Source organism: Dromiciops gliroides, chromosome 5, assembly GCF_019393635.1.
Source record: "Dromiciops gliroides isolate mDroGli1 chromosome 5, mDroGli1.pri, whole genome shotgun sequence".
In the NCBI taxonomy this organism is placed as follows: Eukaryota; Metazoa; Chordata; class Mammalia; order Microbiotheria; family Microbiotheriidae; genus Dromiciops; species Dromiciops gliroides.
Genome location: NC_057865.1, coordinates 65969323 through 66257680, shown reverse-complemented (window position 1 = coordinate 66257680; position 288358 = coordinate 65969323). Strand labels below are relative to the sequence as shown.

At 37.3% G+C, this 288358-nt stretch overlaps 1 protein-coding gene across 5 annotated transcripts; it reads left to right on the top strand.

Annotated features, from left to right (window-relative positions):
* Positions 1-53628: 53628 nt before the first annotated feature.
* MPP7 (MAGUK p55 scaffold protein 7) lies at positions 53629-283155 on the top strand. 5 transcript variants are annotated; one of them, XM_043967387.1, is made up of 20 exons: positions 53629-53759; positions 99161-99321; positions 136904-137022; positions 166700-166777; positions 169827-169907; positions 203050-203181; positions 214163-214244; positions 219511-219596; positions 220457-220531; positions 220755-220951; positions 221998-222062; positions 229391-229411; positions 229516-229527; positions 230477-230515; positions 246550-246720; positions 264326-264406; positions 272981-273074; positions 274157-274265; positions 277347-277490; positions 279391-283155. In XM_043967387.1, the coding sequence occupies exons 2-20, from the start codon at positions 99285-99287 to the stop codon at positions 279568-279570; spliced, it is 1803 nt and encodes a 600-aa protein (XP_043823322.1). In that variant the 5' UTR covers positions 53629-53759; positions 99161-99284; the 3' UTR covers positions 279571-283155. The 5 variants fall into 5 exon arrangements, with proteins under 5 accessions (XP_043823322.1, XP_043823321.1, XP_043823323.1 ...); XM_043967386.1 differs by having other exon boundaries at positions 230474-230515; XM_043967388.1 differs by lacking the exon at positions 230477-230515.
* Positions 283156-288358: the final 5203 nt, after the last annotated feature.

Genomic DNA, 288358 nt, shown 5'->3' with positions numbered 1-288358 from the left:
TGCTAGAGATTACGTAGTTGTATTGTTCAAAGAGACACTGCGAGGTTATGACAGCCAAAGGAGACAATGAACAGACTTAGAATGTGGAAGGAGGACATATCTATATATGACAGCTGTGGCAAGTGACAGCTAGATGCAACCAATATTGCAGAGTCCTTTTCCTGAAAGTAGGCAGTTTTCTGTAGGTGTTCTGGATAACAACAATGAAGGGGTTACTTATTTTTATTGTTATTTAAATAACAACAATTATAGCTAACGTTTATATAGCACCTACTATGTGCCATGCACTGTGCTTGCTAAGCACTTTATGAATATTATCTCACTTGATCCTCACAACAACTTCATGAGGTAAGCCATTTTACAGATAGAGAAACTGAGGCAAGCAGAGGTATGTCCAACTTCCTCAGATTCACATAGCTAGTAAGTGTCTGAGCCTGGATTTGAACTCAAATAATTCCTGACTCAAGGCTTGTCACTCCATCTACTCTACCACCTAGTTATCTATTATTGATATTATTATTGTTCATCAACATTTATATAGTCTTTAAGGCTGTGTTTTAAAAATTATTGTTCTAAGCTGTGTTTTAGCATTTTACAAATATGATCTTATCTGATGCTCACAACAACTCTGGGAGGTAGGTGATCTTATCATCCCCATTTTATGGATGTGGAAACTGGTTGAGTGGTTAAGTAACTTACCCAAGGTCACACAGTTATCAGTTGTCTGAGGAACCATTTCAACTCAGGTTTTTCAAACTCCAAATGCAAGGCACTACCTACCCTGTCACCTATTTTAGGACTATTTGCTCCAGAGCTGTAACTACCCATTCTGGTCCTTGGTATAAATTCAGTTTGAATGAAGAAGGGCAGCTTCAGGGAGAGACTTTGGATTTCAGGATTCAAGGCTTACTTTTGAGAAGGCTGCCAGAAATTGAACAGGGTGAGGCCACCCCAGGGAGGAGCTCAGCTTGGGTACAGGTGGAATTCCACCTCAATTGGCATACAATAGCCCCTGATCCCATGTGACAGGACAGGTAACACAATAAAGTTGGTCAATTCTCCCCAGTCAGAGGCAGTCACACCAGGACAGGGGGTGACCTGTCCCTCAGAGAGTTCAGCTTAGTCCACGTTGGACCAGAGGATCATAGATTTAGAAATCTCCACCCACCAGAATGAGGAGGTGTAGGAAGGCTGCTGGCAGACTGAGGGAAGACACCATAGGTGGGCAAAGGAGGGCAAAGGTAAAACAGCCATGAGACCCTGGGGACAGAGATGATCTGAGCTAGCCAAGGGATCAGGAGATGTGCCACATGAAATGGGGTTAGCAGAGGACAGTGAGGCCAGAGATATCAGTCCAGAGCCAAAAGGAAGCAGCACACCAGATATCAGTGCCCTGGGGCAAAGTCCTGGTCAGCCACAGCTCTGATTTCACATGTAAGTGCACCCAGTGTAGAGAAGAGGCCAGTCCCAAAGAATCTTCCCAGAGAAGGCTGCTAGTTTAATTACAGATATCAGGAGGGAAATAGTTTTATATTTAATGGGGTAGGAGATGAAAACAAAAGCAATGCAGAAGATAAAATGGGGAAAAATAAAGAGGTGTTTTAAATGTAATAGGGGTCTGGTGAATGTGCAGTCCCCATCAGCTTGCTAAAATCATGTCTCCATGTGAAGGACTCTAGGAAACTAATTCTGGGTGAATTGTGATGACATATGAGAGAAGTGCCATGGAGACGGTGTGACTATTCTGTAATTGGTTCCACTTGGCCAACCATATTGTTGGGAGGAGCTGTTTTCCATTGATTATATATATAGGTGCAACTATTGGAGTCTTCAAAATGGCTTGAATCAGCTCTGGAAATCTCTTTTCTGCATTTGCATCTGAGGGACAGGGGTGATTTCTTCACTCACGACATCCATTGGGAAATTCCTTTGGGAGTTTCAGAGGCTGAGAGAGTGAGGCACAGGAATCTGGAAGTCATAATCCATGTTGGATTTTATAGCCAGCACACCATTGATGCCCCAAGGAGCAAGAAGCAAGGGACAAGAAGTGATCTTTGGGAGTAACCTTCAGGATCTAGACCAACAGAAGGCTTTGTCTAGCAGTGATGCCATCTCTACATGTAAAATTTGGTGAGACTGATGCTATGTAGGGACTGAGGTCAGTTTAAGTCTAACCTGCCCCCTGAGAAAAGACTGAGGTAACAAAGCTGGGGATTATGCTACTGAGGTATTGGGGAAAATGTTTATACATTTGCTCTTGTTATATCAGTGAGTAAATATTGCTCTGTAAAAAGGTACTTGGTTATAAGTGATTAAATGGAACTGAGGGGCCCATGCCACTGGGCCTATAAACAGGTGGAACGTATGTAGGTGGGCTTGAGTTAATGGCAGGATAAAGAGACACCTGTCAGGTTATCCTAAAACCCTGAGGGAAATGTTTCAGGCCTGTACCTGACAGAGAACACCATATTACCTAAAGAATACTAGGTAGGGCTAAAAGAAATGTTATACATACCTGCATGCATACATGCCCTTTTTGATTGTGAGTTCCTTGGGAGCAGGACACATGTAGTTCCTTCTACCTGTCATGCTCTTCCTCAGTTCCATCTGTAGAAATGCATGTCAAGGCCCCATTCAAATGCCATCTTTTTCATCAAGTCTTTCCTGACCTCTCAGCCAAAAGCCATCTCTGTCTCTTCTCCCATAGGACATTATGGATCCCCCTCTTAATCATGTGTGTATGTGTTTTATTTCAGTAAATTGCCTGTAGTCAGGAACCAAAAGATAAGGGGTCAGACTTAATGGCCTCTGAGATCAATGACTGGCTCTCAATCCATGATCCTACAATCCTATGTCTCCTTATCTTTGTATCCCTTGACCCCACCCAGTGGCTTGTATTGTGTCTCAGCAATAATGGGAGCACTATAGATATTTGTTGGGTGAATTTGTGGAAGTGCTAAAAACCATCAACACAGACCCTTCACCTATGAAATGGGCGCTGACATACTCCTCAGGCAGTTTCTGGTGAAAGCCATTTGGCTGAGGTTAGAGGCAGAATTTAAGACTTAAAAACATCTGCAGGGATGAGCAAATGGGTGAATTGCGTGATGTTCCCTCTCGGTCACATTGAAGAGCAAGCAGGAGATGAAACAACAGGAAACCGTGAGGGATGATGCATAGTAAAAAGAAGGTCAGGCAGTGGATGGGCTGTCCACTGTGTACAGCTTGCTGCATTTGGCAGCAGGATACCTGCAGTTTTAAATAAGTTCTGCAGCTGGGTGTTGACTGAGACAAAGGAAAATACAGGCAATGTCCAGCTTACAAACACTGTCAGTTCCAAAAGTTCTTTGTAAGGAGGCTGTTTGGAAAGTAAATGCCTTTTCCTATGAAAAATTATGGCTAGATTATAATTGTGGTTTGGTTCAATCCATCAACCAATCAACATTTTTAATCACCTACTCTGTATCAGGTACTACACTAAATGCCCAGAATATCTCATGCAAGTCTGCTTAATTCATAATAGAGTTGAAATTGTATACAAATAGTACAAAGGAAAAATGCTTCAATCCTGTGTTGGAACTGTGTTTTCATCAGTGTGGTTATTTTCTCCAAGGATGCAGATTCCACCCATTCCTGCCCATCCTGTGAGACTCTCATCTATTTCCTCCAATAAATTTACCCCCAGGGGTAACTGAACATACTGAGCAATTTCCTAGAGATCTCCAGACATTTCCTGGATACCAATAGAGCCGTGAGGACTGTCCATTCCTCATTCTAACCATAACCAGCCCATCTTCTAGAATTGACCAAGAGGAAGAGAGAGGGATGGATTGTCTTTGGGAAACTGTGCTGTTGGTTTAATGGATCAAAACTCCTCCATGAAGTGGAGGCCCATCTTTTAAAATATGACTAAATATAAATATTATTCCAGTGATGTTGTAAGACTGGCTACAAGTCAGGGCATACCCCCTCCAAAGAAGTAAAGTTGAGGATCACACAAAGAGCAATGGAGGTTGTGTATGGTTGGTAGAAGGAGAATGAAACGCAATATAAATGAGAAGTGGTAAGAAGGATATCATCAAAGAAATCTATGGGGGGCAGCTAGGTGGTGCAGTGGATAGAGCACTGGCCCTGGATTCAGAAGGACCTGAGTTCAAATCCAGCCTCAGACACTTGACACTTACTAGCTGTGTGACCCTGGGCAAGTCACTTAACCCTCATTGCCCCACAAAAAGAAAAGAAAAGATATCTATGACTGGAAAGAAGGATGGGTCAGTCATGTAGTAAGGTCAGGGGATAATCAATCAATGGACAGCCTGTGTGCTCTGCTGGTCTCTAGTTAGCATCATGCCCACACTGATGAGTTCACATCCATCAAAGCTTCAATTTAATTTTAATCATGAAAGCTAGTGAATAACAGTCAAGTTATAGCTTTCCCAGTTAAAACTACGAAGGATCAGATTTTGGAAGGGGGCCGGCCTCCTGATTGTCCAGAAGGCCTTTATTAGAATGCCTACATGCAAGGGGGAAGGCAACAAGCACTTATTTAGTACCTAATTTGTACCAGGCACTGTACTAAGCACTTTACAATCATCATTTCATTTTCTCATTTGATCCACACAACAACTCTGTAAAGTAGTTATTATTGTTATTATCCCCATCTTACAACTGAGGAAACTGAAGCAGACAGAAGCAAGTGACTTGCCTAGGGTCACACAGCTAGGAAGTGTTCGAATCTGGATTTGAACTCAAGTCTTCCTGACTCTAGGCCCAGTACTCTATTTACCAAACCAGCTAGATGCCTCTGTTAGGGTGTTGCCAGGTACAAATGAGATAATGAATGCAAAGCACTTTGCAAACCTTAAAGGATTATATTAGCCTCTCTAGTCCCCAGGCCTCCAGTCTTCTACACTCCTGCTGACTTCAAACAACATTTATAGAGAAATACAGAGGCATTCTGGTAAATGTTTAGCCAGTAAGCTCTTGGGCTGGGGGTGGGGGGAATGTATGTACCCACACTTTTAGTTTAATTTGCATTATTATCATTTTCTTACATCTAGACAATCAACAATACAATTCAAACTCTGATTCGAACCGACTGCTGATTTAAATGTGTCTGTGGAAAAACTACAGTATATCCCTACCTATGAGGGGTGGGGGCTACTGAATGGGGGCAACACCTGAGAAGGGGAGGTCCTTGTGGGATGTGGGGAGGAAGATCAGGGAACTTTGTGTTTTGTTTGGGAAGTGGAAAGGAGGATTGTGACAGTCTGTTCCCTGGCTTCTGCTGCTCCCAAGGCCCTGGGCTCGTCATTGTTCATTGTCAGGGATTCTCATGTCCATCAGCAACATGCGTCAGTGCAGAATTGCAGATGTATTTGTTTATATTGGCTAAAAGAGCTAAAGCATGTACTTGGACCCTTGACCTAGGTCTTTGGATTCCCAGATAGTGCAGTGAAGAGGCAATGTACAGTCAAAAGGAAAGCCCTGGATTTGAAGTCACAAGAGTGGCTTTGCTACTAACCACCTTGTGATCATGGACTTTAATCTCTTTTTAATCTCTCTGGGCTTCAGTTTCCATGGCTGTAAAATGAGGGGGTTGGAGTAAATGATCTTTCAGGTCATTTCCAGCTTTAAATCCTATTGCCTCAAAAGACGAAAACTGAATATTAATGACAGGAAGTAAAATGTATAGTACAATCTAGAAAGGTTGAATTTGAGGGATTAGAGTGGAAAAAATAACGGAAATATTGGAAGGTGGAGGATGTGCACAGGTATTACTGTTTGCCAGGCTGCCCTCCTTCCTGTGAGAGGAGCCGAGATAGCAGAATGTATTACCTTTTTTGGTTGTTTTAATGATGGTCTTTTTTTGTTTTAAATCACTATCATTTCCTACTATCACTCCCCTTCAGTACATCTCTCCTTTGTAACCAAAAAAAAAAAAAAAAAGCAAGCAAAACAAGTATCCATGTCTGACAATAGAGACAGAATTTTGTACCAGATGTCTACCATCTTTCTACTGAGTCAGTCACTGGGATTGCCACCAGCATATTTAGGGATGCCAGAGAGTAGCATTGCTCCTATCCTCAAGTGGTTTGTTAAAGACAAAGAAGAAACATTTCAGTGAGGGTGGAAGTGGGTAGTTGGTTTACAGTGGAGAGTTTGTGTTTTTTGATATAAAGAAACTGTGGTCAGAGTTAAAGGAGAAGGGACAGACATTGAGAAGGAACCAAAAGGCCTGAAGGTCAAAGCAGGCTATTTTTGTATCCCCTCCCTTTGTGTTAATATTGTGATAACTGTGGGCATTCACAACTATTTGGGTCAGCCCAGTTCCTGCTCAGGGTCGCTATTGAGCTATCCCCCTCCTCCTTGCACCCTTAGCCTCTATCAGTAGCAAGAGGAATCAGTGGTGATATACAGGCAAACCAAGCTGAGCACTAGAGATATGAATTGTTTAAGCTGGACGTACTCTTGTTTTTCCTTCTTAGAGAAGGATGTTCCTGTCTACCGGGTACTAGTAATTCAAGCAACCTCACAGCTCAGTCTAGAAACGAAGGTGCTCAATAGCTGTCTATGTGTAAGAACTTTTGGAGAACAACTAAGAGAGGATGTAGCGATGAAATGCCTTACATGTAAGTGGAAACTTTAAAAGTTCTGTGAGTCCTTATTCTAACTACCACTTCCACTGGCAAACTGAGTTCCCAAAGGGTCAATACATCTTTTCCTCAGAGTTCTAGAAGGTAACTCTGAAGAGTTATGAGTATCTTTCTACTGCTATCTACTCAACTCTCCATTCTAGTGGGTTCTCCCCAATATCAATTTCCAGTTAATAACTCTTCATTATCATTGATTGATGTTATCAATACTTTACTATTGATTTAACCAGTTAATATCCCTTAGTTTTTTGTTTTGTTTTGTTTTTGCGGGGCAATGAGGGCTAAGTGACTTGCCCAGGGTTACACTGCTAGTAAGTGTCAAATGTCTGAGGCCGGATTTGAACTCAGGTCCTCCTGAATCTGGGGCTGGTGCTTTATCTACTGTGCCACCTTGCTGCCCCTCATATCCCTTAGTTGTTTTTTGTTTTGTTTTGTTTTAGTGAGGCAATTGGGGTTAAGTGACTTGCCCAAGGTCACACAGCTAGTAAGTGTTAAGTGTGTGAGGCCGGATTTGAATTCAGGTACTTCTGACTCCAGGGCCGGTGCTCTATCCACTGCGCCACCTAGCTGCCCCATATCCCTTAGTTTTTACAGAGGACATTTGCTAAAGTGGCATAGTAAGGACATTGGCAGAAAACATCTTTTTCCCACCTCACCTTCCCCCCGCCCCAAACTGTGATATGCTCTTCCTTAAGTACATCTAGATTCTAGTGGAAAGTGAGCTCAACTTGGTGAACATGTATGGCAAAGGGGTAATTCATAGATCTTGGTTATTGCAAGTTCTTTTCTCCCTTTCTTGGGGTGCTCATGAAGAGCCCCTTCAGCATGGTGTAGCTTCTCTGTAGGGCTTCTTGGAAACCATTAGATCTGCCTTTCCAAAATTCTCAGGACCCTTTGAAGCTTGAAAGGTCCTTCATTGGTCAAGGGGTGGGTGGAAGGAGTCTGAGGTTGAGGTGCTCTTGTCCACACCCTGAAGTACTTTATTCCTCAGGGCTTGACTAGAAAGTTTCCTCCCTAAAAAAAAAAAAAAGAAAAGAAAAGAAAAAGAAGAAAAAGAAAGTTTCTACTCTCAGCTTCCAGGTACTCACACTTATCAGTCCTGGAACTTGATGCTAGGTTTTCTCAACTCATCCAAAAATAATTCTGTGCAATCCACTTCATCCAGTGGCTAATAAGGACTTTTCTCATGTAGTCAAAAGTTTTTGATTGTTTGCGATATGTTCTCACCTCGTTATGGTATGGGGAATAGCATCTTATCACTTAGTTTAAGTGAGGTGGGGTAACTGATCAACAACAGAGTCAACAACCTTCATTCTGTTTTGTTTTTTGTTTTTTGTTTGTTTGTTTTTTTGCGGGGCAATGGGGGTTAAGTGACTTGCCCAGGGTCACACAGCTAGTAAGTGTCAAGTGTCTGAGGCCAGATTTGAACTCAGGTACTCCTGAATCCAGGGCTGGTGCTTTATCCACTGCGCCACCTAGCCGCCCCCAACAACCTTCATTCTGACACAAGGAAAGCTATAGTTCAGGTAAAACGTGAAGTCGCCATACCAACAAAATGACATGTGAGAAATAAAAATGAGATAACTAATATTTTCTTATCCTGGCTTAAAAAATTGTATATAGTGAATTGCATTCAAAACTTATTAATCTACCTACATGCCATCTAGTTATAAGAATATCTGGAGGCAGCATGATATAATACCAACAACAACAACAACATACATAACACTTTCTGGTTTGCAAAGTGCTTCACAAATATTATCTTGTTTGATCCTCACAACAACCTTGGAATGTAGGTACTATTATTATCCTCATTTTATAGATGAGGAAACTCAGTGACTTGCCCATGGTTTTGCATATATAGATTACAGAGTGCTAGATTTGGAATCAAGAAGACCTGAGTTCAAATCACCCCTCTGATGCTTACTACCTATGTGACCTTGGGTAAATGTCTTAGCCTCTCTGAACCTCAGTTTCCTTTTCTCAGAAATGAAGGAGTTGAACTAGATGATCCCCAAGGTCCTTTCCATTTCTAAATCAATGATTCTATGACATTTAGATGCTAGAATACCTAGTATGGCAAGTATTGCTTCTGCTTCCTTTAAGGCAAAAGTTTTCTCATTGCTTGTCCTCCTCTCCCCAGTATTTGTATGAAACAGTCGATGGTCCCAAAGGGCATAAATTAATTATAAAAATGATTCTATGCCCAATAACTTGGGATTTGTACAATTAAGCAAATGTTATAGTGCTCTTGGCTAAAATGGATTGTAAGAAGATCAAACATATTAAGCTTATAAAATGGAATGTAATGAATAAAACTGATAGGGAAAAGGGGTTGCTAGGAAACCACAGGAAAAGACAAAACAGAGAGAGTCGTCATCACATCCTGGTTTTAGTTGTTGTGGTGGATTGCTGAACACTGTTAAAAGCTTTCCTCCTCTCCCCACCTAGAGGAAGATCTTTCCCTGTAGCTCCCAGCTTGTGGTCCAACTTCCCTTCTTATGCTTTCTCAGCTGCTTCAAAACTTTACTTTAGAAAGTTCTTCACCTTCTCTCTCTTCCATGTTTGATCTCAGCCCTGATTTTCTAGACAGATGTGGGTTTGAAAATTTAGAAGGAAATTCCTGCTTTGCTTTGCTTTAATGATAGACTTTTTTTTTTTTTGTGAGGCAATTGGGGTTAAGTGACTTGCTGAGGGTCACACAGCTAGTGTTAAGTGTCTAAGGCCGGATTTGAACTCAGGTACTCCTGACTCCAGGGTCGGTGCTCTATCCACTGCTCCATCTAGCTGCCCCCAATGATAGACTTTTAAAAAAAAAGTTACAGTATTTCCAGTTACCAAATAAATCTACTTTTTATGTGTCCCTTCTTCAAATAGAAAGTTACTTTGTAAACTGATAGGAAAAAAAATAAATTCTAAGCCATTAATGTTTCTACTATGAGTCTGACCATGTCTCATTTACATTATTTTCTGTATTACAATAATTTCACAAATGTATAATGTTGCATACCTGACACCATGAGAGTACATATAACTATTTCCTATTCCTATAGACTTATTTAGTTCCATTAGAAATGTATAAACAGGACTGCATAATTTGAGAACTCAGTAGTTGGGCTGGGGAGGAGGGATGAGGTTATCCAGCATAGTTGCTTTATAATTAAAACATCCAATTAGATTAAATGAACAATTTATTGACAAATAAGCATTTATTAAGCATCCATAACACATGTAAGAGTATACGTTCTAAGAAGTGAGTGCTATATGAAACCGGAGCCCTTAAGAAGTGCTTAGTTCAGGTATAGACCAACATCTCACACCATATACCAAAATAAGGTCAAAATGGGTACATGATTTACACATAAAGGATGATACCATAAGCAAATTAAGAGAGAATGGAATAGTTAACTGTCAGATTTGTGGACAGGGGAGAAATTTAGGACCAAAGAAGATATAGAGAGCAATACAAAATATAAAATAGATCATTTTAATTACATAAAATTAAAAAGCTTTTGCACAAACAAAACCTTTTCAGCCAAAATTATAAGGAAAGCAGAAAACTGGGAAAGCATTTATCTCTGATTAAGGCCTCATTTCTCAAACATATAAAGAACTGAGACAAATTTATAAGAATACAAGTCATTCCCCAACTGATAAATGGTCAAAGAATATGAACAGGCAGTTTTCAGACAAAGAAATCAAAACTATCTATAGTCATATAAAAATGCTCTCGATCATTATTGATCAGAGAAATGCAAATTAAAACAACTCTGAAGTACAACCTCACACCTATTAGACTGGCTAATCTAACAAAAAAGGAAAATGTTGGATGTTGGAGGGAATGTGGGAAAACTGGGACACTAATCCAATGTTGTTGGAATTGTAAACTGATACAACCATTCTGGAGGGCAATTTGAAACTATTCCCAAAGGACTATAAAACTATGCATATCCTTTGATCCAGCAATACTACTGCTAGGTTTATATCCCAAAGACATCCCCCCCAAAAGAGAAAAAGACCTATTTGTACAAGAATATTTATAGCAACTCTTTTTGTGGTGGCTAAGAATTGGAAATCAAAGGGATGCCCATCAACTGGGGAGTGGCTAAATAAAATATGGTATATGATTATAATGGAATATTATTGTGCTATAAAAAAATGACAAGCAGGATGATTTCAAAAAAGTCCGGAAAGACTAACGTGAACTGATGTATATAATGAAGTGAACAGAACCAGGAGAACATTGTGCAGTTTGATTGTTTGATGAAGAACTTTGAATGACTTAGCTATTCTCAGCAATACAATGATCAAAGACAATCCCAAAGGATTAGTGATGAAGCATACTATCTACCTCCAGAGAAAGAACTGATATTGATTGAACACAGGCTGAAGCATGCTATTTTTCACCTTCTTTCTTTTATTTGTTTCTACAATACATTTTATTTTTTTGTTGTTGTTGTTTTTTGGGTGGGCAATGAGGGTTAAGTGACTTGCCCAGGGTCACACAGCTACTAAGTGTCAAGTATCTGAGGTCAGATTTGAACTCAGGTCCTCCTGAATTCCAGGGCTGGTGCTTTATCCACTGCGCCACCTAGCTGCCCCCTTTTATTTGTTTCTTATTTGAAGAGTCTTATACAAAATTACTAATATGATAATGTTTTATGTAATTACACAGGTATAACCTATATCTGATTGCTTACTGCCTCAGGGAAGGGGGAGTGGAGGGAGGGAAAGATGGAATTTGTAACTCAACACTTTAAAGAAAAATGTTTATTAAAAAAATAAAGGAGTCTTTCCAGATAGCAATTCTTAAATATTAAAATAAGTTACTTGGTGGGGGGGAGGGGAGTGCTTGGTTCCATTTCAAAATTTCCAACATAAGAGCTAGCTTTGACATTCAACAAACATTTATTAAGCTATATGTTGAAGATCCAAAGAAAAGTGAAAACAGATCCTCAAGGAGCTCACAGTCAAATGGGGGAAATAGACATGAAAATAACTAGGCGCATACAAGAGTAGATGGAAGGGAATCTCAGAAGGAAAGCCGCTTGTGCCTTCTATTGGTGAGTCCTTCCCACAACCTCCCTTTTGAGGAAGTACCCAGACCAGCCATTCTGTTTTCCCCTCCAGCCTCCACATCTGACCCTCTGCACTGTGTCACTATGTCTTAGCTGCTTCTTACCCTGGCAGATCCCTTTACCCCTTCAGACATCTCCAAATGGTGAGTTCCTCCTGGAACCTGCATTTTGAGGAAACGCCTAGGCCAGTTATCCTTCACTTCTTCTCCAAGTTCTTATCCTCTTTCCAGACTTTACCACCCTAGCTCCACATGGGTACCTGCTATCTCCCTTGCCTCCTACTTTTCAGCTCCCTTTTATGTGTTGTCTTCTTCCATTAAAATATAAGGTTCTCCAAGGCAGGGTAGCCTTTCTTTTTGGGGTTTGTATTTGTATTCCCGGTGCATAGTGTGGTACCTGGCACATGGTAAGCTCTTAACAAATGCTTGTTGACTTTATTTATTTATTTATTTATTTTTTGGTGAGGCAATTGGGGTTAAGTGACTTGCCTAGGGTCACACAGCTAGTAAGTGTTAAGTGTCTGAGGCCGGATTTGAACTCAGGACCTCCTGACTCCAGGGCTGGTGCTCTATCCACTGTGCCATCTAGCTGCCCCTGCTTGTTGACTTTAAACACCCAAAAGAGGACTTTTTATATTTGATCCTGGAGGTAATCAGGAGCCATTTGAGTTTAATGAGTAAGGGGATGATGTGATCTAATCTAAGCTTTAGGAAATTCACTTTGACAGTTGAGCAGAGAATAGCAACAACAGTAACGAATATTTACATATCAATTTAAGGATTGAAAAGTGTTTTACAAATATTATCTCATTTGATCCTCACAAAAACCCTTATAGGTATGTTCTATTAATACCTCCATTTCATAAATGAGGGAACTGAGGCAGACAGGGGTTAAGCAACTTATCCAGGATCACAATGCTGGTTAATGTCTGATTCAGGATTTGAACTCAGATCTTCCTGACTCCAAACCCAGCGCTCTAGCCACCATGTCACCTAGCTGCTCGAGATGGGTTGAAATGGGGAGAAAGGAGGCAGGTAAACCAACTGGCAAGGGCTTATCTCACCAATAAGAGATACTTAGAGCACTTTGTTACTGAAAGCAAGATTATAGGTCTAGACTTCTCATGAATCAGTAAATGCCACGAAGAGAAAAACTCTGTTCTATAGTTCCAGAGTACAGCCAGTCATTTCATAGATGTGGTGTGTCTTGGTGGTCTGAAAGGCTCCCAAATGGAGAGTATGACTGGAGTGTACAAAAATGTCACCATGACTGAAAAGCACAACCCAACAACTCCAAATGCATGCACACCTGGCAATGGATCCATAAGTGCATCATCACCAGAAAAATGAAGGATGGAAAATTATCTTCTACTCTGGATTACTGGAGTCTGGAATTAACTGTTAACTCTGCCTATGTTCATAGTATTTTCAAGAAAGCAAAGGTGAAAATTAGTATTAGAAGTTATTTTCATATTACATAAGAATAAGAAAAGCAGTATATCATAGAGGATAAAATATTGGACCTCAAGTTAGGATGACTTGCATTTAATGCTCCCTGTGGACAGGTCACTTAATATCTCTGAACCTCATGCAGCTCTCTGAGGTTTATATTCCAAGCTATAGACAACTCACAATTTGTCTTGGTGGAGGAAATTACATATTCCTTTTATATTGATATAAAGTAACCGGGAGGAAGCAATGTAGTACCCTAAAACAGGAATAAAATTGGATGTAAGAGTTTAAATTTCATATCTAGCTTATCATTAACTCCTTACTTTGCTGTTGTTTATCCTTCATTCTCGAACAGAACCAATGACATCGCAAGGGTGATGTCTTAACTTACACATGAATTGGATTAAGTGAGGCAGAGCTGCACAAAGTCATCAGCCTCACTCCTCCAGTGTCATTAAAGTTCAGTAAAAAGACAAAAGTCAAGATGACTGGCAATGGTCTGGGATGAATTATACTTAAAAGTATCATAGATAATGAATCAATAGGAATACTTAATATATATGCACCTAATAATAAAATCTAAATACTTAAAGGAAAAGTTAATTGGAATGAGAATTACATGATAAAACTATACAATGATGGGGAACTTTCAGGTATCCGTTTTCAGATGCAAACAGATCTAATCACAAGATAAACAAAAAGAAGTTAAGTACCTGAATAGAATTTTAGAAAAATCAGAGATGATAGGTCTCTGGTGATTACTGAATGGGATTTAAAAAATTTGCATTGTACGAGGTACTGTTACAAAAACTGACCATGAATTGATTGGGACACAAGTTTGTTAAGGTATAGTTGAATGCAATCAGTACTTCAGGTTATATGCTTCATTAATAATAATCCTTAGTCAAAGAAAAATGAAATATAGAACTTCAGTTTGTATTATCTTAATTTACAATTATTATTACTTAAAACATTTTGCTTTTAGTTAAAAAACCTGTGATTTCATTGGTATCATAAAATCCTTGTGAGAAAACTTCTATCAATTCAGACCAACAATTTACTGCCTGGGGTACTGAGAGGATAAGTGATTTGTCTCAGCCAGTATGGGTCCAAGGTAGGACTTGAACCTAGATCTTCTTGACTCAGAAGTTTGCTCTTTATTTACGAAGCCACATTGCTTCTCCTTGTGTATAAACATGTGAAAGTAAATGTAATAGAACAGAAGTATTTATAAGAAGAGTAAACATTTCTAAGAGATGATACAAAAAAGAGATTACTAGCAGCTTGGAACAATGGAAAGAGAATCAGGACAGACTCAATGGAGGAAGCAAAATTTGAGTTAGGTCTTAAAAGATGGATAGAGGGGGTAGCTAGGTAGCACAGTGGATAAAGCACCAGCCCTGGATTCAGGAGGACCTGAGTTCAAATCTAGCCTCAGACACTTGACACTTACTAGCTGTGTGACCCTGGGCAAGTCACTTAACCCTCATCATTGCCCTGCCAAAAATATATATATATATATATAGAATATCAACAGGTAGAAAAAGGAGTGGTAATGAGAGAATTCCAAGCCCAAGGATCTGTGTGAGCAAACTTCAGTCAGAAAATATATGCTTACATGTTTATTATTTAAACATGTTTAATGGGGGGCGGCTAGGTGGTACAGTGAATAGAGCACCGGCCCTGGAGTCAGGAGTACCTGAGTTCAAATCCGGCCTCAGACACTTAACACTTACTGGCTGTGTGACCCTGGGCAAGTCACTTAACCCTAATTGCCTCACTAAAAAAAAAATTAAAAAAAAATAAACATGTTTAATGGATTATGAACAGTATAATTTGAATGGATCCTAGACTATGTGGGACAGCAAAAAGCGGGCTGAGGTAAAATTTGGAAAGTAGGCTGCAACAAGGTTGTAGAGGGCCTTGAAATCCAGGTTAAGGAGTGTGGACTTTACTTGGTAAAAAAAAAAAAAAAAAAAAGGAATCAGTGAAGGATTTTGAGTAATATCAAGACAGAGCATTAGAAAGATTGATTGGCATTTATTGTGAAGGATAGATTTGAGAGGATAGTGACTAGAAGTGGGAAGGAAAATTAGGAGTTTATTATAATAGTCTAGGCCAGGGATATAATGAAGTGGTAGCTGTGGGAATAGTACGTTGGGTTTGGATGTTGAGATATCACAGTGATAGAATGGATGTGATTTGGTGATTAGCAGGATGTATGGGATTGCTCTACGGGAAAAGAAGGTATACCATCATCACTGCCAAGTCGATAGAGAGCCCACTTCAAAAAATTAAAGCTTAAAGATATATATATATATATATATACATATATATACACATATATACAGACACATATACATATAGAGACAGAGACAGCAAGACAGTTTTATATAAGGAAAGTAGTGATTTTGGTACATGCAAGAAGAGAAGACAAAAGGTCTTTATTTTTAAAATCTGCTCTATTTGTCCCCATAGTCTTGCTAAGCAAAATGCCTGGAGTGATTTGCATGGACCCAGGCTAGAAATTGAGGCCACAAAGAGCATGATAGGAGTTAAAAGAAATGTTTACTCATCCCAAGTAATTCAAAAAATAGACTTGAACTAAACCTAAGAGCTTCTACTGGCTAGGTGCTAAGGGGAGGGGATATGATTCACAAAAGAGTCATGGGGGGAGGGGAAAGTGAGAGGCTGCAATTAGAAGGATGACCAATATATGGCAGTAGTGATAAGCTTCAGGGGACCAAGGGAGAGCAGAGTAGTGGAAGATCAGCATAACACAACAGTAGAAAGCAATTAAGGTTCACCAGAGAGCAGTTCAGTGTAGAAAATAATTCAGTAAGAGTATCAGAGGTTAGAAAGGGGTTCCAGATGAGGAATAGTCCCGCATGCATGAGTCCTATGAGTTGTCCAAATAATGTATGATCCCCATTTTTGTGCCCTCTCTCATTAGTACTTCCTGGGTGTGCATATTTCCAAAATCCAGGGTCTCAGTTGTATTTTCTCAGAGTGTTTTCTCTTTTATAGGTGGTATGGGAATTTGTGAAGGATATTATGTATGTATGAAGGGATTTTCTTTGTTGCTTCTTTTTTTAAAAAAAATCTTACTATGCTATTTAATTATGTTCTTTTTGCTTTCAGGAGGACCTGAGTTCAAATCCGGCCTCAGACACTTGATACTTACTAGCTATGTGACCCTGGGCAAGTCACTTAACCCCAATTGCCTCACCAAAAAAAAAAAAAAAGAAAAAAGAAAAAAAGAAGTTAGGCAATGATTTCTTTCAATTAGACTTCATATCATTTTGTACCGTTTCTGTTAAATCAAGGCATTCAGAATCAAGTCCAACAGGGCTGAGCCCTTTATTAAATAGCTATTAAGACTGTATTATAGTAATGAGGCTCTAGTAGTCTGAATCCAATAAGAAAGGCATTCATAGTTCACAGAACAAAACAACACTGTCCATGAGTACAAAAGACCTTTTACTATTTGGATCTGGACAGGGGACTGCATCAGTTTCAACAACTGAAGGATTCAAAAGGATTTTCTTGTTCCCCAGGTCAGGAGATTGAGGGAACCCCAGTCAAATGCCATTTGTTTCCTCTTATCTTCTAAGGGGTTATTATCTGAGCTCTTTTCTGTTTCATGGACCTATTCCAATCACCTCCATTCTATGTAACACAGTAAGCATACACATAAGAACCAAATGTCAATACACAATGACCACTACTGTGCTGCACTGTTAACTCCCTGGACATGGAATCCAAACTGGTTTTGGATCTTGACTTGACTACATGCGTCCTGAGTATGTTTCCAAACTATCTGAGGATGACTTCCCATTCAATTCAGTTCAACCAAGATTTTTTCCACATTCATAAAAACAGAAATGAACTATTCACCGAAATACTATACATCCAAATTAAGCAGCTTCTGTTCATTTTTTTAAAAATCAGTACTCCTTAGAGAAATGTGTAATGTATGCTCTCCTCCCTTTATTTAGAATGGGCTGTCATTCTATTTCTGCTGGAGGCATAGGAAACTTTTTCTTTCATCAGTAGGTTATATATCTAAGTCATTGAGCAAGTTGTTATGCAGGTCTGCCATTTTTTTCCTTGTCTATGTTCTAATAAGAGGAAAGAAAAGTTTCTTTTGTATGTAAGTATTTTTCTCATTTCTACTTATATGACATTTAGGTGAATTTGAAAAAACCCAGGTGAATGCAGGACCTCTGCATTTTAATCTGTTCCCCATAAAACAGCTTCCTATAATTTTGTTAACACATTTTTGTTTATCCTTCTGGAAAGCTGAAATCATTAGCAATTGGTCCTGGGACTCTGCCTTGCACCTAGCTTAAGCTGGACTCTCTGATGAGCTATTTTTACTCTTGGCTCTGAGACACCTGATTTCCCTGAAAAGGTTTATGTTGGTATTTTTCAGTGGGGCTGAGCACATATGCTCTTTTCACAGATTAAGGCTTGTGACCTGCAAGGCCTGGAGTGGAATGTTTCTAAGTTCTTTCAGTCACAGTATGACCATGGGTCCTGGCCTCATGCAGGTATCCTAGTTCAGAGGTGTCAAATAAGTGCACATGGGCCATTTTGTAGCCCACAACATTAATGAATAGGCACGAACCCTAATTAGAATGTAATTGGGAAATATTTAACAAAATAAATAAAAATAAAATAGAACATAGATAATGTTAATGTGCAGTTTTCTAAGTCTGAGGCAAGCAGGGATCCTCATAAAAGGTTAAGTGTCCCAGTTTCTATTTGAGTTTGATATTGTCTTAGCTGATACTGTTTGGTTCTAGTATCTTCTCTTTTTTCTTTTCTTTTCCTTTTCAAATATATTTATTTCATATTTTATTTCATATTCAATTACATGCAAAAACAATTTTAACATTTATTTTTGAAAATTGTGAGTTCCAAATTCTCTCCCCACTCCAACTTCCCTCCCTTGTTGAGAAGGCAGGCAATTTGATATAGATTATACATGTACTATCATGCAAAACACATTTCCATATTAGTCATGTTGCAAAAGAAAACACAGACAAAAAAAAAAGCAACAAGAAAAATTAAGAAAGTAAAAATAAGTGTTCTTCAATCTGTATTCAGATTCCATCCATCCTTTCTCTGGAGGTGGATAGCATTTTTCATCCTAGGTCCTTCAGAATTATTTTGGATCATTGTATTGCTGAGAATCGCTAAGTCATTCACAGTTTATCATTATACAATATTGCTGTTACTTGCCACCCTGTTTTTGCAGAATTGCTTCACTTTTGATGCAACTCCTAGCATCCTGGGGTAGACTGAGACTGTGGTCACCATGATATCCTTGAAAGGGATAAATCAACTCAGATGGATGTTAATAGTTCAACCCACTGCCCACTTGGCATGTGCAAGTGAATGTTGAGAGATGTCTCATGAGAAAAGGAACAAGTTTTAAAAAATGAAGTGAACTGGCAATTTAAAATTAAAAAGAAACACATCATTTGTGGGATTAGCTTCTAGAAAGGAATAAATCATCTTGTGATGCCTCAGTCAGGGCTCAGTCTTATTACTCTTGGGAAACAAGTATAATTGAAAGTAGTGACGACTGCCACTGAGCACTACCATCTCTTCCTCCCACAAGAACACTTTCTAATTACCTTGGCTTCTTTTTCCCCCTCTTCTTGCTTAAATAAAATTCCAACTGAAGGGGAGGTTGTCACAATTTGGAAGCATGTGCATTGTTCTTTACTTATTAGCACCTTTCAATTCCATTAATATTTATTGTGTGTCTACAGGGTATACTAGGAACTATCACCTCTGACTTGTTAAATTTACACATTATGCTAAGGAAGAATGGCATCTTATTATTCTAGTGGTCTTGCTTATTAATGCAGCACTCATTTTGAACAATTCAGGCTTCCTAAGAGGCAACTATACTTCTTTTCATCCTGCTACATACCCAGGTTTATATACCAAGGGAATTCAAGGAAGAATGCCACCTGGGAGATGCAGAAAATCTCAGTAATTGGTCTGGGACTGTACAAATGAAAACAAGAGACTTTTGTTGTCCCAAGGGTATTTCTTCTGCATTTTCAGATTCTCAAACATCTTTGGTGCTCTGCTCCAGATTGTATAATCACACATAGAAAACTGTCGGTTAGTTCTGTGGATAGGAGACTGGGAAGGGACAGGATGTGCAGTTTCCTTTAAAGTTGACCTCATTGCTCTGTTTTAAGTAGGATGTAAACTGTACCTTATAACATAGAAATTTAGTATCTTGATTTTTTTAAATGTCCTGTAGTTCCCCGATCCCAAAAGCAAGGACGGGTTCTGTTGGGCAATAGGATATAACAGCCCTGGGCTCTAGTTGTAGGATAGAATAAGCTGGACTAGGAGTTAGGTGGGTTAAAAAAAATTTAAGCAGAAACTCTTCATCTGGATCTCTCCAGATACACTGTAAGACCACTAACTATAACCCAGGCTAATACCAGGTAATTTATAATTTATTTTGGTCAAATATTGACTATGCTGCTCCTGCTGGTATGAAGTTGACAGGCACTTAGGGCAGATGCTTTGTCCACCCCCATCCAAGTACACTGGTATGTCTCATGTCAATTCTCTCCTTGTCAGAGCAATCCCATTGAAAGACAGAATGGCAAAATTAGAGTGGTAGGTAGAGTTTTGGCCATTTGTAAGCCACACCACATACATCCCAGTCTTTACCCTCAATTTCTTCATCTCCCTCTCACCAGAACCTTGAACTGACCCTGGGACCACAGTGGGCTCTCAAAGGGGAGCTTTCTCCTTAACCTCCCCAGAGCCAGGCTCCCACATCACTTCTTCATCACTTTCAAACCATGTCCCCTTGAAGCTCTCCTTTATCTTCCCCTATTGACATATAATCTCTTTAAAGGCAGGAGATGAGGCAGCTAGGTGGTGCAGTGGATAAAGCACTGGCCCTGGATTCAGGAGGACCTGAATTCAAATTCTGCCTCACACTTACTAGCTGTGTGACTCTGGGCAAGTCACTTAATTCTCATTGCCCGGCAAAAAAAAAAAAAAAATCTCCATTTGTTAAAGGAAGATGTCTTGCTTTCCTGTATTTCTATTTCTGGACCTTAGCCAGTGCACATAGTAAGCAATTAATAAATGTGTTATCATCATTATCATCATCATAAAAGAGGTGCAAAGTAGGGTAATGGATATTAGTAACTTGATATTGATTTCTGGGTCCTGCTTCGCAGCCAACCTCCAAACACACACACACACACACACACACACACACACACACACTACATTCCTGTGCAATTGAATAATAAAATGTGAATAATAAAACTTTGACTGTAAAAAAATCTTGTTAGTTCAATGTCAATTAAAATAATTCAAAAATATGGTCTAAATCCAAGGCACTTATATTTCCCCATGAGCTAGATGAGATAGGTTTTTAAAATTTATAGTCCTTATTTGTTTATTTCATCAGAATCATGTGTGTGTGGATATATAATTTCAGACTGAAATTCAGTTCTTAGTATTTATTATCGTTAGTAATGGGTTTGGTGAGAGAAGAATATATGTGAGGTCACATGCCAAGATAATTTCAGGGGCTCCACTCATAACTCATTTAGGGGGAAAATAAGTATTTCTTTCCGATATCTTTGCTTTGCCTCAGGGCTGATATACAACTGCCAGACTGGTGTGTCTTTTTTGAGTCTCACCCTACAGTGTGTGAGAGGATGGGGAAAGGAACGTGCAGGAAAGATTCTGAGAAGCTTTCTTTGGCTTGGTTATAGTAGTCTGGGTTTTCTGTTCCCTTCTCTTTCAGGGTTATTGTGTGTGGATAGTCCCAACCATCTTACCCCTGGGAAGGCAGAAGCTTTGTGGCAGGCCTTTCTTTGCCACCCTTAATGTTTGCCCTTTTCCCACTATGATGTTTACCTAATTATTGATTGGCACATGACAGTCCTTCCCCAGATGGGCCATGTAAAACACAAACACAAGGCTCATTCCCTGAACTCCCAGTACTATGAGATAGAAAATCCGATGGAGTTACAAGAGCTCACCCATGAGGATGGAGAAATCCAAGACCATGGCCGGGGAAGGAGCTTCTTGGCACCTGTAGCCTTGTACTCCTCTACTTAAGCCATAAATCTAGTTCAATTCAACAAGCATTTATTGAGTGCTTACTATGTGTCAGACAGTGTGCTGGAGCATAAATCTACCTCGGTGTGTTATAATTTATCTGGCTGGCCCAGAACTAAATGGGCTGGTCTAATGATCACCAGCATTAGTCCCTATTCTGATGCGGCCAAAAATAACTCCACTAGTATTGCCAACTAGTGATTGGAAAGTGGTTGGAGAATTGCTGCTACGCTTGCACTTTGGCAATTTGCTTCTTGGTGTGTTTCTGACCCTAGAAGGGGTACCCCAATACTGCCTCCTGCATTTTGACCAACATCCGGAAGAATCACTTTTTACTGTGCTCAGCAGAGAAAACAAATGATTGCTCCCATTGTGTAGACTCCTACCGACTCTCACTTCTTGGTTGCTTTAAAAATGATTGCTCTGGTCCTTATGTGGTTACAAGGGAATCAAATTCTTTCCATTGTACCTTCTGTGACTTGAGTCTTACATTCACTTTGGTAAGAATTCCTCCTCATTGCTGCTTGAAGTATGGGCCCCCGGGTTCCTGTCTACTACAGTTTCCCTGTCAGCTGCCTCCAGAAGTGCTTTTAGAGTTTATTAGAGTACTCTATACATGAGGGCTGGAGAAATCTAGAGGTTTCTTGGAGAATTTGGGAATTGAGCTGGATCATGAGAGATGAGTAGGATCCACTGGGGAAGATTGATTAATGGTGGCATTCAGGAACATGGAATAGCAAAGCTGAGCTTACTGATAAATAATACTCCAGTGATTCTGGTATTGCTTCTAGATCTTTATGGTGAGTATGGGCAATGACAAGTTTCCCTTTGAGTGGTGCTTTCATACCACAATGCAACTCTGACTGTGAAAAGCTCCTTCTTCTAAAGTGTATGATTCTCTTTTGCCTCTGTTAGTTTGTGGGGGAAATGCAGAGCAGGATGGCCTGTGAGAGGATTTCCCCCACTGTAATCCTGGGCACTTTAATCTCCAAGGTGACCTGTCCTTGTGAATCCAGGCATGTCGATTTATCTGAGACCAACTGGTTCTCCATACCCATTCAATTCACCCTCGGTCTCTGGGGACATCTGGGTAGCCTTGGATTATTTCCTGATGATCAGTGAGAGATGAAGAACCTGGGTGAAGAGCAGTGATGGTAAAAAAAAAAAAAAAGAGCTATGATGGTACCCAGGGAGATCAAGGATCCACTGTGGGGCTTTTGCTCATACAGGAATCTGCCCACACAGAACATCCTGCCCCTCTTGTGCCCTTCTACATTCCAGCCCAACTTGTTTCCCTGTGCATGACATTCCATCTCCCTCTTTGCACATGCTGTCCCCAATGCCTGGAAAAGGCTCTCTCTTCACCCTGGCCTCTTACAATTGGTTTTCAGGTCCTTTCAAAGCTTAGCTATGGCCCTACCTATAAGAGGCCACTCCTGGTCCTCGGCTTCTCTTACCTGATTGCTTTGTATTTGTTTTCTATTGACTTAGGATGATAGATAGAGACCTTAGAGGCCTTTCTTTCCTTCCTTCCTTCCTTCCTTCCTTCCTTCCTTCCTTCCTTCCTTCCTTCCTTCCTTCCTTCCTTCCTTCCTTCCTTCCTTCCTTCCTTCCTTCCTTCCTCCCTCCCTCCCTCCCTTCCTTCCTTCCTTTCTTCCTTCCTTCCTATCTTTTTTTTGGTGGGGCAATGAGGGTTAAGTGATTTGTCCAGAGTTACACAGCTAGTAAGTGTCAAGTATCTGAGGCCAGATTTGAATTCAGGTTTTCCTGAATCCAGGGCCGGTGCTTTATCCACTGCGTCACCTAGCTGCTCCTCGGCCTTTCCTTTCACAGATGAGGGAATTGAGGCACAGAGAGTTTAAATAACTTGCCCAAGGCCACACTGTTAGTAAGTGACCAAGGTAGGATCTGAACCTAGGTTCTCTGACTCCAGAGCCAAGGCTGTTTCCCTGGTACTGATGTACATTTATGGATGTAAACTTGTACCATGAAATGTCATTTAATACAGTGTCCTTTAGGATGTTGGCTGTTAGATTTTTATTTTTGTATCCTCGGCGTGTGGTGCAGTGCCTGACACATAGTAGGCACTTAATATGAATAAATGCCTGATAAATGAATGACTGAATTTGTACCGATATCCTACTGGCCAGTTGGCATTCCAGGAACTTATCTCCTCATTCCCAAATTAGAAAATCTCCAATTTGGCAAATAACTGATGCTGGCATAGGCATAGGAGGGCAGCTTAAACCAATTTAGAATACTGGGCAATAGCCTAGGAACAGATTATCTCCCTACAGATAAAACACTGTCTTCTGGTTCAGATCTTAACACACTGAATTCACGGACATCTACAATACTTTGGGAGCGCTGCAAATCCTAAATAGGATGAGTATCCATGTAGACCATATTGGCTTTGGAAGGCTGTCTTCCATTCAGCCCCTTTTAGATCCAGGAGCGATAGGACCCTCTACCTCTTCCTGAGTTCCAAGGTAGTGAATATCATTGCTTTTGCCAGGAGGTCAGTTTTAACAGCTAGACCATACTTGTCCCAGCTGGACATGGCCCTTGAGGTGCTCTAGTTGAGGCAGAATTGTCATTTCCTGCTTCTCATTTTGAGGATCCATTAAAGGTAGTGGGAAGGAAGTGGATGAAGCTATTCTTTTGGTTTTGTTTAATGAGTTCCCACAAGGCGACTGTCTCCAGTTTGATCAACAAATCGTTTTGGTCAGTTGTCACCTGAACTTCCAAAGCAACAATAACAACAACACAATAATCATGTAACATTTGTATAGAGCCTTCTAGTTTACAAAGTGCCTCACACACATTATCTCCTTTGAAACAAAAAGTCCTACAAGTATCTTCCAGATTGGAAAACTGAGGATCAGAGAGGCACTGGGGGTACAAAGGAATCAGTACAACTTACTCCCCTCCAACATGTCCTGAGAGCCTCAGTATTGGGGAAGGAATATTGGCTAGGGAGATTCTGCCTGGCTGGACGGGCCACGAACCTTTACTAGGCAGGATGTGCAGAAGGTGATCTTCTCCAAATGCCTTTTTTTTTTTTTGGTGGGGCAATGAGGGTTAAGTGACTTGCCCAGGGTCACACAGCTAGTAAGTGTCAAGTGTCTGAGGCCAGATTTGAACTCAGGTCTTCCTGAATCTAGGGACGGTGCCTTATCCACTGCACCACCTAGCTGCCCCTCCAAATGCCTTTTGATAGTTGATCATGCAATCTGGACAACCAATCCCCAATAACACTGGGATGTAGGGAGAGCAAATATTAAGGCTAAATATTTTCTCATTCACAAGGGCCTTGGTCTCCTGGGTCATCCACTGTTTCAAACCAAAGTGAGCAACTGTCAATTCTTTGGAGTACCTTGGAGGTGGGGAAGGGCAAAGGATCTATTTTTCTGGGGTAGAATTAAGTCTTTAAAACATTTAGTGGCCCTTGAGTCCATATAATAGCTGATGATTTGGACATTGGATCTTTTCTCTTTTTTTGGAGGGGGGTTTTATTGATTCCTTTGCTTTCTGTTTTGATATCATAGTCATTTCTGGTAATAACACTCCCTATCCCTCATCTCCCATAAACCTTCCCTAATCTGATCAGTACCTGAATGAGGTTCTACTCTACAACAGAAATGGCCATTCAGGTTTTGCTTGAACAGCTCCAGTGTAATGTGGTTAGAACCCTGGTTCCCTCTCTCAGAGTCAGTCTGGCTGTACTTATTCCTCAGAATTCCACAGTCCTTTCAGTGATTTGGAGCAGCTTTTTTTTTTTCTCTGCTGCTTTTGGTTTGAGCTCCCATCAGGTGTGTTATCTCCATTTAACCCCTTAACATTAGGAAACATTCACAATGGTGGTACAGTGGATAGAGTACCAGCTCTGCAGTCAGCAAGACCCGAGTTCAAATCTGGCCTTAACTGTGTGACCCTGGGAAAGTCACTTAGTCCTGTTTGTCTCAATTTATCATCTGTAAAATGAGTTGGAGAAGGAAATGGTGAACCATTCCAGTATCTTTACCAAGAAAACTCCAAAGGGGGTCATGGAGAGTCAGACATGACTCAAACAATGGAACAAAAGCAACATTTTACTTCAAAGTTACAGCAAGAAGAAATGTACAAACATTTCCCCCAATATCTCCAGGGCTTACTCTCCCATAGAAACCCAAGTCTCTGGGGGAGTAAGCTCAAAATTTTACTCAGTTCTTGCATTGGTTCTGCTGAATTCACATCCAAAGTTGGCATCATTGCTAGATAAGTCTTTCTGCTGGCCTGGAGTCCTGAAGGTCACTTCTGAAAATCACACCTTGTTTCTTGGGGCCTCAATGCTGCACTGGCTTTGGAACCCAGTTCTGGAACACTGGGATCATAGAGTACTGTCCTGATTATGTTTGGGGCTCACTAGGTTGGGAGGCCCCTTCTCTTCACTTAGAAGGGAAAAGAACAAATGAAAAGGCCAAGGACTGAGACAAGTAGACCACATAGTAGATAAAGCACCAGATCTGGGATTAAGAAGACCCCAATTCAAATCTGGTCTCAAACATTTACAAGCTGTGTGACTTTGGATAAGTCACTTACTCTCTCTTTGCTTCAGTTTCCTCAACTGTAAAATCAGGCTAATCATAGCACCTATCTCCTGGGGTCTCTATGAAGCTCAAATGAGATAAAATCTGTAAATCTGCTTCCCTGGCATACTCCTAGCACACAGAATGTGCTATATAAATGCTTACCTTTCCACTGTATTTCTCAGGGCCACATGGCCTTAGAAAAGAAAATCCCCAAAATAGGTTTTCTTCCCTCATTGCATGGGCTCTCACCAGATTCTATGAGCAAAAGAGTTACCAAATGAAGCAAAATGAGTGAAAGAGGCAGAGGAAGTAGCCCAAACTGAAAGGCCTTTTTGAATGCTTCTGAAGTCAAAGAAAGAGCTTCCCCTTCACTATGTGGTTAGCTAACTCGATCCAGTTAAAAACTGTCTCCTCATGCTCCAAGCCACGTCTATTTTACATTATCACAATGTTCTCAGAAGCAAGCTCTCTGCTCTGTTCCCTGTGGAGAGGCTCATCAGTGAGGAATCTGATGGGGTCTTCACCCATGACAGTGCCCCTGACCCTAGTAAAGGGGAAACTCCACTCTCTTCTGAGAGAGCCCAGAGACTTTGTCAAACACTGTACTAAAATCTAAGCAGGTATTGCAGACCAGGCCTACGGCATTCCCTTGATCTACCAGTCTAGTGACTTTGTCATAAAAGGAAATAAGGTGAGTCTGATATGACCAGTTTCTGATTAATCCCTGCAGGCTCATAGTGATCGCCACTTCTCCTTTCTAAATGCTGACAAATCATTCCTTTAATAACACATTTTAGAAGTTGAGCTGGAATCGAAGGCAAGCTCCCCCTGCCTATCGTTTAAAGACTATTCCCTTTTGGGAAAACTGATTCAACATTTGCTTTTCTCTGGTCCTCAGGCACTGCTCATTTTCCAACATTGCCAACAGTGGTTCAGCAATTACACGGACTGGTTCTTTTAGTACATCAGAAAGTAGTTCAGCCAGAGATAGTGACCTGAATTCACTGACCAACATCTCTTACATCCAGTCCCTTACCACTCACACAGCCTCTACTCTACTAAGGGTCTCTTCACTTTGCACCTGCATGATTGCAAAAGCATCCTGATTGCTCTCCCTGAATGCATTCCCTCCACCCCTTTCATTCTCCACCCAGCTGCTAAGAGATAGTCTTAAAACAGAGATAGAATCATATCACTCTTCCTACTCAGAAATATGTAATCGCTTCCTTATTTGCTCTGGGATTGAAACACAAATCCATCAGCCAGGCATGGAAAACTCTCTACAATCTGGCTACCAACTACTGTACCTTTTCATTCTTCTTATACTTTCCAGTTTAAACAAACTGGGCTGTCATTTGTCCTCTGACCCCAAGTCTTTTTCGTGCCTCGTTGCCCTTTTGGAGGGGAAGCATTCTCTCCTCACCCCTGAATTATGGAATTCCTAGCTTTCTTCAATGTACAGTTTGTCACCTCTTACACTGTGCCCTCAGTTATTAGATTCTCCCTCTCTTCTCCCCTCCCCTCCTCTCCTCTCCCCCCTCTCTCTTTGTCTCTTTCTGTTTCTGTCTCTGCCTCGGTCTCTTTGTCTCTCCCTCCCTCCCCTGCTCTCTCTTCCCTATTCCCCTCTCTCCCTTCTGTCTTTTTCTCATATAAATATATATGTAAATATATTAATATCTATGTACATCTGTTTTTCTGGACTAAATTTTTTAGGGGGCTGGACTGCTTTACAGTTTTTATAGCAGTTCAAATAAAAACAAGCTTCAGTTCCTATGCTTATTGATTATTAGACTCCATATTTGTTTCTGTATCTTGCTTATCTAGTCTATTTTACTAATAAGCTTTTTTGTTTTTTATCCAAGTCCTAAGTGATTTAGATTTTCTTTATCATTGTTCTTCTTGGTGCATTTTTAGAGCTTTACTGGGGTATTTGGGTAGAGGCACCTTGGGTCCTTTAGATCCTAACATGCCACCCCATCTTCCCACAATTCCCCTACTAGAAAGTTTTGGCAATTACTTTTTTTTAATATTGCTTTGTATCTGCCAGCATTAAGCTCACCTCCTTCCTATCTTTTTTTCATCATCGTGCTATTCTATTTCTCCAAGTGAATTTTGTTATTACTTTGTATAATTGGGTAAAGTCTCCCTTGGGAAATTTGGTTGGTATAGCAGCAAATTTGCCTTGACTTGTTTAGTACCATAACTTTTACTCTATTGTCATGATCCAGCCATTCAAAACTGCATATTTCCCTTCTTTTATTTCTTTGATAACTCTTTTTCATTGCATGTACAAGTCCTGTGTCTGCATCTTAGTGCATTTTGTTGTTATAGTGTGTAAAATATAGTACATATATATATATATTTTGGTGAGGCAATTGGGGTTAAGTGACTTGCTCAGGGTCACACAGCTAGTAAGTGTTAAGTGTCTGAGGCCAGATTTGAACTCAGGTACTCCTGACTCCAGGGCCGGTGCTCTATCCACTGCACCATCTAGCTGCCCTTATAGTACATATTTTAAGTGGTCGAGGAATATTAAAAAGAGTTTCTAAAAGAAGAAATACAAATAATCAATGACCAGGTGAAAAATTCTTTAAAATCACTAACTAAAGAAATATAAATTAAAACAAACAAAAGATCTTAAATTACATCTATAAAATTTGAAAAAATTTGGGAAAAAATTCATTGCTTGAGGGGAGCTTTGGAAGGACAGGCAGGTCAGGAAAAACAGGATTCCCTTCCGGGGAGAGAGTCAGGAGTCCAAGTTAGGACTCCTGGGTAAACCTGAGGCCAGAGCAAGTCAGGGTCAGGATTTCTTTGGTGGGACAAAAACCAAGTTGCCGAGTGTGGTGGGCAAGTGGAAAAACAGGACATAGGAGGAGAAATTCAGACCAGTAGATGAATATTGGAATAGGAGACAATCTATGGGGTAGAGTGAATGAGTTGACCAAATGTCCAACTCTGCCTTTTTTCTCAAAGCTTTGGGTTTTGGGCAGCTACTTATGTTCCCTAATGCACACCCCAAACCCCACCCTTCCCAGCTACTCTGACCTGCCAGTGAACTGCTAGTCAAGATTCACCAAGCCCCAGCTGAATTCAGCCAAGGTTTGTCAGGCCCCCAACTAATTCAGCCTCCTCATCAAAGCCAATGGGCTTAGATAATGTTGAAGGAAATGGAATATGGAAACACAGGGTAGTATATCCCTTTCTGTCACCTTTGTCTATGGGTTGAGAGAGGAAGCTGGGATAAAATTGAGCCTCCTTTGGTCACAGAGGGGCAGCTAGATTGCTCAGTAGTTAGAGCCCTGGGCTTGGAGTTAGGAAGGCCTGAGTTCAAATCTGGTCTCTTACCAGCTGTGTAAGCCTGGAAAAGTCACTTAACCTCTGTTTGCCTTACTCCACTGGAGAAGGAAATGGCAAATCACTACAGTATCTTTGCCAGGAAAATCCCATAGTCTCACAAAGAATCTGACACAGAGGGAATGAGACTGAAAGGAGAATTAATTCCAGGGTCTCTGTAGTAGAGTGAGCTGAAGATGTTTAGACTGAGGCTTTTCCTGTTATAACCGTGATGGGAGGCACTGAACTGAGGAGTCACTCTCTGATTAGAAAGTGAGGAGCAGGAAGTCAGCAGCTGCTACCAATAGCACAAGAGTGCTAACCTCTTTCCTCTTTTGAAGTTTGCCAGTGAGTAGTAGATAAAAGGAGGGAGATCCCAGCCCTTTGGATTCCTGTGTAGGCTGGTCTAGCATATTATAGTGATTCAGCTGTGCGTTTCACAAAGGAAGGATAGCAAGAGACTTCTATGGGGCAAAACAATGCAGTTGTGAGGGATCTGGTTACCTTGGTCGATTTCCACGTGTCTATGACTGTGTTCCCCTGTGTATTCCCCTGGACAAAGCCTTGTACATTGGGATGGGTGGCTATCTGTTTGAGGTCTTGGGTACATGTAACACCTGGGGTCCTTCCTCTCCCCCAAACTCCCATTTATAGGGTGAGTTCCCTGGGGGACAGGTTTAAATTACTCTGTGAGTCTGTGCCCCTAAAATTATAGCTCACTAGCCACCATCAATGAGTATACTTTCCCATAGTTAGCCAGAGGGCACAATTAACTTGGGAAGGAATTACTCATAGCATAGTAAGATTTATAATAGAACATTTTCTCCCTCCCAACCCCCCATAAACTTAGGGCATACTCTTCCACAAACATGTATACAATCAGTGAGGAGAGATTGCATATGAGGGGCCCACAGGTGAGAAACACAGGTGGATGGAGAGCTCTGATACTTTAACATCCTCTTATGGCGTCTCCTAGCTCTTCTTCAATGGGTTCATATTCTGTCTGGGCTCACTGGACCTGCTTGCAACTAGGAGTGTTGGCCATAGTCTCCACCGCCTCCAGCTTCTGTCTAAACTGAAATCTTTGTCTGAAAAAGAGGAAGAACACTTACCTTGAACTGGTAGAAAGACTCTTCAATTCTACTTCCTCAGAATTTCAGCTGTGAGGTCTCCCATCTTCCAAACAGTAGGATCCCTCTTCCAGGTTCCAGCTCTCTTTTCTAACTTCTTCATACAAGGTTGTGGTTCAGGAGGCCATGTCTTTGAATTCTCCTCTCAAGCTATATGTAAGCACATGTCTTACTTACAGCCAAAAGCTTTTGCTGCCAGATGGCAATGACAATGGCAGAGAGGGGGTGGGCAAGAGGGGAAGAGAGAAAAATCTCCATTGCTGCATTTTTCAAGAGGCACAAGGGTAAGTTTTCAAAAGAGGAGAGAGCTGTCTTTTCTTGAGTACCTCAACCAGTGATTCTCTTGTTTTTTAAATTCTCAGTCTCACCCATTCAACTCCATTATCAACAAGTGGATAAGAAAAAACACCAAGGCAAAGAATTGGAAATCGAGGGAATGCTCTTCAATTGGGAGATGGCTAAACAAGTTGTGGTATATAAATGTAATGGATTACTATTGTGCTGTAAGAAACAAAGAGCAGGAGGATATCAGAGAAACCTGGAAGGACTTACATTAACTGATGCTGAGTGAGATGAGCAGAGAACATTGTACACAGTAGCAGCAACATTGTGTGATGATCAACTTTGATAGACTTGGTTCTTCTCAGCAGCGCGATGATCCAAAACAATTTCAAAGAACTCATGATAGAAAATGTTCTCCACATTCAGAAAAAAGAACTGTAGATTCTGAATGCAGATAGAACAATACTGTTTCTACTTTTGGGCTGTTTTTTTTCTTTTTTGAGGGTTTTCCCGTGTGTTCTAATGACTAATGCAGAAATATGTTTAATGTGATTGTACATATATAACCTATATCAGATTGCTTTCTATCTTGGGGAGGGAGGAGGGAAGAGAGGGTGGGAGAAAAATTTGGACCTAAAAATCCTATGAAAACAAATGTTGAAAACTATCTTTACATGTAAATGGAAAATAATAAAATACTTTTATGATTAAAAAAATAAAAAGAAAAGAAAAAGCACCAAGATAATCCATGGGAGGATTGTGTCCTTTATCCTTGTTAACATTCAACTTTGTTCCTGAAAAGACTTACATGAACTGATGCTGAGTGAAGTGAGCAGAACTAAGAGAACATTGTACACAGTAACAGCAACGTTGTATGATGAACTTTGATAGACTTAGCTATTCTCAGCAATACAATGATCCAAGACAATTTCAAAAGACTCATGATGGAAAATCTCTCCACATCCAGAAAAAGAACTGTGGAGTCTGAATGCAGATTGAAGCATACTATTTTTACTTTTGTTGGGTTTTTGTTTGTTTGTTTCTTCTTTCTTCTGGTATTTCCCTTTTGTTCTGATTCTTCTCTCATAACATGACTAATGTGTAAATATGTTTAGCATTATTGTAATGTAGGGGCAGCCAGGTGGTGCATAAAGTGTCACTTAAACCCTAAAAAACCCTAAAAAACAAACAAAAAACCCCCATGATTTTAATGTATAACATATATCAGATTGCTTGCTGTCTTGGGGAGGGGCGAGGAAAGGGAGGGAGGAAGAAAAATTTGGAAGTCAAGATTTTGCAAAAATGAATGTTGAAAACTATCTTTACACGTAATTGGAAAAAAGAAATAAAATATTATTTTTTAAAACCCTCAACCTTGTTTTCTATTGTTGTTCATTTGGGGATTTCCTTGGCAAAGACGCTTGAATGGTTTGCCATTTCCTTCTCCAGCTCATTTTGGTGGTGGTGGTGGGGGGAGAGCAATGAGGGTTAAGTGACTTGCTCAGGGTCACACAGCTAGTAAGTGTCAAGTGTCCGAGGCCAGATTTGAACTCAGGTCCTCCTGAATCCTGGGCTGGTGCTTTATCCACTGCGCCACCTAGCTGCCCCCTCCCCAGCTAATTTTACAGATAAGGAAACTGAGGCAAACAAGGTGAAGTGACTTGCCCAGGGTCACATAGCTAGTAAGCATCTGAGGCCAGATTTGAACTTGGGACTTTGGGCCCTGCACTCTATCCAGTGCAGCACTACCTAGCTGCATATAAAAAAATGGAGTACTTGCATGACAAACTTAGAACAGGCTACTAAATGTTCAGCATCCTTTAACTTGGTCAAATGGATGGATCTCAGTTGTTGTGGCCTCTGATGATCCCTCCTCCTCCTAAACCAAGAGTCTACCAAGAGGACAAACTCAGATAAGCTTGTGTCACAAACTTGGTGACAGTTCAAACTTCATGACAACTTCTGAACCATTATCTCTTTTCTCTGGTTTGTTGAGGATATCAGTTGAAGATTAGACCAAAATGAATGCTAGACAGTAAGTTAGTGTCCAGTATTAATACTTAATTTCATGTGTACAACTGATCTCTCTGAGACTGTAAATTCTTTAAGCTAGTAATTTTTTTAAATTCTTCAGGATACCAGCTACATAACAGGTGCTTAATAATTACTTGTTTGATGAATGAATGAATGAATGAATGAATGAAAATTATGGAGTAAATGTATGAAAGAATTTTTCAATATATGGTATTTTAAAATGCAAGCCACAATTTTTAACTTCATGTCTAGATATACTAGGTCATCTTCATGGTGCAGTAGATAGAATGCTGGGCCTGGAGTCTGAAAGACCTGAGTTCATATCTGACCTCAAACATTTACTGGCTGTGTGACCCTAGGCAAGTTATTTAACCCTGTCTGCCTCAGTTTCCTCATCTGTAAATGAACTAGAGAAGGAAATAGCAAATCTCTCTAGTATCTTTGCCAAGAAAGTCCCAAATGGGGTCACCAAAAGTTGGACACAACTGAACAAAAACAACTAGTTATAATACATATTTCTCTTCTATTTTTGTCCATATATACATCAATACAATATCATTTGCCATAATGCCTCTCTAAGAAAATGAGAATGATTCTTCTTAAAAGTCCAAGGAAAGGGCAGCCAGGTGATACAGTGAATAGAGTACCAGCCCTGGAATCAGGAGTACCTGAGTTCAAATTCGGCCTCAGACACTTGCTACTTACTAGCTGAGTGACCTTGGGCAAGTCACTTAACCCCAATTGCCTAAAAAAAAAAAAAAGTCCAAGGAAACTAGGGTTTAAATGAGAAAGTATGTCTGATTCTCAGACTCTAGGATTTGTGTAAACCAGAAGAGAAGCCCCTGAAAGTCAGGTGAGTGGTATAATTCCTTTTCATGTACCTCTGAATTGGGGAAGGAAAAAATGGGATATATGTGGATAAAATAAATACACTCTTTGATATCTGTAGTGTAAGGAGAATAATGATATGTGGGTCAGCCAAAATGCAGTCTTGGTCTTACATTTCCCTTCTGAATTTTTGTTTTTAATGAATTTCATTGTAGATTCTTGAACCTAATTTTGCATATTGCACAGGTAACAAGGGTACACCTATTCCTTCTTGGTAGATCAAACAGACTAATCTTTTTCTTTTGTTTTTTTAGTGAGGCAATTGGGGTTAAGTGACTTGCCCAGGGTCACACAGCTAGTAAGTGTTAAGTGTCTGAGCCTGGATTTGAACTCAGGTACTCCTGACTCCAGGGCCGGTGCTCTATCCACTGCGCCACCTAGCTGCCCCACTAATCTTTTTCAAGGAAAAAAAATGTTCAATAAAACTTTTCCCTTAATGTTAGTGGATTATGTTTGGAAAGTAATGATTTGGTTAATAGAAAGAAAGTAAACTGATTTGCAAGATGCAAACTTGAAATGTATTTGTCAACAGGCTATGCATTTTTTTTAGTCTACAGTTGCCATGTTTTATTTCGTATCATGTTTCTCTGCAGTGAAGCATATAGGAAAACATGTCCCTCCACTTTTCCATTTTTGCTGCATGCCTGAATCCAGTGCCATCAGTCCAAGAATGTTTTCACAGGTCAGTCCTCCTGTGGTCTTTCTGCTAAAGTATCCTCATTTGACCCGGTAACCAGATAACCTTGTTGTTCTGGCCAATCCAGGAGTGGAATTCCTTAGTTCCTAGTAACTGAGAAATAAGACTAAGGTCTATATTAACCATGTCATGCCTTTCAGACAGTCAGCCAGCAAATCAACCAATGGAGCACATTTCTATTATGTCTCATCAGGCTCCATGCTGGCTGTTACCAGCCTGTCATACCAATGAATGACATGTGATCGTGAAAATAAGTAAGAGCTCATATGTCTAGGCTCTAAAAGACATTGGTACAAATTAAAATGAACATGATGGTCCTGAAATAAACTCACTGTACTCTGGATCATCTTCCTAGTCTCATGCTGTTTGGTTTTGCTCCTTAGTTCGGCATTCTAGGCTCTCTGACAGTCTTGTTCCATAGACCTTTCTAGGGTCATCACATTAGTACTGGCCTTCAACACATTTTACATTATAACTAGACTGGACTATTGATTATCAGAGGCTGGCATAGAGGATAGAGCACTGAATCTGGAGTCAGAAGACATAGGTTTAAATCCCAACCCAAACAGTTAATATGAAAGTCAGTTTAATATATTTTCCAACAGAAACAATCATGCACATTGTGGTTGTAATCTCAGGAAATTTACAGAGATTATGTAACTCATGTGTAGCCGTCCTAATTAGTATTATAATTTCCTACTATTGCTATATAAAACGGCTCCAGAGTTCCAACTTGGGATGTCAAATCCTTTTCTCACCTCCCTGCCCTCAAGCCCAATGTTAGGGCTATACATATCTGTATGTAATTTTTTACATTTGCCTGCACCAATGTTATCTGTCTTAATTAAAATTTCTACATGTTAGAGAATGTTTACATTTTTGGGGGGTTTGCCTTTTCTTTTTCTGTTTTTGCAGGGCAATGAAGGTTAACTGACTTGCCCAGGGTCACACAGCTAGTAAGTGTTGTGTCTGAGGCCGAATTTGAACTCAGGTCCTCCTGAATCCAGGGCCGGTGCTTTATTCACTGTGCCACCTGGCTGCCCCTTACATTTATTTTTGCAGTATAACCTACAGTATATTATATAAATGAAGAACATGCTTTTCATTAAAATAATGATGTTGAGAAAGATTCAGGATTTGAAAAATAGAAATGAAAGCCCAAAGATTCTCATCTTTATTTGGATTTTGTTATTTGTGAAAGTTGTGCTATTTTCAAATATTCCTGAGAGAATTGGTATTATTAATATGTAACCCTTGTGGTAGAGATTCCCTCTTGAGACAGAGGGCCTAGGTCATATTGGGGACCTTTCATTGTCTGGTTCATCAGCCCCTAACCAAGAAGCACCGGCAAGTACCTGATGGCCAACAGGCCCATCAGCTCCCTTGTGAAGCACTAGAGTCATCAAGGAAACAAATATAGAATGCATTTAGTCACACAGAAAAGAATACAGAAAGGACTCATGCCTGAATTCAAAGAAAGTCAAGCAAACCCTCCCCCCGTTTGTGAAATGGTTTCTTTTCTCTAGAAGAGATCTAGGTTGTGAGTAACATGCCTATTACTCATGGGTTCCCCACGTGGCCTGATTCTTTCTCCATGCTCTTTCTCACTGTTGTTTGAATCTCCTTCAATAGATGCGATTCTTCTTTCTCTCAGGAGATGATGCCAATTCTCAGCAGCTGGACCAGGAAGGATTTGAAGGCATTAAAGCTTTTTCAACCCCAGGACCCAGCAAGTCTCCAGCTTACTAACTCTCTGCTACAAACATAGTCAAGCTCTTATTCCTTCTAAGGAGATGACACACACTTTCCTATACTTGAATGAGGGAACAGTGGAATGGTGTACTGAGGGCCCAAATGGCCATTTAATGTATCTCCAACCCTACCCTACAAACAAAGGGCTCTGTAGATGCTAAGGGAATTGCCCTTTTCTTACCCTACTCAAAGGAGTCTCCATTTCCTACCCTTGAATGATGTAGGGTAAAATTTCCCATATGCCTTCCTATCTTCCAGCTCTTACACAGGGTGCTTCCTATTTGTTCACAGCACCCTTGAGGTTCAGAGGTGTTCCTCTCTCCATGCTCTCTACTTGTCTTCTCTTTTTGGATTCTTCTCCTGAAGCAGCTGAACCAGACCATACAAATTACACCGGAGCTTTTTTGAGCCTTGAGTAAACACTAGAAGCAAAAAAAGAGTAAAGGTCCAAGCCTCCGGTTCAGGATTCTGGGACATACACACAAGTAGAGGAAAGAGAAGGAGGAGAAATGAACCCTCAATAAATTACGGATTACAGACAGCCAGAATTTTCTGGGTAATAGTGTATCCCTGGGAAAGAATCCTCTTCTTTCTACTCCTCACACTGACGCGTTAAAGTGACTCTAAGCATGAGGACCAGCAGGAATTGGGATTGGCTTGGGATGAGTGAATCTCTGCCTCTTGTTTAGAAAAGCTTGGAAATATTTCAACTCCCTCTCTGGCAGTTTCTTTAGGTCTGAAGCTTCCTGGTAGGCTTTGAGGAGGAAGACCTCTAGCTTTAAATTGCTGGTCATTACACATAGCAAAGGAATTTCTGAAGTCTTCCTCCTTCTCACTGGAAGTATTAGAATCACTTCACCATGTTAGCCCCTCAGTAAGGCACAGTTGTGCTGGTGCCCAAAGTGCATTTTAACAGCCTGGAATCTGAGTCTGCCTTAGTATCTTTAGTGTTGAGGTTATTGCTCTGTTTTGTTCTATAATATCTTCTCACTTCATTTTAAACCTGGATAGCTGGTTTGTACTGCTATTCTTGCCTAAACACTTGTCGATTCTCAATTAATAAATGGATCTGGCTGTTGAATAATGGAACACATTCTGTATTGCATGAATATTTTCTATAACCAAAAACTGTCAGTCTTTGTTTCTGCAAGTTGCCTGGTAACCACCTTCCTATTCTTATATTGGGTATATTTTTAAGGGTGAATGAAGACATAACATGGATTGTAAGGGCCAAGACAGGCACTCTCTCTTTCTCTTGCTCTCTCTCTCTCTCTCTCTCTCTCTCTCTCTCTGACTACCCAGAAAGTCCCTGGTCAATGGTATCATAGAATGGAAAAAGCACTAGATTAGAGGCCCGAAGAACTGGGTTCCTGCCTTACCCTCTAATAAAAATGCTGGACAAGTCACGTGTCCTCCCTGAGTCTCAAGTTCTTCATCTATAAAGTGAAGATGTCAACCCTCTGTCTTCCTGGCTGTCTCAAAGGATCAAAGGATTATAGATGGATTATTGGAAGGGACTTTAGAGGCCTGCAAGTCCAATCTCCTCATTTTACACATGAGGAAACTGAGGATCTAAGAGATTAAGTGACTTGCTTGAGGTTACACAGTTGATAATGGGGTTCCTATGAAGACTGAAGGAAATTTAAAAGCATTTATAAATCTATAAAGTTGTATATAAATGTGGGGTATTATTATTTGTCAGAACCTGTAATTTCATCTGTTTAGAAACTTCCTCCACCAGGCCGACCATCTGCAATTCATCTGTAATTTATCACTTTAGAGAATTGCTTGGCATACTGAAAGGTTAAGTAAATTGTTCAAGGTCACACAGCCTGTACATATCAGTAGGTGAATTTGAACTCAGATAGAGTGACCCTAAGGCTAGCCTTCTATCCATTATGCATTTCTGGCTCTTAAGGTATTATAATTATTATTGCTTTTCTAAAAATGAATAGGAGTACATAAATCTCACACTTCCATTATATCTGTTCTCAAAACTCTTCTGATATAGTTGTTCCCCAACTTCTTTGAAAAAGTTTTACTTTATTTTATTTCAACTCTATTTGTCTCTTTCCTATATCCCCCCTCCCCAACTGAAAAGAATGGAAGGAGGAAAGAAGAATATGGGGGGGGGAGAAATTAGGAAGATAGAGAGAAAGAAAAAGAGGAGAGAAAAAGAGAAAGAAGAAAAGAAAGAAAAAAAAAGGAAGGAAGAAAAAAAGAGACCTTCTGTACACAAGTATGCTCAAACAAAACAAATTTCCATATTGTTCACGGTCAAAATGCATTTTTTTATTCTATATATTAATCCATTATCCTTCTGTCATGAACTGGGTGGCCTTTTTCTTTATCAGTTCCTGGAATCATGGCTGATGAGAATTCCCCAGTCTTTCAAAATGATTAATTTTTCTAATATTAACATCATAGCATAAATTGTTCTTCTGGTTCTGCTTACGTCACTATGCATCAGTTCATACAAGTCTTTCTATGTCTTTGAAATAATCTATTTCTTCTTTTCTTACAGCACAATATTCTACTGGCAGGTAGGTAGCGCCATAGTGCATAGAGTACTGGGCCTAGAGTTAGATGACTCATCTTCCTGAGTTGGAATATGACCTCAGACACTTACTGGCTGAGTGACTTTGATCAAGTCACTTAACCCGGTTTGACTCAGTTCCTTATCTGTAAAATGAGCTGGAGAAAGGACATGCCAAGAAAACTCCAAATGGGGTTTGGACAAGACTGAAACAGCTGAACAATCACATGCCATTACATTCATAATCCAGTTTGTTCAACCATTCCCCAATTGATGGTTACTCTTTGTTTCCGGTTTTTTGTCACCACAAAAAGAGCCATTATAATTTTTTTTTTTTTAGTGAGGCAATTGGGGTTAAGTGACTTGCCCAGGGTCACACAGCTAGTAAGTGTTAAGTGTTTGAGGCCGGATTTGAACTCAGGTCCTCCTGACTCCAGGGCCGGTGCTCTATCCACTGGGCCACCTAGCTGCCCCAAAAAGAGCCATTATAAATATTTTTGTATATATAGGACCTTTTACTCTTTCTTGGGGAACAACTATATCAGCATAGGCCTAACAGTGGGTCTTGCCCAGTATAGTGACTTTTTGTACATAATTCCAAATTGCTTTCTGGAATGGTTGGACCAATTCACACAGTCCCAGCAGTGTATTAATATGCCTGTTTTCTTGCAATCCCTACAACATTTGTTGTTTTCTTTTTTTGTAATCTTTGTTATCGCCCTCATGTTGGATGTGAGGTAGAACCTTAAAATTGTTTTAATCTGCATTTTTCTAATTATTCGTGCTTTGGAGCATTTTTTCAAATAGGTATAAGAAGCCTGATTTTCTTCCCTTGAGAACTTTCTGTTCAAATCCTTAAACCATTTATCATTTGGAGTAGGCAGCTTATATTTTATCTATCTGGATCTAAAAGATTAAATCATGAACAAACAAGAGAATTAAGGAAATATATTTTGTATCCATAGATAGGGAAAGAGTTCATGACCAAACAAGGGATAAAGGGGATCACAGAAAATAAAATGGACAACTTTGATTACATAAAATCAAAATGCTTTTGCACAAACAAATCCGACATAGTGAAGATTAGAAGGGAAAGTTAATTGGGTGAAAAAAATCTTTGCACCAAGTTTCTCTGATAAATGTCTCATTTCTAAGATATCTAAGGAACTGATTCAAATTTACCCAACTTCTTTCTCTAGGGCTGTTCTTCCTTACAAATTCTCCAGGTTTATTGGAAAAATAACTTTTATAGAACTGTGAAGAGGAAATGACTAGTTTTCAGAGAACACCTACCGACAGCTCCCCCTTCTCATCCCATATCAGTTAAACATCTTCCCCTACTATGTCCTAGCAAAGCCCAATCCCCTTGACATGCATCTTTGATCCTGATCCATCTTGACCAGCACATTGCCCTCACTATTATTTTCACTTTCTCACTTATGTTCAATCTCTATCTTCCAAATTCTTCCCTGTTGTCCACAAACACATACAGTTTCCTCACCCTAAAAAAATGCTCAGGGCAGCTAGGTGGCGCAGGGGATAAAGCACCTGCCCTGGATTCAGGAGGACCTGAGTTAAAATCCAGCCTTAGACAATTGACACTTAATAGCCCTGTGAGCTTGGGCAAGTCACTTAATCCTCATTGCCCTGCTCACTGGATCCTACCAGCTCTGCTATCTTGTGGCTGCAGAGTGTCTCCACTTTCATCTATTTCTCTTCTAAACCCTCAGCCACACACAGGGTTTCTAACTTTATTCAACTAAACTGCTCTCTCCAAAGTTATTAATGATCTTTTAATTGCCCAATCTAATGAACTTTCCTTTATGCAGTATTTGCTACTAAAATAAGTGCTAATCTCCTTCCCCTACATTCTCTTCTTTAGGTGTTTTATCCTTCCCTGTCCCTCTGACCACTCCTCAGTCTCCTTTACTGGTTCTTTATCTATTGGGTGTAGTTGTCTCCCAATGCTCTGACCTGGATCCTCTTCTCTCTCTACATTATCATTCCTAGTGATCTTGTCCTTGTCTGGAATTTCTTCCCACTCCAATTCACTCCTACCTCACCTATCAAAGTGATTTTCTAAAGCATGGAACTTTGTTTCCCCCTTACTCAATAACCTCCAATGAGTCCCTATTACCTCCAGTATCAAATAAAAATTCCTGTAGCTTGTAAAGCCCTTTAAAACCTGCCACCTTCCTTCTTTTCAGTCTTCTTATATAATACCTTACTCTCTTCCATGTAGTCTATGTTACAGCTACAGAGGTTTACTTGATAGTGGTTTTTTGTTTTTTAGGCAATCAGGGTTAAATGACTTGCCCAGGGTCACACAACTAGTAAGTGTTTAAGGCCATGTTTGACCTCAGGAAGATGAGTCTTTCTGACTTCAGGCACAATACTCTATTCACTGTGCCACCTAGCTGCCCCTTTAATTCCAAGATTACCTTCCATCTAACCTGTATATATCTTACATGTGCTTAATTATTTTCATGCTCTCTACTTCATTAGAATGTGAGCTCCTAGAAAGAAGGAACTTTTGCCTTTCTCTGTATCCCCAATTCTTGCATAAGGTCCAATACAGTGTTAGTGTTTAATAAATGTCTATTGACTGACTGAATGTAACTTTAACAAGGCTCAGGGGATTTAATTGGCTTACCTGCTCCAATTAGCTACCAAGTATCAGAAGTAGAATTTGAATCCAGGTATTCCTGACTGCTCATCTTGTCCTCTATCCACCCTGGAACACTGATTCTCAGGTTTCTATCAGGTTTGTATCAGGTCTTGTCACTTGATCAATAAACTCCTCCCATTCTCTTCCTCTTGTATTAAATTCAAATTAAAAACTACTTCTGGGGCAGCTAGGTGGTGCAGTGGATAAAGCACTGGCCCTGGATTCAGGAGGACCTGAGTTCAAATTTGGCCTCAGACACTTGACACTTACTAGCTATGTGACCCTGGCAAGTCACTTAACCCTCATTGCCTCCCCCCCCAAAAAAAACCCCACCAAAATACTTCTGTAACTTCACCTTCCTGCACAAGAACTGATGGTTTGGTAAAGAAAACAAAGTACTTTTTAGAACTACTTAAACACACAAGGCGATGAATATTTTCAAATCAACACCCTTCAGGGTTGTCTCTGAGATCTACTTTGTTCTTTTCAAAATAAAGAACTTAGCAAAACCATTTGCCTTAGTCCCATAAGAGAGCAAACTCCCAGAGCCTTTCTTGCTTGAACATGACTGGGCTGGCCTATTTGCAATGTGGTCAATGTGAATGTCCAGAATGCAAAGAAAATATAAGTAAAATATCCAAGATTATACCTGGCAGTCTAGAGCAGAGCACGTGTTAGTTGTGTAGCTGCTAGCATCTTTACCATGTGCCTTTAATCTCATTCTTTTCATACTGCATTTATTGCAAAGTTTTTAGATATTTTGTAGTAACAAATAGTAATACAGAGAAGTGCCTAGTAGCATGGGTAAAGACACACACACACAGAAGCACAGAGGTATAAATAATATAACACCCACACTTAGAGCATCAAACATGTGGACATATGGACCGAAGGTGCATGTATCTCAATTTTACTCGATTCCTTTCAATTTCTTTACAATTATCTTTTGCAGGGCAGCCACCAGCAATAATCTTAATAATAGCTAAAATTTATATTGTGATTACTATGTGCCAGGCACTGTGCTAAGCACTTTACAATATTATCTCACAACAACCCTGGGAGGTAGGTACTATTATTATTCCCTTTTTACGTTTAAGGAAACTGAGGCAGAGAGGTTAAGTGACTTGCCCAGAGTCACACAGCTAATAAATTAATCTAACTTACTCTTATAGCTTGTAAGTATCTGACATTAAATTTGAACTCAGCTCTCCCTGACTCCAAGCCCAGCATTTATCCACTAATTTCTAGCTTCTTAAACTCTGGGTCATGTCCCCAAATGGGGTCACATAACTGAATGTGGGGGTTGTGAAAAACTTGACAACAGTAGAAGGTTATGTATACCTATTTTATGTATGTATATACCCGGGATGGTATAAAGATTTCTCCAGTGAAAAGGGGTCAAGCATAGAAAAAGTTTAAGAAGCTATACACTATCCCACCTAGCTGGTTATGTTTTCTTCTTCCAAAGAAGTCAACTTTCTTCCTCCCCTAAAGAAATAAGACCAACCTAATAGTCTCAACCTGAGGAGAGAAACAAAATAAAGTAAACAAACAAATTAAAAGCCACCCACCAATAGTTCTGATAATGGAACCAGAAATCGAGGTGGGAGGGATTGGTTATCTTCTTGCCTTTGTGAAAAAAAATGTCTTATTTGTTTCTGTGTGTTTAAGCTATTTGAAGGTATTGTAGAATTGTAAATGGATTTAGGAAGACCCTTCTAAAGGAAATGGGGTGAGTGGAAAGATCGAGAGAGACACCATCAAAGAGAATTGTGGGGGAAGAGGATGGGAATGAGTGGAGCTAATATTTTGAGACTGGAGAATGAGAAAGAAACCTGATGACTCATTAAACTCAGGCCCTGTTGTTAGTCTTTTGAGTTCTATAAATGAGCTGAGAGCTGAGAGGTAATCCCCAGAGAGGAAGAAGAACTTAGTGGGAGGTCCAATGCTGGAGCTTTGAAACAAGTAGAGAAAAGGGGAGTCTGTCTGTGGCTTTTGGAGGGAGTTAATGCTATCTGCCCTGAGGCCACTTGACCGATGATGAAATCAGGTCCAGATGATAGCTTAGAATAATAGGGGGAAAGCAGAGTTTCACCAAAGCTAAGAACCAGCCTTAACTGACTAGTGTATGTGCTTGAGGTGTATCTAGTGGGATAAAAGTAATGGGTAGGGGCAGCTAGGTGGCGCAGTGGATAGAGCACGGGCCCTGGATTCAGGAGGACCTGAGTACAAATATGGCCTCAGACACTTAACACTTACTAGGTGTGTGACCATGGGCAAGTCACTTAACCCTCATTGCCCAACCCCGCCCCCCAAAAACAACAAAAACCTAATTCATTTCACCAATGATTTATTAAGTACCCACTGCTACGAATATGTACAAAAGACCTGACCTTTCTTTCTCTTTATAAAAGGAAAAACATCCTGTCCTCAAGGAGCTTATAATGTTTGTTATATTGTGATGTGTTGTGTTATGTTGTTATATTATTATATGATATTGTGTTACGTTATTATGTTATGTTGTTTTGTGTTATGTTACATTACATTACACATTATGTTATGTTATATCATATTAATGTACAGCTGGATATTTGAGAGACAGAGAGAGCACTAACAGCTAGAAAGATCAGGAAAGATTTCTTCCAGGAGGGGGTAACTATGAAGAAAGCTCAGGATTTTAAGAGGTGAGGTCCTGAGGGCATGTGTATTAAAGGTGGAAGTCAGCAGTGAGGGCCCAGTCCTGGGAGTTTCCTAGGCATGCACCATGGAGGGCCTTGTTCTTCACTTCAGAGAATATTCCAGCTAATCCATGACTGTTTCCTGTCCATCTACCCCGTGGGAGAGGAAAGCTTTTTATTTTTTTTAGACTGGGTTCTGATCCATACCTGAACATGCATACAAAAGGCCCCTTCCTGCCTTCCTTGGCCTTATTCTCTTTCCTGCCTTGAGAGGCAGCACATGCTGCAAGCTTCCTGGTGTAGAGAATGGGAGTGGCCTGCTCTCTCCACTCTAGTCCTCATGAAAATATGAGCACAGGAGGGGGGGGGGCGCCCTGCTTTTGCTTCCCTCCCAGTTGGGTCCCAGGTGGTGTAGTGGTTAGAACACCATACCTGCTATCAGAGAGCCTTGCATTCAAATCCAGCCTTAGATACTTAGTAGGTGTGTGACTATGTGCAAGTCACTTAACCCCTCCCTGACTCAGTTTCCTCATTTGTAAATTGGGGATGATAATAATAGTACCTACCTCCCAGGATTGTTCTGAGGATCCAATGAGATAATATTTGTAAAGCACTTTGCAAACCTGAAAGCACTATATAAATGGTAGCCATTACAATTCTGTTCTTTCCTACCTTGGGTGATGCCAGAGTTTATGGGTAGCCAAGTCCAGTGAGGAGTAAAGACCCAGCAACCTCTCTGACTCAGATGTGCAGTGGATACTGATTCATAGAGTTCTGCAAGCAAGATATGGACTTCTTTCACTTACTATACTGCATTTAGAAGCAAAATGAGGGTGACAACCACACTAAGTTTGAGCCCATTTTCCACAATGACTGAGGTAGTAGAAGGGAAGTTATGCCTATAGTTTAGGGCTGGGAGAAGGATTGAAGTGCTCATACTTCTTCTTTTTCTTCTTTTTTTTGGGTGGGGCAATGAGGGTTAAGTGACTTGCCCAGGGTCACACAGCTAGTGTCAAGTGTCTGAATCCAGATTTGAAATTGGGTCCTTCTGAATCCAGGGGTGGTGCTTTATCCACTGTACCACCTAGCTGCCCCCTGATGTGCTCATACTTCTGTTCTTGCTGTATCTCCTTGGTAAATATTCCCTCATAAGCTAATTAATGTTAAATAGTTAAATGATATCAGGGTTCTAATCAATGGTATCTATGATATTGAGGAAATATTAAGTGGCACTGGCAATTAATAATTGGGAAAACATATTGGAATGGAGCCTTGAACAGAAAGGATTAGAAAGACAACTCCAGCCCCACAGAGGTACCCCTATAATTCTGAGGGGGAGTAGTAACTGACCTAGATCTTTCAGACCAAACTTTTTTTTAATAAACATTTTTATTTAAAGTTTTGAGTTCCAAATTCTATCCTTCCTTCCCTTCCCCCTCCCTGAGATGGTAAGTAACATACATATATATGTACATGATATGGTGGGAAAATGGGGTACGGGGTTGGGGTAGGAGTTGGGGTTCTTAGGAATTCCTCTTTAAAGAATTACACCCTCTTGCACACAAAACGTAGTTAGAATAAGGTGATAGTTTATTTAGGAGCAAGGGAAGGGAAGGGTGGGGGGGAGGGAAACCATGAAAGAAATCCTTGGACTTTTCATGGGGAGATTTGGCATAAAGCACATGGCTCAGAGGTACCAAATCTCCTCGAACAGGAGACTGGAAGGCACTTTTATAGAGGACTGATGGGGGTGGCCCATCTGCCTGTGGAAAGTTCCTTTAGTGAAGGTGGACCATCCCCCACTGGTGATAGCTGGGGGAATTGGGTGAGGAGTGGAGGACCATCCCCCACTGGAGGAATTGGGTGAGGGGTGGCTACAGATCCCTCTTCAGAACACAAAGGCCAAAGCCACACCCAAACTTATCTTCCCAGGGTAAGGGAGACCAGAAAGAAGGGTAGGAGCTTATCTCTCTAGGCGTAATCTGTCCTCTGGTTTAGTTTCTCTAGGAGAAGATTCCTTGGTGTGCCCCAGAGAACTTCTGGGGTGCTTGGCACCCCATGACATACATATACAATATATGTGTATAAGTATGTGGCAATGTAATACATTACCATGTTAGTCATTTTGTATAAAAAAATGAAAGAAAGAAGGTAAGAAATAGCATGTTTCAGTCTGTGTTTAATCAATATCAGTTCTTTCTTTGGAGGTGGATAGTATGCTTCATTAGTCCTTTGGGATTGTCTTGAATCATTGCATTGCTGAGAATAGTTGTTATTCACCGATGTTCATCATACAATATTGCTGTCACTGTGCACAACATTCTCCTGGTTCTGCTTACTTCACTATACATCAGTTCATATAAGTCTTTCCAGGCTTTTCTTTCTTTCTTTCTTAAATTCCTTTTTTTTTTTTTTTTTTTTTTTGCGGGGCAATGGGGGTTAAGTGACTTGCCCAGGGTCACACAGCTAGTAAGTGTCAAGTGTCTGAGGCCGGATTTGAACTCAGGTCCTCCTGACTCCAGGGCTGGTACTCTATCCACTGTGCCACCTAGCTGCCCCCCTTAAATTCCTTTTTTAAAAAGTATTTAAAAAAAATTATTTTAAAAATTCTTTAAGGGGCAGCTAGGTGGCGCAGTGAATATGGCATTGGCCCTGGATTCAGTAGGACCTGAGTTCAAATCCAGTCTTAGACACTTGACACTTACTAGTGTCAAGTGTGTGACCCTGGGCAAGTCACTTAACCCCAATTGCCTCACCCCCCCCAAAAAAATTCTTTAAAATTCTTTAAATTCTCCATAAGAATTTTCTTCTATTTCATGACTGGGAGGGGATCCAAGCCCTGGGATTGCTTATTTGTCATCTGAGAAGCAGCCCAAGTTACATTTAAAGAGTTTCATCTTGAAATGAATTTTTCAGCCATAAATTATATGGCTATTTTTTATTAAAGCTAGACCTCTGACCCTTAGCGTCTTTTGAACTTTCTTTGAACCTCTATTGCATATTGACACACTTCTTCATTCTGGCATAACAGGTATGTGGAGGCTCTGCATCCATTGTAGCACCTTTCTCAATTATGAGAATGTGAATACTCTATATTATCTCTTCAGTTCAGTTGTTTCAGTCACATCCAACTCTGCGTGACCCTATTTGGGATTTTCTTGGCAAAGATACTAGAGTGTTTTGCCATTTACTCTTCCAGCTCATTTTGCAGATAAGGAAACTAAGGCAGGCCGGGTTAAGTGATTTGCCCAGGGTCACACTTCTACACAGTACTGGAGGTTACAGTAGTATTTCTCTCTTTTTAAAAAATCATTCAATATTTATTTTCAATCAGGCCTTTCTGAAATTGTCCTGCTTGTCATTTCTTATAATAATTCATCACAATCACATACCACAGATTGTTTAGCCATTCCCTAACAGATGGGCATTCCTTTGATTTCCAATTCTTAGCCAGCTCTTAAGTATGAGGGAGAATTGGGATAAGGAATCCTAGAGCCATAATATGGGGTACACAGGCATGAGAGACAACCTGGGCAATACTGAGTTTAGAGGACCATCAAAGAGGCAGGCCAGTGTGACTAAAACTCAGAGCAAGTAAATAAGGAGGGGTGAGGTGAAATGTCTGCAAAGTTTGGCTAGAGAAAGGCTGTGAAGGGTTTTAAATACCAAGCTGAAGAGTGAAACTCACAGGCAGACTTATGAGGTTAAGACTTTGGCAGAACTGTGAATGTTAAAGTCTGTTTCACCTGAGCTTACTCATTTATAGAAGAGGGTCTCAACCAGAGTTGGAACGGATACACAAACATTCCCTGAAACAGCTGGAGGGTTGGTTCATTCCGTCCTAGTGATTATGTGGGAGCCGGCTGACTGGTAGAGCTGCTGAGATCCCCGTTTCCTCCCAGCTCTGCAGACTGATCTGCTCTGTAGGACTAGGAGAATGATGAATTCATTTGTACCAGAAAAAAAGCTGATCCTGTTTGACTTACTGATTTAAGTCACTAAGTGCATGATGCTGGATTGATCTGTTAGCATCATCTCCCGAGAATTGCATCCTATCACCTCATTAGAGTTTCGTTTGACTCATTCACTGGTTCCCAGATTGGGGCTGCCTTTTTTCTTGTCCTGCTAGGTGCTTCTCCTTGAGGCTCTGCTGCTTGGGAGAGGGCGGTGCCAACAGACTAGGGAGGGGCTGGAAAAGGGAGCAGAAGGGCAGCGGAGGGGCAGATTTTGCTTTGTTGCTTGAGCTAAGAGTGACAGCTGCAAAGGACCTAGGAAGGAAGCTAAAAGCATAGCAACAGCCCTCCCAAGAGCATGCATGGAAGGTTCTGGGGCTAGTTTCCATGAGCATCTACTTTTAAAGCCAAATCACCTCCTCCCAACAGGCAGAGAAATTTCCATTTAGTCAGATTGCTTAAGAGTATTTCAAGAGCTGGGAATTCTGGGCATTGGCCATGTGCCCTGAGGCATCACTTGACAGGTTTAGGCAGGTTAGGCCAGATTTGGTGATTATGACCACTCCTCTTTTTGGAAAAGATTAGGTTAGTGCACTGATCACTGGTAAATGAAGTTGTCCAAAAACCAGAATGGGCTACCTAGTGAATTTCCTGACACAGAAGGTGTTATCAAGGGACTGGATATCGACTTGTTTGGAGCACTGGGTAGGGGTCAAGTTAGATGACCTCCAAGATCCCTTCCAATCCTGACATTCCATGACTCTTATAAACTCCTTGGGGTCAGAGATAATTCATCTTTGTGTCTTATTTCATTTGTGCATCCCCAATACTTTTCATAAGAGTTAAAGCTAGAAAGGACCTTAAAAATTTATACAGTCCAATTCCTACACTTAACACGAGGAAACTGAGGTAGAGAGAGGTTAAATGATTTCTCATAACCAAGTAATTAGCAGAGTCAGGATTGAAACTCATCCTCTGACACTCAATCTAATGGTCTTTCCACGCTATCATGCTGTGCCTAGGACAGTGATTTATGTATTTTTTTTAAAATGGGACATGTATCAGCTGTATAGGGAACTCTTATAGGGAGGAAATCCCTTTTTTTTCTTTTTTTACCAACACACACTAGCACCTTCTCTGTAACAACTAGGCTTGGAGAATTGCCTGGGGCAATATAGCTTAAGTAACTGGCTACGGTGATATAGTCCTCACCAATATAGGTGGGATCTGAAACTGGGTCCTCCTGAGTCAGAAGGGATCTCTCCACACTGACAACTGAGTTCATACATAGGAGGATCTTAATGTATTTTTGTTGAATTTAATTTAATTCATAGTTGCTATAAGGATTTTCTTTTTCATGTCTTAGAAAAATGAAAAAGAAAGCCAGGAAGGCTGTTTAGGATATATGTGTGTGTCTGTGTCTGTCTGTCCATCCATCCGTCTGTCTATCCTTCCCTCCATCCATTCATCCATCTATCTAGGAAGGGAGACTTTAATAAAACACGTGTAGGGGCAGCTAGGTGGCGCAGTGGATAAAGCACCGGCCCTGGAGTCAGGAGTACCTGAGTTCAAATCCGGCCTTGGACACTTAACACTTACTAGCTGTGTGACCCTGGGCAAGTCACTTAACCCCAATTGCCTCACTAAAAAAAAAAAATAAAATAAAACACGTGTGACAGTTCATTCAACTGGAAAGTAAGGGATGACTTACTGATAGTTGCTCTCAGTTTCTTCTGGTTATTTTCCATCATAACTGTAATAGTATAATAGATGGTAGGGAGCCAAAGAATGGCATCCAGCACACAGTCATGCATGTGTGGGTACTTAATGTTTTATATACAAAAATTGTGAAAGTTCACCGAACCTTGTTCAACAGTACCTAAAAACAATGCTACAGACTATGAGCTCAGACAAACCAATTCAGGGCTATGAGTACATGAATTTCCTCAGACCCTTTGGTAACCTTGGTCAAATAGGGATAATGCAGCCCATTTTCAACTACCTGAAGCATGTTTACCATCACCATGATCATCAATAATTAACATTTAATGATCACCCACTGGTTGTATGACCTTCTTCATCTTATGTTAAAGGAATGAATGAAATAAGTGCTCAGACTTTCATCTGACTTTTGCTTGAGAATCTACATTTATGGCTATTGAGAGGAAAAATAGTATATGGATTTTCCATGCTCCTGTCTTCACTTTTTGGTTTCTTCCCCATGGCAACAAGGACTTTCAAAGTTCCCTAGAGAAGAAGATCTAATAAATTAATTTGTTGGAAAGGCATTAGGGACTTAATATGTTACCCCCACCAGAAATATTTTCACAGTAAAAGAGCAAGCCCTGACAGGGAATCAACCTAAAAGAATTAAATGCTAATGGTAGCATTTCAAGGCATCTCAGTAAACTACTCTCTATTTTCCCTCTGTCCAACTTAAGCAAAACTGACCAGATCTTAACTGTAATTTGCTTGCCAGAAACTTTTAGATATTTTAAATTTCTGTGACATGACCACCATTTATGGCAGTAGTTTCTTCTTTTGTTTGTTTGTTTTTTAGTGAGGCAATTGGGGTTAAGTGACTTGCCCAGGGTCACACAGCTAGTAAGTGTTAAGTGTCTGAGGCCAGATTTGAACTCAGGTACTCCTAACTCCAGGGCCGGTGCTCTATCCACTGTGCCATCTAGCTACCCCGATGGCAGTAGTTTCTTAAGAGTACTGACATTTTAAATACATTTTATGCATTTTCCCCTAAAGTGTCTTTAACTTATTCTGGAGGTACAACAGTGTAACAACAGATCTGATGGACTGAAGGAGGGTCAGTGTGTTCATTCTCTCCCACTACAAGGCTCCTCATTCTGGACTTATGTATAGGCTGGACTCTGCTCTCGAAGGAGAGGAGTCAGCTCTTTTTCATTCATTCTCTTTACATTCTCTACATCCCAGCATTAAAGGTCTAACCCAGTAAAATCACTTAAAGTTCAGGTTTGGCTCCTGGGAGTAAAAAGGTACCCAGTATACAATTTAGATCACTAGGCCAGTATAGGATAGTTATTTATTTTTTCCATACAAAAGAAATGCTTAAAACACAAAAGACTGGGCAGCTAGGTGGCACAGTAGATAGAGCACTGGCCCTGGATTCAGGAGGACTTGAGTTCAAATTCGGCCTCAGACAATTAACACTTACTAGCTGTGTGACCCTGAGCAAGTCACTTAACCCCAATTGCCTCACCAAAACCCCCCCCCAAAAACACAAAAGACTCACAAGTGCACCCTGACAAAGACCTCCATTATAAAACTATAACCCATAATTCCTATTATACTCCCCCTAGGAAGTTGGTGACTTAAACCATTCAATCCTGAGCCACCTAGTGGGATTTATCAATAGATATTCAACTTTTACCTCTGCTCTGCTCAATCTGAGCATCTCAAAGTTTGTCTTCTGGCAAGTCAGGGCAGGGTTTGGCCCCATCATCCTCAGGGTTATTATGGGTAGTTAATGTCTCCCTAGAAAAGTGTTGTGGTAGGGACAAGAAGCACCTTTTGCAGTGCAGCTGGCTTCAAAAGAACACAGGAACTCCTGGGGTAGACCGTCCCCAAAAGTCCATCTCTTATGGTTGTTATTCAGTCTACTATGCTTGTAGAAAGAAAGAAAAAGAGGAAGAGGCATCAAGGGGGCTCAAGCTTGCCAATTCAGGTGGAGGAGAAAGGGGAGATGTGGTCCTCTTTCTCCTCAAGGAAAATCCTAAAAGAGAGAGTTTTACATCGCAGGATGCATAGAAAGGAAGAATAGAATGAGAGCGAAAGTTGTCTCTCTATCTCTTCTATTGAGGGAGTCCTGTCTCAATGACTACTTTTTTTTTTTTTGGACACATTTCCTTTTCTCTCCTACCTTCATAAAGACTGAGGGGTTTCCAAAAAGTTCATTACTGCTGAACCAGAACCCTTAGGGTCCATCTGAAGTGGCCCAGGGTCTAACAGATCAGGATTCCCTCTTGACCCACTTTACCAACCATTTCACTGGAACACCAGCAGGATTGAGCCTTTTCTTTATTTTGGGCCTCTTATTAAATCATCATTCAATTCAATTTCACAAATAAATGTTAACCGCCTACTGTGTGCAAGTCCCCATGCTAGGCACCACTTCCTGGCCTTTGCTTCCCTTTCCTTCATTGAGTGGGCACTGTGTATTCCTGCCATTTTTCTATGGTCCATACCGGGGTAGTGTGATCATACTTAACTTGAATGGCACATTCCACTGCTCAATATGGACATTAAGGTAGACCCAGGAGAGCCAGGGCTGATCCTCTGGGAAAGGATGCTCCACTTTTTCTAAGTTTGCTTCGAAGGAGACCCTTGCTTATGTGTCATAAGGTTCTATTAATTGCCATATGTTAGGAGTCATTAATGTTATTCCTTCACACCATCCCCTCCTTTCCCCAATTCCATCAAATCCTGTAATTGTTGCTCATTAGAACTGATAAATGGGGCAGCTAGGTGGCACAGTGGATAAAGCACTACCCCTGGATTCAGGAGGACCTGAGTTCAAATCTGGCCTCAGACACTTGACACTCACTAGTTATGTGACCCTGGGCAAGTCACTTAACCCTCACTGCCCCGCCAAAAAAAAAAAAAAAAGAACTGATAAACATTGAGTGAAAACCAAGGATCCAATTGGCCTCACTTTGCTTATTTGTACAATAAAGGGAATTTTCACTCTCTGAGGTCCTTTCCTGCCCTGTATTCTTTCTTTCTATACTGCTCTCAATGCCTAACCTCTTCTTTTAGCTTAGTCTTGGACCCTGAATTGTAGGTACTTCTTATCAGGGAGTGGCCTCACAATCTTGTTTATTATACTGTGCTAACACTTAATGACTTGGGTAAAAAGCAGTCCATCTGGTGAGGGTAGGGCAGCTCTTTTGCATATATAAAGCTTTTTAAGCCAAGTGGAGACAGCAATCATTGCATATTTTTATAACAGACTCAGGGAATACTTATATTGTATACTTTTCTTCTGAACGCCTCCTTAATTTTTTCTCATGTGTATATCTAAGAGGTCTGCATTTATCACTCTGCCTTATGCGCATTCACCCATAGTAGCCAACACTTTCCTCCCTTTTAGTACTCACTCAACTCCAGGGATCCCAACTCAAGGGATGCTAGTGCTCTAGGGAAAGGTTGGCATGGAGGTTATTTTCCAGGGTCACCAAGGCTCACAGGGAGGTGAGGAGTTGAGCAGGTGTAATATAAACCAAGGTATAACGAGTTCGCATCAGGAGTCTCCAGGTAATAGAGGACCTTTTCCCCAAGCTGGTTTCTCTTGGACGCTGGAGCCGCCACCTGCGACCAGCCAAGACTAGAGTCAGGGGGTGTGTGCACGGCTGAGTGCCAGGAGAGGGAGAGGAGATGAGCTGAGAGGAGGCGGAGCGCCGATTGATTGACGGAGGGTGGGCGGAGACCACCGGTGCGACCAGGCCCAATTAGGGTAGCGATCAACTTCCTTCAGCGGGCCAATGAACGCGAAGCAGAGAGCTCGTCGCTCTCCCTGGGCCAATGGGAAAGCCCTTCCCACGACGGTGGGCTGCCGGGGCGGGCGCGGCGGGTCCGCCCCTCCGAGGCCCCGCCCCCAGGGGAGGGGGCCCAGGAGGTGACTCCAGGGAGCCGAGGTGGGGGCCGGACTCCCTGTAGAGTCGCGCGCGAGCGCGTGTGTGCTTGTGCGAGTGTGTGTGTCTGTGAGTGTTAGTGAGCGAGTGTGCGTTCGGCGATGTGAGCGAGTGAACCCGCGGCCCCCGGCTCCTCGGCAGCTGCTGCCGCCGCCGCCGCCTTGCCCTCGCTCCTCACTCCCGCGCCCGAGCCCGGAGGAGCAGGGGTCGGAGGAGCGGGCGGCGCCTCCCGAGGCCTCCTCCGTCGTCGCCCGTGCAGGTAAAGGAGGTCCCGGCGCACACCGGCCGCCTCTGCGGCTGCCCTCGGCCGGGCTTCGGGCTCCGGCTCCGGCCGCGGCACCTGGCGGGAGGCGGGGCCCCGGGGGCGGGACGGGGCGGGGGGCGCGCGAGCCGGACCTCACGCCGGCGGGCGGCGACCTTCCCTTCCTTTGTAACCCCTGCTCTTGGCCGGTTCCGAGCCGCGCACACAGCAGGCGCCTAATAAATGGTCGTTCCCCGAGCTTGACAGCGGGAGGAGGGAGGGGCCAGAGGGGCGGAGCTGCCCCCCCCAGCCCCCTCCCCCGCCCGTGTGTAATTCGGCGCTCGCTCCAGGTTTGTTTTCTGTCCTGCTTTATTTTATTTTGTTTTTCTTCCCTCTTCCTCCTCCGCTCCTCCCCTGGAGCTGACCGAGGTGGGAAACTTGTGGGAGGCTCGGGGACAGCCCCGGGACCCCCCGTAGCCTGGCTCTTGGCCCCCCGACTTCGCTGCGCCCCTAAAAAGAGGAAATCCAGAGGGACGTTACTACAGTTTGTGGTTAGCTCGGTGCTTGGCACATAGCAGGCGCTTAATAAGTGCTTGTTGACTCGACCTGTGTGCCTCTAAAGCAGGGCTTCTTAATCTGGAGGCTGTCAATTTGCTTTAAACAATTTTTTTGGGGGGGAAATTATTTTAAAATAATTTTGGAAATAATTTGAGAATAATTAACTTACTTTAAAAAGCATTCAAATTTATTTTATAAATTAAATTATTTTAACCATTTCTGTATAGTTGGTTCCCTTTGCAATCCTACGTATTTTACTTTGTACCTTTAAAAGAATTATCCTAGGAAGGGATCCATAGGCCTCACCAGGCTCTAAAACACACAAAAAGCTGGATTTTAAAGTAATTTTTTTGGAGGGGGGTGGATGAATTAGTCTCCTGATTAGGAGCTAGGATGGTGTTGTGATTCCTTTTTTTGGTAGCCAAATAAAAATCCTTCATTCAGAAACAGGGTTTCCAGGTTGAAGGGTTATAGGATGGACTTGCTACTCAGTACAGTGTAATGATTTACTGTGTAGTTCTAATGATTAGATTTATTTGTCAAACGCTATCTTGAGATCATATTTCTTTATCTGAGGAATTCAAAGCATTTTGTACTTTTCTCTTGTTCTCCCAACATACTTCTGTTATCTCCATTTTTACAGATGGAGAGATTGAAGCTCTAGAGAAAAATGTTTTACCTTAATTTACTCAAATGCTGATGGGCCTGAGAATATTTTCCTTTTTGCTGGAGCACTGTTAGACATTTTACTGCTCAATATTATATTAGGGAACTTTCATCGAGTTGTTAATACTATGCTGAATTTATCCTTGTTTTTGTAGTAATGTTTTGGGCTTAGTGGATAGAATATTAGGACTTGGTATCTAGAAGACCTGAATTTAAATCCCACTGAAGACACTTCCTAGCTTCAGTTTCCTCACCTGTAAAATGGGGACATTAATACTTGTAGTACTTCCCTCATAGGGTTCTGGTGAAGATCATGTTAAAATAATGGATGTAAAATATTTTGCAAACCTCAGAAGCTATGTAGATGTCAGTTACTATCATTACATGGGGCAGCTAGGCAGTGCAATGCATAAAGCTGTGATCCTGGACTCAGGAAGATCTGAGTTCATTTCCAGCCTTACTAACTTGAACTTGAGGAAGCCATTTAACCCTGATTGCCTCAATTTCTTCATCTGTAAAATGAGCTGGAAAAAGAAATGGCAAACCACTCCACTATTTTTGCCAAGAAAACCCCAAATGGGCAAGACTGAACAACAACTCTCATTTATACATATTTTGTAGGTAGAAAAACTAAAAATCATGCATGATTTTACTTTGGCTACCATGATCCCAATCCAGGGCCTGGAATGGATTTAGTCCATGAGTTTGGTTAGGTTTTGGGCAGCTAGGTGGCAAAGTGGATAGAGTGCTGGGCCTGGAATCTGGAAGACTTCATCTTTCTGAAATCCTGTCTCAGACACTTACTAGCTGTGTGACCCTGGGCAAGTCACTTAACCCTGTTTGCCTTAGTTTCCTTTTCTGTAAAATGAGCTGGAAAAGGAAATAGCAAACTATTCCAGTATCTTTGACAAGAAACATCCTCCTCCCCCCAAATAGGGGTCACAAAGATTTGGACATGTCTGAAAAATGTCCAAACAACAACTTGGCTAGGTTTCTACAACTATTCTCAACTCTTCTTCATACTTATTATGAATATCAGCCCTTAGAACAGTCCCTGCAACATAGTAGGTACTTCAGAAATGCTCTTTGACTGAAATAAGCACTCATTTATGGTAGACATCAGATATAGGCAAATGTACCACTTAGTGGCATGGAGGTGATGGATTTATGCTATTTAGTAAAGAAAAAGGATTAGATAGTTAACTATGCCAGCTTTCTTAAGTTTTTGAGCAGATTCAGGAGTGTGGCTCTGTGTTAGCATAAAAATTAAAGTTCCATTAAGTAAATAGGTTAATTTTAAAAAAGAAAACCTAGCTTTTAAATTTTGCCTGTATGGTACTTTAAATTTATTAATGTATATCTTGTAAGTATTAATGCATATGTTCCGTAGTTTGGCTTTGATTTACTCAGTCAACAAGTATATTTCAAATGCCTGCTATATGCCAGTCGCTGTGCTAAGTGCTTAGGGATACAAATAAAGGCAAAAACCAGTCCCTGCTCTCGTTGCGTTCGCCATCTAATGGGGAAGACAACATGCAGACCTTGCTTTTGAAAATGTCTGTAAAAATTTAGGATAATGGGGTGGGGGGGGTAAATAACCAAAAATGTTTTCTCCTTAGAATAACTATGCATTTTTACCTTTAAGAATTAAGTGAATTTAATCCTGGTTTATGAAAGTACTCTATTCTGATAGGAAGATGGAAGTAGATTTTTAAAGTGGCATCAGACTATAGTAACTCTTGAGACATATTAGGTCAATTTAATTTGCTATTCCTTGGTAACCCAATGTATTTTATGAATTGCTGAATTGATATATCCTAACCATGAAATGACCCCTTGTTTTCTTGGCAAACAAACCTGCTGTACATAACACATGTATGTCTTGACAGAATCATTTAACTAGTTTGTAAAGCATATAATTTCAGTGTTTCTCTAACTTTGGCTGAATAGCTCTGCTTTTCTTTTTTTGCTTATGATCTTGCCTTTCACTTTCAATGTATTGTAATTTATTGGCAAATTATGAGCACCAAGGGAAGAATTTCAGAAAGGGACCCTCTAACCTTGGCTAATTGCAAAAATAAATCAGTTCCCTGAAATATTGAAGAGTGAGAAGACATGGGTATTTATGTGTATGCTATATTGTTTTTTAATCCCCATAGGACTTTTTTCACAGTTGGGAGAATTTTATCCTTTTTGGTCACACTATTTCCACTAGATGGTGCAGTGCCTGTTAAATTATTGAGACTTGAATTAAGTGTGTGTGTGGGGGTGGTATGTGTGTGTATTTGTATCTTATTATTGCTGCTTTATTTTTTACTGATTTGAAGAGATAAACATTTTTTTTTGCAGTCATCCTGTATGACTGCAAAGCAGAATTAGAGTTAGTAATTTCAGTTTAAATGAATTGGTATTTTAAAGAAAAGGGGAAATCTTTTTTTTTTTTTTTTTGTGAGGCAATTGGGGTTAAGTGACTTGCCTAGGGTCACACAGCTAGTAATTGTTAAGTGTCTGAGGCCGGATTTGATCTCAGATCCTCCTGAATCCAGGGCCAGTGCTCTATCCACTGCGCACCTAACTGCCCCAACACTTGAAATCTTAATGATAATGCTGTCTGAATTTTGTAGTGGTCAATATCTTTGATCCTCTTGAAATTGGACCTATTCATAATATGAATTATATTTCAAAACTCTGAAGTAGAATTCTTTTATATACTTTTATATAAATTTATTTTATTTAGCTTCAAACTTAAATCAGTATAACAATAGCATTTAGATAGTGTCTTTTATATAGATGATCTCATTGATCCCCTCACCACAACTTGTACTGTAGGTGCTATTATTATCCCCATTTTACAGATAAGGAAACTGAAGCTAGGAGGTAAAGGTGTCTTGAGCAGAGTCATAGGACTAGTGCGCAAGGCGGGATTTTAATTTAGTTCCTTTCCTTCAAGTCCATCTCTTAGTATAGCAACAGCTTTATTAAGTGCTTGCTAGTTACTGTGCTAAGTGCTAAAGATACTAAGAAAGGCAAGAATCAATAGTCCCTGCTCCCCAGGAGCTGAGATTCTAAGAAGGGAGACAACATGTAAGTAAATAGCTGGTAGATACACGGTGGATACAGAGTAGATGAGAGATCATCAGAAAGAAGAAGTGGGCAGTAGGCATGATGGGATCAAAGGGTCATAGTTTTAGAGCTGGAAGGGACACTAAAGACAATTAGTTCCAAAGCCCTTGTTTTATAAATGAGGAAACTGAGGCTTCAAAAAGTGAGGTGACTTGTCCAAAGTCAAACAGGCAGTAATTAGCAGAGCCAGTATTTAAACCTAGGCCTACTGACTGTGTCTCTGTCTGAGCAGATGAGTTCATTGAGTACTCTTTGTTACTATTTTTATGTTACAGAAAACATTTACATACATGCATGTATGTGAAAAAAAATGTTTGTGCTCATCTTTTTTCTTAAGTTTGGACTTGCTAAATTCTATAGAGTTTAAGAAAGCTACTGCTGAGAGGTGAAATGGACAGGGTATAGTTATGAAAAAATAAATTTAAGTCTGGTAGCCACTGTGATAGACTTGGTTAGCTTCATTGGTTTTGGTATATTAATTGAAGTGGGATTCTATAACTTAATCTAATTAGCTACTTTTCCTGCTTGAATCAAGGAATATGAGAAAGCTGAGTTTGGGTTATTATTATTGTTATTATTGCTATGGCTTATGTTCTAGGGAGAATTGACTTGTTTTAGGGTTATCTTTTGGAAATGAAGTCTTAGGGATTAAATATTGGAAGATGAAATAGAAACAGGCATAAGTATGCCAGAGCTTTTGGTGATTATAATCATTCTATGGGTATAAAATTTCCCGTTTTACCAATGAGGAGGTTAAGTGATTTGCCCAGGGTCACATGGCCAGAATTATCTGAGGGAACATTGAAACTCACGTGGACCTGCCTCCAGGCCTAGCACTCTATTAACTGTACTACCTTGTTGCCTACATATAATATATGATATATAATGATGTACCCAATTTAATCTTTTTGGATGGGCCAGAATTATAATGACATGTCCCAAGGAAGAAAACCAAATATCCTTTACTTGTATTCTAAGCGATTTAAATAAGATTAAATCTATTTCCCAATATTGGAAAAATGTTTAACTTTTTGGGTTTTAACGTTGATGTGATAATGCAAGTCTGTGGTTGGACATAAACTAAAACCAGTTGTGCAGCTTATCAGAATTTAAATACTAATTTCTTAAAATACTTGTTCTTCATAACTTGACTTATGAATTAACTTTTGTGAACTTAGCTGTAATTTCTATTAAGATTCATTTTGATGTTAATAGTATTTTATCCAGGCAGGATATAGATTACACATATCTGTTAGCATCTGCTTTAGGAGGTGATTGTCATACTCCAAACAGTAATTTGACAGGAGTTAAAATTAAGCGGCCATATAGTGAAGTGGAAAGAAACCATTCCAAGGAACTGGAAGCCACAGTTCTAGCCTTGCTTCTGCCAGTAATTATAATAGCAGCCAACATTTATCAAGGAGTGAAGGTTTACAGTGCTGTCAACATACATTTTCCATTGATTCTCACAAAACCCTGTGAAGTTAGTGTTGTGTTATGTAACCAAGGGCAAGTTACTTAGCAAAATAAGAGGGTCAGACTAGATGATGTCTACGATCTTTTCCAGCCCTAGCATTCTGTTCTATGACACTAATTTTTTTTCAAGGTAATTTAAAATTAAAATTAAGATTAAAGAAAAATTTCTAGAGTTATTCCAGTTATTCAGAGAAGCTTCTTCAAATGGCACAGGAACCAATTAGGGGAAATTCTCTTCTAGGTCTAATACTATGAGGGAAGAAAAGATGGATGTGGTAGAAATGATGGTAAACTTGGGAGGAAGTGACTACTCCATTCTAGAGTTTGGGATAGAGGCATGCATCCTAAATTTTTGAAGAGCAGATTTCAAAACAGAAAAAATAGGTAGGATCCCATGGATTAAAATGCTTCATAGGAACGCAGACCACGAGGGATGGAAGATGCTGAAGAAAAAAATTCTGAAGACATATAAGGAAACAATTCCAGTGAGGAAGAAAATGGAATTTGTCTGAAGCATCTTATGTGTATGTACAGGGGCTTATCAACTAATTTATATTTATAAACAATTGTACAAAGGCCAAGCAACAGAGAATGAATATAAAAATGTGACACACTCTTGTAAGAATAGTATCAGGAATACTAAAACTCAGAATGATCTAAAGCTGCCAAGGAATGCTAAGGACAACAGATATTTTTTTATGACCAGTGAGTTTTCTTTTTTCTTTTTTTTTTTTTTTTTGCAGGCCAATGAGGATTAAGTGACTTTCCCATGATCACACAGCTAGTAAGTGTCAAGTGTCTGAAGTCAAATTTGAACTCAGGTCCTCCTGAATCCAGGGCCGGTGCTTTATCCACTGTGCCACCTAGCTGCCCCAACAGATATATACGCACACACACACACACACACACATATATATATATATTTAAAGCTCTTTTGGGACAAAAAGTCTCCACTTTGTTTTGTGCATACGGGATGATGATACCTGTTGAGAGAGAAGGTACAGTTGCTAAGTTCTGCTTGTTTCTCTTCTCTGCCAAGGAGAATGACTCTTACACTGGAAAGGACCTGATGCTCTTGATCAGTAAAGAGACAGTCAAGAAGGTACTCAGCTGCCCTTGAGAAAGTCAGGTCACCTGGCTCATGTGAATCACATGTGAAAGAAGTGACACAAGTGTTGCTGAGCTACTGGCAGTGAGATTAGATTAGATCCACAAGTTCGAGGAAGCACACATGCTGTATTCATTTTCAAAATATTCTTTTCAATTACTTTTGTTTGGTTTTTGGTTTGTTTTTGTGGGGCAATGAGGGTTAAGTGACTTTCTCAGGGTGACACAGCTAGTAAGTGTCAAGTGTCTGAGACCGGATTTGAACTCAGGTCCTCTTGGATCCAGGGCTGGTGCTTTATCCACTGCGCCACCTAGCTGCCCCAGGATTCATTTTCAAAAAAGGGAATAGAACAGGATCTGCCAACCACTGGCAAGTGAACGTGACATTGATTTCAGGGGAAAATCTAGAACTGATGATTTAAAAATGTTAATGAGTATCTAGAAAAGAAAGCAGGCCTTCATCAAGAAGAGTCATGCCAGACTAAACTGATTTCCTTCTTTTGATGACATTACTATTCTTGTGGAAAAGACAAAAATGGCCTAGATGTCAAAATGGGAACCAAATTCAGAGCTAGTTGGATGACAAAGTTCAGTGTCAGCATGGCAGGAGGTGCAGGGTGGGAAGGGAATGAGCATTGATATAGCACCTACTCTGTGCCAGACACTGTGTGAATCACGTTATTATTATCATTGTCTCATTTGATCCTCATAACAACTCGGGGATGTAGTGACTATTATTACCCTTATTTTACAGACATGGAAGCACACCAATTGAGTGACTTGCCCAGGGTCATACAGCTAGTAGATGTCTGGGCTGGATTTGAACTCGTTTCTCTCTGACTTTAAGCCTAGTCCTCTATCTACTATGACACCTAGCAAGAGGTCTTCGGTGGAATATATCAGAGATCTGTGCTTACCTTTGTGTTGTTTAATATTTTTTATCAATGACTTGCATAAAGATATAGGCAATATAAGATCCTATTGTTTTTATTGTTAAAAAATGGATTGGCTAGAATAAAACATTGCCTTATAATTCTCTTTTCCGACAAAACATCTTCCACCTATCAATATCATTTGATATTCCTTGAAAAACATTACAGAAGTAACTTTGTTCAATGACTACCTAATAATAAACATCAGGTGAAGTATTGTCCCACTCTTCGTGACCTGATTTGGGGTTTTTCTTGGCAAGGACACTAGAGTGGTTTGCCATTTCCTTCTTTGCTTTGTTTTACAGATGAGGGATTGAGGCAAATAGGATTAAGTGATTTGCCCACGATCACACAGCTAGTTAAATGTCTGAGGCTGGATTTGAACTCAGGTCTTCCTGAATCCAGGCCCAGCTCTATCCACTGCACCACCTAGCTGTTGGCATTTTTTTTTTTTTTTTGCCAGGCAATGAGGGTTAAGTGACTTGCCCACGATCACACAGCTAGTGAATATCAAGTGTTTGAGGCTGGATTTTGAACTCAGGTCCTCCTGAATCCAGGGCCGGTGCTTTATCCATTGCATCATCTAGCTGCCCCTTACAAGTATACTTGTGAAACGTATCCACTCTGATGAGAAGATTTAGCTCAAAGTCCAAGTCAAAAACAGACTTCTAGTGGAATGGTGAGGGCCTTCCAAATATTTGTGAATGACATCATCCTGATTGCATCAAACCTCAACACATTGCAAAGACTTCTGGAAGAGATCTGTAATATTACACTCAAAAGAATTTGACATGTTTATCTATACAGGAACGTCCACATAGATGAAGACTGTCTCCTGTATGGATTGTGGCATATTTTTGGATGGACAACTTTAAAAGCTTATCCATTAGTTGGTATATCTGGGACAGATAGTAAAGGTAGACAAGTTGGGCCTGGAGTTGAATAGAAAAGCATCCTAGATTGCTTTCAGGAAATGACAAAGCTCTTTCACTGACTCCAGGCTTCCAAGAAAAGCAAAGACTCATCTTTTCAATACTAACATTATGTTGATGTTGATATGTGGCAGTGAGTCATGAAATACAACTTGCTCTGAAGAAATAAAGATGAGCATTATACAGAGGACAGTCAATGGACAGGCATTTCGTAGGTATGAGGAGACCACAAGTTTTAAGGGATTTTGACAAAGAAGATGAGTAAAAGAAAAAAAAAGAGGAGGAAAGGAATTCCTCAAGGAATTGTATGGTAGGTAGAGAAGAAAGTCTAGTTGTGGGGTAAGAACAAGGAATGTCTTGTGGATGGTCATAGTGCCCAGAGTATTTTACCTCTGACTTGTCAGGAGAGCACAAAGAAGGCCTCCACCATTTTGGGTGAACTGTGGTAAACTTAGGTGAGGTCATGGACAAAAGTCTTACAGGATGAGTTGCAATTTGCATTGTTGAAGGCTACCCAGATTGAACAGATCACAGGTCTATTTGAGTATTTGCTATATTCCTGTCCTCTAGATAAAAAATGTTTTCTTGAGTCTTCAGATTTAACTTTAAATCACAGGAAAAATGGTTACATTTTGCTGAAATCTTCAAGTGTTTTATTTTCGTAATTTAACATGGTCTTTTATATTTAGTATAAAACCCTAGTGTACATAATATAGTATTGGATAGTATAGTATATATGTGTGTGTGTGTGTGTGTGTGTGTGTGTGTGTGTGTGTGTGTGTGTGTGTATGTATATATATACACACACAGAGTAAATTAAAAGCAGTTTCAAGGGGAAAGGCACTAGAAGCTGAGGAGTACAGTAGTAAGGAAAAGCGTCCCTTGAGAGGTGCTGTTTGAACTGAGCTTTGAGGGAGACTTAGGGAATCTAGGAATCAGAGGCAAAGAAGACACCATAAGTTGCATGAAGGACCAATAACATGTGCCAAAAGCATGGAGATGAGGGAGAGAATCCTGTTGGAGGCACTTTGGTGGGCTTGTGTGACTGGATTGGAGGCTGTCTAAAGGGGAAGATGGTTAAAACTAAAAAGGTAGATTGCTGTGGGAGTGTGTTTCATCCTAGGGGCAATAGGGAGTCACTGGAGCTTCTCGAATGGGAGAGTGATCTGGTCAGTGATGTGAAAGGAATGCCCTTGGTAGCTGGGTGGAAGATAGATTGGGAAAGGAAGAGACTGCAGGCAAGAAGACAGTAGGCTGTTGCAATAGTGAAGAGAGGGCCGATGGCCTTGTTAGATGAATGCCAGAGATTCTGTGGAGGCACAAGTGACAGGATTTGACAACTGAGTAGGTAGGTGGGTGAGAGAGAGAGGAGTCAAGGATGATTCTAAGGGTGCAAATGAGGATGTCCTGAAGGATGGTAGCACCCTTGACAGAAGCAGTGACATTCAGGAAGCCAGGAGGGTTTGGAGGAAAAGATGATGGATGAGTTCTGTTTTTGCCCTTCTTGGAGATCTTCAAGCAGAGGCTAGATGACCATTTGGGCCTTTAAGAGTGTAGATTTTTTTCATGTATGGGTTGGGCTAAGTGCTTACTCTTCTATTGAGTCATTTCAGTTGTGTCTGACTCTCCATGACCCCATTTGAGGTTTTCTTGGCAAAGATACTGGTATGGTTTGCTATTTCCTTCTCCAGCTTGTTTTACAGATGCGGAATTGAGGCAAACAGGGTGAAGTGACTTGCCCAGGATCATACAGTTAGTAAGTAGTTATCTGAGGTTGTATTTGAACTCCAGTCCTCCTGACTGCAGAGCTGATGCTCTATCCGCTGTGCCACATAGCTGCCCCTAGTTACTCTTCTCTCATCTGTCAAGTTCTGTGATTCTTTGGTAACTGGTTTGAGATACTTGTACAATCTTGTATGTGTGTGTGTGTGTGTGTGTGTGTATTTTGGTGGGGACCTGTGATTTCAGTGTGGGTATTTTGGTGGGTAATTATGGAATGTGGAAATTCCCTTTAGCCATGTAGATAGGCAATCTTCTGCCTAACTTAGTCTTAGGGAATTGTCTGGGGCACTGAGAATTTAAGTCAAAAAGACCATGGTCATAGAGTTAGTGTGTGTCAGTGGTAGGTCTTGAACCCAGGTCTCCCTTTAGACTCCAAGGCTACATGAGGGCAGTAGACAGAGAGCTAGACTTGGGTTTTGGAAGACTTGTGTCTAGCCTCAGATGCTTACTAGCTGTGTGACTCCAGACAAATCACTTAGCCTTTGGCAGCCTCAGTTTCTTTATCTATGACATAGGGATGATCATAATAGAACATGCCTCATAGAGTTGTGAGGATCAAATGAGATAATATTTGTGAAGTGCTTTACAAACCTTAGTGTTAAATATTAGTTACTAACAAGAAACATGGTGTACTGACTAGAGAACTGACTCTTCAACCAGGAAGACATAGGCTGAAGTCTTAGCTCTGTGTAATTTAAGATTCTAAATGTGGATTCTAATCTGTTCCCCCAGTTTTGGGGGAAACTGACTAAAATCACTGATAAAAACAAGTTTAGGTTTTTAAGGGCTTATTAGAAAATAGAAAGAAAAAGATTGAGAACAGAATTCCAACAGCCTGGCATTCCTATCTTTCCTCAAATTTCCTGTGAAGTCCTCTGCCGACACCACCACCAAGTCAGGAACCCAAAAGCCCCAGCGCTCCCCGCACAGGCTCCCTCTCCTCCTTCCTGTTTCCTCCCAGAAAATAGGAGGCTCCTCAAATTGATTGGCTGGTAGCCTTGATAGACAGCCCCCATGAGCAAACATCATTTCCTGCCGCCAAGGAAAAGCCACAATGCCTCTGAGGCATTTTCCTCATGGTGGAGCTTTCCCACAGCGAGTCTCCAGTAGGTGGCGTCATTCCAATCATTACAGCTCCAACACATTGGCCTCTCAGTGCTCTAGGCAATTTTCAAATTTCAAAGGCTGTAAATTTCAGAGAAGGTGCTGAAGTACCTTGGTAGAGGAAATTTCCTCAGGAGGAGGTTCCCTGTAACAATGAAATCACAAGGTTAGTCTCTAACCATTATCTATCATTACTATAGCTGTTATTATTATTAGCATTGTTATGCGGGAAATTGGTGGGGGGTTGGGGTAGGGGTTCTTAGGAATTCCTCTTTAAAGAATGACACCCTCTTGTACACAAATTCAATTAGAATAAAATAATAGTTTATTTAGGTGCTAGGGAAAGGAAACCAAGAGAGAAGTCCTTGGACTTCTCATGGGGAGAAGGCATGGCACAGAGGCGTGGCTCTCTGAGATACCTATCTCCTCCAGCAGGAGACAGGCAGAGGACCATGGTGGTCTGATGGGGTGGTCATCTGACTGTGGAAAGTCCCCCTATTGGGTGGTGGCTTGGAAGCAGTCTGGTGAGGGGTGGTTGTTCTGTCCCCTCGAGCCACTTTGGCAGCAGCCACCCTCAATAGGGTTATCTCCTCAAGAGGTGAGGGAGACTGGAATGAAGGGTGGTGGTCCTGGAGTTATCTCAGTCCAGATTGGGTGCTACATATCTCTTAAGTGTGTCTGTGCTTTGGTTTAGTTTCTCCAGGAGAAGGTTCTTTGATTTACCCCAGAAAACTTCTGAGGTGCCTGGGACCCACAACAGCATCATCATCATCACCACCTCTATTTCTACTACTTTGACCCACAGTACTTTGAAACATAAAGAATGGGAACTGGGACCCTCTGGCTCGTTCTCTTCTCAGGGGTCAGATGTTTCTCACCAACAAGAGTCTAGGCTGCTGAAAAGTGAATCGATATATAATCTTGTAAAAACCAGGTGTCCCAGAAGTCTTAGTGCAGTTTTAAAGCTTTAACAGCCTTAACAACAGCTTAATCAATATAATGTTCTAATAAACAGATGATAATTTTTTTTTTGGTGAGGCAGTTGGGGTTAAGTGACTTGCCCAGGGTCACACAGCTATTAAGTGTGAAGTGTCTGAGTCCGAATTTGAACTCAGGTCCTCCTGAATCCAGGGCCAGTGCTCTATCCACTGCGCCACCTAGCGGCCGGATAAATGATGATAAATATTAAGGGATTAAAACTTCACTAATCCTTTTTGGACAACCTGTATATGTAGGGGGCTAAAATTCTAGCTAGTCTGTCTAAAATATATAATGAACGGTTGCCAATAAATTAGAAGCTTTAGCAAGAGTATTGACTTTTAAGCATTTATTAAGGAGAATAAGAATTTGGTGAAGAGAGAAAGAGGCCTCGATTCATCTGTCTATCAAAGGGAGAGTGCATTTTAGCTCCACTCTCTGCGAGAGTCCTGATGGAGAACCACCCTCCTGTGAAACTGGGAACATCTCGTCCACACCCACACACAGTTCCAAGCTAATTGCTGGTAGCTTTGATAGACAGTACCCACAAGCAAACGTCACTTCCTGACACCAAAGAAAAGCCGCATGGCTTGCCCTCCAACCCCTCCTCATGGCGGAGCTTTCGTAGAGTAGCTCTCTAGCAGGTGGCGTCACTTCAATCATTACATATACATATTTATTAGAATTAATAATGGGAGAAATTATCTGTCTCAAAGATAAGGGAAAGATTTCTTTCATCAATGGTGGCCTAAATTACATAATGTAACATTGGCCCTCATGTTCATGTGGGGTGGAATTTGGGGTCAAATTGATCATGAATCGTCCCAAAAGAATTACAAGACTCAGTGACTCAGTCTCCCAAGTTTCATTGCAATACTGTGGGTGACCACAGGGAGAGAACCAGAATAGTGGAAAGGTATCTCTTCAATAGTGAAAGGAAAGACAGTTATAGTAATAGTATGGATAAATTGATTATCAGTCTCGTTATAATAATCTCCACCTTGGGGAGGTACAGGGGAGGGCCTGTCCTTCTCATTATAATATTCTCCACCTAGGGGTGTTACAGGGGAGGGCTTATCCTAATTTGGAGTTCCTGGGGTCCTAAGCCAACCCTGAGGCAGGTACCTTTTTCAGTGGAGGTGTGTTTTGGGGGTTTAGCGTCATAAGGTGAATCTGGGGACAAATTTGGCCTTTCTTCCACATGTCTCTTTCTGATTCCCATGGCTAGTTTCAAAATATCTCCATTTTTCATTAGAATTTCTATACCTTTGTCATTTCCTTTATTGTCTTCAGGTCTCCATGGCCTAGGTCCCTCTGTTCCCATGATGGGTACTGATTTATGTGGGTACAAGAACCTAGCATAAGTTATCCATTAACTGGGGTCTAACTCCCTTTTGGAGCTAATATCTGAATTAAAGCTTGGGTCTTAGGTTTTTTTTATTAACCCCTTTTTGCCTCCTACATCAATGTGACTCTTTTTGGTTCTGGGATTATTTTCCTTAAGCCCACAAGAAAGAAAAAATAACACTCTGTGATGGTGGAAACTATCTGAGTTGCCTATTAGGTGGTGCTTTTCCAGTGTTGTAAATTGCTTTCTGGGGCCCCTTGACAAGATAGTCCTTTCCTGAGAGGTCTCAGTATCCTTGCTGGCCACCAGAAGACTCAGCTGCAGAATTCCTAAACTGCTCTGCATTCCAAGTCTCCAAACTAGCTAACGTAGTTTTGATGAACTCAACAGTTAACAGATTAATTAAACACTGAATTAATCTAGGAGATGCAGTGAAATATTGTTCAGAATGCTATCTGCTTGGCTGAGAGCCTCTAACTTGCCCCTAAGATTCTTCCCTCTGTTTACTTACCATTGCATTCAGAGATTTAGTATGCTGAGATCATACAGTTTGTTTTATATATATATAATAAAGTGAAAAAGGAAATTGGATTAAAGGCTTTTATATGGAGATGTTCTCATTCAACTGTCACCTCTGTATAGTTTTTCTACATCTTTGGGTGTGACTGGACAATTCCTACCACAGGTACCTGTGCCTCATGGAAATGAAATGGGAGGAGGAGCCTTCATTCCCACCTCTGGATTAAGGACTACAAATAAGGGGAAACTGGGAAGACTAGAGTTTCCACTTCACAACAGCAGGCAGTTTCAACAACTTTGGATCTTTGATTCCAGTGCCTCCTGGATCCCCATCTCTAGTCTAGGATCGTGGTCACTCCCTTCTCTTTGCTTTCAGAAGCCTGAATTGCAAGGGCAGTGGGACATTTTTTGGTGCACAAATTAATTCCCTGTTTCTTATCCTTTGACTTCTTCAAGTTCCAAACAAGATCCTAGAATCCTAGGCAGTAGGGAGGGGGAGAGAGGTCTCTATTCTTTAATGCCAGAATTATCAGAAACTGTCCTCCCATCTTTATCTTAGTGAATCTTCCTCCTGGGTCCTTGAGGAAAAAAATACGAAGAGATAAAAAGGCAGCCTGGGGCATAAGTAATAGCAAAAACAACCAAACTGTAGTTTTTAAATTTCAAAGTTTGCTTTGTTTTGTCATTTTTTTTCTTGTGTTACTGGCTTGTGAAAAACATTTCCCATGTTAAAATTTCACTGAATATTCTAGTTCTTGCTAATTCCTTGCTCTTTTTAAGATTACCTTAATGCGGGGCAGCTAGGTGGCGCAGTGGATAGAGCACCGGCCTTGGATTCAGGAGTACCTGAGTTCAAATCCAGCCTCAGACACTTAACACTTACTAGCTGTGTGACCCTGGGCAAGTCACTTAACCCCAATTGCTTCACTAAAAAAAAAAATTTAAAAAAAAAAAAAGAAAGTTTAAGATTACCTTAATGAGATTAACTTGTTTGGATGAGATTTAGGAATGCTAACCCAGAGCATACAGTTAATCTTGGTAGCAATCTCTTTGTTTTTGCTATGTTTTGATGGCTACTTTAAAAGAAGAATTTCAGTCACCAGGAAGTTTCTATACCTGCTATTGGTGTAGGGAACTGGGAACAGTGGGGAAGATAATGAAGTGAAAATAGAAGAGACACACTTTGTATAGAAGTTTTATACTTAGATTTTTTTTCCAATTGAGTTGTGTAGAATTCTAAGAAATGAAATATAATTTACTTAAAGTTTTAGAAAGACTAACTCGTAGTTTGAGCATTATCTTCTTGTAACCTGTCCTCATTGTGTCATTAGCCATCTGAGAAAATAAATACTAGAAATGGTATTGACTTAAAAATCGACTTTAAAGCTTAAGATTTACAATGACTTTATTGATAACATTTTGCTTTATTGCAACACCATCCAGTAGATACTTAAATCTCCCATAGTGTATCTTTCCCCAAAACAATTGTACTTGTCACTTTCAACTTTCTAAAAACTAATTGTTAATAGATGCTAAGAATAGTGCTTTAATGAATCATTTGATACCTTTGTTGATATCTGACTTTTTGTGTCCTTTAGCATTATTATTTAAAATATCAGTCATTATGTATACTGGTTTTGGGGGTCTGCTTTCTTCATTCTGTTTTTCTTTGCACAAGTTTTCTCATGTTTCTATGAAATCTTCATATTGTTATTATGTTTTAAATATTCCATTACATTCATTTACTACAAATTGTTCTATCATTCTGTAATGAATGGGCACATAATTTGGTAATTTTTTCTCTTTTTTGTACGAACTTAACAATTACCATCAAAAATGAGCATTTCAAATATTATGAAAACAAACAAACAAGACAATTTTATAGGTACATAATTTGTTACCAGACATTATTATTTTTATTATTAGTTTTTACAAATAATGCTGCCAAAACTATTTTTGCACATGTGGGTCTTGTATTGCTATCATTAATCTTCTTGGGCTAGAAACAGTATTGGGATCTCTGGGTCAAAGGGTATCAATAATTCAGTAACTCCAAGTCTAAAATTTAACACCAGTGAGTTTGAGTGCTGTTCTTCTATGTTACTAGTACCACAGCTGTGGAAAAATACTGAGGTACATTATTCTAAACCATTGTACGATACACATCAAATTTACAGATTGTAAATGAGTATGAAAAAGTTGGCCTCCCTGTTTGTTGTGGCTATCTTTATCTAAAAGTTAGAATGCTAATAAAAGTGTAGTAATTCAAGGCCAATAGAGTTTAACATTACTATAGTAAGTAGTAAGATTTTTAGGTGAAAAAAATTTCAGTGGTAAGCTTAGAAATTTAAAAAAAAAAAGCTATTTATCTCCAGATAGTGTTTTGGTAAGACTCCTAAACTGTAAGAATAACCAAACTCTACACTGAATATTTAATATCATTATACTAAAACAATTCCTAAATTAGTAAATACTATTAAAGTGAGAAAAATTCATCCTGACAGCCCTGAATTATCTAGGTTTGTAGAATGACCTGCTGGGTAACTGTTTCCTTATACCCTCCCCGATTCTAGGCAATTCAAAATTAAATAGAAGGAATTTTGCAATTTTTGTTTTCATTTTAGCTATTCTTATGTAACGATTGGAATGACACCACCTGCTGGAGACTTACTGTAGAAAAGCTCCGCCATGAAGTGAAGGTCTTTGAGGGCAAGACCAGGAGTCTTTTCTTTGGCATCAGGAAGTGACGTCTGCTTGTAGGAGGAAGAAGAGGGGGAGCCTGGTGCTCTGACTGGGTCTCTTTTCCTGGGGACTCTGGCGGAGAGTGGAGCTAGAAATGTGCTCTCCCTTTAATAGGTAGATGAATGTAGGCCTTTCCTTCTCTCTTTACCAAATTCTTATTCTCCTTAATAAATGCTTAAAAGCCTAACTCTTGCTAAAGCTTATAATTTATTGGCGACCACGCATTAGATATTTTAGACAGACTAGCTAGAATTTTAGCCTTTAACACTTGTAATCTTAAATTTGCTTTTTTTATTCTTTTACTTTTAATCTTATTTGGTCTAGACAAAGTAAGATCAACAACTGTCTTGATTTTTTTCTGTTTCCCCAGCACCTAGCATGGTGCTTTTCACATAGTAAGTATGTACTAAATATTTTCCCATTCCATTCTATCTGACCCATTTTGGGCTCTAGCTTGTCATGTTAAATTATTAGAGGCCTTCTTCTCTGCTTGGTCCAAGTCTCTAGGTATTGATTGATGCCCTGTATACTTCAGCTGGTTTTGTGAAAGCTCCAGATGCTGAGTGTTCATGTTAGCAAGGTTGACAAAGAATTTAAGACCTGAAGAAAGTTTGTGGTGTCATTTGGGAAGCTGGTTGACTGACTTGAGTGCCAAAACTGTATTTGTACTGAATCGAATTTAACATTTATGAAGCAGTACCCTAATTATTTAAGCAAGTGATGAGATCTTGAACAGTCACATCTTTTTTAAAAAATTATTTTTTTACATTCAGCTTTTGAAGAAGTTTTTTTTTTTATGTCAACTCTCAATGAAATGGAATAAGTAAGAAGACAAGAGCAATAACAAAATTCTGAAATACTATATAACAATGCTTAAGTAATACACATTACAGTATAGCCTTTCTGGGAGAGTTTTAGTTGTTGAATGAATAATAACAGAACTCCCAGTCATTTGTTGTCCTGTGAACTGAATTATTTGATCATAAGCATGCAAGACAGAAGAAATGCTTTAGGAATTCGTTGAAACACTGTGCTATTAAAGGATTTCTAGGAAATAATAGTTTTTGGGAAGCAGTAGCTGGCCAGCTTAGAATGCAATTCCTTTTTTTAAGGAAAAAGACAAGTTACAAATGACATAAAATATTTTAGAAATTGACTTCAGTTATGCGTAATGAGTATATTTTATGTGAACTTATTCCTCATTGGCCTTTTGAGCCACAGGGACTAGTGCAATAACATGTCTGTAGTCAGACCCGAATAAGTTTATTTAATTTATTATAAGTAGTGAATACATTATATTTGTAGTGAACATTCTATTTGGCTTTTTCCCCCACATTGGTCATGATGTGAAAGAAGAAACAGAGCAAAAGGGGAAAAAAACCATGAAAAAAAAAGTGAAAATAGTATCGTTTGATCAACATTCAGACTCTATCAGTTCTTTTTCTGGATGTGGAGAGCATTTTCCATTATGATTCTTTTGGAATTGTCTTGGATCATTGTGTTGCTAAGAAGAATGAAGTCTATCATAGCTGATCATTGCACAGTGTTATTGATACTGTGTATAAGTGAACATTACAATGTGGACAGAGCCATACATTCTCCTTGGAAGCTGGAAAACGTTGGTTATTGGGACTGTGATTTCATTTCTGGCTTTAGATCTTGATGGTGAAATGAACAGTCCTGTGCATTTGGTTCTCAAGAGTTCATCTGTCTAATTTTGTAAGAATAACGTTCTTTATCTAGTTGGAAGCAGCTTACCAAGAAATATCGGTGTAGTTGGCACAGTTTTGTTCCATTTGTGAGAGCCAAGTAGCTTTTGGAACTGGGAATTCTCAAGTTTGTTTATAGAAAGTAATGGTGTTTCTCAGATGCTTTTTGTCTCCATATACTGTTTTTTATTCAAGTGCCTGAGCAAAGTTATAAAGCAAGAAACTTTTTGTTCTTTGTTTGTGGGAATAGATCATATCAAAATAGACATAAAAACTCTGGCAAATGTTATATGAACCTTAACTTATTTTGGACCCCAAGCCTAGCATTATGGGACTTTGCAGACTTACTGTTACAGGTCAGAATTCAAAATTATAATCATTTAATATCTTGAGTGCCAACGGTTATCCAAGTATTACTACAATTACCAACCAGTTCCATCCTTTCCAAGCTTGCCTACAGCCTGGGTTCATTCTTCTCATTGTTTAGATCTTTTTCTCATTATTTAGATTAACTTGATTAATTACCCCTCATAAGAAATCAGTTGTTTATAGGCTAATGTGAAAGAGCTATGTTCTTTATGTTTAATTATCCCTGTAATTCCCTGTTGGAAAAGTTAGAATTGACTGTCTTTCCATATATATAAAAAATAGTCATTGAACTTCTCCTGTACTTACTTATGATTATGATTCATTCTCCCACTATTATCCATCCCCTTTTGCCCTCTGCTTTTGGACAAGTTTCTCTGGATCCAGTGCTGCCTTCATACTTTCCAGAGCTCTGTAATTTTCCTGAGATATATTTCATGTTATCAGAAAGGAGTCTGGAAATAACTTCTTTATGTGTGTCCTTGGAAGCAAAGTTTACTACCCTTTGTAGTCATGCTAGATCATAATCTAATGCTAGTGCTACATCACAATTAAAAAAAAATTTTTTTGCGGGGCAATGAGGATTAAGTGACTTGCCCAGGGTCACACAACTAGTAAGTCTCAAGTGTCTAAGGTCAGATTTGAACTCAAGTCCTCCTGAATCCAGAGCCAGTGCTCTATCCACTGTACTACCTAGCTTCTCCCACATAATACTAGTTAAGTCAAATCAGCAATCATTTATTGAGCATCTACTATGTTGCAGGCACTGTGGTAAGGCTAGGTATACAAAGAAAGGCAGGAACATTCCCTGCTTTCAAGGAGTCCATGGCTTTATGGGATACAACATGCAAACAACTTATGTATGGGATAAATTGGAGATAATTTCAAAGGAAAGAGAAAATATTAAGGAGGACTGGGAAAGCCTTCGTGTAAAAGGTGGGATTTTAGCTGAGACTTGAAGGAAGCCAGGAAAACCAGGAGTGTAGATGAAGGAGGAGAATTCCAACTACGGCAGACAGCCAGTGAACATCTTGTCAGGAGATGGAGTGTTTTCTGTTAGGAACAAGCTAAGGCCAGTATCACTGGGTTGCAGAATAGATGGAGGGAATAAAATGGTGGAAAATTGGAAAGCTAGAAAGAGGCCAGGTTTGAAGCGCTTTTAAAAGCCAACAGCATTCTGCATATGATGCTGGCGATAGTGGGGAGTCAGCGAGGTCAGATCACTTTGACAGCTGAGTGGAGGATGGATTGGAATAGGGAGAGCCTTGAAGGCTGGGAAACCAACCAGGCATGAATGATAAGGGCCTGCACCCGAGTGGTGTCTATAGCAGAGAAGAGATGTTAGAAAGGTAGACTTAGAATGTGTGGGAGTTGACAACCTTCTTTCCTTAATTAAAGTCCCTTCTCCTATGACTGTGTGGCATGACTTTGGGTTCTTAGAGATTAGGTTAATAAACAGAAGACTTAGAAAGTCCTCCCAATCTTGAAAGGCTTTGAATGCAGCCATGGACTGTATATTTGTTATTCGAGAACTAGCTCACTTAAGTCTAGGGAGGTTTGTCACTAGAAGTTTGGCAACTACATGATGAAATTGTAAAATTTTTTTTTTACCACAGTTATTCATCTATTAAGTATGCTACTAAGTTGTAATGGATTTATTATCTGCATTGGTGGAGAGAAATATTTATGTTGATGAAATCTGGGCTTTTTTGAAGTGTGACCTCCCTGCAGTTCTTATCAGGAAAAAGCAAGAATTGATTAATTTCTGGGATTTTCCCTGGAGCCCTCTTTGTGTCAGTCTTGGATCCAGGTAACCTACCTTTGGCCTTTGTCTTCTCCCCAGGGCCCATATCAGCCTCAGATTCAGTTCATCCACTTTGGCCTCTTTGTTCCAGAGTCTTCTCTGGTGTTCAGGAAGTCTTTCCCAGATCCAAACTACTTTAAAATGCCAGCTCCTGACACCTGGGACTTCCCTAGGCCATACCTTTGCCTGTGCCTGCCTACTATGAGTGTCTTGGGTAGATTTATTTGTTAATTGTTAGTTATTTATTAACTAATTAATTAACTCATTCCTTAATGCCTTAATTCTCTTACCTCTTCCACTTGGGGTATTCTGAAGCCAGTTCCAACAGGCTGACAGAGACAATTAAATGTTCAGTTTGAGTAGAAACCAACAATTCAGAACAGGGCCTAATTTATTATTTTGTTGATTGTCTAGACTTAAGAAAGTTGTGGAGAAAATTTTAATAATTTAGATTAAATTTAGAAGTATGTCCTGCTTTTTTGGAAAGCCTGTTGTTAAACCTTTATCAGCAGACTGTTGTTTTTTACTTACCCCACCCCAGGGATTCTGGACCCATGACTGTTGAAGTACAAACCCATTCCCTAGCTTAATTATACTCCCCAAATACTCCACTCCAGATTGACCCAATCCTTCCACATTCTACTCTGTTGAATGCCTGCTCCACAATTAATACATTTGCTTTAATCTTAAACCTTTTCCTTTCTCCCTCCTTCCATCTTCTGATGCGTACTGAGGCTTGGCTTCCTTCTGATCATACTGTATCCTTTGAAGTACTATATAGTACTGGTTGAACTTTACTCATAGCACCTAGGTGCCATCACCAATGAGCATTCTGCTTTACTTTCATGACCTCTGAAGTTTCTTTTTACCACATCATAACCTCTAATCATTGCATCTTTCCTCCTGATCTTCTTACCTCCCATTCCTTAGCCATGGTTTTTTCTTGCCTGGGACCTCCATTCCTTCACCCTTCAGTTCTTTCCTAGGCCACAATGCTTATAGTGGCTGTACTTTCTGTCCCATATTTTGACCCTTGGGTAAATCAATTCAACTCCACTCTCTTCTATACTGGGTTATCTTGCTTCCTTGTCCTTTCATGGATAATGCCAATCTCCAGTCTTGGATTACTTCTACTGTCTACTGCCTTTTCTTTTCATGTACTGGTGAACTGCACTGGAGAAAATTACAGAATCTTATGGAGTCGAATACAAATATATGTTACATAATCTCAAATGTGCCCTCATCGCTTCCCCACTCACCACAACGGCTATACCTCCCTAACCCTTCTACATCATCCCTTACTATTATCCTCTTAGCTGAGAACCTTACCTCATATTTCATTGACAAAATTGAAGCCATTCACTAAGAGCTCTCCCTTCTCTCCTTATCTTATGTCACTCAGGTAACTTCCTCCACTCTCTTCTCCTTCATCCTCATCTCTCATCAGTAGGAAATCTCAAGAAGTTTCTTCTTGAAACCTATCTACATTCATCTTTGATTCCATCACATTTCATCTTTTCCAGCAGATTGCCATCCTACTTTTTGACTTGTCTTCAGTTTCTTCCTCTCTCCCCTCTCCTTCCCTGATGCAAACATACTGTTGTTTGCTTGAACTTAAATACAATAAAAACAAAAAAACCCATATCACTTGATTCTATTATTCCTCTTAATGTCCTTGTCTTGTGTAAACTGAGAAAGCCGTGTACAATCATGCTTTCACTTCTTTTCCTCTCAATTCTGAGTCTCTGCAATCAGGCTTCTGAGGTCACCCTTCAATTGAAAGTGCTTTTTTCAAGTGACCAATGACTTTTCATTCCAAATGTGATAGCCTTTTATACATCCCGATCCTTCTTGACTTCTGCGTAGCCTTTGACACTGTCAGTCACCTTCTTCTCCTATATAGTCTCTCTTCTATAGCTTTCTGTGACATGCTGTCTCTTGTCTGATCACTCTTTGGTCTTTACTAGATTTTCATCTAGCTCATGCCCACTAACCATCGGTGTATCCTCATGGTCTTTGCTTGGCCCTCTTCTTTTCCCTTTATATTAGAGGTTCTTAACCTAGGATTTATGAATTAAAAACTTTTTTTTATAACTGTTTCAATATAATTAATTTACTTTGTAATCCTTTATATTTTATGTATTTAAAAACATTATTCTGAAGAGTGCATAGATTTTCATGCAATTGCCAAAGATACATACACAAAAGGTTCATCTCATCTCATTATATATCATTTGATGATCTCATTGGCTCCCATGAGTTCAAGTATCATTTCTATATGGATGATTCCCAGCTCTGTATATTCAGCCTTAAACTGTATTCTGAGCTATAGTCAAGTATCATCAACTGCTCATATACATTTAGACACAAATTTAGCTGTCTAAGCTGATCAATTCTAGAAAGTAGAAATTCATGGTCCAGGGAAGCATGTTGTAGCAGCAGGAAATGGAGACCTTAGAAGCATCTTGCTGGAAATAAAAATAGATTTTATCTTATTATTTCTTCCTATCTTTAACTTTCCAAAGACATGTTGGCTTAGCTTTTTTGGGGGTGTGGGGTGGGGTACCGAGGGTTAAGTGACTTGCCCAGGGTCTCACAGCTAGTAAGTGTCAAGTGTCTGAGGCTGGATTTGAACTCAGGTCCTCCTGAATCCAGGGCTGGTGCTTTATCCACTCCACCACCTAGCTGTACCCTGGCCTAACTTTTGAAATAGCAGGCTACCTTTTCCTCTTGAGATACTCAAGCAGAGGCTATAGCACCACTTATCTGTTATAGGATATGTAGAGGGAAATCCTGCATTTGGTCAAAAGTTTGACCAGATTCCTTCTAAGGTCACTTTCTACTCTTAGATTATTCTCTTCCATAATTTATCATTGTGTTTGCCTCTAATAGGACATTTTGGAATCATAATTTATATATGATAGTTTTTTCATACCTGCTCTAATGTTAATAAAAGCATTTCCTCATAAAACAGTAAAGAAGTTTAAAAATTGAAGTTTCTTTTCAATTGAAATGTAAGTCTTTATTCTTGGGTTGACAATTTTAACATTCAGTACTTTGTGTTTTGAAAATATTACATTAGAAATAAAAAAAAATATGGTTTAGCTTAATTACAGAATCATTGAAGTACAAAGGATGTGAGTAGGTGGTAAGGGGCTTTAGATTGGAGTAGTGTATTTTAAAATTCTGTTGCTAGGGCCATTTTTAGAACTAGTTAATTGTGGGGAGATGTTTGGTTGTTTTTGTAGAAGTTTCTGCTTTTCTGTGTTAAGTGTACTACATAGTTTCAGAAACATAAATAAATGTGAAACTTTTGTTTTTAACATTCTAACCTGGCCCTAATCTTTTCCAGTCTTCTAACCTTAAGTAGTGTTTGAGAAGCTATCTCTACTTGTATTTCTCATCTCTCCCCCCGGCCCCCGGCCCCGCCCCAGACTTAATACATGTTCATAGAATCATAAATCTTAGAGCTAAAAGGAGCCATAGAGACCATCTATTTGAGATCCTTCATTTTACAGATGAAGACATTAAGGCCTAGAGACAAGTATTTTTACCCAAGGTTATGTAGATTAAAAGTGTTAGAGGCGGGACTTGAGCTCAGGTTGTTCAGAATGATTTGCTATTCCAAGGCCCTTCATTTCAGCTAGGTGGCTCAGTGGATAGAGCACCAGACCTGGATTCAGGAAGACTCACCTCCCTGAGTTCAAATCTGGCCTCACACACTAACTGTATGACCCTGGGTAAGTCACTTAACTCTCTTTGCCTGTTTCCTGAAGTATAAAATGAGCTGGAGAGGGAAATGATAAACTACTGAAGTATTTTTGCTAAGAAAACCCCTCCAGAAATGGAGTCATGAGTCAGACATGACTGGAAAAAAATAAAGTTTCTTCTGAGGGCACTATCTTTCCAGTTTTATAGATGGGAACTGGAGTTATCATTGCTTTTCAGTTTGTTTTTGTAAACTTTTGTAACTTCTTTTTACCTCGTATATAATTTTTTTTGTTCCTATATAATTAATATGGTAAAAGGAACATTGCATTGGAATTCTGGAGATCTGGATTCCAATCCTGACCCTACTTTTTGAGACTTTAGGTAAATAATTTATTCTCTGTGTACATCTGAACTATTGACTTTAAGAGTAAGGGCATATTGTTATATATTTCCCCAAAAAGCTTCTCAGGATATAACAGTTATTTATTTTTTTTTTTAGTGAGGCAATTGGGGTTAAGTGACTTGCCTAGGGTCACACAGCTAGTAAGTGTTAAGTGTCTGAGGCCGGATTTGAACTCAGGTACTCCTGACTCCAGGGCTGGTGCTCTATCCATTGCGCCACCTAGCTGCCCCTATAACAGTTATTTAAAAAAAAAAAAGTCGGGGGCAGGTAGGTGGCACAGTGGATAAAAGCACAGGCCCTGGATTCAGGAGGACCTGAGTTCAAATCTGTCCTCACACTTGACACATACTAGCCATGTAACCCTGGGCAAGTCACTTAACCCTCCTTGCCCTGAAAAAAAAAAAAGTCGGGCATCTAGGTGGCACAGTGGATAAAGCATCGGCCCTGGACTCAGAAATACCTGAGTTCAAATCTGGCCTCAGACACTTGACACATACTATCTGTGTGACCCTGGGCAAGTCACTTAACTCTCATTGCCCTGCCCCCTCCTGCCCCCCCCCAAAGTCTTTCTCTTAGCATTTTGTACTTCAACATGTAAAGATGTTAGGGGGAAGCTTTTTTTTTATTTTTTTACTGAGGAAAACCCATGTCATGGGTGTGAACCATCCCATATAAAAAATTATATATGTCTAGGTAATTGTTTTGTCCAGAAGGAATGACCACAAATATAATAATTTTTATTCCTAAGACAGGCATACAATATTTACCTTGTGTCAAAGTAAATCATTCATAAAATAGCCATAGAAAAAATAAAAGGCAAAGAAGAAAAGTGAGCAAATCACAACCCTCCCTATTCTTGTATGACATTATCTGTTATATTCATATTGCACTGTTATTTGACTCAGTGTTTTGTAACTCTTGCCAGCAAAAATTGAGCTGATTATAAAAAAAACTTATTCTGGAATATAGTACCTTAGAATTTTAGAGTTGGCAAAGTCCTTTAGACCATTTAGACCAATATCATTACCTTCTTTTTTTTTTATTTTGTCATTTAAAAAAATTAATAAGTTTGAAAAAAGCGACTGGAACCAGATTATGAAAGACTTTAAATTCAAAGCAGAGGAGTTTATTCTAAAGGTAATGGAGAACCAATCCCTGAAGGTTATTGATCTGGAGAGTGGCCACTTAAAAGAATCTTTGCCTTAGGAATAGTGATCTAATCATCTTTTTGATTAGATTTGCAAGAGTTTAATAGACCTTGTTAGGAGTTCTCTCTCAGGGCCAGTAGTCTGTCTTGTATTTTAAACTGTTCCAGAAATTTAAAACCATCCAGGATACAATCTTTTCAACCTATTTCTTGTTGTAAGGATCAGAATGAGATATTTGTAAAGCTCTTGGCATAGTGCCTGGCACATAGTAGTAGTGTGTTTGTTTCCCCCTATTCGCTTCCCAAATCTGCTTTCCTTTTTGGAAATCCTTACCTTCTATTAGCAGCAGTGATGAGGATACTACCTATGCCCCTTAGGCCTTTAGTTTGTTGCCCAACAAAGGAAGGAAAGAAAGGAGCATTTATTAAGCACCTACTATGTGCTAAGCTATTTACAAGTATTTTTTTTCATCCTCACAACAACCCTGTGAGGTAGGTGCTATTATTATCCCCATTTTATTATTGAGGTTACTGAGGCAGACAGAGGTTAAGTGACTTGCTCAGGATCATGCAGCTAGTTAAGTGACTGAGTGCCAATTTAAACTCAGGTCGTCTATCCTTAAGACCCCTAGCTATCCAAGATTTCATAACCAACACTGCTTTCCTTCTTCTGTCCGGCAGTATCATTTGGGTACATTTGGATCACCAGAAGTCGGCAGTAATCATTAAATATAACAAGTGTGGGGAAGTGCTCTTTCATTTCCTGGATAGTGTCCTGGGAAGTTAGTTGACTTCTCTGTTATCAGTTCATTAGCACTCTGTAGGCAGTCATCCGTCACTACTAGTCTTTTCCCATGTACAACTCTGGATATGTAGATTGTTGCTTAGATGATTAGAAACTACTCAGTGCTCATATAACCTTACTCTGTTTGGCTCCCTCCACTTTCAGGAAGAACCTTTCATATTAATTCTTTCCTCTTTTACAACCTCCATCCCGATGTTAGCTTATGCTTGGACTATTGTAATGGCTTTCTGATTGATTTGTCTGTCTAGAGTCTCTCTCTCCTCCAATGTGTCCTCCATTCAGCTGTCAAAATGATATTCCTAAAGTTTTTTCTTGCTCTCTCTAACTGGAATGCTAAAGCTCTCTCCCTGCTTTCTCTACCATACATCCTGAGAACATGAAAAGTTAGGGAGATACATGATCAATCCTTTACTGGTATAATATTAATAAATTAATATATTCTTACCCAAAACTGATATCAATAGCAATTAATTATTATTTTTTAAAATTTTGTTTTGTTCTTTTGCAGGGCAATGAGGGTTAAGTGACTTGCCCAGGGTCACATAGCTAGTAAGTGTCAAGTGTCTGAGGCCAGATTTGAACTCAGGTCTTCCTGAATCCAGGGCTGGTGCTTTATCCACTGTGCCATCTAGCTGCCCCAGCAATTAATTATTTAAAAAGCACAGGACACAGTGGTGTGCTGAAAGCTTAGAGAGAATAGAGTGCCAAGAAGGAGAGGGTGATCAACAGTGTCAAAGCCTGCCAAGAGGTCCAGGAGAATAAATTGGTATCAATGAATCAATCACTAAACATTTATTAAGTGCCTAGTATGTGCTAGGCACTGTATTAAGCACTAGAGAATGAAAAATAAGAAAAGAAAGGGAACTAAGAAATCATTCGTTACTCTGGAGAGAGAAATTTCAGTGGAATGATAAGGTTGGAAGCTGGATCTCAGGGGTTAAGAAGAGAGTGAGAGGAGAGAAAGTAAAGTCATCTGTTGTAGATAGCCTTTTCCTGGAGTTTTACTACAAAGGGCAGAAGAGATATAGGATGATAGTAGGGATGGAAGGATCAAGTGAAATTTTTTCAGCATAGAGGACACATGGCCATGTTTGTAGGCAGTAGGGAATAAGCCAGAGGATAGGGAGAGATTGAAAGTAAGTCACAGAGTCGGGATGACAGAGGGGGCAATTTGCTGAAGAAGATGGGATCGAATGGGGTTGGTTGAATAAGGAGGGAGATTAGCCTTGGTAAGAAGTAAGGCCACTTCCGTATGTGAGACAGAGGTGAAAGAGGGGACAGAGGGAGAAAGCATCTTAGGGAAAGAGGAGGAATGGGAGAAGAAGGAGCTCATAGGGAGTGGCTTCAATTCTGTCCTGTAAAATATGAGGCAAGGTTCTCAGCTAAGACGGTTGGAAGAGGGGGAGCCATGGGAGGGTTAGGAGGGATGAAAAGGTTTAGAAGAACCTCTGGGGAGAGTGGGACAGTGAGTCAGTAATGAGGGTATGGTAGGATTGCCAACAGCAGTGAGGGCCCAGTTGGAGTTGTGTAATATAAATTGGTCGTGAGCCTAGTGATAAAGGTGTGATTTTTCTCCATCTTCATTCAGTAGCACATGTGTAGGAGTGAAGGCTGTGAATTGTGGAAGTGATACAAGACTAAGGCTTTGTAGAGAATAATCAGTGAAATGATAAGGGAATTAGGGATCCAGTGGAGGAGGACAGTATAGAATTGAATCAGTTCACTAGTGGGTCAAGATGGCGGAAAAGCAGAGAGAGAGGCTAGGAGAAATGTCCTGGGAGATAATTGAGAGGTCAAGGGATCAGATGTCAAGGTGTGGGTGAAGAATTGGGGTTTTGTTTTGTTGGTTGGTGTTGTTTTTAAGGTAAGGCAAAGGGAGAGGTGAAAAGCCAGTAGATTATGGTCAGATAGGGAGGTTTGAGGATCTGTGAACACAGAAGTAGTACATTTGTGGGTGATGCCAAGATCAAGGGAATGATCTTTGTGGGTGGCTGAGGTGAGTTGGAGAAGTAGCTCATGGGAAGTGAGTAGGTTGTGGAACTGAATAGTTAAGAGTATTTGAGGGAGAGTCATTATGTATATTGAAGTCCCCTTGTACTAGGGCAGGAGTTAGGGAGGAAGGAAAGTTTTAGCCAAGTTCTGAACTGATTAGGGCAGCTAGGTGGCCAGTGCTGGGCCTAAAGTCAGGAAGACTCATCTTCCTGAGTTCAAATCTGGTCTCACACACTTACTAGCTGTGTGACCCTGGGCAAGTTTCCCTCATCTGTAAAATGAGCTAGAGAAGGAAATGCCAAACCACTCCAGTATCTTTGCCAAGAAAGCCCCATATGGTATCATGAAGAGTCGGGCGCACCTGAAATATGTGAACAAGAACCAAACTCATTGAGGAAGGAAAAGGAGTGATTTGGGAGTCTATAGACTACAGCTACCAGGATTTTGTTAGGTGATACTAATAGCATGAACTTCAAAGGAAGAGAGGTTACTGAGTGATAGAAGTAGGGGGAAAACCTGAATGTGACCTTGGGGAACAAGGAATATTCCAACTCTGTTACCTTGACCAGAGAGCTGAGGAGAATGAATGAAAGTGAAGCCAGTACTGGAAACTCAATAACTGTTGAGCACGTAGTAGGCATTTAAATTAAATACTTGTGATCTTTTCTGAAAGATGTGTCAGTGTATCTTACCTTCTATTTCTCAGTTGACATTTGGTAGGAGAGTTTTTTGCAAATTGTAATATTAAGCTTTTGTTCAGATTTACTTGGATGTAGGAGAAGAGGGATAGGTTGGCACAGAGAGGCAAAAATGTACTAGTAAATATAGAAAATGAACACTTAGCAGCTTGTTCACTTATTTCATTGAACCATTTTGAAAACATGAAAGATTGGGTGACTTTATAGACAGTTAGATCTTTTAGGTTTAGTGTGATAGCAATGAGATTCCATTGTTATATTTTGATTCTCCTCCAGTGAGTGCATTAGATTAATATGTGCAGAGCCAGAGGGCCACTTAGCAAAAAGAGCCAGTGTGGTAGAATCTATGGGAGAGAGTGCTAGGCTTGGGCCTCAGAGATCTTGGGTGTCTGATTCCAGCTCTGACACTAATGAAATTTGGAACTGAGAACAAGCCCTGTAACTTCTGTATGCCTTCGTTTCCTCCTGTGTAAAATGAAGCTCTATTTCATATACTACTGGGAAGCTCAAAGAAGACATTATGTCAAGCTTTTTGGTAAATTTTAAAGTGCTATATAAGTTTCAGTTATTATTATTAGAAATACATGATTTGGGGGCTGTTTTTTGTTATATAGAATCCATTATCACATTTTCCATTTTGCTTCACTAGTGTGATGGAAATAGTATAATAGAATATCATGTGTTTTTTGAATGTTGTTTGTGTTATATATTTAATTAAATATTATTTGAAAATAAATTTGGCTTTGTTACTTGATGACCTGTTGTTCCTTACGCTGCTTTTTCTTTTTTAATCATAAAACTATTTTATTGTTTTCCTGTTATGTGTGAAGATAGTTTTCAACATTTGTTTTTAAAAGATTTTTAGTTCCAAATTTTTCTCCCTCAGTCCTTTCCCTCCCCCTTCCCAAGACAGAAAGCAATCTGATATAGGTTATATATGTACAATCACATTAAAAATATTTCTGCATTAGTCATGTCATGAAAGAAGAATCACAACAAAAGAAAAAAAAACAACCAAAAAATAGGTAGAAACAGTATGGTTCAATCTGCATTCAGATTCCACAATTCTTTTTTCTGGACGTGAAGAGCATTTTCTATCATGAGTCCTTTGGAATTGTCTTAGATCATTATATTGCTGAGAAGAGCTAAGTCTGTCACAGTTGATCATCGCACAATGTTTACTGTGTACAGTGTTCTGGTTCTTACTTCACTCAGCATCAGTCCACTTAAGTCTTTCCAGGTTTTTCTGAAATCTGCCTGCTCATCATTTCTTATAGCACAATAGTATTCCATTACATTCATGTACCACACCTTGTTCAGCCATTCCCCAATTGATGGGCATCCCCTCGATTTCTAATTCTTTGCCACCACAAAGAGAGCTGTTAAAATATTTCTTGTACTTATGGGTCCTTTGCCCTTTTTTATGATCTCTTTGGGATACAGACCTAGTACTGGTATTACTGGGTCAATGGGTATGCACAGCCCCGTAGCCCTTTGGGCATAGTTCCAAATTGCTCTCCAGAATGGTTGGATCAGTTCACAACTGCACCAACAATGCATTAGTGTTCAATTTCTCCACAGTTTCTCCAACATTTATTATTTTTTGTTTCATATTAGTCAGTCTGATAGGTGTGAGGTGGTGCCTCAGAATTGTTTTAATTTGCATTTCTCTAATAGTGATTTAGAGCACTTTTTTCACATGGCAATAGATAGCTTTGGTTTCTTCATCAGAAAACTGCCTGTTCATATCCTTTCACCTCCTTAGGCTTCTATGATATGCTCCTTTCAGCCATCTGCTTTGAAACAATATTAAGAGCTTTGATATTTTTGTTGCCTGGAATGCTTTGTTTGATATGACTCTTACCTCATGCAAAATGTATTCCATGATAGATCCTAGTTAAAAGCCATTTAATAAGTCATCTTTAGTTTCATTTTATTTTGGTGAGATGTTTTGCTCAGTTTCAGGACTTCTTTATCTCAGTTACTTAGAAATTTTGTGGGGTGTAGGCTGTCAGTAGATCTTACAGAAATTTATGATTCTAAATTAAAACAAGCACCTTAAAGTTTTCTACTTGACAAGCGAAATGTTGCTTGGTATTTCCATATTGTATTTTTTAGTAGTGTGAAACTTGGATAGCACAGCCAGTGAGGCTTTCATGCTTAGAAACTTTGATGTTTGTATTATATAGCTTATGATTGAAGAAGTTTAATGGGTTCTCATGTATTGAGTCTCAAGTATATTTCAAAACCACTGTGTACAGTGGTTTTGTAGATACAAATAAATAGTAGATACAGTAGCATCTGTATTTCCCAGTTTATTTCTCCCTGTGCCCCTCTTAGGGAGCCATGTTTTCTGTTCTGGGCTTGGCCTTAATTCAATATTGGAACAAATCTGACATTGGGAAATCATTCAGTAGTCAACAAAAGGATTGGCCATAGTAAAAGAAAAATGTCTAAAAAGTATAGGCATTAAGGACATCTCAAAGTTGATTCAGCGAGTGAAACATTCTTGCATAAATTTCTCATCATGATCCACCAACCAGCATTCAAGAACTCCTGGACCTTCTTGTAGTTGCTTTTTACTTAGGTGATTGGGAAGTAATGTCAACAACTTGAATCTTTAGTTCAAGACTTGAGACAACCAAAACTTGAGGATGGTCTCAATACCATTTAAAGAAAAATAAGCACAATTTGCATGGGGCTGGGGGGCGGGGGGGGGTAATATTAGGATATCGCGTCTATCATACCTTATAATGAAGTATAAAACAACAAAGAGAGACATTAGGAATTTTTTATTAGTGTAAACGTTTTCATGTCTTTCATTTTCTTGGTTTTTAAGAAACATTTTCTCTAGTTTAACAAAACAATGGCACCCTCTGCTGATCCTGAAAAGTATTGCTTAGTGCCAAATTTACAAATAGAATAATACATATATTTTCAACTTTCTATTCCTTTTATTATTTAAACCAGCTACAAATTATTTTAATGCTCAGGTATCTCATTAACGAGTTTGTATGTATATGGGGTTCTTAACCCTTTTTTGTCTGTCAGCCCTTTGGCAAATTGAAGCCTGTGGATCCCTTCTCATAAGAATGTTTTCCTTATGGCATTATTTGGAGCTATTTGGAGGAATCATGGGGAGAGATCCATATAGTTACTGCTTATCCCAGAAGAATGTTTTTAATAGAATAAAAGAAAAACATAAGATTACAAAGGAAAAAATGATATTGTTATCAAAATATTTAAAAACAAATTTATGAGAGAAGATATAGTGATATGTGATTATTAATGCATTAAGTACTGAGAAAATACTTTTAAAATTTAGGCAAGAGGACTGATTACTAGAGGATTCTCAAGATAAATGCTATATAAATATATTTATCAACTATAGTGCAGTATGAAAATGTGTGATTTTATAGGTGAGAAAATTATAAATGAGTATTGTTAAATTGCTGTGGTTTGTTGTATAGTCATAATTGAAAGAAATAATAAAAGTCAGTTAAATATAAGTTAAAATAAAGATATAAATTTCTTACTGTCTAAGTTCATGGACCCTTTGCAGGAGGGTCTATGAGATCTACATTTTGGCCCTATCGCTTCCTGACTTGCATTTTAATTATTTTTCATTTGAAAGAGTTTTTATTTTAAAAGTTTTTTTAAACATTACATAAATTTCCCAATATATTCCCTCCCCCAACTTAGTATTGTGTTGTAACAAAAAATGTTTAAAAACCACAGTTAATAGTTTGAATCTTTACTGAGAGAAGGGAAGTATGTTTCATTATCTATGTTCTAGGATCAAGCTATGTAGTTGCAATTAATCAGACTTTAGCTGCCTTTGCATTTTGTTTGCATTTTTGTGATTTTAATCATTCTATTTATTCCTCTGGTTCTGTGGTGTTGTTTTTCCCCCCTTCTGGCTTTCTCTGGAAGACCCAATCTTTAGTGAGAACTGTTTCTTCTCATGTCTCAGAAGTTTAGAGGGGTTGATGTACTCCTTGCTCTTCACTTCCACCACTGGATCCCCCTTCCCCATTTTCCAGTAATTTTTCTCCTTCGTTACCATTTACTCCATTCATCTGTATTACCATGCATAGATCAATCATTTTTCTTCCTGCTGGCCCCTAGGTCATCCCCCTTCTTTCTCAAGTAGTTGGCTCAGTCTTTTTTTTTTTTTAATTTTAGTGAGGCAATTGGGGTTAAGTGACTTGCCCAGGGTCACACAGCTAGTAAGTGTTAAGTGTCTGAGGCCGGATTTGAACTCAGGTACTCCTGACTCCAGGACCAGTGCTCTATCCACTGCACCACCTAGCTGCCCCGAGTTGGCTCAGTCTTACTTTCAGATTCAGTCCACACTCTTATCCTTATCTTCAAGGAGACATTAGTACCAATATTATATACCCTAGCTTACCAGTTCATAATATTGGTTCTTTGACCTCCATTCTACTGTTTGCCTCACATTGGTATGATTATATATTATTGAGACCCCATTATTACCCCTAAACGCCATTTCTATGACATAGAACACTGAAATTCCCCTCTTTGGTCATAAACTCTTTTCCTTCCATCTCTCCATCTGTTGCCTCATTCCCCTTAAACCTACCCCCCTCCTCCCGATCTTCTTGTTCCTTTATTCTTTCATATTCGTCTAGGCTATTAGATGCTGGGCCTTTGCTTTCTTCATAGTCTTGACCCTGTTGCAGTTAGCCAGTTCATCTCCATTCTGTCTTCACCCATTGCATTCCTTGCTCCTTTGTCATTCCACAACAGGCTGTGGAAACCCTTAGTTCAATTTCAGTTCAATGGCCATTTTATTAAACAACTACTATATACAAAGACGCTGTGAATTTAGTATACAAAGGCAATGTTCCATACTATCTTTTCTTATTCTGTGCTGAGTCCACTAATGTCAACTAGATTCTTATTGCAGTCCTCTTGTTTTCTAATTCTTTTTGTCTCATGAACACATTTTGTTTTTTCTATGTCATTATTACTTCCTTTGAAAACTTATTAATGTTCATTTTATGGTTCTAAAATATACTCTGGCTGGTATAGCATAGATGTTAATTACTTTAAATACATTCTTCCCTATCAATTTTGACTTTATGCTTCTAGAAAATCTCCTTGTATTCAGCCACAGCCTTTCCCTTGTGCTTAGTGTTCCTTTCCTAGAAGAGAACAAGTCATTTGTAGCTCTGTCATGGTTCAGTATGACATTGGGATTTAAACTTAAAGCTTTCATTTGTATTGCTCCATAGCATACATTAAATTTTTTTTTCAATTATCGCGACCAAACATTTTGATATCATTAGAAAACAATTTCATGAAATGGAGTGGTTTTTTTAAAATAAATTTTAGTTCGTATCTTTCATGTTCACATTCCCTAGATTTTCCCCTGGGAAATGTCCTACTCCCCCTCCTGGAAAGCCATCCCTCATAACAAGGATATTATTTAAATCAATCAATCAACATTAAGTTCCTGTTATATGCCAGGTATCATGTCAACCATTTATTTCAAAGGAAAGAAAAAGGGGAAGAAAACATTCAATAAATCCAGTTAAAACATTGAAAGGTAGTATTCTACATGTTCACCCCAGCCTCTACAAAGGAGAAGGGGGAGCATCTTGTCATCTTTTCTTTGGGGCCAGGCTTGCTCATTATAATTTTGCAACATGGAGTTTTGGTTGTTTTATGCTTATTTTTTCCATTTCCATTGTTGTTGTTGTGAAGAAGCTTTTAAATTTGTTTTTCAGTAGAGCTACTTGTTTAATTAGAATGCATGTTTATTCTATTTAGGAAAGATCGAAATGGGGATAAGGCTAGAAAGAATCATAATGGCCTTAACATGTCTCCTTAAAAAGTGCCACATTTTTTAAAAATTAAAATTTTTTTAAAAATTGTATTTGTCAAATATCAAATGTGAGCATTTACATTCATGGAACAGAAAGATGGTGCTGAAAAATATCTGAGTGCTTATAATCCCATTATATATAACTTGCATCAAAATATAATAAATTCAACATTTAAAAATTTGTAAATTTAGCGTCATTTAAAAGTTATCTTGCTTGTTTGTGTCTCCTGAAATTCCTGTTTTTTAAAAAATAAGGACCTTCTTTAATTTGTTGAATTACTTTTTTTGGGGGGGTGGCATCCCTATGGATATTCTCCTTGTCTCTCCAAGACTCCCCCATGTTAAAAAACAACAACCACCAAACCTCCCTTATGACAGTTAAATAGAATAAACACATTAGCCATGTCTGAAAATATAACTCTCAATGTTTTATTATGTCTACTTGGTAGATTTTGTATTAAGTGAAGATTTTCATTGACCTCAAAGTACTTAGCTTTTCCCCTCAGAGGTTAGGAGTTTCTTGATTTTTCTCTCTTGTCTAATCTAGGTATGAAATTGATTTTTTATTTTTATTTTTCTGGATGGGCAACATGTGGCAAGATTTGGAACTAAGCGTAGTATTGACAAAAAGCAGCCTGAAACCATTTGCCTGTAACTGGAGTGATCTCTTTACAACTTTATTATAATATAGAATCATTGTGTAATGAATATATCCATGCCCTCCTTTCATTTCATGTGCCACTGTAGTTTGCCTACTTGCCTACATCTAAACTGAAGTGTTTCCAAGTAGTGGAAACCACATGATCTCGCTTATGGTTCCTGCCTCCTATAAAGGACATCCTTTCTTTTTCTTTTTCTTTTTTCTTTTCTTTTCTTTTTTTTTTTAGTGAGGCAATTGGGGTTAAGTGACTTGCCCAGGGTCACACAGCTAGTAAGTGTTAAGTGTCTGAGGCCGGATTTGAACTCAGGTACTCCTGACTCTAGGGCCGGTGCTCTATCCACTGCGCCATCTAGCTGCCCCTAAAGGACATCCTTTCATCTCTGTCTCTATCTGTCTCTGGCTCTCTCTCTTTTTTACAAATAAGTGCTGTGCATGAGTTTTTTCCTTTTTCTTTTCCCTAGTACAGATGCTGAGTAATCAAATTTCTCATTTAATACAGTACTTGTCATTAGCCAGTAGAAAAGTAAATCTATCTTAACTCTTATTCATTTTCTTTAATTGTAAACAATCAAGGTTGTAAATTGTAACCAATTTAGGAGGCTAAAAATAAGATGAATTTTCATTTCTCAGCAAGAGAGCTTGTAAAAGTTTTCTACCATTTCTAACACAGTTGTGTGAATAAGCATTTTCATTCTATTTTTGTTTTAAATCAGAATACAGAATTAAACTTCATACAGAACCAGACTTATTATTTGTCTGGTGTTGAGCCAAATATTGCAAATACTTGTTCAGATAAGAAATAAAATTTATATATGATTATTATAGTATGCTAAACATTCTCTAAATTGCAACTTATTTCATTTAAAATGTTATTTATATTCAACATAGTTTGTAAAATAAAGATTTAATACATGAAATCTTGCTGAATTACTTTTTATTTCTTACAGAATGTCCCATATAAATATTCATAATTATTTTGTAATTATTTTTATAATTTTATATTCAGTTATCATAATTATATGTAGAATAAAAATTTCTATATAATGATTATAATTGAGGGGGCTAAAGTTATTGTAATTACTGTAAATACTTAATGAATAAATTAATAAAATGTTTTATGTAGAATTTTAAATTAAGCTGGAGGTACACACCATGACCTTCAATCCCATGACTGCCCAGTTCTCTCCCACAACATCTTTCCTGCATCACCTCCAGCCTGAACTACTGCAATAGCTTTTTTTGTTTTTTTTTTTTTTTTGCGGGGCAATGGGGGTTAAGTGACTTGCCCAGGGTCACACAGCTAGTAAGTGTCAAGTGTCTGAGGCTGGATTTGAACTCAGGAACTCCTGAATTCAGGTCCGGTGCTTTATCCACTGCGCCACCTAGCTGCCCCTGCAATAGCTTTTTATTTGGTCTTCATGCTTCGTTTCTTTCTACCCATGCAAGTGTCTGAGGGGCAGCTAGGTGGCACAGTGGATAAAGCACCAGCCCTGGATTCAGGAGGACCTGAGTTCAAATTTGGCCTCAGACACTTGATACTTACTAGCGGTGTGACCCTGGGCAAGTCACTGAACCCTCATTGCCTCAGAAAAATAAAAAGAACAAAGAATTGCACTCTAGCACTCAGTCCAGTTAGAATTAAAATGGTCCTTTACTGGGTGCTAGAGAAAATGAGTGGGAAGTTGAAGACAGCCTCAAGGAGAGGGGATGGTTTAGAAACATTTTTCTCCCAGAACCTAAGGAAGGCAAAAGCTTTTATAGAGGATAGGTGGGGTGACCACGTGAAAATGAAAAGTTCCTTTTTGGGGTGGGGTGGGGAAAGATTCCTGAGAGTCAGCAGGATTTTTCTTTTGGAATGAAAGTCCCTCTGGAGTTATCTCTGTCTCTTAACTCAGGTAGTAACCACGCCTGATTGACTTTCCTGCTATAGAATTCTGTCTCCCCTTACTTCTTGTTTTTGTTTTTTTTGGGGGGGAGACAGTTGGGGTTAAGTGACTTGCCCAGGGTCACACAGCTAGTAAGTGTTAAGTGTCTGAGATCGGATTTGAACTCAGGTCCTCCTGAATCCAGGGCCTGTGCTCTATCCACTGTGCCACCTAGCTGCCCCCTCCCCTTTTTAGGTATGTCCATCCTGATATCTAGTTAGTAGGGCTAAATTTTAAGAGTCCCTTAATTCCTCGATATGTCTGTTCTGTTATCTGGTCACCTTTGGTTTTGCTTCTCACAGGAAAAACTTCTGCATTATCCCAATGTCCTAATTTATCCTAATATCCTAATTTAGTCACGTGTCATAGATGTAGTTTAGTTCTTCCAACACTGTCAATTGGTTGTAGAACATGTGTTGAGAATACCAAGAATTAAATTATTTTTTATAGATGATTTTTAGAACAATGATTATTTGATACCCTTTGACCCTTCTTACTCCTCTACCATCCTGTTCAAGTAACTCCTTGTTTTGTGAATGGTTCTTTTAAGACTGCACCAATAAGTGTCTGTGTGGATCCTGCAACAAACTGCGTCTGCTTTCTGGAGACCAACCTATCTATGTTTGGATAAATTCATTAGTAGAAGGTTAATAACCTGAAGTTCTCTCTCTTTTGTTTGCTCTCTCTCTCTGTCTCTCTCTCTCTCTCTCTGTCTCTCTCTCTCTCTCTCTTTCTCTCATTGATTCCTGGCTGTTCACCACTTTCTGCTACTTTCTCTTTATTCTTGTCCTTTAAAAATACATTTGACAGGTCCATCAACTTCTAACATTAAAATTGGATACACTGTTAATGTTGGTTGAGCATATTTCCCTTTAAGGATATCCACATAAGGAATATTTTAGAGAATGGGTTTTCTTAATCTTATTTTAAATTTTTCTCACATCAACTGTATTTTTGTCATTCTTTCCTCAAACTGAATACAGAAAAATGAAGGTTTCCTCCACCCTGCCTCTTCCATTAGAAGGTATGTTATTTCAGGTGTGAGAAAATGGGAAATTGTCTCCTCTCAATGAGGATATAACATTCAATCATACTCCTCCTGACCTGTTTTTAGGACAAAGGTCTCAGATCCCCTCCTTCCCCTCTGGCTAACAAAATCACACGGTTCAAAGAGCCCTGGTCTCAATAAGGTCCACTCCTGAGTTGTGTCTATATAAGGAAGAATAAAGTCCACTCCTGAGTTATGCCCATATAAGGAAGAGGGATGGGAATACTATGTTCTGATTAGCTAGTTTGTGCACGTAGATTGTAACCCTCGAGTAATTGGACCAATGATGAAAAAGGGGAGGGTCCATTCGCATTAGGGACGGGTTTAAAACAGGGCCTGCGAGCCTCCTTCCTTTGCATCCACTAGCTGCACACTAGGGTGCCTCCTTCTCAGGAGAAGGAAATAAAAGAGCCTTTGTCACATTGCTGCTGAGTTCCTGAGAATTACTGAGAAGAGGATTGTTTTCCCTCACATCAGGGCATATAACTTTTTCAGTTTGGTTAAATGAACAGTGAGAAAATGTTGCATCTTAGTAGTAGCTCATTTATGCTCCTGCTCAATTTTAGGGAATCTGCTATTTGATTTTAAAGAGAATATCTGATAATATACTTCAGGATTTATAAATTTATAAATCAAATCAATTACTTTATAATACTTGAAAGGATTAGTGTACATTGCTAGAAATCCCTTTAGCCATCTTCCTACCTCATGAGAAATAAGATGAAACTATGACATCTTTGAACTTTGTAAGCAGGGAAAATGCTATGTATATTATTTAGCAATATTTCAGTCAATCCATACAACATTAAAAAAATATTTTATTCCCCCTATTACATGTAAAAACAGTTTTTAACATTAAATGCTTTGAAATCCGAATTCTATTCCTCCCTGAGACTGTAAGCAACCTGATAAAGATTATACATGTGCATTGTAACAATTGGAGTAAGGCCACCTGCTGGAGAATTACTGTAGGAAAGCTCTGCCATGAGGAGAAGGCCTCTGAGGGCGAGCCATGTGACTCCCTGAGAGTCAGTTCCTTGGCGTCAGGAAGTGATGGCTGCTCCTGAGTACTGTCTATCAAAACTTCCAGCCAATTAGCTTGGAGATGTGTGTGCATGTGGATGGGATGTTCCCAGTTTCACAGGATAGGCCGTTGAAGATGGGAGATTAGAAGCCAGGAGATAAGTTAGGTTTGTACAAATAGGTATGATAATCATCTGCATGATGCTTAAACCCATGAGAGCTGAGCAAGTTGTTAAACAAAAAAGTTTAAAGGGAGAAGAAAAAAAGGCTCAAGACAGAGCCTTGAGGGATACTCACAGTTAACAGGTATTTTCTGGATGAAGATCCAGCAAAGGGAGATACAGATGTAGTTGTCAGACAACTAAGAGTATTTACAGAAATTCCTAAGTGAATTTAGATACTGCAACATGACTTTGTACCATATCACATTTCATGAAAGGTTAAGAAATTTATCTAAGGAATAAAAATGAATTTCCTGCAGTGTCTTGGAAAATCACCTGGCTTAAACCTCATGAAAAACATATGGGTTCTAATTAAGACTAGAGTTAGAAGAATGGTCTGTTTATTAGAGGTACACTGAAATCTAATGTGATGTGTGGTTTCATGGTGAAGAATTAAGGAATATATGGAAAAATCTTGTGATTTCAATCAGTGGCATATTTCATCTTTATTCTGTGGGATTTGAGGTTTATCATTGCATTGATTAGTGTTTAAAGTCTTTCAGAGTTTTTTTTCACCTCTTTAATGCTTTGCATGAGTTCATAGAGACCTCGGTTTCTTCTAAAATTGTCTATTTAATTCTTTTGGAGCAATAATCATTACAATTATATACCACGATTTGTTTAACCATTCCCCATTATGAGGACACTTGCTTAGTTCCCAAATTTTTGACTACTGTGAAATAAGCTACTGTAAATTTTTGTGTACATATAGGTCCTTTTCTTCTTTCTTTGATTTCTTCGGGGAATAGGCCTAGTAGTACTATAGGTGGGCAAAAGGGTATTCCCAGTTCATGCAGTTTCAGATTGTTTTTCAGAATGACCGGACCAATTGACAACCTCATCAACAACATAGCCCCTTCAGTATCTGTCATTTTCCCCTTTGATCTGCTTTGCCAGTCTGATGGGTGTGAGGTGGAACTTGAAAGGTGTTTTAATTTACATTTCTCAGTCATTAATGATTTAGAGCACTTTTACATGCGATTGACGATAGCTTGGATTTCTTTTGAAAACTGCGTTCATATCTTTTGACAATGTATCCAGCAAACATTATTAATGCTCAACAAATATGAATTTGGCGATAAATTGTGGGAATTTCTACCTTTGAATTTTGTGACATAAAAGACAGCTGTTCATGATTAGAAAATTTGTATCTCCTTAAAATGCTAGGTTGGTTTTTTTTTAAACACTTTGGGAGCTGAATTTTGCCACAAAGTATTTCTTGATGCCAGTATTTCTTGATTTCATAGATTTATTTTGATTGATGGAGTGCAGTAAACATTGTGTTATTTTAAGAAAGTTTACCCCTTTTTTACTTATTGAAACCCAGTATAGTTTTGTGGAAAACTATCCTTTTAATAAAAGTTTTTAATTCAGATATTCATAGATGCTATTGATTATAGCAGCTGACATGGTTTAATTGGATGTAAGCTTTCTGGTTTTATATAACATCAGATATGTATGTACATAAAATACATTGCTTTTCTTTTTTTTTTTTTTTTGGTGAGGCAATTGGGGTTAAGTGACTTGCCCAGGGTCACACAGCTAGTAAGTCTCAAGTGTGTCAGGTGGGATTTGAACTCAGCTCCTCCTGACTCCAGGGCTGGTGCTCTATCCACTGTACCACTTAGCTACCCCTACATTGCATTTTCAAATTAACTTTTCTCTCCTACCAGACTTTGAAACTTTGATGCCCTATTTTTATTGTTTAATTGGACTGCTGTTCACAATCAGTAAGTAGCTTGCCTCAGAATTTTGGACAGTTTAAATGATAAATTTCTGTGTTTGTAATGGACATTGCTTAGTAAAAAGTCTTAGTGGTTTGAACTAAGTGCATGCTTTAAAATCTAGATGAAGAAAATGAAACCACTGTTTAGCTATTGTTGGCACTTGGTTTTCTCAGGTAAATTATATAAAACATTATAGAATTTTTGTTTTTGTTTGAGTATAAAGTGATGAGGTTTTGATGTGGGAATTTAATCAGTTGGGTTTGTTTTTTTTTTTGAAGTGACAAAATACATGTGTCTCCTCTGTTTGACCACTAGATGTCAGAAATACTACAGGAGCCTGGGAGGTTACTAGGGGCCTTGTGGAAATTCAACATCAAATCGTAGACCTTCACATATTTCACTGTTTCCAAATGACAGATGCCAGAAAAATCTGATACAGTGTGATATATAGAAGCAAGGTACAACTGGAATAATGAAATTTCAAAAATAAGCCTTTTTAAAGGCTGATTCTAACAGTCCTATTGGGTATTGTAAATGCCTCAGGTGCACTTGATACTGCTGTTACATTCCTGGCATTTGAGTCTACTTTTTATGGAAAGATGGATTGAACTTCAATTTAAGAATATTTGGTAATCCCTCTCAGGACGTACTGTAACAGCTGGTATTTCTGTGTTTCAGCAAATCGATTCCATACAGCAGTCAGTAATACTTATGGCTGGATTCTGACAAATTCCAAAGCATTTTCAATAAATTTGGCCAAAGAAAATAGCATAATCACTGCAAAAATGTAGCATAATTTGCAGATTACCTCCCCCTTTCCTTTTTTTTTTTTACCAGCTAAATATTAAGAATTTTGCTCATTAAGGATTTCATCAGGCCATTTCTTTTTCATTAATGTATATGCAGATTCTGGGGGGAATAACTATGCTTTATGTATGTTTCTCAAATAATAAGACTGTTTGAAAATTTTAATATCGAGTATGTTACTTTGAAATTAAAAAAAGGAATGACATCTAGACTTTTTAATATATGGAGTTCATATAGGTCAGCCAAACTGCGACTCAGAAAATTTTCACATTGAAACATACCCTCTTAATTAGTTATTATAATACAATAAAATGTTTTTTGGAAAAAGCTGCTTCCATCAGATCTTTTTATTTCATTGGATAAAACCGTACGTCTCTGTATAAAAGGAAGGTATCATGTTTGTGACTAATATAAGTTCTTGAACTTGAGAAGAGATGAGTAGAAGTTGATAGTGAAACTGTTCACCAAATGGAGATTGGCTGTTTGTCTTTCTGAATTAGTGCACTTTATCTTTTTAAAAATTAAAACCCCACTACAAAAAACTCTTATCTCTTTCTCCAACGTATTACATACCTTTGGATCTTAACTCTACTGGACTCTTAATTCTAAAATAATCCTTCTTGATATGGACTGTCATTTTATATTTGTATGTAAATGCAATTAACTGTGGTATGACGATAGTAGTGTTCTTTTAAATTAACCTGGAGAACATGTTAAAAGCAACCATTTAATAAAGTCTGTTTTGCTGTTTCTTCTCATTTAAAAAAAAGGGTGTTTAAAGTTCATGAAGCTCATGTTCTACAAACCACTTCTCCCTGGGCCCATTTTACTCTATTTTCTGCTTATAACACCAGTTTTTGTAATGTGATAAAATAAAATTAAAATTAATGCAGTTATTTGACAATTTATTCCACAGTAGATTTTGCTAAACTAATTTTTCACTTTGAAAAACATTTAATCGATACTTTTTTCTCCCTTTCTCTCCCCATTTCTCAATAGAGCTAAATTTAGAAACTTAAAATTGGGAAAGTTTTTACCTTGTTCTCTAAATTTGGTAATATAATTAACTCAGAAGTATTGAAGAATACAGTAATGGGCCAGGTGCTAAAATGTTTTCTACATTTGTATTAATTTTTTTTGTAAAAGTTTTTACCTGCTTTTACTAATATAAACTTCTATTGAAAATAAACTTTTAACATGAACTACCGATAGAACAGAAACTAATTTGGATATTGTGATGAATATGCCAAGACTATTTAAGTGTATATGTATACAAACAAACACACACAAAGAGACACACGTACACACACCTCTTGCCTGTCTGCTTTTTTTTATAAATAGAAAAAGTTTTGTGTTTGCCATTATTCCAACACAGTGATCTAACTTGATCTTACTTGAATTACCTGGTAACTCTTAAGTGTTAGGTCGGTGTCGATCTTAATTTGGAATCTTTAAAACTTCCTTTTACTTTCTTATTATGTGAAAACTTTTGGAAGTATGTCATAATTTAAAAATAAATATATCTTAGCTACTTTTGTGGTGGATATGTAAAGGATAAAAATGAAATTTATAATATAGGGTGTCCCAAAAGTTGTAATGCAGTTTTAAGCCAGTACTAAGACTTTTAGGACAGTTTGTATAAATGGTTTTCTAGGTTACTTTAAGAATAAAATTTTTAATTTAATCTACTTATTTTACATGTTTTAAATATTAAGGGAGGGTATATCAATAGACTAAAAACAAATTTTCAACTTAATAGCTTATTAGTTACATTAAAAGGGTACTCATTTATTAAAAATAAATATGAGCCACTGACTATATTGTCTATCTCTTCTACTTCTAGAAATGAGACTTTTGGAATTCATGGTAACTGAAGGGAACAATTTTTTACAATGTCATTTTAACATTTGGTCAAAGAATTCATTCAAGTCTTTCATTTTTTCCCCTGCTCCTCCCTGTAGTGTCCCGCACCCCAAAATGTCACCTGAACTCATAACTGCCTTCTGCCTTTCCCTTGCAGAAAAATACTTAAAATCAATCTCTCTGTCTCTCTCTCAGAGAGCTTAAATGTTTTGTTTTCAAAATTGAAAATTTAATGTCAAATAAAAAATGTCTCAATTGAATGTTGTCACTAGGAGTGCATTTCTCATGAATTCTTCATTCTTTTAATTTGAAAAAAAGAATTTTTACTACATGATTTTATAGTTTAACAATACTCTTTAAATTTTACAAAATCTGTTTCTGTCCCTTCTAGGAAAGGCTAACAAATTGGAAGATTATTTTTAGACAACATAGCCACAAGCAATTTAACAGAAATTAACTGCTTCCTTGCAAGTGGAAAGAGTTTCATCATTTTCGTAAAAACTGCGGAATAAATCATGCCTGCTTTATCAGCAGGATCTGGAAGTGACACAGGTATGTGAATCTTTCCTATTGTAATTAATAACTGTAATAAAGAATATATTTATATAAACATTAGCTTGTATAACATGAGATAAACATTAAACTATTAGATTTGTTAAAAAAAACAACCAAAAAACTGAAGATAGGTTTGTCGACCAAAATACTTTTAGCTTGTAAGTTTTTATAATTTACATTCACATGTTTAAGGAAATAAAAAATATATTAGAATTGGGAAAGTTTTTATCTTGTCCTCTAAATTTGGCAGGTTATGGGTTTGGTTTGGTTTTTTTTAAATAATATAATTTAGTAGCTTTCTTTTTACATGGAAGAGATCAGTAGTCGACCAAGTGTTAAATTTTAGTTAAGTAATACTAGCTTTATATTAATCTTTAATATAACTTTTACTTGCTCTTAGTAAGATAAACCTACGTTGAAAATTGTCTTTAAAAATGAATTCTGAATTTGTGTATGCTGTTCATAGATAAATATCACTGACCCATTGTCACTATTGTTTACATATTTTTAAAAAGTGATGATGACTTATTCTGAGCCATCTGCTTCCTGTCTTGCCCTCGTGAATAATGACATGTATTTAGCTGGGTGGAATTAATATTGGCTAGGCTTTTTGTCTGCCTCGTGCTCAGTAGTATATGTAGATCTTAGTCCTTGTGCTAAACAATTGAGGTAACTATTTCAGAATGGAAAGTTAATAACTTCACATCCCACTACATACATACATACATACACACACACACACACACTTTAATGTTATGTTTTTGGCACTTAATCTAACAATATCTGCACTGTTATTTGTTGGGGTTTTTTTTTAATGTTGTATGCCACTTTTCTGTTCTTGGTATATTTGTGGGTATTCTTTTCCTTTCAATTTGGATAGCTATTCTATTGAAAGTCCTCTGGGTCAGGCAAGGATTTTGCAGGAATTGAGTATTATAATTTTTTTTTTCGTATTATCTCAAAAACATTTGATCTTAGGAGTTAGCTCTCTATTGAAATTCCCCGTCCTTTTGCTATTCCCTTCATTCACATTTTGATTTAGTACAGTAATGGATAAGCAAATTCCATTGCATTTTTCAAACACTTTGATTGTTTAATTGAATCACAATGCAAGTTTGTAATGAATGACAGTTTTATATCTCCTTATATAAGTAAGGAATTCATTCTTATAATTGGGTATGCAGTCTTACTACTTAAAAATAACTTAGGCAATTATTAAAGTGGATCCCTATTACCACTCCCATTGATGAGTTTCTCTCATAACCTCCATTTTTGAGGAATGACCCAGATCAGCCACACTTAATTCTCTGGATTTTGCCACTGTGCTTCAGTAGCCTTCACAACACTCCTCCCCTCCATTTTATGTATTGTCTTACCCCATTGGAATGTAAGGGGATGGGCTTTCTTTTTGCTTATATTTAACATCCCCCCTCCCTTTGGCACAGCACAGTACCTGGCACGTAAGAAATGCTTAACAAATGTTTCTTGACTTGACTACTGACTGGTCTTGCTCCAGACTTGTTTTATGATATAGAGGAGTTAAAATTTATTTTACTTCTTTAATAATGGGACAGAATTCTGATTACAAAAGACAGAGTTGACCTTTAGGTATGGGTTTTGTGATTATACGTTATGTTTTCCTACTTTTGTAGGTTTCCTATGATGAAAAAAATTATAATTTGGTATCAATTACATCAGTATACAAATGTTTCCTAATGTTTCTGCAGAAGGGCAAAAGCTTGGGTAGTACTACCCTAACCTCATCTCTCAAATCTCTCTCATCATTTCTCACTACCTCTCTTCAGCAATACTGGTACAGGTTATTATCATCAATCTAGACAGAGATTCTCAATTTTTCTATCATTGGACCCTTTTGGTAGTCTAGTCAAGCCTATGGACCTACTCTGAGATATACTAAAATGTATAAAATAAAATATTGGATAATAGAGGAAACGGGTGTTAGGGTTAGTGGGGAGAAGAGTGGTGTCAAAGATGTGGTAGCATGATCAATAGCAATTGACAGAACAGTGGATGGAAGTGGGTAGGTGATTATGGGAAAAGAATCAATTTGTTTCAAATCTGTATTTGAAAGAATGGTAGGTGCCATCATTATAAATAATTTAAATTCTACTTCAACAATAATTCTTGAATATTTCTCCTCTGTAAGACATCTCCATTATATCTGATACCCATTTAGTCTATTACATCTTTATTGAAATATCACAGTATCTTCAACCACTTGCTTCACACCCTCCCCTCCAATCTATCCCACCAAAATTAGCTTCTCAATGAACGTTTTTAATCATACTCTCATGCTTAGAAACTTTCAGTTGTTCCCTATTACTTAAAAATAAAGTCCAAAGTCCTTAGCTTGGAGTTTAAGACTCTTTCTTTCTTTTTCTTTTTTTTTTTTTTTTTTGCTGAGGCAATTGGGGTTAAGTGACTTGCTCAGGGTCACACAGCTAGTAAGTGTCAAGTGTCTGAGGTCGGATTTGAACTCAGGTCCTACTGAATCCAGGGCCAGTGCTCTATTCACTACACCACCTAGCTGCCCCCAAGACTCTTTATTTCTTAATTAGCTGTGATATGAAATTAGATGGACCAACTGTAGCTTTTGCCCATCAGTATATACTGTATATTGCTGACATTGCAAATAGATAGTGACTTGGGCCCATAATTGAATAAGAAAGCAAGGTGTATTACCTTTGAGAAACTGTAAAGTTCTTTCAGTAATATCAAATTTCCTTTAAAAATGACCCCTCTTTTTAGAAAAATACCTATTTGTACAAAAATATTTATAGCAGCTTTTTTTGTGGTAGCTAAGAATTGGAAATCAAAGGAATGCCCATCAATCACTTGGGGAATGGCTAAACAAGCTGTGGTATATGATGATAATGGTATATTATTGTGCTATAAGAAATGACAAGCAGGATGATTTCAGAAAGGCCTTGAAAAGACTTGTATGAACTGATATATAGTGAAGTCAGCAGAACCAAGAGAACGTTGTGCACAGAGACAGCAATATTGTTTCATGAAGAATTGTGAATGACTTAACTATTCTCAGCAATACAATGATCCAAGACAATCCCAAAGGACTAATGATGAAGCATGTTATCGTCCTCCAAAGAAAGAATTGATATTGATTGAACACAGACCTGAAGCATGCTATTTTTTACTTTCTTTCATTTTTTTCTTTTATTCAGGTTTCCTTGTATAAAATGATAAATATGGTAATGTTTTACATAACTGCACTTGTATAACTGATATCTGATTGCTTTCTGCCTCAGGGATGGGGGAGAGGAGGGACAGGAGGGATAAAATTTGGAACTCAACTATAAATAAAAATGTTTACTACAAAAAAAATAATAAAATGTAATGTTCTCTTAAAAAAAAGACCCCTCTTTTTAGTAATAATATTTTATTGTTGTTGCTGTGTCACTGAACATTACAGATTCCAAAGCATTTAAAAATGAGTATTACCTAGGGTAATGGAGATTCATAGTGGGTATGAGGTGAGTATATGTGATGTTTAAAATCTAAATTGTGGTCGCCTTAAATTAGAAGCTTTAGCACCAGTCCTTGGGCATTAAACATTAAAGCATACAGATATTCCCATGGAGTTCAGAAAGTTAAGAAAAAAGCCTATTTAGCCTAGAGTTCCAGCCTGGTCTCGTTCTTCCTCAAATCCTCTGCCACAAGCCTGCTTCAATCATGAACTCTCTCTCTAGCAAACTGATTGTGGAAGCTTTTTATAGGTCTGGAACAGAGGCGTCCTTACACACTGCTTCAAGCTGATTGGTTGGCATCATCCAAATCCGTTGGTTCTGAAGGTGTTCTCAAGGTGTGATTACAATCCAGTTAACTTGAAGTAGGCTAATCAGCAGCTAATCACTCTCACTTGATTCAATCAGTCTAGATTAATCTCCAGGTGGGTCTTTGAGTATCTGCTAAATCTCATTATTTCATCACATATAACACAATATAAAAAAATTTTGAAGAACAACTGTAGTAGAAGATGTCATCAGTGAAGTGAGAGTAAAAACAATGGTATGATAATGTGGCAGGAATGAGGGAAACTTCAAGAAAGTGAAGAAGGACCCCCACCCCCCAGCACATTAGGTGATACTCCATGGTGAATTTATGGGAGGACCTAAAAAGAGTCATACAGGGTTGTAGTTCATTCGTCTCCAACTCTTCAGAATACTGTGGATGAGGCCCTTTTATCCTCCACTATTTCTTGAAGTCTGTCCAAGTTCATGTTTGTTGTTTTCATGACACTATCCATCTCATCCTCTGCCATTCCCTCTTCATTTTGCCTTCAATCTTTCCCAACTTCAGGGTCTTTTCAAATGAGTCCCATCTTCTCAATTCAGTTTCAGTATTTGACCTTTCAGTGAATAGCTTGAATTAATTTCTTTAAGAACTGACTGATTTGATCTCCTTGCTGCTTAAGGAACTCTCAAAAGTCTTTTGCAGCTCCACATTTCAAAAGCTTTGATTCTATACTGCTCAGTTTTCTGTATAGTCCAACTCTCACAGCCATACATTTATGTAACTTAAGACCTTGGGTATTGCCATCTGCTCCACTGCTAAACCTTTAAGACCTCTAGACCTTTCGATCTATCCTGAAGATGAACTTTCTTTTGTATAATTGTTATATGTGTATATTTTGTATGCATAATGTATATTTTGTATATTCCTCAAGAACAGGGACTGTCTCACTTTTTTTCTTTCCTGAGTGCTTAGCACAGTGCTTGACCCATAGTAAGCACTTAATAAATACATTTTCATTCAGTCATTAAATAGTGAATGGAACTAAATCAGCTCTAAGATTTCTTTACTTTCTGGATTTCTCTTTTTGGGAGGAAAAAAAAAACAGCTTTGAGAAAGTGATGGAGGAAATAAACCTAACATTTTAATGTTAGATTCAACCTTGGCAATTATCTCTTCTAACCTACCACCCAATCTGTGAATGCCTTCTACAGTTTTGGTGTCAAACTCAAATAGAAATGAATACTACTAAATCATATATAAGGATGTTTGTGGGCCCCATGTTAATGTAGAAAACAATGTATTGACATTATTTATTCTGTTGTATTTTTAATTATTTTGTTTAATTTTTCTCAGTTACATTTTAATTTTGGGGGTGTGTGTAGGGCAATGAGAGTTAAGTGACTTGCCCAGAGTTACACAGCTAGTAAGTGAGGCTGGATTTGAACTCAGGTCTTCCTGAGTTCAATATGGCTTCAACCTATTGTTCCAAACTTATTTCCCGTTAGTCCTTTATATGAAATCTTCACCCAAAGTAGATTGTTCTCCTGAACATAACCTCAAATTTTCTCCTCTATTTTGGCTCATTCTGTTCTCCCTTTCAATAATGCTTTTGTTTGCTATAGCCTTCCACATATGCAAATGTTATTTATCTTTCTAGTTATAGCTCAAATTCCAATTTCTCCATGAAGTTTTCTTTGATGACCTCTTCCTTAGACTCCTGTAACATTTTCTGTATTATTCATTTGGTATTTGTTTGTTAATACCATATATTTATAGTTTTCTTTTTTAATATTTTATTATCCTAATTAAGTTTTTAGAACCTTAAGAGACCCTTAAGAAGTCTGAATTTTATGTTTCTTTGTTTTCACCATAGTGTCTACCCCAGTGTAAATATTTGGTTTGAGGCAGAGGAAGAAATAAGGCAGCTAGTTGGTGCAGTGGTTTAGAGTGTCTGGTTTGGAGTCAGGAAGACGTATCTTCATAAGTTCAAATCTGGCCTCAGATATTTACTAGCTGTGTGGCCTTGGGCAAGTCACTTTACCCTGTTTGCTTAAGTTTCCTTATCTGTAAAATGAGCTGGAAAAGGAAATAACAAATTACTCCAGTATCTTTGCCAAGAAAACCCCAAATGGGGGTCACAAAGAGTTGGACTTGACTAAAATGACTGAAAACAACAGAGGAGGAAATAGGGTTAGTCCCATTACAGTGAAGAAAATGGTGAGAAAGTGGTAGAAGATGAGCAGTGATGGCATAACAGGTCATAACCATGATATGCTTTTCTACTAGGCATGCACTGAAACTACAAGGTAGGTGTCTATTCTTTGCTCGTTCTTCTAGGCTTTAAAAATACTACATCAGTACTGGCATGTTTTTATATGGCAACCAGCATAGTTTTAAAAAGTCATTTGCATTTTTCTCCCCTAAATTTGATAATTACAGTGATTTGTGTGGTGGGAATTTCCCATCAGCTAATAATAGAGAAGACTCACTTGTGGCTTTGGCCTGGATCTTCAGCTTTCTCATTCGTTTGTTAATTTCCAGGATTTGTATTTTTTGTTTGGAATTTTTTTGGGGGGTTATTATGACTGCTTTTGGTAAAGAACCACTGACTTTTTGGCAGGATGGTACACTTTTTTGGTACATATTTATGCTGAGACAACAATCAATATCTGCTAAATATAGTAAGATGTGAATATAGAAATTATAGATGTATTCCTCTAACTTTATGTGGCTAGAATCAACTAGCTTCTCATTTTGTGAAGTTCAGATCTGAAATCCTTGCATTTTTTGCTTCCTTTTTCTCTTTCTTCAGAGTACTTTATAATTAATTGCTTCATACTAGAATTTTAAGGGCTCCATTTGAAATTGAGCACTGACATGCATATTTAAGAAAAATTTTTTGATTTTTAAAAATTATTATACCCATTTACAGATTACTGCTACTTATTGAGAGGACTTTTATTAAAAAGTAGAACTGGGGGCAATTAGGTGGTATAATGGATAAAGCATCGGCTCTGGATTCAAGTGGACCTGAGTTCAAATGTGGCCTCAGACACTTGGCACTTACTAGCTGTGTGATCCTGGGCAAGTCACTTAACTCTCATTGCCCTGGGAAAAAAAATTTAAGTAGAACTAATAATAGCGACCTCAACCAAAAGTGCATGCAACATTCCACATCTGTAGCACCTTCTACCTTTGAATTAAAAAAAAAAGAATAGAAATCTATGTTTTTTTTCTCTATCACATCCCATCCCACTATGGAGAAAAAACAACTTTCTTATAACAAATCTGCATAGTCAAGCAAAACATGTTCCTTTATTGGCTGTATACTAAACTATATATGTTTCTCATTCTGCACCTTATATCTGTCACCTCTGAAATTGATAACATGTTTCACTATTGGTCCTCTGAAGTTTTGAATAGTCATTATATTGATCAGTTACTTGTTTTTACATTGTTGATATTGTATAAACTGTTCTCCTGGTTCTGCTCATTTCATTATTCATCAATTTGTGAAACTTCTCAAAATTGTTTATCTTCATGATACTGTTTTTCCTTCCTTAATTTCACATCAATTCATATGTCTTTCCATGTCTCTTAAAAATCTTGTATTTCTTTTTTTCATAGAATAATGCTCTATCACATTTAGCTTAGTTGACTATCCTCAATTGATGAGCATCCCCTTAGTTTCTAGTTTTTTGACACTAGAAAAACAGCTGCTAGAAATATTTTTGTGCATATAGAAATATTTTTGTCTATATATTTTCCTCTTTCTTTGATTTTTTTTTTGGTGGGCCAATGAGGGTTAAGTGACTTGCCCAGGTCACATAGCTAGCAAGTGTCAAGTTTCTGAGGCCAAATTTTTTTTTTTAACTTATAAAAAATTTTTTTTTTGGTGAGGCAGTTGGGGTTAAGTGACTTGCCCAGGGTCACATAGCTAGTAAGTGTTAAGTATCTGAGGCCAGATTTGAACTCAAGTACTCCTGAATCCAGGGCCAGTACTTTATCCACTCTGCCACCTAGCTGCCCCTTCTTTGATCTTCTTGAAGAAAAAGCCTAGCAGTGGTATAGCTGGCCAAAGGACAACAGTATAGTATAATTTTGTGTGTAGTTCCACATTGATTTCCAGATTAGTTGTACCCATTCACAGGTCCACCAGTAGTTCATTGATTTGCTTTCACAGCCCCTCTAACATTAATATTTTCTTTTTTTGTCACCTTCGCCACATTGATACTTTCTTTATTCCTTGTTTGGTCATGAACTTTATTGTGTCCATAGATTTGCTAGGTAATTTTTTCCCATGTTTCTTTAATTAGTTTATGATATGACTTACCATATAGCTCATATACCTATTTGGAGGTTATCTTTGTATGAAGTGTGAAGTATTGATCTAAATTGAATTTCGTCCTCACTGCTGTTCAGTTTTCCCAGTTTTTTGTCCAATGAGTTCTTATCCTGATAATTAAGGTCTTTATGCTCAACAAATAAAAGAGTATTCCATATATTTACTTATGTTGTATATTTAATCAGTTCAACTGATTGATCCCTTTATTTATTTGTTTTTACCATTACCAAACTGTTTGGAGAACTATTTGTTTGTGGTATAGTTTGATATTTGGCACTGCTAGGCCCTATTGATTACATTAGTCAATAAGTATTTTGCCCCTTTTTTTCTGCCTCCAACTAGATTATAAATTGCTTAAGCACTTGGAATGTATTCTTAGAGTATTCTATGAATAATAATAGTAACAATGACAATAATAATAACTAGCATTTATGTAGAGGGCTTTAAAGTTTGTAAAGGGCTTAACATATATTTCCTTTTTTAGTTCTTACAATCCGTGTTTTGTTTTTTTTTTAACATATAAGGTATTTTATTTTTTCCGTTACATGTAAAGATAGTTCTCAACTTTTGTTTATACAAGCTTTACAATTTCAGATTTTTCTCCCTCCCTCCCCTCCCTCCCCCCTCCCCTAGACAGCAGGTAATCTGATATAGGTTATATCTATATATCTATATACATATAGATATAGATATAGATATATATACACACATACATATATACACATAATAACATTAATCCTATTTCTGCATTAATCCTGTTATAAGAGAAAAAATCAGAGCAGTAATGCAAAACCTCAAAATAGAAAAAAAAAACCAACAGCACCCAAAACAAAAGAAATAGTATGGTTCAATCAGCATCTATACTCCACAGTTCTTTTTTTTTTTTTCTTGCATTTGGAGATCCTCTTCTATCATGAGTTCCCTGGAACTCTTCTGTACCATTGTATTGGTGAGAAGAATATAGTCCATCACAGTAGGTCAACACTCAATGTTGATGATACTGTGTACAATGTTCTTCTGGTTCTGCTCATCTCACTCATCATCAGCTCACGTAAGACCCTCCAGGTTTCTCTGAACTCCTCCTGCTCATCATTTCTTACAGCACAGTAGTATTCCATTGTATTCATATACCACAACTTGTCCAGCCATTCCCCAATTGATGGGCACCCCCTCAACTTCCAATTCCTTGCTACCACGTAAAGAGCAGCTATAAATATTTTTGTACATGTGGGTCCCTTTCCCCCTTCCATGATTTCTTTGGGAAAAAGACCTAAAAGTGGAATCGCTGGGTCAAAGGGTATGCACAGCTTTATCGCCCTTTGGGCATAATTCCAAATTGCTCTCCAGAATGGTTGGATCAGTTCACAGCTCCACCAACAATGAATTAGTGTTCCAATTTTCCCACAGCTTCTCCAACATTTATTATCTTCCTTTTTTGTCATTTTAGCCAATCTGATAGGTGTCAGGTGGCACCTCAGAGTTGTTTTAATTTGCATCTCTCTAATCATTAGAGATTTAGAGCATTTTTTCATATGGGAATAGATAGCTTTGGTTTCTTCATCAGAAAACTGCCTGTTCATATCCTTTGACCATTTCTCAATTGGGGAATGACTTGGGTTCTTATAAATTTGATTTAGTTCCCTATATATTTTAGAGATGAGGCCTTTATCAGAAGTACTGGCCTCAAAAATTGTTTCCCAGCTTTCTGCCTCCCTTCCAATTTTGGATGCATTGCTTCTGTTTGTACAGAAATTTTTTAATTTAATATAATCAAAATCTTCCATTTTGCATTTTATAATATACTCTATCTCTTGTTTGGTCAAAAACTGTTTTCCTTTCCAAAGATCTGATAGGTAGACTATTCCTTTCTCTCCTAATTTACCTATGGTATCACCTCTTATGTCTAAATCATGTATCCATTTTGACCTTATTTTAGTATAAGGTGTAAGATGTTGGTCTATGCCTAATTTCTGCCATGCTATCTTCCAGTTTTCCCAGCAGTTTTTGTCAAATACTGAGTTCCTATTCCAGAAGCTGGAGTCTTTGGGTTTATCAAACACTACATTACTAGTGTCATTTACTACTGCATTTCCTGAGCCTAGCCTATTCCATTGATCTACCACTCTATTTTTTAGCCAGTACCAGATAGTTTTGATGACTGCCGCTTTATAGTAAAGCTCCAGGTTTGGTACCGCTAACCCACCTTCCTGTGAATTTTTTTTCATTATTTCCCAGGATATTCTTGATTTTTTGTTTTTCCAGATGAATTTTGTTATTATTTTTTCTAGCTGTATAAAATAATTTTTAGGTAGTCTGATTGGTATGGCACTGAATAAGTAAATTAATTTAGGCAGTATTGTCATTTTTGCTATATTAGCTCTGCCTATCCACTAGCAATTGATATCTTTCCAATGATTTAGATCTGATTTGATTTGTGTGAAGAGTGTTTGGTAGTTGTGTTCATAGAGTTCCTGGGTTTGTCTTGGCAAGTAGACTCGCAAGTATTTTATATTATCTACCGTTACTTTAAATGGAATTTCTCTTTCTATCTCTTGCTGCTGGACTTTGTTGGTCATGTATAGAAATGCTGATGATTTATGTGGATTTATTTTATATCCTGCTACTTTGCTAAAGTTGTTAATTGTTTCAAGTAATTTTTGAGTTGATTCTCTAGGATTCTTTAAGTATACCATCATATCATCTGCAAAGAGTGATAGTTTTGTTTCCTCCTTGCCTATTCTAATTCCTTTAATTCCTTTCTCTTCTCTGATTGCTAAAGCTAACATTTCTAGGACAATATTAAATAATAGGGGTGATAATGGATATCCCTGTTTCACCCCTGATCTTATTGGGAAGGCCTCTAATTTATCTCCATTGCATATAATACTTGCTGGTGGCTTTAGGTAGATACTATTTATTATTCTAAGGAAAGCTCCACCTATTCCTAAACTCTCTAGTGTTTTTATTAGGAATGGGTGTTGTACTTTGTCAAAAGCTTTCTCTGCATCTATTGAGATAATCATATGATTTTGGTTGGTTTTCTTATTGATATGGTTGATTATGTTAATAGTTTTTCTAATGTTGAACCAGCCCTGCATTCCTGGTATAAATCCCACCTGGTCATAGTGTATTATCCTGGTGATCATTTGCTGTAACCTCCTTGCTAATATCTTATTTAAGATTTTAGCATCAATATTCATTAGGGAAATTGGTCTATAGTTTTCTTTCTCTGTTTTTGCTTTGCCTGGTTTTGGTATCACCACCATATTTGTGTCATAAAATGAATTTGGTAGATCCTTCTTCACCTATTTTTCCAAATAATTTGTATAATGTTGGAATTAATTGTTCTTTAAATGTTTGGTAAAATTCACCCGTAAACCCATCTGGCCCTGGGGATTTTTTCTTAAGGAGTTCATTAATGGCTTGTTCAATTTCTTTTTCTAATATAGGTTTATTTAAGGATTTTATTTCTTCTTCAGTTAACCTGGGCAGTTTGTATTTTTGTAAATATTCATCCATTTCATTTAGATTGTCAAATTTATTGGCATACAGTTGGGCAAAAGAATTCCTAATTATTGATTTAATTTCCACTTCATTGGTGGTAACATCACCCTTTTCATTTTTGATACTGGTAATTTGGTTTTCTTCTTTCTTTTTTTTAATCAAATTAACCAATATTTTATCTATTTTATTGTTTTTTTCATAAAACCAGCTCTTAGTTTTATTGATTAATTCTATAGTTTTTTTTGCTTTCAATCTTATTAATTTCTCCTTTAATTTTCAGGGTCTCTAATTTAGAGTCTAATTGGGGATTTCTAATTTGTTCTTTTTCTAGCTTTTTAAGTTGCATGCCCAATTCATTAATCTCCTCTTTCTCTTTTTTATTCATGTAAGCATTTAGAGCTATAAATTTTCCCCTAAGCACTGCTTTGGCTGCATCCCATAGATTTTGGTATGTTGTCTCATTATTGTCATTCTCTTGGATAAAGTTATTGATTGTTTCTATGATTTCTTGTTTGGCCCATTCATTCTTTAGAATGAAATTATTTAGTTTCCAATTGATTTTCATTCTACTTTTCCCTGGCTCTTTCTTACATGTAATTTTTATTGCATCATGATCTGAGAAGGATGCATTTACTATTTCTGCCTTTCTGCATTTGACTATGATGTTTTTGTGCCCTAATACATGGTCAATTTTTGAAAATGTGCCATGTACTGCTGAGAAAAAGGTATATTCCTTTCTTTCCCCATTCAATTTTCTCCAGACATCTATCATGTCTAACTTTTCTAGTAATCTATTCACCTCTTTCACTTCTTTCTTATTTATTTTTTGGCTAGATTTATCTAATTCTGAGAGGGGGAGATTCAGATCCCCCACTAGTATAGTATTACTGTCTAATTCCTCTTGTAACTCATTTAACTTCTCCTCTAAGAACTTGGATGCTATACCACTTGGCGCATACATATTTAATATTGATATTACTTCATTATCTATAGTACCTTTAAGTAAGATGTAATTTCCTTCCTTATCTCTTTTAATGAGATCTATTTTTGCCTGTACTTTGTCTGAGATAAGGATTGCTACCCCTGCCTTTTTTACTTTAGCTGAGGCATAATATATTCTGCTCCAGCCTTTTACCTTTACTCTGTGTGTATCTCTCTGCTTCAAATGTGTTTCTTGTAAACAGCATATTGTAGGGTTCTGGTTTTTAATCCACTCTGCAATTCGCTTCCGTTTTATATCAGAGTTCATCCCATTCACATTCACAGTTATTATTACTGACTGTCTATTCCCCTCCATTCTATTTACCCCCTTTGTACTTTTCCCCCCTTCTTTCACCCTATTCCTCCTCACCGAGGTTTTACTTCTTGCCCCTGCCTCCCCCGATCTGCCCTCCCTTTTTATCACCCCCTTCTCTTTTCTTTAGCCTTTTCTCCCTTGCTTTTGTCCTCCCTTCTATCAGTCCTCCCCCCTTTCCCTTCCCCTTTTGCTTCCCTAAAGAATGAGTCAAGTTTCTTTATCCCAGTGAACGTATATGTTATTCCCTCTTTGAGTCAAATTGAAACAATGTTCCCCCCTCCTTTCTTTCCCTCTATTGTAATAGGTGTTTTTTTTCCACCTCTTCATATGATATAATTCAGCCCATTCCACCTCCCCTTTCCTCTCCTCCCCATAGACTCCCTTTTTAACCCCATAATTCTTTTGTATCATCACATCAAAGACAATTTATATTTATACCCTCTATGTAAAGTCCTTCTCTCTGCCCAAATACATTTACAGTTCTTAAGAGTTATGAGTATTATTTTCCTGTGTAGGGATATAAACAGTTTAACCTAATAGGGTAACCTTTCCCCCCCCCCCCCTCTGTTTACCTTTTTAAACTTCTCTTGAGTCTTGTATGTTGAGATCAAATTTTCTATTCAGCTCTGGTCTTTTCACCAGGAAAGATTGAAAGTCCCCAATGTCATTAAATGTCCATCTTTTCCCCTGAAAGAGAAAGAACATTTTTGCTGGGTAATAGATTCTCGGCTGCAATCCAAGCTCCTTTGCCTTCCGGAATAACATATTCCAAGCCTTGCAGTCCTTTAATGTTGAAGCTGCCAGGTCCTGAGCAATCCTGACTGTGGCTCCATGATATTTAAATTGCTTCTTTCTGGCTGCTTGGAGTATTTTCTCCTTCACCTGATAATTCTGGAATTTGGCTACAATATTCCTTGGAGTTTTCCTTTTGGGGTCTCTTTCAGGAGGTGATCGGTGGATTCTTTCAATGATGATTTTATCCTCAGATTCTATGATATCAGGGCAGTTCTCCTTAATAATTTCCTGGAATATGGTGTCTAGATTCTTTTTCTGGTCATGGCTTTCAGGCAGTCCAATTATTCTCAAATTGTCTCTCCTCGATCTGTTTTCCAGATCAGTTGTCTTTCCAATGAGGTATTTCACATTTTCTTCTATTTTTTCTTTTTTTTGATTCTGCTTGACTGATTCCTGGTGTCTCATGGATTCCTTATTTTCCAACTGTCCCACTTTAATTTTTAAGGCATTGTTTTCTTCAGTGAGATTATGCACCTTTTTTTCCATTTGGCCATGTGAATTTTTTAAGGCAGTGTTTTCTTCAATGAGATTATGCACCTTTTTTTCCATTTGGCCAGATGAATTTTTTTAGGTATTGTTTTCTTCAGTGAGATTATGCACCTTTTTTTCCATTTGGCCAAATGAATTTTTTAAGGCTTTGTTTTCTTCAGTGAAATTATGTGCTTCCTTTTCCAAGCTGCTGATTCTTTTTTTCATAGTTTTCTTGTTTTGCTTTCATTTCTCTCCCCATTTTTTTTCTACCTCTCGCAATTGATTTTTAAAATCCTTTTTGAGCTCTTCCTGGAAGGCTTTTTGTTCTTGAGACCAATTCACCTTCCCTTGTGAGGCTTCAGATGTAGGCAATTTGAGGCTATTGTCCTCATCTGAGTTTGTGTTGGCTTCTTCCCTATTGATACAGAAGCTCTCAATGGAGAGGGCTCTTTTTTGCTTCTTACTCATTATTGCAGCTTATTTATTTATTTTTTAAGTTGAGGTCTGCTCTGGGGGCACCAGGGTCCCTGTTTTGGACTTCTTGTGCAGGGGTATAGGTGCTGTGTGACCGGGTTTTTACTCTGATGCCTTTATGGTGTGTGGAGATCCCCCGCCCTGCACTTCCTGTCTGATTGTGCTTGGCCAGCCAGGCGCCGGACCCCGGCGTCTGATCCCACCTGACCCGTTCGTGGCTCTCTCGGCCGGTGCAGGTAGGTTTTTCCACTGTCCTTCTTGGCCACCAGATTTTTGAACCAGGTTCCAGGGGCCTCAGTTGTTCGGCTGTGGCCCACAGCTCCTGCTGACTTGCCCCGACCCCCTCGGCGCTGGGTTGATGCCCTGTGCTGGGCCTCCCTTTTGCCCGAGTCAGACCGACCTTTTCCTGAAGTCTTCTAAATTATCTCTGGTTGAAGGACTGTGTCTCTCTGTCTCTTTGCAGGTTCTATAGTTTCAGAATCCATCCAGAGGCTTGATTTAATGTTCATTTTGAGGGAACAGAAGGAGAGTTCAGGCAGCTTGCTGCTTCCTCTCCGCCATCTTGTCTCTGCCTCACAATCTGTTTTTTTGAAGATTAATAACTATAGATACCAGTTTGAAGTAAGCATATATTAATTTATCAATATTATACTAGTTAAAGATAGACTACTTGCCTCCCTAATTTCTCACTGTCTCAGACCGATTGGTAGAGAAAGCAGGGAGAGAGCTTCAGCATTCCAGTTAGCAAGAGCAGGAGAAAAAGGACCCAAGACCTAGTATGAGAGATAGAGACCATTTGGTCTCAGGGAACCAAGAGCTCACATGGCTAACAGTTGAGGTTTTTTTTTTATCCTTTGTGTTAGAGGTGGGTCATTATACATTAAACAAATCTAATTGGTTAGCATCATTCAGTTCCATTGGTTGACTTGACTTGGAGGTGGATTAAAATGAAGTCTGTGGATGATGTCTGGGAAAAGAATGCAAAAGACCCTCCCTAGAGTTGCTTAAGGCAAAGTCTTAAATCTAGGTGTGGTTTAATCCCATCAGTCCTTCTCTGATCTAGAGAAAAGAATCTATCTTCATTCCTTTTGTTCCTTTGGGTTTGTCCCAGATGAGATTTGATGAAGTTTCTTTAGAACTGGACTTTCTGGAGTAGGGGGGAGAAAGGACTGATCCCTGAGTCCCCAAGACGTTGATTATTAATAATTATTTTCTCACAAATCACACCATGGTTGGGTGCTAGTTCCTCAGACCATTAAGGGTAGATTAAGGGAAATGATTGTATTTGTCCCTAGCCTCAGAAAGAATGAGGAAAGTTTGATTCTATAGTATTTGCCTACCTCCTTAAATTGGGAAAGAGGTAACTATAATTCACTTACCCTAATTTAGCTAAGAGTAAGCAGTGGGATCCTTGTACAGAGAAGTATTGCAGCTGCCTTAATAGCTATTATATGTACATGCTAGGATTAACATGCATGAGCCTGCCCCATAATGACTTAGGGAATTTCAGTATACATATTGATGCTCCCTCAAATAACCTAACCTCCTAGTTCTTCCATCTTCTGTACTCACAATCAACCCCCTCTATTCCACCTCAGCTACACAGAAGATGACTGTAATCTTGCCGTCTATAACCTACAAATGTTCTAATTCTACATTCATAAACTCTGAAATTCCTTTATCTGATCATAACTCTTCTTCTGCCATATGACCCCTAACCCTATTATTCATCTTTATAATTTCCTTTAATCTCTCTACCCCTCAGTTCTTTCTCTGGCTATCACCTGGATGTCCTACTTTCCCTTTCTTGACCTAGTGGTGAAGCACTTCAACTCTGCACTATCATCATCTACAGTTGGGTCCTTTGTCCCCATATCCTATCACATATCCCTCCTTATCAAACTCCAACCTTGGATTTCCTCCTTCCCCGCCCCCCCATTCATATGCTACTGAATTGAGGTGGAGAAAATGACAAAACTGTTAATTTGGTCCATTACAAATTTACTTTACATAATCTCAATAGGACTCTCATTGTAACAAGATCATTCCTTATCCCTCACCTTCACAATCAGTTTTCTATCCAATTTTTACCAGCTGCTGTTCTGAACATACTTGTTTCTTCTCAAGACCCTCATAGCTTATTTTCCATGTATACTCTCAGCTGGCCTTTAGTAAAAAAAATTGTGACCATTTCCCAAGAACTCCCTCTTCATCTTATATCCTGGTTTCAGTTTTCCATTTTGGTTTCAGATAAAGAGCTCTTTTTACCAAGCCAAACATTTTCAAATGTCTCTTTGATTCTATATCCTTATATCTTCTCCAGCATATTGTCCCCTCTATCATCCTCACTCTCTCTCTGATTCTGTTTTGCCTTGTCTACTGGTTCCTTAAGAGCTACCTTCAAACAGTCTTATGTCTCTTCTATCCTTTAAAAATTGATTGATCCAGCCATCCTTGCTAGCTATAATTAATCTCTCTCCTCTCTTTCATGGCTAAGTACCTTGAGAAAACCCATTTACAATGGGCTTCTATTTCTTCTTTCTCTCATTTCTCAACCACATGCAGTTTGGGTTCTGATCTTATCATTCAACTGAAACTGCTCTCTCCTAAGTAACCAGTGATCTAATAATTGCCAATTCTCTTGCCCTTTTCTCAATCTTCATGTCTTGACTTCTGCAGCTTTTTTAAAAAAAAATTTCCCTCCTCCAATTGATGTAGGAGGCAAAAAAGGGTTAACACAAAAACCTAAGACCCAAGCTCTAATTTAGATATGAGCTCTAAGAGGGATTCAGACCCCAGTTAATAGATAACTTGGATAAGATTTGGGAAACAAGTGTGATGAGTAAAATTTAATGTGTGTGTCCTTCCCTGTCTCCTCCTCCCCTCCCCTGCCCCCCCCCCCCAGCATGTATGTGTGGAAACTAGCTAAGATTTATTTATAAATTAGAAACCAGCAACAGTATTTTGGCCTTAAGCATTTATTAAAGTATATTAGAAGTTAGTAAAGCTAGAACACATGGAGTTCAGAAAGATAGCCAAAGCCTATCTACCCTAGGGCTCAGAATTGACTCCTTGTTCTTCTTCCCTCAGCCACCAACCTGAGGTTCTGGAAGGAAAGAGACCAGATCCAGGGAGCCAGCCTCCCTTCCTACTTTCTGTCTCCCTCCTCCAGAAGTGGAGTTCCTTCAAGCTGGTTGAGTGTGGTCTCATTTTGATGTTGTAGTCTACAGCCTCTGAGAACAATACCCCACTCAGGGTGACCAGGTGTGGTCTCAATTTAATCAACCTTAAGTAGGTTCCCAGTCAGTCTCACCCAATTCAATCAATTCTAAATCTATCTGCAGGTGGGACCTTTGGGCATCTGCCAAATCCTATTATTTTCTCACACAAGTCAGGGCCTAGGTTCTCTTACCACATTAATCACCACTTATAACAGAAACATAAAGAGGCAGGTCAAAAAGACCTTAACTATAACAATGATACACAATGATACACTGATAGAATATAGAAATTCTACTGATAAATGATATTTTGAAAACTGAACATGGAAATGAAAAAGTGACATGTGCAGAAAAGGCCAAATTTGTCCCCAGTTTCACCTTATGATGTGTAAACCCCCCAAATATACCTCCATGGAAAAAGGTACTCACCTCGGGAGTTGGCTTAGGCCACCAGGAACTCCAAATTAGGATGGTCCCTCCCCTGTACCTCCCTAGGGTGGAGATTATTATAATAAGACTGATAATTTATCCATACTATAAGTATAACTGTCTTTCCTTTCCCTATTCAAGAGTTACCTTTTCTTTTTCTTTTGGTTCTCTCCCTGTGGTCAACAGTCTTTCAATAAAACTTGGGAAACTGAATAATTGAGTCTTGTAATTCTTTTGGGATGACTCATGATCAATTTGACCCTAATTCTATCCCATATCACAATTACATGCAGCCTTTGATATTGTATCACTCTCTCCTCTCTAGGTTTTTGTGATAATACTCTCTCCTCATTTCCCCGCTACGTCTGACTGCTCTCTAGATCTCTAGACTTCTCTGTTAGATCTTCAGCAAGATAATTTTCCTAACTCTGTCCTGGACCCTTGTCTCTCACAGTACCTGGGATTCTAAACCCTTTTGGGTGATTGACCCCTGTTGGTCAATAAACATTTAATTTTTTCAGTAAACAAACATTTATTAAGAACCTACTATGTGCCAGGCACTGTGTACTCACTAAATGCTGGAGATGAAATATGAAAAAAGTTCTGGCTCTCAAGGAGTTGTCGGTTTGGTGGAAGAAGACAACACACAAAAGGAAGCAGAAAAGTAGGGCTGAGAGTGGTGATGAAGGAGGAGGCATGGTGTAGTCCAGTGCAAGGGAGTGGAGCCAGGCAAGAAACCTACACTGTTTAAAAGTAGCATATGCTACAGATTTTTTTTTTTCTATTTCAGATGTAAATTAGGGAGAAAATATTGGCTTAATTCTTTTGATTTCTGCTGTTGTGACACATCATGTTGTGGTGGACACCTGAGAACTTTGAACTACTGCTCAAAAAGCTTCATTGCTGTGGCCTATGTCATGCTTTTCTGCCTTGGCATTACAGGAATAATAAATATTTCCCTGGTATTGCAGCAGGTTCACAGGCATTCCACCTGAGTAAACTTTCTGCTGGAGGGTGCTACAATGTTTCAGAAGAGGACAACTGATTATAAAGGAAGCAGCTCCTTCTAGCTCTGTTGAGTATCTCTTTGTGGGGTAAGATGAGGGTTCCAGACTACTGCTAATACATTAGGGTGAATTGTTACTGTTTTTGGTGTTGGTTGAGAGTGTTTAGAACCATTACGAGGCAAGTTTCTGATTTAGAAGCCATTTGCTATGGTTTTCTCAACTTTTGCCTTCCAAAATTATAAATTTCTATTCTCTTCACAAAAAGTTCATGCTACTTTTTAAAGTGTGAGAAAAAAGGAGGTGGCTATCCTGGATCCCCTCTTTAAATGGAAGATTTTGGAGGAAATCCTTGCTCCAACCAGAAGGGCAGATTTTAATGATGTGATGAGGTGTGAGTACCAAAGTTGATGTAGTCTTGAAGTATGATGAATTTCTTTATATTGAGATTCTAAGGAGCATAATGGAGTCTAGTCCAAAGGAGTACAGCTGGGTGGGAAATGGGGGGGTGGGGAAGACTCTTTGGGGAAGCCTATGGATATTTTCTTGGAATAATTATTTTTTTAATGCATACAATAAAATATGTTGGTTTACAAAGGAAACCAATTATATTGAAATACATTTATCAACATAGTTTTAAAGATCAAATTCACGGACTTTAGGTAGAGTCTACCCATAGGTATCATAGACTCAACATATCCTAAACAAAACTCATTTCTGCTTCTAAACCTTTTCTTCTTCCTTTTTTTTCCCCATCACCCAGGCTTTCAATCTCAGTTATCCTCCTCGACTTCTCATTTGCATTCACTCCACATATCTAATCTGTTGCCAAATTTTGTTCTTTCTGCTTAACTACCACCTGGTATGGACTCTTATTTTGTCACACAGGTACTATTGCAATAGCTTTTGGCCGGTCTTCCTGACTAAAGGTTCTATTCACTTGAATCTGTTTTTCCCTTAGCTGGTAAAGTCAAATTCCTAAAATTCTGGTCTGACCATATCACCCCCTGTCCTACCTCCTATACTAATTGTGACCCAGGTCAAATCACTTTACTTGTGTGTGCCTTGGTGTTGGTTTTTTTCCCTATGAATTGAATAGTGCCTATAGTACCTGTCTCCCAAGGTTGTTGTGAGAGTAATAAGATTTTAGATAGATTGTATGAACTATAATAGATAGATTCTATGAACTATAAAGCTCTGTGTAAATATCACCATTTATTATTATTATTATTATTATTACATTAACATTTAAGTTTAAAATATTTCCCTGTAATAGGAGGCAGAAACAGTATATTTTCTTAGTTTATAGAGATAAATCCTAAAAGACTTAAACTTAAATATGATGTGATAGCCAAAATATATAAATCCACACTTGCATCTAAAAAATTTTATCCTTATTAAATTCAATTCAGTAAAAGCAAATTTCAAACCAATTCAATAAAAAGTACTTGGCGGTGGGGACTTAAAAGTAGTGGGGGGTGGAGTAGAGTACTTTAACTTTTTTGCAAGGTACTGGGAATTTAAAGATGAAAAATAACCCAGTCCTTAATGTCTTTAATGACAAGTTTATAATCTAATAGTAGGAGCTATGAAATATGCACAAAAATATGATAAAAAGAATAATACAGCACAGTGGATAAAGTACCAGCCCTGGATTCAGGAGGACCTGAGTTCAAATCCAGCCTCAGACACTTCACACTTACTGGCTGTGTGACCCTGGGCAAGTCACTTAACCCTCATTGCCCTGCCGAAAAAAAAAAAGAATATTACAAGAGCAAAAAAGAAATTCAGACCCAGGCATCTAAGAAAATTTGAGGAGGGCAAGGATACTTTCAACAAATAAAACTTCATGGAGATAGTAATACATAAGTTAGAACTTGAAGGAAAAGGATTTCAGGAGATGGAAATGATGAGGGAGTGCATTCCAGGCATGGAGAATAGCCTACACAAATATAAAAAAGGAAGGGAATGCAAGATGAGATCAAGGTGAATGGCCAGAATGGTTTGCTAAGATGTAGAATTTGTAAATTCCAGCCTTTAATGTCATCTTCTCTACGATGTATTGCTCTAATTTCTGGCAAAAGCAGACTCTATCAACTCTGAACTAATGTAATTTAGGGTTGTCCTACCTTCATTCAATTAATCCTTATTCTATTGCCAAGCATTTTCTGATCATCATTTTATTTATTTTATTTTGGGGGGGCAGGGCAATGAGGGTTAAGTGACTTGCCCAACTGATCATCATTTTAACTAGACTCTGCACTGGTTTCAGATTATACTTCAGATCACATTTATCATTTATGAGCTTTAATCTCTTTAAGTAGATTTGGATTCTGATAACTTTTATGGTAGGTAATCATAACACTTCCACAATATACCTCTTCTTATAGTTACTGCATATATAACTCATGTGTCCTATTAGATTGTAAACCCCGTGGGTGAGGTGTAGCTATACCGTGTTTAATGTTATTGATCGGTAACAAGAACACACAGTAACTAAATTTTTATTGCATTTAAGTCTTAGGGCATTATTTCTTTTGAATCCCATAATAAGATTGTGAGGATAGATAATGATAGTTCTTATTTGCATTTTATAAGTGAAAATGTTTGTCCTTTTTTTGAAGAGGGTCAGTGACATCATCATGTAATGTCTTGACTAGCATGTGAATTGGATTTAAGTGAGGGAGAATCGCACAAAGTCCTCAGCCTCACTGTGTCTTCCAAAGTCATCAAAGTCCTGTGGCAAGACACAAGTCAGGATGACTGGCAATGGCCTGTCATGCAGTAGATGACTGTTGATGTCTGAGTAAGTTCCAAGCACACCACAGAGACTCCTTTAGCTACCTTCATGGCGGTTGGAACAAACTTCTCGTGTGCCCATTCTGTGGGGGAAAGTCTTCACATGCTTGGGGTAGACATCCCTTTAACTCATCAGTGGGTTCGAGGCTGCTTGGTTTCTCTCAACCTGACTTAGACAGTTTTGCTGGGGTTGTGGCTGCAGAACATATTACCGCTTTGTGGAGCCACGAGGGAACGTTGGGTGACAGATGGAAAGGAAAGGTAGTTGAGCAGCCCTGAAAAGGGCTCATCCAGCCCAAACACAAGAGGTGCTAGTTCTCCTTGAACACCTCATACACCCCATAAATGAAAATACTGAAGCATAGAAAGGTGAAGGTTTGTGCCCATAGTAAGCCAGGTCATGTCTAACCCAGGTCTTGCTGAGTTCAAGTCCAGCTCTGTGTTTAACTATATTACACCATGGTATACTGTCAATCACAGTATTCGATAGGGGGAAGTTTATTTGAACAACGTGTTGTTAAATCATGGCAAAAGTTTAAATGTTTACTATGTCCAAAGGATTCAGGATAGGCAGACAAGATAAATGAATTATTAGCCAAATGCCGCTGCAGCTGGGTTTTTATGGTATGGTGGGATACTGGTGATGGGTTTTTGTTAATTTTTTTACTTGCTTGTATGTATTAATCATGTTATTGCAGAATGGTGTGTTCAGACACATGGGAAGAATAAAACAAAAATGCTTAGCAGGGATTTCAAACCCAAGATAAATGAGGAAAGGAGCACTTAACTACCTTTGATAAGTCAGATCAGAAGGAGCTGATAGCTATGGCCCCTGAGCCATTATTTCTCATACTATCTGTTATAACTGATGGATCTGATTCAATGATCTTTGAAAAATATTAAAGAATGACTATAAAACGAGTGATGTATGAATAGCGACTATAATTAAAAAAAAATAAAAAGGAAAGGAATCGGCTCTCTAAACTTCAGGTTGGTGAACTTGACTTTAATTCCTGGCCAAATATATTAGCAAATGAGAGTGGTGATCACTGAAAAGCCAACATGGCTTTATTAAGTACAGGTTGTATTAATACAACTTTTTGTTTAACCAGAAGGATGCTGTATATGGAGCTCACCTGGATTTCATCAGATCACTTGATTGTTTCTTGAAAGGATGGTACAGAAGTTGTGGTACAAATGGTAGTAGGAGATGGGCTAGATTTGGATATGTTTAGGTGATTGATTTCAGAGATGTCATTAATGAGTCTGTAGTAGTGGTCTATTCTTGGACCTGAGTTTAATAGTTTTTAAAACAACATGACACAGATGCTGTTTGTGAAAACTGTGGTGGGAAACAGATGCCAAGAATCCAAAAATATGTCTACAGGGTAGAATGATAGACAAAATCTATTAAGGTGGGGTTTAATAGGGAATCAAACATGTAATTCTTTGATCAGAGGTTGTTGTTTTTTTAAAACCACTAGCTTTTAAAGTACAGAATGGGGGATATGTGGCTAGAAAACTATTTCTGTGCAAAAAGACATGGGTGTTTTAGTGGACAGCAAGAGTGACCTGAACAACTTGATAATCAGAAGAGCTAGTATGATTTTACATTCCATTGAGAAGGCATGATACTCTTTTTTTTTTTTTTTTTGGCGGGGCAATGAAGGTTAAGTGACTTGCCCAGGGTCACACAGCTAGTAAGTGTCGAGTGTCTGAGGCCAGATTTGAGCTCAGGTACTTCTGACTCCAGGGCCAGTGCTCTATCCACTGCATCACCTAGCTGCCCCAAGGCATGATACTCTTAATGAACAGTGTGTAATGTAGTCTGTCTTACATTTTTTCCAAGTTAGATGATAACCTGATATGTAATTATTATATTCAGTTCTGCATAAGACATTTAAAAGGTCATGGACAGACTGGAGGATGACCAAGGGGTTGGAGGATTTGGCAACCATGCTATATGAAAACTGGGTAAAGGAAATGGGAATGGTTAGTATCAAAAAGAGATGACTTGGGTTGATGGGAGCATACTACCTTCAAGTGTTCGAAGTATTGTCACGTACATATGGGAACTGACTTGTTCCCATTGGCCTTAGAGGGTACAAGTTGGGAATTACTGAGAGGCAAATATAGACTTGATAAAAAGAAAAAAGTAGATGATGATTTTTTTGTTGTTCAGTAGGTCAGAACTGTCTAAGAATAAGCATGTTTGGGAGGTTGTGAGTTTCCTTTCACTGGATCATTTCTGTTCAATTTATTGAACTAGGAATATTTGACCAGGCTGTGATGGCAATCGGGACTTGATGTAGTTGGAGGTGCACTGAGGCACCTTTAGATTATGAAATTCTGTGATTTTATAATATATTTTGTGGTTTTGTATCCCTTACTGTCTAGTATAGAGCCTTGTACATATTAATAAATATTCTTTGAATGAATTTAAAAAATTATATGGGCCAAATACTCTAATGCTTTACATCATGTGCTTTTGACTTATATACACATGCCTTTCAGGTAGTATTTATCATCTTCAAGGACACATATTTCATATCTCAAATTACTCATTAGAAAAAAATAGAAGAGATATAATAGTTTTTATTAAATGTGGCTTTAAAAATAGTTAATATAAATTTCGAGACAGGGGTATGTAATTCTCTCTAAAGTCTTAGCTTTCCATTATCTTCTCTTCCTAATTTTCTAAACAGAATTTTAATATTTAAATAAAAAAGAAGTAAATTATGGGAAGATTTTATTTTAAATGTTTCAGATGGTTTTTAGTTTTTTTCATCAGATGTATTTTTTTATTTGATTGTAATAGATGATGTCAAATGGTGTATGCTTGTCAAGGTACTAAAGCATTTGAATACACTATTCTTCTGGAAAGCCCTAAAATATATTTTAAATAAGAAAAATTGAAGCCTGTTGTAAACAGCAGTGAGCAATGCTGATTGTTTTACCTTTGACAAAGTGGAAAATTTAAAGGTTGGTTTGTCCTATTTTATTAATACAATAAAATTTTACAGTGTTGTTCTGGGCTTAGATGTATGTTCTTTAGTGTTTATTACCCCTGAGTTATAGTAAAATTTCTTTGGTCTTATGCCTGGTTTTATATTATACGGAATACAAATGGCAAAACTAACAAGAAAAAAAACCAAATGAATGTAAATTTTGCACTTTTTTTCTGGTGTCTTTTCTATACTATTCCTAAGAACTTTGTTTCATAATATGTAACAATGATGGAACGCAGAGACCAGATTTTTTTTTCATTTAACACTGGTTATAGCTTCTCCAGACTTGTCCTAATAACGAAGCTATGAGGGATATGACAAGAATGGTGATATTAAATTTCTCTAGACTAACAGTAAATTTTTCCATCCTGATGTCAAGAATGTTGAGCATCTGGAATCTGCAGGCAGTGTATGGTTCACTACGGGAACACTTTCATCAATTTTTTAGCCATTTATTTTTCTCCTAGGATCTACTGTCCTATATAGCATATTATACTAATACGGAAACAATTTTTTAGAACTGAGAAAAAATGGTGTTTCCTTTTGATTCTGATTAAAAAAAAAACCTTTATTCTAAAAAAGGATATTATATTTGGAGCATTGATTTGGTCTTTCTAGTATTAGATTTATTAGGTCAAAATATGTTGTTTAATTAATAGAAACGAATGACATTTAATGAATATGAAAGAAGTGCTGTCCTTAAAGAAGCTCAACCACCTATATAAAATGCTTTCCTTAGTGTTAGCCATTAAATAATTGGGCACCTTTGCTCTGTCTCTAGCATTGTACTCACACAGAATATGATGAAATGTTATTCATAAGATGGATTCCAGAAAAGTTTCTTTTTCAAAGAGTTTTCCAATACAAATTGTATTGGATTTTTCCATTGTCCTTCATTGTAAAATTTACCCTGATAATCCTTGATAGATTCAGTGGACCTGTGATTTCAAATATTGGGACATTCTCTGAAGAGGTGTAAAGTTACATCATACCTACATCTTTTCATCCTCTGTGACTCTTGTCTGTGTCGTTCCCATAAATCCTTCATAGGCTGTCCACCTAGTATGATGGAGGCCTTCCTGTCTCTCTTCTGACATTTCATGAATATTAATAGAACTTATTGGCTGACAGTCAGTTAAATGCCACTTTCATTATATGACCTTCCACCTTCCTCTTTCATTCAGATGTCTATTTTATGCTGCCTTTTGTCTGTGTACTTCCTATCATGTACCTGCTCATTGACCTTTTTTTTTTAGATTTCCATTTTACCTCGTAGATCACAATTTTTTAAATGTAATGAACATTTTTATGTATAGTTTTGCGTTCTAATTTTTATCCCTCCTTCCTTCTCTACCCCCCTCCCCCTCCCTGAGGTGGCAAGCAATCAGATATGGGTTACACATGTATGATTATGTAAAACATTACCATATTTGTTATTTTGTACAAGAAAACTTAATTAATAGAAAAAAATGAAAGAAAGTGAAAAACAGCATGCTTCAGTCTGTGTTCCATCATTATCAGTTCTTTCTTTGGAGATAGATAGTATTTAGTTCTTTGGGATTGTCTTGGATCATTGTATTGCTAAGAATAGTTAAATCATTCAGTTGTTCATCACTGAATATTGCTGTCACTGTGCACAATGTTCTCCTGGTTCTGCTCACTTCACTATATGTCAGTTCATATAAGTCTTCCCAGGCCTTTCTGAAGTCATCCTACTTGTCATTTCTTATAGCACAATAATATTCCTTCACCATCATATACCACAGTTTGTTTAGCTATTCCCCAACTGATGGGCATTCCTTTGATTTCTAATTCTTAGCCACCACAAAAAGAGCTTGGGCAAGTCCTTTCTAGGAATAGTAGTGTTGATTTGATTACTGTTCTAAGAGCTCAAGATGGAAAGATGAGTGGAAACATGTGGCTCTCGATCAGGGCAAGATAGGTGAAGAACTTTTCCCAAATAATGTTCTTGGGGTAGGAGTCCAAGATCATTCTTTGTATCAATGTCTTATTTTCCCCAAGAGAATTGTTAGTCCCTTTGCCCCAGAGATTGCCATTTTGCATTATTTGCCACAGCCATGGCAGTCCAAAAACCTTCTCTTGTTTTGGGGGATGAATCTTTTGGAGTGAAACCTCTCCCCTTTTGGATAAGTTCTTTCTTTTCTTCTTTTGTCTTTCTTTCTTTCTTTCTTTCTTTCTTTCTTTCTTTCTTTCTTTCTTTCTTTCTTTCTTTCTTTCTTTCTTTCTTTCTTTCTTTCTTTCTTTCTTTCTTTCTTTCTCTCTTTCTCTCTTTCTCTCTTTCTCTCTTTCTCTCTTTCTCTCTTTCTCTCTTTCTTTCTCTCTTTCTCTCTCTCTTTCTCTCCTTCCTTCCTTCCTTCCTCCCTCCCTCCCCCCCCCCCCTCTTTCTTTCTTTCTTTTTCTTTCTTTTGGCAGGGCAATGAGGGTTAAGTGACTTGCCCAGGTTCACACAGCTAGTAAGTGTCAAGTGTCTGAGGCCAGATTTGAAATCAGGTCCTCCTGAATCCAGGGCTGGTGCTTTATCCACTGCACCATCTAATTGTCCTGGATAAGTTATTTCTGTTCCTTTTTCTCATTTCTGGCATTCCCTATCCTTTTGTGAAATCTTCCATACCAGAAGTTTCCATCTCCAGTACAGCTTTGTGGAGAGGACAAAAAAATCGGATGAATCTAATACACTAAAAATACTTACTACTTTTGCACATAAAATGTTGTTTAGTCATTTTCAGTCATGTCTTACTCTTCATGACCTCATTTGGGGTTTTCTTGGCAAAGATACTGGAGTGGTTTGCCATTTCCTTTGCCAGTTCATTTTACAGATGAGAAAATGGAAGCAAACAAGGTTAAATGACTTGCCTAGGACCACAGCTAGTAAGTGTTTTGAGGCCAGATTTGAACTCAGCAAGATGAATCTTCTGACAAAAGGCCAAAGACTCTATCCACTTCATCACCTAGTTGCCCACAGCTGCACATAAAATACCTCTCTCTTATTCTGATCTGGAAGTAGCCCTGTTGTGTGAGACAAAATTCTGGCATTCCTTGTCCACACTGGGAGGAGTAACAGGAGCCATTATGTGTCAGTTCTAGAGAGTACTTCTTATGATTGATGCATCCTTGATCTCTTTCATTTTCCTGTCATGATCTGACATTCATCTGATCCAATGCCTAATTTCCTCTTTGTTGGCTTAATAGAGAATATATCCTGCCCCTCCAAAGATCCAGCTTCATCTTTGTCTCTTTGGCGACTGTTGTCCAGGTGTTTCTTTATGCCCCATCTCACAGGTATCCTCAGGTCAAATGAGATAATATTTGTAAGGGGCTTAGAACAGTGCCTGGCATATAGTAGGAGCTTAATAAATGCTTATTCTCTTCCCCTTCCTTTAAGTTAAGCTACAAATAGCCCTTTGTGTAAATGTGCCAAATAAATACCTATTGCTTTCAACATTTACTAGCTCATCTGAGTTTTCTATGTAAATCTCTAAATTACAAAAATATGACTTTAATAGCCTGGAATACCATAACCTAGATTAGTGCCTTGCATACAGGAAACACTTTAATTTTTCTTGAATTAAATTTGATGCCATAGTAGTCTGTGGATTTGTGTATTTAGTATATTTGAATTTGTATTTTATTGCTGTACTTTCTATGCTTCATAGATTATGTTCGAATGTTAATTTACATCTTATATCAAGACATTTATTAGCTGTGTGATCCTTAAGTCACTTGACCTCTCTCAGGCTCAGTTTCCTCATCTGTAAAATATAGATAATTATAGCACTTATTTCACAGGGTTGTAGTGAGAATCAAATGAGCTAATATATTTAAAATGCTTTGCAAACCTTGAAATTGTATGGAAATGTATCATTATTATTATAAACTCTTTGAAGGTTTAGGCTATTTCTTAATTATCTTCATATTTTCCACAGGGCCTAGCATAATGCATTGCATGTAGTTATTACTTTTGGCCAGGGGCGGGGCAGTGAGGGTTAAGTGACTTGCCCAGGGTCACACAGCTAGTAAGTGTCAAGTGTCAGATCCTCCTGAATCCAGGGCTGGTGCCCTATCCACTGTGCCACCCAGCTGCCCCTAGTTATTACTTAATACAGTTGAATTGAGTGAATTTATTGTGAGGAACTGGAGTCAGATCACTTCCTAAAATTTTGAGGAGTGAAAATGAGGAGAGAAATGATAGTTTAAAGGATGACAGTACGAAGGGAAGATTTCTTTTGATTCCAGGCAAAAGCAGGTAAGGTAGTAGTAGTGATTACCTGCTTTTGGAAATTGGCAAAACACATAAAACCAAAATAGATAATCTCTGAGGTTTTTCCCAGTTCTAAAATGATAGGCTTATAGACAGCTCCCTACTTGATGTCAAGGCCTCAGCATTCTGTTATATTTTATTCCCATCTTTCTTCTTACCTTGGTTCTCCACACTCCTTAAAGCCCAGCTGAAAGAGAGGGTGTCCAAAAAGTCTTAGAGCAGTTCAAACTATTAAAGCTTGTGTATTTCATTCATGGACTTCACCCTCATTGATGATTTCCTTCTCCAAATTCTTATTTGTTCATACCATTCATGTAGCATGAATCACATGCTATTTTTTAAAAATAAAAGTATTTTATTATATTCCAGTTACATGTAAGGGTAGTTTTCAACATTTGTTTTCATAGGATTTTTAGTTCCACATTTTTCTCCCACCCTCCCTTCCCTCCTTCCTCCCCAAGACAGAAAGCAATCTGATATAGTTTATATATGTACAATCACATTAAACATATTTCTGCATTAGTCATATTGTGAAAGAAGAATCAGAGCACAAGGGAAAAACTTCAAAAAAGAAGGAAATAAAAAAAGTCCCAAAAGTAGAAACATTATGGTTCAATCTGCATTCATAATCCACATTTCTTTTTTCTGGATGTTGAGAACATTTTCTATTATGAGTTCTTTGAAATTGTTTTGGATCTTTGCACTGCTGAGAAGAGCCAAGTCTATCTCCATTGTTCATAACACAATGCTGCTGTTACTGTGTACAATGTTCTCCTGGTTCTGCTCCTCTCAGTCAGCATCAGTTCATGTAAGTCCTTCCAGGTTTCTCTGAAATCCTCCTGCTCATCATTTCTTACAGCACAATAGTATTCCATTACACTCACATACCACAACTTGTTCAGCCATTCTCCAATTCATGGGCATTCCCTTGATTTTCAATTCTTTGCCACCACAAAGAGAGCTGCTATAAATATTTTTGTACATGTGGGTCCTTTTTCCTCCTCTATGATCTCTTTGGGTTACAGACCCAGCAGTGGTACCACTGGGTCAAAGGGTATGAACAGTCCCATAGCCTTTTGGTCATAGTTCCAAATTGTTCTCCAGAATGGTTAGATCAGTTCACAGCTCCACCAATAATGCATTAGTTTTCCAATTTTTCCACAGCTTCTCCAACATTTATTATTTTCCCTTTTTGTCATATTAGCCAATCTGATAGGTGTGAGGTGGTACCTCAGAGTTGTTTTGTTTTATTTTGTTTTTTTCAGGGCAATGAGGGTTAAGTGACTTGCCCAAGGTCACGTAGCTAGTAAGGGTCAAGTGTCTGAGGCTGGATTTGAATTCAGGTCCTCCTGAATCCAGGGCCAATGCTTTATCCACTGAGCCAACTAGCTACCACCAGAGTTGTTTTAATATGCATTTTTCTAATCAATAGCTACTGAGAGCATTTTTTCATGTGGCAATAGATGGCTTTGATTTCTTCATCAGAAAACTGCCTGTTCATATCCTTTGACCATTTCTCAATTGGGGAATGACTTGGATTCTTATAAATTTGATTTAGTTCCCTATGTATTTTAGAAATGAAGCCTTTATCAGAAATACTGGCTGTAAAAATTGTTTCCCAGTTTTCTGCCTCCCTTCTAATTTTGGCTGTATTGCTTCTGTTTGTACAAAACCTTTTTAATTGAATGTAATCAAAGTCATCCATCTTGCATTTCATAATAATCTCTCTCTCTTATTTGGACATAAATTGTTTTCCTCTCCATACATCTGAGAGGTAAACTACTCCTTCCTCTTCTAATTTATCTGTGCTATCACCCTTTGTTTCTAAATCTTGTACCCATTTTGACCTTATTTTGGTATATGATGTAAGATGTTGGTCTATGCCTAGTTTCTTCCATATTCTCTTCCAGTTTTCCCAGCAGTGTTTGTCAGATACTGAGTTCCTATCCCAGAAGCTGGAGTCTTTGGGTTTATCAAACAGTAGATTACTATAGTCATTTACTACTGAATCACATGCTATTTTATAGGGTTATTTATCTGTTTTATATATGCCACAAAGAAGTCCAGACTCTGTCCTTGGTGGCTTATAATCTTATACTTCTTTGTTCCCTTAGTTTCCAGCTCGGTGCTTTATACATGGTAGGCATGAATATTTGTTAATGATGATACCACTTTTTAGGGGCATAGGTATCATATAAAGTGAACTATATATAAATGTACTCTTGTGACTACCAATGAGTGAGTGTATTTTTATAGAGAAGTTTAATTGAACAGGGGATTGATTGCTAACAAAAATAGGTTTTGGAGATCCATATATGAAGTTTAAAAGGTCACTTGCCCCTAGCCTAGCAGCTCTTCTAATCTTTTCCATATCTATTGCTCACTCAACTCTTTTAGATCTGGTATTTTTAGTGCCAGAGGTGCCGAGTGAAGAGTAGAAACTCCTAAGGAAAATAAAGAACCTGTGATGGTCAAAGTATTAGAGCTGAACAGAGATAGGGTAGAGAAATCTGTCAAACCCTCAAAGGATTTATATTCTTTTAAAGAGTTGACTACTTGTAAATTGACAAAAGAAATGCATAATAATTTTGTTTGTTTTTTGTGTGGCAATGAGGGTTAAGTGACTTGCCCAGGGTCACACAGCTAGTAAGTGTCAAGTGTCTGAGGCCAGATTTGAACTCAGGTGCTCCTGAATCCAGGGCCGGTGCTTTATCCACTGCATCACCTAGCTTCCCCTCCCCCAAACCTAGGTGCCCCCAATGCATACTAATTTTGGAAGGAGAAGGCATTTAGCTGGGAGATCAGGAAGGACTGCATGGGTGAGGTAGCTCTTGGGCTGAGTTTTAAAGGACACTAGGAATTCCAAGAGGCAGTGGTGGGGAAGTGGAGGTGCAACCCAGGTAGCGGGGACAGTGTGCAAATTTCACAGAGAGTAAGAGAGATGAAGTGTTATGTGTGAGAAACAGAAGGAAGGCCACTTTTGACTGGGTTGTAAGAGTGTAGGAAGAATAATACATAATAAAGCAGGAAAAGTAGGTTGGAGCCAGGTTGTATGAAACTTTAAAAATTTTATTGCCATGTCTTGTTTCCACATTAACTACATTTCCTATTTTATCCTTACCCTCTCCCAACTTTCAAAGAGCTGTCCTTATAACAAAGAGTTTTAAAAGAAGGGAAAAAAACAAGTTCAGCAAAACTAACCAGCATATAAAAAAAAAGGATGGCATTAAATGCAATATTTTGCAGTAGAGGCTTCCTACCTCTGCAAAGAAGTGAGGGAGGTATCTTCTCATTTTTTTTGGCTGGGTCCAAGCTTGGTCCTTATAATTTCATAGCATTTAGTTTTAATTGGTTTGGTTCTGTTGTTCTTTCTATTTATGTTATAGTTTTTGTGTGTATTGTTTTTGTGGTTCTGATTACTTTGTATTAGTCAAATAAGTTTTCTCTTTTATCATGTAAGATCCTCTCTGGGCTACACCCCCAACTCAAGAATCAGTGGTTTGTAGGTTGTATCTCAAGAGAAGCAAGTATCACTCCAAAAGGGGGGAGTATGTCTCTGACATCACCCTGTGACATCCACTCCTGAAACTTCAGTTTATGAACCCCAACTGGTGTGCTTCCCACTAACAGTCATTAAGCAGACCCAGTTAGCTCTTATCTAAGGCATTTATTATAATGGAATAGTAAAATTAGTAACAATAGTACGTCCCCTCCACTTTCCCAGAAAACTGGGCCACAATCTTTTGCTAATAAATACAGTGTCTATAGGAAAAATGGGATCAGATTTTGAGAATAATGATAATGAGCCACAAATGGGAAATGCAAGACGAAGACTCTTCACTACTGTGTTACTACTAGGCCTTGAAATATTTTTCTGTAGAGTTCTCACAAAACTTTCCTATAAGTAGTAAGTAGCTCTGTCGGACAGGCTACTTAGATAGATTCCCAGGGACTGCTCCTCTTTGTATCTCAACTTTCAATTACCAAGCCTAGCTTGTTCTCTTCTTTGCTGTCAGGAGTCATGCTTCTTGAAACTATTTCTGCCTTTGATTGTTTTTCTCTCTGTATCCATCTTTCTTCCTCAACTATGCTTTGAACTCTGACTGCTGGATAGGACGATTTCCTCTAGGCCAATTGCTCCAATGCCATGTACTATGGCCGTTGTGGGGGTGGGAAGAGTGAAAAACCCCTTCCCACCTCCCCAAGAGATGAAGAGCATTCTTTCCCTATTGCTACCTCCTGCCTCCACTGTCCCTGACTCTCAAAATGGTAAGTTATCTTTTGGGTTTATTTATTTAGAACCACAGGAGAGTTTGGCCAGTTTTTAAACCTCAGCCAATCCCATTGCCTTCTCTGCTTCAGTCAAAGAGGGGTGGATGTGCTATGCTATTCTATAAATATAAATAATAATATTAACATAATATATGAAATACAATATAATAATAATGTGATATAAAGGGAGGGCTGGCTTTTAACAACTTGTACGATATCAATACCTTGTCATCTGAAACTACATCTCATGGCTACATCAATTGACCTGGGATAGGGGGGAATCAAATCCGTGTTCCTCTGCAATTATATGCCATGGAATGGAAGCATTTCATTGAAATTACATCTTAATCACTTTATAGAAAGATGGTATTAGGCATGTTATACTAGAGTTGAATAATAATGTTAGTTTAAAGAATCCATAGTATATCAAATAGGTAAGATTGTAAAAGAATGCTTCTTATGACTGCCAGAAATTCCTATACTTAAACAATCCATTCCTGTTGTAGTTGCCTTTTGATTCTTTGCTTTGTGAAAAAACTGTTTTCAAAATTAGAATGATGAAAAAAAATTTAAGATAGGTAGACCCAAACTTTTTTTCCAAAGAAGAGTTGAAGTGGTATGTTATTTCTTTTCAGAGTTGAAATAGAATATCTACCTCTCCTCCTCACTACAGAATTTCAGTATCCACATAGATGTTCCTTCAATCTCCCTAAGTCACTGCTTCTACAGTGTCCTTAAATTCAACAACATAGTCTTCTGCTGCAACTCAGCCACACATAGGGATGATCACACCTTAGCACAATTACTCACAAATGCTGACATTCTCCTACTGTTCCACCACTCTCTGTGCTGCAAGTTTCATGATGGCGTGCTCGCATGGTCACTTCTCTTACACTTTCCCATTCACCATTGTAGTGAAGCAGGCTTATGTGCTTTCTTCCATGTGTTTTAGCATGATGTTTTCCCCAGTGTTGTTAGACGCCTTCAACAAAGACAGAAATGGCATCAAGGTCAGCTACTACATTGATGACAGACTATTCAACTGGAAAAGGCTACAAGCCAAGACTAAAGTGGAGGGAAAGTTGACGGGTGACTTTTTGTTCACAAATGATTGTGCCTTCAATGGAAACAGTAGTTTTCCATCAGCCCACACTGCAACATCCACATGTGGAGCCATTGGTTACAGGAAAGGGAGAAATTTGGAATGATTTTGATGCCTTGGCAGTATACTTTTCAGGAATATCCACATAGATGATGAGGTTGATGCACACATTGCCAGAGGTAGAATTTGGGAGGCTCCAAAAGGAAGTGTGAAGAAAAGACATTGGGTTGCACATCAAACTCAAGGTCTACAGAGCTGTTGTGCTGACTTAATTGTTGTTTGCCTTTGAAATTTGGACAGTATACCAGTGCCATGACAGAAAATTAAACCTTTTCAATTTGAATTATCTTAGGAAGATTCTGAAGATCAGCTGGCTAAAACTTGCTGCTTCTACCTCTCCAACCTCTGGATTTGGGCCCCTTCTCCCTCCTTTTAGTACTACCACCTTTTCAGCCCCTCCTCACTTTCCATCTGGATTATTGAAACAGCCTTCATGACTTAAGTCTCTCACCATTCTAGTCTAGCCTACATTCTACTGCCAAATCAATTTTCCTTAAACACAGATATGACCACATGACTACCATACTCCAATTCTAGTGGTTGGCTTCCTTTTGCTGCTAGGATTAGAGTGGTGTCAGATTTTATATTTAATCCTGGTCTCCTTGTATGTTACTTCCCTACCTTTATTGTGGGATCCAGCCAAACTGGCCTTTTCTCTATTTCTCACACAGGACACTCCATCTCCTGTCCCCATGCCTTAGCACTGGCTGTCCCTCTTGTCTGGAATGCACTCACTCATTGCTTCCACATTTTAGAGTCCCTCTAAAAGAGGGACAAGAGACGGCTTAAGTAACATCTTCTATCCTTTCCTGACCTTCCCACTTGCTTAATGCCTTCCCTCTGAAATCACTTTGTATTTAACTACTTTGTATATATTTGCATTAATTTACTTCATATTGATGCTGTGCATGCATGCATATGTGTGTGTGTGTGTGTGTGTGTGTGTGTATAAGTGCTTGTTTTCTGCTCAGTTAGAAGGTAGGTTTCTTGAGAGTAGTGATTGTTTCTTTCTTTGTACTTGTATCTCTAGCACCTAGCTAAACCTGGCAAATTGGGGCTTAGTAAGTACTTATTGGTTGAGAAATTAAAAAGGTTTTTAATGAGTTGAACCTCAGTTTTCTGGAACCTCACTCAGAACTCTTCCCTCTTCAGATCAATGTTAATTCCATTTAAGGTTGTCTCATTTGTTTATTAGAACAATCATTCTTGTTCCTTATCTGCACAAGGCACATATCTATTTATATTAACTTGTTTTAATCAAGTTACTATGAGCCAACAATTTAGTTTGATCTTTGGATGTTTTATAGTATGTAGAATTGCAGTGTTTTGAGTTCCATCTAGCAATCACTCTTTATATGCGCACACATATTTATGTACAAAATGTTTGAAGTATAAGAGCCAATTTAATTAAAATTAAGGATTATTGTAGGAAATGAATGTGTCACCAAAGATATTTGGATCTCAGAACAAAATGTAATTGAAGGAATCCCCTCCTTTTTTCTAGAATATTATATTTTTAAAACCAATGATAAAAATAAACTTGCTGATTAACCCAGTCTTTGAATTTCAGCATTTAATTTCCAACGTTTCACCTAATTCTTCAATGCTACTTTGAAATATTACTGATTAATGGAATATTAACCATCATATATTATACAGCTTATATTCAAAGTCATCATTAATCCATAATTTACCATAATGTGCTTTCCTAGTTAAATATCTAGTAAAGCTGTCCTTGTGATGAACAGCAGTACTTACTCAGACTAAAAATAAGACCTCTACCCTGTATAGTAGATCCCAGGAGGTTATTGGTGTTTTTGTAGACAGCAGACAGGAGAAAAAGGCATTTTGTCCTTTTTACCCCAAGTAATCCCACTGGAAAATGAAACATGTGCTATGAATTGATATCAACCCATGCCAGGTTACCTCCCTAAACAGGGCTCCTGCGAGCACTGTGTCTACATTTCTTGGACAGCGGTGTGATGACCTCTGCGTGATGGATAGTTTCTGCTACTGTGGAGCACTGTGCTGCTGTCTGTCCCCATGAGACTTTCAGTGAGGCGTGCCACTAATAACTAGGGGTAACAACTACTTTAACTCTTTCAGGGGATATTGGCTGCATTTTTGCAAGCCTAAATATTAGAGTCAAACTTAAATACGTGTTTTACTTGGATTTTTTTTACAGCCAATTGTTGTAATGGTGAGCTATGCATTTTTTTTCCTCTTGTCTTGCCTTTTGGAACTTTATTTTGGTCTTTAGATAGGACCGATGTTTTAAAAGCAGTATATTAGCAAGAAATGTTTAGGCAAACCACAAACTTTTTAATAGATGATCCTTTCCATTTTCTGTTCTTTTAAGGAAGTTTTTCCTATTCATGACTCATTTTGCTCTTTGGCTAAGATTAAGGGAAATGTAATAATGATCAAGAAAAGGAATGTATGCTTCTTTCCTTTTAATTCTTTGGAAATCTTTATACATTTTCTATGTAAGGTTCAGTAAACAGAAGTGGTTAGAGAAATTTGACAACTGTGACAAGGGTAAAAACTGTTGCATTTTTATAGGCTTCTAAGGAACTTAAAAGAGAATGCTTACTCTGCTTCTTTAGATAAATGTTTTGCTTGATGGCCCAGACTTCTTATCCAGTTAGAATGACATGCCTCAGGCAGCCAGTTACACAGACCTGTGAAGCAAAATTAATGAGATCACCCTTAGATTACACTTTGTGTTTTATTTTCACTTTATAGGTCTGTATGAGCTGCTGACTGCACTGCCAGCCCAGCTGCAGCCACATGTGGACAGCCAGGAAGACCTAGCCTTCCTCTGGGATATGTTTGGTGAAAAAAGCCTTCATTCACTGGTGAAGGTAAACCACACTGAAGTCAGATTCTCTTTGAGAAGAGCATATGGAAAAATGTTTTGAGCGCCATCTAGTAAACCAGCGATCAGATTGTTGCTCCCTGAAAACAAAACAGCCTTGTTTCCACTCACCGAGTTTCTGACAGGGGTGGAAGTTGTTAAAGATTCCACTAAAAATACATAGATGATTTCACTTAATAGTGATGTTCTGGCAGTGTATACTAATGCAGCAAACATATGTTTGCCTTTGTTTAGAAAAAGAGTATGAAATAGCAGGAAATTTTAGACTTCTTTATGGTCAACATTCAGGAGCTGGAGTTTAGCTTAAATAAATAAATGTTCACAGCAAAAATTAGAAGGAATATATTTTCTGAGGTCAAGTATGGCAACAGTTCTGTAGCCACATTAATTTAAAATAATTTCCTTTAACAAAATCAACTGAAATTCTAGTAAGCTTTCTTTTACTGGCATTCCTCCACTGAAAATGGTATTTTCTATAAAACATATTGCAGTTAATATGAATAAAATCAGTTTGGGAGATGATTTCATTGAAGTGTTTTTGCCATGAAAATGATCAGGAACCAGAAATCAAACCTTGACACATAAGTATGCAAAGCAATCCTGGTAATGGTCAAACTGCTTAAAATAGTAAAAGGAAACCAAGTAGCTTACTGGAAAATGTACTATCCATGCTTCTGGAAATATCAATTGAGTTCTCTCAGAAAGTTTTAACTCAAGCTGAAGGGGAATTTAGAGCGCTCCGTTGATTCTGTAGGAGGTGTAGTAATCCATGCCACAGAAAGATCTGAACCTACACATAATTCAGCAAAATTTGTTACGGTTGTCAGTTGTTAGAAGAGGTTTAGAATTGAAAAATAGCACTTGAAAATGAATAACCTCAGAAAATGAATAACTTCACTATCCATCTGTGATAGAATTCTGACTGCAGTTTTTTCTGTTTTGTAAATTAAAGACATTTTTTTTCAAGCAGTGGCATCTTGCAAAGAGGCTAAATAAGCAAATTTTGTTTTATTAGGCTTTTAAGATGTAGGATGTCTTTAATGGTAAGGTATTTATACATATCCTATGATGCTTTTTGCAATAAATGATTTCAGCTTTAGGAAATTTTTGAAGGGGATTTCCATTTGGCTATGCTGAAACTTTGACTGCTGATAATAAAAATGTTTATTTTTTTAGAGGTATCAAAGTTGCATCTTTTGACTTGTTGAAATGGATTTCATATTAAAATAGAATCAGGTATTTTATAATTACTTCTTTAAAAAATAAGTTGAATAATATTCTGGAAAAAAGGATATTTTGTGGCATTTATTTTTAACTGAATATTGAGGGCCGGTTTCATTATCTCAGAACATTACAAACTAGTAAATTTCCATAGGGAAGAGATTTATAGATGATGGTAGCTATTAAAATATATGTTATTTAAAAGTAGAACTTTCATCAGTAATTGTCTTAGTTTACATTGGTTTCACTGGTCCCAGCCAGGGAGACTGGAATAGGAAAACACATAACTATTTATAATGTCTGTACCAACAGAGCAAAGCATTAGTGGAATATGTAACTGGTGTCATAAAAAAAACCATTTTTTGTCTAGATTTTTGGTGTCATCGATATAGATTACTGCCAGCATGAAAACTTCTAATGATGCAGATCAGCAACTCATCTTCAAATGATAGTCTTAGAAAATGGCCTGTGTGGGCAGCTAGGTGGCACAGTGTTTAAAGAACCCGCCCTGGATTCAGGAGTACTTGAGTTCAAATTCAGCCTCAGACACTTGACACTTACTAGCTGTGTGACTCTGGGCAAGTCACTTAACCCCCATTGCCCTGCAAAAAATAAAAAATAAAAAAAGAAAGAAAGAAAAGAAAAGAAAATGGCCTGTGGCATTGAGGTTAAGTAACATCCATGGTCACACAGCTGTCTTCATCTGTGATGCCATACTACTTCTCTATTTAAAAACAACAACACATTTAACGTTGAAGTAACAGCAATGCAGTTGTAAGGCATAGTGTAGCAAAATCTGTAAAATGTAGCTGTTTTAAATAGAAAGTATTTTATTTTATTGATTACTAAGTTGCTTTCAAATAAAGATAGTTTCTTGCTATATTACATCTCTCTATATATAATATTACATACATATATACCAACTTTCAATACCAGTTTATTCTACTTTTATCAAATACACTGTGTGTTTTTTATCTAACCTTTTTGTTAAAGTACACAGAGCAAAAATAATGGCCACAAAAAGTGAATTTGAGAGGTTCTAGCTTCAAATTATTGAAACAAGCTACAGGTGGCAAAAATGTGTGCTATCAAGGATCCTATTTTTAAACTGGGTGATAATATTTGGTTATGGTGCATATATTTCAACAGAATAAAATACATTTTATTCAAAAAAGTTACTTTTGGAATGTGCTAAAATCCTTTTTGGAACTCATGCCTGCTTTATGAAGATATTAGTTTGTAAATTAGAAGTGACCAAATACAAGACTGTATTTTTCATCATGGAAAACTTCCTAAAGTTGTGCATCCAGATGAGAAATGAAGAGATATTCTGACCCTCTTAAATGGAGGTTTTGGAGTTCATGGCCCTACCGAGCAGCCATATTGCTGAACCTGGGTTTCCTCCTTCCTACCCTGCTTTCCAGTTATGGAACAATAATCAAATCAGCCATCATTGCTCCAGGAAAGGGTATGTCAGCTTACTGTACTATGGCTCCACTAGCCACTCTTGTGGCTGATGAAACTTGAATGTTTCTTTTAACAAGTAAAAATAATAAGCAACTTAAGCAAAAAAGGTTTACTTTTACTTAATATGCTCAGAGTTGAGTAAGGAAGCAGTTCAATTTGTTATCAAAGACAAGAAAGAAACTCAGTTTCTTTAAGGGAATAGCTGGTTATCACTGATATTTTAGTATTATGAGAAGCAAAGAAACCAGAGTGGATAGAAAGCATGCATTGAAGTCAGGAAGAATTGGATTTGAGTAGTCTTTATTTTCCATATGCTTCAGAGGACTGTTGGCTTTATGTAGAATGTGCTTTTCCACAAGTTTGTAGAGAAATTCAATAGTGTTTGTCTTGTTTCTTTGCTTTTCTCTAGGTATCTGGTATTGAAAGTAATGAGTGGTACCTATAAAGAGTGCTTAACTATATGTAGGCCCATAATTAAACAGGTGTGTCTCCCATATGGTATTGAGAAGTTGTCAGTCATCCATAGATTGGCCATAGTAAAACAAGTGGCCATTTTTTTTTTTTTTTGTCTAGGCTAATGCATCATCTTTTGGATAATTCTTAAGTCTCTGGAGCCACAGACAGCTTTGAATCTGCTTGGAGTTATAGCCAGCCACTGCCTGATTGAATAGCTTCATTGGAAAGGTTTTTAAAGTTCTTCTGGAAGCATCCAGTTGATCCTTTCAACATAATATTTACTCATTTATTGATATAGGTCATCCTTATAGAAGGTACAGTGATCACAAAATGTAAAGGAAAAGAATACCAAATCAGAACTTGTGGCCAATTTTGATTCCAGAAGACTTGATGATGAGGGAGAATTCTGTCCTCTGATGAAAGATGTGATAGTACAGAATGAAGCCTAGGCTATTAGATATGATTAATGTGTTGGTTTGTTTTCTATAAACATCCTTTTTCATGAGTATTTTATGGGGTGGGAGAAGTATGTGATAGAAAATGACAGCATTTGAAGTGACAGCAACAAAAGCATCTATTTTAAAAGATTCTTTTCAAAGATACTTTACAAAGAAAAATGAACTCACTCCACTGAGGGGCTGAGAACTATAACACCTAGCTTTGGGCAGCCTAGACAAAAAAATCTATATGCCCCACCCGAGCCTGAGCTAGTTGGATAGAAGAGTAATACCTAAAATGAGGAGAATGTTAATGCTATCTTCCATCAGCCCTAAACAGGACAGGGGAAAGAAGCTGGGGTCTCCCCAGTTCTTCTTCTTCTTCTTCTTCTTCTTCTTCTTCTTCTTCTTCTTCTTCTTCTTCTTCTTCTTCTTCTTCTTCTTCTTCTTCTTCTTCTTCTTCTTCTTCTTCTTCTTCTCCTTCTCCTTCTCCTTCTCCTTCTCCTTCTCCTTCTCCTTCTCCTTCTCCTTCTCCTTCTTCTCCTTCTCCTTCTCCTTCTCCTCCTTCTCCTTCTCCTTCTCCTCCTTCTCCTTCTCCTCCTCCTCCTCCTCCTCCTCCTCCTCCTCCTCCTCCTCCTCCTCCTTCTTCTTCTTTTTTTGCAGGCAATAGGGGGTTAAGTGACTTGCCCAGGGTCACACAGCTAGTAAGTGTCAAGTGTCTGAGGCTGGATTTGAACTCAGGTACTCCTGAATCCAGGGCCAGTGCTTTAACCACTGCGCCATCTAGCTGCCCCCGCCCCCAAGTTTTAATAATTGGCTGTTAATATGAGAGAGAAATAATAATTTCTTTCAGCAGCAGTTTTTAACTTCAAGCCCACAGTTCAGGAGTTCTGTGGACTTGAGTGGGAAAAACATTTGATCTTATTGTCACTAACCTTTAAATGAAATTTATTCTCTCATTTACTTATGAATATAGGCAACAAAACATTATTCTGATAAGGAAGCCATAGACGAAGCAGATGTTTACTAGTTTGTCAGTGGGTTCCATGGCAATAAAAAAGAACCCTCATTGGAGGAAACTATTGTTCAAATTTACCTATGTTTGGTAATTATCCTTTAGAGAACAAAGTGTTAACAGACAAACACATTCTACCTTAATTAAAATGTTTTATGCTCATTGTGACTTCATTTTCCAAACCAAAAAGTCAGGCTACACAGTGTCATAAAGAGTATTCTTTTTGCAAGACCTTATTAAATTCATATGTGTCTTAAAAGTGTGATGGCCTCTAGGTATTCTGAGTCACTTGGCCACCCGCATAAACTCATACAGAATTTTAGAGTTGGAAAGCAGCTGTTTAGTCCAGCCCATACACAAAAAAGAATCCATTAAAGCCCAAGTGATAAGTAGCCATTTAGTCTCTGCTGGAACACTTCCAGTGTAGGGGAACCTACTATTTCTTTTTTTTTTTTTTTTTTGGTGAGGCAATTGGGGTTAAGTGACTTGCCCAGGGTCACACAGCTAGTAAGTGTCAAGTGTCTGAGGCTGGATTTGAACTCAGGTCCTCCTGAATCCAAGGCCAGTGCTCTATCCACTGCGCCACCTAGCTGCCCTGAACCTACTATTTCTAAGGTGATCCATTCCACTTTGGGCTGGCTCTACTCCTTACATCAAACCTAAATGCGATTTTTTATGGTTTTCATTGATTGCCCCGAATTCTTCCCTTTAGGTCCAAACATAGCAAGTCTAATAAATCCCTTCCACATCCCATCCCATCAGATAGTTGAAGACAGCTACTATGTGTTTCTTGAGTCTTTTCTAATCCAGGCTAATTATCCCTTTTTCCTTTCCTCATAGAATGCAGACTCCAGTGCTGTTACCTACCCAGCTGCCTTTCTTTGCTGTAGAGCTCAGAGCTGAACATAATACTCCTTTGACCAGGGGCACAGTGCTGTGGGGCAATAAGTTCCTTATTCCTGGAAGCTGTGTGTTTCTTAAAATACCCGAAAATCATATTTAGTTTTTTGGCTGCCACATGATATTGGTGACTAATCTTGACCTTGAGTCCACTACAGTCTTAAAAGCTTTTTCAGACAAATGACCACTCTTGCAACAATTGTTTCCCCCCAGTAGAATGTTATGGCCCTTAAGCATTCTCTCAGTCTCTCCCCTCCACCCCTTGCCAGAACTGTCCCTAGTTTAAAAATTATTTGTTGAATTGAACTGTGAAGTAGGTGTGGTGTTTTTTTTTTGGGGGGGGGTGCAACTATAACGCTATCAGGAATAAAAGCAGAATAATCAGGTAGGATATTTAAAAAATAACAACTAACCCAAGATCCACCTTATATTTACTTTTACTTTTATTAAAAATTTACCATGGCATGGTGCTCAAGGAAGGGAGCTTTGATGCAAGTAGTTACTGAGATTATGAGTGGAGGCATAAAGCAGTGGATTTTTACACCTTTTTTCAGTATCAAGGTAATATTGTTTTGATTATTATTCTCTAAGATAGAGGTGAAAGACAGGTGTGGGTGAAGTGTTATTCATGGTGTGTAGGGCAAGAAAACTCAGCTATCTGCTAGATGGCTAGAGAGGATGAACCACGGTCTGAATTTGTGTTCCTCTTAGCAATAGAAGGCTGAGGTTTTCCTCACACTCTGATAATCAAGGCAGCTTCATCATAGGGCAAGTTCTCAAGCTGGGTGAATTAGCTCCCCAGCAAAGGGAGTTTGGGGCCCCAAAGCTTTGGAAATTCAGATCTGGAGGCTCCCTGTTCCTGGTAAAACAGGTGCATAGCCAAGACATAGCAGTAGCCAAACAGTCTTGTTTCATTTGCACCCTTATTATTACTGCAGAGCTTTTCGTCTGTTCTCCCCTGCTTGAAAATAGAGGCCATTCATTTTGAGGTGCTTCTTTTCCCTTAGTCCATACATTAAAGTCACTCTACATCTCTCATTCTTTCCTTTCTTACTCCAATTTCTTACACAGGCTTGGCTCATCTCGTTGTCCAACCTTTTCACTTGTATTATCGGTCCCATCCTTTCTCATCTACTGTTTTTTGTGTTTTTTTGCTCTTTTTTTTATTTTCAGCAACAAACATTTATTTTATTTTCCAGTTATATGTAAGGGTAGTTTTCAGCATTCATTTTCATAAGATTTAGAGTTCCAAATTTTTCTCCCTCCCTCCCTTTCCTCCCCACCCCCACAAGATCGCAATCTGGTTGTATATGTACAATCCACAAGTGTTCTTTTTATCAGTTCTTTCTATAGGGGTGTCTCATCTACTGTTGACCATTCCCTTTGTTTTTTGAGCTCTTATATGCTGCATTCTACTTTTTCCCCTTTAAACACGACTAACTACTTTCACATTTTAAAAAAGAAAACAAACCAAAAAAACCCCCTTTCACTTAACCATATCTTCCCTTTGAGCTATTGTCTCTCTTCTGTATAATCAGACACCTGGAAAAGGTCACACACATTATTACCTCATTTTTTCTCATTTGCTATTCACTTGTCATTACCATCCAGTCTAGTTTATTTGCCTATACTTAAGTGAAATTCCTCTCTCCAAGCTTACCAATAGTTTCTTAATTGCTAAATCCAAAGATCTTTTCTCAGGCTTCATTCTTCTGGTTAATATCCCAATGTAGCTTTTGGCATTGTTAATAAGGCCTTTCTCCTGCACACTCTCTTCTCTTTTGGTTTCTGTGAAATTTTCTTGGATCTTCTATCTGACCATTAAAAAAAAGTCTTCTTTACTAGATGATCTTAATTCTTTTGCCCACAAAGTGTGGATACCCCTAAGGTTCTGTGCTGGGTTCTCTTTTTCCTTTAATACTTTCTGCCTGGGTAACCTCAATAGTCCCCATGAATGCACTTATTCCTTTGCAGATGATTATTAACTCTGTGTTACCATCCTTAATATCTCTCCTGAGCTTTAGTTCCACCTTACCAATTGTGTGCTGGGCATCTCCATCTAGACTGAGCAATGTCATCTCAAACTTAACATGTCTAAAATAATTCATTATCTTCCTCATATCCTCAGTTTCTTTCCCCTGATTATACCATCCGTCATCTCCAATTTCCCTCTTATTAAAGATACTACTGTCTTTTCAGTATCACAGTCATACTCATATCTTCACTCTCCTTCACCATATCCCTATATCTAGTAATACGCCAGACCTCATTGATTTTACCTTCTTAACATCTCTTGCATCTGTTCTTTTCTCTCCAGGGCCCACTGTAATGTTTTATACATAGTAAGAGCTCAAATGAAGATTAGATTAGGAAATGAGCCTTATTTCTCTCAGTTTACAAATAGCTAATGGCCCAAATTATAGCTATAAGTCAGTTCTTCTGATTTCCAGTCCATTGTTTTTATATTGCACCATATTCTTAAGCTAGAAATTCTAGGAAGCAAACAGCAAGAATGATAGTTGCTCTGTTTTGACTTACGTTTTACATTTTCTTAATCTATTTTAACTTACTGTTTTGGATTTGTAATGATTATTCCTAGTTTGAAAATTGAGACTTTGTTGAATATCACTTTATGTAAACTCTTCTAATACTTCTGTTCCCTACCTACTTTTCACTTAATTAGAGTGAGAGTAGTATCAGAAGAAATGGGGTGGTGGTTACATCACTTAAAGTTCAATTCAAATCTGGAAGAGTGTTTCAAGAGATACTTGTCAGCGGAGTAGTCTTTAAGAGAAAATTATATTGTCCATGTGAAGGGAGCCAGAAGCTTCAAGTTCACACAGTAAACCCTTTGGGAAGGTTATGTTACTTGTGTCTGAAATGATGTTTGCCTTGGGTAGGAGGAAGAGGGAAAATGCCAGACAATGTGAATGATCCATGGCCCCCTGGCCCTATATTGTAGGGAGTTGGGTATCAGCAGCTGGTAACACTCTTTGGCCAATGAAAGGTAATTATTCAGCCAGTTCTTTAGGAGAAGTAGGAAAGGTTATGTCTTACACTATAGTTTACATTTTTTCGGCACAGAAACATGCAGAGCTTTCTGAAGACATGAATTCCTGAGCTTCTAAGTAAAATTGTTACCTTTGTAATGCTTACTCTCCAAACAGTATCCATATGTGGTCATTTTTAGAAGTGTGTTAAGATGTTCAGTGTTGTGTGCATTGGGCTGAGGGTGAACGAATGGAGCTTGTTTTGCAAATCACACTGAAAACTTTTTGAGGTTTCACCTAAATGGCGAGTCATGTCCTTTTGAATGAAGCCTAGATTTTGAGTCACTGTAATATTATAAAATATCTTACCAAGAGGCAAATAGTTCCTAAAATGTGTATAGTTTGAGTGATTTTTTTCTTTGCATTTTAATTTTAATTTACATAGGAATCATAGTATGTTTTATAAAATGGAAGTAAGTGGAAAAGAACTGATTTAAAATTATTTCCCCAGGTGCTAAAGGCCTCTATAACAATAGCCTTAGACTTACCCTCTTGTGGAGAAAACTGTCCACATTCCTAGGAGTTGTCATTTCAGAGGGTTGGTTGTTGTTCAGTCATGTCCTCGTCTTTGTAACCCCATTTGGGAGTTTCTTAGCAAAGATACTGGAGTGGTTTGCCATTTCCTTCTCCAGCTCATTTTACAGATGAGGGAACTGAGGTTTTAGAGATGAGCAAACAGGGTAAAGTGGCATGCCCAAGGTCATACAGCTAGTAAGTGTCTGAGGCCAGATTTGAACTTTCTTGATTCCAGGTCTGGCACTCTATCTACTGCACCACCTAGATGCCCCATTCCCAGGTGTATCTAATACCCTTTAAATTAGCAAAAATATATTAAGTGGCTACTATGTGCAAGGCACTATGCTAGGCTCTGGGCTGAACAAGAAAAGTAAAACAGTTCCTGTCCCTAAGGAACTTTTATTCTATTTGTGAAATACACAGATACACAAATACAAAGTACATACAAAGTTATTTCTAGAGTGAGATTGTGCTTACAATTGTATTAATGCAATGCATTGTAGTTCTTAAGTCTGTCAAAGTTGTTTTCCTTTACAATGATATAGTCATTGTATACATTCTTCTCCTGGTTTTACTTCACTTTCTTTCAGTTCATACAAACTCTCCCAGATTGTTCTGAATCTGTTGTTGTTTCTTATGGTCAATACATTAAATTATATTCACATACCATAATTTATTAAGCCATTTCCCACTTTGCTTGTGCTTCTTTGCTACAACAACAACTAAAAAATGCTACTAATTTTTTTTGTATATGTTGGCCAAAACTTTCCCTTTTTCTTTGATTTCTTTGTGGTATATGCTTAGTAGTGAGCAGCCTAGGTGGTGCAATGTTTAAGTCCTCAGCTAAAATCTGACCTCTGCCCCTTTCCCCAAAGTATACTCTTTGTCGTCTTGCAGAATCTTTCTCTTCATTTAAGATAAAGCTGGTGCCATTTTATGCATGAACACTTAATTATGCTACTTGCTACTGCCTCCCTTCTCAAACTACCCCGTAGTTACCTATTTTGTATATATTTGTATTTATTTACTTTATATTTTATGCTGTGTATATTTTGCATCTAATTGTTAACTCCTCCATTACAATGTAAGCTAAATAAAAGTAAGGATTGTTTAATCCTTTGTGCTTGTATCTGTAGTGATGAGCACATAGTAGACACTTAATAAGTGTCCATTGATTGTCACTTTGTGTAGACACAGTATGGTCATGAACAATTGATATATCTAATTATTTCAGTCTGTCTTCATTTGTTTGTTTGTTTGTTTATTTATTTATTTATTTGCGGGGCAATGAGGGTTAAGTGACTTGCCCAAGGTCACACAGCTAGTAAATGCTATTTTTTTCTGTCTTTATTTTTTAAAGGGTGTTTTATAGTTGTAGATTAATAATTCCTATGTGACTTTATAAGTGGACTCCTGGATATTTTGTATGTTCTCAAGTAATTTGAAAATAAATTTTATATATCTTTTCCTCCTGGATTTTGTTGGTAATATACACAATATTTTTCATTGGTTTATTATATATCCTGTTTTTTATTGAAATAGACTATAGAGTTCTCTTAAAATCATATCTGTAAAAGATGATCGATCATTTTATTTCCTTTTTAACTATGTTTATTTTCTTTTCGGGTTAGGGCAATGAGGGTTAAGTGACTTGCCCAGGATCACACAGCTAGTAAGTGTCAAGTATCCGAGGCTGGATTTGAACTCAGGTCCTCCTGAATTCAGGGCCAGTGCTTTATCCACTGCGCCACCTACCTGCCCCCCTAACTATATTTATTTTCACAATTTCTTTTTCTTCCTCCTAAAGCTAGTATTTCTAGAACTGAATCAAGTAAAATTAATAAGTGTGCATTTTTGGTTTTGCCTCAGTCTTATTAGAAAGGTCTTTAGTGTTTCTCCATTACATATAATATAGGTCTTGGTTTTATGTCCATTTTTTCTTTTTAATACTTTAACATTCCATCTCATTTTTTTGAAAAGCTTCTTTATTTCCTCATGTGTCTGAACCACCTCTGCATTTTTGATATAATCCAGATTGGTTATAATATGTGATTTTCTAAGATGTTGCTATGCCTTCTATTCTAATATTATATTTTATAATTTTGCACTAAAATTCATTCGTTATCCATCTAGCCTCTTCACTCAAGTTCTTGTTTTATTATGCTGTCACTGATCTTGCCCTTCCAAGCCTCATGAACTGCTGAATGAAGCTGGAGAAAATCTGGAAACTGTACTAAGTCAAGTCCTTTATGTTACATAATTTCAATCGGGCCCTCACTGCAGCAAGGCAATCCATTTATACCTCCCAAATTAACTCACTGTCTTGCTGGACACAGTGAATTTTTCAAACCTTTTCATCCCTTATCAGCCTCCTTTAGCTTCTGCTTCACTCACCCACTCATCTGAAAATCTTGTCTCATATTTCATTGAAAAAATTAAGGCCATTTGCCAAGAGATCCCTTTTCATCTGTCCTCATCTCTCATCATTCTAATGCCTTCTGCAACTGTCTCCTTCATCCGTCTTCTTATTTGTCCTTCATTCTTTTTTGGGGGGGGGGGTGCAGGGCAATGGAGGTTAAGTGACTTGCCCAAAGTCACACAGCTAGTAAGTGTCAAGTGTCTGAGGCCAGATTTGAACTCAGGTACTCCTGAATCCTGGGCTGGTGCTTTATCCACTGTGCCACCTAGCCGCCCTGTTTGTCTTTCATTCTTGAAGAGGACCATGACTTGCAGCGAATTAGATTTAAATGAGGGAAGGCTATGCAGGGTCACCAGCTTCACTCTTTCCTTAGATATATATGATAAATATGATATCTATTAATATAAATATATTCACGTATATTATATATACATATATTACATACATACATACAGATACAGATATAGATATATAGATATATATCAGGATGACTGGAGATGGCCCCGAATATTTAAGGCAATTGCGGTTGAGTGACTTGACTAGAGTCACACTGCTAATAAGTGTCTGAGGTTAAATTTGAACTTAGGTCCTCTTGACTCCTGGGCCAGTGCTCTATCCTCTGTGCCACCTAGCGGCCCCTTCATCAGTCTTACATGAAGAGGGACCTATTTTTCTTGTCAAGGTAAATCCTTGTGCATGCATAAGTGATCCCATTCCATCCTGTCTCCTCCAGCACATAGCCCCCTCTATTGGTGCCACTGTCTCCTATCTTTTAGTCTGGCTATCCTACTAGCTACAAACCATTCCTGTATCCTCCACCATCCTCTGAAAGTCTGTCCTGATCTGTCCAACCCCATTAGCTATTGTCTCATTTCTAACCTCCCATTTTGTGGCTAAACTCCTTGAGAAAGCTTTCTATAATTAATGCCTCCTTTTCCTTTCTTCTCACTCTTACCTCTCTAGAGTCTGGCTTTTGACATCATTAATCAACAGAAAGTGGTCTCTCCAAAGTTATGTTGCTTTTTTGCTTTTTTTTCTTTTTGTGAGGCAATTGGGGTTAAGTGACTTGCCCAGGGTCACAGAGCCAGTAACTGTTAAGTGTCTGAGGCTGAATTTGAACTTAGGTTCTCCTGACTCCAGGGCTGGTGCTCTATCCACTGTGCCACCTAGCTGCCCTTATGGTGCTTTTCAAAATTAATTGCTATTGGTATATATCAGTTTTGGCATATTATTGGTATATAAGTAAAGGATTGACTGTGTGCCTCACTTCCCATGGTCAGGCCCTGTGGTAGAGAAAGCAGGGAGAGAACTTCAGTATGGCATTTATTACCGGTCGGGGAAGAGCCCCAGGGGACATGGTCTCAAGGAGACCTAAAAGAGTTAAGAAGACCTCAGAAGACCTGTGCTGTTGTATGAGGGAGAGCCTAGAGCCAGAGCCGGGAGAGAGCTGGTGGCCTCTTCCAGGAGTTTTTATCCACCTTTGATAGAGGCGGGTCATTGATCTAAGCTACTTGCCTAGCATCATTCAATTCCATGGGTTGACATGACTTGAGGGTGGTCTACATAAAATGAACTCTACAGGGATAACATCCAGGAGTAGTATGTAAAAGACCTTTGCTGAAAGGCAAAGGCAAAGTCCATTATCTAGGTGTGGTTTGATCCCATCACTCCTTCACTGAGCTGGACCAAAGAATTTATCTCCATTTCTTCTGTTCCCTTGGGTTTGTCACAAAGAAGGTTTGCTGAAGTTCCTGGGGGGGAGGGGAAAGAGTGAGAAACTTCTCTCTGGGCCTCCCCATTATTAATAATTAATAATAATTTTCTCACATTATTGCCGATCTCATTGTTAAAACAAATAGCCTTTTAAAAAAAATCTTTGGCACAGTTCTTATCTTTGATATTTTTTTTCTCCCTGGGTTTCATTGTTATTATTCTCTCCTGGTTTTTTACCTCTCTGTCTGCCTTCTCCTAAGTTTACTTTGCTTAATCTTTGTCAAGGTCATATCAGTTAATGGAGGTATCCCCCAGGCTTCTCTTCTGGTCTCTTCTCCCTCTATGCTATTTCGTTTGGTGATTTCATTAACTCCCAAGTAGTTAATATCATCCCTATGCTGTTGATTTTCAGATCTATTTATCTAGTACTAACTTCTCTTCTGACATTAACTGGTTAATTATTTATTCAAATTCAACTTACTATTGCAAGAAATAGAGAAATGGGACACAAAAAATTTTTTAGAAAATCAAACTGTATAAAAGTAACAGAAATAAATCACATCTTCAACTGGCTATTTAGAGTTTTTGATCTGGGCATCCTGTAGACACATTCAATTCATTATGTTCAAAGCAGAACAAATATTTAACTCAAAACTCCTCTTCTGAACTTCCCTATCAGTGTAGAGGGCCCTACTATTCTCCCAGTCATGCAGGCTCACAACTCAGTTGTCATCCTCCACCCTTGTTTCTCACCAGCCTTACTTTATTTGTTGCCAAGTCCTGTTCATTTACCTTTGTAAGGATTCTTGGATGATAACCATCTTTTCTCCTCTTATATGGCCACCAGTCTAGCCCCTCATCCCCTCAATGCCTAGATCATTGCAATAGTCTACTTACTGTTCTCTATCCTTGACTTAGCTTTCAAATTGATCTTTCTAAAGTATAGTGGTTTTTTCCTAAAGTATAGTTTTTACCATGCCATTCACCTTTACTACAAACTCCAGTGCCTTCCTGTTACTTCCAGGATCCTTTCTGCTTTCAAATTCTTTTATAACCTGACCCCATTATCCCTTTTTGGTCTTCTTATACCCTACTTCTCCCCATTTACTATGTGATCCAGTGACACTGGCCTTCCTTTGACAAGGCAATCCATTTCTTGACTCCATGCATTTTTCACTGGCTATACCCTAGCAGCTAAGTGGCTCAATGGATAGAGTGCTGGACCTGGAGTCAGGAAGACCTGAGTACAAATCCAGTCTCAAGACACTTTCTAGCTCTGTGACCCTGGGCAAGTCACTTAACCCTGTTTGCCTCAGTTTCCTGTATCTAAAATGAGCTGGAGAAGGAAATGGCAAGCCACTTAAGCATCTTTGCTAAGAAAACCCCAAATGGGGTCATGAAAAGTCAGACATGACAGAAACAGCATGTCCCATTATTTTAATTTTTTACCTCTTCATTTCTACCTTCTGGCTTCCTTGAAGTCCCAGCTAAAAGCCCATATTCTGCAAAAAGCCTTTCCTGAGGCCTCTTAATTCCAGTGCTTCTTTCTTTTGATTATCTCCAAATTATACTCAATATGTTTTCTTTATTCATAGTTTGTATGTTGTCTCTTATTAGACTGTGGGCTCTTTGAGAGTAGGGGACTGTTTTTTGCTGGCCAAGGGGGGGGGCGTCCCCTCCACCTTTTTCCCCCCTCCATCTCCAGTGCTTAGCAGAGTGCCTGGCACATGGTAGGTATTTATCAAATACACATTGAGTGATTGGGGCAGCTAGGTGGTGCAGAATGGAGTGATCTGGGTGACTAGGAAGATCATGGGGCCTTCTACAGTGGTAGAGAAGTTTAGAAGAGGAGAAGGTTTGTTGATTTTAAGATGTTTTTTACAGGGCCTTCATTTTGAGTTGTCTAATAGGCAGTAGGAGATTCGAGACTGGAGATGAAGAAGATCTGAAAATCATCGTACTAAGGATCTTAATTGACTTGAGAACTAATTACCAAGTGACCTAGAGTCTGGAAGACTGAAATTCAAATTCAGCCTCGGACACTTACTAGCTTTGTGACCCTGGACACGTGGCTTAAACCTGTTTGCCTCAGTTTCCTCAATTTTAAAATGGGAATTGTAATAACTCCTTTCCAGGGTTGTTGTGAGGATCTAATGAGATAATATTTGTAAAGTTCTTAGAACAGTGCCTAGCACATAGTAGGTACTATATAAATGCTAGCTATTTATTATTATTGTTATTAGTATTATTAGAAATAGTAGGGGGCAACTAGGTGGTGCAGTGGATAAAGCACTGGCCCTGGATTCAGGAGGACCTGAGTTCAAATTCAGCCTCAGACACTTGACACTTCTTAGCTGTATAACCCTGGGCAAATCACTTAACCCTCATTGCCCCACAATTGCCCCACAAAAAAAGAAAAAGAAATAGTATAGAGGGAGAAGAAAAAAGACTAGAAAAGAGCCCTGGGGAGTACCATGTTAGCTGGCATGACCGGGACAAAGAACAAGCAGAGTAAACTGAAGAGGGGGCAGACAGGGAGGTGGAGAACAAGGAGAGAGTAATGCCACAAACACTCAGAGAGAAGAGAGTATTAAGGATAAGAGGATTTATTGACAGGGGCAAAGGCTGCCAAGAAGTGAAGAATGAAGCTTAAGAAAAGGCCATTAGATTTGGTGATGAAGAGATTGGGGTAACTGGAGAAAGCACTTTCAGTTAAATGATGAAGTCAGAAGACAGATTGTAGAGAATCATCCCATCCCTCTCCCCCCAAAAAGTAGAAGAGAAATAGAAATGAAATGATTCACAACATTAAAAAACCCAAATCTGACAATATTTGCAACATTTCACACCCATAGTATCTTTGAATGTCTCTTCTTTGGGTCTAAGCTTGTTCTTTGTCATTTTGCAATATTCATTTTCTATTGTTCCTTCTTGTTGTTTGTTCATGTTTTTTGAGCTGAACCAGTGACATCATGGGTGTTGTCTTGAATTGGATTTAAATGAAGCATAGTTGCACAAAGTCACCAACCCTTCTCTCTCCATTCCTGAGTCATTGGAGTCCAATGGCAGGACAAACGTCTGAGTGGATGACCTTCATGGCCTTTGGAACAGATTGTTCTCATTCATGCATTCCGCTGGGGAAAGTCTTTACATGTTTAGGGTAGACATCACCCAGCTGGTTACCCTCAACCTGGTTTAGCCTGTCTGCTGAGATGGTTTTACAAGGGTGTGGCTGCTGTGTATGCTACAGCTTCTTGGAGCCACAGGTGAGAGTTGGGTGAAGGTAGACAGCAAAGGTGTCTTGAGACACCCTGAAAAGGACCCTCACAGCAGACTAATGTTATTGGTTTTTTTCTTGATAGCAGGAAAGGTTTTAATATTTTAATTTTTTTTTCTTATTTTTAGAGTAATCAGAGACAGTTTCTGATGCAACTGTGGTGTATAGATAGAGAACTTATTTTGGAAGTATTAATGTCCATTTCATTTATTCATTCTTCTAAATCTCACTAAAGCTGTCAAATGCTTGTGATTTATTTCTGTTTGCTTTTATACAGTTTACTTTTCTGAAGTTTTCTTTCATGTCCCATTTCTCAATTTCTTGCTGTTGTAACTTAAATTTGAATAAAAAATTGACATCAGTTCAAAAACCATTTATTAAGCCCCTAGGAATAATATAGCCATTAATGTATTATATTTCATTGTATAAGGCACTTAGTGATAGAAGGAATTGGTAAATTCAGGGCCAACTCTTCCTTTCTCTTAATAGAAAATTTTACATGGTTTAGAAGTTACTGAAAGTTTTGGAAATCAAATAATGAAAAGGTCTATAGTGTGAGTAGAGCCAAGAAAACTACAATAATGTAAAGGGAAAGAAAAAAACTACAGATCAGAATATCAAAAGTGAATATAACAAATAAAGATCAAGCAGGACTCAAATGAAGAGATATGAGAGTATTCACCAACCTACCCCTTCATGGAGGTGGAAGGTGAACTTTGTGTCTAAGCCTGTGCTTTGTAATTTTTCAATATTAATTTTCTGTTGCTCCTTCTTGTTGTTTGTCCTTTTTTTTCTTTTTTTTTTTTCTGAGACAATTGGGGTCAAGTGACTTGCCCAGGGTCACACAGCTAGTAAGTATTAAGTGTCTGAGGTCATATTTGAACTCAGGTCCTCCTGAATCCAGGGCTGGTGTTCTATCCACTGCGCCACCTAGCTACCCCCTATTTTGAAAAGGACCAATGACATCATGGGCATTGTCTGTGAACTGCTCCTCTAGTCAGTTAATGATTGAGAAAGTGTCTCTTAATCCTGGATGAAATGTATTTATATTCTAGTTTCCTCTATGCTATATAAGTTTTTGCTACTATAGAATGATTTTGTTATCTTTACTTACCTTTTTATGGATGAAGTTATTCTTCAGGTTTAGTCTTTTGATCAACTAAGCATGCTGTTTGGCAGTTTGCCAATTTTCCTTAACTGTCATGACCATATTACATTTTACATGCTGGAGTTTATATAATTTAAAAAATTCATTTGGGTATATATTTCCATTTTTTAAAAAATAAGGATTTTTTTTGCCCTGAATAAATTTTTGTGCATTGCCAGTTTCCAATACTGTTTTCTTTTGGCTTTTTCTTTTTTTTTTCCCCTTAAGTCATGATGATAATGTATAATTTCTCTTATTTAAACAAAACTCTATAAAGGATTTAATTTTGTGTTTTGTTTCTAATTTTTCCTCTGTCTTTTTCTGGCCACAGATTCTTGCTTTAAAAAGCCAGGTCTTCTCTCTCTTAACTGCAGATCAGGGAATAATTATTATTAAATATAATCAGGAATAGGACATTTCTTTCAGTTCCTATCTTCCAGATATATTTTGAGGGAGATTTTTTGTTTTAAATCGTATTTTGGTTGACTTTGTTTTGAAGAAAACAAATGTATTTTGAACTCACCATGATGTTTTTTAGAATAGAGGGATTTCAAAACAAAGTGAATTATTCAAACTCACTTGAAGGTGAATGCATGTTTAGAACTTGAATTTGATTTGCCAAGCCCCCATATGAAGGGATTTACTTTGGTTTTGCTGTTTGTGAGGCTTATGAAGCATGTTATTTCTCTTTCATCATCTAACTACCTAGAACAGTTTGCCATAGGGAAATGCCATACTATCTCAAGTGACAAGAGTTGAGGAAGAGGTGATGATACTTGTTTTTGCTTTCCTTGATTGTTGCAGTGGAATTTCTAGTAGAAGCCTGTACAATTCTGTGTCATGCTGTATAAACTAGTCACTGAGGGAGATGTTCTTGTTATCACCTACAAAAGCTAGGTAGGAGTTTTTTAATGGTCTTGCATTTCTCATTAGGTACTTCAGTTAGGTTTTACTTTCTGGGCAGTCAGAGGCTTTTAATATGTAAATATCACTTAAGGGAACCCGTATTCTGTGCTTTGACATGAGGTAAATGATTCATATTTTCAAATTTCAACTAAATTTTAGGCTCTAAATTCCATTTCTTCAGCACTTTTGAAGTATAAGAGCTATGAATTGATATGGTCTTTTATATTCTAACTAATGTATGTGTACTTACCAAAATGTCAAATGCCATAAAGCATTTTAGCTATAATTTTTAAAATGGCTTATTTGATATGAGGAAGATTAATTTTTATTAAAACAATCACAAATTATCAAAATACTGTATAATCATCAGTTTTGAAACCCTTCATGAAGTTTGTGTATATCATCTATGTATAGATTGTTTTTAAAGAAATTGATTTTATTGCAATGCAAAGTAATTATTAGTTACTTATTTTAAAAGTATTTTTTTAGTTACTTTTTTAAAGTTTAAACTAAGATAAAATTTTTTCCTGGTAGTATAGTATAATATGATGTTTTACCTTTTATTTTCTTGGCCTCCCCTTGGTAGTACTGGTATGTATTTTAATTTTGAATAGATTTTAGCTAAGTGAGCATTATGTATCTAGTCATTTTAAAAAATTAATAACTGCCCCAGTTATCAATTTAACTTTTTTCTTCCTCTACAATGTCTTCTCCATCCACTAGATGGTGCTAAGTGTTTAGAACACTTCCTTTACCTGCCCAAAGAGGGGAAAAAAAACCCGACCTTTTCTCTGGCTTTTTCAATCCCACAGTTGCCTCATTACTTGGATAGTATAACTCTCTCTATAAAAAGAGCCGAGTTCAGACCAAAATGAAATACATAACTCTGACTAGGAGTCAGTGGAACAAGGCCCGAGTCCTGCTCTGCTACTGGTTAGCTACTCATTCCATAGCCTCCATTTTCCTCAATTTCCTCATCTTTAAAATATGGCATTTGAGAATATCTGAGGTGGAGATGGGGTTGGGGGGGATTTTGGACCAAGTTGATTCAGTTATTCTCCAGCTTTGAATTTCTGTTATCTTAAATTAAATTTCCTGTTTTAAAAAATAAACCATATATATATGATATATATACACACATACATATATATTTATGTTAGAGAAAACCAAAGAAACATCTTCTGCCAGCAATATATTAAAAAATATATGCTATCGTAGGATGTCAGAACATGAAGGGGCCCAAAGAGATCATCAAGGTCACCCATCTCATTTTAAAGATGAAGAAACACAAACCCTTTCAGGTGAAGGTGCCTTGTCTTGTACTCTATTCCTCATGGATTTCCTGACCCTAAGTTCAAGGGGTTTTCCTCATGTTTTGGCTTTTATGTATTTCAGGTCCTTATGACCTGAAAGAACTTATTTATTTCCTTGTCTTAATAAGATCTGCAGTGGAAGAGATGATAATAACAATATTTCCTATGAAAAAGTATTCTTTTTTTTGTTTTGTTTTGTTTTTGTGAGGCAGTTGGGGTTAAGTGACCTGCCCAGGGTCACACAGCTAGTAAGTGTCAAGTGTCTGAGGCTGAATTTGAAATCACGTCCTCCTGAATCCAGGGTTGGTGTTTTATCCACTATACTACCTAGTCGCCCCAAGTATTCTTCCTTTTTTTTTTTAGTTTTAAATAAGCTTTTATTGCTGTCTTCTGTTTCTTACATCATCACTGCAGTTATCCCAAATATCCCTCCCAGGTTCAAGCCCAGAGAACCATGCCATATATATAATAGGTAGTATTTTTTGGAGAGGAAAAAAACTGTAGTCCAACTGATTGATATATTTTAAAAGTTCAAAAACGTGCAGTGGGGAACACTTGTGGGCCTTCCACCCCCAGGAGGGGGTATGTTGGGGTATCCTCTCAAATCTCTTCATTTGAGTCCTGCTTGATCTTTATTTTTTATATTCACTTTTGATATTTTGATCTGTAGTTTTTCCTTTTCTTTTACATTATTGTGGGCAGCTAGGTGGCACAGTGGGTAGAGCACTATCCCTGAAGTTGGGAAGACCTGAATTCAAATATTACCTCAGACACGTACTAGCTGTGTGACCCTGGGCAAGTCACTTAGCCCCAGGTGCCTTAAAAATATCTGGGGCCATCTCCATATATATCTTGATCTATATCTTGCCACTGGACCCAGATGGCTCCAGAGGAGGCAGTGAGGTTGGTGACTTTGTCCTGCCCTGTCCTCCCTAATATAAATCTAATTCAGTGCAATCACCCTGATGTCATGGTCCTCTTTAAGAATGAAGGACAAACAACATTATTGTGATCACTGTGTATAGTTTTCTTAGCTCTACTCACTTTGCATCAGTTGATTTGGAGCTTTCCATGCTTGTGTTGAAATGATCACACACATCATGATCACATTTCTTACAACACACTATTAAAGTACATTCATGTAGATCTCTTTAGAAAGCTCTGACCTCTCTCATGACCTCCAGGTTTGCATCTCTAACTGGCTATTACATATCTCACATTAGGTGTCTTGTATTCACCTTGAATTCATTTTATCCAGAACTGAATTCATTATTGTTCACTCCAGACCCTTCCCTCTCCTTAACTTCCCCATTTCTGACTCAGCATAGACATCAGCCTCAACTCTTTACTCTTACCTCTGTCTCCATACCCAAACGATCATCAAATCCTATGGTTCTATTTTCACATCTCTCCTAGATTGGCTCATTCTCTCCTTGGACACTGCTACCAGCCTGATTCAGGCCTTCATCCCTTCGTGCCTGAGCTATTGCAAAATAGCCTTCTCATTGCTCTTTCTCCGCGAAGTCTCTCCTCACTTCAGTCTCTTTTCCACTCAGATACCAAAGTGGTCTTCCTAAAGTACAGTCTGACCGTGTTATTCCTTCTGCCTCATAAACTTTAGGGGCTCATTATTATCTTCAGGATCAAATATGAATTTTCTATTTGACATTTAAAGCCTTCATCACTTGGCCCCTCTACCTTTACAATCTCTAAATACTCTATCCTATGATACTGGCTTCCAAGCTGTTTCTTACATAAGGCACCCCATATCTTGACTTTGCGCCTTTGCATTGATTATTTCCTATGCCTGGAACACTTTTGTTTCCTGCCTTTACCTTCTGTTTTCCCTGGTCTTTTTCCATGTCTCAGCTAAAATTTCACTTTCTACTAAGAATCCTTTCTTGTTCCTCAATACGAGTGCCTTCCTTCTGAGACTGCTTTCATTTTTACCCTGTATGTACGTAATTGTTTGTAGTTTTTCCCTTTTAGAATGTGAGCTTCTTGAAGTCAGGGACCATTTTGGCTGTCTTTTCTTTGTATCCTCAGTATTTATCATTGTGCCGAGCTCACGGTAAATGCTTAATAATTGCTTTTTGACTAATATTTGTATACTTCCAAGGTAGCTGTGTTATATTGGAATTATTGACAATGGAATTCAACATGCATTTATCAAGCTTCTGCATTGTTTGTGTGATACAGCATGCTAAGTGCTTTGGATGCAAAGAACAAATGAAATAGTCCTCATCCTCAAACAAGATGTAGTCATTATGCATCAACATGTATTGATTGTTCCACATTTCATTGTTTTTGATGGACCAAAAAGAGCATTTCCTCTTCTCCCCTCCCATACCCTTTCCATTCTCCATTTGGCTGTTTTATTATTGAGCTCTACAAAATTAGTCATAAATTTTCTCTTTTTTTAAAAAGCAAAACTTAGAATTGAAAAGTATTTCATTTAGTTTAGCAGTACCTCCAGGATATTTCTAAACTGCTACTGTATTCAAGTTATTGCTAGGAAATAATAACATTTAAATTTTTCTCCTTTTAGCTCTATGTTCTTTGAAATTGTACATGGTCAGTGTTCCTTAGCTTACTATCCTAAGTCTTTGGGAAAGAAAAACACAATTCCTCACATCCTACCATGACAGTATATTATGTTTTAAAATCTGTATGTAAATTACGAGTTCTCATTAATTCATAATGTTACAATTTCTGTTCCATTGGCAAGTTTTGCTGCATAAATATACTTACATTTTAGGACCTTTATAGATTAATTCACTTGAGGAAAGTACCATGAAAGAAGCATAAAGAAAATGAGATTTAAAATTGCTAAGTGAAAATACTTTACACAGTAGCAATTTAGGATGTTTGACTTTAAGAGTTGGAAACGAAATTTATTTTGGAACAAGTATGACTTGTTGGCTTCAGTCTGAATTTCCTCTGACCACCTAGGGACCTTCTTCCTATAAGCAAAGTCATCAAAAGTTTTTGTTACTGACTAAAAAGTGACCCCAGATAATAGAAGCTTTCTTTTTTTTTCCTATTAAAAAGCACAATGAATAGAATATCCAATAGAAATGAATATTCTATTTTTTCTGCAAAGGTAAACATTTTAGATAACTGTAAGGACTAGGGAAAGTATGATATTTGTATTCTATATACAACTTTACTTAGAAGCAAAACCCCAAATGTCATTTTTAAACATATACATATCCAATGCACATTGTGTGTGTGTGTGTGTGTGTGTGTGTGTACATGTGCACACATGCCTGTGTATTTAAAACGTGTTTTGGTTGTAATCAACTAGGGAAAAACTCCTTATTTGATTAAAAACTGCTGGGAAAACTAGGAAGTAATGTGGCAGAAGTTAGGCTTAGACCAACACCATATACCATATTCCACAATACATTATAAACAGATATGTGACTTTAATATTAAAGATCATACTTTAAAAAAATAGAAGAGAAACAGAACATAGGCTTCTCACAGCTATGGTTGAAGATGTATTCTTTTTTTTTAATTTATTTTTTATTTTATTTTTGGTGGGGCAATGAGGGTTACGTGGCTTGCCTAGGGTCACACAGCTAGGAAGTGTCAAGTGTCTGATGTCAGATTTGAACTCAGGTCCTCCTGAGTCCAGGGCTTTATCTGCTGCGCCACCTAGCTGCCTCTAGAGATGTATTCTTAACTAAACAAGAGATAGAGGCAATTATAAAAGATAATGTAGATAACTGATTAATTGAAACTAACAATTAACACATCTGGGATAAGAAGAGAAGTAGTCAAATGGGGGGAAAATAACTTTGTAGCAAATTTCTCTAAGGATTTGATGTCCAATATATATAGTCAGTCAATAAGTGAATATGATTAATAGCCATTCCCCAGTAGATAAGTGATATGAACAAACAGTTCTCAAAAGAAGAACTGTAAGTAGTTACAACCACATGAAAGAATGCTCCAAATCACTAATAAGAGAAATGCCCATCAAAGCAACACTGAAGTTTCACAAAACTCCTGCCCTACACATTGGAAAAAAATGATTCCAAAAATGGCATCAGTCAATGATGGAGCACTTGTGGAAGGAAAGGCACACTAATAAGTTGTTTGTTTGAATACTAATACACTGTTGATATAGTTGTGAAAATACTACAACAGTTCAGAATTATGTAAGTAAAGTGACTAAAATATCCAAGCTTTTTGAACCAGAGACTCTATTACTAGGCTTTTAGCTCATGAAAGTCATTAATAAGAAGAAAGTCTCAACATACTCCAAAATATTTATGGTAGCACTTTTTGTGATAGCAAGGATTAGAAACAAAGTCAAAACCCATCTATTGGGGAATAACTAACCAAAATGGCATATATGACTATAATGGAATGTTAATTGTGTTCTAAGAAATAGTATGTGTGATGAATACAGAGAATCTTAGATCTTTTATGAACTGGTGAAGAGTGAAATAAGCAGAGCCAAAAAACCAAAATACACAGTAACTACAACAATGTAATGAAAAGAACCACTCACCCCAAATCAAAAGTGAATCTTGCAGAAATATAAAGATCAAGCAGGACTCATGAAATAAGAGAAAACTACCCCATCCTACCCCTTCATGAAGGTGGGAAGTCCATGAGTTTTCCCCTCTTCTCCCAATTATTGTCGTTTTCTCTCATTAACTCTCTTGTATATAAGTACATCATAATTATTTTGTTTTTATTCTGTGCCTGCTGTGTCCTCTGGTATGATGCTGCCTCCCTGAGAACAGAGATCATTTCTTTGTCTTTTCATCTCTGTTACTTAGCACAGTAACTTATCTGTCAGAGGTGCTTGATAAATGCTTTTACATTGATTGATAGTCCAAAATAGCATTGCCTTATATAAATAATTAATATAATAGAACAATAGTGTAAATAATAATAGACAAAAGTGATAATGAAGTTGAACAAATACATAGGGCACATGGGTAAAAGAAAAATTGTGCCCAAGGGGAATACTAAATGACATTATGTTGTTGTTAGCACTAGTGGCTTGACCCCAAAGTGCACTTGGACTGAGAATTTGGGTTTAAAATGATTGGATAGAAATGTACTAATGATTATGAGAAATAGCAGAGTAAAGTTTTTGAAAGGAGGACTTGTAAATATATCAGTAATGAAAACATTCAGCTTTGGGGGGAAACTTTCAGTTTCATAATGCCCTGAAACCTTTTCTGTGTATGATGATTTTTAAAAACGTATCAGGACAGGCCCCTTACCTATAGACATACACACGGATGGACACACACACACACACACACACACACACACACACACAAGGACAGATACACACACTGAACTTCTCTCTCACCATTTTTTAAAACAATGAGGTCAAGTAGATATCATGAGCCTGTATGTGTGTGGTTTCAGGTAGAATGCCAAATTCTAAAGAACCATAAGATGAAAAGAAATTATAAAAGATGATTTTACTAAAAATGCCAAATCAAATGCTTATAATTCACAATGGACTTAGTCTGTGAACTCAGAACCTCTGCTTGTTGTGGTCAGTCAAGTCAACAAGCATTTTTTAACTGCTTACTGTGTGTCAGGCACTGGGCTAAGTCCTGGGGTTACAAAGCAAGGCAAAAATGTGGTCCTTAGACTTAAGGATGGAGCACCCAGGGACACAGTGGATAAAGGGTTGGCCTGGAGTCAGGAAGTCCTGAGTTCAAATCTGGCCTCAACACCAGCTGTCTGACCCTGGAGAAATCACTTAACCCCATTTGCCTCACTTTCCTCATCTGAAAAATGATCCAGAAAAGGAAATGACAAACCACTCTAGTGTCTTTGCCAAGAAAACCCCCAAATAGAGTCACAAAAAGTTAGACATGACTGAAATGACTGAACAATAAAAATCTTTAAGGAACTTGGATTTTAATGGGATACAAACATGAACATAGGTGTCAACATGCAACATCTTTGCAGTGTCATTGGAAGGTAATCTTAGAGGAAAGGGATTGGGCGGCAAGAGTGAAAGACAGAATCACCACAGGAAGTTCAGATTAAGCCGAATCTTGAGGGAAGCCTTCAAAGCTGGGAGTTACAGGTGAAAAAGGAAGAACATTCTAGTCACACAGTGGACAGCCAGTGTTGATATACACTCAGGAGGCAGAATGTTGTGTACAGATCACTGTAGGGGATCTTCAGGTGTATGGAAAGAAGCATGCGACTGGAAAGGTGGAAAGGTCTGCTCTGAGAAGGGCTTTAAATGCTAAAAACAGAGGAGTTTATGTTTGATCCCGGATGTAATGATAGGGAACCACTAGAGTTTGTAATTAGGAAGTTCCTGTCTTCCTTCAAGGCTCCTTACAGTTATTGTCCACATTATGAAGCCTTTTTCACCAGTTTGCTTCCCTCCCCCCAGTGAAAAGCATCGCTCCTTCTTTAGATTTCTCATAACACTTTGCCTGTGTGTGTGTGTGTGTGTGTGTGTGTGTGTGTGTGTGTGTGTGTGTGTATCCTTTGTCCTGTTTACCCATTATCTCTGTACTCATCCTCAGGCAGCATAGTGTGCTGAATTTGGAGTTGGAATCCCTGAATTCCACTATTAGTTCTGCTCTTTACCATGTGTATGACCTTGATTTAAGCCACTTCATTTTCCTGTAAAATGAAGACATTGGACTAGATAACCCCTGTGGCACCTGCCATGTTTACATTTAGGATTTTATGATGATTGCTACTTCCCAACACTGACTTAGAGTGTAAACTTCTTGTGTGCAGGGACTATTCTCTTTGTAATCTGGGTCCCTAAAACAATGCCTTATAAATTGTAATTACACAATTAAGAAACATAGAGCTGAATTCTAGATTTAAAATTCTATAACTCTGATGACCAGTACAGAGTCACAATGTTTAGTTTATAATGCCTTGTTATTTTGAGTACATTTAAAACCATCAAGCTATTACTATTAGCTTACTATTGCTAAAAAATAAAGTAACTACAGATCACATTACTTGAAAGAAGGTGACTTGATATATGGCAATGGTAGACCTTATATGAGTTAACCACTGGATATCACCTTGATAAAACAAAGTATGCAAATGCTGATTTGTCTGGTGTTCATATAGTTTGGCAGTCATCCTCAGGTTCTATTGAACATTTCCACCTTTAAAATTCAGTTTTAAACCATGTTTTGTAAGTAATTGTGAATTTAGATAAAATAATTTAGAGATTATTTTAACTCTAGGGAGAAACTTTAAGTTCATTCTAAATCTGAGAATTACTAAAAAACAAAAATAAAAAACTTCAAAAGAAATACAGTTTATGTTTAAAAGATCTGGGTACTTTGTTCTGACAGTAAATTATAGGAAGTAGGCTAATCCTTTTGAATTCCTGACTCATAGCACTGATAACTTTTTTTTTTTAACCTACATGAGAGAACTTAATTCAGAGTTATTTGGTTAGTTATCTGAATTATATTATGTCCACATTAACACTTTTGCCTAAGAATTACACCTGCCAGCTTAAAAATTCAAGCAAATTACAAGGTTCAAAATGAACTAGATTAATCTCAGCAAAGTATAACAGAAAAAATAAAATATCTCATTAAAAAAAAAAACTAAGGTAAATGCCATCTTTATAAATTCACTAACTCTCAAAAACAACAAACTGAGCCCTTTAGTTATTCACCTATGGGTATGGACAAACACCCAGCCCCAAAGACTGTTTTTAACCCAATCAATTTTTAACTCATTTTTAAAAACAGGAGTTCTTAATTTGAGGTCAGTCAATTTCTTTTAAAAAATATTTTAGGGGGCAACTAGATGGTGCAGTGGATAGAGCACTGGCCCTGGAGTCAGGAGTACCTGAGTTCAAATCCGGCCTCAGACACTTAACACTTACTAGCTGTGTGACCCTGGGCAAGTCACTTAACCCCAATTGCCTCACTTAAAAAAAAATTTAATAACTATATTTCAATATAATTGGTTTCTTTCTAATCCTGCCTATTTCATTTTACTGATTTAAAAACCTCATCCCGAGGAGTCTATCCATGGGTTACACCATCCTACCAATGGAGTCCGAACGCTTGGTTTTAAAAAGTTCGAACCTAAAAAGAACTGCGGAGTATAGATGCTAAATGAACCATACTATTTCTTTTGTTTTTGATGCCGTTGTTTTTTTTCTATTTTGAGGTTTTCCATCATTGCTCTGATTTTTTTTCTCTTATAACATGACTAATGCAGAAATAGGATTAATGTTAATTATGTATGTGTGTATGTATATATATATATATATATGTATATATATATATATATATATATATATATATATATATATATATATATATATATAAAAACCTATATCAGATTACCTGCTGTCTAGGGGAGGGGAGAGGAAGGGAGGGAGGGAGAAATATCTGAAATTGTAAAGCTTGTATAAACAAAGGCTGAGAACTATCTTTACATGTAACTGAAAAAAAAATAAAATACTTTATTAATTAAAAAAAATCTCAGCAAAGTATAGGCATAATGTAGCCTTCATTTAAAAAAATTAAGTTAGATTGTATTTTTAACGTAGATCCTTGATACCTTAGCTCATCAAATCTTTCTATTTTCATTTTGTTGTATCTTTTGGATTATAACTCATTTTCATGTAGATAAAGTTTAGGTTCTTTTTTTTTTTAAAGTAAAGAAAAGAAAAAACAAATGTAGCCTATCACATTCTGGTAAAGCCATCATGATTTCAATTTTTTTCCTTACTGTGCTTATGTTCTTCATTGCCCAAAAATTATTAAGATTTTCTTACACCCAGAATTATCTTGTCGATAAAGAAGTGATATTGATTTTATGTATATCTTTTAAAATTAATTTAAATTTCTGAATATAAGTGAAGCCTATCTGACTTGAAAAGGCATCTTTACTAAGTAAACACAAGAAGTGTGCATCTAGAAATGTTATTTACATGGATAGTACACAGGATTCTCTTTAATTTTCTACAAATGAAGGCTAATAGCAAATAATTAACTGAAAACGTTTTAAAATACAGATAGGTGAAATATGACACTTAAGTCATCATACATTTGTCAGTTTCTATTGTTAAAATTTAACAGTAAATTTTGAAGGGATTTTTTTAACTGACTTGCAAAGAATTAGGATATGCTGTTTGTTGTTTTAAAATTTCCAGAATAATGAAAAGTTTGCTCTTATTCAATCTTGAATTTTGTTCACTTTTAAAAATAAATAATTATTTTAAAATGTAAAATGTGTATGTTTTACATTTTAGTGTGTTCTTTAGTCTTAGTTGTTCTTTCATCTTATTACTCCAGGCAAATACATTTCAAATTTTTATAGTCAAGAAAAATAAAAATAAGTGGAAAATAATTTAGCCAAATTATTAGCCAAACTTCACGGAACATAAGTATTCCTACAATTTAAAAAAATAACAGTTTTAGTGAGAACTTCTGTTCCATACTGTGTCCAGTCAAATGTATGTACACCAGGTTATTTCACTTTGATATACAATTTTGGATATTTATGATTTGTGTTCTCCAAACCTTTATAAGCTATTGTGGATATTTGAAACAACATGCTAGAAATATGGTCCTTAATAATTTTTTAAAAAATCATAAGCATTAGTTTTTCTGTGGGTTAATGTCCCGAACATTTTTTCCATCTGATTTCATGTTCTTAACACTTTACCAGTATTTGAAGATACGTTACATGTTTACATTTACCATGTTGTTTTTCTATGAAGGCATTTCTTTTGTTCAAAACATTAAATTAGTTTGTGCAAAAAGATTTAATTGTTTTGTTCCAGTTGCTAACAAATAAACTTATTTCTCTAATGGTTTTATAGATTCACGAAAAGTTACACTACTATGAGAAGCAGAATCCTGCGCCCATCCTCCATGGTGCAGCAGCCTTGGCAAATGATGTAAGTGCTCCTCGCTGAGATCACTGGTACTAAGTCTCCCAAAAAACTGTCTGTTAGCAGAGACAGTTTAAGTTAGCATCTTAGTGCAAACATATGAGTGTAATCCTCTGAGCTGAAATCACAGGAATCTACAAATGTTTCCAAAGGTCCTGTCATCGCTGAGCATGTTGCTGATATTACTTTGATTTTTTATTCACTTTTCTGTTCTAAAAACACAGTTCCTAGTTACCTTCTTGTTCTCTTTTGGTAACTACGTAATCTAACTTATAAGGTTGGAACTCTATAGGGAGAAAGAAACCGTCAACTATTAGTATTTTGAGAAAGTTAAAACTGTCAACTATTAGTATTTTGAGAAAGTCACAGACGAGAGGAATTCTTTAGAAAATTAAAGACAAATGAGATGGCCTTTTTGCTGACAGAGCAAGAAAAATGACGGGTAATACTACAGAAATGAGGCATATAAAATAAGTAAAAAAGCATTATAAAGCATAGTAGTGATTTATGAATATTACAGCTTTCCATGACCAAAAACTAAAGCAGTAGGCATTGATTGATAACTGCACTTTAAAAAGGGGTTGGGGGAGATCTGATGTTCTGTTTCTTCCTCCTTGCTCAGGGATTTAGATAAATTCTGGAGACACCTGGGTAAGTTTTGAATGATGCTACAAAGTAGGCTAGATAGAGAAATAATTAATACTTCCAATAAAATGTAAGTTGCTTGAGGGTAGGGACCGTCATCTTTTTGTATTTATATCCCCAGAGCTAAATGCAGTGCTTGGGACTTAGTAGATGCTTAATGCTTGTTAGCTTACTTGATTAATTGAATAAAATCTGACTTGCTATTATTGATCAAATTTTTTTTTCTTATTAGGAAAATTCAACATTTAATTGAACTAATTTTAAACATATATTAGAGAAAAAACATTTAGAATATTTTGCTTAGGTTTGTAAATTTCAGGTAGTAGCATAGGAAATAAGTTATACATCTAAAGCATCAGTAATTATCATTAGAATCCATATAGATGATGTTTTTCAGACAGTGATATTGTTTGGCTCCAAACTATTTCCCCATTTCTAGTTTTTATCTACAAGCAGTGGAGTTGGTGATAATTTAATGGGGAACTAATCTATTTACCAGCAGAGTGATTTTTTCCTGTGTGCCTGTCTCAGTTAAAACCTTCTACCATGAAATCTCACAGTGTTGTGGGGGTTGGGGGGGATGCCTTTTTTAAAAATTCAGGTGAATAAGATTAAAATGAAGTATAGATGTTGTAACCTATCACCTTGTCCTTTCTAAAACAGTACTATAGAATTTTTTTTTTTGGGCGGGGCAATGAGGGTTAAGTGAATTAATTGTCCAGGGTCACAAAGCAAGTAAGTGTCAAGTATCTAAGACCAGACTTGAACCCAGGCCCTTGTGAATCCAGGGCTGGTATTTTATTCACTGCACCACCTAGCTTCCCCCAACATAATCTTTTAAAGGCAATCAAAATGTTTAAATTTATATATTTAATCTATTTGGGAAACATTTTGTTTATTTCCCAATATGATTTGAACCTTTAGGCATCTTATGGCTATTGTACTATTTGCTCAATATGAAACCTAGCTTAAAAGCCATTTTAATACACAATAGACTCAAACTGTTGTGGAGCGCTAGGTAATTAATTATTAATAAAAATCTACCAAAATATCATGAAATCAATTTAATAGGAAGCATTTATTAAATCCTTAGAGTCTATGCATATACTTAGTGTTGGAGAAGTTACAAAATTAAATAAGATATAGTCCCTGCATTCAGACTTTAAAATTTTTGGTGGAATGAGACATTAATATTAAAATCTAATATACATGATACTGCTACGTGAGGTCTGAGAGTGAAGGATTTTACTTATGGGAAATCAGGAAAGGCTTCGTATAGGAGGACACAATTGAACTGCTAAAGAAGGGAAAAGAGTATTTTACAACTTTAGGGAAGTACAAACAGCTAATGTTTAGAGGATTATCTATTTTTATTGAACTAACAGTATTGTATAGAAGGGAGTAACATAAGATAAGGCTGTAAAGATATGGAGAGTAGAAGTGTGGTTAAAACCTAGGTAAAGAATATATTGAACCTCTGTATTTTTTTATAGTTTATGATTAATAGTCAAGAAAAATTTATGTTGCCTTGAAAAAGTAAGTTTCTCTTTCTAATATGGAAATCTTTTAGATACTATATTTCTGTTCAAAGGTATTTCATCTTTTTCTGTTAATGTTTAGAAAGGATGATGCACTTTTGGAGACAATTTTATCTTAAGAAAAATTAAGATTAAATTGGACATTTGTATCTATTTTGAGAGCATTTGTTACTAAAATAGCCTTTACAAAATAGTATGTACTCTCTATATATTCTCTACATACATATTACATAAAGTTAGAGTCTTTCTGAAATAATATTGCTGAAAATACATTTTTTAAAAGTTGTCATCTTGCAACGTCTTGCAGAAGTAAAATATCTGGAAGCCTAAATTGAATAGATCCTGAGGCAGGTTTAAGCTCCATGATGGGATTCTTTTTATTTAAACCACAAATTTTAGGTACTTAATTAGCCCAGTCCTTCCTTACCCTAGTCCTAAACAGCACTGCTTCTGTAGGTTTTTGGAAGCAGTGTAGTTTTCACCACCTCATTCCGAAGGTGCTTTTTAATAGACAGCGTCAAAGTTTGATCCAGTCCTTTTTACAAGTAGTCCTTTGTCTGCATGCAAAGGACCATTCACTTAAATAAAGTACTGGGATTTGCCTTCATTGCAATAAATCAGTATGTGATCTGGCTGCACCATTGCCAGATATGATTACTTGACTGAAACTGAACTTAACAGCTTGACTTAAATTGATCTGCTGAGGACCTGAAAAGAAGAGCAGTGATTGATAGTCTGTTTTTCTTCATGCTGGATTCTGTGTAAACACACTGTAAAGTAATAACCTTGAATGAGATAGATTCTAAGTTTTCACACGCCAAGTAAAAATGTCCTTGTTAATGTTCTTGGTGTCAATTCAATCTCCCCTACAGCTGGCTGAAGAGCTGCAGAACAAGCAATTGAACAGTGAGATCCGAGAGCTGTTGAAATTACTGTCAAAACCCAATCTCAAGGTGAGGACATGTTATACCTGATATATACATGTAAAAAGTCTCTTTTCCCATACTGGACAAGAAATTCTTGCTTCAGGAAGCAGATTTCAAATGTAGTTTTTTTTTTTTTAATGGTTTTTTTGTTTGTTTGTTTTTTTGGTGAGGCAATTGGAGTTAAGTGACTTGCCCAGGGTCACACAGCTAGTAAATGTTAAGTGTCTGAGGCCGGATTTGAACTCAGGTACTCCGGTACTCCTGAATCCAGGGCCGGTGCTTTATCCACTGTGCCATCTAGCTGCCCCCTCAAATGTAGTTTTAAAGAGAAGAAAATATATTAATAGTGATAGTCTATCAAAGGAAAAAGGAATTGATATTAGAGTATTGTAACAAACTTAACAAATACTTAAGTTAGGAGCCCTGGATTTTAGTTGGACTTTCTGGAAGAAAAAGCAGTATAAAGGAAATAGTTTAATTTTAAGATCACTATTGCTCACCTCTTAATTGTTTAAATAAAAACTGCTAATAATTTTGTTTAGATTACTTTTTACATGGGCATTTTGTGATATTCAAGTCCATTGAGAAAACATATCTATAGTCTTATGTTTTTATATAATACCTTTTCCCCTCAAATTGACTGGTATCATCAAATACTTTTTGTTCCACAGGTAATAAAGTTGTGCAAAAGTTTAAAAAAAAACACCCTGCCATCATTTCAAATTAATCATCAAACATTTGTTGTGAATAGTGACATGCTTACTAGTCAGTAAACATTATTAAGCATCTGCTGTGTGCTAGGCCCTGTGCTAAGCCCTGGGGATAAAAAGAACAAGAAGAAAGACTGTCCTGGTCCTCAGGGAGCTTATAGTCTAATAATGGAAGGCAGTACACAAAAGGAAGCTGAAAGGGGAGAGGGGAGGGGCACGACAGGAGAGGGGTATGGGGGCATGATGTATGGGGAGTCAAGACCAAGCAGAGCAGCTGGGCGCAAATGGAGGGTTCACACATACTTACTCTGTTCCTCTCTAAAGCCTATAACCACTCACTGGAGACTTGGCACTACTAGTATTACACTTAAAATTAATTGTTATGTGGATCTTTTTTTTATTCTGAATAGTTTTATTTTCCAAAATATATGTAAAAACAAAATTTTAACATCAATTTTTTAAAAACTTTGTGTTCCAACTTCTCTTCCCCCCTCCATTCCCACCCCACAGCCACAAGAACTCAATCAATTCAAAATAAGTTATACATGAGTAGTCATGGGAAAATTCCCATATTAGCTAGTTGTGAGAGAAAACAGTCAAAAAAACCAAAACTTCAGATTAAGAAATTGTCAAAGAGGAAATGAAAAAAAATTTTTTTTAAATGTGTTTCCATCTGTTTTCAGATACTATCAGTTCTTTCTCTGCAGATGGGCTGCAATCTTCATAAGTCCCTCAGGGTTACGTTGGATCATTGCCTTGCTGAAAACAACTACATGCTTCCCAGCAGATCATCCCCCACTATTGCTGTTATTTTGTATACAGTACATTTCACTCTGCTTCAGCTCATGTAGGTCTCTCCAGGTTTTCCCGATAGCATCCTATTCATCACAACCTCTATACAGTACCTTAAGCTTGACAGAGAATCTTCTTCACAAAAGCCCAGCAAAGTAGGTACCATACATTTTTCCATTATAATCAATCATCATAACTATTTCCCTCCATCCCACTCCCTTCCCATGACATTTACTCTATCTTCTTTTTACTTATTCCTCCTCAGAGGTGCCTTACTTCTGACTATCCTCTCTCGCTCTGCACTCCCTTTTTTCACCCTTCCTTCCTTGTCCTCTTCCCCTCCTATTTTCCTGCAGGGTTAAATAAATTGCTCCTCCCAATTGGCTATGAAAGCTATTCCCTCCATGAGCCCACTCCAATGAGATCAGGGTCCCTGAGCTAATTCTGTGTTCTAAATTTTTCTTCCTCCCTCCCTCCTCCACCCTCCCTATGAGATCAAGCAATTCCATATGTCATACTGCAGAACATCTTCATCTTCCTTGAAAGTGTTTTGCTTTTTACTGCTCTCTCCCCCAATCTGCCCTTTCCACCCCCCCCCCCCCCCCGGCAGCTGACACAGCTATTCATTCTCAACAATAACAACTGTGTGTAAGACGCTGCTAGGTGCTAGAGTTGCAAGGATAAGAAGTGCCATAGTCATTGCTTTGAAGGAATTGTCATCTAGTATGGAGGTGCAAAAGTTTCTGAGTGTCATCTACACGACAGGCTGATTGGAGAGTGGCAACTATTTAGAAGGCTAGGATATTAAAACAACTATTAATACCATACTATAGCCTGTGTATTTAGGCTCATGTCAGCCAGAATTCTTTTATTTAATTTCACATTGATATGCTGTCCAAATGTTTCAAGATTGGAGAGAGATGTCCAAACTGACATAGTTCTATATGTCCTTCAACATGAGTGTCTCTCAAGATGATTTCAAGTAACCTTTATAGTAATCTTGAACAAGAAATCACGATATGTGAAAATACAGTTTAGCTTAACATTCCAGAATTATTGAGGAGCAATCTCATTCCTTCACTCCTGGAGTAAATGAAGAAACCCCCTCCCTCCAGTAGGTATCTTAATCCTTTCTCCAGGGAGAAGGAAGGATCCTACTCCCAGTCTGTTCTCCTTGGTGGGGAGGCCATGATGTAAACAAGACTGGAGTTCTTCTTTGGTAAAAAAAGCTAGGTACAACCCTTAATCCATTTTCCTAAGAAAAGCAGTTTTGTCCTAGACTTGTCACTCACCTTTCTAAGGGTTGTTTCCTAGGAGTCTTAAAAGAGCAGTCATATTGTTTCTTAATATTTAAAGAGAAACAAAAAAGGAGGCTTTGAAAATGCACAAGGGATGCCTGAATTAAGTTCTTATTGGTAAGAAGGAAGGTATAGATGATCATGATAGTGAAGAGGTAGAATTTTTTGGATTTTGGTAGTTCAAGCCAGTGTCATTCCTGCTACCTGGAAGGGTGAAGCTTGGCAAATTTTTTGAGCTTCCAGAGACTAGGTCCCTAGGGTGTCTGCACTATTTGTTATTAATTTGGTGAGCTTCCAGAAACAGGGCCAGGGAGCCCCACCAGGATACTTGACTAAGATTGAAAAATGGAACATGTCAAAGCTCCCATTCCAATCAGAGTGGGAATGTATTCATTAATAGCACCTGCACTTCTAGTCTGAGCAAGATGGGTAGAAATGGTCTTTTTTTAAAAAGAAGAAGAAGAAGAATTTGATGACTTGGGAACCAATTGGATGTTGTCCACTTATTGGAATATAAAAGAGAAGAAATAAATGACTCTAAGGTTTCAGTCCTGAGTGACTAAAGATGGATTATGATGTGACCAATAGAAGTGTGGAAGTTAGAACAAGATGATAAATTTAATTTTGACATGTTAAATTTCAAGTTTCATTATAACAACCAAATAAAGATTTTAGTAGTGCGGTAAAAAAAAATTATTTGTGGTAAAGATATAGATAGATAGATAGATAGATAGATAGATAGATAGATAGATAGATAGATAGATCTCAGAAGTTTTAGCTGAATCATTTGAGAGTTGAGCACATGCTACCAAAGCAGCTTTTGAAGGACCTCCCTTTTGGGGAGGAGACCTCGACAAACTTCCGGGATGCCAGCTTAAAACTGAGGGAGGAATGGAAGTTCTCTCTCTCTGGCTTTTAAACTAAGCCATGGTGCGGATGAGAAGAAACACGTGGTTTGTGTTTGGCTCTGGGTGTGCTGGTTCTCCGCCTGGCTGGCAGTTTGGGATTCGGTGAGTTTTATAAAGGAAAATAGACTAAGCTTAGATCTAAGATTATTCATTTGTATTTCTCCTTCCCTATTTCCCTAATTGGTATCACCTTTTGTTGTCTAATTAATTCCCAAGCAATAGAAACTAATCCCTCACAGATTAAAGCTCAGAGGCTTCTTTTTCTTAGTGGTCTGGGAGATATATGGATATAGATAGAGATATACATGGGAATAGTTAAAAGGGGGAGTTTAATACTCGTGTATCCAGTTTTGAATCTCACAGTAGGGAGTTGGAAAGTAAGATTGAAGTATTACAACAACAGTGATGATGATGATAGTTAGAATTTGTGTAGCACCCTCTGTGCAACGAGCACTATGCTAAGTGCTTTACAAACATTATCTCATTTGATCTTTACAGCAGCAGCAGCCTTTGGAAGGTAGATGCTATTATTATCCCATTTTACAGATGATGAAACTAAGGCAAAGAGAGGTTACATGACTTGTCCAAGGTCAGACAGCTAAAAAGTAAAGTGTCTGAGGTATTTGGGGTTTTTTTTGCGTGTGTTTTTTTGGGGGGGGGGCAGGGCAATGAGGGTTAAGTGACTTGCCCAGGGTCACACAGCTAGTTAAGTGTCAAGTGTCTGAGGCTGAATTTGAACTCAGGTCCTCTTGGATCCAAGGCCAGTGCTTTATCCACAGCGCCACCTAGCTGCCCCCTTGTCTGAGGTATTTGTAATAGCTGGACAAACAGATTTGTTTGCTGTCTGCATAGAAATGATACCTAAAGTTGTGGGAGTAGATGAGATTGAAAAGGCCAGAGGGGAATGAGAAGAGATTAAAGAACTGAGTCTTGGGGGCATACAAACTTAAGGGGATAAAAGGAATAAGAAGAGCCATCCACAAACATGAGAAACTGTCAGAAAGATAGGAAGTCACCCAGAGAGCTTTTTATGGACACAAAACAAAGTGAGATCATCCTGGAGGTCGAGAAGATATTGAACAGTTTCAGATGAAGAAAGATCAAGGAGAAGAAAGACTGAAATGAAGTCATTTCATTTTGGAAGTCAATGCCACCTTTACTTCCTTTATTTTACTTTCTCCATAGAGAAGGAAGGATCCTACTCCCAGTCTGTTCTACTTGGTGGGGAGGCCATGATGTAACCAAGACTAGAGTTCTTCTTTGGTAAAAGGCTTTATTAAGCATCCTCTGTGTGGTAGGTACCATGTAGTTTGTATTTGGTTTCATTTGATTTGTATTTGAAGGACAGTACATAAAAGGATCATGAAGGAGTAGGACGCTGAAAGGTACCTGCCATGGGGAGTGATTGAAAAGTCCAAAGCACACATCCAGGTGGGAAATGAAGAGACAGCAGGCCCGGGTGCTCCCTTTAAGTGGAGGCTTTGGGAGGAGCTTGTCAACCCACCCTCCAGTCAGAGGAGCAGAGGGTACTGATGAGCCGAGTACCATGGCTGATGCCATCATGGAGAAGCCCCAGGAGTCCATCTGGTAGAAAATCAGTGAAAGAATGCTGAATAGATGACCTCAATTTTCTGACTCAAGTAAGAGATTAAATTATTTGCTGAGGTAGATGACTGGTAGGTAGGTAGATACAGAATAGGGAAGATGTTTTAAATGTGTTCTGGGGAATGTGATCAAGACTCAGGAAAATTGGCTGAAATAACTGCTGCGCAGCAGGCCTGCATTGAGGTGGAACAGTGTACGTTCTCTTCCTGCAGTAGTTGTCCTCTCCTGTAGAATTGGAATGATGAAAACAGATGATTGGGATTCTCCAGGTCTGAGTTCCATAGGGTGGGTGAAGGATGCAGACTGGGGCTAATGTGTAATGTAGTGGCTGCCCCTTGTTGTTGTTGTTGTTTGTCCTTCATTCTCCAAAAGGACCATGATATCAGGAGGTGCTGTCATGACTCGCACTGAATGGGATTGAAGTCAGGGAGGGCTGTGCAAGGTCACAACCTCACTCTCTCCTCTAGAGCCAGCTGGGTCCAGTGGCAAGATAGATAATCAGGACGACTGGAGATGGCCCCAGATACTTTTTAAGGCAATTAGGGTTAAGTGACTTCCCCAGGGTGACACAGCTAGTAAGTGTCTGTGGTGAGATTTGAACTCAGGTCCTCCCCACATCAGGACCAGTGCTCTATCCACTGTGCCACTTATCTGCCTAGACTGCCCCTAGAGTCAAGATTAAAGGAGCAATAGTATTAGTTCAAATCTTTGTAATCTTTTGAGTTAGTAAATATAGTCTTCTCACAAAAACTCTGATGTCTGCATATGTATATTTACCCCAATTAATATTAGAAATACTAGAGGGCTGGTTAATTGACTTGTCTCCATAGCAGGTAACATAGCAGACTAGGAGAAGGAGAGGAATTAGGGAATTTGGGATTGTGATGAGGGTGAAGAACAGATTTCAGAGGAGGGAGATTGATGGAGATGTGCATTGATCACAGATGGGTCAGGGTAGATGATTTCAGAGATAGGTAACAAGTCAATAAGCATTTCTTAAGTACTGACTGATGTGCCAGGTACTGTGCTGTGTACTGGGGATATAAAGAAAAGCAGAAACAGATCCTGCTCTCAGGGAGAAACAATATGGGAACAACTACGTAAAAGCAGTATTTTTTAACAAATCAATTGGAGACAATCTCAAAGGGCAGGCTCTGCCTCATAAGGGGGATTAGGAAAGGCTTTTTGTAGAAAGTGGGATTTTAGCTGAGATTTAGTGTTGTCCTTGGAGTCAAGAAGACTCCAATTTAAGTCCTGCCTCTAATAATGACTACCTGTGTGACCCTGGGAAAGTCACTTAACCTCTCTCAAGGGGTATTTGGGGTTGGAGGAGGGGGGAGGAACAGAAAGAGAGAGAGAAGGGACTGGTGGAGGGGCTTAGTGAAAAAGTATTGAGAGTCAAGAATAGAGCCCAGAGAAGAATGAAGATTTGTCTGACATGGGCACTGTTCTTAAAATGGATATTCTCAAGAGTTTATGGAATTGAGATCTCAGAATGGTCATCTGCAAACTCCTTAATATCATCTCCCACTTCCTCTTTTACACCAGTCTCAGAAAGAGTTGACCCTTCTCCTTTGCAAGGCTAACTTCTCTACATGTACATTTATTACCATGCCCTCCAGTCTTTTTTTTTTTTTTTTAGTGAGGCAATTGGGGTTAAGTGACTTGCCCAGGGTCACACAGCTAGTAAGTGTTAAGTGTCTGAGGCCGGATTTGAACTCAGGTCCTCCTGACTCCAGGGCCGGTGCTCTATCCACTGTGCCACCTAGCTGCCCCTCCATGCCCTCCAGTCTTATGCAGGTGCATCCTCAGTCATCTCCCCTCTCCCCTTCTCTGAAATCTTTGACCTTTTCCTACCAATTAATACCTTCTTTGCTGCCTTCAAACCCAAGATTCCCTCTTCTTTTAACATTAGAGCCATCACCTTTGCTAGATAGAGCCAACCTGGCTTCTGTGTTCCCCACACAGGACACTCCATCTCCTGGCTCCATTCCTTTGCACTGACCATCTCATGTGCCTCAAATACATTCCCTCTTTCCCTCTGCCTCCTGGAGTCCTTCTCTTTCTGTGAGACACAGTTCAGCATCATTTTCTAAATGAAGCCTTTCCAGATCTCCCAATGCCTTCCCCCCAAACTACCTTATATTTGATTGTTTTGTCTATGTTGTATTTATTCATTTTCTAGTTATGTTATATCCATTTTTATATATGCTTATTTTCTTCCTCATTAGAATGTAAGCTCCTTATAAGTAGGAATTTTTTCAATCTTTGTACTTATAGCCTCAGTGTCTAGTGCCTGGTGCGTAGCAGGTGTGCAATGAATATTTGATGATTGCTCACAAAAACCATTAAATTTTAAACACAAGTTGCTCTTACATACAGGGAAAATCCCATTTTAACACTTTCAGAGAACTGGTATTAGATAATAATCATTTCAGTAATTTTCAGAAAGTTTTCAAGGAAACTTGAATATGAAAAATGTCCTTTTTATTTTGAAAAGAATATGAGCACAATGAGGTTTTTCTTTGTAAGTAGCTGTTTTAAGCATTTGTTTTAAAAATACAGAATACTCTTACATATTTTTTCTTTCTTTTTTTGCGGGACAATGAGGGTTAAGTGACTTGCCCAAGGTCACACAGCTAATAAGTGTCAAGTGTCTGAGGCCAGATTTGAACTCAGGTCCTTCTGAATCCAGGGCGGTACTTTATCCACTGTGCCACCTAGCTTTTCCCTCTTACATCTTATTAATGGTATAATTCATAAGTGTGTTTTTTATTCCCAATAAATTGTACTTCCTTTTGAGTGATTATTGCTGTAGTTTTTAGTGTGAGTGAAAACCTACTACTTCTCTATTTTTGGTGCAGGATTTCTTGTATGTGGACTAAGGATATTCTTACTTTTCAACTGAGATATTTTTTGACATTCCCCCAGGTGATTTGTTCTGCATTTCAAGTGTATCACCAAAGGAGTATTTATTTGATCTGATTTATTTCATGGGTATTTCTTTTGGTTTCTACTTCCTGTTTACATTTTTTTTCTGTTTTTTTGGAGGCAATTGGGGTTAAGTGACTTGCCCAGGGTCACACAGCTAGTAAGTGTTAAGTGTCTGAGGCTGGATTTGAACTCAGGTCCTTCTGAATCCAGGGCCAGTGCTCTATCCACTGCACCACCTAGCTTCCCCCTGGTTTCTACTTACTGATTCCAATAGGCCATAAACTCTTGATTTTTGAATTTCCAGGAGCACAGAATTCTCTCATATTAGCAACTCCTTTACTTTTTAACTATGTCTTATTTTATCCAGTTCTAAATGAAGTAATATTTTAGATGAATCTTTTTAGATGAATTTTTGAAAAATTATTTGATCCTTGTTGGTTTTTAAGTATGCATCTTCTATCTTAATCTTATGATCCTGTTAACATATAGGTTTTCTGAGAAGTTGTTCTAGGATCCATTTAACCATATATATCATTCTTCAAGTTTTCTTTTTCTCAGTTTTTACTGAGAAGCCTGGTGAAATCATGACCAGTTCTTTTTGATCTATAATCTCTTTTATAGCTTAAAAGATTTTTTTCTTTATCTCTAATTTTGACACTTAGAGATTATGTGTCTTGGTGAGCTGCATTTTGGATTTCTCCTTGCTGGAACCCTGTGAGTTGTTTCTATTTAAAGAGTGTTTTTGTTCTTGATAATTCCATGAAGCTTTCTTGGACTATTTCTTATAACATAGTGTTCAGATTCTTTTCTTTTTTGATGTATTTTGGATTACCACTTATTCTGACATTTGATCGTGTATCCTCAAGATCAGGGACTTTTTCCTGTAGTGCTTCCAATTGTCCTTTTAGTTCTTTTATCTTCTTGGATGTTCTTCTACTTCAGTCATTCTTTACTGCATTAATTTTGTTTTTTGTCTTTTCCAACAATGTTTTTACCTCGTGTCTCTGTTATTTTCCATTTTGATAGGTTCCCCCTCCCCATTTTCGCTTGAGATTTTTAAAAGCTTGATTTATTTCCCCTTAATATCTTTGGGGTATCAGTAAGCCAGATAAGCTTCTCAGCATTTCTTATAGTATTATTGGTATTTCTTCAGCTTACTTTTCTTCTCTTACTTCCATCCTCGCCTGATAAATAGGATACTAGTCTTGGAGTCAGTAAAACCATGTGTAACCTCTCTGAGAATTAGTTTCATCTATATTGCAGAATTGTGAGGATCAGATGAGCTATTTTATGTAATGGCAATCATCGTTATTACCATTTGCCCTGAGGAGATCATAGACCCACTGATTTATTTTATATACTGCTAGCAGTGGCAGCTTATACTCATATAGTATTAAGGTTTATGGAAAACTTTTGTTGACACCAGCATAGATAGCTAAAAAAGCACTGCATCTGGAATCAGGGAGACCTGAGTTTGACATCTGGCACGGTCACTGAGTGTATGACCATGGTCATTTCCATCTTTCTGTGCCCCATTTGGAGCAGATTACAGAATCATAGAATTTAAGAACTGGAAGTTCCTTCTGGTCTTATCCACAAGAAGACAGCCCTATTTACCTAACAAGTGCTTGTTGGACATCTGCTTGAACACCCTAAGGGTGGGGGAACCCACCATTTCTTGATGCCTCTGGGTCTCTTCATAGTTCCAAGTCCAGTGACTTATGACCCATAACAGCCTCGTGAGGAAAGGTAGTATTGCCATTTTATAGAGAAAGGGATCAAATCTCAGAGAGATTAAGTGACTTGTCCATAGTCACGTAGCTAGTAAAGCTCTGATTAAGTCAAGTTAACAAGCCTGCGTTAAGCACTTACAGTGCTCTAGGAACTGAGCTGAGCACTAGGATTACATAGACATTTTCTTCCCTCAAGGAGCTTATGTGCTAATGATCCTGGATTTGAACACATGTCTCCTAATTCTAAGTAAAATAGTTTTTCTAATATATTACAGATTAGAAAATTCCATGGCCATGACCATGACTTCTTTTGAAACTGAAACCAAGTACATAATAGGAAAAATCTATGTCCACTGTAATTTTGGAAAAGTAAAGAGATCAGTGAAGTCTTGCTGCCATAGTTGCAGAATTCTCATATTGAAATTAATAGTAAGGAGAGTGATAACAGTATAAAGAACAACATGAGATATTGTATAGTCACTGACTGTTAGGAAATCTCACCAACTTGGTATAGATCTGTCCAAAATATTGTGCCAACTTTTAGCAGCAAGATCTCTTGGAGCTAGTAAAAGGAGGAGTCTGAGTCACACATAAATAACAAATCTCCTAGTCTTCCTTAATGAAATGGTTTTCTTAGCCATTAAACTGTTCTCTTTGCTGTTATTTAAATCTTAGTCCATTTCTCTTTCTTTTATGTCAGAGTATATTGAATTTTATGTACATATACATATAGATACATGTAAAGAAGCTCTATATTATATCATAGAATCTTAATCTTTTGATTTTTTAAAAATATAAACTAGTTTATAAAGACTTTGCTTTAAACACTGTGATATATGTGAGGTTTTTTGTTTTTGTTTTTTTGCAGGGCAATGAGGGTTAAGTGACTTGCCCAGGGTCACACAGCTAGTCAGTGTCAAGTGTCTGAATCCAAATTTGAACTCAGGTCCTCCTGAATCCAGGGCTGGTGCTTTATCCACTGTACCACCTAACTGCTCCCTATGTGGGTTTTCATATAATAATATTCAATAAATTTTACTTGATGATATGAAGATCTGTCATGTATGCAAAACTCATCTTCCCAAATGAAGTATCAGATACAGACTCTGGGCCCTTGAAGGCTTTACCTGTCAAGCAGCCTAGGACTCCAGGCACCTGCTTAAGTTCAGGAAGGGTCCCACATTTTTTTTTTTAGCCAGGCGGTGTTAAGATTTTTTTCTTCAGGACAGACACAGTCCCCCAAATTTAACAATCTGATTCAATGTAAGTTACCCCCAAAAATGAAATCAAGGGTCTTTTCAGTTCCAAAGTTAGCAATGAGGAACCTCTTCTTTGCCTTTCTTTGTAGCCTTGGCACACAGTAAGCTTAAACCTCCTTCTTCTAAGCCTTTGTCTAGGGAGAAATCATCACTTGTCTTTTAATTCTCAGAGGCCTGTGACTGTTTGGTCCCATTTTACCTGTATTTTTTTTTTTTTTGCTTTTATAAAAATGGAGAAAATTCTATGCAACTTTTGCATTTTCAAAGCTGTTGCTTTTAAACTTTGTGATTTCTTGTTATTTGCAGATTTGCCTAATTTAAATTTAAACATTTTTCTAAAGCAAATACTGATTTTTGTTATATTTTTTATCGATACTATTGACTTATTCCAAACATTTATCAGTCTCCTATTTTGTCTGCTTAAACCTGAGGGAAGGAAAAGGTTAGATAAACACTGTGTCAGACTTCATGGAACTCACAGTCTAGTACAGGAATAATATAAGTTCAGGGAACAAAATAAAATAAACCATGTGCTACTGTGGGAGGTTGGTAAGGTGATCCTTACCAACAGGTGTCAGGATATATCAAGAAAGGCTTCCTGGAGAAGGTGGCATTTGAATTGTACATTAAGGAACAGGAAGGAATTTAACAGGCAAATAAAGAGAATTGGCATTTTACTCTCAGGAAATAAGTTAAATTCAGAGAGACGTGAGATCAGTGTATTTTTAGTGTCCTGTTTACTCAATAAATTCTAGTGCCTCCCTATTGGTTCTAGGATAAAATAGAAATTTCTATTTAGCTTTGAAAGCCCTTCACAGCCTGGCCCCAAGCCTCCCTCATTATATGTTACTCCCTCTCCTGTACACTGTGATCAGACAAACTGGCTTCTTTTTTTCCTCGTACATGACACTCAGTCCCCTGTCTATATGCCTTTGTCCCAGCTATCCTCCATTCCTGGAATTGTCTCCCTGTTTACCTCTGTCTCATCGAATCGTACCCTTCCTGCACTTTCTAGCTCATTTATCACCTTCCATTTAAAGCCTTTCCTGACACTGATGCTCACCCTCCCTTATATTTTTGTATTTAACTACTTTTTATGCAAAATGTACATTTTGTCTCTCTTTATGAAATGTAAGTCTCCTTGAGTAGAGAGGATTGTTTCATTCTTTGTATTTTTATCTCCAGGACCCAACATAATGTTTGCTATATAGAAGGTATTGAATAAATACTGGTTTATTGATACCATGTCAGTGAATTCTAGATTGTTGAGGGGTTTGAATGCTAGGCAAAGGAGATATTTAACTTTCCTCTGTAGGCTTAGGGAGCCATTGATTTTTTTTTCTTAGAGCAAAGAAATTAGGTGATCAGATCTTTGCATGTGAATGGTTGCTTTATGAAGAATGGATTGGAGTTGGAGAGAAGATGAAAGGGGGAGAATCAAGAATAGATAATTGGAATAGTTCACATGGTTGCTCATGAAGATCTTTAGTAGAGTAGTAATAGTGAGAATACAGAGGAAGTATGACATGCCAGAGATTTTTCAAAGGAGGAATTGATTAAACCTGCTAAATGATTCAGTATGAGGGAGAAAGGGAAGAATCAAAGATAACCCCCTAATTTTGAACTTTGGAGACTGGGGGTATGTTGGTGCCACTAACAGAAATGATGAAGTCAGAATAAAAAGCTGCTTTATGGGGGAAAATATTGTATTTGTTTTAGACAGGTTGAATTTGATGTGCCAATGGGTAATCAGGTGAAAGTATACTGTAAGTTGTTTGGAACTATAGAAGGAGCACTGGTTGAGGAATTGGGGGACCTGGGTTAAAATTCTACTACTATCAGTTTGTGTATTTGTAAAATGATAGAGTTAGAATAGATAGCCTCTGATAGCTCTTCCTCCTGTAGTCTTTGATCCTATAACTATTGGGAGAACTTTGGAGAAAGATGAGGACAGCTCATCTCTGTTTTATAGTCAAAACTGTTCAAAACATGGCCAACCTTCTCATCCTTTCTCCTCCTCCACACAGTCTGTGATCCAGCTACACTGGGTTACTGGCGATTCCTCACACACTTCATGCCCTCTCCTGAATCTATGCCCCTTATCCCTGGAATGCTGTGTGCCCTTTTACCTTAACCTCCTGGCCTCCCATCTGTCCTCTAATACTTTGTTCAAATTCCACCTTCTACAAGAGGCCTCTTATGTCCCTCCTTCCCTAGTCCTCTGCTACCTAGTGCCTGCCCTCTAAGATTGCCTTCTGTCTGCTCTGTCTATATCTGGTATGTTCCCAGATACTTACATGTTTTCTCCTCCATTAGGATGTGAGCTCTTTGAGGGCAGAAACAATGCTTTGCCTGTCCTTCTATCACCAAAACTTAGCACAGAGGACATCCAGTATAGAGTGCACATTGTGTGGGGATTCCTTATAGATGATAAGATACTCCTGTTTCACAATGATGATGTGCTAATTGCATCAAGCTCTGGAACATTGCAGACACTCTTGAAAGAGATCTGTAATATTAGGAAACATAGATTTGATTATGTATAGGAAGATGACTAGAGCGCATGCTTAGTCACATGTCCTTTTCAAAATAATGGAACATAAAAGTTCATTCAATTAATTGAATAAATAACGAGCACTATGACTGAGTTCCATATTGTGGAACATTCATTAGGAATTTTTCTTTCATTTCTAATTTTTATTTCCCCAGTAGATTTACTCTTGGTTTTTGGTGACATGCTAGCTTATGATCACCTCTTTAAACAGAAAGAAAATGTCTTAGCTCTACATGTTTTGGATTATTTATGATTTATATCTGTTAAATTTATTTCTGAACCATGGCATGAAATTCTAAAGAAAAGCCATACTATATATGCAAAAAATAAAATTCAGGTGAATGACTTCAGATGCATAATACTGTACCATTTGGGGCTTGTAAAAGGCTATACTCTTTAACAATAAGTCAGTTTTATTGAAGCACACTTTTCAGAGGACAAGTTGTATCATGTTTAGCCTTTCTGTAGTTTAATTTAAGTAATCCTGGGGCAGCTAGGTGGCACAGTGGATAGAGCACTGGCCCTGGAGTCAGGAGGACCTGAGTTCAAATCCGACCTCAGACACTTTACACTTACTAGCTGTGTGACCCTGAGCAAGTCTCTTAACCCCAAGTGCCTCACCAAAAAAAAAAAAAATTAAGTAATTCTGTAATTTAATTGCATAAAGCTGAATGTGAAGAAAAACGATATAATCTTTTATGAATGTTTGTCCCAGTATATTCAATAAAGTTGAAGAAATTATAAATTTGGATTCTAAATGTTACAGTTTTCAGAAAACTAGATTGATATTTGTTTTTCCAAAGCAAACTTCTAAATGTAAAAAACTAATTTTTAAAATTTTCCATTCTTTTAAAAAATTGATTGATATGGGTTTTTTTTTTGTTTGTTTGTTTGTTTTTAGTGAGGCAATTGGGGTTAAGTTACTTGCCCAGGGTCACACAGCTAGTAAGTGTTGAGGCCGGATTTGAACTCAGGTACTCCTGACTCCAGGGCTGGTGCTCTATCCACTGTGCCACCTAGCTGCCCTGATATGTTTTTTATATGACCTTTATTTTCAACAGGCCCCTCTCCACTCTTCTACCAAAGAGCCATTCTTTTTAACAAAAAACAAAAAAAGGAGAAAAGATTTTTTTTTTTTTTGGTGAGGCAATTGGGTTTAAGTGACTTGCCCAGGGTCACACAGCTAGTAAGTGTTAAGTGTCTGAGGCCAGATTTGAACTCAGGTCCTCCTGACTCCAGGGCCGGTGCTCTATCCACTGTGCCACCTAGCTGCCCGAGAAAAGATTTTTTAAAAGGGTCATTCAACAAAACTAACCAACACTTTAATGAAATCTGAGAGGTTTTCCAGTGTTCCACAACTGGAGTCTAGTCTTCCACATATCTCCTATATCTCTCATGAATGACAAGAATATATTTTTCTCTCTTCTTCTTCAGGACCACTTTCATCACTATAATTACACAGCATTCATTTTCCTTATTGTTGCTTCCATTGACATTATTATAGTCATTGTGTATTTTGTTTTTCTCATTCTGCCTACTTTGTATCAATTCTACTAGTCTTACTTTGCTTCTTTATATTTTTCAGAGTTGTTGGTTATTTTGGCACAATTATATTCCAATACCACAGTCTGTTTAGCCAATCAGTGAATATCTATTTTGTTTCCAGTTCTTTGCTATTATATGAAGTACTTTTTTCGGTATTTTAGTAACAGCAGTATTGTACAATGATGAACAACTGTGAATGACCTAGCTATTCTCAGCAATACAGTGATCCAAGACAGTTCTGAAGGACTTGGGATGAAAAATGCTATCCACCTCCAGAGAAAAAACCGGATGGAGTCAGAATGCAAATTGAAGCATACTTTTTTTTTTAATACTTTGTTTTTCTTGTGATGGTTTTTGGAAATGTTTTGCATTATTGCACATGTACAATCTCTATCAAATTGTTTGCCTTCTCAATGAGAATGGAGGAGGGAAGATAGTGAAAGAATTTGGAACTCAAAATTTTTAAAAATGAATGTTCAAAATGTTTTTTATATGTAATTGAAAAAAAATAAAACATTTTTAGAAAAGGGAAGTAAGCTTAGTTCAATTTACTGAGTTTCCAAAGGTTTCTGCTATAAATGGTCAAAGACTTCTGGCATCATCTATTTTAAATACAGTTGTTTTTTCAGTTGTATCCAATTCTTCATGATGCACTTTGGGGTTTTCTTGGCAGAGATAATGGAGTAGTTTGCCATTTCCTTCTCCAGCTCCAGGATTAAGTGACCTGCCCAGGTTCACACAGGTGGTAAGTGTCTGAGGTCAGATTTGAGCTTAGGTCTTCCTGACTTCAGGCCTGGCACTCAATCCACTACACAACCTAGCTGCCCCTCCTGTTTTTGTATCAGTTAATGACCTGGCCTACCCTGACTTCTCATCTTTTTGTCTCTTTGTCTATTGATTTTGGTGCCTATTACTCCAATGCAGATGTAATAGTGGCTTCTATTTGCCATCATTTCAGCTGGGATCCTTTTCTTGAGCAGCACAGGCTGATGAGAATATGATAGTATTTACTTATCTGCCATATGTAATGCAAAGAGTTTTTTTCTTTTATTTATTGTGTACTTCTTTATCCATATTCATATCTTATCCATGTCCATCATCTGTTGTACATTTTTAAACTCTCAGGATACAGAATCCAGGTATGTTTAATTCACTATGTACAGCACATAGCAGAATACCACACTGAAAAAGACACTTTCTGGTATTTACCTCACTCTATTCTGCTTTACTATATTCATGTATTTTTTAGTCAAAATTTACTGCACTAGTGATTCCCCAGTCTTGTCTTTTCCTTTCATGCATTTGTGTGTTCATGTAGCCTCTTACCCATGCATGATACATTCTTTTTTATAATTTTTTTATTAAAATTTTTTTCCAATTACAAGTAAAGCTATTTTTTTAGTTCCATTTTTTTCTCCCATCCTCCCTTCCCTCCCCCTTTCTGAAGCCAGCTTGCAATCTGATATAGGTTATGCATTACAGTCATGTTAAACACATTTCTACATTAGTCGTGTTGTAAGAGAAGAAGCAGAACAATAGGAAAAAAATGCAAGAAAAAATAAACAGCAACAAAAAAGCAGCAACAAAAGTGAAAATAGTGTGCTGAATTCAATCTACATTCAGACTCCATAGTTCTTTTTCCACCATAAGTCTTTTGGCGTTGTCTTATATCATTGTATTGCTGAGAAGAGTTAAGTTTATCACAGTTGTTGATACTGTGTCCAATGTTCTCTTGGTTCTGCTCATTTCACTCAGCATCAATTCATTTAAGTCTTTCCAGGTTTTTCTGAAATTCATCTGCTTATTATTTTTTACAGCACAATAGTATTCTATTACATTCATATACCACAGCTTGTTTAGCCATTCCCTAACTGATGGCCATCCCCTCAATTTCCAATTCTTTCAGCATGGTACATTCTTATTCCATATTTCTGTTTACTGACATGCTTTTTTTCTCTTTTAGATCCAGATCATTGCACTTCTTTGCAGCCTTCCTTGATTTCTCTAGCTGAAACTTCCTCCCTTCTTATTTCTTACAGTACTTTGTCTAGACCCCTCCTTTACCCTCATCAGATCTACCTTATGTGATAATTATCTGTGTACAACTTTTATCCCTTATATGCAATAGCTTGTATTTCTTGAGGACAAAGAATATGCTAGTTTTCATTTTTGTGTGCACATCTTTACCTGAATGCCTTGAACATTGTGTGTACCTGGTGTTAATTTATTAATCATCTTTGATAAATTTCTTCTCTGCTTATTGTTCATCCACAAAAAGATTCTTTTGTTTTTCATTGTTGCCGGTAATTTCTAAGCTATGTGAATTATGCTAAAAAGATGCTTTGATAAAGCCTATTCTAATGGTAAAATTTGCATTTTATAACAAGCTTTGATTTTCTTTTACAATCTATTTTGTAGTATGTCTAATTTTATTGGATGTGGAACTCTCAACTATTTAAGAGTATTTATTATGACTTTTCACTTTTCTATTCTAATCAGATATCCTTGTCAAATAATGATGAAGTGATGAGGATATTACATAAAATTTCAAGGATAATGGTCTATTTACCTGTGGTTTTATAAAATTATATTGATATTACACCTTACTTTTTTTTTTTTTTTTTTGCGGGGCAATGGGGGTTAAGTGACTTGCCCAGGGTCACACAGCTAGTAAGTGTTAAGTGTCTGAGGCCGGATTTGAACTCAGGTACTCCTGAATCCAGGGCCGGTGCTTTAACCACTGCGCCATCTAGTTGCCCCCTACACCTTACTTTTTTATGTAGTTAGTCTTTTCTACTAACTGCTATCATTAATAATAATAACTGAAAATTTTCTTTTGTTTTTTTTTTTACATAAAATTTAGAGAGGAAGAAATTTCTTATTCTTTAAAAAAATCTAAATTAATGTTTAATTTAGTCAGGGAAAATATAGAATATTCAATCATGAAAAATAAAACTTTAAAGCTAGAAATTATTTTAGGCATCATTTCAGAGAGGCATTGTAGTTTAGTTCCTGAACTACAGGAACTGAATCCTGAATTAGGAGAAAGAAGATCTTAGCTTCAAATCCTGGCTCTTCTTCTCATCTGTGTGATCTTGGGCAAGTGTTTTAACCTCTCAATTGCCTGAGTTTACTTATCTGTAAAATGAGAGTTGGACTGAATGGCCTCTGAGGTCCTTTACAGCTGTAAACTTCAGATGAATTGATCTCAGGTGAACTACCTAACTTTATCTCCCTAGGTTTTACAATTGAGGGACCAGATGGCCAAAGAAGGTAAGATGCTTACCTGAGTTGAGAGAAAGGTGTCTTGGTTAGCATGTTCCAAATAATGTGAATAGAGCAGCGAGGTGGCACAGTAGATAGAGTGCCAGGCCTGAAATTAGGAAGACTCATCTTCCTGAATTCAAATCTGGCCTCGGATACATACTAGCTGTGTGACCTTGGCAAGTCACTTTACCCTCTTTGCTTCAGTTTCCTCATATGTAAATTGAGCTGGAGAATGCATGAGAAGTCACACCTGTATCTTTGCCAAGAAAATCGCAAAAGGAGTCATGAAGTGACTGAACAACAACAAAACTATGAATAATCAAAGGAGCCTTTTTCAAATTGAAGTTGAAATAAAGATAGAGCTATTATTGCAATTTTTAAAATTTCCCGATAAAAAAATCCATTATTCTTTCATTACTTTACATATGTAAAACTTTTCATTTAAAAGGATATGATTGCTGAATTAGAGGCAGGTATCTAGGGGTGGTGAATGTACATGGGCAAGGGAAGTTAATTTGGTCATTAAAATATTTGTGGCCTTCCATCAAATATCCTTCATAAGGGGCTTGATATCTAATGCAGTTAACTAACAGAAAATATGTGACTAAAAGCTATTTCCCAATGGATAAGTGGTCAAAGGATATGAACAAACTTTTCTCAGAACTACAACTATTAACCATATGAAAGAGTATTCCAAATAATTAGTAAGGGGCATATGAAATAAATCATTCTGAGATTGCAACTCACAAACCACCAGATTGGCAAAGATAGAAATATATGGGAATAACTAACATTAGAGGGATCCTACATGTTTATTGTGCTGGCTAAATCTAACCTTTTAAAGGGGAGATATTTTCATTTGATAAGCATTGAAGTTTATTAGCTTGAGTGTGAAGGTGAGGGGCCAGGCATTTCATTGTATGCACCAATAAGATAAAAACTGTAGTCATTCAACACCTATAGCACACTCCATCGTTGATAGTGCAATATGACACTTTAAGGTGGCAAAGGGGAGTATACACTATATATTTCAAAATAGATTTTCATAGAAAAAGTTGGTTAAAAGGTTAAATCATTTTTTTTCTAGAGTGTTTGCCCGTAGCGACTCATTTCTATGGTACTTGGTAGGATTGATTGACTAACATTTTCATTTAATGTCATTCTATTATTAGCAATTATTTTTTCTTATATCTTCTAAATTTAATGGTTTTGATATGAAAATAAGTAGAACTTTTAGGCTCAGTCTCTGTAGGGCTACCATCTTGATGGATTAATTCATTCAAGTGTTCTTTTTGACTGATAAATTTTTTTCACTGACTGATAATTTCACTGTCTTTGCAAAATTAGCCAATTCTTGTTTTTTTTCTTTCTATAAATAAAACCATGTTTCTTTTTTTAATGCTTTTTGTTCAACATTGAGTTTGTAGAAAAATATTTTCATCAGATTCAGTGGATTAGTCTTTGTTCCTTTTTTTTTTTTTTTGCAGGGCAATGAGGGTTAAGTGACTTGTCCAGGATCACACAGCTAGTAAGTGTCAAGTGTCTGAGGCCAGATTTGAACTCAGGTCCTCCTGAATCCAGGGCCAGTGCTTTATCTACTGTGCCACCTAGCTGCCCTTTCTTTTCTTTTCTTTTCTTTCTTTTTTTTTTTTTTGCGGTCTTTGTCCTTTTTTGTTAGGTGATAGAACCCCTTGGGTCTTCAGTGAGTCTACACTAAAGAAGTATCTTTTTTTTTTTTTTGCAGGGCAGTTGGGGTTAAGTGACTTGCCCAGGGTCACACAGCTAGTAAGTGTTAAGTGTCTGAGGCCAAATTTGAACTCAGGTCCTCCTGAATCCAGGGCTGGTGCTCTATCCACTGCACCACCTAGCTGCCTCAAGAAGTATCTTTAAGATACAGCCAAACCCATTTGAAACCAGAAGGTGCCTATAGACCGCAACTTCTGGTTTTAAAAAGAAGTAACAGTTTATAACACATATTGGTTCTGTAGGTGATTTATGTTTGGAAATTCTAGTTGTTGTTGTTATTGTTTCTCCCTTTGGCAAGACAAGGTCAATACATAAAATTTGAGCATTTTCTTTGTATTCCATGGAGTCCCTGTGATGAAATTGCAGCCTGTTATCATACTTTAAAGGTCAGAAGGTTATCCTTCTTATGGTATAGGATTTCTATCAGACTGATTTGCCTGATTATGTGAGGAACACCCCCCCCCCCCAGAATAACTGACTGAAAGTTGTAAGGGACCCTGGAGAGGCCATGTGGTCCTCCATTATTTAACTGAGGTCAGAGGAGGTTAAATGATTTGGATTTTTTTTTTTTTTAGTGAGGCAATTGGGGTTAAGCGACTTGCCCAGGGTCACACAGCCAGTAAGTGTTAAGTGTCTGAGGCCAGATTTGAACTCAGGTCCTCCTGAATCCAGGGCCGGTGCTCTACCCACTGCATCACCTAGCTGCCCAAATGACTTGGAATTTAAACCCACCTCTTCTGACCCCAGTCATTGCTTTTTCACATTGTCCCCTCTGGAAAATAAACTTTTAGACACCTCTAAAAAGATATGAACTAAGAGAATACAGAAGTATTATGAGATTTATTGGTCAAAAATTGTTTATTTCTTGGTAAAATGGAAGCTGTTTCTCTGATACAGGAACCACTTGTAGAAAGAAAAAGAAAAGGCCTCAATTGAGGGGGGAGGGAAGTGTCGTTAAGCTTTCATCTGGAGAAATAAATCAACTTCATGTGGTCTTGTTGGCTGGATGCTTACTGTCATATGTACCTGAGGAACAGTGACAATATGAAGTTTACTTTAGGGGGTTCTAAGCTATGAGACTGTGTGAACCTGATGATCACCATGTCTCATTTTCTCTTTCCTGCAAATGCCTCCGTACAACAGGTAAATCCATCACATGACGTCAATGGACATGAGCTTTCCAGAAAGGGATAACCTTTTTTGAAAGAAAATCTGTACGTTGAGGGATTAAAATTTGCTCTAGTCAGAACAGGAAAATAGACTGTAAGATGAATAGTAGCTAACTAAAAGTGTTGCCTGCCAACAGCCTTATTAATACAGTAAAGAGACTAACATGGAACTACATATGTATACGTTTTAAAATGTTTTTATATTTTTAAGAAATAGAAATGATTCCATGGCCAAGTTGGAAAAAATGCACAACAATATACAATTATACATAATCAAGAATATTGAATATTAATATTTATCCAGAGCTTTTGTTTTATGTGTGCTATAACAATTACATTATTCATTTGGCAACCATTTACTGCATTGATATAACTCAAATATTTTGTTGAACTTTTAAAATTTCAAATATTGCTTAAGCTTTTTCCTGTTTTTGCCTTCCTTCCTATAATATGAAACTCTTTGTAGGTTGGCTTTTCTGGAGGGTGGAGGAAGGGATGATATATGACAAATGGCCTTCATTTAGCAGAGGGGGTAGAGGATAGATTCAGGAATGGATGGATGTTGTAAAGAAGTATATTTTGCCATGATATAAGGGGAAATGTTACTAATACTTAGAGTTGTCCCATGAAATGAGCTACTTTGAGAAGTAATGAATTCCCTATTACTCTGAAGTTTTGTAATTCTGTATCTTTGTACCATGTAGCATAGAGTATAAGATTCTATTTTGTTTTATTTTGTTTTTGAGGGGCAATGAAGGTTAAGTGACTTGCCCAGGGTCACACAGCTAGTAAGTTTCAAGTGTCTGAGGCCAGATTTGAGCTCCCATCTTCCTGAATCCAGGCCAGTGCTGTATCCACTGGGCCACCTAGCTGCCCCCCAGAGTGTAAGATTCAATGGAAAGAATTCTGGATTTAGAATGAGAACCTAGGTATGAGGCATCTAGGGAAGTAATAGACCTGGATTCAGGAAGAACCTGAGTTCATGTCCTGCTTCAGCTGTGTGGCCCTGGTCAAGTCACATTATCTTTGTGTCCCTCAGTTTCCTTCTCTATAAAATGGGGATAATAAAAGTGCCTACCTTCCAGGGTTGTTGTGAAAGTAGTGATATAATATGTGTAAAGTACTTTGTAAACCTTATAGTAATACTAGCTATAATAATAATTATTAATCTTTGCTCTTAATTTGTGATCTGTAATTGGTGAAACTATGTGTTCAATACTTATTTGTTAATTTTAGTCAATTTTTAAAATTGGCAAATTACTAATTAACATTCCGTGTTCCATATTTTCCATAGAACTTTCATGATTTGATAGCCTACTTGAAGACATATTTACTAGGTATTTCTTGAAAAGTAATCTGTTAAAAATATAAGCAGTTAAAGGAAGCAGCTCATGATTTTTTAAAAAATAAAATATAAAATACAGCTTAGAAAGTATTCTTTGAAGTTAGGGCTGTGAATTGGATGCTTTTAAGTATGTTTTCAGTTAATATTTTAGTATTATAGGAAAACTATGTTAGAACATTTATATAAATTTCCATTTTTCTTCTCCAGTTTCCTGGAAATGTTCCATGTTTTAGGAAACAGCCACATACATGTTATAGCCTGGCCCACTGATGAAAGAAAACTTATATATTTTCAAGCTCTTGTATTTTCACTATTGTCCCAAAGCCTCACTCCATCTTAACACACTTATCAGTGTCAATTCCCCCAAGATCACTGAATCTCCAGTCATTTTAGTCACCCTAGAGTGAGGAAAAAAACCCAAGTATCATTGTTTTTGTCATTGTCATTCACAACATTTTTAAAATGTTTATTTTTGTATGGAATGGTAATAGCTTCTGAACAAAATATATTGTTAAAATTCTTGTCTCTATTACCTGGATATCTAAGTTTTAATTCAGGGAATCCCAGAAGTCTTGATGCACTTTTAAACGATTACTGCTTAATTATGTATTTGTTTCAGCAGCACATACAGTAAAATTGTGGTAATATAATGACCTTTGCTGAAGAATGACAGCAAATTTGTGAAGCATTCTGTATTTTTCAGCCCTAGTTCCAGTAGCCACCTACCTGACCTTAAGGGATTCTCACCCTAGAGGCTCAGCCCTGCCCTGCCCTCAGACTGGCTCATATACCTGCTGACTCCCATAGGTAATACAGATTGTAATATGGGACATGTTGGCAGCCAGACCACAAGTGAGAGACCCTCCACACCCACTTATAACCCAAGAAGAAACAGTCAGGGATTAAACAGCTTAATTGTTAATGCTTTAGTAATTTAAAACTGTACTAAGAGTTTTGGGACTCTGCATTATGAATAAAATTACTAGAATGGAATGTTAATGGTCAGCCATAACCTCTCTCCTGACCTCTGTTCTTATATTACCAACTGCCTGTTGGACATCTTGGATTGTATGTCCTCTAGACATCTCAAACTCATCTTGTCCAAAACTGAGCCAATTATCTTTCCTTCAAAACCCTCCACTCTTCCAAATGAGAGAAATGATTATTAATAACAAATATCTTAGGGAGATTCAGAGGTCCTTACTTTTTCTTTTCTTTTTTTGCGGGGCAGTGAAAGTTATGCGACTTGCCCAGGGTCACACAGCTAGTAAGTGTCAAGTGTCTGAGGCTGGATTTGAACTCAGGTCCTCCTGAATCCAGGACCGGTGCTTTATCCACTGTGTCACCTAGCTGCCTCCTCCCCACTTTTTCTAAATTCCTCATTTTAAAAAGTTCAGCTTTCTTAAAGAACATTAATGATAATGAGATTGCTGTAACTCTACTGATTTTAGTCAGACCCCACCCAATCTTGCTAGGGATTTAATCTAGGGTGGGGAAGCCCATTGTGTTCTACTCAAACTTGGGTGGAAACAGGTCCTTTTGTCTAGATAGCTCAAGGTTGGGAGTGGTCTGGTATAGTTGGGGATGGTCTGAGTAGAGATAATTTTATCTGTCTAGGGGTGATATGATGATGGGTGATATCAGTCCTTTATTGCTTCAAAGGGTATATAAAGCCCTGCTGGCCTTAATAATAAAATGATTAAACTGCCCATAAACTATATCTCTTGAACCTTTTTAATCATCACACAAATTTTCCCGTTAATGCTGAAGGCCCCACCATCCTTGGTCGCCCAGACTGACTCAGTATTTGCCTTCATGCCAAATACCCAATCTGTGATCAAGTCCTGTCATTTCTGCCTATGTGACTTCTCTCGTATAGGTCCTCTTCTTTCCTTTCACACAGTCACAACACTGGCGCAGGCCCTCACTTCATCATGCTGACACTGTTGCAATAGTATTCTATTTGGCCTTGCTCCCTCGAGTCTCTTCCTGCTTCACCCCATCCTTCATTCAGCTGTCAAAGTGATCTTCCTTCAGCCCAAGGGTGTTCATATCACCTCTTCCCTTACTCAGTAATTGAGGTCAAATGTTACTTCCTATAGAATGAGCTAAGTGATATAGTGGTGATGTAGTGGTGATATAGTGCACTGGGCCTGGAGTCAGGAAGACTTGAGTTCAAATATGGTTTCAGACACTCACCAGCTGTGTGACCCTGGGCAAGTAAGTCACTTAACCACTTGTCTGCCTTAGTTTTCTGAATTGTAAAATGGGAATTATAATAGCACCTACTTCCCAGGTATGTTGTAAGGATCACATGAGATAATATTTACAAAAGTACAGTTTCTGGCACATAATAAGAACTTAAAAAATGCTTGTTCCCTTCCCTTGCCTTATACAAAGCTTTTATTGATTTACTCAACTGCTAATGCTCCACCCTCAGCCCCCCAATTGCATAGTATTTATCTTGTATCTATTTTTTTCAAATTAAGTCTACTTATATCTTAATACTATATTTTATAGGAAACCTTTTCCAACCCGTCTTACCTCTAGTGCCTTCCTTCTCTTATTTCCAATTTGTTCTGTATGTGGCTTGCTTATACATATCTATTTGCTTATTGTTCTCCCCATTTTGAGTTTGAGCTCCTTATGGGTGGGGGGGGCACTGTTTTGGTGTTTTGTTTTGTTGTCTCTGGCATTTAGTAGGTGCTTAAGAAATGGTGATTGGGGGCAGCTAGGTGGCACAGTGGATAAAGCACTGGCCCTGGATTCAGGAGGACCTGAGTTCAAATCCGGCCTCAGACACTTGCCACTTGCTAGCTGTGTGACCCTGGGCAAGTCACTTAACCCCCATTGACACCCCCCCCCCCAAAAAAAAAGAAATGGTGATTGACTGACTGACTGACTTATATGTTCTTTCTCTTGATGGAATTTAAGCTGGGACTGTTTTGTTTTTGTCATGGTATTCCTAGCAACTAACAGCATCTGGAACATAGATGTTAAATGAATTCTTATAGTTTGATCTGTTTATATTATTTCTCTTCAGTAGAATATAGGCTTTTTTGGGGGGGGGTATCTTTGCATCTTTGCTACACATATAGATACTTAATAAGACACAGCTCTTACCCTGTCGTTCTTCTATTCCAAAATCTTGAGGGTTTCCCTTTTGCCTCTAGAGTAAAAGAGAAACTCACTGTGCTCTTTAATTAAACTCCTTCACAATATGCCTTCCACCATGTTTTTCAAAGTAGTTTCTAGTAATTCTCTTTCTCTCTGTTCCATCCTGTCTCTCCTACTTAAATATTCCTTGAACTCATCAATTCTGTCTCCTGTGTCTGTCTCATTTCATTGCAGGGACAGAGCCTGCACTTCTCACCTTTGCCTCTTCACCTTCCTTTCAGGCCCAGATCAATGGCACCAGCTCTAATTTAGAACTTTTCCTTGACCCAGATAGTGGTTAATGCTTATTTTCTCTTCAGATAGTCTTGTATCCACTTAGTCTGTGTTGTATTCTCCAAGTAGAATATACATTTTTTTGTGGCTGAAATGCCTATATTATTTTAATTTTTTTCCAATCTTAGCAGAAGTATGTAGTAGGTACTTAATGTTTGTTAAATTGAGATGAATATTAGAGGCCCTTCCTAACCCTGAGCTGCATACTATCCCTTAAAATTAGTCTTTTTGCTTTCCTTAAAATATTTGTCTCAAAAGACCACCTTACTTGAAAAAGTCACCAATTTTAGGTGGCTTCTCTGACTATATTAAAAGAAAAGGTGCCCACAATTCTGATGTCCTTAGAAAAAATTAAATGAATGAAACTATATACCTTTATGGACAACAGTACTACTGTTACCATCTATAGACTGAAATAAATAAGCTTAGACTATACAGTTCTGTAGAATTGTACACAAAAATATTTAATGTGATAAATATATACATCCATACTTTAAAATATATAAGGTAAACAAAGTGCCTTTACTCTCTGCTTAATATTGTAATTAGGTATTCAAGATAAATACATAAGTATAACCTAAATGAATACAGTAATAGTACATTTAAATATAACATGCAGGACATTTGGTAAATATTTTAAACTGTTCATTTACATCTAGAAACTAAAAATTGTATTCTACACTAATAGAATAAGTTAGAAATTTGAAACATAGTATTTGGAGTTCTGAATACGTCATGTTTTTGTCCAGTCATTGTACAATTCAGTATAACTCTAAGAAAAACCATTTTTCCCATGATTTTCATGATCTCTGTGCAGCTGATTCCTGGATCTATATATATTATTTTCATCTCTTATCTAAGTTCCAGTTAATCATTCAACAAGCATTTATTTAGCAATTACTGAATGCCATACACTGTGCTAAGCACTTAGGTTTTTGTTTTTGTTTTGTTTTTAATCTCCAGCCTCAAGCATTATACATTCTAATTGTGGAGATGGCTTATATACATAAATAGATTTAAGTACTGAGCAATAGGATATTGCCTTAGAGATGACAGAACTAGTAGAACTAGAAGGTGATGATTTTTAGCTAAATCTTAAATTTAGGAATTATGAAGGGTGGAGGTGGGGAGGAAAAGCATTCAAGGAATAGAGGAAAGTCAGTAGATGGGAGATGGAGTGTCATGAGTGAGAAATGGTTAGTATGACAGTATTGCTTTCATACCATGCATGGAGGATAAGATGACAGAAACTATATGAAGGGATCAGGTTGTGAAGAGTTTAAATACCAAACAGAAAAGTTTATATTTGATCCTAGTGGGACTAGACAGTTGCTGAAATTTGAAGTGACAATGTGATGCGGTTTACATGGGCCTGCTATTTATTAAAGGTCACTTTGGCATCTCTAAGGAGGATATATGGGAGAATAAATGGTAAGTTACTTGTGGCAGGGCAATCAATTATGAAGCCACTTTTTAGTAGTGCAGGCCAGAGGTGATAAAGGCCTAAAAGCCACTAGGCTAATGACTATAGGAATGAAGAAAAGGGGATGTGATTTATATGAGAAGTGTGGAGAAATAAAGTATAAGGTGTGACAACTCTGGATGCAGGAGGCTGAATGAGAATAAGAAGTCAATAATGATGCCAGAGTAATGCTGGTATTTGTGAAAGTAATGGGAAAGTTTGGAAGAAGGGTGAGTATGGAGCAAGGGGAAGCTAGTGATATCCTAAGACATCAAAAAATCATAAAACTAAAAGAATGAAAAAATAGAAGAGAAAGTGAAACATCTTATTAGAAAAACAACTGATCTAGAGAACAGATCAAGGAGAGATAATAAAAGAATAGCCTGACTACCTGAAAATTATGATTTTAAAAAGGAATCTTGATACACTATTATAAGAACTTGTCAAGGAAAATTGCCCTGAAGTTCTAGAACAAGAAGGCAAAGCAGAAATAGGAAAAAAAAAAATCCACTGATCACCACTTGAAAGAGATCCTAGGAGGAAAACTTATAGGAATATCATAGCCAAGTTTTAAAGCTTTCAAGTTAAGGAGAAGATATTGGAAGCAACAAGAAAAAAACTCCATTTAAATATCATGGAGCTACAATAAGGATTACACAAGGCCTACAACTACTATATTGAAGGACCATAGGTCTTGGAATACTATATTCTATTGAGTGAAAAGGTTGGGGTTACAACCAAGGGTAACTTACCCAGCAAAGTTAAGTATAATCCTGAATGAAAAAAATGGACATTTAACAACTTGAAAGACTTTCAGATTGGTAGGGGGGGCAATCTAGAACTTAAGGGAAAATTCAATATAAAATATCCAGGAGAAATATATGGTAAACCTTAAAGATCAATTATAAGGGACTCAATAAAGACAAAGCAATTACTTCTTATGTGTGAAAATATTAGCACTATTTTTATGACTGCCATTATTATTTTGAGTAGTTCAAAAGAAAGATTTGGGCTGAGCTGAGTATTATGGGGTAATTCTAAAATAATAAAATTATATAGGGAGAGATGAAAAGGAGGAATTATCTCATGTAAATGAAGCATAAAAGGAAAAATGGATACAGGAGAAGTTAGTGGTGGGGCAGGTAGTGTTGGAACCTTACTCTCATGGGAACGGGTTAAAGAGGAAACGACATATATTTAGAAGGGTATAAAAGTCTCCTAAATTCAAAAAGAAATACAAGGACAAGGATTGGGGAGAGAGAATAAGGGAGGGACTCTTAGAAGGTCAAGCAATAGGAAGGAAAGGTAGTGGGTAGGAGTCAAGCAGAGTAGTGAGGAGGGATAGGGTAAGTAGGGTGAGAAGGATAGTGAGGAAAAATAGGAAGGAGGAAAATGCACAAGTAATTGTAGCTTAGAATGTGAATGGGATGAATTTACCCATAAAATGGAAACAGCAGATTAAAAATTTGAATTCAACAGCATATTGCTTTCAGGAAACATTATAAAAATGCAAGTTACACACAAAGATAAAGTATAGGAGTAGAATTTATTATGTAAAAATAGCAGGGCTAGTAATCATGATCTCAGACAAAGTTAAAGTTATAATAGATTTTATCACAAGAGAAAATAGAGAAACTACACTATGTTTTAGCAATAGTATTCAATATTATTTTAGAACTTTTAGAATAACTAAACATGGCATATACCTGCCAAAATAGACATAGAAACTATATGACCATAATCATAAAACACTTTATTCAAATAAACTCACATCCAAATAATTGAAGTAATATTTATTGTTCATGGGTAGGTAAAACCAATATAATTTTTAAAATAACAATTTTGTGTAACTTTTCAAATTCATACCAACCAAGTTATTAAAAAAATTATTTTATTGAGTTAAAAAAATAATAACAAAATTCATTTGGAAGACCAAAAGGTCAGGAACTTCAAAGAAACCAGGGAGAAAAGATGTAAAGCAAGTAGATTTAGCAGTATCAGACCTTAAACTATATTATAAGGTGAGAGCATTGTGTAAAATTAATCATTTCAATTATTTTCAATTAAATTTTTCTAGTATAAATAGAACTTATGTAGCCAAGAATAGAAGGAATACAGAAAAATGGGGGGGAAAACAAACTAAAAAAAATTGGGGAAAAACAAAGTTTCAGATAGAATGTGATTAGGCTGAAATATTGGTATGATGTAGGAAATAAAGAGCTGGTTGATCTAGGAAAATATGGAAAGATTTGAACTTATGAAGGAAGATACTTTCTACCTTCAGAGAGGCAGATGACAGGTGGTAATAAGCATAGTATGGGCTTACTTATTTGTGAGTATATGTGTATGTTTATAGATATGTATATGGATATTTATTTGTACTTAATCATAATATTCTTTACACTGGGGGATGGCGAAGGAGGGGGGAAAATAAAGTAAAAAGTGCACAGCAGAGAACAAGAGAAAACCAACAATGAAACAAAGAAAAAGCTGGACAGCTTTGAAAACAATGGGTATTATTTATTATATATGTTTTCTTGAAATGGGAATTTTTTTAATATTGAATCCTCTCATGTTCTGCTGTGTACATGGAAAAGTTCTTTTTTTCTTTTCTTCTTATATTGTACCTAAGTTTAAAATAAATAAAAAACAATGTACAAAAAAAAAAAAAGATTACACGATGAATTCAGATTACATGAAATTTAAAAAGAGGAGGGTTCCTATGTGACAGCAGTAGGGGGGGTTCTAGAAGTGGCGATGACTCCCTGACTAGGACTAAGAACTGGGGGAAAGAAGGGTAAGTGAGTATGTGGAGCCAGTAATGCCTTCCTTGATGAATAATTCTCTTTCCCTCCCACATACGTTAATTTGCCAAGTTGTGTTGATTCTACCTCTACTGCATCTCTGACGCTGATTCCCCCTTTTCCACTTACACCACTACCTTTGATTAGGCTCTCATTATTTCCAAACGACTTCCCATATGTCTCTGCCTCTGATTTCTTCTCTCTCCAATCCATCTGATATTCCTGCAGCACAGATCTGACCATGTCACACCCCCTACTTGGGAAGCTCCAGGATAAAATGCAAACTCCTCTGCTTGTCAGTTAGATCCCTTCACAAACCAACTCCAACTTCCCTTTTCAGACTGATTTCACATAGACTTTATCCTCCAGCCAAACTGGCTTTACTTGCTGGTCCTAACAGAACCTTCTCTCTCCCATCTTGGTGCTTTTCTTCCTTCTGGTCTCCTGCCCTCAGTGCCCTCCCTGATTGCCTTTGCCATTGGAGTTCTGTTGGTCCTTTTAAGGCTGGAACCACAAGATCCTAATTCCCCCTAGTTTTTTGTGCTCACCCTGTTCTGAAAATCATTTTGTATTTCTTATGTCTATTGTATTTGTTATATCTGTGTGTATACACACACACACACACATATAAATGTAAGTTTCTTTAGGGAAAGAATTGTTTTCATTTTTATCTTTTATCCTTGAATCTTCAGCAACTAGCATCATGCCAGGCCCATTAAGTAGGTACTTAATAAATGCTTGTTTATATTTAGTACAATTATTGTAATGGCAGAAAAATTATACTGACAAAATTATTCAATCTACTTTCTTCATATTTTCTTGGTTACCCTTGCCTTTATGTTTGTGGTAATACATAAATATTATTAGTACATTATACTGCAATTTGATATTTTGTGGGCATATATTCAATAATTTTACTTCTAAGTGATATGTTATAGATTACAGACTTAAGCATCACAGACTTAGATCATCATTCAAAACATTACTATAGGTAATCATTTGGACCTTTAATTCATTAATTAAGATCTAGGCCAACCCACCCCAATTAATTAATTAATCAAGTTGGTATCCTTTCACAAGGCTCTTATAGATTGTTTAGGCTAAATGCCTTTACAATGAATGCCTGAATTGAATTGCATGTCTTTCACTAAAATTAAAACACATTAGAGCTGAACTGTAAATTTGCCTTTAGGGGCTATCCATACCATGGGGATAACTATATGTAATTACAATTTATAATAAACCATTCTTGGATGCGGTCTAAGATTAACTCACATAATACTTAATCTAAACTTCTTGGGGGTATTTCCATATTTTAGCTTGATCTAGACCATTAGTGCTTTGTTGGATTTGGGGAGTGGGAAATGGAATTTAGTCCCTAAAGTCTTTACTACAATATTTTAATATAGGAGTTTTCTAGCCCCCCTCTCACCCTAACCTTTGCCATATCTAAAAAACGCTCCATATCTATGATTTGTAACTTAGTGATTTGGTTGGAAAGGACTTACTATGTCCCCTGTGGTTCCTCCCACAAATAGAAGGGGATAGATAAAGACAAGCTAGTCATAGTGGTTGCCTTGTGCCATGACTCTTGTTTTTTCATTTCTTTTTTTTTGGGGGGGGGCATTAAGGGTTAAGTGACTTGCCCAGGGTCACACAGCTAGTAAGTGTCAAGTGTCTGAGGCTAGATTTGAACTCAGGTCATCCTGAATCCAGGGCCGGTGGTCTATCCATTGCACCACTTAGCTGCCCTCATGACTCTTGTTAAAAATAGGAAATAAAAATTTCATACTTCTCATACTACCATTTGGTGACAAGGGATAGAAATTATTCTCTCTCTAATACTGTCAAATGAACAATCAAACAACAAAGAAAGAGGACCCCTTGCTAGAGTAAATTAGATAAGAAAATATTGTATGATAATAATTTTTTTTTACTTCTAGTTCTTATGAATTTACAGTTAATGGTGCTTCAGGAGGAACACCCAGCTCCTCAGTACTACAGTGTGCTCCAAGAACTGGTTCTAAAACAAGAAGACCTGGACCCCACTTTATTCTTTTTTTGTTGTTGTTGTTGTTGTTGTTGTTGTTGTTGTTGTTTGGAGTGAGGCAATTGGGGTTAATTGACTTGCCCAGGGTCACACAGCTAGGAAGTGTTAAGTGTCTGAGGCTGGATTTGAACTCAGGTCCTCCTGAATCCAGGGCCAGTGCTCTATCCATTGTGCCACCTAGCTGCCCTCCTACTTTATTCTTACTGTCTCTGTGACCCAAGGCCACTTACTTAATCTCTGTGATAGGTAGGCCTGTGTCAAAATGAAAAAATAATATTGATGAAAAATTATTTATCATACTGTTAGACTAGGTGGCTTCTAAAGTCCCTTCCTCTAGATCAGTGACCCTGTGAACACTATAGGGAGCAAAACCCTGTTTCCTCTAGAGCACATTCCCTTTATGGTAGATGTCTTCTTATTACAGCAAAACTTCTTTTCAAACTATTTTGTTTCTTGTGGAGTTTGCTTTAATGAGATTTTTTTCCCCTTTGTTGAAGGATAACAGTTGACATTTTAATAATGTAAAATTTTTTTGTAGGCATTGCTCTCTGTACATGACACTGTGGCCCAGAAGAATTATGATCCTGTTTTACCTCCTATGCCTGACGATATTGATGATGAGGAAGATTCAGTAAAAATAATCAGACTGGTTAAAAACAGAGAACCACTGGTAAGTTTACCACAATTATTCTTACTCAGAATTTATTAGTGAAATATAAACAGAGCTCATGGAAAAGTCAGATCCAAAGGGTTTTTTTCCCCATTTTATCTTTTTTTTTTTTTTTTTTTTTTTTGCGGGGCAATGGGGGTTAAGTGACTTGACCAGGGTCACACAGCTAGTAAGTGTCAAGTGTCTGAGGCCGGATTTGAACTCAGGTACTCCTGAATCCAGGGCCAGTGCTTTATCCACTGTGCCATCTAGCTGCCCCCCCATTTTATCTTAATGCTGCTGTCTTGTATTTTCCCTAGAACTATATAATTCAAAATAAAGTCAATTCACATTTCTGTATTGCTTCGAAGGATGCAAAACACTTTCCTCACAACAAGTTTATGAGATAAGTGGTATGAGTTGTTTTGTTCCCATTTTTATCGATGAAGAAAGGCTCAGAAAGCTTATATGACTTTCCCCTGGGTCCCTCAGCTAAGAAACCTCAAAAGAGGCGCTTGAAACCTAAGAATCTCTTGATTCCTAGAGACATGTTCTTTTCCTTTAGGCTAAAACCAGTCACTTAAACTTGTGATGGTGATTTTAGAAAATCAAGATAAAGAAGATGACATCCATATCATTGTCTGTATTTACTGGCAGCTTTTATAGTCTCTTGAGCTATTGTAATCGATCTACAGATCTATTTAAAGATTCGATTATCCTTTTTCCTCCTACTATGATAGTTGATGTCACCAATTAGATTGTTCTTTGTTAATGTTATTGATTTTAATATGGATTTTACTATAAACTAAGAACTACAAAGTTTTGGAAATTCTGGGAGGTAGTAGTGGAAAACTGAGGGAATGTCAGTAAGGGACAGAATAGGATAAAGGATAAGTTAGTGAATAGAGGTAATTGATTATTTTTTATTAGGGATGTGGCTAGGATTAGAATGAAGAAGAATATTAGGTAAAGATTTTAGAGAAAAAATTTAAACCAGTAGGAATTAATTAGGAGTTACTAGCAAATATTAATATTGATTTTTAACCTCTATTAACTTAGAAAATATATTATTTAAGACCAGCTTTGAGAGAATGGCCTCAAATGAAGATGATATTAATAAAGAAAATCATATAACACATTTACCACTGGCTATAGGTTTGAAGTGCCAAATCTGTGACCCAATTACAAAATTTTATAAAAGGCACAGAGATTTATCCAAACATTTAAGAAAATACCATAGATGTAGATTGACTTTTGCTACAGTAGATTCAGGTAATATTTTGTATGATTAAGGAATGCAGAAAGCATCAAAGAAACACAGATATATATATATATATATATATATATACACACACACATATATACCACCTTGCAACTAGTAATGGGAGTCTTATTTGAAATATACCTGCATACTGCACATTTAGTTAAAAGATCTTGTATATCTCCCTTGATGTTAGCAAGGCAAATTCTGTCTCTCCTTGCTTACTCAAGAATAGCCATAGGTAGCCTGGAAAAGTTAGCAATTATATTCTAATGTTTTAATAGCAGAACAGGCAAATTGTCTAACAAAGGTAGGTGTAGTAAGGAAGCTAAAAAGAAATTCAATATTTCAAGGCCAAAAATAGGTATGAGTGGTGATGTAATCATTGAAATTGAAATAACTGGAAGTGAAGCATGTACAAAGGAAATTGATAGCAGTATTTCAAATTACAAAACACTGAGTAGTCATTCCATCAATCCATGATTAACCATGTTTCAGAATGAGTAAATTAAAACTTTTAACTGTTATAAAACTGTACTGATTTTCAGGCCATCTTAATACATTTTATCAAAAGAGTGAAAAGGGATTTTACATATAATTTGGGCTATGTCCATACAGAGAAAACTGCCAAGTTGCAGAAACTGTATAGAGCTAATCACCCATGTTCTTATAGGGAGGTAACTAATGAGGCCTCCCCAATATGCCAGAGTAACACAGTAATGTTGTTTGAATACTTAAAAAAATGATTCCATCCCTGTGCCACCCCTTCTACAGTCATGCATACTTGAATTCTGAAGCATGACATTCTTACTGACTCAGGGAACCCATTCTATGATCCATCACCCCAGTCAAAGTCTGGGACTGATTAAAATAGTGGCAGGACTGGACAACATTAAACATCGGATCCTAAGGAAGATCAGTCCAGAGGACATATTTTAATTAGTATTTTTACTATATCACATAAGAACAGTTATGTCCCAAAGGAGTACCAGTCTTCCACAACTATTTTAATTTACAGAAAAGGTTATGGCAACCTCCCCTCCAATTGGAGGCCTTTTCCCCATGGTAACAAAACAGCATGGGTATGGTCTATGCCTCTGTCTTGTCTAAAAGACTCATCAATTGGTATATAACAAATGAACGTATCAACAGGAATCCAAAGGGCTTCATGCCTATTGATAGCAGCAGTGAGCATCACTTCTTATTTCAATCCATCTTGGATGAAACCAAACATAAAAGGAAAATGTGTATTGTAACCAAAGCAGTATGGTAAGCACTAAAATGGGCAGGTTTGCACAAAGTCAATTAGTGTTATACAAAGACTCTATTGGCATAGCATGACCACACCAGAGATGACCTTACACCAGATATTAACATCAAGTCAGGGATGAGGAAGGGCTGTCCTCTTAGCCCATAATTTTTAACAACATTAGAACTGATTATTTGTTCCCTGACAAGGACAAAGCTAGGGTGTAATTTTTATAATTATAGTAGGAAAATTAATATCCTAGCATAGATGGGCAATTTGGCCATAGTTGCTGACACCTCTGGTTCTCTAGCTAAAATACTGTTTGCCATGTGGGCAGAACTACACTTTATCAGGACCAAATATGCATCCTTGTTGATTGATGGCTGGAAGAAGAGGTACTCCCCCAGAATTCCAAGTACAAAGTCAGTGAATCTCAGTGATACCTGAGGGAAACCCCTGTTCTTATCTTGGAATCCCCATTGGGTTCCACACTGCAAATTCTTTTTTTTTTAAAGTAAGTGCCTACTGTATGCCAGGCACTGTGCTGGTTTTTTAAAATTAAATTAAATTAAATTTATTTTCAAATTACATGTAAAGATATTTTTTTTGAGTTCCAAATTTTTCTTCCTTCCCTCCACTCTCCCCCCTCCCAAGGCCAGCAACTACACTGAAAATTCTACCAGAGATACAGTAGCTTAGACCTTGTGGACAAGTCCCTAAGAGTGCCTCAAACTCTTGGGCGGAACCACATACACACATATATCATAGATACAAAATAACGTGGCCTGGAGGGTCTTACATGGGCTGATGATGAGTGAGATGAGCAGAACCAGGAGAACACTATGCACAGTATCATCAACATTGTGTGTTGATCAACTGTGATAGACTAGATTCTTCTCACCAATCCAATGTACAAAAAAGTTCCAAAGGACTCATTATGGAAAAGGCTCTCCAAATCCAGAAAAAAAAGGAACTGTGGGATATAGACGCTGATTGGACCATACTATTTCTTTTGTTTTTGGTGCTGTTGTTTTTCTTTTTTGAGGTTTTTCCTTCTTCTTGTATAACATGACTAATGCAGAAATATGTTTAATGTTATATATCAGATTACCTGCTGTCTAGGGGCAGGGAGGGAGGGGAGAGGGGGAGAAAAATTTGAAATTGAAAATCTTATCTAAACAAAGGTTGAAAACTTAAATAAACAAATAATTTTAAAAAAATAATGTGGGAAGGGGAGCAGGGAGAGCATAAGCAATTGGGAGGATTAGGAAAGGCCTTATAGAAGGACAAGTGTCTAAGCAGAGTCTTGAAATCAGGTAGTGATTCCAGAAGGGAGAGGTAAGACAGAGGAGCTTTGTGAGTATGGAGGGACTTACCTGTGCAAAGGCACACAATTAAAATGGTAGCAATAGGTTAGGTTAGCCAGAGTGGATGGTGTGGGAGTAGGACAGAAATCAGTATCAAGATATAGGGTGTAGCCCACTTGTGAAGTACAAATACATACATATGGGAGTCAGATGTATTCTTGAGGCAAATTGATATGAGCAGAATATACTTTATAAATAAATGGCAGGAGGCAGCTAGGTGGCACAGTGGATAAAGCACCGGCCCTGGATTTAGGAGGACCTGAGTTCAAATCTGGCCTCAGACACTTGATACTTACTAGCTGTGTGACCCTGGGCAAGTCACTTAACCCCCATTTCCCCGCCAAAAAAAAAAAAAAAAGATAACATGTAAATTGTACTTTTTATGCGCTATATGTTAACAGTGTAAGAATAGGGTTTTTGTTTTTCTTCTTAGCCTTCTGTGTATTTTAAGAAAGGGGATTTGATGTTACCTGTAAAATTTTATATCAGACATGAGAAAATGTTTGGCCATCTCTAATTTCAAAACAATCTAATAAATATAGATACAACCTGATTTCATTACTCAGGAAAACATAGTTTTAAAATATTTTTAAGTTATTGAAAAAGATACTTGTTAGCATACATTAAGTAAAATTATATCAATGAGGAAACTTTCTTCCTTAATTTTTAATTGACATAGAAGAACATTTGTGTTTATATACCAATGAATGAATTTTCCAAAAAAGCTTAAAACCAAAAGTTTATCTTAATTGGGAAATTTAGAATATGACCCACATTATCAGATTCTCAAAAGTACCGTCTTTTTGTTGTGATTAAATTTTTTTTTAAAGATCAGTGTGTGTTGGGTTGTTGTTGTTGTTTTTTAATCAGGTCTCCACTTAATTTTCTGTTAGTATAAAATTGACAGACATTCAAAAAGAATGAAAAGAATATATTCCAGTATACAAAGAATAAAAAAAGAATTGTATGTTAAACAATGAACTCCCACTATGTATAGAAGCTATGTACATATTTTTTAAATGTTTACATAATAGTAACAACAAAATTGCCCTGTTTGTGTCACCTTCTGAACTTCCTTTATTCTCTTATGGTGTATTTTTTTAAATGTTTCATTAATGGTCTTTTATTTCTTCTGAATTTTCCACCACTCTTACTACCTACCAACTCTGCCTTTATGACATCCTCCCCTAAATAAAGAAGAGCTCTCTTTTGCAACTGTCAGAAAGAGTCAAGCAAACAAATTTATTATATAGACTGTCTGGAAATGTCCATCATTTATTTGAAGTAATGTTTGATTATTTGCCAGTTTGAATCAAATGATATAGAAAGTTTTTTTAAATTTCCATTTTCTTGAGCATTAGTGATTTCTACCATGTTTTCATATGTTATTTAAAATGTACAATTCTTATGTAAACTTCATATCCTTTGACCACTCATGTACTGGGGAATGACTCTCTTCTATTTATTTGTGTCAATTCATTTTATATTGTATATCTTAGATTTTGTAGGTGATATTTGATAACAGATATTTTGTCCACCTTACTATTTCTTTTATGATTCTATCTTCATTAATTTTATTTCTTCAAAAGCCTGTTGGTTTTCTCTAGTCAAATTTCTTATCTTTTGTGATTTCTTCTACCACTTATTTAATTGAGAAGAGTAGATATAGTGGTGAAATATACTTGACAATCCAGTTTTTTATGGTATGACCTTTAAATTCAAGTCATGTATCCATTTTGAGCTTTTTTAGTTACATCATGGAAGACATTGGTTTAACCAAATTTTTGCCAAAATACTTTCCAGTTTTTCCAGCAGTTCTTTTTATTAAGAAAAGAAGTCAGGGACAGCTAGATAGCGTAGTGGATAGAGCATCGGCCCTGGATTCAGGAGTACCTGAGTTCAAATCCATTCTCAGACACTTAACACTTACTAGCTGTGTGACCCTGGGCAAGTCGCTTAACCCCAATTGCCTCATCAAAAAAAAAAAAGAAAGAAAGAAAGAAAAAGAAAAGAATTCCTTCAATAGGTAATTCAGGTGTTTTTTTTTTAAGCTTTTTTGGGGGGGGCAGGACAATGGGGGTTAAGTGACTTGCCCAGGGTCACACAGCTAGTAAGTGTCAAGTGTCTGAGGCCGGATTTGAACTCAGGTACTCCTGAATTCAGAGCTGGTGCTTTATCCACTGCGCCACCTAGATGCCCCTCAGGTTTGATTTTGATGGCCTCTGTTTCTTGCTTATCTGGTCTATTTCACTGATCTACTTCCAAGTTTTTGTTTTATTTTGTTTGTTTCTTTTACCAGTAGCAAATACTTTTAATAACCGAATCATTCCCCAACTGATAAATGGTCAAAGGGATATGAACAGGCAGTTTTCAGAAGAAGAAATCAAAGCTATCTATAGTCACATAAAAATGCTCCAAATCACTATTTATTAGAGAGATGAAAATTAAAATAACTCTAAGGTACCATCTCACACCTATCAAAAATGATAAATGCTGGAGGGGATGTAGAAAAATAGGGTCACTAATGCACTGTTAGTAGAGTTGTGAATTGGTCCAACTTTTCTGGAAAGCAATTTGGAACTGTGCCAAACAGCATACCCTTTGACCCAGCAATACCACTATTAGGTCTGTATCCCAAAGAGATCAAAGGAAAAGGACCAAATGTACAAAAATATTTATAGCAGCCCTTTTTTGTGGTGATAAAGAATTGGAAATGGAGGTGATGCTTATCAATTGGGGAATGGTTGAAAAAGTGATATATGATTGTGATTGAGCACTGTTGTGCTATAAGAAACGATAAGGTGGGTGGTTTCAGGAAAACTTGGGAAGACGGATATGAGTGATGCAAAGTGAAGTGAGGAGAACCAGAAGAACAGTGTACACAGTAACAACAACATTGTAGCAGTGATCTATTGTGAAAGATTTAGCTGTTCTGATCAATGCAGTGATCCAAGATAATTCCAAAGGACTCATTTTGAAAAGTGCTCTCCACCTCTAGAAAGAGATTGATGAACCAAGTGAAGACTAAAGCACGTTTTCTTTTTTCATTTTCTTTGTTTCTTTTTTTGGGTGGGGTAGAGTGGCAATATGTCTGATTTGGAGTTATGTTTTGTATGATTTTCACATCTATAACCGATATATTGCTTGCCTTTGTGCATGGATAAGGGGGAGGAAGAACGGAGAGAATTTGAAACTCAGAAAATGATTAAATGTTTATAATAAACAATAATTGAAAAAAATAAATATATTCCTTTAAAATTTCTAGGCTACTAAGATCTCTCTCAAACCACATAGTAGCATTCAGTGTATGTTATCTACATTTTGCATTATCTGTGCATTTGCAAAGCTTGTCATCTCTGTCTTTATCCAAAGGATTGATAAAAATTATAAACAACACAGGGAGCAATACAGATCCCTCGTGTACTATACTGGAGATTTGCTTCCAAGTTGATACAGAACTATCAATGGATCTAAACTAAAACTTGTTCTGAATTCATGTAATCATTTAGCCCAAATTTCTGTGTCTCGTACACAAGAATGGTATTAGAGATTTCATCAAATACTTTACCTAAATATAAGCAGATTATATCTACAGTACTCCTCCTGCTCTATTGCTATATTAGCAGTGTCAGAAAAATGAAATTAGACTGGCATGATCTATTTATGATTATGCCATGTTGGCCTTAATGATTATCAGTCATAAAGTATTAAATACTTACTCTGTGTCAGGCATTATGTTAGATGCTAGGAATACAAAACCAAAATTGAAACAATCCCTGAGCTTGGAGAGTTAAAATTCTTTTGGGTGAAATGACATTATAGTCTGAATATTTAATCATAGCAACAGTATATAAAAAAAGGCACAGAGATGGGATGTGTTGTACAAGGAACAAGTAGGTGAGCGTGGCTGGAATGTAGAGTGAATGATGGGGAGCAATGTGTAAGCAGCTGGGAAAGGTAGGTAGGAGTCAGACTATGAAGGATAATTGCCAAAAATAGAATGTTATAGTTTATCCTGAAGGCAAATCCTTTTTGAACAGTGGAGTGATAAATTCAGACTTGTGTTTTATGAATAACATTGTGGCAACCATTTGAAAGATGAACTTGAGGGGAGAGACTTGAGGCAAGAAGCTACTGTCATAGTGCGGGTGAGAGGCAAGCAGGGTTTGGACTAATGTGGTGACTACATAAGATCATAGCTTCCTTTTCATAATAATTACCTGAAATTTTTATCCTCAAGATGTTCTCATGGCATTTGTAGGGTGGATGATGTTATTCCTATCCCCATCTAGAGAAGAGTTTACAGATTAGGATAGTGGATGTTTAAGGGAGGTTAAATGAATTGACTAAAACCACAATAAACTAATGGCAAAGTCAGGATTAGTACCAGTGTACTTAATTAGCTCCTTTAGCCTAGGGCTTTTACCATTACACTGTGCTACTGTCCGCAGAGAAGACTCATAAGTTCAGATGATAATAAATAGGCATAACTGATGGGTTACTTAAATGTCTTTTCTTAGGCCAATATACAAAAATAGTAGGAGTATCTACTATCCTTATGTTTTAGGATCAAGTAACTTCCTAGTGGGCATAGGAATATTCTAATTTTCTGGCAATAGGTAGGGAAAGTATCATAAAGCAGGTTTTTCAGCGTTCTTATTTTATGGAGCAAGGCAAAGTCTGGATGCTCACAGGCTAACAAATGGAACTACTAGGCCGCAAGAACAACACATACTAGCAGTTATTTTTTGGCAAGGAAATCTTGAAAAGGCATCCAAGAAACCAGCAAGAGTTTGGAAAAGTCATCCCACATTGCATCACAGTCCTGAAATACTGCCCTTTAGGTGGGGTAGAATTCACACCACAGTAGAAAGTGGGATTTTTCTAGAATTTGCCAATAATCACATTTCTATAATTAAAAAACAGGTATAATGAAACATAAAAGGACTAGCCTTGACTCCTCTAATAGACATATTTGTATATGTGGAATGTGTTTCTGTGGAATGCATTTCTGGCATAAGTCTAAATTTGGCTACATTAATGCAAAGATAACAAGTTGGCAGGCACTTATTATTATTGTAGCACAGAGGATAGATCACTAGACTTAGAGTCTGCAAGACCTGAGTTCAAAACCTTCCTCAGTCACTCACTAGCTGTGTCACCTTAGACAAGTCCTTCAACCTCTCTCAGTTTGTTTCCTCATCTGTAATTTGGAGATAACTATAGTGCCTACTTTTACAGCATTGTTGTAAAGATCAAATGAAATATCAAATGTAAAATACTTTGCAAACCTTAAGGTTTGAATGTTAGCATTATTATTCTTTGTCACATAATCAAATTAACTAAAGATCTAAATGAGTATCAAAACAAATTAAAAAAGGAAAATATATGTTTTTCCTTAGATCAGCAATTTAACCTGGGTTCAAATCAGTATGGAAAAAAATATCCTACTCTGATGCATGTAGTTCAGGGGAATTAAATTTGAAGTGATTTATAGAGATCTTTCAAAAGATAATTACTATCTATTAATGGTATGTCACCATCCCAGATTTAAAAGCTAATGTGTCAGATGTCTATAAGGCTCTAAAAGGATCTTGACAAACTAGAACATTCTCTTACCATCTTTAGTGAATTTAGGACCTGCCTCATGGTCATTCTCTCCTCCCCACTCCAGTTCTCATACTAAGGTATTTCAACATACCTCCTGATACTTCCTCAAACACAACCTCCCAAGGGCAGCTAGGTGGCTCAGTGGATAGAGCATTAGCCCTGGATTCAGGAGGCCCTGAGTTCAAATCCAACCTCAGACACTTGACACTTACTAGTTGTGTGACCCTGGGCAAGTCACTTAACCCTAATTGCCTCACCAAAAAACAAAAACAAAATAACCCTACAACCTCCCAGTTCCCCAACTAATTCATTGAACATGTCCTATTCCTCCACCCCACCTCAGCTACACACAGAGGTCATAACTTTGATCTTGCCACCACTCTACAAATGCATCATTTCCATATGCATGAACTCTAAAATTCCCTTTTGTGATCACCATCTACTGTTATTCCACCTCTGCCTCAACCTTGAAACACCAAACTCCATTTTTCATGCTCATCTTGACCTCCAATCCTTTGACCCAGGCCATCACCTCTACACTGGCTAGACCCTCTTCTCTTCATGAACATGACAAAAGAGGGAAATAGTCAGTGTTGGAGGTACTATGGAAAAGCAGACATACAGACTTCTATTGGTAGAGATTTGCAAAGGCCCAACCATTCTGAATCCCAATTTCAGTCATGCAAGAAAAGAGACTAATTTGTCAGTATTCTTTGACCCAGAATTCTGTTACTGGTTATATGTATAACAATATAGTCAAAGCAGCGCTCAAAGAACCAAAAATAAATTGGGTGCCCAATGATTGGGAATGACTGAAAAAAGCTGTACTATATTAATATAATGAAATATTATTGTGCCATAAGAAATAACAGATTGGAATTCAGAGTAACATGGAAATATTTGTGAATGAATACAGAACAGAATAAGCAAAACTAGAAAAAAATACACAATGAGCACAATAATATAGATTACTGAATGAAAATTGAACTCTGAGTCATTGAAAAGCCAGTGAAAGTCTTAAAGAGCAGATGGTGAAACCTTTGTGTGTTCCCCACACCCAACTAAAGAGTCAATATTGTATACTTTTTTAGATGTAACCACTTGAACAGGAAGCTTTTTCTTTATTATTTTTCTTTTTCAAAAGGGTGAACTTCATTTTGGGTGAGGGAGGGCTTGAAATAGCAGTGATGCAAAGTTAAAAAGGGATCAATGTATTTTAGAAGGTATATGTACAATAAAAATACTAAAATGATTATAATAATGCATAGGTTTTAAGAATGTCTACAAATTGCTTTTATAAATCCAGAAAATAGATATGAGATGCAAGTTTTTAGTATTAGTGATCATGATATATAAAATTAATGTCAGTTATTAAACTATTAATAATATAACATTCTTATCTTTGACTTAATCTGTAATTTTTCTTTGTATTCATTTAGTTTTTTTCTACAAAAATAAACATCAAAAACATTTTTTTTTTCCGTATCTTTCCCCATTTGGGGGCATTGTCTTTAGGGAGCTACAATTAAGAAGGACGAGCATACTGGAGCAATCGTTGTGGCTAGAATTATGAGAGGAGGAGCTGCAGATAGAAGTGGTAAGATTTCATACAAGTAAAACAAAGATAAGGCATATTGTTTTAGCTGTAGCATTTACACAATGTATCTGTGTTATCAGCATAGATAATCAAGGAAATCAACTGAAATGTGGATATAATTTAGGAGTTGTTTTGAACCAGATCATATCAGTGTCTTTTTTTCTTTGATTGCTTATTCCCAAACTGTATTTAAAGGATGAGCAACCTTCACAACACCTAAAGATCTTTATGAAATCATCCTAAGTGTGTAAGGCAGCATGCATTGCTCCAGCCTTGGAATAGGAAACCTTGGAGTCAAATATTTACTCTTTAACCTTGGTTAAGGAATTTAACTCTGTGGGTCTGTTTCGTATTTCTACAATGGTGGTGCTATATTACATGCTCTAACATTCTCTAATTCTTTAAATATTTATACGTTTTTGGATATTAGTTTCTTACAAAATCAAATATCTGAAGAATACAATCTCTTTAAATTTTGTGAAAGAGGGAAGGAGGGAATTGTAATGACCATTACTTGAGTTAAGCCCAAGATGAAATTTTTATCTTTTTTACCACTGCCTTTATTTGTGGCCTGGTTTTATTTCTGAGATATTAGCAACTTAAGCACGTGCTCTCTCTCACTCGCTCTCTCTCTCTCTGTCCTTAAAAACACACCACTTATTTATTTATTTTTCACACTCCTTTTTTTTTTTTTTTTTTTTTTTTTTTTTGCGGGGCAATGGGGGTTAAGTGACTTGCCCAGGGTCACACAGCTAGTAAGTGTCAAGTGTCTGAGGCCGGATTTGAACTCAGGTACTCCTGAATCCAGGGCCGGTGCTTTATCCATTGTGCCACCTAGCCTCCCCATCACACTCCTTTCTTTTTAAATTTTGAGTTCCAGATTCTCTCCCTCCCTCCTACCTCTCTTCCACTCACTGAAAAGGCAAGGAATATGATATCAAATTATACTGTGAAATCATGCAAAACATATTTTCACATGACCCATATCACAAAAAATAAAATAAGCCAAGAAAATTGTATTTCAATTTACACTCAGAGTATATCAGTTCTCTCTCTGAAGGTGATTAGCCTTTTTTTAATCATTGATCATTCATCTTTTTTTTTTTTTTAAAGTGAAGCAATTGGGGTTAAGTGACTTGCCCAGGGTCACACAGCTAGTAAGTGTTAAGTGTCTGAGGCTGGATTTGAACTCAGGTACTCCTGATTCCAGGGCCAGTGCTCTATCCACTGCACCACCTATCTGCCCCAATTCATCCTTTTTTTAAAAAATTGTTTTGGATCATTGTAGAGTAGCCAAGTCTTTTCAGTTGATCATGATTACAAATTTGCTGTTGCCATGCAAAATGATCTTCTAATTCTGCTCATATCACTTTCCATTAGTTCATATAGTTCTTGGCATGTTTTTCTGAAATCACTCCATATAATTTCTTATAGCAGAAGAGTACTCCGCAGTTATGTGCCACAACTTATTCAGCCATTCCCCAATTAATGAGCATCCCCTTCGTTTTCAATTCTTTGTCACCACAAAAAGAGCTGCTATACTTTTTCTTTTTTTTTCTTTTTTGGTATATGTAGATCCTTTTCCTGAAATCTTTGGGGTATAGATCTAGTAGTAGCATTACTTGATCAAAGGGTATGTACAGTTTTATAGTCCTTTGGGCATAGTTCCAAATTGTTCTCCAGAATGGTTAGATCAATACACTGCTTGACCTAGAGTTCTTTAATATATCTATTTTCCTTTATCTCCTCTAGCATTTGTCATTTCTGATAGATGTGAGGTAGTGTCTCAGAGTTGTTTTAATTTGCCTTTCTCTAATCAGTAGTGATTTAGGGCATTTCTTCATATATAAAGCCTTGATTTCTTCTTCTGAAAAACTGCCTGTTCATATCCTTTGACCATTTATCAATTGGGGAATGGCTCTTATTTTTATATATTTGACTCAGTTCCCTATATATTTGAGAAATGAGGCCTTTATCAGAGAAATTGGATGTAAAATTTTTTTCTATGGTACCTATTAGCAAAATGTAGTTTCCCTGCTTATCTCTTAATTAGGTCTATTTTTGCTTTTGCTTTGTCTGAGACCATAATTGCTACCTCTGTGTTTTTTACTTCAGCTGAAACACAGTAGATTTTCCTCCAGTCTTTATTTTAACTCAGTGTGTGCCTCTTTGTTTCAAGTGTTTCTCTTACACACAACTTATTATTAGATTCTGGTTTATAAATCCATTCTGCTCTCTGCTTCCATTTTATGGGTGAGCTCATCCTATTCACATTCAAATTCATAGTTGTAATAATTGACTGTGTATTTCCCTCCATCTTATTTTCTTCTGATTATCTTTCTCTCTTTTTATTCTGTCCCTCCTCGAATGTTGGTTTTAATTTTGACCACTATCTCCCTTAATCCACCTTCTTTTTTATTTTCCCTCCATATTTCTTAACCACTTGCCCTCCTATTTCCCTATTAGGTATGATAGATTTCTGTACTCAACTGAGTGCATGCACATACATATTCTTCCCTCTTTGAACCAATTCTGATCAGTGAGGTTCACACATTGCCTGCCACCGCCACTACCTGTGCCCCTCCTTCCATTTTTTAACTCAGGTCCTCCTGAATTCAAGGCTGTGCTTTATCCACTGTGCTACCTAGCTGCCCCGCTCCTTCCATTTTTCCCTCCAGTATAAAAATCTCTTACTTGCATACCTCTTTATGTGAAGTAATTTTCTTCATTCTTCCTCTCACAGTACAGCTCTCCATCTTTTTTTTTTTAATCATCCCAATACAATCTACTCACACCTGTCCCCTTTCTCTACGTAGACTCCTCTTAACTGCCCCAATAATGACAAAGTTCTTAGGAGTTACAAGTACCATTTTCCCATATAGGAATGTAAACAGTTTAACTTTATTGAGTCCTTTATTATTATTCTTTCAATTTACATTTTTATCCTTCTCTTGAATCTTCTGTTTGAATATCAGATTTTCTATTTATTTCTGGTCTTTTTATCAAGAATGCTTAGAAATCTTCTATTTCATTAAATATCCTTTTTGCCCCCTGAAGAATTATACTCAATTTTGCTGAGTATATGATTTTTGATTGTAATCCTAACTCCTTTGTCTTCCAGAATGTCATATTTTAAGCCCTCTGCTCCTTTAAGATGGTTACTCCTAAATCTTTTGTGGTCCTGATTATGGCTCCAATGGTATTTGAATTGTTTCTTTCTAGTTGCTTACAATCTCGTCTCTTTGATCTGGGAGTTCTGGAATTTGGCTATAGTATTCCTGGGAGTTTTCATTTTGGGATCTCTTTCAGGAAGTGATCAGTAGTAGATTCTTTCCATTTCTATTTTACCCTCTACAACTAAGCTATTGGCAGTTTTCCTTGATAATTTCTTGAAGTATGATGTCTAGGCTATTTTTTTGATCATGACCTTTAGGTAGTTGAATAATTCTTTTTTTTTTTTTTTTTTTTTTTTTTTAGTGAGGCAATGGGGGTTAAGTGACTTGCCCAGGGTCACACAGCTAGTAAGTGTTAAGTGTCTGAGGCCGGATTTGAACTCAGGTACTCCTGAATCCAGGGCCGGTGCTTTACCACTGTGCCATCTAGCTGCCCCTAGTTGAATAATTCTTAAATTTTCTTTCCTCAATATGTTTTCCAGGTCATTTGATTTTTAAAAATTTTTAATTTTTTAAATTTAGAACTTTTATTTTCCCAAATTACATGTAAAAACAAATTTCAACATCAATTTTAAAAAAAAAAATTATGTTCCAAATTCTCTTCCTCCTCTCTTCAATCCCTCCCCCACCAAGAGCTCAAGCAATTCATTATAAGTTATACATGAGTAGTCATGCAAAACATTACCATATTAGCCAGGTTGTGAAAGAAAACAGACAAAAACATCATTTGAGTTTTTGATGAGATATTTCAAATTTTCTTTTTTCATTTTTTGACTTTGTTTTATTGTTTTTTGATGTTTCATGGAGTCATTAGCTTTCACTTACCCAATTTTAGTTTTTAAGCAATTTTTTTGTACCTCTTCATCCATTTGGCCTATTTTGCTTTTTAAAGAGTTCTTTTCTTCAGTGAATTTTTGTACCTCTTTTAACATTAGGCCACTTATATTTTTCAAGATACTATTTTATCTAATTTTCTTTTCCTCTTTTACCAAGCTATTAATTCCCCTTTTCATAATTTTCTTGCATTGCTCTCATTTTTCCTCCCAATTTTTCCTCTACCATTCTTAACACTTTAACTCTTCTAGGAATTTTTTCCTGGCTTTGGGTCCAGTTAGGTTTTTGTTTTTGTTTTTGCTTTTGTTTTTCTTTTTGTTTTGAGGCTTTGGTTGTAGCTGTTTTCATATAGTTGTCTTTTAAGTTTATGTTTTTGGCTTTTAGCAATCATAGTAGCTTTTTATGGTCAAATTCTTTTGTTGTTTTCTCATTTTCTCAGCCTATTTCTTCAATTTGAACTTTGTGTTAAAGTTCACCTAGGGTTGGGGAGGCACTTCCCCAAGCTTTGGCTTTTTCATGCTGCTGTTTTCAGAGCTATTTCTGGAGATTTACTAGTTTTTGATGATTAGAAAGTGGTATTATCCTGGGGGAGGTGTGGTCATTGCTTTCCTGGTTTGTACTCTGGTTTTTACCTAGCAAGGGTCCCTTTTTCCCTACAGCCACAAATATACTAGTGCGCCTTTTGACCTAGGAACTGTAACCCAGAAATTTTTATGGGCAATAGAGTTGTCAGACTGCCCCAGCTGTACCCTCTCCCAGCAAGGGTTCCTTATAATCTCTTTTTGTCCAGCTGTCTGACCCCCATTACTTTCCCTGGGCAGAGAGCTCCCAAAGATGCTATTGCTGCTATGATAGTCACCTCCAAGACCCATTGGTGGTGCTTCTGCCTTGCTTAGGGCCTGTGCCCACCTCAGTGTTTTAGACCTCTCCTTTGGACTTCCTAAGTTGTCTTCGGGTATAAAAATGTCTTCCTCTTGACCTTTTGTTGGATCTGTCACTCCAAAATTTGATTTGTGGTGTTTTTTGTTTGTTTGTTTGTTTTTAAAGTTATTTAATGTTGGGAGAGTTCAAATGGGTCCCAGTCTGTACTCCACTTTGGCTCTGCCACCACTAATGCACTCCTACCTCCTCCCCCATTTCTTAAATTTAAATTGGTATAGAGGATTCTGATTCTTCTTTAATTGCTTAGGTACTTTAAAAGTTCAGTTCCTTATCTATTTTAGTATACTTTTTACTGTAACAAAGTTGGTGATTTCTAGGTCTTATTCATGTTGGTGATGAACTCAGGGAAGTAAATGGAATTCCAGTAGAAGATAAGAGACCTGAGGAAATAATACAGATTTTAGTAAGTAGCAAAATTGTTTTAATAGAAATTCATCATGAATATAAAGGTAGTAAAAATTAATTGTAAACAGAAATGCTCGTTGATTGAAATTAGATTCACTTGATGTGTTTAATACTATAGTGTTACATAAGAACTACCATAATTTGTGATTTTTATTTTTATTTAAACCTATGAAGGCTCATTTGGAAGTTTCATGAAATGTAAATACTTTTAAATAAATCATTAAAATTCTGTGAATCAAATGATTAAATGATTAAAGTCTGATTATATAATTACTCATAGAGACCTGTTCAGTTTGTAGGGTTTTTTCCCCTTTAGAGCTAGATTCTCACCATTGATGACATGAACACTTTTAATTCAATGAGATGTAATCACAGAAAGTAGGTAGATTTTTGATTGAGACATATAGTTGATGCTTGTCAATAAGCTTTTGTGGATTCTGTTCAACTGTAGTGAGCCTTTGATTTGCAAGCTCTTTTCTTGCTCACAATAACTAGCTTTCATGTAACTTCCCTTTTGCTTTCAATAATACCAGATATACTCAGTGTTTAACCACCTTCAATATTCACTGCCTCTTACATGTTGAGAATATTTTGTGGTTTATAAATATTTTAAGGATTAAAGAGTAGTCAAACATAAACACTAAATCACACGTGATATATTAGAGACAGATGAAGTTGATATGATTAATTTTTTAAAACTTTTTTCAAATCTTTAATATCTTTTCTAGTTATGAGTTTTTATAGAAAGTTTCCTCATTATCACATAGTCGAGTATTAAAGCTGCAAAGTTATTAAATCTTAGATCTATTTATGTAATACCTCTTTATTTCATTCTATTTCATTCTTCTTTATTATCAGGCTCAGTCTCAGGGAGCAATTACATTTAAAATTATACCAAGCATCAAAGAAGATATCCCTTCTAAAGAAGGCAAGGTAATCACTACTTATAGCTGTTGGGTTTTTTCTTATTAACTGCAATATATTCCATATGACATTTTACTTTATTTGAGTAGCAGATCTGCATTATGATTTGCTTATATTTTTCCTAATTTATTCTGGCTTCAATATCAGAGTAAGAATGATGTGACCAATTTCATGCATTTAATATTGATATTTACTTCAAATAATATTCAAATAACTCTTCTTCCTTTTATAGATGTATATCAAAGCCCTATTTGACTATGACCCTTATGAGGATAAAGCAATTCCATGTAAAGAAGCTGGGCTTTCTTTCAAAAAGGGAGATATCCTTCAGATTATGAGCCAGGATGATGCTACCTGGTGGCAAGCCAAACATGAAGGTGATGCCAATCCTAGAGCAGGCTTGATCCCTTCAAAACATTTCCAGGAGAGGTGAGCTACTCAGGGATACCATTGTTTTTCCTATACTAAGCCCTATTGTGTTTTCTGAAATACATTAATTTGCCACAGTTGGAATAATTTGTTAATTCATGAGTTTTTTTTTTTTAAACTCAGAAACCATTTCTAGGATCTTAGATTCTCAATTGGGACATTTTTGCTTTTGGAATTCAGATTTCTTTAATTTGGTTTCCTTTTTTTTGGGGGGGGGGCAGGGCATTGAGGGGTAAATGATTTACCCAGGGTCACACAGCTAGTCAGTGTCAAGTGTCTGAGGCTGGATTTATTTAATTTGGTTTCTATATATAAAATGGCTCAAAGTGATCACCAAGTTCTGATCCATCTGGAATTATTTTATTTATTTATTTATTTGTTTGTTTGTTTGTTTATTTGTTTATTTGTTTATTTGTTTATTTGTTTGTTTGTTTATTTATTTGTTTATTTATTTATTTGTTTATTTGCTTGTTTGTTTATTTATTTATTTGTTTATTTATTTATTTATTTGTTTGTTTGTTTGTTTGTTTGTTTGTTTATTTATTTATTGTTTGTTTGTTTGTTTATTTGTTTATTTATTTATTTGTTTATTTGTTTGTTTATTTGTTTGTTTATTTGTTTGTTTATTTGTTTATTTAGTGAGGCAATTGGGGTTAAGTGATTTGCCCAGGGTCACACAACTAGTAAGTGTTAAGTGTCTGAGGTCGGATTTGAACTCAGGTACTCCTGACTCCAGGGCCAGTGCTCTATCCACTGCGCCATCTAGCTGCCCCTGGAATTATTTTTTAAAAAGCATATGGAAAGTAGCATATTATTATGAGAACTATAGTGATATACTAGGTAGAAGTAGATGCTACAACCTTTTTCTGCCGTATTCAGCAAATTGTAATCTGGTGGCTTTCATTTCTCAACTTGAATGATTTGTAATATTTTTATTGTTTGTTAGTTTTTTGTTTAAAAAAATTCCATATTCTGACACTGTGTTTGCTATTCTCTGATCTGTAGAAAATGAATGGTTTTGTTTATGTTTCTCTCTACATTTCCAGGAGATTTGCACTAAGACGACCAGAAGTATTAGTTCAACCCCTGAAAGTTTCTAATCGGAAATCATGTAAGTTTGTTAATGGAGGAAAAGGGGAGACTGCTGTTTATTTCTGACTTTTAAAATAAGTTCTTGTAACAAACTAAGAGTTCCTGTACCTTTTGAAAAGCTTTTGAATCATCCATTTTCAATTGTGAAATTCACTCATTGAGAGTACTTATTGAGAGTACCTGGTAAAGTATTGTGGTGGAAATAGTAGTGAGAGAGAGGACTAGGTCAATAAAGAATGTGCCTTTCAGAATAACTCACAATGATAGAGTTTTTGTTTAAATTTTCAAAATTTACTTATAGTCTGAATTTTGATGTAAAAATATATTTTATAAATATTCATATAATATTCCCTGATAATATTAGAAAAAAAATTTTTAAGCCCTAGAGTTCTTCAGAAAATCATTTTTACACCTACTTTCCTTAACGATCTTGTCCAACTCCCTTCCTATTCCCATTTACATGGAGTGCTCATTCCACCACATCCAGATAGCAGAATAGTCCAGAATAGTAAAATAATCAAAATTGATAATGATGTAGGAGAGAGTGCTGCATTTGGAGTTCAAGTAATTAGGTTTTAGGTCTGTGTCAAACTATCTATGTGTCCTTGAGCAAGTCATCTTTTAGGGCTTCAGTGTCTTCATAAAATAAGCTTAGACTTGATCTCTAGGGTCACTTCCAAACCCAAATCTGTGATCTTATGATCCTAGAATCACTGAAAATGGCTGCTAAAAAGTATAAACTGTGTTTCTCTTCATTCCCAAATCCTGCCCTGTCTCTTGCCCTGACCTCAAGCCACAGATCTTTGTTTGAGTATAGTACTTGCACATTTTGACATGAAATGAATGAACAAATGGAGATTAATATGTATTCTTTCCACAGAAATTTTGCATCAATAAATGTGTTAAGTAGTGTTGCATTTTTACATCTTCTGTTATCTTCTGTTATTTATAGAGTTGTACACCAATGGGAGCTCAGCATTAGACAGAATTAAACTACCTGCCTTAGAATATAAATCTCATGAGTAAAAAGGCACTTAAAAATTGAATACACTGATTTGAAAATCTACTTGTCCTTGCTACTCTAAATCCCAACAGAATAGTACCAGTCATCCGCTACCATCTATATTTTTTAATTAATTAATTAATTATGTTTTTTTTTTTTTGGTGAGGCAATTGGGGCTAAGTGACTTGCCCAGGGTCACACAGCTAGTAAGTGTCTGAGGCCGGATTTGAACTCAGGTACTCCTGAATCCAGGGCCGGTGCTTATCCACTGCACCATCTGGCTGCCCCTATCTATATTTTAACATCAGAAACTTTTAAAATTTTAAATTTCCTACTACTTTTGATTCAAATCTACTTATCTACTTAAAAAAAAAAACCTGTTAAAATTTAGAAATAACTTCTTAAGTAGTAATCCCTTGCTAAAAAAAATAGGAGAGAAATTTTGACATAATTATAATGTCTGGAATTCTCTTCCTTTCAGGGCCTCAACTTTGTTTACCTTTTGAGTCATATTGGAAAACTATTTTGGCATACTTGGCACCAAGTTAAATTAAATGGCCAGAAGGTTTCTTCAGGTTTTATCCTCAAGACATTTTAATAGGGGTAGGGAATGCCAAATGTTGAATTTGATTTTGGTATCTGAGTTATATTTTTAAATTAGACAAATGAGCTTGGTTTTTTAATACCTATTTACATCTAGAACTAAAATAGCATGAAATTTAGAAATTAACAGAGACATATTTGCTGATTTTCCTGAATTTTATCTATAGCTTTTGATAATGTATTAATTTGATCAAATCATTAAAAAAGTATAGACTTAATCTTCAATTTATAAATATAATCTGAAGTATATTTAAACAAATTAACAAAAAAGTGCTGCTGAAATCTCCGCACTGGTTCACATGATTGATAGTGATATTTGAAAGTACTTTACTTTGAAACTTTTGCAATTGGTCTTGTTTCTTCATTCAACTAATGACCTTAAATACTCTCTCACTGAATGTTCTTGTGTCCTTGAACATGAATTTTTTAAAGTATTAGTTTTTAGCAATAGTTAATATTATTGTCCCCTTATTTCACATAATACTGTACTTTCATTTATTCCTACTTCATAATTGGCATATTGATATGAAGATGTGCCTATTGTTCATGGAATAGTTTTAATATGTTTGAAAATTTATTTATTAGAATAGAAATTATAATGTTTATGTCTAGAAGTTTTGGAAAAGTGAATTTGTAATGATAACTACACTTATATCTTTATTTTACATGTGGAAATTGAGGCCTGTATGTATGTATACACATATGTATGTAAATATAAATACACACATGCATGGGTATGTGTGTGTATGCTCATATTAGCCAGTGACATTATATCTGAAATGCCATTTATGAATAAGATGATAAAATACATTCCTTTTATAGTATTTGTTTCAGCTAAAGTTTAACTATGCTAAATTCTATATAAATTAGCTAATTAAAATATAACTCAGAGGGACCCAATTAATAACACTATCTAAGGAAAGAATAAGGAATAACTAATGAGCCTGTTGTGGTGGCGTTATATTTCCAGGTGTTATCATGTGTGATCTGAATAATTTGGGAGGCTTACCTTCCTAATGTTTAAATCCAAGGATGCCATTAGCAACTCTGTAGTCTAACTAGAGCTGGAGCTGGACAAAAGGATGATATCAATAAAGTAGAAAATCAATTATTGTTGCTCCTTTTGGCCTTTGTGCAAAGACAATGGGTATAATTATGGAAATTACCAGTTTGTACTATAATGTAGTTTGTTTATCCAAAAGAATCTTACTTGCAATTTATCATGAACTCTTTTTTTTTTTTTTTTTTTTTTTAGTGAGGCAATTGGGGTTAAGTGACTTGCCCAGGGTCACACAGCTAGTTAAGTATTAAGTGTCTGAGGCCGGATTTGAACTCAGGTACTCCTGACTCCAGGGCTGGTGCTCTATCCACTGCACCACCTAGCTGCCCCGCCATGGATTATTTTTGAAGCAAACATTTTCCATTTCATTTTGGGGGTCAGAGCTAGCTGCCCCTATCATGAATTCTTAAAATTATAATAAGCCTAAGTTTTAGAAATGTTTGTTCCTTGGTATTCTAGAACAATTGAGATTTTGGAGAAAGTAAGAACTGTCTGTTCAAAAACAAAAATATTTTCAAACACATTACTGCTCAGATTTTATTTAGCAGTTTAATGATAAATTCACTAAAGAGTTTATCTGTACCTGGGCTTGAAGACACTGATGAAATAATATTCTTTGATAGGACCAGCTTGTGGTTTATTACATAAAAGATATAACTTGTATTCTGCAAATGAGTAAAAGCATATCCTATGTCTCAAATAGCATGTAGAAATCTTTCAAGATGGAAAACTTGGCGGCTTATGTTCCTGGGCTTTATATAATTTAAAATGCATCGTGTATGATTGCCTTTCTAAAGTTCATTTGTTTTTACAGTTCATTTATATATGTAAAGTAACATATCATCTGTTCTTTTTTTAAAAGAAGCATTAATTTCTTTGATTATTTAGAAAATTCTCAAAATATTATTTTATTTCTACATGTTGAATTATAAGTTTATCAGATGAGACAGCCTTCCCTATCTCATAAATATTAATTTTTCTTTTACTTCTATGGTATATACTTTGTATTTAATCTTTAATACGTGTGGTCTCCAAGAAGAGAAAAATATACCATTTTCATATGATGTATTTTACTGCAGAAGATTCTAGTATGGATTTATTTACAGCTCTTAACTTGCTTGAGCTAAAGGAAACTATCAAAATATAAATAATTAGGAAGAAATTTATAAACATGACCCCTTGAAAAACATTCATTGTGAGTTGTTGTTGCTAAATGTAGTTCTTATGGAATTATTGTAACAAAAGCATCACTTTATTGGCTTTATGAGGATTCAAAAGCAAAAAACATAAAATATATCTAATTCTTGTTTTGATTTAACCATATGTGATCGGCACCACATGGGTAAGAGGAAATATTTAACTGCAGCCAAATGGTGTTCATTCAAACAAGATGTAACCCAGTTTATCCAAAGACAAGCATTTTGTGGATTGAAGACCACATTCTGCCAACAAAAGAATTTAAACATTTAGTGAAAGAATGAATGTATTGTGCATGTTACCAATTTTTTGGAAGGCCAAGCATTTAAGAATAATATAAAGCAGGACTTTACAGCTTGTTGCAATAAGGTTTTTCGAGTTTAGTTAGCTCCCTGCTGCTAGCATTTTGGCTTTAGTTCATTTGTACCCTCACGCATATCGGTAATTCACAAATAAATTAGACCATTTAGAATATAGTGTCAAGTTTGTCTGCTGAGTATCTTTTTCTTGTATTGCTGTGTATTTGTGTGTGTGTGCGTGTGTGTGTGTGTGTTTCTTTTTGAAGAAATAACCTCAAGGTTAAGGTTTTTTTTCCCTTGTCAAACCGCCTGAAATGCCTTCTGAGAAAACCTTTGGGGGTAAGAGTTGATGGTGTACATTCACTATTTCTACTAGTAGAGAGCAAAAGGAAATATTTCCCTCATTATATGTTAAGTCTCAGTGTTGTCCTTAACATGTGAAGACGCTGCTTCAAAGCCTCTATCAAGGTATATGCACTACAGTTTTCCTGTTGCAATGCTTTCATCTGAGCCGTCTACTCTGGCAAAAGTCTTATGGGTCACCAATGCTATGAGACACATATGAAATAATTGATCAGGCTTAACTGTATCTTTGTTGGCCAAGAAATGCTTTGGATTTTTGATGTAATTTAATTTTTGATTTAATTAGTTTTGCTATCTGAGAAACTAATTGCCCCATATGGAAATTGAAACGTTAACCTTGACCTGTTTAGCATGATATTCTGACTAGTGTGGTATGTTGAAATGAGTAATATTATATGCATAGACAGATGATAGAAACTTTACAGGAAATAATCACTGGCCAATAACACCAGATGTATCTTTCAACATGGAATGTAAACACTACAACTATTTCAGTAAATTCCATGGAGAAATGGCTTTTTCAATCTTTGCCATGGACATTGGTTGAGCAGCAATCCTCTGATAGTATCCACAAAATGAAATGGTGCTCTCAATTTCTTTGTTTTTATTGTCAACATATATATTTTCCTACGTAATAATGGATCAGTAGCCAGCATAATTTTAAACAATGAGGTGTTTACCTGAGTACATAAAATGTATCATCTTAAGAATTTATAAAACTAATAAGTGGAAATAAGAGGATTATATTAAAGACATTAGACAAAAGCTTCATAGGCCCGTTGAGCTGGAAAGGTCCAGATGTACAGTGAACCCTGGGTTCAAGGGCAGTTAAGACTGCTCTTGGTTTTAGGGGTTTTTTTTAAAGTTAGTTGTTTTTAAGAGGCTAATGTGAGACCTCCAATTTTTCCATTATTAGATATTTGTGTTTTCTCTTCTGAGACTTGATTATTCATATTCTTGGCCGTTTGTGGGTTTAGAAACATTTAAGATCCAAAAACAAGTTCTTTAACTGATTTAGACCATCCATATTATTCTCCACAGATAGTTTTAAAATCCTAAGATTTAAAAAAGAAGAAATCCTAAGAGAGCAAAATTCTAGTTTGTTAGGTAGAGCTTTAATTTAGTTGTCAAACTTGTGATACAGTAGAGTTGCTTATTTGTATGTGGCATGGCATCTTTTCCAGTACCTTGAGATTTGTTTAATGCATGGGATGTATTTGTGTCCATTGAAATGTAATTTTACTATTAAAATAGAGTTTTCTAGTTGCTACATCTTTTTTCTGATAAAATAGTTGAGGATGTTCATGATTTATTTGATGCTAAATCTTCGATACAAAATATAGCCTTTGAATATAACACTGTTGCTAAGAGAAAATAAAATCTGCTTTATCATGGTCTTCATTTTGGCACAATTTCCAGAAATTCCTAAAAAAATTGCCCAACTTACTTTATTGAACATGCATATCTATTTCTTCTTTCCTTTGTATCTGGAGTTCCTAACTTTCAAAATCCAATTCCATTTTGACCCAATGGCTAGTTTTTATGCTAATATGGCATTTTAGTGCTATCTGACAGGTAAAGAAATAATCCAGTGGTTTTAGGTATCTCTTCATGTAATATTAAGCAATAATTGGTAATTCTTTTATGCTAGTTTCATCTATCTGGAATCTTGACTGACTAATGAAGCACATACTACCAAAAAAAGCATATTCACTAAGAGTTACCATTTATTTCATTTTCTCAAATAGTTCATTTTTCTTCTGTCACACGACAGTGCAGTTTTCAAGCAAAAGAAAAAAGAACTCCTATTCTTACCTCTTTTGTCCCCCTCTCCATGCCCTACAATGGGCTATCATCTCCAATGACCAAATTTTACTTCTGACCAACTCAGATGTAACCTCCTATTTATTAGATGCTGCCACTACTGTAGGCAAGTCTAAGTCAAACTTGATTATTTAATTGTATTACTGATTTAGTTCTACTGTTAGTAAGTTGGGAATTGTTTAAGATACTTTTTGTCTGGGGGCAACTAGATGGCGCAGGGGATAAGGCACTGGCCCTGGATTCAGGAGGACCTGAGTTCAAATCGGGCCTCAGACACTTGACACTTACTAGCTGTGTGACCCTGGGCAAGTCACTTAACCCTTATTTCCCCCCCCCCCCAAGATAATATTTGTCTTCCAATTACCAATACACAAAATCAAACTGATACAGTAAAAATAATTTAGTTTTTTATTTGTGGAGTAACTTTTTTTTTTTTTTAGTATTTTGCTAAATGTTTGGGATACTCAAAAATATTAAGAATTTCAGGCTCTGTGTGTGTGTGTGTGTGTGTGTGTGTGTTTCTGTGGCATTGATACTTAATACCTTTATGACCTTGGCCAAGTCACTTACTCACCATGGGCCTCATTTCCCTCATCTGTAAAATGAAGTGGTTAGACACTTTACTCCTATAATGTCTCTCACTATTTTTATCTTTATCAAACATGCATATGAATATATTATCTCTAAATAAATTATCATTTTATAACCTGAAATTCCTTATAAACAAAGTTTCCCTATAGTAATAAATGGAATCCTATATCCCCTTTCATTGAGAAATATTCTGAAGAAGCCTTGTGAGTATATCTCATTATTTCATTTCATTTCACTCTGGATTATTCCATTAGGGATATGAAGTCTTGTGCTCTTATTATTAAGCTGTACTGTCTTTTTAGATCATTTAAAATTTTTTATTTTTGCTACATTTATATAAATTCAGCCTATTTGTTGGATGGTTTGGAAAATTTAAAACATTTGTTTTCCTTTTTGGCTATTCTGAGATGAGGAAACAGTTGAGTGTGGTAGGTGCATTTTTTTTTTCTTGCTAGATATAACGTCTTCATTCTTTAATTGTATTTCAGCACATTTAATCATTTCCTTCCCCTTTCTTTTTTGTGCTTCTCAGAGGAAATTGAAGGTACATGTATAAAAGTTTCCCTGCATAGCTCAGTAATTTTATTTGGTGAACATATGTTTGGTATTAACCTGAATATGGTTCAAAGTTTATAGGAGATTATTATGTTATACATACAAAACTTCTATATTGACTATATAACACCAAGCATATTGAGGTAGACCCTTAGGTTTTTTAAAAGAAGTTGGAAAATATTTTTCTGTCTAATCTTTTGTTTTACATGTGAGGGAAAGCAGTGTGAAATACTGCTGGGTATTTTATTTTGGTGAATATTTACAAATAAATATTAGTGCATCAGGAATATTTAATTTCTTTGCACTGATGTAGTCATCAGAAATGTTGGGGTCTTTTAAAGCTAAAATAATAAACTATTAAGCATTTTATTTTTCTTTGCTTATTATTCACTAGAATATTAGTGTAGGGGTTTTATAGGCTATTTCATCCTTTCCTATAAATACATTAAAATATTCCATTTTTATATGGTATATCTTTATGTTTTTTATTGAGTACACATAATGTTAGCTGAAAGGATGTGTTTAGAATCATAACCTTTTTGTCTAATCCAATGAGCCAATCTAAAATTGCTGTCTCATTTTAAAAAACCCACTTATTTATGAAAGTGATGTTTTTTAAGTGCTAAAATTTTCTTAAACTAGAAAAGGAAAGCATTTCTTTAAAAATCAATAGAAATGCTTTCAGAGAAACATTATAGAAAATTGGAAAGCATCAGTTTGCATGATAAATTTTAAAGTTTCTCCCATTGAGATCATAAAACAACATCTTTTATGTTTAAATAGTATTGCGGTGAGGGCTTTTCTATGCTGTGCTTTACATGATTATTTTGAGAAACTTATTTTATTTAAAAATTTTTTTCTTTGCATCTGTGGCTGAGCATCTAACTGTTCTGCTTTATTTCTTGGCTTTTGTTCTGTATGCTTTTACACTCCAGAAGATGCTGAATGCGCTGGTAACAACAGTGGAACCTATATAGGTGAGCAATTGGATATGAAAGTCAGTTTGGTTTTTTTCAGCTGCTTTTTTTCTGGAACTACTAGTATATTTGTTTTTGTTTTGTTTTGGGGGTGGGGCTAAGAAACACATCAGCATGTTGAATGAAAGAGCATGGAACTTTAGACACATACAGGCTCAGTGGATTCGACATAAAGGATTTTAACAATGACTTACGTACTATTCTAGAAGCGTTTGTTCACCATATTTTAGTTAATACCTTTATTTAGTTATATATTTAGTTAATACCTATGATCCTTAGAGTACAAAAGAACCAAATAACAGTAAAAGGGAAATTGAAGAAAAAATAGATATTTGTGCCAGCAAGTTTTGCTGTATCTACTGTACCTTGAGTTGAGATAGAATTTTTCAAAATTACATTTCAATACTGAGATTTTTAAGGCCTTGAATAATTTATATGTGATTTTTTTTCTCCTCAGATAATCAGTGACTTCGCTACTCTATGCTTTTAATTTAAAAAAATGATTGATAGGCTTTATAAGAACAAATGATGATAGTGAGAAAACACTCCAGCTTTGCCATCAGATGTTTTAAACAAGTAAATATTAATAACCAGTATTAAATTCTGAGTGCCACATTTTAAAAGGGCGATAAAGTAGAAAATATTTTGAAGTGAAAAATCAAGATCAAGAAGGAACTAGAAGGGGGCAGCTAGATGGCGCAGTGGTTAAAGCGCTGGCCCTGGATTCAGGAGTACCTGAGTTCAAATCCAGCCTCAGACACTTAACACTTACTAGCTGTGTGGCCCTGGGCAAGTCACTTAACCCCCATTGCCCCACAAAAAAAAAAAAAAAAAAAAGAAGGAACTAGAGACAATGCCATGGGAGGATCCTTTGAAGAAACTGGAGATGGTTAACCTAGAGAAGGGACGATTTACAGGATATATTTTCACTATTTTCAGTCCTATCAAGAGTTATCCTGTGTAAAAAGAGTTTGGCCCTGAACAGCTAAATTATGAATAGCCAATAAAATTTGCAGAGAGCTTTATTCTGGACATAAAGAGGAATTTCCTAATAATTAGGCTTGTCTGAGAGTACAATGGGCTTTCTTAATTAGTGAATTTCCCCTCAACTGGAGCATTGGAGCACAAGCAAGATGAATGGTTCAGCAGTTTGGGGGAGGAGATTACTGTTCAGACATGGATTGGATTAGATGGTCTCAGAGATCCTCAGGGGGCTCTTGATTCTATGGTTTTGTAAAGGATATACTTGAAAGACACTTGGTGTTTAAAAAGGGAGAAAGCAAGAGAGTCATCATTTGGTTGAGAGAGTTGGGTCTAGTAAAATGTTTTGTTTGTTTAAGTGAAACTTGAGCATGCTTATAGAGTAAGGGGAGAAAGCTCATACAGAGGGATGTTGAAGATACATGAGAGAGAGGTAAAAATTGATGGAGCAACATCCTAGTAACACCACATTTAAGAAATAGGCATCTAGGGGACAGCTAAGTGGCACAGTGGATAAAGCACCAGGCCTGGATTCAGGAGGACCTGAGTTCAAATCTGGCCTCAGACACTTGACACTTACTAGCTGTGTGACCTTGGGCAAGTCACTTAACTCCTGTTGCCCTGCCCTCCCCCCCAAATAATAAAGAAATAGGCATCTAGGGGCAGCTAGGTGGTGTAGTAGATAAAGCACTGGCCCTGGATTCAGGAAGACCTGAGTTCAAATCTGGTCTCAGACACTTGACACTTACTAGCTGTGTGACCCTGGGCAAGTCACTTAACCCTCATTGCCCCACAAAAAAGAGAGAGAGAGAGAAAAGAAAAGAAAAAGAAATAGGCATCTGGTAACTAAGAATCTACTTGCCTAAAAGTAAGAAAAACTAAAGTTGTAAGCAGCAAGAAAAGTAACCACCATCATAAATTCCTTGTACCTTAAGTTGAGAGAAGCTACATTAACTTTCCTTTGACTTACTATTGGCCCTAAAATTGTTGTTGATTTAACAAAGTTGGTTGTTTTTATCTTAGTTTATCCTGCAGGATTCAGTTTTTCTTAGGCCTAGCTAAATATGGATAGATTAAAAACAGTGGAGATAGCTAAAATGGTGTCAATTCAATAAACATCTACAAATTCATTAATATATGTGCAAGTACAAATATAAGGTAATTTGAGGTGGGAGGGAGAGAGAGATATCATTAACCTGGGCATCAATGATAGCTTCAGAAAAGAATTAGTACATGAGCAAAGTAATGAAGTAGGATAAAGATTCTGAGAGGCAGAGGTGAGGAACATTCTCAGACATGGGTCAGGGCTTGGGTAAATGCAGAGATGTGTGAGATGAAATGTTGGGTTAAAACCTTGTTTGGCTGGAGCAGAGGTGACTCCCTGAGTGTGCTTAGGTGTGGTTTGAACCAGATCAAAATGTAATTGGGAAATATTTAACAAAGGAAGTAAATAAAACATAGGTAATTATATATTTTAAAACTAAGTCAATATGTGGCCCTCACAGATCCTCATATATGTTAGTGACAATCATGTCTATTTGAGTTTGACACTGCTAGGCTAGAGTATAGGGTATTTGAAGAGGAGAAATGTGGAAGGAGGTTGTCAGAGTAGGCTGGAGCCATATTGTAGGACCTTAAATGCCAATTTGAAGAGTGTGTATTTTGCACTAGATATGATAAGGAAACACTGAAGGATTTTGAGTATGTTTTGAGGCAGGTAGGTGGTGCAATGGTAGGGCACTGGGCCTAGAGTCAGGAAGACCTGACTCATTTTATGACCCTGGGCAAGTCGCTTAAGCTCTATTTACCTCAGTTTCCTCAACTGTAAAATGAGAATAATAATAGCACCTGTGTCACTGGTTGTCATGAGAATAAAATGAGGTCTTTGTACAGTGTTTAGTGTAGTATCTTCTTGACAGAGTGACATTCTTCTTAAATGATATATACTCTAGGAAGAATTTTTTGGAATCTGAGTATGATATAATATAGGAAGAATAGGGAAATGATAGAAGAGATATGGTCAGAAATGAAAGTTGATAAGGACCAGTAAAAATATCAACCAGAAAAGCTAGAACCATTCAAAGCATGAGCAGATAACATTTAGGATCCTCTCAGAGTGTTTATTATTTTATAGAAGTACATTGGTAGGTTTCCATGATGATGGTCCTGACTAACTTAAATCACTAATCTGTTTAACTAAAAAATAGTTAAACAGTATGGCAAGTAGCCTGCAATCTCAGAGGAAAGGCATGGAATGGGCCATAAAAGGCCCTTGTGAGTATGTGACAGTTTTGAAGAAAGCCTAGGAAGTCAGGAGGTAGAAGGAAATAAAGAGCATTCCAGGCATGGGGGACATTTAATAAGAAGGCAGGGAGGCCATTCAAAAGGTTATTGCAATGGTCCAGGTTTCTGTCAAGTGGTACCACCATCCAGTCAGTCCTTCACATTGCAGACTGTGGTATCTTGACTTTTTCTACTTACTTCATACCAAACAGTTCCGCCATTGTTCCTGGATGGAGTGTTTCCGTTCACTCCCCTATGGCCCCACTCATAATTTTAGTAACTTTAAAAACCAAAGTGTCCTTCCCTGACTGTCACTTGATTTATAGGTGTTCTTTCTCCCATTGGTATGTAAGCTCTCTGAGAGCAGGGTCTCTCTGTTTCTGTATTTGTATCTCCAGAGTTTAGCACAGTGTTTGGCATAGAGCTTAACAAATGCTTTTCCATTGATTTATCCATTCTCATCAATTCTACCTTCAAACATTATTTTTTCGAAGCCTAAGAATGGGATAATTGACTTGGACTTTGTTATGGGGGAAATATGTGGGGTTTTGGGGTAGGGGTTCTTAGGAATTCCTCTTTAAAGAATTACACCCTCTTGCACACAAATCCAATTAGAGTAAAATAATAGTTTATTTAGGTGCTAGGGAAAGGAAACCAAGAGAGAAGTCCTTGGACTTCTCATGGGGAGAAGGCATGGCACAGAGGCATGGCTCTCTGAGATACCTATCTCCTCGAGCAGAAGACAGGCAGATACTTTTATAGAGGACCAATGGTGGTCCCATGGGGTGATCATCTGACTGTGGAAAGTTCCCTTATTGGGGGAGGACCATCCCCCACTGGTGGTGGCTGGGGGAAGTTGGGTAAGGGGCGGCTCCGGATTTCTCAAGCCATCTCTGTCCTCCTCATGCCACAAAGGCAGCAGTCACACCTAATCTTATCTCCTTGAGGGGTGGTGGTCCTGGAGCTAACTCAGTCCTGACCCTGTGCCACTTATCTCTTTAGGTGTGTCTGTCCTTTGGTTTAGTTTCTCAAGGAGAAGATTCTTTGATTTACCCCAGAAAACTTCTGAGGTACCCAGGGACCCATAACAGATGTTAAAGCAATGTTGGAGGTCAAATTCAACCCTCTTTATTTTACACATGTGAGAAAATAATTATTAATAACGGATTTCTTGGGAGGACCCAGACATCAGTTTCTCAGTCCTTTCCCTCCTCCCCCCCCCAACCCCCCACTCCTCAAAGTCCAGTTCTTCTTGATCTGGGACAAACCCAAGAAACAAAAGAAATGGACTTACATTCTTTTGTCTAGATCAGTGAGGAAATAGAGGCCCACAAAGGGTAAATGCCTGAAGCCACAAAGGTTCTAATGGAGTTGTAATACTAACAACTTTCCATTCCATCATGCTGCCTCCCTCATATAATAATAGTAATAGCTGTCACTTATAAGCACTTTAAGATTTGTGAAGCCTACTGGACATCCCAAACTGGATTTTCTTTAGCCATTTCAGACTCATTGTGTCCAAACTGTACTCATCTTCTCTCCTTCTCCACCTCCAAGCTCCTACCCCCTTGCCAAAGCCTCTTCTCTTCCTCTTAATATCAAGTATACATTATCTTCCCAGTCACCCAGGCTTGCAGCCTGCATGCCATTAACAACTTCCTGCTCATTTCTACCTTCAGAACATTTCTCCCACCCTCCTCCGCTCATCTGATACTGCCATCACCTTGATGGTCTCCATCACTTCACATCTGTATTATTGCAGTAGTCTGCTGGTTGGTCTCCCTGCCTCAAGACTCTTCCCACTCCAGTACATCCTCAGCTCAGCTGTTAAATTGATATTCCTAAAGCTCAGGTATGATCATGTCATCCCCTCTATTCAGTAAACTCCAGTGCCTTCTTATCGCTCCCAAACATAAAATCCCCATTTGATCATTAAAAGCACTTTTAATTTGTCCCCTTCCTACCCTTTCAATATTCCTACACCTTACCTACATGACTCTGTGATCCAGTGACATTTGCTTCCTTTTTGTTCCTTGCACAAGGTTCCCTTACTCTTGGCATTTTCACTGGCTCTCCCCCATGTCTGGATTTTTCTTTCTCCTTAATTCTACCTCCTGACTCTCCAGAAGTGGAGATTTGGGTGGGGGTGTATGTGGGGTTGATAGTAAGCTCTTATTTTTTGACATGATGAATTTGAGATACTGGTGGGATATTCAGGGCAAGGAGAGAGAAGAGGAGTTGGGTATAGAGAATATGTTAAGGCTACAAGGTTAAGGCTATAGAGGTGAAGGTGCTAAGGGAAAAGGGCTAACGTTTCCTTTAAGAAAAAAAAATGACACCTTCTGTTTTTATATTAACTGTAGGGAAGGGAATAAGCATTTATGTAGTACCTACTATGTCCCTAGCGCTGTACTAAGCACTTTTTACAGCTGTTATTTCCATTTTACTGTTAAGGAAATTGAGGCAACCAGAGGTTAAGTGACTTGCCCCAAGAACACAACTAGTAAGTGTCAGAGGTCACATTTGAACTCAAGTCTCACTGCCTCCAGGCCCAGCACTTCATCCAGTGTTCCACCAGTTGCTTCTATTCTCCAGTGTATCATTTCCTTCCTCTGCCCCACCTAGGAAGCCATCCCTTATATAGAAAATAAAAAGCGGGGAAAAACAGTTTAGCAGAACAAATCATCATATCAAAGAAGTCTGACATTGTATGTAGGGTTCCATACCCATAGTCACCCTCCTCTGCAAAAGAGGGAAGGAGGTATTATTTCTTTTATAGCACAGTTATAGTACATTCATTTATATACCCAACTTGTTTAGTCTTTCTTCAGTGGGTGTCTCTTTTGCTTACAAATCTTTGCTGCTATAAATATTTTGGTTTTGTGCAGGGGTGGAGGGGACTATCTTTTTATTATTGACCTCTTTGTCAAAAGGTATGAATATTTTAGTCACTTGCTTAGCATAATTCCCAAATATTTTCCTGAGGAGTTGAACCAATTCATAGTTCCACCAGCAGTGCATATGTGTTAGTTACCATCTGTCCACAATCCCTCCCACACATAGCTTTTGTCGTCTTTGCCAATTTATTGGGAGTGAGGTTAAACCTCAGAGTTGTTTCGATTTGCATTTCTCTTGATGTTATTGATTTAGAACATTCTTTCACATAGGTGTTATTAATTTACAATTCTTGAGAACTGTTTGTTCATATCCTTTGACCACATAAATTGGGAAAGGTTTTGGGTCATATATTTCTTTCTCTTTTGTGTGTGTGTGAGGCAATTGGGGTAAAATGACTTGCCCAGGATCACACAGCTAATAAGTGTCAAGTGTCTGAGGCTGGATTTGAACTCAGGTCCTCCTGACTCCAGGGCTGGTACTCTATCCACTGTGCCACCTAGCTGACCCTGGGTCATATATTTCTGTAAGTTGTCTATATATCTTGACTATCAGAGAGATATTTGGTTATCAAAGATACTTGATTATCAGAGATATTTAATACAAAAATTTTTCCCAGTTAACTGCTTCCTTTATTTTCCTAATTAGTTTTGTTTGAAGTTGAGTAGGGGTAAATGCCAATTCATACTTCTGGCTTCAAAAGAAAAAAGTCAATAGCACAAGTATAGGATGAAAGAGGCATGGCTAATGTCTACAAGGTTTGAGAGTTTTTGTTGATTGCAAGTACAAAAGCAATTTAGCAGAAATAAAAGAACACTAATAAGGTCTCAGAAGGTGAGTGGCCTACTTTGCTTTCTGGATCAGATTCTCTTAGAAGTGTTGTATTAACACCTAGCTGTTCCATTGATAGGTTGCAGAAGAAATCAAGCAGAATTGAGAGAGGACCAGAAACTGCACCAGAAAGTTTCATTTGAAAGAAAAGGGGATGTTTCTCTTGAAGAAAAGAAAACAGGAGATATGTAGTAGCTATCTTCATTCATGTCCTTGAAGTTCTGTCATGGATAGGAGATAGTAGGATGGCTTTGCTTAGCAGCAGAAAATAGTGCTAGCACAAGTCTGTCCCCCAAGCCCAGAATTCTCTTCCTCTTCATCTCCATTTCTTCATAATGTTCCTGACTTCCTTCAAGTCCCCGCTAAATCTTACCTTCTACAAGAAGTCTTTGCTGATTTCACTTAATGCTAGTGTCTTCCTAGCACATGGTGGGCACTTAATAAAATGTTTGTTGACTGACAGTATGTGAAGGTACAGCTGTGACTCAGTGAATATCTAGAAAGTTGCCTTGGGAACATAGAAGTTAACCTATGCAACTAACATGTGTCAAAGGCCAGATTTTAACCCAAGGCTACCTGACTCCAATTCTCCTGCATAATCTACTAAGCACAGCTACTTCTTTATAACTAATTATTATGGCTCAGTAAATGTGTTATTTCCAACCTAGAGAAGTAGTGATTTCACTAGAATATTTCTTTAATGATACTAAATTAATTGATACAAAGAAGCTAGATGAACACTTGTTAGGGATGTTGTAGAAAGGATTTCTGTTTAGGCCCTTTCTCTCCCCCCCCCCCCCCCCATTTACAGAAAGAATTTGCCCTTCAGAATTGTTCATTGCAGAAAATTTGATATAACTTAATCAATTATCAGTCATGTCTTATAGGAAATGACATAATTTATCAGTATCATGTTTTAGACTGAATGTCAGGAGACCAGAGCTGACAAAGGAAAGTTCTTGAATCAAGTCAAGAGTTGGGTGCAATGAAAATTTAAAAGACCACAGGCTAACTTCATTCTGAAATCTGTGTTCCTAAACTTGTTATAATTTTATCAAAGACAATGGTGAAGGGCTTCGAGTTCATGCTCTGTCCATTGAAGGGAATGTGGCTGTTTAGCTTAGAGAAGACTAAGAGGAGATACGATAAGTGGTCTCAAGTATATGAGAGAATGTCATATAAGAGATCAGGCTGTGTCAAAATTAGGCTTTGATGCCAGAGGACACAACTAGGAGCAGTAGGATCAGCGTTGTCTGAAAGACAGATTTAGGTTTAATTTAAGGAAAAACTTCCTAATAATTAGATCAGTCCTGAAGTGGAATGGGCTGTTTTGGGAATTCTTTAAGCAAAGATCAGATGATCACTTGTCCAGTACTGAAAGAGAGGTTTTTTATTGTGTTTTTTTTTTAACAGCAGTGCATTAGATTGAATAAAAAATGTATATTCAGTGATATTATTTTCATAAAAATCTTGTTAACCATACTTCTTTTTGAACCCAGGATTGTCCTGGAGCTAGTTTTGCTGTTTATATAGCATTTTATCTAATGGTACTTTCTCTTACCTGTACTTAGACAAATTTTAATCTAATAAGTAAATACTGCCTTGTAAACCATGTCCAGAAATTGACTCTCATATAAACTTGTCCCCAATCCTATCCCCTCTGGAAGTGCTTTTGTATTTTTCAATACAAGTTCAGTTTTAAAAGCTTTAAATTCTGCCTATATCTTTATTGTGTTTTATCTCTTTATTTTTACCAAATATATGCACAGATATGAAAATGTTTCTCTTGTTATTCCTTCTAAAATATTTTTATTTACTGTTTTCCAGAGTTTAAGGCTGCTTTGATAGGTATAATTTTGTCCTTTAGTATATTCAGTCAGAAGCCAAATTGTTTAACTTATAATCATTGGAGAACTATAATAAATGATTATCTAATTTTGCCACAACATTTAATCTTTTCCTTAATGCATTTTTGTTTACCTTTGAGTAGATATTATATTACTTTTAAAAAGTTCATTTATTCAGAAAAATGTAGAAGAATTCTTTCCCAACATATTGTCTCTCTTGAGCTAGCAAGGCTCTTGGATAATTCCAACAAGTCTGGCATACTATGTGGAATTTTTTTTCCTCTAACAGTAAGGCAGAGCATTTGCCTAGCAAATTTTCAGTTGAAGAAATTGTATGTTTAAGAACCAGTGTACTTTTAAACTAATCTGCTAAAACTTTTAAATTTATGTGGACATGATTTTTTTCATCATTTCAAAGTTTTAAATAGGAGAAGTCACTGCTTCTCTGACTTGTTCAGCTGATTGACTTTTCCAGGGTTTTGTCAGGAATATATGATGGCACCCTACTATGTGGCAAAAACAGTTTTGGGCATCATAACCAGAAGAGCTTTTCTCCACGTGAGTGTGTGTCTATATATGTGTGTGTGTGTGTGTGTGTGTGTGTGTGTGTATACACGTGCATACATGTATATATTTGCATCTGTTTCTCTTTTTTCTTGAAATGGCCAGTTAATGTAGTAGCTTCCATAATTTCTTTAGGTCTTTTGAGTTTCTGTTTTTGTTGCTAGTTTGAGAGCAAAATTAATAAGATTTTAAGGTATTTGTATTATATGAACACTTGTTCTTTGCATATCTACACTAGCCCTTTTGAACCAGCTGGTATTTTGAGGATAGTTTATGTTACATGGCCAGAAATTTTTCTTTGGGTGTATAAAATCAATAAGTAAATGAGCAGTTATTTAGTTTATGTTAAAATATTGTATTATTTTGGTGCTTTATGTATTTTCATATTTTCATAGTGTGCACATAGATAGTAGTGAAGTTAATTACCTTCTTCAGGGGGCAGCTAGGTGGTGCAATAGATAAAGCACCGGCCCTGGATTCAGGAGGACCTTGAGTTCAAATCTGGTCTCAGACTCTTGACACTTACTAGCTGTGTGACCCTGGGCAAGTCACTTAACCCTCATTGCTTCGCCCCTCCCCCCCCAATACCTTCTTCAGATGTGTCTGATTTGTTCAGACGTGCACCTGATACTTTCTTCCATAAGCCTTACTGCTTTAAATTCTCCTCATAGGTTTTTGTTCCTCCTGCTGCTGCTTGTACTTCTGTTTTCTCTTCAGATTTCCTTTGTGTCTGTGGAGTAGTTTCAGCATAGAAGCTGAACGTCATAAAAGCTACATTTCTCAAATAGCATTATCATATATTTTACAAGCTTCCTTGCAACTTGTTTTCGATTGCATAGTTTCTTTTTGTGTCTTTTTTAGGACTCTTATTATAATAGCACAAGAAATGCAACAAGAATATTTGTAAATTAAAATTTTCAATGTTTTATTGTGGGAAAATTTTAAATTTCATAACTTAAAGCTATTTTTTGTTACAAATGCCTAGATAAATTTGTATAAATATTTTTAAATGGTAGTTTTCATGAATACTTCTTGAATTTTCCAATTTTATGACAACCACTAGGCTGTTTAAAACTAGAGCATGATTACTTACCATTTCACCAAAAGAACCAAATTATTTTAGAGATGAGTAATTTTTTTTTACACAACATTTTTGGCAGTTGTGTTTTGATCACAGTTATGATCTTCCACTGCAAAATAAAACAGAAAATTGGCTTGGAAAGATATTGGAAATGAAAGAGGAATTTGAAAATTTTTACGATTTTCATTTCTTCAGCAGTTCTGCAGTCTAAGGGAATAGACTGTGGAGTCTTATTTAATACGTTTAAAAATATCCACATATAACATGAATTACTATCCAAGTTGCTGTGATATTTAAACATTAGAAGTCTACTAATAACATTTCTTTAAATCCTGCCTGAGATTTATTTTTAAAGGTTAGATATCTCTAGGAAATAAAACCACACTTATAGAGGAACTTATTTTTAATATCTTAGAATAAAAAAGTCTTCTCTTTTGTGAACAGAAAACAAAGAAAATTCTTCCCCAAATGGTGTGTGATTTTATCAATGTGTGCTTCCAGAGACAACTATGTTTTAGAGGATAAGTTATTCATTTGGCTTTTATAGGATAGAGTCTGGTCTTGAATTATTTCAGATTTTATTTTTATAAAATAGCTCATTTGAATTGTAAATAATATAAGAAACAAGACATGTTTTGTGTGTGTATATGTATCTCAAGGTCATCTTTAAGATATTAGAAGATGGAACTATAAGAGTATAATGTCAATAAACAATATAATTTTTCAGGTTTAATTAATTTTCAGGTTTCATCAACAGTGAGACCAGCCTAAATTTCAGAGTCCTGGACATTTTCCTCCTCTTCCTCATTCTCCACCTCCTCTCCATTACATTCATTGTACTCAATCATTAACTTATGGGATTTATTTTTTCCATCAGCTTGGTAAACTTTTCTTTTTCCTCACTATTCTAGAATTCTTGGCTCAGTCTGATTTTTTAATATTTATTTTTAGGCAGCTAGTTGTCAAAGTAGATAGAATGCCAGGAAATCTCAGGAGGGCCTGAATTCAAATCCTGCCTCAGATGCTTGCTAGCTATATGACTCTATGTAGTCTTTCAGCTTCAATTTCCTCATCTATAAAAAAGAGTGATAATTACACAGCCTGCCTCACAGCTTTCTTTTGAGGATCAAAGGAAAGTAATATATGTAAAACACTTCACAAATGTTACGTCACTATGTAAGTATTAGTTATTATTATTCTTGTTATATAGAACTAATGCTGTGACTCTCGAAGACCTAGTTTTTCACCATAATGGTCTCAACATATGGAAAAATATAATCATGTTTTTTTTGAGTTGTGTCAAAAACACTCATCTATATCTGTACTAATCATAGTATGATAGATATGGGGCAAGAAATGACCCCAGGAGCCATCTAGTCCAACCTCCTGAAGTCCGAGGAGGGTGCCACTTGCCCCAGGTCACACACTTTGTAAACATCAGAAGTAGAATTTGAACCTCTGCCACCAGATCTATACTATGCTCCTATGAAACATGTTCAAACGTGTATTAACTATACCATGCTACTATAATGCATGTTAAAACGACTGCAGAATCCGTGACCTCTGAATCTCTAGTGCTCATCATATTAGTCTTAGCAGTCGGTAATGTATCGCTCCCTTCAGCAGTTAAAAAGATCTATGTCTGTTAGCCTGAGTGCTTCTTTAACTGACACAGATAGCAAATCCTTAATATGCCCCTAATAGTCTCCTTGAATTGGTATGACAAAAAAGAAAATCACGGCCAATTTTCTGGTAATGAACCTCCCCAAGCCTAGCTGGGTGAGACCTCAGAAAACAGACATGTAGGCCATTGTAAAAGTTACCCTTCAAACCTTGCTAATGGAGTAGGGAGGGCAGCTAGGTGGGACAGTGGATAGAGCACTAGCCCTGAAGTTGGGAGGAGCTGAGTATGACCCTGGGCAAGTCACTTAACCCCAACTGCCTTAAACATCTGGGGTCATCTCCTGTTGTCCCGATCCGTATCTTGCCACTGGACCCAGAGGGCTCTGGAGGAGAGAGTGAGGCTGGTGACTGCACGGCCCTTCCTCACTTAAATCCATTTCACTGCAAGTCTGACATCACCCCAATGTTAGGATATAGGAGTGAGATAGCAAGAGCACAAATATTTTTAATCACTGACTATGTGCCAGGCACTGTGCTAAGCACTCTACAGATATTATCTCACTTGAACCTCATGCCAGCTCTGGGAGGTAGGTACTATTATGATCCCCATGTTACAGATAAAAAACGGAGGCACATAGAGGTTTAGTGACTTGCCCAGAATTACACATATAACAAGAGTTTAAAAGTTATATTTGAACATGGGTCTTAATGACTCCAGGCCCAGTACTCTATCCACTGCATCACCTTGCTGTCATGGTTTGTTCAACTGACCCAACTTTTAGAAGGCCATTATCATGTCCATACCATGAAAAGACATGGGGTAAAATTTTAGGAGAGATGTATTACCAGTTTTTGAAGTTATATAAACATCAGCACTACCATATATTTACATTTGATTTAAAACTTATTCTGGTAGCAATAATTGATAATTACTCAAACCTAAGTGTAAAGTTTAATATTTAGATGAAAAATTTTACATAAATACAAATAATTAGCTTTTTTGAGAATCCCTAGGTTTAAAATCTGCCTAATTGATTTGATTTTCAGATTGAAAATTGGTATTTTAACAAGACTATTAATTAATAAAACAGACTTAACTATGTGTAACTTTTGACAGGAGTTAATACATTTTTTAGTACCTAATGATTGTGTTCAGTAGATAACTTCCTTGTATTATAGATTTTTGTGGATGCACGGTTATCTTCTTTATATTTTAAGCTGCTTGAAAGAATGTTTTTTATGACCTTGTATATTTCATTGTTTATTGATGCAATAAGCTTCCAATAAATATAGTAAATGAATGTATGCATGCATGATTGAATGAACAAATTGGTAAATAATTTAACTAATCAAAGTCCTACCATAAAACTATAGATTTTTAGCCTCAAATGATTATAATACTACTCTGAAATATATATTAAAATAGAAGTTCAAAATAGAAAAGCTTAGGGCCTCATCAGCTTTCTGCTGTTATGAATATTCCAGTGTGACATTTGATTATTCTTAGACTTTGTTCTTTTAGTACCATAGTCATAGCACAGGATCGGTCTGACAAACCCTCCTCTTGAACTAAATACTTTTATTTTATTTTGCCTCCAGGATGGGCTCTGATTCCTGTAACTAATTACTGTGATTAAGGAATTCAACTCAATTAAAGCATTCAATCACCTTGTTCTCTCCTTCCTTCTCTGGGAATTTTTAAAGTAATTCTTAAGTGAGCAAAAACATTGTAAAAGAAAATCAAAACCCATGAAAATAATTAACATTTATCATAAATTATTCTTAATGGAAAAACATTTTAGGAAAGAGAAGTCTCTAATGTCTGCTTGGGATTAATGGTGCTGATCTGCAGCTGAAGTTGTGCTGTAATATCACTCTCCTATTGTAATAAAGTAAATGTGCCATTCCTTTTTTTTCCCCCGAAAAAATGGAAATTTCTAGCAGCTGTGGGTAAGCACTATGGAAAAATACTGTCCATAAAAACGCTGAGCCAATTATAAATTATAAAAATGTGAAAGAAATATAAGGAAAATATATTTTATGTAAAACTGCATTCTTACACTGAACTCCCTTTTTCTTCAAGCCAGATGCCACTAAGAATTCCTTACTTGAGATGAAATAGGATTATGTGGTTCTTGGGTTGTGTACTTAGGGTCATCTACAGAGAACTCTGCTCATTTTCTGTTCGTGGACATAATTTTAAAAATTGTTTTCTTTAATCACAGAACTCAATTGAGTCTAACAAAAAACACTTAACTCTTTATGCTACTTGGGCATAGAGTCAAAGTGCCGTGTGTAGAATACCTTTGTCTGATAATCATTTTTTTCTCTTAGTTTTTTCCGGTGTAATCTTTCCCATCAAACCCCACTTTCATTTTCTCTTATTTTTTAAACTACTCTGCATTTCCTCCAATAGATAAAGTTGGTACACAGGGAAATTTCTAACGCACCTCTTCTATCCCAGCTCTTTTATGTCTTCCCAAATGTTTGTCGCCAAAGCTGCTTTCCTGAATTGCTTACCAAACTGAGATTCCTGTTTTCAAAAACTTTCCTCAGAGACTATTTTATGCATAAATCTTTGCTCCAAACCACCTGATTATTTCCATGGAAGCAAAAATGGCTCTTTGTGGCCCAGAATTAAAATCTTTGTGTCATGTCAGCATGACTCAGCCATCTTTTTTTTTTTTTCATTGTATTTGTTTTGATCATACTGTTTGAATGTATTAGGTTGTGATTCCTTGCTCAGGTTCTATGACTTGCCTTTAGTCATCAATAATTAAAAATACACATAAAGCTTCCCTTTTTTGGAGTCCTATCTAATGACTTAGGCATGACATTAAGCATTACTATCTTCCCTTCATATAAATTTAAATTCATACCTACCAGTAAAACATCCTTCAGTTTTACTACCAAATAGGCTTGCATTAAAAAAGAAAAATTCACTGTTTTCTGATTAGTATAGTAACATTAGCTCTAAGAAAATACACATTCCGTATGTTCTAAAGTTGACTTGAAGTTTGATTTGTTTATATAAAGGTTTAAAGTTTGCAGAGCACTTTTACCTATTATTTCATTTGATCCTCACAAGCCTGCGAGGCCTGTACTACTCTTATCTCCATTTTATAGATGTGAGGTTACAGTTAGGTTCAGTGACTTTTCAGGGTCTCAAAGGCAGCAAGTATCTGAGGCAGGTCTTCCTGCCTCTAAGTCTAGCACTTTATTCCCTACATCATTCTGATTCAGTGAATCTCATCATAAACTTTCTAAATGTTCATATTGTAGTGGATGTATAGTAGAGTCCTTTTAAATGACTCTGGTAATCCTTCTCTTAAGTACTTCAAGATAATCTTCCTAATGATGAGTACACACAACATATAGTCTAAACTGATTTTTTAATCCTCACTAGACTTGTATAACTTCAGTCTCTTGCAGCCATAGGTACATTCTATGACATCAACTTCCCTGTCTCTGTTCCCCTCTCTGTGAAATTATCCATTATACCTTTCTATCGTGATGTTATTACTATTGTACACATGCTAAAAAATAATCTGGGATTTATGGAAAAGTTATATGTCTGTTAAGATACGAAGTGATTTTCATCAGGTGTATTCAATATCAGTGCCATGTATAACTGGGTTAATGGACTTACTAAAGTAGTCTTTCCTTATTTTGGTTCAAGTTGTGTAGTTATATGCATCGATTTACTGAAAAAGATGCTCTCTGGCTTAAGACTTATATAAAATCAGAGTCTATGTAAACTGCAATAAATAAATGAAGTATGAATCTCTTCCAAAGCATCCTTTGGATAAAATCATTTAAACTGGCACTTTTTCTTATCAGACAATTTGCAACAATGTCGTAGTTGGGTTTTCCTGGATCTGAAGGTTTTTCTGTGCTTTTTAAATACAAATAATATTTTTAAATTCCAGCTGGTTTTAGAAGAAGCTTCCGTCTTAGTAGAAAAGATAAGAAGACAAACAAGTCTATGTATGAATGCAAGAAGAGTGATCAGTATGATACAGCAGACGTCCCGACATATGAAGAAGTTTCACCGTATCGGCGACAAAATAATGAGAAATACAGACTAGTGGTTCTGGTTGGTAAGTTTATTTCTATCTAATTCTGAGGAAACAAGAACTAAACTTCACAAGCATTTATTTATTAAGCACCTGTGGTTAGTAAGATACTCTTCTAAGAACTGAGCATATGAAGATAAAAATTAAAATAATTCCCAACCTCATATATATATATATAAATTGTGGGGCAATGAGGATTAAGTGACTTGCCCAGGGTCACACAACTAGTAAGTGTCAAGTGTCTGAGTCCGGATTTGAACTCAGGTCCTCCTGAATCCAGGGTTGGTGCTTTATCTGCTGCGTCACCTTGTTGCCCCCTAAAGAATACTTTTAAAATGTTTTATTGATACTTTTTAAGCAATACTGTCACTTCCCAATTATTTCTCTCCCACCATCCCAATAGAAACTTCCCCTAGCAATGACTAAGTACAGTGAAGCAAAACAAATCAACACATGGGCTGTATCTGAAGATATATGGCCCTGCTCCGTACCTGTGGAGCCCTGCTTCTCTTCTCAGAGGCAGAATGCACACATCACCACCTGCTCTTAAGTCACAACTGGATATCACATTACTCAGTCCTAAAGTCTTTTGATGCTTTTTTTATTTTTGCCTTCTTGTACTCGTTGTTGTAAATAAGCACTGCTTACTGCATCCTTTATCAGTTCATCTTCCCCAATTTCTCAGCATTCTTCACGGTCACCATTTTGCAGCATTTGATGTCATATACCACAGTTTGTTCAACTTTTCTCTCATCTGTGGGCACTCACTTTCCTTCCAGTTCTTTGCTACTATTAAAATGCTGCTGTAGATATTTTCACGTATGTGGGACTTTTCCCTATATTTTTGACCAGCTTGGGGGATATGCTGAGTGTTGTTATCACGAGGTCAAAGGCTTAGCACAGTTTAGTGACTTTATTGGAGGGGAGTGTATAACTTCAAATCATTTTCCCTCTTTTTGGACAAATTCACAGATCTTCCTAAAGTGCTAGTTACCTCCCAGTTCAATCAACTCTAGTGTCTCCTCATCTCCTCCAGGATCCAATACAAAATGCTCAGTTTGGCATTCACAACCCCTTACAACCTAGTCCTTTCCTAACTTTCCCCATCACATCTTGGATCTAGTGACACTGTCCTGCTGGCTGTTCCATCAAGAAGACACCCCATCTCTTAGCTTTGGGAATTTTCTCTGGCTGTTTGCCATGCCTAGAATGTTGTCCCTCTTCCACTCCAACTATTGAACTCCCTAGCTTCCTTTAATTAAATCCCAATTAAAATCCAGCCTTCCTCAAAAAGGCTTCCTTATGCCTCTTAATTCTAGTGCTTTTCCTTTTTAAAGTTCCTATTTGTCCTGTATCAAGCTCGCTTTGTATATATTTGTTTGCATGTTGTCTCTCTCCCTCATTAGCCTGTAAATTCCTTGAGGGCAAGAACTGTCTTTTGCCTCTTTTTATATGCCCAGCACTTAACACAGTGCCTGGCACATAGGCACTCAATAAATCTTGATTGATTGATCCTAGGAGCTTGCATCCTGATGGGAGAAGACTACACATAAAAGGGAGCTGAAAACTAGGCGGAGCTTATAGAGAAAGGTGGTAAATTATAGAGAAAGACTGAGAAAGTCAGGGGCATAACCTGGAGAGGAATAAAGACAGGACTGGCCTGAGCCTTCACCTTAAAGTAGAGGTTCTGGGAAGAAGCAGAGGGAGAGACCATTGGGCAGAGATGTTCATAGAAGACGTCTGGGAGAGTCAGGAGTACAGTCTGGAGAAGAATAAAGACACGTTGATCCTGTCTGACAATGTATGCCTTTTTCTAATACAGGTAGATAACACCTATAGGAGATGTTTTGATGACAGTTCTGAGAGCAAGAATTGGAAAGCAAGGGCCTGGGGGGGGGGGTGTCTGCATAACAAACATTAACTGGATGAAGATGAGGATACATAGTTCTTGGAAGTGCAGAGCTGATAATACCTTTAAAAATCTTTCTATGTCTTGGTAGGTGGTCTTCACGAAGTATGTGGCCAAGTATTTGTCCTAAAGGAGCTAAAGCATGAGTTGGCCAACCAGTAGTTGGAGGCCAAGAGGTCAAGATGTGGTGGGAGGAATTCTTAGATAGAAGAAACAATCTAAGCAGAGACATGAGAGTATTGTTCATGGTGAAGAGACAGAACGCTGTCTAGTTTAATTAGAGCTTATAGCAAGAGAAGGTGAGTGATAAAGTGAGAAAGGTTATGGCGACTAGTCACTGTGGAGCAGAAATGTCAAATATGAATCAGCCCATTGCACATCCCAAACTCCCAGGTCTGCTTGGAACCACATTAAAATGTAATTGGCAAATATTTAACAACAACAAAAAAAAAGTACAGTAGAACATAGGTAATGTTAATATATGGTTTTCTAAGTCAGTATATGCCCTCAGGGATCCTTATGTTCTATTTGAGTTTGAAACCATTGTACTAGAGGGCCTTGAATGTCCCTATATTAACATTAGTGATCTGAGGCTCTCTTATTCTATTGTCTTTGGCTACTTCTCACTTGTAAACATGAGCTCCAAAATCTGTAGTCTCACTTTTGCAGCTAACAACATCTGCTCACACAGAATTTAGAGGACGCAAAATAATATGAAAAGATTGAAAAATAAAGCGAGCATTTTGGTAACTTGTGAGCTAAGGGTTCATAAAACTCCCTAAATCTGGAACGTCTTGTGCAAATGTAGGACTTGGAAATGTCAGCCTAGACTGTCAGAGGGTGATGATTAGCGTGTTTCTCCTTCCATTTCAGGGATTCTGCAGAGCGTTACATTCTACATTCTAATCCAGTGACACCGGGACTTGTTTGATAAATCTGTCTTTTAAAATTGTATATATATATATATATTTGCTTTCTTCTGTTTAAGTCAGTGCTCATAAAGTTTCTTTTTCCACATATATACAGTGTATTTGAAATATATTAGTTATGATCCTGATTTTTTTTGATTCATTGTTTTTGTGATATGTAAATGTAATAAGAAATGCACAAGCCTCCAACATTTTTATCTATTTGTATCTAGTATATTTTTTGTGAAATGAAGAAGAGAGGGTTTTCAGTTTCAAAGAATCAACATTTATATTCTTACTGTACAGATTTAGCTTCTTAGTTATAACGTATAAAGAAATTGGGAAGTTGGCTTAGTTATATAGCAATAATTTACAGGAGTGAGTAGGATCTATTAGTAATAAGGCACTGAAGACAATGTCTTAGAATCCTATGTTGCTTCTAGTTAAGTTACCAATTCTTATTGGATTACTGTGAGTTATTGTGACATTGGTGAACTTTGTCCATTCAGCCAAATTTTAAGTAAACTCCTACCTTGTGCAGAGCATAATGAAAATACCAAAAAGGGCTCCCTTCCTTGGAATCTGATTTCCCTGTGGTCCTTTATTTTCATGCCTATAGTGGATACGAAAAACGATATAACATGTACTAAAATTTGAATGCTGAAAAAGTCTAGAAATAAGCAAATACTGTTGAACAAGTATGGAGCAGGGCTCTTTGTTTTCTTCCTCCTATTTAAATATATCTAATTTTCACAGCTCAGTTTAATGTTCAAGAAATCAAAATATACAAATTGTATTAACTTGGGGAAAAAATAGGACAATGGGGAACCTTAAACTTTCATCAAAATTATTTAATTTTCCCTTGGTTTTGGAAATGTCCCATTCCAAGCAATGTAAAATTTTAAAAAAATTAATAGCATTCTTGCCACATAGACATTCCCATGACAGTTTCAGTGAAGTTTCCTTCTCCGTTAGAAAGTGTATCTAAACAAAGGAATTATCATAGCATTGTGTCAGATACATAGTACCTTAAGTTGAGTTCTTGTCTTGAGTAATAGTTGACATTTAAAAAACAAACAAACTGAAATACTAACATTACCTTGGATGAAAAAATTTTTTGTAAAAACAAAAACAACAATATACTTCACTCTTTATTGCTAAAGCTAATAAATAATAGACCTAAAATTCTTCTTGTAGGTTTTGAAAAAAAATTGTAACATTCTATAAGGCATGAAAGGAAAAATAATAAATCTTTCTGTATATTTAAAATTTTTCCTTGAACATTACTTTTCTGCTATTTCACTTGCATTTTGAGATTACATATTACATGAAAATTATTTTTAAAGGTAGTTTAATACACATTTATGAGAAAATGGTCTTCCATGTGCTTAACAAGAACTACAGGTAAGGCTAGAGATAGGAACTGGGCTTGTGATCTTATTGGTGTAGGAAACTCCCTCTGCTAATTCAGATTGACACCTTCTGTGCAGCTTCTAGTCACCTGGAGCACAGAGAAGTTAGGTGATTTGCCCAGGGTCACACAGCTAGGGTGTGTCGGACCCAGTACTTCAACGTGCTGGCTCTCCATCCACTATGCCTTGCCACCTCTCAACAAAAACTACACCTTAAAATAAAATAACTATAGGAGAAAATTTAAGGCAAAGTAAGCTTCAAGCTAAAGTAAGATGTCAATTTCTTCCAGTGCTATTTCCTAAAGCCCTCTTAGTCCCATGTGATCCTAGAAGAGTGGTTAGTCTATACTTGAGCCTTCCTTTGGCAAAACTACCCAATGTCAGCACTAGCTGACGGGAATGTCTAGGCCATGCTTCATGTCCCATCTAGCTCTCTACCCCAGCCATCTTCTCTTACTGACAACTGTAATCAGATACCATCATTGCTATTGGAAAGGAAATATCAGTTGACTTCCCTATGACTGCACTCATCTTCACTGTGATTTCCCAGTCAAAAACTACTGTATATGCGTTGTCTCCCCCTGTGAGATTGTAAACTTCTTGAAGGCAGAGATAGTCTCATTTTTCTATTTGTATATCCCATCCATACTGTAGATCCATGCACATGTAATTGCTTAATACATTTGTTTTAGTTTATTTTTAATTGAATGAATAAATGCTTTTCATATACTTTGAAAAAGTAAGTATACTGTTCCCTTCTCCCCACCTTTTTTTTTTTTTTTTGGGTGAGGCAATGGGGGTTAAGTGACTTGCCCAAGGTCACGCAGCCAGTAAGTGTTAAGTGTCTGAAGCCGGATTTGAACTCAGGTACTTCTGAATCCAAGGTCGGTGCTCTATCCACTACACCACCTAGCTGCCCCCTGACCTTTTTTTTAATTCAAGACCTTGGGGCCAGATCAGTGACAAGATTGGGAGAAGGAAGATAAAGGAGCTCCCTGCTTTTCTCAGTCTCAAAGAATGACAAGAATGAGCCTAGAGACTCCTCCCAATAAAGCAGTAATTCTCAAAATGTGGCCAGAGGCTCCTAGGGACCACTGACCTTTCCAGGGGGTCCATGAGGTTCAAGTGATTTTCATAATAAAACTAAGACATTTTAATTTTTGATACTGTAGATATAGATATAACTCATATAAATAAGAGTTCATCTCTTAGAATTCTTTTAAGAGCATAAAGTGTCATTTTGAGTACCAAAAAGGTTGGAGAGCAGCTACCAGAGACCAATGACAGAAAGCCACCTAATGATAGGAAATGGTTGTCCCCTACTTCACATTACACAGACCAAAATACTTAGTGACATCATCAAGATATTCTAACCATACTATGTTGTGACAACCCTTGTTGTCATGTGATCACCTTCATAACTAAGTATGATGTTACCTCACTGCTCATGAAAATAGGCCTGTACCTGTGACTTAAATAGTAGAGGGAACAACTGGATGAGAAAGTTCCCTCTACCAATACAGGTTGACACCTTCTCTGCAATTCATGGTCATAGAAAATTGCCTTGCTTATAGGTTAAGGGATTTGTGCAGGCTTGCCCAGCTAGATTGAACCAAGATCTTCCAGGCCCCAACGCCCCCTTTCAATCCACTGTACCATGTTGATTTTTGACCACCAGTGAAAAGTTTGGTGTGGGATGGTGGGTTTAATTGATCAAATTGATCATGAGGCGTCCCAAAGAATTACAAGACTCAGTGACTCAGTTTCCCAAGTTTTATTGCAATACTGCGAGTGACCACAGGGAGGGCACCATGGAAGGGAAAGAAAAGACAGTTATATTTATAGTATGGATAAATTGATCATCAGTCTCATTATAATAATCTCCACCTTAGGGAGGTACAGGGGAGGTCCTAGGCCAACCCCCAAGGTGGGTACCTTTCTCCATGGAGGTGTGTTTTTGGGGATTGCAGGTCATAAGGTAAGCTGGGGACAAATTTGGCTTTTTCTGCGCATGTTATCTCAACTTACCAAGGTCTGAGTGTCCCTATGTTTTTCATTTTGAGGCCTAGTCTCTGGGTATTAACATTTATCAATTAGGATTTCTATAGCCTTTCTCTATGTTTTTGTTGTAGTTAAGGTCTCTGTGACCTGCCTCTTTATGTTCTTGTTATGAGTGGTGATTTATAGGGTTAATTAATAGGAACCAGACCTCCAGGTACCAGTTAACAAGAACCTAGGCCCTGACTTTGATGAGGGCCCAAATCTTAAGAACTAGGGTATGAATCCCTCTTGGAGCTCAGATCTAAGACTTGGGTCTTAGGTTTGTCTCTTAACCCCTTTTAGGTTTGTCTGTTAACCCCTTCTTTACCTCCTACATCAATTTGAAAGTAAAATGAATTGAATGAAGCTTGGGTTCATAATTTTTCAATGTCTATAATCAATTCAGTATATCTCAAACATTATTTGATATAGCACAAATGTCTTCTGCAGTCTAAAAGTTCTTACCCTAGACTATAGCTTGAAAATTATATAATTGCAAGCTCTGATATAACACATTAAAGCTTATAAAATGCTTTACCTATATTAGCTCATTTGATATTCATAATGACCCTATGAGATGGGTACAATTATCATTTTACAGATTAAAAAAAACTGAGACTGAGAAAGGTTAAGTGATTTGCCAGGGGCCACATCACTAATAAGTGACTAAGGCTATTCTTGCTGACTCCATTCACCTTGTTACCTACCTAGCCACCCCTCATTTTTATGATCAAGATAAATGTTAAATGATACAAACTCAGTAAGAATTATCAAGATAGATAGACTATGTTGTATGCTTTTTTCATTCATTCTCTTATTTCATATAACTAAGGATGTGACAGTGATAGAATATTTTTTGCATTTTATCTCATTTGAGAGAATTGTTATTCTGTTAGGTAGTCATTATTGGTATTATCCCCATTTTGCAGATTTATAGCTCAGAAGGTAAGTAACTTTCCCAAGGTTATGTAGGTAGGAAGTATCAGACAAGAATTGACCCCTTTCTGATTTCAAACTCAGCACTTTGTCTTGCACCCCTCTACTTTCCTGGTTTATAAAGTGCCCCCTTACTAATTGGTCTTTTATCATGTTTATCTTTTTTCCCACTGATAGATTCAAATTTGCTTTTACACATTCATTGATTGAAATTCTGCCTGTCTGTGCTCTGAAACAGAGGTTAGATGTGGCTAGGAGCCTTTTTCTCTACAGAAGACACATATAATGTAAATTCAACTCTAAATAGCAACTATGGAAGAACTTAGTTCTTTCAACAAGCTTTTGACTCCTCTTTCTTTTACTTTGCCTTCATATATAAGTTGATGCTTCATTAGCAGAGTATTTTCTCCACTATGAAAGAAGCAGAGTAAGGGAAATCCGACTCCCTATCAGGATTCGTTATGAACTGTTAAGTTGCTGTATTTTTATATAGTCTGAATCCAAAGAACTTTAAATTTAGTTTAACAAACAGATTTGTCGTTCTCAAATGCGAAATTTTAGCCACCTACTAGTGTGATCATTGTATGATTCTGGGTCAAATACATGTAATAACATGGTTGAGTTCATTTTACACCTAGATCAACAAATAGAGCAGTCTTAGTGTGATAAGTAGACTTTTTATAACAGATTACATCTGTCTGATCTGCAGAATACCTAGAGATTTCATTTGATTTGGTTTGCAATAAATCAGATGAAGAAAGTGTGCTTTTTCAGTAACAAAAGCAGTTCAGAAATTTATTGCAGACTTCAGTAATTCTGATGTTTTTCTCTGGATATTAAGAGTAGCTTAAGTCTGGCCAATACCATAAAAATGTCTTGGGTGAAATGTGGAAAAACTAGCAGTGTTAAGCAACACAGGTACAGTGGAAGTGAGCACATGTTAAAAACTGCAAGTGTGCCAGTAGCAATCATCCTCCTGCTCTCAATATACATTAATATTAGTTCCAGGAAGCACAAAGATAGATAGTGAGTAAAAAAAGAAAGAAGGATTTCATATGTTATACTATGATATGCTATTTAACATTAGGGGAGAGTTTGTTGAAGTTATTCCCAACTAAAATTTTTTTTATCATTATTATATAATGAAAGTTACATAAAAATGGTTCTAATCTTGTGGTACATAATACTGCATAGCATTATGATAAAACTAATTTGGCTATTGTGATGTCAGCCTAAGTAATAGCAGTATCCTTTGGATGACTTTATTTTTCAAATTATAATGATTATAGCATGTTTTCTATTCATAATCAGGGTACCACACATTACTTTATGCTGTTTTAAAAATGAGACATCCTAAACGAAAAACATTAAGTAACCTGGAATTGTTTTATCAGGTTCAGCCTTGAGAGAAAAGTATATTAGCGTCTATGCTTTTCCTTTACAAATAAGAATTGTCTATGTCAATTTCCTTATAATCCTTTTTAAAAATAAAGGGGAAAAAATAAGGGGGATTTATTAGCACTTTAATAATTAGAAATGACTGTTAAGTTAAACTATTCTTACAAGTAGCAACATATCATTCTGTTAGGAGAAATTTAAGTTGATATTAAAAGCAAAACTTTTCACCAAATTAGTTTCAAAATTCTGACAAGTCACATTGCTAAACTAGATATTGGTCTCAGGGTAGTTTCCCACCCTTTCATCCCTTTTTTATTTTTAGATGTGTATGACCAAGAATTTAATTATCAGAAAAATATTCACACCTTTCTTGGCCACATTTGGGGGCAGGGGAAAAACACTCAGGCTTATAAATTTTGCATTACTTTCAGGAAATATATAGTAATAAAATACTAGTAAAATATACTTGTATTGCCAGTGATAATTCAGTATTGTCACAAAGCATAAGCAGTTACATATTTGTAGGAGAGAAAAATTGGGGGCAGGGATTGAAAATGAAGCAATCAAAACACTCCAGTTCGCATATTTATTTCAGGATAGTGTAAAAAATGAGGCAATAAAGATGACAGACAGTGGAGTTCTTTTTGGTTTGAAAAAAGATTGCCATGTATGCCAGAGGTGCCCCCTCCACCCCATGCCTAGGTTGAGAGGGAGGACTGAGAGTGTATGTATAAATAGAACTAAGCTGTCCGACTTTGATTTAGGATGAAAACATGGAGGCTAAAAGAATCTGATTTTAGATGTTTCACAATGGTTATTTCTTCCATGAAAATTATAAAATCAAACTTTTCCCAATTTTATCAACTACTTAAATGTACTGCACTCCTATGGTGCTGATTTTAAACATCATATAAAATAAGACATTCATTTCATTCAAGGGTTACTAATCAAAGGGATAAAAATTAAAAATAAAACTAATTATTAATTATCTAAGTGACATGCATTTCTCAGTAGATTTAAGCTAGTATGATTATTATATACATTAATAAGTGCACATGTGCTGGTGGGTTAATTCATAGACTGTTAAAAGTTAGATTTTAAGTGAGGTTCTTTATATTGCAAAAAATATCGTGTTCAGATCTAAGCACCTTCCTAGTCGTAAGATGTAGACAAACTGGAGAGCATTCAGACCAGAGCTATAAGAATGATTAAGAGTCCAGAGGGACCAACTTAGGAAGAACGCTTGAAAGAACTAAATATGTCAAGCTTGGCCAAGTGACAACTAGTAGGGAAATACGATAGCCATCTACAAATATCTGAAGGGTCTAAATACCAAAGAATCAAAGAATGTAGTTAACGTTGCCCAAGCGGCTTTTGCTAGAAGTTATAGGACAAAATGAAGAAAAAGAAAATCCACATTAAATATCGAGAGACATTTCTGATAGTGAGATTTATTAGAAAATGCAGTCATTTTCTGAGGGAATTGATGAAAAGTTAATTATTTAAGAAATGTAAAGCTAATTTGAACATGGGTTTAAGAATATAGCATCAATGCGCATGTGGAGGAGAGAGAAAGAAATGGGAGGAAGGAGGATGATAGAAAGGATGAAGTGGCTGAAAAGTAAAGTTCAGCAAGAGTCTGGGGCAGGTATGAAAATTAAACTCATGAATTGGGGATATTTATTCTTCTCTTGCAAAGGATAATCCTTAGATAATTGTTGACTAAGCTTCATTATAAATGTAAGAGGTGTGCAATGCAGTCAGTCAGTGAGTATTTTTTGCACAACAAACTGTATCAGGCTCTGTGCTAAACAGTGGGAATACAAAGGAAGGAAATTCACATACATTAATGACTAATAGTCCTTTTGATTATAGAATATTTTATTTAAAATGTAATGTGGGGCAGCTAGGTGGCGCAATGGATAGAGTACTGGCCCTGGATTCAGGAGGACCTGAGTTCAAATCCAGCCTCACACAACACTAGCTGTGTGACCCTGGGCAAGTCACTTAACTCCAGTTGCCTCACCAAAACAAAAAACAAATAAAATGTAATGTGAACATAAAACCCTAGTTAAGAGATTCAGACAGTTTACTGATAATCTTGCCTCTTGGCAGTAAAATGAATATGAAAATTGTTTTAAAGTATTTCTGTCAACTATTGAGAGTAGGTGACCTATAAACAATCTTACCTTAAAATAATAGTATAAGTAGAGCATCTTCTGATTTATGAAATAAGTTGTAAATTTTGTTTCCTTTAATATAGAACTAGTAGCTCTATTGTAAATAATATATAGTAAGTCAACTATCTATCTCTTAGGTAGTAAACAGCTAAGTTGGTTAGAGCACCATGCAAATCATGGTAATTTAACAATATTCTGTCCTATATTGTCCTTTCATTGTTTCTTATAAGTCGTTTCCACCAAATTGCTATGGGGATTCCTTATCTTATATATCCCTGAACACTTTGCATAGTACTTCATCATTTGTAGTATTAAAGGTTTAGACTAAAAGATTTCTAAAATCTCTTCCAACTCTACATCCCAGGATGCTAATATGCACTGAATGAATACCTGATTTATTTTATTAGACAGTGAGTACATTTTTTTAGAACCTTACCCTACCCACATATTTCATAGGCTTTTCATAATATTGAAAATAGTGAAACGTTACAAATGTTGAACACAACTTATACCACTTATCTTGGCTCATTTACAAAGACCTTGGAAATTGAGTAAGCTCCTTTTACCATTTTCTTACATATGTGCATACATACACACATCCCGCCCCCAAGTTAATCTTTTAAAATTTTTCTAGTATTTTATACACTGCATAAATTATATTCAAATAAGCAGGTTTTAGCAGGGAATTTAAGATGCTAAGATGCTCATTTTTCTTGGTCCAATACCAACTAAAATCCCTCCTTCTGTAGGAAGTCTTTCTCAATCCCACTTAATGCCAATGTCTTCCTTCTGTCAATTGTCTCCTATTTATCTTGTATAGGTCTTTGTACACAATTGTTTACACGTTATCTCCCCCATTAGACTGCGAACTCCTGAAGGACAGGGTCTATTTTTTGCCATTCTTTGTATCTCCAGGACTTGGAACAGTGCCTACCACATAGGAGATACTTAATAAATGCTTATTGACCAACTGTCTGACCTTAGGCAGGGAAAGCATGTATTTACCATATATACTTTTTACTTCTGTTTACTCAACTTTGGGTCTCCTCCACACAGGCATTTCAAGGGCTTGCTAACAGTAGCTACCAAGATTTTAAAAATTGGCCTGGCCTGGGGCAGCTAGGTAGCACAGTGGATAGAGCACCGGCCCTGGAGTCAGGAGGACCTGAGTTCAAATCCGGCCTCAGACCCTTGACACTTACTAGCTGTGTGACCCTGGGCAAGTCACTTAACCCCCAATGCCCTGCAAAAAAATAATAATAATAATAAATAACATGTACAGAAGCATGGGATAAAATAATTTAGTGAATCCACTATTGTGGATGGAATGCTGAACTTGGAGTCAAGAAGACTGAGGTTGGTAACCACCTCTAGTACATAACTAGCTGTGTGACCACAGGCTAGTCACTTCACCTTTCTGAGCTTCAATATCCTCATTTGTAAAACAAGGTGATTGTTAAAGGTCCCTGTTGTAAGTCCCTTCCTATGAACTAGTTCTAAGAAAGTAATCCCATGTAAACGTTTTGCATTAAAATACATAAGAATGCAAGAATCTCATGTCAGCAGTCACAGCAACTACAACTATGAGCACCAGAGAGAAAACAAGTGGTTTGGAGCAATCTTAGATTCCACAAGCATAAAGGTAATACCATTATCTAGAGTCTACAAAGTGAATCACGCATAAAGAGTGGGGTTAAATAATAATAATAATAATAATATCTTATTTTTACCATTATTACATTAACAATATTCTAATGCTTAGCACAGTGCTTAAAAGCATATAGTGGATGCTTGATAAATGTTTATTAATTGACTAATCAGAATTTAATCAACAAAGTCATAACAGGATATAGACAAAGGGGGCTCCAGGAGAGGAAGACCAAGAGGGGAAAAAGTAATACTAATAACAGTGTCTTACCTTATACGGTGCTCACCAGTTTTGAAAGCACTTTTCGTATGTATCATTTCATCACATTTTCACGAGCAGCCTAAAAGTTAGATGGTAATTATTACCCACTTGTCTAGATTAAGAAATTGTGGCTAAGAGATGATAAATAACTTTTTTTTTTTTTTTTAGTGAGGCAATTGAGGTTAAGTGACTTGCCCAGGGTCACACAGTTAGTAAGTGTTAAGTGTCTGAGGCCGGATTTGAACTCAGGTACTCCTGACTCCGGGGCCGGTGCTCTATCCACTGCGCCACCTAGCTGCCCCTGTAAATAACTTTCTAACAGTTTCCCACTAATAAATGGTGGGACAGAGATTCAAGTCCTAGTATTTTGAAACTGAATCTTCTGCTTCCATTGCCATATCACCTCACAATGTATAATGAGGGCATCCTACTCAAGAAAAGGGAAGGAGAGAGAAATTACTCAAAATTAATTCCCCTGAGTCTGTTTCCTAGTCTATGAAATGATAATAATATGGATCTACTTTGGGTTACAGTAATATCTGCAACCTTTAAAGTAATATAGAAGTGTGAATTATTATTATTATTGTTATAACATAATCTGAGAAAAGACTGGCAGGGCAGATACTTAGGGAACCAGCCTTAAGTAGGAGGACCTAAAAGAGGGCTTTTGAACAAGGAATTGCAGGGGAGAAATAATGATCTTGGGAGTATCAGGAGATTGTGAGGCAATCCAGTTTTGAATTTGGCAGGGGGAAGAGAGAGGAGGCATGTACCTGGAGATCAGTGATCAGAACAGCATTAATGTCTCGTTGGGACCTAGGAGAGCTTAGTGAGTTTAGCTAGCCTCTTAGTTTGAAGAGATGCCTGCTTATATATAGTGTTGAGTATTTTGTACTCTGAATGAAAAACAACCAGCTGCAAGTGGTTTGTGCCTTGCATGTAGTCATACTTAATACAGGTTTGTGGAATTTAATTGAATGACTCACAGTGGAGGAATATTATGGAACAGGCATGTGGAGATTGAGTTAAATCCTAAGGATAAGGTCTAAAGAAGAAGTCCCTTAGGTAGTGATAGCAAAATTAACCAGAGGCAAATGCAGAAAACCTCCTCTTTGAGGGCTCCCCAGGTGATAACATTACAAAATAGAATATTGATGTTTGAAAGTTTGGGTTGTGTCTCTTCAGTTCTCTGTAACTATGCTTTTTCCATCAGAGAAAATTATCTAGAATTAATTGCCTAGATCATTTTTTTTTTATGAGGCAATTGGGGTTAAGTGACTTTCCCAGGATCACACAGCTAGTAAGTTGTCAAGTGTCTGAGGCTAGATTTGAACTCAGGTCCTCCTGACTGCAAGGCCGGTGCTCTATCCACCGTGCCACCTAGCCGCCCCCGCCTCAATGATTTTAATAGCATGTAATCATTTTCTGTTCCTCAGACATTTTAGTACTATTTATTTGTAAGAGTAAGAATGTTTAAATACAGCAAAAGAGATTAGACATTTCATTAAAAATATCCTAACTCTTGATATTCTCCAATACTTTCTCCTCTCTGTTCCTTCCCTTTTTCCCTGCACCCCAATTCCTATTGACTTTGCTTCCACACTCACTCTTGCATTCATCTCTTCTTCATTCATAGCATCAACTTCATTCAGGGCTTTTGGCTTCAAGATCATAGCTCTAGAGTTGAGGCAGACTTTAAAGGATCTCTAGCCTAAGTCCCCCTCATTTTACAAATGAGGACACTAAGGTACATGCTGTCTAATTGACTTGCCCAAGATTCTATTAAGTACCTAAACAGGAATTTTAACTCAGGTTCAAATTCATCTATTTTTTTTATAATAGCCATATTATTTTCACAGGGATTCTTACAAATGAAATGTGATGTTAGGGGACTGTAGTAAGTGCTTTTTAAAAGTATACTGTTTCTCATAAAGGGTGATACAATAAGCAAATTAAGAGAACAGGTAATGGTTTATCTGTCAAATTTATAGACAGAAGAAGAATTTATGACCAAAGAAGATATAGAAAGCACTACAAAATGTAAAATAGATGATTTTGATTACATAAAATTTAAAAACTTTTGCACAAACAAAACCAATGCAACCAAAATTATAAGGAAAGCAGAAAATTTGGAAAGAATTTTTGCAACAAGTATCTCTGATAAAGGCCTCATTTCTCAAATATATAGAGAACTGAGTCATTTATAAAAATACAAGTCATTCCCCAGTTGATAAATGGTCAAAGGATATGAACAGGCAATTTTCAGACAAGGAAATCAAAGCTATCTATAGTTACATGAAAAAAATACTCTAAATCACTATGGATCAGAGAAATGTGTATTAAAACAACTCTGAGGTACCATCTCATAGCTATCAGAGTGGCTAGTATAACAAAAAAGTGTAAAGAATTAATTGTTATTTGAGGTTTTTATGCCTCAGTGTGCACTGGCCTGGGGCTCTGAAAACCACATGGTGCTCCACCCACTGGTTGTAGCCTTTACCAGGGCTCTGGCACCTCAGGTCATCAATACTCTCCGACCATGGGCCTGGCAAAATTATAATGATTGGAAGCCTAGTAAGGGCAGTCATGTGACTGTCAGAGCGGCCATCCCATTGGCTGGGACTGTGTGGGGTGTTTCTAGGTTTGGGGGAGGAGAATTGGGCATTCTAGGTGGAAGCTGGAAAGCGACAGGCATTCTGCTGCATATTTTCAGCTGATTCCTGGGCGGTGGTATTTTTTCAGGTATTATAATTTCTCTTTCCCTATTTTTATTTCCTTTCCCTTGATCCTACTGATCTTGTTTGTGTTTTTGTTTTTTTTAAGTTCGTTCTTGTTAAAATAAATCTTGTTCTGTTTTGAGGGAGGCTGCCAGGCTCCTTCCTTGCCCCAATATTGCGGCGAGCCACTTAGCTAGCACTCCCCAATTAAAAATTGGTCCCCACAAAGGGAAAACATTAGAAGTTGGAAGGAATGTGTGAAAACTGGGTTGCTAATCCTTTGCTGGAATTGTGAACTGATCCAACCATTCTGGAGAGCAATTTGGAACTATGTCCAAAGGACTACCAAACTGTGCATATCCATTGTTCCAAAAATGCCACTGCTGAGTTTATATCACAAAGACATCCCCCAAAAGAGAAAAAGACCTGTTTGTACAAAAATATTTATAGCAGCTCTTTTTGTGGTGGCTAAGAATTGGAAATCAAAGGAATGCCCATCAACTGGGGAATGGCCAAATAAGCTGTGGTATACAATTATAATGAAATATTAGTATGCTGTTAGAAATGACAAGCCGGATGATTTCAGAAAAACCTGGATGAACTGGTGTATAGTGAAGTGAGCAAAACCAGGAGAATGTTGTGCACAGTGACAGCAATGTTGTTTGATTAGGAACCGTGAATGACTCACTTATTCTCAGCATCACAGTGATCCAAGACAATCCCAAAGGGTTAATGTGAAAGCAGACTCTCCACCTCCAAAGAGAGTGCTGATGCTGATTGAACACAGACTGAATTATGCTATTTTTTACTTTCTTTCATTTTTTCTTTTCATTTGAGTTGCCTTATACATAATGACTAATAGGATAATGTTTTACATAATTGCACATGTATAACCTATCTCTGAATACTTACTGCCTCATGGAGGGGGGAGAGGAGCGAGGATAGAATTTGGAACTCAAAACTTCAAGTAAAAATGTTTATTAAAATTCTTTTTGAAAGTATACTGTGGGGCAGCTAGGTGGAGCAGTGGATAGAGCTCCGGCCCTGGAGTCAGGAGTACCTGAGTTCAAATCCGGCCTCAGACACTTGACACTTACTGGCTGTGTGACCCTGGGCAAGTCGCTTAACCCCAATTGCCTCACTAAAATAAAAAAAATTAAAAAAAAAAAGTATACTGTGTTTGTTGCCTCCTTTCTATCTATTATAAATTACTTCCTAAATAATCCCCTGATTCTAACCTCTCCCTCTCAAATCCATCCTTTGTACAGCTATATAATATGATAGAATGGGGGGCATTTATTGGATTGAGTTGGAGTTCTGGTTCTAACACTTAATAAGTGGCCAAATCACCTCTTTTACTGTCGACTTTCTCATATGTAAAGTGGTATTACTAATATCAAATGAGATGATATGTAAGATTCTTTGTAAACCAGAAGGTATTCTATAAACATGAGCTATTAATGTGCAAGTGTGACCATGTCTCTCACCAGTTCAAAACCTCTAGTGACTCCCTGTTGCCTAGAAAACAAAATACAAATTACTTAGGCTGTCATTTAAGGACTTTTGCAATCTGGTGCCTGCCTACCTACCTTTCCACCCATATTTTTCACCATTCTCCTTACCTGTGTTGCTACCAAACTGGACAACAAGATATACTTTCCTATTTGTATAGAGCATTTCCCGTGCCTAAAAAGACACTCCTTTCGTATCTCTAACTGTGGATTTTTTCCTATGAGAATAAGTTAGTAATCAAGTATTTGTTGATTGATTGAAAGGCCTGACAAGTGCCCTAAGCTACATAAATATCTCTAGGTCCCTGAAGGGGAGAGACTCTCCATATGTGATTAGTGATTTAAAGTATATAGGACCATTAACTGAAAATTCATAGTTCTTCCTTTGGCTTATTGTTTAATTATTTTTTTTAAAATTTGAACTATTAACAGCAAATTAATTGTGTAAATATTTTCAGAGCTTTCATAGGTATTCATTTGAGAATGTATTGTGACCCAACTGAGCTTTGTGAATTTGAAACCTAAATATTTCAAGCAATTTGTTTTGAGGGAGTAGAAGTTAAATAATTGTTGTTTTTAACCAGCAAAAATAATTGGATATTTTTTTCTCCGTTTGATTTATCATGTTCCTTTAGGCTAGTATTTATCTAAGAAATTATTTTTATTTGGTGCTTTGACTGATTGTATTATTATTATTGTTGTTCTTCAGGACCCGTGGGAGTAGGATTAAATGAACTAAAACGAAAGTTGCTGATTAGTGATACACAACATTATGGTGTGACAGTGCCTCGTAAGTAATATTCTCCATAACAGACCCTTAAAAGTCCTATTTTCCTAGCTTCTTTAATTACACTAACATTTCAGACTCATATACTAAATCTAATTTTCTTCTAAACACAATCTTCTTTCAAATCATTTCCTAGGGCAAAATCCAAAATTTTTCAGGGTTTTTCACCAGGTTTCTATTTTTAAGACTAAAATCTCCAGAGAGAGTAAAAGGACTTTATATGTATGTGTGTGTGTGTGTGTGTGTGTGTGTGTGTGTGTGTGTGTGTAGGTATGTAAGTATATAGGTATGTAAGTATATGTATACACACACACACACACACACATACACACACACACCTGTCAAATATTTCTTTAACAAACTGGTGAATGGTACTAAACTGGATTTTTGCTGGGCAGACTTTTCTTTTTTGAGGCAATTAGGGTTAAGTGACTTGCCCAGGGTCATACAGCTAGTAAGTTAAATTGGATTTTTGTAGCCATTGACTCTTTTCAGCACACTTTTACATCTATTTTTTTATAACAACCATGTTATTTTCACAGGCATTCTTACAAATGAAATGTGATGTTAGAAGCATTTCTATCTCCAGAATAAATGTCATTTGACTACTTAATATGTTGATGTTAAGAAAACTGTCTAAAAAGCTAAATTGAAATGTTGGCTTTCTCAAGTAGTTTCAGTACTACCAATAATAAAAAATTCTGTTTATATATTGCCATTAGCAATGTTCTCTTATTGTGGAAGAGTTCATATTTATTTCAAGATTCTGGTTCTTTTTTACCCGAAGTTATTCTGTTACTACTTTTTTCCAAACAATTGTTTCCAATCTTTTTTTAGCTGTTAGTTACAGGGCAGCTGACATTACAGGAAGGTGAAAGAAAATGTGGACCGGGGCAATTATAAATACTTTCCTCTCTTTGATTTTCTTACAGTCAATCAGTTTTTCTACTATACAGCTGATTAGAAATAAGGCAATAGTAGGATTGGTCTGAAAAGTTGTTATACATGTATTTTCTCCTTCTCTAATAGCTTAGTTGTTGCCAAGGGAAAACCCAGGTGTTGGAAAATTAGTGAACTTAGGAAATAGCTGAGGGTGAACTTTTGTTGATAGTATCTTAGCCCATATAGGGCTCCTACTTCCCTCTGAAGCAGTGAATCTATATTTTTTGAGTTTCTGAAAGTCATAAGACAAATTTATTGCGGATACTCAATTAGCCCATCCATTTATTTTTTCTTTATGCATTACATAATTTCTGTAGGAGTTGAAAGTCTTTAAGTTTGAACTCTATCTTGGAAGATATGATTGCTTACCTCATGAAGTTGTTGTAATAATTAGCTCTTCTTTGAGAGAAATCATAAAGTCACAGAATCTAAATGTTGGAAGGGAGTTTAAAGGTCTTTTGGTCCTGCCTATACCTAAGCAAGAATCCATTCCATAACATCCTCTAGCAAGTGATAACAGAGCCCTCTTCTTGAAGAGCTCTAGTGAAGGGAAAAGCCCTACCTCCCAGGACAGCCCCAGCTATTTTGGGACAGCTCTAACCCTTACATAAAGCTCATGTTTCTCTATCATTTCTTTTCTTTTTCCTTTAATTAAATTTTATTATTTTCATTTTGTAAAACCTGCCTTCTCCTTTCCTATCTCTATACCCACCCCTATTGAGAAAGAAAAATGCAGCCCTTGTGACAAACATGAAGAATCAAGAAAAACAAATCCCCACATTGGCTGTATCCAAAAAAATAAATGTTATCCATCTGTACTCTGAATCCATCAATCTATCACCTCTCTCAGGAGGTGGTGGGCATCTTCTCCATCCATCTCACCCATTGTTAGGCCCTAATCCTGCCTTTCTAATCTGTCTTTCACACGATTGCCTTTTAAACTCCTTAAGACTCCTCTTGGGGCAGCTAGGTGGTGCAGTAGATAGAGCACCACCCTGAAGTCAGGAGTACTTGAGTTCAAATCTGGCCTCAGATACTTACTAGCTGTGTGACCCTGGGCAAGTCACTTAACCTCAATTGCCTCACCCAAAAAAAAAAATGTACTTGGGAAATATTTAGCAAAGTAAAAATGTAATAGAACATAGAACACAATGTTAATATGCGGTTTTCTACAGCAATATGTAACCTACAGGGATTCTTTTGTACGGTTTAGTGGCTCCCATTTCTACTTAAGTTTGATACCACTGGTCTTGATGTCATCTGTATAACAGTATAGGAATCTGGTTATTGCTTCTCTTAATGAACCTTAGAAAAGTGTTGGTTTGTGTGTGGGCTGGGGGGGAGACTATCATGCCACTCTATTAAATCATATTGATCTTGCAGTCCACTAAAATAACTGTATCTTTTTCACAGAAGTTTTGCTATAACCATTCATCCCCTATCCTGCACTTCTCAAATTGATTTTTCTTGAAACCAGGTGTCAACCTTTACATTTATTTTTATTAAATTCCACTTTGCAACATTTGACTTGTCATTATAGCCTGTTGAGATCTTTGGGGGATATTATAAACACTGTTTAAATGCAATCCAACCTTCTCTCCTTGTCAGAGTCAAAAAACGTTCTTAAGCTTTCAAAATGTGTCACAGACCCATTTGGCAGTTTGATATAACCAGTGGATCTCTTCTAAGATTAATGGTTTTAAAATAAATAAAATATACAGGATTATAAAGGAAAACAGTTATTTTGAAGTAAAGTTATCAAAACGTTTTTTTCCTAAAAACAAGGTAATGACCTCCAGGTTAATAACCTGTAATCTAGAGAAGGGCTCCCCAGTGCTCTGTATGGATCCCTGGTGGAGGAGTTACCAAAGGATATGGGAAGGAGGGAACATCCCCATCAACAAGATCATAGGTCCAGTGAAATAGATTTTACCCCAGCTTAAGGGTGATTTATATCAATGAATGGATATTAATTTATACCCTTTTAAGAATTGTCAATTTAGGAGTGTATACTTTGGGGTGTGGTTTTTTTTTTGAAATTTTTTTCCAATTGCATGTAAAAACAATTCTTACCATTTTAAAAAAAAATTTTAAGTTCTAAATTCTTTCCCTCCTTCTTTCCTTCCTTCCTTCCCTCCCTCCCATCTCCCCTCCTTGAGAAGGCAAGGAATTTGATATAGATTATATATGTTCAGTCATGCAAAACATTTCCATATTAGCCATGTCATGAAAGGAAACAGACCCCCCCCCAAATAAAAGTTAGCTTTAAAAAGTATATTTTGATCTTCATTCATATTCCATCAATTCTTTCTCAGAAGGTGGAGAGCATTTTTCATCATAAGTCCTTCAGAATTGTCTTGGATCATTATATTGCTGAGAATAGCTAAGTCTTTCACTTTGATAATTGCACAATATTGCTCTTCCTGTGTAGTGTTCTCCTGGCTCTGCTCATTTCATTTTGCATCAATTCGTATGAGTCTTCCCATGTTTTTCTGAAAGCACTATTCATCATTTTTAGCACAATATTATTCCATCACAATCATATGCCACAACTTGTTCAGCCATTCCCCATTTGATGGGTATCCCCCAATTTCCAATTTTTTACCTCCTCTAAAAGAGCTGCGATAAATATTTTTGTAAATATGGGACCTTTTTCTTTGATCTCTTTGGAGTACTGACCTAGTAGTGGTATTGTTGGGTCAAAGGGTATGCATAGTGTTATAGTCCTTTAGGCATAGTTCCAAATAATTGCTCTCCAGAGTGGTTGAATCAGTTCACAACTCCACCTATAATGTATTAGTGTCTCTATTTTTCCACATCCCTTCCAACATTTATCATTTTCCTTTTCTTTCATGTTTGCCGATCTGATAGATGTGAAGTGGTACTTCAAGGTTGTTTTAATTTGCATTTCTCTAATCAATAGTGATTTAGATAATTTTTTTTTCATATTACTATAGATAGCTTTGATTACTTTGTCTGAAAAATGCCTGTTCAAATGCTTTGACCATTTATCAATTGGGAAATGACTTGTATTCTTATAAATTTGACTCAGTTCCATATATATTTGAGAAATAGGCCTTTACCAGAGACACTTGTAAAAAAAAATTTCCCCAGCTTTCTTTTTTTTTTTCCTAATATTGCCTACATTGGTTTTGTTTGTGCAAAAGCTTTTAAAATTAATATAATCAAAATTATCCATTTTATATCTCATAGTGCTATCTCTTGTTTGTTCATAAATTTTCCCCTTATCTGTATATCTGACAGGCAGAGTATTCCATGATCTCCTATTTTGCTTGTGGTATCACCCTTTATGTCTAAATCATGTTCCCATTTTGACCTTTATCTTAGTATGCTATGTGAGATGTTGGTCTATACCTAGTTTCTACCAAACTGCTTTCCAGTGTTGCCTGCACTTTTTGTCAAATAGTGAGTTCTTGTCCCAAAAGCTTGGATCTTGAGCAAATACTTTCTTACCTAGGAACTGATTTTTCTGATCCTATAAAATATTTTGGTTACATTTTAGTTTGGAAGGCTACAGTTCTCCCAGAATGTCTTTGGGAGATGTGAATAATAATTGTTATTTTTCAAATACATTAATCATCAGTTAGAGATTAAACTATAGCTTTGATTATATTAATGCAGAATTTAGTGTCATGATTTCCACACACAATGAAAAGAGCATCAAAAGTTATAATTAAGGGGAAGCTAGGTGGCACAGTGGATAAAGCACTGGCCCTCGATTCAGGAGGACCTGAGTTCAAATCCAGCCCCAGATACTTACTAGCTGTGTGACCCTGGGCCAGTCACTTAACCCTCACTGCCCCACCAAAAAAGGTTATAATTAAGCAAAGATGTATACTCTTATTAGTAGATTGAATCTGCTGTATCAAATTTCTGTTTTAATTGTCTTTAGAACTATCTATAACTTAAAAAGCAAAGAATTTTTCTCTCAAGTTAGATGAGGGGCAGCTAGGTGGCGCAGTGGATAGAGCACCGGCCGTGGAGTCAGGAATACCTGAGTTCAAATCCGGCCTCAGACACCTAACACTAGCTGTGTGACCTTGGGCAAGTCACTTAACCCCAATTGCCTCACTAAAAAAAACCAAAACAAAACAAATCAAGTTAGATGAAGTCATGGTTCAATAAACAGAAATGTGCAATTGGGAGTGTTTGCCTTGTGCTTGCCTTGTCTTTAATCTATTTTTCTGCTTTAGGATTGGCATCAAAGGGAAATGAAGAGGGGGCAGCTAGGTGGCGCAGTGGTAAAGCACCGGCCCTGGATTCAGGAGTACCTGAGTTCAAATCCGGCCTCAGACACTTGACACTTACTAGCTGTGTGACCCTGGGCAAGTCACTTAACCCTCATTGCCCTGCAAAAAAAAAAAAAAAGAAAATGAAGAGGGGGCAGCTAAGTGGCACAGTGGATAAAGCTGAGTGACTGTTAGCTTCACTGAGTTTAAGTTTCCATATCTACAAAATAGTAAGAATGATCCCCCTCATTCTCTGCCTAAATCACAGAATTCTTGTGAGGATCAATTCAATTTGGTAAACATTTTGTAAGCTGCCCTGCCATTCCTAAAACAGCATTCAAACGTAAACTATAATTGTGTTTAATACATTGTATATAAAAATGTACATTTGGTTTCCATGACTCAAAACTAAGATTTTTTAACACCAAATCCAATGGACCATTTCTGCTCTCCCAAACATTTCAGTTATGTGAAGATTGTATCTGTGACCTAATGATATGAAAATGAATTCTACCTTATATGCATCAATATCTGTCTGATACATCTTCCTCCTACAAACCCATGTTAGGTTCCTGACACAGAGCCCTTGCCCATGGAGCTTTTGTGCATCAGCCATGAACAAGAGGGACAGTTTTGATCTCATTTACTACTTGACACTTTGCTTTATCTTCTCTCCAGCAATTGCAGTTTCTAAGCCTAGTTATACTCTGTACATTTTTCTCTACTGCCCTCCCAAACTCCATTCTTTTCCAAATCAATGGCTTTGGGGGCAGCTCAGTGGCTCAGTGGATAAAGCACCGGCCCTGGATTCAGGAGGACCTGAGTTCAAATCTGGCCTCAAACACTTGGCATTTATTAGCTGTGTGGCCCTGTGGAAGTCACTTACCCCTCATTGCCCCACAAAGCAAAACAAAAAACAAATCAATGGCTTTGCTTTCACCCAATTCCTAGATTTTATTGTATTTCCTCTTCACTTCTGAAGCCAATGGACTCTTTTTCCTTATCATCTCTTATTAACTAGCTTCTGTGTCTCTCATTAAGAATTATGGGCTTTGAATTTTCCACTTGGTAAGACAAACAGAATGAGGTTGTGGTAACCTGGCAAAATGTGTAGAGAGCTGGTGTTGGAGTCAGGAAGACTTGATTTGAAGGCCTGCCTAGAATACACAGGGGCTGTGACCATGGGCCAGTCACACTGCTTCTCAGTGCCCTGGACAGTTCTCAAATGCCATAAGTAACAGACCTCAGTAGAGAGGCCCTTTCCACAACGGGAGTAGCTTACATAGAAACAATCACCAACCTGCTATTCTCCCGTATGCCCCTCCCCAGAAGAAGAAAACAGGTCTGGTCACCAAAGTACCAGGATTCTTTTTATGCTCAGAGGGTTAAAAATGGCTAATTAGCAAGAATATTTGGGGAAGATTTATGAAAACTATTTTTTAAGCAAGAGAACATCATTTTCATAGATTTTTCTTTTAGAGGATTCATTCTTATCTCACCACAGCACTTGTTTTCACCACCCAATTGACCGATCATATATTAAGTTGTTGCATTTTTTTGGTTATATCTTATCTCATTAGCTAAGTTATAAACTCAGATCCTTGGTCATAATGGTTTCAAAGATCTTTGATTTTGTTTATGTGGCCATTCCCTGCATAGAAGTGCTGTAATAGAGTTTCTGAAGCCAAAAAATTCTTTTAGCTTTTTTTTTTTTTTTGGTTGGGGCAATAAGGGTTAAACTACTTGCCCAGGGTCACACAGCTAGTGTCAAGTATATGAATCTGGATTTGAACTCAGGTCCTCCTGAATCCAGGGCCGATGCTTTATCCACTGTGCCACCTAGTTGCCCCTCCAAAAAATTCTATAATCCTGCCATTAATCTGATGGTGATTCTCTCCAAACTTAGCTGGACTAGTTTTCAAACAAACAGTGGCCTCTTACCGCTTTTCTTTCTTGGAAGGAATTGCCACAGTTTATACTTTACTGATCTAGCTTCAGAAACCCTGGGGTACTTCCATACCACCATAAGGCATTGGGTTAGGACTTTAGTAGAGAGTGTATAATTATATAACCAGTAAATATTTGTTGAATTAAGTCATATCACCAAACTGAATAATGCTTCTTTGCCACTATGACAACTTATGCCCAAAATACATGCCCTGAGTTAGTTAAGTGCATTGCTGAATAAGATCTCAACTTCTGGGCAGCTCCTCTAGACAACTGCTTGCCAGACCTGAATTTTTGAATAGTGATCATAAGATCACAGGATCTTGAGATGGAATGTGGCCTCACTGAGTTCCTTACTATTAAAAAATATATTCAAAGAAATCTCTGTGGAACTTGTTTTTTAGACAGAAACAAAATTGCATAATGTACAAAATGATGTCAGGACTTGAGAATTCAAGTTGTCTAAAGTTAGCCAAACTGGTAGTAGAAATATGTTTGCATAGGTGTAGCAAAGTTGCTGTTAAAATAACATTACCATTTTCACATACACTCTTACACTCTTAAGTTAAGACATAATGTCTGCATTGTTTTAAAAATTGTTACTGAGCTGGTAACTGCCTTTATTATGATATATCTGCATATAAATCATGATTTTTTTTAGTTTTTACTTACAAATATAAACACAGAATTCACCTTCCTTGAGGTGCCCAATTATAGGTTAGTTTCACATATTTCTTTCATGTAGTAAAATTTGCTAACACAAATTAATTGAAAGGATAGTCTTAATTATTGAACTATTTTAGCATTCTTTTTTTTTAATGAAATCTTATCTTTAAGTCTATATAACATAAGGTCTGTGACTTGCTTTAGGGAATAGGAATGGATCGTTGTGTGATTTGAGGACAGCCTCATACAGTGGGAAGAACACTAGCTCAGGAATCAAAATGCCTGGGTTCAAATCCCAGTTCTATTACTTACTACTTGTATGACCATGTACAAATCTTTTAACCTCTCTATGCCTTGGTTTCCTTGACTCTGAAAAAAGTGGGTGGGTCTAGATGACCTCTGAGGTCCCTTTTAGCTCTAGCACCACAAGCTAGATCCTACTTGCCCCAACAGCCTTGGCCTGTGACTTCTCTTTCTGTACAATCTTTATTCCATAGTGATTTTCTTTACTCCCTTAAATCTAAAAATGATCCCTACACAAATGACTCATAAATCCATATTTTAGTTATCAAATACCAGTGTAATGGCATCTGAATGACTGAAACTTTACTATATTTTAAAATATACTGTTCTTTTTTATTTGTGATGCTGCCATTTCTTGCTTGTAGATTTGTTGTTTAAGGACAATAGCCAATTTTCAGCATATGTGTATGTGTATAATGATGGTAGGTAACATGGAACTTATCTAAAACTATTTTTAATTAAATCACAGACACAACCAGAGCAAGAAGAAGCCAAGAAAGTGATGGTGTTGAATATATTTTCATTTCCAAGCATTTGTTTGAGACAGATGTACAAAATAACAAGTATGTAGAAAACCTTTTAGAAGTCTAAAAGTAATTGCTAATATTGCTATTTGTCATGTGTGGTAGCCGAGTCTCTTTTTTTCTCTTTAGAATTCATTTCAACTTTCAAAACATCTGAAATCCCAAAAAAAAGTATCATTTTAATAAGTGATTTTTCATAGTCTGAAAAGAAAAATGAAAACCCGTACCCCCAAAATATCTAGCAATGTTACACTTTTCTTTAATGCATTTTTAAAAAACTAAAAGCATACAGAGTTTTAGAGGAGGTTAATACTTATATTTCTTGCTACTAATTTAATATTTATTTTTGATAGCATCCCTTTACAATAGTGCGTTTAAAATTTATACTAGGATATCTGCGTTCTGAACAGACATTTCCTGTTCTCATTAAATTCATGACCTACATGAAAATCCTGCAACCTCACTTCCCCCCTTCTTCTCTTGCCCTCTCCACTCTTCAAAGATTTAAGTTACAGTAACTATTATTGTGGTAGCACCATTTGCTTAAATATTTTTTCCCAATTTTACTATTTGACCCTAAATATTTCAGGGAGCAATGTGTGTTTTAAAACAGGATTGTGGGATTTTATTGAAACTTCAAAATGTTCCTTTCTCTTTGGCAAACTGTTTGTATTTTTATAGCATATAATCAGCTGCCCCAGTTCCATTAACCACCATCCTAGTTCCTCCTTTACTTCTAAAGCTGAGTTTGGATATTCTGGAGCATGCAATGAAATTTCAGTAGTTTCTATTGTTTAGCTTATCCACTGTTTTATTGCATTGCATTAGTTCAGAAAAGGAGGTGATGGAAAACATTAGTGTGCTGTTGGACCAAAGTACTTTTTTCTGTTTAACTGTAATACAAGCAGGTGTTACTGATTTGAAAATGTAAAATAGAAGATTTTTTTCCCTAAATTGACATGTTGAAGTACTTGGCAGTGTTTCTTTTTATAAAACATGGTAAAAATCACATATGTTAAGCAAAAAATATCTTTTACATATGAATTATCTCTTACAGAGTATAATTTCTTTTGAAAAATTGAGAACAAACCTGATAGAACTCTGCCTCTGATTTTCTACAGGTTTATTGAGTATGGGGAATATAAAAACAACTACTATGGCACAAGTATAGACTCTGTTCGGTCTGTTCTGGCCAAAAACAAGGTTTGTTTGTTGGATGTTCAGCCTCATGTAAGTAAGCAAAACACTTGTCAGTGTACTTTGGTATCAAGTAATTGATTACTTTCCAGGAGAAAACTCCAATAGAGATGAATAGTATCAGCTCAATTTGTATTCCACACTCTTCATGGCCATTTAGAGCCTTTCTGAGATGAAAGAGACATTTAAAAACAAATTGAGAAACCTTTAATTTAAAAAATAAGTTTCTTTGAAAGTTTCACCATTTTCTAAAATCTGCTTTCAGAATCTCATTACTTTGGTCGATTTTTGTTGACTTCTATGACGCTTGCTAACACTCTAAATCAGTGTTTAAAAGTCTGTCGATTTTTCATGTATTAGCCATTTTAAATTCTATAAATGGTATGGTAAATGAAAGCTTTTTTCTGTTGAATTCACAGTCTTCTCTGCTTGCTATTTGTTTTTCGTGCTGTAAGGAAATTCTATAACGTTTTTACATTTAGCTGAGAAATCTTATTTTGACTTTTTGTTGAATCAGTCAATGAACAGGCGTTTATTTAGTGGCTATTGTCCATGGGCTAAAATATTAAATCTTCAGCAGACATGGTACACTGTGCAGGAATACAACGAAACTTTCAAGGAGCTTGCATTCTATCAGGATGTACTGGTGCCTACAGTAAAGAACTTTGCATCAGTAGATTTTTAAAGGAAAATAGTCATATTGGTCTAATTCTTCAATGTCTAGCTAGTTATGTTTGTAAGTTTTTTCATGGACCACTCTGGTTGGTAAATGTTGAAATTTAAAGAGTGAAAATATTTTTTTCTCTTGAAAATTCATAGCAGTTATCTTTGAGGAAATTAAAGTGCTCATTATTTCCATTTATATCAGCCTATTGTGGTTCTCTCTCTATCTGTCTGATTGCTCCATGTTAGACTCTTTCCCTCCTTTTGCTTGCTGAGGACCCTGATATGTGACCTCTTATTATGTACTTTCTGCCTCAGTGAGTCTTTTGGCTCCATCTCTATGCACAAGACTCTACTCAGAAATTCTATCTCTATCCTTAATCTCTCTTTTTAACTTCAACTAGACAAATGAACAAGTGTTTAATTAAACCATATGCTGGGTACTAGGCTAAGTGCTGGGACTACAGAGGAAGAGGCTAAGCAGCTTCTACCCTCAAGGAATGGGGGAGACAGTCTGTAAATACTGTGTAAAAACAAGCTGTACAGGATAACTTTGAGGGCATTTTAAAGGGAAGTAACTAACACTAAGGAGGATCAGGAAGGGTCCACAGACTGACTTTAAAAGACAAATGGAGGATTTTGTATTTGATCCCAAAGGAAATAGGGATGCAAGGGATTTTATTGAATGCACAGGTCAATTGGGCTTGATGCAGTTTACTTGCTGAGCAGTGGACATGATGCAGAGAGCTCTCGAGGTAGGGAGACTATTTCAGTACTCCAAGCTTGTGATGAGGAGGGCATACTGGAGGGGGTTGGCAGTGTCCAAAGAGAGGGGGTATAGAGATGTTACTAAAGTAGAATCAGTAGGACTGAACAGCAGATTGGCTGTGGGAAGTCAGAGAGAGTGCAGGATCATGGATGGTGCCTAGGTTAGAAGCCTGGGTGACTGAGAGGATGGCAGTGCCTTCAGCTGCAAGAAGGAAATCAGGAAATTGAGAAGAGGGGATTGTTGCAGGGGGTTGTATCTGTCTCCTACAAAATTCCCCCTTTTTAATTGATAATTATCTTTGTGCCAGTCACCCAGGTTCATATCCTGACTCTTCCCTCACCTTTAACTGCCTTAGCCAGTCAGTTTCCAAGTCTTATCAGCCCTACTTTTACAATATCTCCCATCCATCCCCTTCGTTCCACTCAGCCTCTGTCCCAGTTCAGGTTTTTATCACTTCTTGCCAGCACTACTGCAGTAGCCTCCTAAAGGTCTACTTGCTGCCCATCTCTCCCCTCTGTGGTCTTTCTCCCATGAAGCCACAGATCGATATTCTCAAAACATAAACCATGTCACACCCCTCCCACCACCATGCTAAGAAAGAAATGCTTTTCTTTCCTCTCTAGGTCAAAACACAAAATCCTCAGCCTAGCATTTAAAACCCTCCACAGCCTGATTCCTATTTATCATTCAAATTTTATTGCTTATTACTCCCTTCACACACAATTTCCATTCCACAAAACTGGTTTGTTAGTTGTTGCCCCTATAAAACAATTGATCTGCAGCTTCCCTGTCTTTCTACAAGTGGTCTTCTGTGTCAAATATCCCTCCTCACCTCTTCCATTGGTTCTTCTAAAGCATAACTGAGGTGCTACCTTGCACACAAGGTCCTTGCTGATGTCTTCCCCTATGCAGTTGCTAGCACTTTCTCAGTTACTTTGTGCACATCCTGTATTTTTTATGTGCATGTCATATCTGTCCAATAGAATACAAACTCCTTTGTGTGCAAGAAGTATTTGTTAAATTGAATTGAATCACACTGTAGCATCAATGCCTATGGAAGGTGGTTACAGGGTGTTCTGTAAATGGGGTCTGCATTGCCCATCTGAAACCGATTGTTAAAGAGCCCTTTATATCTAGGCTTCCTTAGAAATACTGCTGAGATTGTTAGAGTTTGTCCCAATCTCCTTTCTTAATTACCCTGAATCAGTTCATAAATGTCTGAATACTTCTACACAGAGCATGCGGCATAGGGACAAAGATGCATCAACAGTCTTTGTCCTCAGGGCACTTAACATATACACAGGTATACAAAGTATACCCGAAGTAATTTCAAGAACTTGAGATGCATGTTTTCCCTACAGCAGTGAGCTCCTAACTGAATAACATTTCTTGAGCATTTCATTTGAAAAGCATCTCTTAGCAGTTTGCATTCAGCACAAATCAGAACATCCTTTAAGATCTTTCCCCATAAACAGGTGGATTTTCTACCATCTTTTCAGAGGCCTCTCATGGTTTTCAGCCAAAAAAAATTTATCAGCAAATTAGATGCACTAGAAGACAAGTAACCTTGAATTGAAAAAGAATTCAAGCACTAGCTCTTTGCCTAGAGTATTCATTTTTGCTGTGCATGTTTACCTGTTGAGAAATGTGGCAAACTCATCACAGTCTCTTCTTTCTCTCAGACAGTGAAGCATTTAAGAACACTAGAATTTAAACCATTTGTTATATTTATAAAGCCTCCATCAATTGAACGTCTGAGAGAGACAAGAAGAAATGCAAAGATTATTTCAAGTCGAGATGACCAGGGAACGGCAAAACCCTTTACAGTAAGTATATTAGCAGGCTGCTGAAATATGCGAGCAGCCCTGTATGAGCTCATGGTATGGTGATCAACTTTGGAAAGAACATAATGTTATCAGATCATAGAACTTTAGTTCTGTAAAAATTTAGCATAGTCCTTAGGTATAGACTCTTTCTTGCTTCTGTAGATGCTAGTAGCTTATACTTTGCTAATCCTTTTCATCTTTAAAGTACAAACTAAAATCTATCCCTGAGAAAGATGAATTACAGATAATCAAAATTCACTTGTGTTGGCAAGTATATCAGGGATCTCAGTATGCAAATGTTAGATATTTTTATTACCCAGGACATTTTATGACTTTTAACAAATTAAGACTTTTTTTCTTTTTTTTTTTTTGGTGGGGCAATGGAGGTTAAGTGACTTGCCCAGGGTCACACAGCTAGTAAGTGTCAAGTGTCTGAGGCCGGATTTGAACTCAGGTCCTCCTGAATCCAAGGCCAGTGCTTTAACCACTGTGCCATCTAGCTGCCCCCCAAATTAAGGCTTTCCAAGCCAACCTCAATCACAAGAAAATGGGGAAAAAAATTAAAGCTATTCTTTGTACTTGCTTGACCAATCAGTGAAAAATACCACAATCTGCCATTTTCTTTCTCTTGCTATTGCCAACCAGATTTATCACAATAACATAAATGTTTAACAGAATGGTATGAATGAGAGTATCCCAGAGTTGTACTTGGAAAAACAACAACTATTTTACTGATTCAACACAAGTAGAAACTTAGATAAATTCTGAGAAGTCAAATATTTCTTTTGTCATTCACGTGCAAAAATGCTGGTGCTATGCATATTTCCTATGGGTGCGATTAGAAAGACAGACAGATGAATGGAGGGCCTGAGCAGCAGCATAGCCATACAGACAGTAGGACGTATGCAGGCTCTGCAGTGGCTATTAGAGAACCACTCGTTGTTTGCTCTTTGCTTTTGAACCCCAAACAAAAACATACACAAAATAAATTGGGGAAAGCTATGCCAAAGCTATCATTACACTTCATAAATATATTTTTTTGTTTTTTAAAACTATTTGACCCCCTACCCCCCCCTCCCCCAAAAAAAGCCACTACTGATTTTAAAGATTCCTTTTAGTAGTAATGATTTTTCTAAAAATCCAGGCATCCATGTTTAATAGTTTTCATGATAATAATTCACATTACCTAATGTTCTTGATGTGTAACCTGCCCATGTTCAAATTTCCTGGTTCAGTAATATTGCTACAAAATAATATGTAGCACTAAAATGAACACTGAAAATTAGTTATATTTAAAAGGTTTTCCATACTTTAAAAATATGATAAGATAGTACTGGGATTTGGTATACAGACATATAATCATGGGTCACATAAAAAGCTACTTTTTTTTTTTGCTGTTGTTTCAGAAAGTGAGTGCAAACCATTGCTGAATTAGACATGAGAAGACACAGGAAAGCAATAATAACCTTCCTTTTGAAAATGTACCAAACTCTAAAAAAGTAAAGTTAGTGTTCTTTAAAGTTAGTCATAATTCCCCTGCTAATAATGAGTATATATAATGCAGTTGGGCAAAACATTATTACAGTAAACAACTGAAAGCATTTTCCCCCTGGTATTTTTGATACAAAAATGTCCCTGTATTAATCAGTGACTAATTATGTTTTTAAAAGATGAAAAAAGGAAAGATCTGGGTGTTGGCAGGAGTATATTAGGAGGTTCAGACAGATGTGATGAAAAGTGATGGCTTCTGAAAATTGCAGTTAAAGAATACAATTCTAATTATTGGAGTGAGGGGAAATGAATATTAACTCAGAACTAGATACAGTACTTACAGAATATCTGTATTTGATATCAGTGTGAAGGGATATAATTGATTGATTCTTTAAAATGTTTTTTACAGGAAGAAGACTTTCAAGAAATGATTAAATCTGCACAGATAATGGAAAGTCAATATGGCCATCTTTTTGACAAGATTATAGTAAATGATGATCTCACTGTGGCTTACAATGAGCTAAAATCAACTTTTGACAAATTGGAGACCGACACCTATTGGGTCCCAGTGAGCTGGTTACATTCATGAGACTGAAAAAAGAAAATGTTTCAGAGGCATCTTTTAACAGGGTCAATGCTTAAAAAGAAAGTAGTTGCCATTTTGGTGGAAGGGTTTTTTTAAATTTCTGTCACTGATTCAGTTACAATTTTGATAAAGTTGAATGCTGATATTATTTTCTTCTTTAAAGTCCTTTACCAGACTGAAGGTGTGCAAAGATCTAAATTTAATTTAAGTGGAGTTTTGCCCAATTCTCTATTCTGAGCTAAGCTTTGAAACATCTGGTTGTCTTTAATATAGCTATATATCCACGATGAGGTTTAAATTTTTGTTTAAAAGAGAAGTCACTAAAGACTTTAATATATATTGGAGATCAGTGCTTCAGTAGTCTCAGATGTGGTCACTGCCATAAAGTTTGCATGTTAGCAGTCGAAGGTAATATCATTACTTTAAATTGCAGTCCTTGAGACAGACGGGCAGGACAGCTTCAGTTTTTCTGGATAGATCATCACGGTTTTAACTGGTCTAACTATCAAGATGGATTCTCTTGCTGTCCCCTAAAGTCTAAGGTTTTGGGTTTTTTTTTTTACCTTTACCATATATTCACAGTGTGTATATTTAAACTCTTTCATAAATGAATTGCCCAGTGAACTATAAAACATATTCTGAGAAGGGTTTGCGTGCTGTGAACAGACTTTACATATGTTTGTAGGTGGTATAACAAAGACTTTAATAAAGGAAAATAGGTTTTTATTTTAATATTATATATGGAACTTTACACAATTTTCCTTATGGCATTAACACTTTATAAGTTCAGTGCTATCTTAAGATAAGTAACAACAGAATAACTTCTTATTTTTCATCATCGGCAAAAATTTCTGTAGTCATTTTAAAGTAGATTTATTTGGTCACAAATTTTTTCCAATAAATGATAGGAAAGTGTTTCACATTCAAAAAACAGATATATATGTATAGGTAACTGTTACAAACACACTCAATAAGTGTTGCACTGATTTATTTAAAATTATAAGCAATTTATTACCATATACTTGAAAAAACCCAATTCTTTTAAATGAGAAAACTTCACATTTTAGCTTTTATTATTATGCTGTTGAGACAAAGATCCATTTTTAATATTGACTAGACTCCATCTCAACTGCCTTCATTTTTTATAACAGTAAATGAACAAATCATGTATTTATACACGATTAAATGTGATTTTTCATTTTTCTTGACTTACTACTGATGTGCCGAACTCAGTAAAAAGCTTTAAGATGCCTGTTACCTGCATAAGTGAATTTGCCCTGCAGCTAGAGTGCAGTAGACCTTGCTAACCAAAAATCATCACATTTGTGACATTCAAATAAGAAATGAATTATTTTATGTTCACATGTAAAGAAGAATTTAGATGTCTTGTTTAAATACAAAAGAATTTAGTGAATCTTTATATATTTATGAAAGGGTTGAAAAGGGATAGTAGGGTTTTTAAATTCCTTGTCAGTATAGTTATTCGTAAAAATAGATTATTTGTGAAAGTGTAAATTGAAGAGGTGGTTTTGTAAATCAGGCTCAACATTCCATGTAAATATTTGACCATGCTTCATGTACAGGTGGACACCAGTTTGTTGTATTTTAAGTGCATGTTGGATAGCCTGGTTTCCCAGCGTTTGTTTCAGGCTTATCAAGTGAAACAAGTAAAATATTAAAAACAGAAACCTCAAATATTTCACTGGACTCGACACATATTGTTTCTTACCACAGATAGCTAGAACACAAATTTTACTCAAATCATAATAATAATCAGTAAATACTCTGTCAAATTTTTATTACTGTTTATTACAGATTTTTATTGATGTTCCAGGCTCACATAACTAGTAACTTGTTAATTTAGGGATGCCAAGTCCGATGCTGCTCAAGCTGCTCTGACTGATGGCCCTTGAAAGAAATGTGAGTCCTGGATAAATATTTTCTTTTTTTGTACACTCATGAAAATGTCCTTTAAATCATGGCTACCTGTATAAAATATGTGTTATTTAGCACTCTTTCTCACCTCCCTAACCTTCCCTCCAAAAAAAACCCCAAACAAACAAAAAACCCCACACTCTCTGGAATAATCCAGACAACTGAGGCAGTATTGGACTTTTCAGAATGTCACTGTCTAAATAATTGCCCTGTTTCTCCAAGTCACTTTGTGTACAGATAAAGCCTTAATTTAGTGCACGTTTAGTTCTTTTGTTGTTGCTAAGAAAGCCTTCCAGACTTTCCTCTTACTATAAATCTGAAGAGAAAAGAGTACTGTTATTATATAGTTAATTGAAAATAATAACACCAAATACCCAAAAGGATATATTCTGATCTGTTTCATTTTGGATCATACCTAGAAAATATTTATATGTGAAGGTAGCCCATTCCTAATATTTTAATAAATGAAAGTGATGGCAATTTGAAAAGGTTTGCACTTGAATAATGTCAGCTAGTGACACAGTTGAGCACACTTACTTTTAGAACACAATCCTGTATTTTAAAAACAGCTTTAATTAAAACTTAATCTGAATTTTTTGGACTTATAGACAGCTAGAGGGATTTGCCAACATCGTGTAGCAAGAGGCCGTTGATTCTGTATTTTGCCTCCTAACACGACAATTGCTTTATGAGCCTCACTGTAGCTCTTGGCAGTAGCTTAACAGACATATCCCAATTCCCAGGCTGGATTGTCAGCCAGCATTGAGAGCATAGGGAACATTAAATTTTTAAAAGTCTGTGCATTAAAAAGCCAAGTTGGATATAAAGACAATCCAAGATCAGGATGGAAAATATACACTCCTGATTGACAAACTGATACTTCTTGTTGTTTAGAGAAGAAGAAGTGTGGGACTGAATATGAGGGAGTCAGTAACTGCAGTGAATTTTCATTTTTCCTAGACATTCTTTACCTAGAATGTACATATTACGGCACACTCTCATTACTGGCTCTGGATATGTAGCACTCAAGAGTTTCTGCAGTTAGACGTTGGCCACATTTTTGTTCATGCTTCTGAAATAAAGTGTTTTGAATTGGGTCTCAGTTATTGATTCACCATTGTAGACTAGAATGTGCTTTTACTGTGACATTCAGCCACATAGGAGAGCTCTTGGTGTTTGAGGAACTGTCATTCCTGGTACTGTGTCATGACTTGAAGCCATTTTCCATCACGCTAGCAAGGACCTTCACTTTTCTGATCCACATCACTGTCATTATAAAAACTTCCCCAAGAGAAAGATGCTATTATTTATTTCTTCTCTCTCTTTCTCTCTCTGTCTCTCTGTCTCTCTCTCTCTCTCTCTGTTTCTCTTTCTCTTTCTCTCTCTCTTTTTACTAATAAGGCTTTATAGAAAACCCCAACAGAAGACTTTAATGTTAAAGTATATGCAAATTGTGATGTGTAGAGTTGTCTGAGACCTGTTTGACTCTGTTGGTATCTCGTACTTTGCTGTTTGCTGTAGCAGAAATGAAGTTAAAATTTTGTACTGTCATATCCAGCACCATACTTGAACTTGCCATCAATTTCTTAGTTGATGCCATACCTGAAATATAAATTTACTTTCTTTCACTGAAAAATAAATTATTGACACATCTGTACTGGGTGTTTTGATTTTAATAGCTTCTCTATGTGCAAGGCAAGTGCCATTAGTTTCTAAGAAAAGTGTATCATTCATTGGCCCTCACAGGCACCTCCCTTTTCCTCCTCCCCCCTTCATCTTCCTCAGTCACTTCTTTGCAGCTTTGTGTTAGATTGTATGCTGCCTTGAAGTAGGGAACATTCAGCTTTTGCAACAACAGTTGTAATGAGCACAAACAGGTAGAAAACTGAAGTTACTTGGTCAGTCAGTCATTGTTGAGCATGTTATGGATAGCCTCGTGCTGATTACTGAAATGTTCCTTCTCATCTGTAGAGAGCTGGAGGACCACTAGAGCAGACCACCGTATGCATTCTCGCATATGATCGTTCTCAGGTGTTTCAAATCAAGTGTTTTTCTTAGTTACAAGATAGATTTCAGTTGGGGTGAGGGGAAGAAAGAGGCTGGTTGGAAATAACTTCTTTTAAACCAAAAGGTATTTTCAGTAACTCCCTCTTGACTCCAGAAAAAAAAAAAACAACACAACACAACAAATTCATCACCTTGATATTTAAAGCCCTTCCCAGCTCCATTCTAACCTATTTTTATAATCTCTATTTCAGTCAAATTGCCCTACATGCTGTTCCCAAACTTGGCATTCCCCACTATATAAACATGTATGTATATATGTACAGTGTGTATATGCACACCACACGTGTGTGTGTGTGTGTGTGTGTGTATAAATAGAAACTGTACACACACTTGCAGGATGCTCTGTCTTCCCCTGGATCTCAGTTCCTGGCTTCCTTTGAGGCTCATCTCAGGGGATGGTCTTCTTAAGAATCCTTTCTTTGGCTGTAGTCAGTAGTGGCCACTACTACCCTCCTCAAATTGCCTTCCTTTTACTAATCAGTTTACATGCTTCATCTCCATGAACAATATAAGCTCATTGAGGGGAGATACTATTTCCTTTTTTCTCCACCCACTAAGCGGGTTGAATCCCCTCTCACCTCTCCACACCCTACTCTATCTTTCAGGAACCGGCCCAAGTCCCACTTCCTCTGTAAAGCCATTTCTAAGCTTCCTTTCTTTTTATGGCCTGAACCACACAGTAATTATTCAGGACGGTATTCTGCATTTTGTGCCAAGATGCAAGTTTTATCTCCCCATCTAGTTTGTAGCCAGCAAGGATAAGATCTTAGGCTTTTCTTTTGCTCTTAATGTCTGAATCCTGACTGATTGATTGCTTTGTTAGCGCAGGCCATTATCTCCCCAAGGAAGAAACAGGTCGGAATCTTTCATTCTGTCTGCTTCCCCTACAATATCCTTGGAACAGCACTGCAATTGACACTAGCGGGCAGGAGTTGAGGTATTTTTAAGGGGATTTAAGGGGAATTCAGGTACTAACCAAAGGTGCCAAGTAAGCTTTCAAGTTCAGTTTTCATAATTGCCACCTTTTTTCCTATTGTTTTTTTTTTGGGGGGGGGCAGGGAGTTAGGGAAAAAAGTAAAAGTAAGGAATTTCTGCAACCCTGCTTCTGGATTATTGCATTTTATTACTTCATCAAAATACAACTCGCATCTGTACTGGGCGTTGAAATCATCAAAAGCTGCTGAGTAACAATCTAATTCTCATGAACACTAAATTTTATGTATTTGGGGTTTTACCTCCCCATAAGGGAAGTTCTTATAAAAAATGTATTATTTGTAAAGATTCCATATCCTGTATATTTTTATGTACTGTACATAGCATAGCCACTTAGCGGCTGTAAAGCTACCTGGAAGGCTGTATCAGCAGAACCTTCACACAAGTCAGGAAGTTCTGGATCTGAAGTTAGTTATAACTAAGAGCACTTATCCTTATCATGGGAGCTGAGTGGTCAAATTCAGACTCAAAACTCATCTCCTAGCTTAATTTAACATGAAATCTTATCGGGATAAATGTAATTGTTTTCAAAATAAAGGCTTTGGAGCCAAAAACAAAACCCCAATGTTTTATGTTTTCTAGTTTAAAAGAAATAGAAACCCATCATTAGACTCAAGAATGTTACCATGGATTATTTTTTTTTTTTTGGCAGGGCAATGAGGGTTAAGTGACTTGCCCAGGGTCACACAGCTAGTAAGTATCAAGTGTCTGAGGCTGGATTTGAACTCAGGTCCTCCTGACTCCAGGGCTGGTGCTTTATCCACTGTGCCACCTAGCTGCCCCATGGAATTTTTTTTTTTTTTTTAGTGAGGCAGTTGGGGTTAAGTGACTTGCCCAGGGTCACACAGCTAGTAAATGTCAAGAGTCTGAGGCCAGATTTGAACTCAGGTACTCCTGACTCCAGGGCCAGTGCTCTATCCACTGCGCCACCTAGTTGCCCTGCCATAGATTATTTTTGAAGCAAACATTTTCCATTTCATTTTGGGGGTCAGAGCTATAATTTTATAGATATTGCCACCTTTCCTGTAATTTATAGTCTTCGAGTCGCCTGAGTCACTGAGAAGCTAATTTATTTGCCCAGGCTTACACAGCTCCAGTACATCAGAAGTAGAACTTCAACCAGCCTTCCTATCTCTGAGGCTGGCCAGCTCCCTATGAATGTAGTTATGATCATCTTGCTTCCATCAACTGGCTTCATATGGGTAAATGTCCTATTAAATGATGTCCATCCAGATGCACTGCATTAGGACCAAAGGCTGCCCATACCCAGGACGTGACATCTTCAGTCATGAAGTAATAGTGTTCTAACCTCACAGGAGAGAGAACAGGAGGTTTGGGAGAAACAGCCAGCAACAAGACTAAGACAGCTGCCAACAATGGAGCTTTCCAGTCATGGAGGACTAGTTTCTGTGATTACCAACTGACATGGCTCAGACTTAGGACTGGGGGACCTCAGTGAGCCAAAGTCATTCACAACTAGGAGCTGATGAGGTGTTTGCCCTACAGGACAACTTCGATCTGGGGAGAATGGAGTGATTCCGAGTACCGGATCTGAGCACCCAGAAATGATGAGGTTTTCCATATGTCGAAGGCACTTTTCCCAGGAAAGATTTGTGTAGGAGGTTGCCTATCCAAGGCAACCTTTTGTAATGTCTGCTGTCATGCCTGGAAGAGCTACCTGGTTTGAAATTTGTTCAGTCTGTTTTATGGAGTTCATCTGATCCTAATTAGAAACCCAAAGCATAAACATCAACAAATATTCATTGAATCATTTACCATGTGAAAGGTACCATGTTAGGTGATAAGAGCAGTAAAAAGAGGGGTGTGCAACATAGACCCTGCCCTCCAGGAATTTGTAATCTAGTTGGGGAGACAAGAAATAAGCACATAAAAAACCCCAAAACTGTATCCCAGTTTGTAAGTACCACATATAGAGTAGATATGGTGAGAACAATAGGAGTTCACAAAGAGGAAAGATCATTTCCAGCTGGGGTGGTTAGGGATGAATTCATAGAAGTGGAGAGATCTGATCTCAAAAGATGGGATGGGATTTGGATAGAAAAGGAAAAGTTGAGCATTCCAACTGGAGAAATTTTCATTAAAAAGGTATGGTGTGGGGCAGCTAGGTGGCACAGTGGATAGAGCACCAGCCCTGGATTCAGGAGGATCTGAGTTCAAATCCAGACTCAGACACTTAACACTTACTAGCTGTGTGACCCTGGGCAAGTCACTTAACCCCAATTGCCTCACACACACACACACACACACACACAAAAAGATATGGTGTGTTGGGACACCTAGCAAGTAGATCATCTGCGTTATATAGAAGTACTTCTAAACAAGACAAAGTACTGATTTAGCTTGTCTCCTGACTGGTTTCTTTGTCTTTAGTTTTTATCCTTTTCAATCTGCCTTGTTCATGGACAGCCAGACCAGTCTTACCAAAACACCACTTCCAATGTGTTATCACTACTCTGCACAGCAGACTTTGGTGATTCCCAGTGCCCATCACATCTCTCCCAAACTCGCCTACCTAGTTTTTCAAGACTTTACATGGCCTTTGCTGTCCCCTATGTATGTAGACATCCTTATTTCCAACCAGCACCTTCTGCTGTAGTCATTATAGTCTTACTGACCTTAAACATGTCATGCTCATCCCATCTTTCCTGCCTTTGCTCATATCGTGTACCAACCTGGAATGTTCTCTCTCCTCCCCAACTCTCATAGCCAAACTTTACTCATTCTACAGGCCTCAGTTTTACTCCTACATCCTCCTCCTCGTCACATTTATTTATCACTTTAAGGGGGCGACTAGGTGTCCCAGTCCTGGAGTCAGGAGGACCCAGGTTCAAATCTGGTCTGAGACATGTACTAACTGTGTGACCCTGGGCAAGTCACTTAACCCCTATTGCCATAAATAAATTTTATGTGTGTATACACACACACATATATGCACACATTTTATATTTAGATAGATAGATAGATAGATAGATAGATAGATAGATAGATAGATAGATAGATAGATAGATAGATAGATAGATATACATACACACATATATGTGTGTGTATATTTAAGGTTTACAAAGTTCTTTAATATTTTTTTTCTTTTAATCCTTGCACCAACTTGTGAGGTAGGTGCTATTAGTATCCCCATTTCATAGCTAAAGAAACCAAGCCTGTGAGGTGAAGTGATTTGCCCAGAGTCACACAACAGGACTGAGTATCTGAGGAAGGGTTTGAACTCAGGTCTTGCGGCACCAAACAGTTGCACCACCAGTGCAAACTTCCAGGCCATCCTCATAAAGCAGTCCGGGTAAATAGAGTCAATAGAGATTCAGGGGCATGAGGCAGATAGTATGTGTGCCTTTTCCTCATTCCCACTGAAAAGGGCAAAACTTGCAGATTTCCTCCACTACCAAAGCTATAACTAGCAATTCTGGCGCCCAGGCAAGCAGCAAGGAGTACCTCACAGGGGAGGGATGCAGAGACAATGCTCCACAGTAGGGAGACAGAGACCTTGTGACTAAACCTGCCACTGCTGAGTGAGAGAATAGAATAGGCCCAAATTTGGAAGGACTGCACTCAAACCACCCAGAGAACCACCCAATTCCACCCAGAGGAGGAATCTTTCTGCTTGAACTGGTTATTCTTTTCTTTTCTTTTGTTGGGCAGTGAGGGTTAAGTGACTTGCCCAAGGTCACACAGCTAGTAAGTGTCAAGTGTCTGAGGTCGGATTTGAAGTCAGGTCCTCCTGAATCCAGGGCTGGTGCTTTATCCACTGTGTCCCAATGAACTG

Bases quoted from the DNA above. Each gene is read 5' to 3' on its own strand.
- MPP7 (XM_043967386.1), top strand. From the start codon at position 99,285: ATGCCTGCTTTATCAGCAGGATCTGGAAGTGACACAG. The intron at 166,778-169,826 runs GTAAGTGCTCCT...TCTCCCCTACAG, and splicing joins CAGCAGCCTTGGCAAATGAT to CTGGCTGAAGAGCTGCAGAA. The intron at 203,182-214,162 runs GTAAGTTTACCA...CATTGTCTTTAG, and splicing joins TTAAAAACAGAGAACCACTG to GGAGCTACAATTAAGAAGGA.